The 261,223-nt window shown below is 40.5% G+C and overlaps 9 protein-coding genes and 2 long non-coding RNA genes across 15 annotated transcripts in view; 5 read left to right on the top strand and 6 right to left on the bottom strand.

The window, feature by feature from the left end:
- Nucleotides 1-4,031, bottom strand: part of nek2 (NIMA-related kinase 2) — a 7,232-nt gene extending 3,201 nt beyond the window's left edge. Inside the window, exons 1-3 of one of the 2 annotated variants that reach the window (XM_086264471.1) lie at nucleotides 3,649-4,031; nucleotides 319-536; nucleotides 1-226 (exon numbers count right to left, since the gene is read on the bottom strand). The exon at nucleotides 1-226 is cut by the window's left edge and continues 15 nt beyond it. In XM_086264471.1, the coding sequence (XP_086120597.1) occupies nucleotides 1-226; nucleotides 319-536; nucleotides 3,649-3,744 (540 nt within the window). In that variant the 5' untranslated portion in view covers nucleotides 3,745-4,031. Of the gene's footprint in view, nucleotides 227-318; nucleotides 537-1,944; nucleotides 2,312-3,648 lie in introns of those variants that run through there. The other variant, XM_086264472.1, reaches the window with a different exon arrangement.
- Nucleotides 4,032-9,397: 5,366 nt separating this feature from the next.
- On the bottom strand, nucleotides 9,398-17,065 carry LOC147312793 (uncharacterized). The gene is made up of 2 exons (XR_015125069.1): nucleotides 16,711-17,065; nucleotides 9,398-16,581 (listed from the first exon to the last, which is right to left on the bottom strand). It is a non-coding gene; the product is annotated as an uncharacterized LOC147312793 (long non-coding RNA).
- A 25,497-nt stretch (nucleotides 17,066-42,562) lies between these two features.
- lpgat1 (lysophosphatidylglycerol acyltransferase 1) lies at nucleotides 42,563-108,312 on the bottom strand. 2 transcript variants are annotated; one of them, XR_015125072.1, is made up of 9 exons: nucleotides 107,730-108,312; nucleotides 106,811-107,063; nucleotides 81,141-81,259; nucleotides 79,044-79,139; nucleotides 73,072-73,351; nucleotides 64,255-64,381; nucleotides 47,259-47,365; nucleotides 44,730-44,939; nucleotides 42,563-44,413 (listed from the first exon to the last, which is right to left on the bottom strand). XR_015125072.1 is itself a non-coding variant. In XM_086264489.1 (8 exons), exons 2-8 carry the CDS (start codon nucleotides 107,046-107,048, stop codon nucleotides 44,788-44,790), a joined length of 1,119 nt encoding a protein of 372 aa, XP_086120615.1. In that variant the 5' UTR covers nucleotides 107,049-107,063; nucleotides 107,730-108,312; the 3' UTR covers nucleotides 42,563-44,787. The 2 variants fall into 2 exon arrangements, 1 of the variants encoding a protein (XP_086120615.1); XM_086264489.1 differs by having other exon boundaries at nucleotides 42,563-44,939.
- Nucleotides 108,313-110,695: 2,383 nt separating this feature from the next.
- LOC147312795 (integrator complex subunit 7-like) lies at nucleotides 110,696-119,057 on the bottom strand. The gene is made up of 8 exons (XM_086264494.1): nucleotides 118,864-119,057; nucleotides 117,026-117,220; nucleotides 116,562-116,665; nucleotides 116,376-116,444; nucleotides 115,322-115,454; nucleotides 114,370-114,468; nucleotides 113,675-113,860; nucleotides 110,696-111,074 (listed from the first exon to the last, which is right to left on the bottom strand). The coding sequence occupies exons 1-8, from the start codon at nucleotides 118,912-118,914 to the stop codon at nucleotides 110,793-110,795; spliced, it is 1,119 nt and encodes a 372-aa protein (XP_086120620.1). The 5' UTR covers nucleotides 118,915-119,057; the 3' UTR covers nucleotides 110,696-110,792.
- A 382-nt stretch (nucleotides 119,058-119,439) lies between these two features.
- On the top strand, nucleotides 119,440-126,349 carry LOC147312796 (denticleless protein homolog). The gene is made up of 14 exons (XM_086264493.1): nucleotides 119,440-119,706; nucleotides 121,288-121,425; nucleotides 121,527-121,619; nucleotides 121,700-121,761; nucleotides 121,971-122,091; nucleotides 122,184-122,249; nucleotides 122,416-122,531; nucleotides 122,625-122,698; nucleotides 122,798-122,904; nucleotides 122,994-123,098; nucleotides 123,575-123,687; nucleotides 124,446-124,535; nucleotides 124,701-124,824; nucleotides 125,005-126,349. Exons 1-14 carry the CDS (start codon nucleotides 119,655-119,657, stop codon nucleotides 125,439-125,441), a joined length of 1,698 nt encoding a protein of 565 aa, XP_086120619.1. The 5' UTR covers nucleotides 119,440-119,654; the 3' UTR covers nucleotides 125,442-126,349.
- A 9,289-nt stretch (nucleotides 126,350-135,638) lies between these two features.
- ints7 (integrator complex subunit 7) lies at nucleotides 135,639-147,912 on the bottom strand. Its single transcript, XM_086264496.1, has 20 exons — nucleotides 147,706-147,912; nucleotides 147,428-147,557; nucleotides 145,968-146,114; nucleotides 145,296-145,433; nucleotides 145,144-145,190; nucleotides 144,669-144,868; nucleotides 144,457-144,579; nucleotides 144,252-144,369; nucleotides 144,031-144,165; nucleotides 143,838-143,935; nucleotides 143,050-143,289; nucleotides 142,706-142,843; nucleotides 142,407-142,613; nucleotides 141,973-142,167; nucleotides 141,509-141,612; nucleotides 141,319-141,387; nucleotides 140,265-140,397; nucleotides 139,313-139,411; nucleotides 138,618-138,803; nucleotides 135,639-136,017 (listed from the first exon to the last, which is right to left on the bottom strand). Exons 1-20 carry the CDS (start codon nucleotides 147,797-147,799, stop codon nucleotides 135,736-135,738), a joined length of 2,883 nt encoding a protein of 960 aa, XP_086120622.1. The 5' UTR covers nucleotides 147,800-147,912; the 3' UTR covers nucleotides 135,639-135,735.
- A 360-nt stretch (nucleotides 147,913-148,272) lies between these two features.
- LOC147312798 (denticleless protein homolog) lies at nucleotides 148,273-155,275 on the top strand. The gene is made up of 15 exons (XM_086264497.1): nucleotides 148,273-148,775; nucleotides 150,230-150,367; nucleotides 150,469-150,561; nucleotides 150,642-150,703; nucleotides 150,913-151,033; nucleotides 151,126-151,191; nucleotides 151,358-151,473; nucleotides 151,567-151,640; nucleotides 151,740-151,846; nucleotides 151,936-152,040; nucleotides 152,518-152,630; nucleotides 152,753-152,842; nucleotides 153,008-153,131; nucleotides 153,312-153,970; nucleotides 154,813-155,275. The coding sequence occupies exons 1-15, from the start codon at nucleotides 148,724-148,726 to the stop codon at nucleotides 154,876-154,878; spliced, it is 1,986 nt and encodes a 661-aa protein (XP_086120623.1). The 5' UTR covers nucleotides 148,273-148,723; the 3' UTR covers nucleotides 154,879-155,275.
- A 2,647-nt stretch (nucleotides 155,276-157,922) lies between these two features.
- On the top strand, nucleotides 157,923-220,034 carry ppp2r5a (protein phosphatase 2, regulatory subunit B', alpha isoform). The gene is made up of 13 exons (XM_086264504.1): nucleotides 157,923-158,945; nucleotides 185,580-185,776; nucleotides 201,942-202,043; nucleotides 202,160-202,252; nucleotides 209,222-209,352; nucleotides 212,683-212,742; nucleotides 213,648-213,756; nucleotides 214,077-214,130; nucleotides 214,294-214,344; nucleotides 214,435-214,554; nucleotides 215,872-215,999; nucleotides 216,835-216,936; nucleotides 217,959-220,034. Exons 1-13 carry the CDS (start codon nucleotides 158,798-158,800, stop codon nucleotides 218,197-218,199), a joined length of 1,536 nt encoding a protein of 511 aa, XP_086120630.1. The 5' UTR covers nucleotides 157,923-158,797; the 3' UTR covers nucleotides 218,200-220,034.
- A 572-nt stretch (nucleotides 220,035-220,606) lies between these two features.
- Nucleotides 220,607-227,565, top strand: opn8c (opsin 8, group member c). Its single transcript, XM_086264705.1, has 4 exons — nucleotides 220,607-222,137; nucleotides 223,346-223,639; nucleotides 223,762-224,093; nucleotides 226,308-227,565. The coding sequence occupies exons 1-4, from the start codon at nucleotides 222,035-222,037 to the stop codon at nucleotides 226,803-226,805; spliced, it is 1,227 nt and encodes a 408-aa protein (XP_086120831.1). The 5' UTR covers nucleotides 220,607-222,034; the 3' UTR covers nucleotides 226,806-227,565.
- Nucleotides 227,566-233,242: 5,677 nt separating this feature from the next.
- On the top strand, nucleotides 233,243-254,998 carry tagapb (T cell activation RhoGTPase activating protein b). 2 transcript variants are annotated; one of them, XM_086264506.1, is made up of 14 exons: nucleotides 233,243-233,612; nucleotides 238,007-238,092; nucleotides 244,860-245,030; nucleotides 247,636-247,800; nucleotides 249,885-249,926; nucleotides 250,262-250,346; nucleotides 250,447-250,500; nucleotides 250,881-250,950; nucleotides 251,206-251,345; nucleotides 251,654-251,815; nucleotides 252,164-252,273; nucleotides 252,591-252,777; nucleotides 253,018-253,099; nucleotides 253,218-254,998. In XM_086264506.1, the coding sequence occupies exons 1-14, from the start codon at nucleotides 233,538-233,540 to the stop codon at nucleotides 254,345-254,347; spliced, it is 2,559 nt and encodes an 852-aa protein (XP_086120632.1). In that variant the 5' UTR covers nucleotides 233,243-233,537; the 3' UTR covers nucleotides 254,348-254,998. The 2 variants fall into 2 exon arrangements, with proteins under 2 accessions (XP_086120632.1, XP_086120631.1); XM_086264505.1 differs by lacking the exons at nucleotides 233,243-233,612; nucleotides 238,007-238,092 and having other exon boundaries at nucleotides 238,108-245,030.
- Nucleotides 235,071-242,206, bottom strand: LOC147312802 (uncharacterized). 2 transcript variants are annotated; one of them, XR_015125075.1, is made up of 4 exons: nucleotides 242,090-242,206; nucleotides 240,897-241,145; nucleotides 237,102-237,229; nucleotides 235,071-235,385 (listed from the first exon to the last, which is right to left on the bottom strand). It is a non-coding gene; the product is annotated as an uncharacterized LOC147312802 (long non-coding RNA). The 2 variants fall into 2 exon arrangements; XR_015125074.1 differs by lacking the exon at nucleotides 237,102-237,229 and having other exon boundaries at nucleotides 241,031-241,145.
- Nucleotides 254,999-261,223: the final 6,225 nt, after the last annotated feature.

The following is a 261,223-nucleotide window of genomic DNA, read 5'->3' on the forward strand; positions in this document are numbered from 1 at the left end:
CGGCGTCCCGACAAACGTCTTTGCAAAGCTGGTGTCATGGTTCAGGATCCTCGCCAGGCCAAAGTCGCCCAGTTTGACATTCTGCTTGATGTCGAGGAAGATGTTGGCTGGTTTCAGGTCCCGATGAAGGACTGTGGCCCTGCCGTCACTCCGCCTGTGACACTCCTTCAGGGCCAACGTGAGCTGGGCCATGACTCGCAGGATGAACTGCTCCTCCAAATAGCGCCTGTCAAGGTAAAAAAAACACATGCATACACCGATGAAGGGAAAGGATTCACCAGCATGCAACAGTCAGTATCATTTAGCATTCAACCCCACCTCTCCTTGATGCAGCGGCTGATGAGACTGGACAGGTCGCCGCCTTCGCAGTACTCCATGACAATGTACAGAGTGGTGTTTGTCCGGTCTATGATGCGGTCGTAGTACCTCACTATATTTGGGTGTTTGAGCTCCCTCAGCAGGTTCACCTCTGACACCAGCATCTGCTTCTCACCCTCTGCCATGGTGCCATAATCCAGCTCCTTCCACACCAGGATCTACGATACAAACCAGCTTTGAATTAACCAGAATTACAGAGATAAAAGTCAAAGAACCGTGGTTATCTGAATCAGAGATCAGAGAATGTCCTTCCATAAAGGCCAGTGTCGTAAGAAGACAAGTGGAAGCTATGGAAAAGTAAAGCTAACTCGGGCAACTTGTCTTTATTCTAGAACACGGGTGGGGGAACGCTAGGCCTCAAGGGCTGGTGTCCTGCAGGTTTTAGATGTGTCCTTGATCCAACACAGCTGATTCAAATGGCTAAATGACCTCATCAACATGTCTCCAAGTTCTCCAGAGGCCTGGTAATGAACTAATCATTTGATTCAGGTGTGTTGATCCAGGGTGATATCTAAAACCTGCAGAACACCAGCCCTTGAGGCTTGAGTTCCCAACTCCTGCCCTAGAAGAATAGAATAGAATTCAACTTTATTGTCATTGCACATGCACAGGGCAACGAAATGCAGTTTGCATCCATCCAGAAGTGCTTTAGTGATATAGATATATTACAATATATATTAGCAATAATATAGATGTGAGTATATTACAGAAATGGGTCTATTATGGTATGTTATAATGTACACGGTATGAAGTATGTTGTGAATATTGTATAACTATAAGTATGTACAGGCTGTAGTGAGTACAAGCTATGTACAGGCTATGAACAGGATATAAATATGAAAAACTATACAGAATATGAAATAAATAACTTTACAGAAATCTGAGATATACAGCTATACAGAAATGGGAACTATGCAAGTTGTAAACAGTTGTAGGATTAAAGATTATCGAATGTACAGAATGATTATTTACACAGAGCTATACAGTAGTGCAGTTAAGATAAGTGAGGGTGTAGATAGTTTCTAGAGAGGCTATATAAAGTGCTAGTGGTTGTGAGTGGTGGTTCAGTCCATGTTATTATTGTGTGTTTGAGGGTACAGTTGTCCATTGTGGGTAGGGATGGGTATCGTTTAGGTTTTATCCGATACCGGTGCCAAATCGGTACTTTTGAAACGGTGCCGGTGCTTAAAGAATGGAGAACACAAACTTTGTCCAAAAACCTCTCATGTTCAGCTGTTTGTTTGTTTTTTGTAAAAAGATAGCAATGTTAGCCTTTTCTGCAGCTATGGGGCATATATGGTATCACTCTTGGCTGGAAGCAGTGCTTAAACAATGGAAAAAAAACACAAACTTTGTCCAAAAACCTCTCATGTTCAGCTGTTTCCCACTTTTTCTTTGGTCATTTTAGCCTTTTTGTCCAGGGTGAAGGGAGTATCTGCCATCAAACAAGAGGACAGCCGCATGTAGCTATGATGATGTTTGCTAGTTCACCTTACATGCATTAATGTAATAACGTGGTTAGCCTACTCAACGTAAATTACACTCGAACAACATTAAGCGACTCACGCAGAGAAGAACGGCTGCTGCTGCCATCATCATCCTCATCATTTCTGCTACACTGGCAGGGCTAGGGGCCAGGACTCTCCTCTTCGTGTTTTTGGGGGATGTTGCTCCGGGTCCGATAACTGGCAACCCACCCAACGTGCACAGTGTGAGGTCTTGCAGCAAGCTATCAAATACGGCGCATTTCTCGGCTTTTAAAAAAAACGCTATGCGTCGCCAGGTGTTTCATCGGATTCGAGGTGTTACCTCCTTTGACAGTATCACAGTATCAGCTTGAAGCACTTGTTGCTGCTGAGTTTGCATATTTTGCTGTGAAGTACAGCCAGACTTTTGACCGCTTCGCCTTGGGCATTTTTAATCTGTAGCTCTGCTCTAACTGAACGTACGTACCTGGCCCCGCCTACTATCCTGGGAAACGTAAAATGATTGGCTAGAAGTGTATCACAGCTCAGGAAAAAAAGCACCGAACTAAAGCACCGAAATGTGCGCTGCTTTTCGGTCTGGTTACTACCGTTTATGTCAGAACCGGTACCCATCCCTAATTGTGGGTGTGTGTATGTTCAGTCCATGAGTTTAATGTGGGTCAGATGTCAGGAGGCAGAGAAGGATAAACTGCATACAATGTCTTAATGTACAATCAAATGTATTATGTTATGAATTGAGTTATGAAATGCTCCTTAAAATAGGGACGGCATTTAAACACGTCACTGTTGCCAATGGCTATAAAACCAGAAAAACAGGCTTTACTGTCAGACACAAACGTAAATAATAACTGATTACAGCACAGCAGGAAGAGTATTAGGTAAATACAAGAATTTACACAACACAGACCTTAAAAAGGGCCTCTGGGGGGGGTGACTATATAGCAAGGCCAATCACAATCAAGGATTTCGGCACCAGTATACTCTTGTGGGATATTGATCTGGGCCCTGTGCTCACTGTCTGAGAAGCCTTGGAGAACTTGTGCTGTCTGTAACATCATTCAGCATGACCAGTGTGGTGCTGGGTGAGTAAGGGTCTGTGGAGGTATATCCATGAAGGGACTGCCATTAGGTATTGGGATGAAATCCTGGGTTCCTCCTGCCATTCAAACTACTGGGTACATTTTGGCAAAATCTACACATTATTTTTTACTTTGAGTTTCAGGGTCTTTAAATTAAGCCCTCCAAAGGTAAATCATTTAATAATTTTCACTTTTGTCAAGGGATCTGGCATCATTTTATTGCTAATGCATTACCCAGTCTATATGAGTGTAAATATCCAACATGTTTATCTCCCCATTGAGAGCTGATGTATTTTCAAAGTAACCCTTGACCCAAAGAAAGGAATTTCCTTCATTGGAATAATTAAGTTACCAACAACAACAAACGTTTAAAAAAAAAAAAAAAGATGAAGTCAGTAAAATAAAATAGTAAAACATAAATATCTAATATCAATATAAAAATTAACATAAAATATTAAGTCATTAATAACTGACCTTTTTAATCTAACGCTGCTCATTTTTAAGGTCCACATTATAAGCTAACAGCTTACATTTTCAAAATTTCTGTAACGCTACAGGCAGGTAGCTACTTGTTAGCGGTTTGAAATAAAGTTTATTGAGGTGGGGGGAGGAAAAAAAACATGACTGCGACAATATTGCCTCGCGGACTCACGGACAGCAGGTGAGTTTAACCCACAGGTATGCGGGAAGTGTGTTTTACTCACCTTTCTGTCAGCTTTTCTCTTTATTTTCTGGCACCTTCCATATGAACCGGAGCCTATAGTGTGCAGCACCTCGTAGTCCTCCACCCGGGACGGCATGCTGATTTGTAACCGATTCTAACGTTCAAAACTTACCGGACTGGCGTCACCGTCAGCTAACGGCAACGTAAATATAAACCGGAAGTAGTGTCCTTCAACACAGGCTCTCAGTTTAATCCTAAACCGCCTTTTATGTCTATGTATATGTTTAAATGGTCATTTCCTTATATTTCTTTCCTCTATCGTGTACTCGTGTGTTAACTACCAAAACAGGAAGTGATTACTCTCTGTTTAAATTGGTGCCGAAATCCTTGATTGTGATTGGCCTTGCTCGCGCAGCTGATTGGCAGCCGATTGGTCAGCGCAGAGACGCAACTTGTGAGGTTGCTAAGCGCCGGAGTACCGCGAGAGTTGAGCGGGTAGACGACGCACAGGAGTTGTGCTCCACGAGGTGGCGCCAGAATCGCATGGTCCGGGTGAGCGCAACCGCGGGTTTGGGAGCCGGCATCTGCGCAGCGTGAAGGTAAACGGGGTCAGGAAATTCATTTATTCAGGAAAATTGAATTTTACGATGGTTGTATTTTTTTTTTATACAAAAGACGGAACTGGGATTTGCCATTGATTTTGAAATGTATTTCTCTCTGAAGTGGAAGGAGATAGTATGCACAGTTTTTTTTTTGTGTATATTGAAAAGAAGAATGCGGTTTTAGTAACGTGTGGCCCGACATATGAATGACACCTCAGCAGCACTGCCGGTTTTGAGCTCCCAATAAGATTACATTTCTCTTTCACAACCCAGCTTTATTAGAATTCATATATATAATACAATTGTAATTATAGGGAGAAAGATAAAACCCTTTTATACTGTTTTGCAGAGATATAGGGGGATCTAAAAATTGTCTTTTTTTAAAAAAGACACATAATAACAAAATGTAGTATTTCTTTAACTTTTTCTGCAGAATATTTATTGAAAATCATTGGAGAATTAATATATTTACTGGCAGTTTTTAGTGTTTATGTAATTCTGTTAGGTTAGTATGACATTGATTCTTTTATTTTCTACATGTAAGGTATGCACAATTTAAAATATGTAAAGACAAAAAATTTTTACTTGCTTGACAAAAGCTTCTGTTTACCTCTTGGGCTTGTCTTTTGTACTGGGGGACTGGGATTTATGGTTTTACAAGGAACAGCAGGAGTAGCTCTCTAGAATATTAATCATGCAAAGAAGGGAACAGCTCGATAAGATATCCATAACAAAGGATCGAGTAACATTTTTTTTAAGGCTATGTGGAATCATTGGAAAACCTAAATGAGGTCTGAAGCAGTCTGAACGATCAAATTAAAAACATGCATCTGTGTAAATGTTTGCCATCTCTGAAGTTGGGGGAGAATCATCTTCGGGGACACAAAAAGGTCACCGACTGTTAGTGCCCGAGACTGCATATGTTAAAAGCTGGTAGTCGTCTTATTGTCACTGGTCATTTGATTTGACCAGCAGGACCTCCTGAAGAGTCGCCATCTGAGAGCGGCAACACGAGCGACCTCTCACTCTGCTCTCACTTGCATATGTCCTACAGACAGTCTGCTCTGACCGACTGGCGCTGACGGAGAAGAGGGAGGGAAAAGAAAAAAAAAAGGTGGTAGTGGCAACTCAAATTGCCATCCACATGTTTTTGTTTGTTTGTTTTTTACACAAACAAATAATAATAATAATAATAATAATAATAATTGTGGTACTGCACGAGGAAGGAATTATATCACATATATATATATATATATATACATATATATATATATAAGGAAGGTCCTCATATCACATGTGTGAGGACAGGGAGACAGTGGTCAGGGTAAGAGTGACAGATGGGTTCAAGGTGGGGGTGGGATTACATCAGGGATCGGCTCTGAGCCCCTTCTTCTTGTTTGCTGTGGTGACAGACAGGTTGGCAGATGAGGTCGGGTAGCAGTGTCCGTGGACAATGATGTTTGCAGATGACATTGTGATCTATAGTAAAAGTAGGGAGCAGGTGGAGAAGATCCTGGAGAGGTGGAGGTATGCTTTGGAGAGAAGAGGAATAACGTAGTAGGTAGAAGTAGAAGCAAGACAGAATACATGTCTGTGAATGAGCGGGAGACAGGTGGAAAGGTGAAGCTACAAGAAGTAGAAACAGAAGAAGGTGGATGGTTTAAATATCTGGGCTTAGGTATGCAAAACCCAGGAGAGTCCTATTCTCGGTGTAAAGAGCATTGTCTTTAATTAAAGCAGGAAAAAATAAGAGCGAATCATTAGCAGACAAAGACCAAATTTTGGACGTTTTTTCAAGCTGACGGAATCATAACTGGACAATGTTTTTTACTTCAGCATTAAAGCTGAGTGTCAAAAATCACTCCAAGGTTTCGAGAGAACTGCTTGACATCTTTGGTCACTGAGCTATCCTTTCTGTGGACAAGATTTGAATTTTAGAAACTTATGAGATACTCAGCATTTGATATCACTTATAGGCATTTTTTATTATTTGTTTTTTGGAAAATGTGTTTGTGGCGTGATGTGTTTTTTGTATTTATTTATTTATTTATTTATTTTTAGATATTTTAGTCTAATTCACTTTGTCAAACAGGTTGTATTTATGTGATTTCTTGATTCAACAGGTCTGCCAGTAATCAGGACTGGGTGTAGCGAGTGAAACTGAATTCAGGTTTCCAAAGAAAAAGTAGTTAATCACAGTTAATGATTTAACAAGAGGGGCAAAGACTTTTTCACATAGGGCCAAGTAGGTTTAGATAGCTTTATTTCCCCTTAATCGATGAGGGGAAAAAAGCATGTTTTATTTACTCAGGTTATCTTTATCTAATATTAAAATTTGTTTGATGATTTCAGTGTGACCAACATAAAAAAAGGAAGAAGAAAAAAAGGAAAACAAAGTGGGCTAAGGATGGAGCCTTGAGGAATGCAACAATTAAAATTGGCAACAGAGACGCCACAGAAAAGGTTTTGTTCAATGAGTAGGAGCCTACGAACTTTTTTTTTTTTAGAGCAGATCCCTTAATCCCAATTCATGATTTACTAAGAAATTGATTCAAAAACTGCATAATTTAATTCATTCCTCAGATTTCTTACCGATGTGATCTTGTTATCAGCCTATATTCTCATTTTCATAATTTTGACATCCACTTTAGTGATGGGTCGTTCGCGAACGAAATGGCTCTTAGAGCCGGGTCTTTGACGCAGAGGCGGAGCCAGACATTTGAAACACCTGGGGCTTAGCCCTAAAGGGTAGTATGCATGTGGGATTATTATTTTAGAAATGACTGAAAGACTGAAAGATTAATAGGCTCTGTTTTGAGTTTTGTTCAAAAAAGTATGACTTCATATAGGAAAAAAATATATCACATATGCAGGACACCATAAACTAGTTTTTTAATTAAGCAGCAAGGCAGAACAAAGTCGGGCCTGTATCAAGACACGAGGACTAAACCCCAATTCAACCAGACCAAGAACTGATCTGGAATTAAAACAGGACTACAACAGTTCAAAATCAGGACTACTGAGGACTTAACCAAGACAGAACCAGAATCAGAACTAGATGATAGTAGCACTAAAAATCATCATAGACCTGCACTACACTTATTTTTTAATTCTACCAAAGTCCACTATTTAGACTGAGAAAAGTTTATGTAATTATTTAGCCTTGTTGTGCAAACAAGCCTGCATAACTTAATATAGAATTTGAAAAATAACAAACCTAAAAAGAAACACTAGGTACAAGATACATGAGTACCTATGATACGGTGATACTTTTGGTAAACAACCATTTGACTAACATGTGTGTCTCACCTGCTCTTGTTCCATCTCTGTTCTGTCCTCATTCTCCTCCATCTCCCTCTCTGCTCCTCTCTCTCCCTCTTTGTGCTGACAATCATCAAATATACAGTTGAAACCAGATATTTACACACTCTTCAGATAAAAACACTTTTTTAATTGTAACATCAAATCAGACTAAATGTTTATTTTTTTAGATTGATAAATATAAAAAACATTTGTTAATTTTAAGAGTAAAGAGATAAACTGTCTGTATTTCTTAATTGCAAATGGCACCAAATTGTATTCAAAATTGAGCCACACTTATGGAGCTCCACAGTTCTTTTCCTGGTGTTTTGGTTGACATCTCTTGATTTTCCCATTTCAAAGAAACAGGCTGTGTTTTGCCTTATATGCATCCACAGGTGTGCCACCAATTTACTCACATGGACTCTGCTAACCTATCAGAAGCTTCTTCAGCTCAGAATGGAATCGTCTGGAGTTTTCTTATTAATTAACAATAAACTTAGTGTACATGTACTCCTAAATTTGATGAAAGTGATAAAAAATAGAAGCTCTGTCTCTCTTTATTCTGACATTTAACTAATTCAAAAGATATTTCAATATTTATCCAAAACAAAACAAGTTTACTCTAAATTGATGTTGTACAGTAAAAAAATGTTCTTGTGTTTTCCATAAAGTGTATGTAAATATCTGGTTTAAACTGTGAATATACTGCTGTGTATTGAAATTCCTCTTGTTTTGCATAGAAATATACTGAACAACATAGTAAGCATAATATATAAAATAACATTTACCTGAGTTTTTTCTTTGAAAGAAGCCTCTAATGTCCATTCTTATATTTCAGTAGGCTACATAACTGAAACCGATTTAGTCGGGGAGGGTAAGAACTGAAAATATGAAATAAACACACGTAAGCTAAGACTCTAAAAAAATAGCATTTGTTCTGCTTTTCATTTCGCCATTTGTTGATTCACTTGAAGAGCAAGTAACGTAATATTGGTCAAGTGATCAGTTTGATATCAATCTTTCGTGGTTCACCGTCATATTTACATTATTTGTACGGTACGAATGATTTGCTTTGGTACCTGGTCAAACTTAAGCTCTCCTTAGTATGGCTAGCTCTGTTTCTCCAACAGCGCACACAGGCAGCAGCTGCCCCGCCCTCTCGCTCAGTCGCTTAGTGCCTGAGCTCGGATCATACCAATATCAGGGGGGATTCACGCACAGTCGTAAATTCCCTCAGTGTGCACTATGTGCTTCGAATATTGTGTGTACTTTTTGTTTTATACAGTTGTCAGCCAGGCATCTAACTATGAAAAAATTGCACTCCAAAAGACCCCGGGCTTCTGACAAAACAACCCGGGCTTAAGCCCAGTAAGCCACCCTCACGCTCCGCCCCTGCTTTGACGTGAACGACGCGCTCTCTCTCTCTCGCACTTTTTTCCGCTTCACTCCGCATGCGAGCCTTGTGCTTTACGCTGGGCAGAGGGGGGAGGGGCGGTAGTTACACTGAGTAGCACAGGAACAGAGCCAGAGGGAGAGAGAGAGAAAGAGAGCCAGGGACAACAACGTCACATTAGAAAGGTATAGTAATCATCCACAACTATTTTCGGTTGCAGATGATAAAGGATTCAGAAAGTTTATTCATGCAGGCCCATATGACAGAGAATATGCATCTTCTTTTTGTTTTCATATTTTAATTGATATTTAATTGTGTTGTGGTTTGCAGTGTTTTGTGTTGTTTGAAGGATATAAAAAAACAACAACAGCAATAGAATAATATTAAACACAAAGTGAACCCGTCTTCCTTCATTAAATAGGTTCTTTTAGATGTTAAGGAGGAATTGACTTAACCAGGCTGGCGGAGAATGAAGACAACCGGACACCTGCTGCAGATGGGGAATCAGTGAACTTTTATTGAGACAGAGACAACCTCTCAAAAACAGCTCACATCAAGAGATTCCAAATATTTGCTGTGAGGATGGGTATATATTCTCTAAAACTTACAGGAGGGGGTTGTGAGGAAAGTGCTGCATTAGCAGAAAAACAACTCCATAAAAGGAAATCGGCCTTGGGTGTTCTAGTCTCTTCGCTTCTTATCGCTCTCAAGGCCAAAGTCGTGAGCACACATTTTTATTACACAGTTGCACAGTAACTTTAAAGCTGAACAATATTTAAAGCTGAATAATGTTTGATTCAGATTATATTTTCTTCAAATCCCCCTTTTGACCCATCTTAAATGGGTCAACACACAAAAATAAGTAACATTCAAAGGAACACAGAGACATGTCGAAGCCTGGCTCGAAAAACTCCTCGGGTCTTTTCATTTGTCTTTATCTGTCATTGCAGATGAGGAGAAAAGAGTCCAGGCACCACCCTGCCCAGGGGTCGGCTGCAAGCAGTCTCGGTTCCCGATGAAAGCAGTAACAGCTGTCCTGCACACAAGGGTACAACGAGTTAGTGCAACCAGGGTAGTGACACAAAATTAACAGTTCCTGTAACTCAGCAACCAAAAAGCATAAGTAATGATAAAAATGTGGAGAGTACAGAGTATACTATAATAACGAGAGATATAAACGTGAAAATGTGAAAGAATAAATCAACCGTAAAATAAATTCAGAACGGTAACTGCTAAGGACATTCAAAAGTGAATATGGTAAAACTGGAGAGGAAGTGGTGGGCAAGACCCTAGGGGCTACATTTGTCAGATTGGGACTGTCAGAAGTGGGCGAAGCTTTTGAACTTCAAGGTGTCACAAGTGTCGGGGGCCCTTCACAGATCAGGATTATGCCAATGGGAATGAGACCCAGGGCCAGGAAGCAAACAAAGACGCAACATCTTTGCCTGCCTGTCATTTCAGGGGGAAAGGGCCAAGACATGTTTACTTAGCTTGGATGTCGTCTAATAGAGGATGATGGGGCACAGAAAGGTGGTCCAGTTCCCCCCACCTCGCCAAGGGCGTGTTCTAGGAGTTAAAGAGCAACAACCTGCAAGCTGTACCAAAAAATCTTCATAGTCCCACCGGAAAATCATAAGAGTAATAAACGATTCAGCTCAACAGACAAGTATCATGTTCAGGTTTCTCCAATCATTAAATCACTATTATTGCCACAATTTGCTTTATTCACCCTTTGGGCAATGAGAGAGAGAGCCCCTAATGGCCAGTTAGTGGGCTCTAGGTCAAACTGTCCCCAAATTTGTTATCTGTTATTATTACTTGTTGTCATGTCACTTGTCTGTTTTCTACTGCACCCCTCTCACCAAAGCAAAGCAAACATTAGCAGCACATTGACCGTAGTCAGACATCCTCATTCCATAGGTGCTATAAAACATTTCCTGTAAAAGAATCACAGTTTTCAAGACAGGGTGTGTCTCCCCCAACACTCTCACCAGAATACAGTGTAATAGCATCCCCAACTCCTAACCCATAAACACCGTTTCTTCACACATCCGCCCAGAAATCCTGTAATAGAAAAACATTAAAACTGTAACCCTGTAGGGAAGAAAATGTAAATGGTAACGCTGCGCAGTTACCTCTGTAAGCAACACAAGACACAAAAATGGCATTTACAGGTTCACTCATCCTCGAATATTTTGTCATCCTTCTACTCCTGTAAAAGAAACCCACATAAATTCATCCACCCTTTTATCCTATCTAGGTGGAGGTGGTTAACCTTGAGTCATGGTCAAGTCTTGTCATCTCTTACCAGTCAGTCCGTTTGTTTTTATTCCCAGTCTTTCATCCATTCATCCGTTCTTTGCTGATAGTGAAACCTGTCGTCGCATCTAGTTTCCACACTCAGCAAAATGACGTCATCTCAAAAAGAAACAAGAACTTGAGTTTGGATTACCTCGCTGAATCCTTTTTTAAACAGGGACTCTCGTTTCTAATTGTCCCCACAAGTGTTTCCTCCAGAACCCATTTCAATGCGGAGAAACTCACTTACAACAATTTTCTCGCCGACGTGTAATGCTTGTAATTTCCGATGTGCAGATCTGCTTAAAGAAAAGATTCACAAACAAAAATCAGTAAACATAAAACAAAATAAAATGAAAAATAACAAAAACAAAATGCAGACGCCCGGGTCTTAGGACTTGTCACTGAATATTCTTCCCATCAATAAAAATACCAACCTAAACCTACACAGAGTCAAATCAACACCACCTCAACCTTTTCATATTCATAAACCTATATGTTTTGCGTTCGTGAAACAAAATTGAACCATTAAGTAAGTTGAGCTCTTGAAATGTTTTAATTCTCTTAATTCTGCCAGTTTATTTCAACACTTATTCAATGACTTTTATTCAACTGCTACTTGGTCACTCGACTTTTACCTGTTCAAATTGCCTAGGGTTCAACAAAGTCTAGATCCCCGTTTTCATGAAACTTGAACGGTGTACGATGATTTACTTACAGTAATTTAGAATCATCACTCAACCTAGCTCTACTACTGGCACTGCGTGACTTTTCTCACACTGGAAACCAGAATTTAGCACAGAACTTTAATGCCTCAGGCAATCGCGTTCAAGGGCTGCCCCCCCTTCTCTTCTTCTTTGTCCGTGTGTTCCTCCTTTATTAAATCTCCATCACAATGACGTGGCGCTCTGAAATAAAACTCACACTGTTAATTCCTCGTTTTCACTCTGCACCACTGCTCAGAGTGTTTTCTTTTCTTTTTAGTGTAGAGTAAACAATTAAGTCGAGGCCTTAAGCCCCAGATATCTCGCACGGGCATCATTTTCATAACCAAACCGCTCCGGACTCTGCTCCCCAGACCACACAAATGCCCTCTGGGCTTATTATTATAGCAAATTCTGTATTTGACTTTGTTGTGTGCAGCATTGAGCCTTTGTCAGTAAAGCATTCTTCATTGCAGCAGCTGGAGCATTGTGTGTCACTTCTTAGTAAATTAAATCAACATTTTGATTTTAGTGCATGGGTATGTATCAGTTTTTACTCCCTCAACAAGTGCATAAGTGTTCATGTGTGTGTTTCCCTTCATTCTAAGTAGGCGCATGCAGAGGTGTGTGTTCGTGTGTTGGTATATGTTTGTGTTCATCACCTTCCTGTTCTGTAGTTTAGGTAAACCAGCGGCCTGACGCATGGCCTAGGGTCCTCCCCTCCTCTTTGGGTCTGTTTTCATCCGTTGTTGCAGCTGCCTGCATCTTCTCCTTGTACCTTGACCCTTTTGCTTCTGCCTTCTGCAGCTCTGCTGTTCGGCTCTTCTCAGAGGTCAGCATCCTTCTGCTCACCGTCCCTTTTCCTCCGGGCTTAATGCGCGTCTCGTCACAGCTCTGTCAGCTGACGCAGCCTGGGAATTTCCCCCGTGTAGTGAAACGGGCTTTAGGTTTAGTGCTCTCCGTCTCTGCTGCATGAGATCACTCTTTTGCAGCACTGTTGACATCCTCAAGTTGTTGTTGTGAGTCCAGCTGCTGTGGCCTTCAGGGGTCAAAGGGTCAAAGATGGTCGCGGAGAGGGCAACGATGGTAGAGGGGAGGGTAGGAGTCCAGGTCAGCTTCGGCTCTCAAAAACAAAAACAAAACAAGACAGGCGAACAGGAAAATGATGTTGTGTTGGCTGTGCTGTGTTGGCTGTGTTATCCCGAGAGGGGAGAAACAACGAGATCTCGTCTCCCCCCTTTTTTGTTTTTGTTTTTTTTTTTTTTTTTTTTCACCATATAATCAACTCATAACCCCTCGAGTTGACAGGACAACACAGGTACGTGTTAAAATTCTTAAGATCCTGTTTAGAAACCTAAAAAGGAATTTCCTATCATTCAGTAGTCATTTGTCTTAAACAATCAACAAAAACATGTCCCAAGTCGACCCTTTTAACCACTAAATTTGTCGTGTCCTCACTTAATCCTCAGACCAGTGTCTTTGTCTTTTGACGTTACGTTGTTGTCCTGCAACCCAAAGCGTTTAATTGTCAGTAATGTATAAACTATATCATTTAAAAACAGGTGTATGTTAAGTGTCGCTACTTTAACCTTGCATGTACGTGCACATGTATGTAAGCTGTTTCTTCATTGCATGTATGGGTGCGTCTGTATATGGGTTACTTTAACTTTTTCTCAAACGAGGCATGTCTCTAACACGCACATGTGTCTGTTCCTCACCCTTCTCATATCTTTCTCTGGTTGTGTGTGGTTTTATTTGTTTCAGTGATTTACCAGGAACATCTTTTCCTTTTCTCCATGTCTTCCGCCAGAGGTTAACACTGGTGAGATTCAGGGACACAGCACCCAGAGCAGTTCAGCGAGAAAAACCCGCCTCAAACTACATTCTCTCTTTTTTGTTTTACCGGGAGGGGTGAGGACAACTCTGGTGTCCAGCCGTGAATTTTAGCCAAAGCTTGGCCTGTCTTCTGCTGCCGTACTCAGGCTTCCAGGTTAAGAAAAAAAAAAACACCTGTATGAAGACACTAAACATACATTTAGTATTTGTATAAACATAACTGCCTAAATCATTGAACTCTTGAGGAGGGTGTATTTCAGAATCAGAATCAAAATCAAAAACTTTATTGTCATTGTCGTGAGACCGACGACATTAAGAATGGTCCCCGATCATTGCATCATCCCTAGTAATATCAAATATAAAAAAAAACAATAAAATTCAATCAATAAAATAGATAGAATACTTAAAATACTAAGTATTCCCACCGTCATGCTTCAGACCGTGCATAGATTAACACAAGAGTGGCATGGTGGACATTTTTGTAGTATTCAGATGTGTTATTGCAGTTGGATAACAGCTGTGTTTGAGTCTATTAGTCCTTGCTCTGATTGCCCTGTACCGTCTGCCTTAGGGCAACAGTTCGAACAGGGAGTGGCCAGGATGTGAGGTGTCTTTTATGATGTTTTGGGCCTTTTTAAAACAGCGGGCGTTGTTTGACTCTTTACTAACTTTAAAACCCCACCATAACAATTTCTCACTGACAAACTTCTATGCATCCATTTAAACATGCGAAGCCAGCACAAAATCACACACATACCCCTACAGCAAAGCTTTAACATAACCACAATGCAACTCCTCCCTTAAACGGGAGAAATCACCCTGAATCAACCAACTCTATATAAAACGTCAAACAAAGATAAACCACAAACATTTCTACACTTCTGTGTCTTCCACGCAGCACAATAGGCAGAAAAACACCGATTACTCACAGTCTACAACAAAAGAAAAACCTGCTCTTTTCACAACTCTCACAGCTAAAGTCAAAACTCTTACCCAGTGCCTCTGAAATAATAAAAAAATCACCAAATACTCGATTACTCTTGTCACTCGCTCCCTCTCACTCCCTTCTTCCTCATACAGCATACACGCTCGCTCCCGCGGACCCGCTCGGCCCCGCGGGCTCACTCGGCCCCCACCTTTTTTCTCTCACAGAGACAGAGAGAGACCCTTTTCCTTTTTTTTTTTTACTTCGGTCTATCTGCACAGAGTTTACCTCATCTCTTTCCTTCTATGGGCATGCACACTTCCTGTCTCACACACACAGCCCCTCTCTCAGAGAGAGCAGAAAAGAGTTTTTCCTTTTTTCAACACTCAGGAGAAATTCAACAGACAGTTTATACCACTATTTTACACTTTATTTACACACACCGGTAATTTATGTTCTATTTACACACGGGCCCGCATAGACATATGCCAGAAGAGGTTACCCCTAACTTTTTGACTAATTTAAAAGCACCTATAGCCCAGGCCTAGCCTTGCTGATCAATACATACCTCGGGAACGCCCTCCCGATAGCGCTCGAATTCCTAAGAAAACACCATATGCCAGAACAACTTTATCTCACTTCTCTATTTCTCTGCTGGTGTTGCTAAATTTTTGACTAATTTAAAAGCATCTTTCAGCTGTTTTCCTCAATGACTCTTTCTGCTTTTTTGCTTCTTTAGGCTGGTGTGTGGAGTTGATGACTGTCTCAACACATGTTAATTGTTCTCCCAATGTGCTAAGAATAACACCGGGACCCCAACCATCATCATTAGTTTCTCGATCTAATTCTCCATCCATTTTACTGTCAATGGAGGAGTGTTCTTTTATTGCTTTTAAAGGAGAATTTGGGCCAGCTGGGTTTCTGCCTCTGTTAGGCACTAATCAGCTGGGGCGCTGCTTTAAAGGTGAGTCAGCACTGAAATATCCCTTCAGGTGTTACCAAGCTTCTACCAAACCGGAGTCTGGCGGGTAACCTTGCCTAGAGCTTCCTGATAGGGGTGCTAGTTGGTTGTCACCTTGTTCACACGTCTCATTCACACTTCATACATTACCTGCAGTCACTCATTACCCTCCTTATGTATGTAATAAATGTGTAAAAAAATTCTATGTGTGGTGTATTATTTTAACCAAAAGAGGAACCTAGTTCCTTTAATTGTGTAATCTGTGAACAACGGAGAACCAAACTGTCCTGCCCAGTGTTCCACAGCAAGCATTCAGCGTGTATTTATGTGTGTCCAATATCAAACAGAACATCAAAACATTTAAAACACTAAAATCATCGGGGTTTTAAGAAGAGATCCGTTTTCTCCTATTGATCAAAGGGACCCGTCCTTTGGACTCCAACCAGTACTTCTCTTTTTTAAGTTTTAGAGGATCTTTTCTAATAAAGTCCTCTGGGCCTTCCTAACCCTTCTGTAGTTTAGAGAATATTACTAAAAAATATTCTCAAGGCCTTTAACCTTTTAATTTGTTTAGAAAGGCGTTACTAATAAACCCTTTCAAGGTCCCAGACCTGCTGAGGTATGTATCCGACACCGGAGAGCAAACCCGTCGGCTGCAACCGTGGTCAGACCTCAGTTCACTCTTATCTTTATTCACTTATTCACTTATTTCTTATTCACTTATCTCTTATTCACTTGTCTGATTCTCAACAAGCCTTAAGTAAGCCAGACAATTTTGGTTATGAATTACTAGGAGTTTGGACACTAAGTATTTTTATAATGTTCAATATAGCAGAAATAAAAGGTCTGCTTACCTTGTTTTTTGTGTGTACACAGCTTTTGTCCAAACTCCGTTCACTCATCCCACGGCCGATGTCCTCCCTCCCGTTCCAGTTTGACCTGGAGCGGATCCTGTTCGTGACGCCAATTGAAGGATATAAAAAAAACAACAACAGCAATAGAATAATATTAAACACAAAGTGAACCCGTCTTCCTTCATTAAATAGGTTCTTTTAGATGTTAAGGAGGAATTGACTTAACCAGGCTGGCGGAGAATGAAGACAACCGGACACCTGCTGCAGATGGGGAATCAGTGAACTTTTATTGAGACAGAGACAACCTCTCAAAAACAGCTCACATCAAGAGATTCCAAATATTTGCTGTGAGGATGGGTATATATTCTCTAAAACTTACAGGAGGGGGTTGTGAGGAAAGTGCTGCATTAGCAGAAAAACAACTCCATAAAAGGAAATCGGCCTTGGGTGTTCTAGTCTCTTCGCTTCTTATCGCTCTCAAGGCCAAAGTCGTGAGCACACATTTTTATTACACAGTTGCACAGTAACTTTAAAGCTGAACAATATTTAAAGCTGAATAATGTTTGATTCAGATTATATTTTCTTCATGTTTCACTTTAAATTTGTAAAAGGAAAAAGCTGAAGATTTAAATAGTTAAAAGTTGAAATGTGAATAGTTGATTTTTGTATTATATGATTTATTTATTACATTTTATGTGGAGTGAATAAATAAAAGTATATTTACGGTGGCCCCTAGAGACAAAGCACATACAAACTTCAAATCACGTACAAACCCTGAAGCACGTACAAACCCTGAAGCACGTACAAACTCCAAAACACGTACAAACTCCAAAACACGTAAAAACACGTACAAACTCCGAAGCAAGTAAAAAGTCAGAAGCACATAAAAAGTCAGAAGCATATAGAAACTCAAAACACGTACAAAAGACAACAGAAGTGCTCCAGGATGCTGGGCGCAGTGTTGAGCTTTTCTTACCTAGTGGCTACACAAGCCAGCAAGTACCAACGACCGGATTTGGTGTGTGGTAGTAACAGGTAAATGAACTTTTTTTTTTTTTTAATTATTTGAATATATATGAATGCTTGTGTATAAATACACAAACAACACACATATGCTTTCAATTGTGTAATTTAAGTAATCTAGTAGCTCTGCTTTGGAAGTTCAGTTCATGCTAGAAATGTGTTTTGGAGTTTGTACGTGTTTTGTCTCTAGGGGCCACCGCATATATTTATATATAAACATATATAAATAAAACCACTTTTTTTTTACGTTAGTAATTCCTTTTGTGCATAATTTTATATTATTGTTAATAATAAATTAATTAAAGCAACAAAACAACCTGAAGAGCCGGTTCAGAGCCGAAAGAGCCGGCTCTTTTTAGCGAGCCGAAACGAAAGAGCCCGATCTCTAAAAAGAGCCGGAAATCCCATCACTAATCCACTTCACTCAGAACATGGCTTGAATAAGATCTTCCTGTATTTTTATTTCAACTTTATTCATCACAAATAAATAAAAGTAACTGTCATAAATGTATTAAACAGAATTATATAGACTAAGATATGTAAGTGTGTTATAGAAACCAAAATTGTTTCAACACTGTAATAAAATCAAATATATTTTTAAAAATAGAATAATGACAAAACAAGAATACCAAATATAGCTTAATAAGTAACAGTAAAAAAATAAAATGTGGAATATAATACAGTAAGTGGATATGTTTTTGAACATATTTTAATTTAAAAAGCTAAAGCAATAAAATATAATTATATTAAAGGCTCGGAGGTTCAGTATACAGAAACTGTACAATGTGGTGCTAAAACACATTATTAAAAGGGTTTAAACTACATAAAAGGGAGGAAAAACATGAAAGAGACTGTGCAAGAAGCTTTTCTAAATCTAACAAAAGTAAAAAGTCAATTCAAATGAAATAAATGATAAATAATTTCAGAAAGACAAGACGCATGAATTATAGAGGTTTGGTTTTCTCTTGGTCCCTTTAATTTCCCTGCGTTCGATAAAAGCTGATTTCGGAGTTTAGCAGTGATGCGTGATCTTATAGAAATTAGTTGTTATACCATCTGGTCCCGGTGAGCGATCAGATGCCATGCTCTTAATAGCAAAATCAAATTCTTCTATAGTTAGGTCTTTATCACAAATTTCTCTAAAATTATCATCAATTACTGGAATCCAATTACTGATTTTGTCAAAGAAGGAGGTGACATTTTGTTCTGAGTATGAAGACTTATAAAGGTTACTGTAAAAAGTAAATACTTCATTTGAAATGCGTTTAGGGTCTGTACATTCCTCTCCGTTGATTATTAGGTTACATATTGAATTATATTCTTGTCTACGTTTTTCTAGATTGCAAAAATAGGCAGTGTTCTTTTCACCCTCTTTTATCCACTTGGCTTTGGGTCGCAAATAAGCAGCCTTGGCTCTATAAAGGTATATTTCGTCCAATTTAGATTGTAAATTATTAATTTTTCCTTTTTCTTCCTCAGTCCAATTCAATTTGCCATAAAGATTCATAAGTTCTTTTACTACATTTGATTCCTCTTCTTTCCTTTGTCTGTTTAACTTTTTACCAAATGCAATTGAGGTTTTTCTGATTCTAAATTTAAGATATTCCCATTTGAGTATCGGTGTATTGATGGCTTCATCATTCTGGATATCTAAAATTAATTTTTTAATAGAATTACAATACTCCTCATTTCTCAGCATCTGACAATTAAATTTCCAATAATCCTTAAATGTGTTGTTTTGGTCTTTGCTTTGTAGACTTAGAATAATGGCGCAATGGTCACTTAAGGGACTGTTAGAGATGACTGTTTCCTTAACATATTGTAAAATTGAGTTGGATACCAACCAATAATCAATATGTGACCTGCTTTGACCATTAGGTTTGTGCCAGGTGAATTGTTTTACATCTTCGTTTAACAATCTCCATACATCTATTAATTTAGTATCATTAGCGAATTTTTCAAATATTGGGTTTTTATGTTCTCTTGAAAATTTTGAAGGCCATCTATCCAACCATTCATCAGGAGTCACATTGAAATCACCTCCAACTACTATATAATCAGTAGGGAATTTGGTATAAAGTTCCTTTATAAGTGTAGAAATTTGATGCAGAAGGTTCTTATTCTCTTGATCATTGTTGTATCCATAAACATTAACCAAAATAATCAGAATATTATCAGTATTTAACACACAGGCAACCCAATATCCATCTTTGTCTGCCATGTTGCACAAAAACCTACCAGGACATCTGTTGAAACAAATAGCAACCCCAGCCGACCTGTTTGTACCATGACTAAAAAAAAAATTTATCTCCCCATTGTTGTGACCAAAATTTCACATCAGATTTCTCAGAATGAGTTTCCTGGAGGAAAAAACAATTTGCCTGTTGCCCCTTGCAGAACAGAAAAACAGCTTTGCACTTAATTGAGTCTTTAAGTCCCCTTGTGTTAAAGGGAAAAAAAAAAGAAATATTAGTTTTTAATTGGAACACATGAACAGCTTTAAAGAGGAAGTTTAAGAGATGGAGTAGGAAAATCTTGAGGTAAAAGTCCCATCATCCGAAATGTTCCACTGTATATTCCTTTCGTAGTCAGATGTCAGCCCATACCTGGAGTCTCTACCCTGATGCGTTTGCCTTCTATGAAACCAAAAGGGCCCCTGAAGCCTGCAGCCTTGCCTTCCTTCCGAGCCTGGTCGATTTTTGGCCACAATGCTTGTCTGGATCTCCAGTCCTCTGGGGTCAGGTCTTCAGCAAAGCGGATGCCTTCTTCTTTGCACACGGGAGAAGCCTTTGTTCGCCTCCAGATGTCATCTCTCACAGCACGTCTCACAAACAGAATAATGATTTGTCGATGCTTATTCTCCACCGCTCTTCCCACTCTGTGGACAACATCAACTGCTTCTTCCATCTTCATCTTTGGGTCCGGAGTAATCCTTCCTAGAAGTTCCACCACTTCTTCTCTGATATTTTCATTTGTTTTCTCCTTTTTCCCTTTGATACGGAGACACCATCTTCTTTTGTATCTTTCCTGGCTCAATACACGATCTTTAATATCGTCATTATCTTTTTTTGATTGATTCAATCTCTTATTCCAGGTGTTTTATTTTCTTTTTGCATTCTTGCAGCTCCTCTATATTAAACTGCACCGATTTAGCAATGGAAGCCAGCATGGCGCTATGTTGTTGAATTTGTTTGCTAACTTCGTCCATGCGGTCATCAACACGTTTTCCAAGACTCTCAATAGCTTTCAGTATAGTGTCAGTGGATGTGTTGGAGTCATTATCATTAGCTGTACCTTTTGCTTTTTTCTCCATATGTGGTTTCTCAGGAGTATTATCAGGGGTTGTTAACAGTCTGTCCCTCTTGTTGCTGCTGGAATTAGCTGTTTCCATCGGAGCTGGATAGTCATGCTCGCTGTTTCTCTGGGTTGTAAAAGGGAGGTTTTTCACTGCCGGAGGTTTCGTGTTGTTGTTTTTCTTCATGTTCGGGCTGAAACGTCGTCAATATAGCTCAAAGGAGTGGATTTTATAACTTCAAGATTAAAACATCGGGACTTTAGTGAGGAGTTCAGACGGATGCGACTGCTCAGTCCGCCATGTTGCCCGGGCTCCCCAACAGGAAGTGATTGCTCTCTGAGCAAAATGCTCAACCTTTAAGTTGTGTCACAGTACGGCTGTGTGCAGGCAAAAGTAGGACCCAAACGCAAACTCACAGAGACAAAAGGTAAACTCAAAAAACACAGCTTTATTGCTGGCGTGGAGTGGGACATGAAAAACAATACAAAATAAACTAAACTGGGAAAACTAAAGCACAAGGAGCCACAGGGGGGGAAAAAAAAAAAAAAAAAAAAAAAAAAAAAAAAAAAAAAAAAAAAAAAAAAATCACACAGCTATGATGGAGACTATGACACTGACAAAGAGAAACACAGGGCTTAAATACACAGAGGGATAACGAGGGAATGAGACACAGAAGGAGGGCACAGCTGGGAGAAATCAGGACTGGACGAGACAGACGCAAAACTAGAAACACTCACATGAGGCATGGACCTTCAAAGTAAAACAGGAAGTATCACACAGAGACGCGAACTAGACACAGTGGAGACCGCAACTAAGAAACAGAGACAAACCATAAGGCAGAGGTCTAAGAACCAAAATACACAGAGGGAAATACTCAGCTTTGAACACAAGAGACTAGACTAGAGGGAGTAACAAAAGACCAACCATGAGAACATAATGCACAATGCAGGGTGACAGAAAACAAGAAACTCAAACATGCAAAGACACACCATAAACAGAACAGAGGGGGCACAGAGAGACATGAAGGGCAGGGGAGACTTAACATGGGTTGAAACACAAGGGGGAACTAATAAGCAAATCAACATAGGAGGCCTAATGAGCTAAACATACTATAAACATCAAAATGAACTAAAACTCAAAACACTGGGTCCTAAGACCCAGGATCGTGACAAGTTGAGCATTTTGCCGAGCAGAGTGTTCAGCTCCTCAGAGTACCGGTACGGGATCCTTCTGAATTTGCCCTCTCTGATCTTTTCTGCCAGCTCTTTTTGGTTGTAAGCAGTAAAAGGAGGCCTGGAGAGGAAAAAGAAAAATGCAGGAAAAACTGCAAGATCTGCTGCCTAACAGTTTGCAGTGGGGAAATCAGCTAAAGTGGAACAGCTGGAAAACTTACGATAAGGCACAGAGTTCGTAGAGCAGACATCCCAGAGACCAAATATCGGACTTCTCGTTGTATGACATCCGGTTTATTTGTTCCTGACAGAAAAAAAAAGAGATTATTATATTTGTCCCCATTCTTTTTTTTATCATGAAGTAAAACAAAGATTAACAAACAAGAATAAAATCAAAAGTTCAGGCAAGGAAAGTTGTAAGCTCAGATTAAACGCTTCAAACTCCAGCAGCATGAAGCCACTCACTGGAGACATGTAGTACGGCGTCCCGACAAACGTCTTTGCAAAGCTGGTGTCATGGTTCAGGATCCTCGCCAGTCACTCCGCCTGTGTGTCCAGTGTAGAACTGGATCAGCAGCTCCTGTGGAAGACAGTACTTCCCCAGTTGTCTCAGGAAGTACATCCTCTGCTGGGTCTTTTTGAGGATGGAGTTGATGTTGGTCTCCCACTTCAGGTCCTGGGAGATGGTTGTACCCAGGAACTTGAAGGTCTTCACAGTTGACACAGGGCTGTCTGATATGGTGAGGGGGAGCAGAGTTGAGGGATGTCTCCTGAAGTCCACTGTCATCTCTATAGTCTTAAGAGTGTTCAGCTCCAGATTGTGCTGACTGCACCAGAGTACCAGCCGCTCAACTTCCTGCCGGTATGCAGACTCATCACCATCTTGAATGAGGCCAATGACAGTGGTGTCATTTGCAAACTTTAGGAGTTTGACAGCCGAGTTCTTGGAGGTGCAGTCGTTAGTGTAGAGGGAGAACAGTAGTGGTGAGAGGACACATCCTTGAGGGGCACCAATACTGAGGGACCGGGTTTCAGAGGTGATCTCCCCCAGCCTCACTTGTTGCTTTCTGTCTGTCAGGAAGCTGGTGATCCACTGACAGGTAGCTGGTGACACGCTGAGCTGGGAGAGTTTGGAGGAAAGAAGTTCAGGCACAATGGTGTTAAAAGCCGAACTAAAGTCCACAAACAGGACCCTGGCATAAGTTCCCGGGCGGTCAAGGTGTTGCAGGATGTAATGCAGCCCCATGTTCACTGCATCATCAACTGACCTGTTTGCCCGGTAGGCAAACTGCAGAGGGTCCAGCTGGTGGCCTGTAATGTCTTTCAGATGGGCTAACACCAGTCGTTCGAAGGATTTCATGACCACAGACGTCAAGGCGACAGGTCTGTAGTCATTCAGTCCTGTGATGGTGGGTTTCTTGGGAACAGGGATGATGGTGGAGCGTTTGAAGCAGGAGGGAACTTCACACAGCTCCAGGGATCTGTTGAAGATGCGAGTAAAGATGGGAGCCAGCTGTTCAGCACAGGTTTTGAGGCAGGAGGGTGAGACGCCATCTGGTCCGGGGGCTTTCCTGGGCTTCTGTTTCTGGAATAGTCGGCTCACATCCTGAGTGTGTATTCTTAGTTTCAGAGAGGAGGAAAGGGGGGTGAGAGGTGTGGTGGAGGTCGTTGAGTCTGGATTGGAGAGGGTGGTGGTGGTCGTTGAGTCTGGATTGGGGAGGGGCAGGGTGAAGGGGGGAGAGGTGGAAGGTGTGTTGGGGGTCAATGTCTGAAGCAATGTCCCTGGGGAGGGGAGGGTGGGGCGTGGGAGTCTGTCCGTCTCAAACCTGCAATAGAAAGTGTTTAACTCGTTGGCCAGGTCTTTGTTTGCTTCAATAGTGGGTGGGGGGCGTCTGTAGCTGGTGATTTCCTGCAGGCCCCTCCACACTGACGCAGGGTAATAATCTGGTCAGCCAGCTCGCACAGTGCGTTGTTCACGTTGGCCTGTGGAGGGATGTAAACTCCGACCAGCATGAAGGAAGAAAACTCCCGCGGTGAATAAAAAGGTTTACAGTTGATGAAAAAAACTTTCCAAGTGTGGGCTGCAGTGTTTCTGTAACACTGTGACATCAGTACACCAACCTTCATTAATGTAGAAGCAGACTCCACCACCCTTTGTTTTCCCTGAGAGCTCTGTTTCGCGGTCCGCCCGGTGAAGTTGGAAGCCCGGCAGATTTAAGACAGCGTCTGGGACTCGCTCACTGAGCCAGGTTTCAGTGAAGCAGAGGGCAGCAGAGCGTGCAAAGTCCTTGTTAGTCCGGTTTAAGAGCAGTAATTCGTCGACTTTGTTTGGAAGAGAGCGGAGATTCGCGAGGTGAATGGAGGGGAGTGCCGTGCGGAATCCTCGCCAACGTAGTTTCACCAGCGCACCGGCGCGACTCCCCCGTCTACGTCTTCTCCAGGAGCCACAGAGAGCTGCTGCGCCTCCGACTAAAATCTCCAAAAAACTTTCCGGGTTTGTGAAAAATGGATAAGAACTATAGTGAGACGACTGCCTGATGTTAAGCAGTTGATCTCTGGAGAAAGTGATGTGGTCTGAGTGACCAAAAGCGCAGAAAATAAACAAAAACTGTCACAGTCTGGCGAGGGCAGACTGTATGAATTGAAAAAGGACCCAAAATGCAGACTCCAAGGAACAGGGAACAAAACTTGAATGTTAACAAAAAGCGAGCCGTTTAATATGGCTGGAAAAAAAGGTACAAACAAAGGGCAAGGCAAACTGAAGCAAAATTAACACAAACCTAAACTGGGAAATCTAAACAAACAATAAGAAAAACCTAGACAAGAAACTTGGAAGCATGGCATAGGAAACATGGCGTGGACAACAGACGACCTGACAATCACATACTGAAAACAGAGGACTTAAATACACAGGAGGTGATTAGGGGAAGTGGAGACACATGAGGAAACAGCTGGCACACATGAACATAATGACGTCACAGTGGGAGAGTAAAACTGAACATGATGAACACAGAACACCAGACCTCTTCACAATAAAACAGGAAACATAATGAGACATAGACATGACAACCCGAACTTGACAACGTAAGACACAGACATGAAACGCATGAAGAGCAGGGGAGATTTAACATGGTTGGAAACACGAGGGGAAAATAATAACTAGAAACACTTAGGCATAATAATACAAACTTGATAACATAAGACACGCAGCATGAAACACGAAGGGTGAGGGGAAGCTTAAATACAGGGGAAGAAAACACAAGGAGTCTAATAACCAAATGAACTTAGATAACCTAATGAACAAAATAAACTCAAACTTAAAACGCTGGGTCAAAAGACCCAGGACCATGACAAAAACAAGAAAAGTGATGCAGCGGCTGATGAGACTGGACAGGTCGCTGCCTTCGCAGTACTCCATGACAATGTACAGAGTGGTGTTTGTCCAGTCTATGATGCGGTCGTAGTACCTCACTATGTTTGGGTGCTTGAGCTCCCTCAGCAGGTTCACCTCTGACACCAGCATCTGCTTCTCACTCTCTGCCATGGTGCCATAATCCAGCTCCTTCCACACCAGGATCTACGATACAAACCGGCTTTCTGGTTTCTGGTTGGGTCGTGAGATGATGGTCTTGGAGACAGTGACGTCATCGGTGCACTTGTTGATGTAGCTGGACACTGATGACGTGTACTCCTCCAAGTCAGTGAAGTCGCCATAAGGTGCAGCCTCCCTAAACATGTTCCAGTCAGTGCTCTCGAAACAGTCCTGAAGAGCAGAGATTGCTCCTGCTGGCCAGGTTTTCACCTGCTTCAGAACCGGTTTTGATCGCCTGACGAGTTGTCTGTATGCTGGAATTAGCATAACAGAGATGTGGTCTGAGTAGCCGAGGTGGGGGCGGGGCTCTGCCCGATATGCGCCGGGGATGTTTGTGTAAACAAGATCCAGCGTGTTTTCCCCTCTCGTTGCAAAGTCCACATACTGATGGAATCTAGGAAGCACTGACTTGAGATTTGCATGGTTGAAATCTCCAGCAACAATAAACAGTCCATCCAGGTGTGTATTTTGCAGTTCACAGATCTTTGTATACAGTTCCCATAGCGCTTCCTTAGCATTAGCGCTAGGTGGAATGTACACTCCGATAATGAAAACAGTGGTGAATTCCCGTGGTAAATAAAAGGGTCTGCATCTAACAGTCACAAACTCCACCAGCGATGAGCAATAACTAGAAACTAGCGCAGAGTTCTTGCACCATTTCGCGTTGATGTAAACACACAAGCCGCCACCGCGAGTCTTACCGCACAGAGCTGCATTTCTGTCGGCGCAAAACGAGGCCAGCCCGTTTAGCTGAATAGCGGCGTCCGGTACTCTGTCGCTGAGCCATGTCTCCGTGAAAACAAAGACACAGCAGTCTCTAACCTCACGCTGTGTAGCCTGCTGGAGTCGGATGTAATCCAGTTTATTATCCAGGGAGCAGACGTTGGATAAGATGATGGACGGTAGAGCCGGCCGGCTAGGGTTTGTTTTTAGCCTAGTCAAACCGGCTTTGAATTAACCAGAATTACAGAGATAAAAGTCAAAGAATCGTGGTTATCTGAATCAGAGATCAGAGAATGTCCTTCCCTAAAGACCTAAAGGATCTGGCATCATTTTATTGCTAATGCATTACCCAGTCTATATGAGTGTAGATATCCAACATGTTTATCTCTTCATTGAGAGCTGATGTATTTTCAAAGTAACCCTTGACCCAAAGAAAGGAATTTCCTTCATTGGAATAGGTGAAGTCAGTAAAATAAAATAGTAAAACATAAATATCTAATATCAATATAAAAATTAACATAAAATATTAAGTCATTAATAACTGACCTTTTTAATCTAACGCTGCTCATTTTTAAGGTCCACATTATAAGCTAACAGCTTACATTTTCAAAATTTCTGTAACGCTACAGGCAGGTAGCTACTTGTTAGCGGTTTGAAATAAAGTTTATTGAGGTGGGGGGAGGAAAAAAAAACATGACTGCGACAATATTGCCTCGCGGACTCACGGACAGCAGGTGAGTTTAACCCACAGGTATGCGGGAAGTGTGTTTTACTCACCTTTCCGTCAGCTTTTTTCTTTATTTTGTGGCATCTTCCAAAAGAACCGGAGCCTATCCGGTTGTTCAGTGATGACGCGACGAATCCTACTTCCGGGTCTAAAGTAGTCTGCGTTTAATATGGCTTTTGTGTTGTTAACATGTTTAATGTTATGTATTTTCTTCTATTTGATCTCAAAAAGCTCCTAAAACAGTCAGTGATCCCTGTTGACCTTTTATTACCACAAATCATTTATTTAAGCTCAGTTTTTAAAACCTTACGATGTAACTACAGCCCAGCCCATGCAGCAGTATATGAATGACTAACCTCGTATTGTGGATGGATTATCTCAGTTGTTCTCCTGGCTGAAGTTTGGTCCTTTTACAGCATCCTGCCATGCGATTACATTTGTTCCTGACCACCGAGAACACTCACGTTAACTTTTATCGAGTGGGAAAAAAGTTAGCTTGTTTATATTATGCTAACATAGCTGTGTGTCGCTAGCGGTCACGTAGCACATCATTATATACCAGCTAGCCCAACTTCAGTAACCCTACAAACGTCACTGCTGTTTAGTTTTCTGTCTTCATTTATGCTGGAAGTGATAGCAGAGCTGTACGTTTTAATTTGTTTCCAAAACCCCGCAGTCAGGACATGCTATATTGTATTTAGATAGAAGCTAGCGAGCTAACTCCCTGCTAACTTCTAACTCCGTTAAATGTCATAAATTCCGTTTTCATGGATGCCTGGATGTTAAACTCAATTGTTACACCTGGTAGAGCAGAATGCTGATCATTTTATTAAAGATGAAAGACTTTAGACAGTTTTTCAACTCTCAGTAATGCCATAGGGATCGTTTGATATATGGACCTGCAGCGGAGTTTAGACCCAGACACGGCTAGTGACGTCAGACTGAACAACCGGATAGCTTGAAGAACCGCGTAGTCCTCCACCCGGGATGGCATGTTGATTTGTAACCGATTCTACTGGCGTCCGAAATCCTTGATTGTGATTAGGGCTGGGTGATATGACCCAAAATTCATATCTCGATATTTTTTAGCTGGCTGGCGATATAAGATATATATCTCGATATATTTTTTTAAAGCCATAAAGTAAGAACAAAAAGAGTTCTTAGTCAAAGCTGTGTCCCAGATGTCACACAGGCACTTTTATTAACATAGAGCAGATGTACATAAAATTTACTCAAAACTAAATTATGAGCATTTATTAAATAATAATGCTCCATAAATAAAAGAAAACAATGTTGTTTTTGTGCATAACAAAAAGCTCACAATTGTGCAGTCAAAATGTAAACTAAAAGACGCTGAGCACAATAACAAAGACAGATTTCACAGCTGCTCTGTTCCCAACTTGTACTGCGTGACTGACAGCCTGGAGTTTGAAATCCGCTTCGCAACCACGTCTCTTAACAGGTGCCATTTATGGTCCTTATACACAGTAGGGTAATATTACGTTGAAGCACAGTACGTATCACTCCGCGAGGCTCAGCCGTAATGCTCTGACAATCCATCAAGCGGTGCAGCTCCGTAGCTTACTAAAGTCGTACTAAAACATTTTCTGACAGATTGCTGAGCGCCGTGTTCCACATAAAATCGGTTCGCGGCCATCAAGCACAACCAGAATTCATACATAAGGCGCGCTGTCAACTTTTGAGAAAATGAAAGGATTTTAGTCCGTGCAGCACCTCTGGGCTGCATGGCGTTAGCGTGGTTAGCTCGTTAGCGTGGTTAGCTAGCTAACACGTTGACGCCGTCCAGCCCCACGCACGGGGCGATGCGCAGTAACTCGTTAACGGAGATTTGCCGTGTCCATCTTGTCGCTTCCTGCAGGTGAAGCGATGGGGGAGGAGGGGGAGTTGTGTTCAGTGAAGGAGGGGCGAGGCTGAGTAACGTTGCGTAAAGACAAAAGTGGACGAAAGAGAGGCAAACTTGCGGCTATATAGTTATAATGTAACATAGACTATATCGATATAAAAGATATTGTCACATCTTATATCTCGTATAAAAATATATCGATATTTTTTAAAAACTCGATATATCGCCCAGCTCTAATTGTGATTGGCCTTGCTCGCTAGTGATGGGTCGTTTGCGAACGAAATGGCTCTTAGAGCCGGGTCTTTGACGTGAACGACGCGCTCTCTCTCTCCCGCAATTTTTTCCGCTTCACTCCGCATGCGAGCCTTGTGCTTTACGCTGGGCAGAGGGGGGAGGGGCGGTAGTTACACTGAGTAGCACAGGAACAGAGCCGGAGGGAGAGAGAGAGAAAGAGAGCCAGGGACAACAACGTCACATTAGAAAGGTATAGTAATCATCCACAACTATTTTCGGTTGCAGATGATAAAGGATTCAGAAAGTTTATTCATGCAGGCCCATATGACAGAGAATATGCATCTTCTTTTTGTTTTCATATTTTAATTGATATTTAATTGTGTTGTGGTTTGCAGTGTTTTGTGTTGTTTCACTTTAAATTTGTAAAAGGAAAAAGCTGAAGATTTAAATAGTTAAAAGTTGAAATGTGAATAGTTGATTTTTGTATTATATGATTTATTTATTACATTTTATGTGGAGTGAATAAATAAAAGTATATTTACGGTGGCCCCTAGAGACAAAGCACATACAAACTTCAAATCACGTACAAACTCTGAAGCACGTACAAACCCTGAAGCACGTACAAACTCCAAAACACGTACAAACTCCAAAACACGTAAAAACACGTACAAACTCCGAAGCAAGTAAAAAGTCAGAAGCACATAAAAAGTCAGAAGCATATAGAAACTCAAAACACGTACAAAAGACAACAGAAGTGCTCCAGGATGCTGGGCGCAGTGTTGAGCTTTTGTTACCTAGTGGCTACACAAGCCAGCAAGTACCAACGACCGGATTTGGTGTGTGGTAGTAACAGGTAAATGAACTTTTTTTTTTAATTATTTGAATATATATGAATGCTTGTGTATAAATACACAAACAACACACATATGCTTTCAATTGTGTAATTTAAGTGATCTAGTAGCTCTGCTTTGGAAGTTCAGTTCATGCTAGAAATGTGTTTTGGAGTTTGTACGTGTTTTGTCTCTAGGGGCCACCGCATATATTTATATATAAACATATATAAATAAAACCACTTTTTTTTTACGTTAGTAATTCCTTTTGTGCATAATTTTATATTATTGTTAATAATAAATTAATTAAAGCAACAAAACAACCTGAAGAGCCGGTTCAGAGCCGAAAGAGCCGGCTCTTTTTAGCGAGCCGAACCGAAAGAGCCCGATCTCTAAAAAGAGCCGGAAATCCCATCACTAATCCACTTCACTCAGAACATGGCTTGAATAAGATCTTCCTGTATTTTTATTTCAACTTTATTCATCACAAATAAATAAAAGTAACTGTCATAAATGTATTAAACAGAATTATATAGACTAAGATATGTAAGTGTGTTATAGAAACCAAAATTGTTTCAACACTGTAATAAAATCAAATATATTTTTAAAAATAGAATAATGACAAAACAAGAATACCAAATATAGCTTAATAAGTAACAGTAAAAAAATAAAATGTGGAATATAATACAGTAAGTGGATATGTTTTTGAACATATTTTAATTTAAAAAGCTAAAGCAATAAAATATAATTATATTAAAGGCTCGGAGGTTCAGTATACAGAAACTGTACAATGTGGTGCTAAAACACATTATTAAAAGGGTTTAAACTACATAAAAGGGAGGAAAAACATGAAAGAGACTGTGCAAGAAGCTTTTCTAAATCTAACAAAAGTAAAAAGTCAATTCAAATGAAATAAATGATAAATAATTTCAGAAAGACAAGACGCATGAATTATAGAGGTTTGGTTTTCTCTTGGTCCCTTTAATTTCCCTGCGTTCGATAAAAGCTGATTTCGGAGTTTAGCAGTGATGCGTGATCTCAACCCGAGATAAACGCAGTCTCTGGGATCTCCGTCAGTAAACGGTCCTCTCAGCGGGGCAGCCACAGTCACAGCTCAGATTATCCTTTCAGCCCCTTCTCCGCTGCCAGCGCCACACACTGACACCACTCACACCACCGAGAGAGTGAGCGCCCGGGCCGGTCTGTCAGTCTGCCTCTGCAAAGGTCACTCCTACAAAGCGCTGGAGGAGTTTGGATATCAGCCAGAAACAGTTGCGGTGGGAGGAGGGTGCGAGCGGAAAACTGACAGCTAAAAACAACAGAGACAGTCGGGTGCCCGAGGCCGCTCTGACGTCAGCTGGCCCTGTTAAAGGCCAGGAGATGGGAGGGAGTGACAGGGAGGACAGAAGAGATCCATCCCATACTATCCTCCTCCCTTCTGCCGGGGTGTTGGTGGGCTGTAATGGGGGTTACTGAAAGCTTATGGGTCTTCTGTCACCTCTGATTCCCTTTTATTGGGTGCAGCTCCAGTCAAAGCCTTTTCCAAACACATAAACGTGGCACACATTTTATAGCACTATCGCTCATTCAGGTGGGTTATTTTTCTTTGGCGGACAGTGTAAAGGACAAAGGAGGCAAACACATGCTTGCAATGCATGCAGCTGCCAAGAATGAGTGCTGCCGCCACCGTGTCGGCGTTTTGAGACCGGATGTAATGGACCGAAGGGTGGATATTACTGTGAAATCTTGATCCTGGATAATCTTCCCGACTCTTAGAATGACCACAATCTACAAAATTAACTTCATTTTTTATTCAGTAAGGCTTAAAACTTGAGACTGAGCCTATAAAGTCGGGAGGAAGTGTTTGCGGAGATCACAGAGCGAGGGCGCCGAGAGCAGCTTTCCCCATAGGCTTCTATTTAAACAGAAGTATTTTTGCAACTACAGAAGTCGCCCCCTGCTGGCTGCTAAAACTATTGCCGCTTTAACCATCAAGGTTTTCATGAGTTTGAGTTCAGGACTGCAGGCTGGCCATTCCAGCCTCTCCACTCCCAAATTCTGAAGGTAGTCTCTGCAGACAAGATTTGGATTTGTTTTTGTGGGGCTATGCAGTAATTTTACTTGCCTAACTAATCTGAGATGAAATTAGTGTGTACTTGTTTACCTAAATATTAAGCTAAAATGGGTGCCATTTATGAATTCAATCAAGGATGTGAACTTACCTGAAGAGGACGGCGACAATTAAATGTACAAAAGAAGGAGAAAAAACAGTCTATAAACAGAGTCGTTTTTTAAATGAGAGCAGTTTTTGTGATTAGTGACTGTCACAGCACCAGTTCAGATAGTTTAGCTTGGATTGTTTTCAGCTTGCAAGTCTGTCTGGAAAATCATGAAGATGGACACAGCAGCATCTAATAAAGGTGCTTTAGAATAATTTGGCAGGATATTTCCAACATTACAGCACTACTACCGTCCAAGCTGCAGACACAAAACATTACAGCTGTTAAATTTAGGTTAAAACAGAAGCTGAACTTGAGCATGACTATGATCTGACTCATGAAGAAATCCTAAATAAGTAGAGATCATCTAGCTGTAATACCAGTGAGTGTTCGTCTGCACCCAGCTGTGTGGGTAACACACTTATTTGGTTAATCCGCTGAAACCAAGATATGTCGACATATTGCACTTTCTTGTCACCTATTGCATTCTAGTAATACATTACTATTAATGTATCAGCATATAAGCATTACATTGACTGGCCATTGTGATAGTTACATCTTGGTGGCTCATTCCTCAAAATTGTGTGTGCATACTGACATGAAAGCATCGTTTTGTGGGGTTCTTCATGATGGACACTTGTGTTTTTCCCCACATCCTGAAGGGGTTCTGTTGGACTAAGATCTGGTGACTATAGAGGCCATCCGAGCGCCGTGACATTCAGGAAACTTGCACGAGCTTTGCAGCATGGTGCATTAACCTACTGACAGTAGCAGCTAGAAGATGTGGACACTATATTTACACCTTTGAAGTGTGGAATAGAAATAATCTGCAATCAAAGCATATTTTGACTGATTGTTACAAAATGAAGAGTATATGTTTTGTGTTCCTTTTTTTTTAATAACAGAAAAATCAGCACTACCTCCTATCAAAGAAAAATACATAAAAATACTGCCTGATAGTATTTTGTCATTTAGCTTTTACTTTTCATTTGCAGTCGTTTATTATGTGACTTGGTTCCTGATTTTGTTTATTTATTAGGATCCCCATTATCAGAAACACAAAGCACAGGGTTCAAGTTAAAAACACCACGTAATAGTTCAAAACAACATTAAAGCACCAAAAATGCTAAAAGCAGAACAAAAACAAAAGGTACAAAAACAGTAGTGTGTCAGTCACATCTAAATGAAATCTCACAGGTACTACCTTCTTGAATTGACCTGTTTATAAATTAGTTTTTATCAGTTAATCCACTCAGTGTCAGCCAGTTCTTTCTTTTTGTCACAGTGAAATGTTTCAGATCATCAAACGATATCAAATATTAGGCAAAGATAACCCAGTAGTAATGATTTCATTTATTAAAGGGACCATTATGTGAAAAAGTAATTGCTCTGCCTTGTTAAACAAATTAAGCATACAGTGGCTTGCAAAAGTATTCGGCCCCCCTGAACTTTTCCACATTGTGTCACATTACAGCCACAAACATGAATCAATTTTATTGGAATTCCACGTGAATACAAAGTGGTGTACACGTGAGAAATGGAACGAAAATCATACATGATTCCAAACATTTTTTACAAATAAATAACTGAAAAGTGGGGTGTGCGTAATTATTCAGCGCCCTTTGGTCTGAGTGCAGTCAGTTGCCCATAGACATTGCCTGATGAGTGCTAATGACTAAATAGAGTGCACCTGTGTGTAATCTAATGTCAGTACAAATACAGCTGCTCTGTGACGGCCTCAGAGGTTGTCTAAGAGAATATTGGAAGCAACAACACCATGAAGTCCAAAGAACACACCAGACAGGTCAGGGATAAAGTTATTGAGAAATTTAAAGCAGGCTTAGGCTACAAAAAGATTTCCCAAGCATTGAACATCCCACGGAGCACTGTTCAAGCAATCATTCAGAAATGGAAGGAGTATGGCACAAGTATAAACCTACCAAGACAAGGCCGTCCACCTAAACTCACAGGCCGAACAAGGAGAGCGCTGATCAGAAATGCAGCCAAGAGGCCCATGGTGACTCTGGACGAGCTGCAGAGATCTACAGCTCAGATGGGGGAATTTGACCATAGGACAACTATTAGTCACGCACTGCACAAAGTTGGCCTTTATGGAAGAGTGGCAAGAAGAAAGCAGTTAACAGAAAACCATAAGAAGTCCCGTTTGCAGTTTGCCACAAGCCATGCGGGGGACCCAGCAAACATGTGGAAGAAGGTGCTCTGGTCAGATGAGACCAAAATGGAACTTTTTGGCCAAAATGCAAAACGCTATGTGTGGCGGGAAACTAACACTGCACATCACTCTGAACACACCATCCCCACTGTCAAATATGGTGGTGGCAGCATCATGCTCTGGGGGTGCTTCTCTTCAGCAGGGACAGGGAAGCTGGTCAGAGTTGATGGGAAGATGGATTGAGCCAAATACAGGGCAATCTTGGAAGAAAACCTCTTGGAGTCTGCAAAAGACTTGAGTACGGTGTACATTTTAGGACATCGTCAGGTCTCAAGAAAAAAGTTGTCAGGTATCAGACAAAAAATTGTCAGGTCTCAGTTCTCAAAAAAAAAGTTTTCAGGTATCAAACAAAAAATTGTCAGGTCTCAGTTCTCAAGAAAAAAGTTGTCAGGTATCAGACAAAAAATTGTCAGGTCTCAGTTCTCAAGAAAAAAGTTGTCAGGTATCAGACAAAAAATTGTCAGGTCTCAGTTCTCAAGAAAAAAGTTGTCAGGTATCAGACAAAAAATTGTCAGGTCTCAGTTCTCAAAAAAAAAAGCTGTCAGGTATCAGAAAAAAAATTGTCAGGTCTCAGTTCTCAAGAAAAAAGTTGTCAGGTATCAGACAAAAAATTGTCAGGTCTCAGTTCTCAAGAAAAAAGTTGTCAGGTATCAGACAAAAAAATGTCAGGTCTCAGTTCTCAAGAAAAAAGTTGTCAGGTATCAGACAAAAAAATGTCAGGTCTCAGTTCTCAAGAAAAAAGTTGTCAGGTATCAGAACACAAGGTACCATACAGAGAGAAAATCTTCCTGCAGGTGGCGGTGTTGTCATGTCCCACCCAATGACTGTATAAAAGATGGACGACACGACAGCTCCCCAAAAATGAAGGCAAAACGTCTCTATCGCCCCCTGGTGTCTGGCTGCAGTATATACGTCATAAACCCCGCCTCCTCCACGTTAGCGGATGGGACTGGGGTCAGACTAAAATAAAGTTATTCTCCTCAGATAATTTTTTTCCAAAGATTCTTTCTTTTGTTATCAATAGTTCTCATCACACTGATTGATGTTCAAGGGGTCTCCTCTCCCATAAGTTTGATTCTAATTCCTACCGTGGTGATGTTAAATTGGGGTGAAACGTCATCATAACAGCTTTGACTGGCAGCTGCAGTTACGGAGAAACTTGCATATCTCTGTTCGGGAATAGCAGATAGAACGTAGGCTCTGAGAGGAGGGCCAGCGTTTACGCTATGAAAACACGACTGAGTGTTTTAACCTGACAGCCTGAGGTGTTCTTCAGTAAACTGGACTACCCGACAGAAGGACCCGAGGCCCTGCTGCACTTTTTCGGTAAGTTAAACGTGTTTGTCAGCTAATCCGTAACTACCGTCCTTAGCTCGGTCCTGAGACCTAGCTAGCTAAGATGAGGACTCGGCTGTCAGGGTTCGTTTAGCTAATCTGTGCAGGTGAATGAATTTACACCGACTAAAGAAATCAAGAGAAACGCTCCGGGCTACTCAGTCACTAATTACTGTTACTGTACTTTTATTACAAGTATTATACTGTAAAATCAACAGGCTGCATCCTGCTTCAGCTCCTGTGCAGAGCTGATTATTAAATATGTGCAAACAACAGCATGTTTTCAGTCTCTTGCCACATCTGTAAAGACAATAACTTTAAAAAAAAAAAGAAAAAAGAAGCTTGTACCTTGTAGCTCTTCATTAATCAGGAACTATGGATTAAAGTACTGTAGTGTACTGTAATACTGAAAAAAATGTAAGAGAACAACTTCAGATCCTGAGTGTGTGAGGACAGAAGAATCAGCTTTATTTCAATTTTGAGGGATAAAATTTATATTTGAGTTGGATGGTTCTGTTCTCTTTGTGATTACAGGAGCTACCCTCAGATTCAGACCTCAGCACCACCCCATGACAGCAGACAGATCATCCAACATGTTCACATGTTAACTGCAAAATGAACTGATGAAAACAATACAAAGGTTAAAGTACCATATGTGCTGTAGTGAAAGCTGCAGCTGTTTTATTGATAAAGTTAAAGACAAAAAAACAAAAGGATTAATCACCCATGTAACTGTGTCACTATATATCAGCATTAACAGGACCTCAGTTTTTATCTCAGACCTGCACAGCTTCCGTTTTAAACACTTGATGTACTCAGCTGTATAAAGAGCACGTTTGAGTTTCTCTAGCACAATTAAATAAAACCTGATGAAGGTCAAAGGTCACAGTTTTCTGCAGATAGTGTGTTATTTACCATAAAGTGATTCAGAGTTATTCATACCAGAGTAACCAGAGAGGATCATATCTTTTTAAATATATAACTTTCTACAGGACTGAATATAATATCTTTATGTAAAAGTCCGGAGCCTCTGGGGAGTATCCGAGTATTTATAACATTACACAAACCAAAGGTCTCCATCACAGTGTTCATGAAATGCTGGGTTTATCCATCTTCTGGGGCGGGCCTACGGAGGAGTGCTGAAGATTTCCCTGTGAGGGAGCTGCTGGTGAAGATCATGAGTCCTGCTTGATCAATGCGATGAGCTTCAGTGTTCCTGGTGTTTCTTAAATGATGCCTCTTTCAGTGGGTCAACAGAACTTCTGGCACAGGACAGCTGTGATGAAAGAAAGGGAAGAAGTTTCTCCAAACCTCTGGACCCAGGAAACCCAGCTTGGTCGTGATGGTCTCCCTCACTAGTTTCTCTCCAGGGTGAAGAGATTTAAACAGTTTTAGATCCATTACACTCACAGTCTTAAATGTTAAAATCTCAAAGGACAGCATTATATTTTTGATATTAACAGTAACTCTGGGCTTCTGTGGAGTGTGTAGCCGATCTCATCGCTGTCTAAAAATGGATTTAAAAAAAAAAACATAAGAAGTGCTGAATCCTTCAACAACACAGACTATTAGAGTAGCAGCTGTCTGTGTGAAGCACTTGCTGCAGGGTTGCGCCATGAATGTATTCAGCTGCCAACAAAAAGCAGGACTCAGTGCGGGCAACTGCCATGAGTCTGACGATGTTGGGGTGAGACAGTCTCCTAATAAAACAGAAACATCTCCGAATAAAAAACAAAAAAAAATCACGTTTCAACACTGTCGCTAGCTAGAATGAATTAGCCATACAAAAATAGTACTGATTTGATTTCGTACAAAACTAGCTTTCCTTCTGATATGTAACTTTCACAACATAACCGCAACTTAATATAATACAACTGTGGCAAAAATATGAACAAAAGTTAAACTTACCTTGTGTCGTTAGGAGCCTGCACCGCGGTAAAACTCCAGTGAGGTCAATGACCTTACGCTCTCCCACAGTCACACGTTGATGACGTATTTGGAAATCAATTCGGGTGGGACATGACAACACCGCCACCTGCAGGAAGATTTTCTCTCTGTATGGTACCTTGTGTTCTGATACCTGACAACTTTTTTCTTGAGAACTGAGACCTGACAATTTTTTGTCTGATACCTGACAACTTTTTTCTTTGAGAACTGAGACCTGACAATTTTTTGTCTGATACCTGACAATTTTTTTTCTTGAGAACTGAGACCTGACAATTTTTTGTCTGATACCTGACAACTTTTTTCTTTGAGAACTGAGACCTGACAATTTTTTGTCTGATACCTGACAACTTTTTTCTTGAGACCTGACAATGTCCTAAAATGTACACCGTACTTGAGACTGGGGCGGAGGCTCACCTTCCAGCAGGACAACGACCCTAAACATAAAGTCAGGGCAACGATGGAATGGTTTAAAACAAAACATATCCATGTGTTAGAATGGCCCAGTCAAAGTCCAGATCTAAATACAATCGAGAATCTGTGGGGAGATCTGAAAACTGCTGTTCACAAACGCTGTCCATCTAATCTGACTGAGCTGGAGCTGTTTTGCAAAGAAGAATGGGCAAGGATTTCAGTCTGTATTTGTGCAAAGCTGGTAGAGACATACCCTAAAAGACTGGCAGCCATAATTGCAGCAAAAGGTGGTTCTACAAAGTATTGACTCAGGGGGCTGAATAATTACGCACACCACAGGAACAGTGGTGAAGCTTCCCAGGAGTATCAGCCCGACCAAAGTTACTCCAAGAGTAAAGACCTGCAGGTCTCACTAGACTCAGTTAAGGTCAGAGGTCACACAGCTCCAGGTAGGTTGGCATAACTTTTAGACCTTAATAAATGAAGCTATTTAAAAATTGCATTTTGTCCATCATTACAGACAAATGAAAATAATAATAAATGAAATGGGTAATTGCTTTTTCACAGTACTGTTTCAGTACAACGGTGTGCATGAATAGCAGAAGACTAAGTGACTTATGTATGTATGTATATATATGTATATATTGTACTATTCTTAGTTAGCGTATTGTCTGTCTTGTCTTAATGTTGGTTTAAAATGGAGCACTGTAACAAAAAATAATTTCCCCCAGGGATCAATAAAGTATTCTGATTCTGACTTCTCTACACTTAATCATCCACAGGTAGCCAGGATAATCACTTCTGCATCACACACACCTACACCTGGCTGCTTTATTCTGCAAGTTTATTACTTTTAATTATTATTATTTTAAGATGCTATGACCAAACAACAACAATCACACCAGCAGTGCGAGGTTTTATTTTTCTAATTAATTTCATTTTTCTGACTGCTGATGAGTTCCAGCAGGATCTGTTGACAAGTATTTGCACATGAGATATGAGCACAGAGGGTTCAACCAGCATGACAGGGAGGAAAAGAGAGGGTGAGGACTCTGATGCCCATGGCTGTTGCAATGACATTCAAGCCTTCTCTCCACAGCTGGATGTTTTAGTGCTTGCTGACTCAAGGGACACCGCCATCACCCGAGCATTCACGAAGGAGCAGCCATCAAGGCGTGACATTGAGGACCTTGGGGAGCAGTGCCCGTGAAATAGCTCATTGCAGGTGTCCGAGGAGGAATGCCGGTGCTTCTGCAGAGGACAGTAAAGTTCCTCTAGAGACTAATGTTTCTGTGTAATGCGGCCGACCTTGGGAAGAGTTCTGCTGAGGAGCAGGAGAGTGATGATGCTCCTCCCTCCATCTGATCACCACAGTGAGCAACAGCCACCGTCGCTCCTCACTCTTAGCCCTTTGGTATGTTGGTGAAGCTCGGTGCATGCGTAATCCCATTTTCCAGCTCACTTCCTGTCTTTTTCCCATTGGCGTGTGGCATCCCGGAGCTGTGACCCGTCAAATTTCACTCCAGCTGCTGCAGAAATGTCACGCTGGCCTTAGTTTCTGTTTAGTCTGCAAAGCCAATAATTTTAGGGCAAATTGGCAAAACAGGAAAGGTGGCATTTGGATTTCTGTCAGTGCATCTGATTTGGGAATATAACAGTGTTTGTTGACCAAGTGGTTTAAAGTACCAAGTGCACTGCCTGGCCACCACTGGGATTTAACTAAGCAAATAGGTAGCAGGTTTCCACTGGATAATCAGTGCAGCTGGCAACAAGTTATTTAACCCTAGCCGATGCGGTCAGAAGTTGCTGAGTCATTCCTGCTATTCAGTGCCATTTCAAGGTGGCATTATTGTGTCAAATAATTCAACTTTCTATTATTTTGTTTGTTAAACTGTTAGAAAAATATACAAGTCCACATTCTCCATACAGAACACAGGTCAAAGGTTCCCCCTTGTACAATTTTATTTTTAGCCACTTTTGCTCATGTGATGAACAACAGGCTCATGAGGACAAGACTTTTAGCAACCACATGTTCAAAATGACAAATGACAGGTTACACTGTAAATGACACATCAGCGAACCACTAAAACATGATGAAAAGAAGTTGATGAAAGCGTGACGATTACCCTGATCTTGCGTTATCTTCCTGGTTTAAATAAAAGATTTGCATTGCAGGCATTTTATTTTTCAGTATGAAATGGGGCTGCATTTATAGATCATTTTTCTTACCTCAGTTTGCATCGACACTTTGGTCAATTCAGAATCACCAGTTAACCTAACATGCAAACGGACTATGGTAGGAAGCTTGAGAAGACCCATACAGGCACAGGGAGCATATGCAAACACTCCATAGAAAGGTGACAGAGCCAAATAACCAATTATAAAAACCTCAAACAGGCAAGGCTTCTGGGGCATGAAGGTCAGACTGAGAGAGCAAACATAAACTTAGACACCCTGTTAGAGTTGGACCAGCCTTATAGATGATGATAAACACGCACTGATTGGGAAACGCAGTATGCTTCAGAACTGCGTGATGTTACGTCTTGACGTGTCGGGTCTCATGATATTTTTATACCAATGTTAATCTGTGATTGATGCATCTGTGGCCCTCTCACCAACGTAAGATCATCTCCATCTGCTGCCGAGAGGCCTCGTAGTGTCTGAAATCAGAGCTCTGTAACAGAACCCAGTTACTTTGAACAGCCAGACATCGATGCCACGGTTAAACAAAGGGTACAATACTGAGCAAATACAGGCCTTCGGTTACCCCAGGACCTCTGATAGTTTGTTACCTCACTGAAAACAAGACGGGAACATTTGCTGGCAGAAGAGAGGAACCCTTCCTAGACGACCAGAATTAAAAATCAGCAGGAACTGACGATTTTCACAGCACGATTTAGGAGATTAATTCTGCACATTCATCTCCACTCGGATCTTTTTTTAGACTCCTTTGGGTACATTAGTTTGTCATTTCCAGTGCATGTGTGAATGACAAACTTCCAACTGAAAAGAAAATGGCTCGATCTGCGTTTCTAACATTCAGTTAAAACATGCACCCCACCCCAAGTTTTGAATTTAGATAAATTTTTTGAATTTATCTAATTTTAGCCGTTGGTAGCTTTACTTTTTTTTTCTCCTTTAAATCGATCTATTGATCTACTAGGATTTTCCTACATAACCATCTTTAAGGTTTATAGAGAATGGTTTGAGCCCAATTGCTTTAAGCTGATAGGAAGAAAACAGAAAACAAATAACCCCTCCTTACAACCAAGGTATGCAGAAGAGCATCTCTGAAGGCACAGTGTTTGAAATAGGGCTATGCGATATGACCAAAGTCTCATATCCCGATATAAGAATTCTATCGTCTTGATAACGATATAAATCACAAAAATGTAAGATTTTCTGTAAATTATGTGAATCTCGGGCAGCTCGACTTGCGGGAAGTGTTTCCAGCTGCACGTCATGTAGCTTGAGTCGAGTGTTTTAACCGATGTATGAAACTATATATTTCTAGACATAAGTTGTAACGGCCGTTTTTATTTTTTAGCACCTGGCGGCTTTTTTACTTCTCATCCGTAAATAATCTGCTCTTTCACGTGATTCAGTTTATTTTGAAAAGTCTCAACAGGATCTTGAGCTTTATTGTGAAAAGTTTGTGGAAAATAACCAAGCGGACACGCGATGGTGTTACCGTTGTTGTTGCTAACCATAAAGCATAAAAGAGGCGCTTGTCCGACCGTAGTGTGGTTAGATTAAATATAAGAGAAAGAAAGAACTTTGAGAAATTAATATAGCCACTACAGTGACCATCAAAACGATGAAAAAAATATTGCCGTAAACAGTTTATTTTGCGACACCACGAAACAAACGATAGCGTAAAATGAAACTAGACGTTATATCGTCATCCGATATACATTGTTATATCGAACAGCCCTAGTTTGAAACCTTGAAGCAGAAGACCACACTGGGTGCCACATATGATAAATCTCCAAAAACCGTGTCATGCACCTTGTTGAAGCCATGAATAAAAGCAAAAAGGGCTCTAACCCAATACGACTTGTTTTTTTTTTTTTTTTTTTTTTTTTAAGAGTGCAAGAATACATTGACGAGAAGCACACCGTTAGGATCTTTATGTTTTATTCCAGCACAAGTTTGTTTGTGTTGTAAAATGGCTGTGTAGCTAGGAATTAAAGGAGAAGTACAAAATGGAAAATTACAGACAGTTCTAGTATAATTTGTTTAAATCCCTATTGTGTTTATGTCCTAAAACCACATCTAGGAAAACATGATTTCCCTGCCTTCTTTGGAAACATGGTCAACAAATTGAAAAAAGAGGGGGAAAAAAAAGATTTTAAAAAATGCTTCAGTTTAAGTCACGCTCACAATGGAGGGGAATCTGAAAGGGTCAAAGGATGAAACACCATTACAGCCTGATTTTACATGTTTTCACCTACCTAACTAGCCAGGTAGCCCTTTTTTTTTTTTGCATTTCACACATTTTTTTATTTTTATTTTTTATTTAAATCAACAGTGGCACAGAGGGAGGGCAGCAGCTACTAGAAATGCACCTTTTGGGCATTTTTTTTACAACAATAATAATCACTGCTCCTCAATCATTTTCATATTAAAGCAGGCTAAGCAAAACCACAACATGAGTACATTCGAGAGAGAACATCTGCATCTTCGCAGGGGCCCTGGTGGAGTTTCCCCCTCAGAGATTTCTCCCTCACTGGACCAGTTTTACCTGGACACCCCAAAATCTTTCCTCACAGCAACGTTTGTCGAGCGTTTAAAGCGAGGGAACAGCATTATTCAGAGGACTGTGGTCAACCAGAACATCTGGTAAGGCGTTAATAGTTTTTCCCGCAAAACTGGGACCGTGTGTCGCTTTTCACATGGACCTACAGCAGCTATAACCTCACAGAAACGGATCACACGTCAACTTCCTGGTCAAAACAATACGGGATAACACTGATAAGTGAAGAGGGGGAGGGGATAAAATCCTTGCTTTCTTCCTATTTTTTTAAAAAACATTCATATCTTGAAATAAATTGTTTTGAAATGTTCACGAACCAAAAAGAAACAAAGAAAAGAGACAGGCTTCAGTCATTTCACACATTTCCTCAGCTTTGTTATATACAAGATTTAAACATACTGGGACATAAGGACAGAGCAGTTCAAGTAATTTAAAAAGAAACTAAAAATTTGAAACCGCAGCCACACTCTGACAACACAGAGCAATACAACTTGAATCATATATCAACAATGGTTGGATGGGGGTGTGGGGGGGAAATAAAGACGACCACACACTCACTTAGGCAGGTTATGCTGTAAATTTACAGTAATGATGACACCTATAGTTCTGTAAGCCAAAATTTCTATTGTAGAATGCATTAGGGTATCTTTCTATAAAAATCATGTTTATTTTCCGTGTCTTTTTCCCCACCTCGACAACAATAAGCATATGGCTTAAATATTTGTAAAACTACATAGTCCGATGGGGGAACAGTGTCTCTGCCTTCTCAGTCTTGCTGAAGCGATCCTCTGCTGTATCGGTATTTATTTTGGAAAGCAGAGAAAGTAGGGTTACTTTTTTCAAATCCAAAATCTTGCCAGTACTTTTCTTTTTGTTTCATTTGAAATAAGTGTTACATCAAATCTCACCAAGGGAGGAAAAAAAGAAAAAGAAAATCCAATCCCTTAATCAAGCGCCACATTATAGCCATCGTCCCTTTTAGCGTTTTCAGTCAAGCCACCAGTGTAAACATGATCCCCCCGTTTCTCAGCAAACTCACGGACACGGAAAAAAAGAGTCCAGACAAGAGAGAAAAAACAAAGAACACTTTAGAAAAAGAAAAGAAAAAAGAAAAAAAAGACATCAACAACAAATACAGTGGCCGTTGTTGTGAAGATATGCGGGCTAAGGGAGGAGAAAAAAAAGAAGAAAACACCGACAGCTACCGTTCAGGAGGTTTTCCTGGAGCAGGGAGCAGTTAGGGCAGTATGGATCCTTAGTGCAATGACAGTCAGAGGAGCGGCCGGCTGCTCGGCCTCAGCGTTCGTACGGCCGCTCGCTCTGCAAAATGTAGCCAGCTGACTCATCAGCGGACCGAAAGATGTCCGGTGGGCTTCGTCGACTCTCGCCAGAAGGAAGAATAAGGGCAGACATGATGCTTCTGGTCACACATATTCCTGCACACGCATTCGCATCCATTCACACTTTACTCTGTAAAACTACTGCGGCGAAAGCCTGGGAGGGGGGAGAGGGGTGAAGAGTCCAGTCCAGAGCATCTTCTGGAGGAGTCCTGAGCCTCATATCGTTACCTTTGAAACAAAAGTCATGTACGTGTGAGTGTCTACATGTATGAGGACGTGTAAACATCAAAATGTGGGTCGTGACAAGTGAGATTATTCTGCTAGGCCGCCTCTCTCGTGTGTGTGTGTGTGGGGTGTTAGGGTTGTGTTAAAGTTAGTTAACTATGCCTGTAACCAGTTTCATATCGTATGGGGTTTGTGTGTAATCTGCGTGTTTTTGTACTTTGTCTTCATATGTTTTCCTGTCAAGTCTCGCCTCTGAAAATTGTACATTCATCCATCGTATGGGGGGAGGGGGGTTATGTATGACACTTGGGCCACACACCATCCAATCCTGAGGCTCTCCCAGTGGTCCAATAAAGACTCCCGTCTCATCAGCGCACTCAGAATAAACAGCAGTAGATGTACTGGAGGACGCTGTACCACATGTAGCCTGAGGCGAAAGCAAACGACTGGATCAGGCACAGCCACACTGGGTCGAGGGTCATCTGCCGGGAAACCGCCTCCTTCTGTCCTTCTGGAGGAGGGAATGATCCTGTTGGGGGACGAATAAATGCAGACTCATCACCAGGATGCTCTTATGTGCTTTCTCTTGGGTTTTGTGCTTATTTGGTTATGATAACTTGTAACTACCAACAGAGGTTCAGGCAAAGCACCCCCTATTTTGGTCATAAGTCTGGGTGCTCCTGGTAACTTATTTACTTACTTGTTGTTCCTAGGCTATTGAAAAGTAGAATGGGGGGCTGCAGAAGGCTGCAGGGAGTTTTTCCTTCCCACAGTTGCCAAGTGCTAGCTAATAGTTTTACTAGTCAACTAATTAGCATAAAAGTAGGGGAAAAAACTGAGTAATAAACTGTAGGCAAAAGTCAGTGAAGCAACTTTCATGTACGAAACACTAGGAAGGCAAACTTTGTGTTTATATTTAAGAGAATTTGAAAGAGTCAATAACATGCTTCACTAATGAAACTGTATTTTAAATGTTACCTAGTGCATTGTGAATAACATTGCTAGTTAGTTTTTGCCACCAAGTTGGAAAATACATGTTGTCCCTAGCGACAGATGGGTGCCAGGCGGTCGCTGACTGGTCTATAGACCTGTGTGCTTATTCACTTGCCCCAACATCTAGTGTCTAGCTGACTAGTGACAAACATCCCCAATATAGAGTAAAAACATTAAGATTTATTTTGAAATTTCTACCAGTAAGCAGCTCATCAGCCTCATTACTTTATAGATGAATCTGGTAACAGGTTTGCATTTTCCATCAGTGTGGCAATGTCAGGTAATATTTCCATTGACAGATGAAGGTACCTTATATTGATTCTTACTGCACCTGTTGTGTAAGGTTGCACAGTTAAGACATTTTCACATAAACATTGGACAATTTCGGAGGGGATTAGGATGGAATATTTTTTTAAGGGAATTGCTTGTACACTGCTGGAAAAGTCGGTGCTTTTGGTGAGGAAGTAGGATGGATAAATTGTGCAGAAGAAGATGCCCACCAAATGCACCAGGTACCTCGCCTACACTGCTGGAGTCCAACATTATAGAGATTTTGTATGCGAGAGCATGTCTCGGTTTTTCTACAAAATGTAGAAATGCTGCTGTAGTACATGACAAATGTGTCAGCACGATTGTTTGGGCTTAAATTTAAAGAAATAAAAGTGCAAAATTGCAGAAAAGGTTCTAGCAGCTTATTGGCCAGACTGCTCTGTAGTTATGAAACAAAAGGTTTTGTTAATTTAAATAAATAAATAATAAAAAAAAAAATCAGCATTTTCTGTGAATTAACGGATTCATTTATTACCGTGAACCCATAATAAAAATGAACATTTCTATAGAAGTTAGTAAAAAACACATTAAGTTTTATGTAATGTATATGTTTATAATGTCCAAACTTTATGCCCTCCTTCACATTTTCCAAAGTGAAGACATTGCTAGGTCGATTTTGGCCCGTGGTCCTCATGTTTGACACCATCGGTATAAAAGATGGACAGCTACAGTGACATCACAGACAGACCTCTGAAATCCCTTTCTGACATCTTGCAATAATCTTTTTTGGCTTTGTCACTTTGGTATCCTCAAACTGCATTTGATGCAAGCGGGCGGATCGGACTGTGAAAGTGCACCCTCATTGATTACCAACTCATCAATTTTAGATATATGCTGGATAATTATCTCTTCTAACTTTAAGAACGACCAAATTTTACAAAATGGACTCGATATTTTATCCAGCATGACCCAATAAGGGTGACTGACACTGAAATTCATTAGTAAAATGTATATAGTGGTTCACTATCCCATATATTTTAGTAGGACAAGAAGTCTTTTTGCAACCACACACATCGCCAACTGGTGGCTTTTAAAATGAATGCAGGTTCAATGCAAATGAACATTGGCTTCACTTTTCAGAGCCTGAAACTAGCTCCAACTTTTTGCCTGTTTTAACTGTGTTAAGCTAGGCTGCTGCACACTATTCACTGTTAGACTGAGTATAGTTAACTCAAACTGTGCTCTTGTTATTAGGAGCACTTTTGTCATCTATTTCTGGCTTGTGCACGCTCAGGGAACAAATGTGAAGTGCTCAGGCAGGTGTATTTAACATTCAACTGCACAGGTTCTCCATTCTTGATCAATACTATCAGCATCATCCACTTTACACCCTGACATTTAGAGCAGGGTAAAGGAGAAAGCAGCATAGCCTCAAACCACAGCAAAGCGCAGTAAAGACAGAATATTTAGCTGAAATGAGACCACTGCCAATAAATTGAAGTCATAGCAGTGGTATTGGATAAAGCTGAACCAGTTCATCCCTAGTACCATAGTTCTTCAGTTTGATTTTACCACAGTAACATACCTGTGTCGTAGAAATGGGCCAGTAGATCTTCTTTCTCCACAAACCTCTGATATAGCCAGTCAGTCAGGGCCTCAGCCTCCACAGGAACCTCTTTTATCGGGTACATCCTGAGGAGAGAAGAAAAAAAAAAAAAAAAAAAAAAAGAGCCGGGCAGTCAGGGAGAGACAAAGATGAAACACAGCAAAGGGTTTCTGGAGTCTCACTCAGCAAAAATTGTCTGGATTGATCTGTCGTGCAAGCTGCAGTCCAAAATCTCAGGGAGTCAGCTGTGGACCCTGTGCACAGCAGTCCATTTCAACCTGGCGTCTATTACAGCAGCCTGTGTTTGCTGTAGCTTCAGCTTGTTTGGGGGACTCATTAGCTGGCCAGCTCATCAGAGTGTCACAGAGAGACAGAAGTGCTGAGGGAGCCCCCGACAGCAGACAGACCACTCACTGAGCTCGCTCAAAGGTGAGTGGGAGGAGAAAGTCAGATTTTCTCTCTGTCCCTTTTTTCCCCTCAAACTGACAAAGTTAGATCAGTGCAGCTCTCAACAAACATAGAAGCTACATTTGTAAGTCACAGAGAAGCCACACTATTAAATCCTGGAAATTCAGCTTCCAACTCATCTATAGCCATACAGAGGAACTAGTAAAGCTGCAAACTGCAGTTACTTCTTAATCATCTGGTAGTTTCTTCATTTATAACTTTGCATATAGATGCTAGGGACTTATAGTTACGGTGCCAGCATTTGTTACCCGCCAGGCCTCGGCCTGAGGTCCTTAGGTATTGACAAAAAGGTGATCGAGCATTTATTTATTTATTTTAGACTACTGAGCGTTACACGGTTATATTCCTCATGTACTTGCACTTGAGTCTTGTACAGCTAATTTCAAAATTCACATTCTAATGCTTTATTATGTTTAAATGTGTCTGCATGACGCACTTTATGCTTCTTTTGATAAATGCTTTTAATTTTATGATCATGTAAAACAAAGAAAACAGCCATTTCTCACATTAGGAGAGCAGAGTCTGGTAGAGATTTGATACATTTTTGCCTTGAAATGACTCAAATCACTGTGAATCACTTGTGCTTTATGAGATGTTTTCAGTGGTCATGAATATTTATATTCAAGCATTCCCTTCGTAAAACTTCGCGTAGTGGTTCTCAGACTTTCACTGGCACCCTCCCCCTCACTCGCTCACTCACAATAAAGAAGGATCCAAGTTGAATGTTAGCAAAACAAAAAGTTCATCTTGTAAGATCAGCAAAGCCTTCGATATATTGCTTACACATCATTTTGAATTCAAACTGAAAGTAACTGTTTCTGTACCTCAAAAACTGACTTGATGAAGGTATGATAGGAAAAGTGTCTGAAGAATAAAGATGTACTAAAGAAGACCTGAATGGATCTGGACTAAAACTAATTAAAACCTCCCTGTAAGTGTTTAAGCAGCTCTTAAACACTCTAAAAACGTGACAACCTAGAAGACGAAGAAAACTAGAAAATATTCCCATTTAAGAAGACATCACAAAAAAAAATAAATAATAAAATAAAATAAAAAATTGTATTTTTCGTTAATAAATTCATCACTTCTAGATGGCTCAAACTCAATTTTGGATGAGAAATCTGTGTCTGAACAAACTGAATGACTGATTTGGTGGCTGACGTTGCACAAACTGTAGGTGGCTGATAAAAACGGTCACTGTTAAACAGCATAAAAAGTGCCGATGAAATCTCGTCTCTAGCCAGAAGGGGTCTCCAACAGGCTGCACTCCCACACAGCCTGCCTCTGGTCACCTTCAAATAGAGGTTACAGTCTCCTCCCTTAGACAAAGCATTTCCTCTGCGCTCAATATTCCTGACCGGATAATGTTTGCAGTAAAAGTACATCCGCACCATTGAGAAAAGCATCTTACGAAAGGAATAGCAAGTAACGAGTATGATGCTAAAACGATCATTTAAAATGTGACCTGTGGGTTCATCGTTTAAATGTAACTGAAGAGAAGAGGCACGTTTCTAAAAGGCCTGCTGCAGACATGATTGCCATGACGATTACCTGTGCAACTAAATGAATCAGTATTCACATGAGGCTCTGAATACAATTATAAATATTAAAGAAACAATGAAAAATGACGAGTAATAGCCTGGATAATGTTTAATCTATTAGTTATCAAGCCAAAAGGAATCAATTAGTTGCCCCCAGTTGGATGAATTTATTAAAATCAACCAAGCAAAACAAGAAATAAGGGATTGAATTGATAAAATAATCTTTACTTGCAGACTTACTCAACAAAATGAATAAGAAGATACTCTAAATGAAATTATGACTTTTTAATAACCAGAGCAAACAGTCACATGAAACCTTCCATTTCCAAGTTTAAAATGTTGAAATTTTTTTTAATTTGAAACCAATGCTTATCACAGAGCATTTTTTGTCTCTTTTTTAATGTAATGGGTTAAAAAGGCTCAGTGTAAAGGGACTGATGCAAAGATGGAGAGTCGCTGCAGTAAAGACTTGATCTTTGAACTGAAACCGTCAGTATGACCAAATGAGGGAAAGGCTCGGCCTGCTTGCCCCACAAACGAGGAGGACAGGAGCTGGTGATTGTGCACAAGCTCCCTCGTCTGGTTTATATACTTCAAGCGCATGTCTATAGACACTCCTGCTCATTATCCAGCAGTTCACGGTGTGGGTGTTGCTCTGAACAAGATCCTGTCTAAGCAGACCAACTTTTATGTCCCTGCCAGCAAGAAACGCCTGTTAAAATTCAAGTTAAAGCTGACTCAAGTCAACCACTTTCATCCGTTAAAGGCTCTAACAGAGCTGAACTTTTGAAGATAAAACAGCTTTTGACCAACAGCTACATTGGGCCCCCTGAACAGCTCAGCCTGCCCAGAACTGCTGTGGAAACCTGATCGGGTGATTAGAGGCCAAAGCAAGACGTTCCTCGAAGCTTCTTCTCCTGTGTTTGCAGGTATCAGGTCTCCTCCTTGTTACTGATGTGTCATAGGAGCCAACAGCACTGAGGCTTTGTCTGAGCACTAAGAAAAGAGAAACTAAGAGACTGAACGCAATAGGAACATTATTATCTTTTAATAACAGTACAGAAATCAAGCGAGTTACCACCATAACAACAAAAGCCACTAAGTGCTTCTAGTTTAGTTTATGGTTGGCCATTTTTGACTTTGGGTGCATAAATAGCGTCTATTAAAAGCACAAATCTTCAGATAATTGACTGCCTTTTTGCAGTAATGATCATCAATGTGGCATCATTAAATAAAAGCGAATGAATTAATTAATTTATGATTTGCAAAGCCATGCAAGGCTTGAGAGTCTTTCACACCTGCTCCACTATAGGATGCCTTTGAAGGGCTCTCATGCTCCAAAATGTAAACCAATAGTGCTGTAACTGTGGCAGAGGGAAACAAAAACCGACTCGGGCCACTTATCAAGAGGGTTGGAACGTTTAGGGCGTTGGGTAGCAGGTGGCTGCCACAGTGGTTTCCTGCAGCTGAAATATTCATGCACAAATCAGGATCTTGTTGGTGTTCAGAGCAGCTGCAGGAGCTGAGGTTGAAGGCGGTGATGCTGGTTCGGGCCCACAAACAAAAACCCCCACCAAAAAACAAAAAAAAACAAACCAAAAAACAAAACCCAACACGCATAGATAGAACACACTCGCCCGTATCAGCTGCTTTCTCTGCTTTATCAGCCTGGTTTGTTTGGCGAACAATGGCCATAACCACATCTGCAGAAGTGGCTCCAGATAAACCACTGACAAACCAAATCACTCAGTTTATGGGATGTTCACTGGTTTCATTTCCTGCTCAGAAACCAACTGACGCTTCATTTGCATCTCACACCAGCTGCAAGAATATTTTCTAATTACAGCTCTAAGTAACCATCATGATCATTTATCTTTCAGGTTAAGCGGCTTTTTCTTTCTCCAACAGTACAGTGGCACAGTGGGTAGCACCATCACCTCAGACCAAGAAGGTCTTTGGCTCCCACACAAACGCAAAGCAGGAGATGAAGCATCGCCAAATATGTTTCCAAACCACCTTCATTCTAAGCCAAAGACTAAAAAATATGGTGAAGCAAATATTCCCTTTGGCTTCACCTGCACAAGTGCATAATTGGTTTTCCCTGCGTCAGGAGCAGGCGCTGGGCTCTCCAAATCACGGACAAACAGAATTCCACATTCTTGATTTTTAGTTCACAAACACTTCTTATAACGACTCCTTGTAAAGCAAAGGGGGGTCTAGCAAAAAAAGTTTGGGAACCACTGGCCTAACCTGAGGCTTCAAAGCAGGACTTCAGAAAACGGGGGATTTGCTACTAGTAACCTGATCTGACAACATTATTCTCCCTGACAGATAGAAAACTAATAATAATAATACTAATACTAATAATAATAATAATAATAATAATAATAATAATAATAATAATAATAAATTATTTTTTAAAAAGGTGAAATGAGGTCAAAATAGACCTGGGTACCCCGCCCACTTAAAGTTGTGGGGAAATACTAGAAACAACTTTATACGTCTTTCAGAAAATGTCCTCTAAAAGTGAACATTTAAAAACCTCTAAACTATCCATGCACAGTATGCAGCATTTGTCTATACTCTAAATCCATCTTTACAGAGTATTTAAGAAAAATATGAAGGATTATATGTCCTATTGCATCTGCACAAGTTACTATGACATAATTATTGGCTGCCTTCACTTTAAATCTCTTAAAATTTCTTTCTGGTGTCACTACACACAAACAAAGCTCTGCTGGATGTATGTATAAGGATATCACTCCAAACACCTTTTTTTTTTTCTTTCATTTTTAATAGCTGGTAAATTAGCAAGAATCCAAGAGCATGTGACACTGAAAAATATAAATATCTAAAAGTTAAGGATTTAAATTTTAGGTAAGAAGAAATTTTTAGGTTAGCGATGAGGGCCACGACTCTGGTGGCTGCTGATGTTTTAAAGTTGTGAACATCATCATGGTCTCACTCACAGGAAACAAATAGACCGGTCAATCAGTGCATCGCTGCACCTACGGGTCGCATCATTACAGTGGCTGCCGGAGGACGAGCCGAGCGCTCTCTAACAATGCTCCGCTGCGTTTGCAGTGGTGTGAAAAATGAAACGCTGCTCTGCTGTGCCAATGTTGTGCTGAGAGAGAAACAGAGTATGGTGGTGTTTGTATCTGCTGTGTGCATAGTTTCAGCACCACGTGTTACAGCGTACAACAACGGTGGCGGCGGAAGCAAAGAACCGGCGGTGATGTGTTGGCGCGGGGCCACGGCTGCGCTCTCATTTCCACCCTAACCCACTTGGCACCGACTCGCTTGTTAACCTGAAACTCTGGCGAACGGACAGACAGCTGGGGGAGAGCAGCAGTTTCTCCTGTCAATAACCTTCAACGTCAGGCTTTTACAGTGTGCTGACCTGCGCTACGGGCAGCAGAGGACATAGATCCTCACTGACATGTGATGTACAAACTACTGCAGTCATTTTCAGGACTTCGGTGAATAAATGACCAATTTTAATAGCATAATTTTCTTGGATTGATGTGCACGTGTTTATTCACCAGGAAAACAAATCAGGGTAATAAACAGAGTAAATAATAAGCTTTAAGGCCTTCATATTTACAGTCTTGATTGAGTCATTTAGCTTCTGTACAGCTCTTATTCTTGAGATACTGTTTCCACTCTGAACCGGCGTAGGAAGCTAATTAAATTTGGACAGTGGCTGTAAAAGCCTGTCCACTCGACAAGACTCTTTGGAGCGAAGCCAGTCATTGTTTGGGGACTCTATAAGGTCCTAAATCTCCGGCTGTGAAATCTCGGGAAATAAAGACTATGTCTGGGAGATCTGCACTTGGACACAATGGTGCAGAAGGTGAATATTAAGATTACTGGCCAGCGTAGCTCAGGGACAAAAAGAGAAAAAAAGCCTCCTGTTCCTCTTCCTGTATCTTTCTCATATAGATAAATGTTTTCAACAGCATGCAAAAAACCTGCCGCCTCTGATTTCAAACTATCAGTCTTCCTGAAGAGTGAAGGTACACTGCACAAGATGAAACAACAAGTGTTTTATTTCTACTATGCTACAACAACACACCACAACAGCGGTCATGTGATTTCCTCGAGGTCAGTGCCAATCCCAAAGCAAACCACACGCATGCTCTCTGAGAATCCTAAGGGTCGCTGCTTGTGAAACACCAAGAAGCCCTTATCTGCAATCAGAGAGAAGTTGAGGGATGGTAGGAGTGTGCTCGTTAATTGCTCCATTTAGTCTTTAATCTGCTTCCTCTCCGTCTCAAGACTGTCTGTACTGGAGGAAATGGTTTGATGCTGGCATCAAGAGGCACGACCAAAACAGATATAAAAAGACCACAGGCAGAGGGAGGAATGGTACTTTTCCCTTCACATATAAAACTAGGGCTGCTCAATTAATCGAATTTTAATCACGATTATGATCTGGGCTTTCAACGATCATTAAAAATGACTGAGCCGATTATTAGCCCCTCCCTCATTTATCCGCGACACCTTAAAGGTCGGTCCGTGAAAATATTGTCGGGCATAAACCGGTCCGTGGTGCAAAAAAGGTTGGAGACCGCTGATTAAGAGGACCCGAGGGAAGCTCGGAAAGCTAAGCAGAAGTTATTTGGAGAGGAAAGTGACTGCCGTTGGTTGAAAAGAGAGGTAAAAAAAAACTTCAGTGGTGTTGCACACTATTTTATATTATTTTTTAAAGTCATTATTCAATACGTTGTTATTGTTAACCCTTTAAAGCTGGTCAGAGCTGCACGCTCCGTTTTGTGTAACTATTTTTAAATCCCTGTAGAACCTGAACCGGGTAAGCTAGCGCAATATTTTTTTTTTTTGCATATGAAACCAGAGGAGTTGTACTTACATCTGATGCCATCAGCTTGTCCTCGGTCACGGTTTCCTTCCACATATAGCTTTGCAAAAACTGCATAAAAAGCGCTTGCAGGAACAAAAATATAACATTCCAGAAACACGCTTTGCCGATCCGATCAGCTGTTCCTAACACTTCCCACAGTGAAACCGACATCAATGCGAACTATCGCATGTCCGCCATTTCCTGCCCGAAACCGGAAGTGATGTCATTTTCGTGGAAAATGTAGTTTTTTACTTGTAGGCCTTAAAAGCCTATACTGGTGTTTTTATAAGTCATGTTTGACTTTTCTGAATAGTTTCTGTGATGCTTAGAACTCGTATTGCACTGCTGGAAATAGTTTATTTTGATGCACCTGCTGTTTTCTTTGCAAATTTGCATCATAGGATTGTTTTTTCGTTTTTCCTGCAGTATATAAAAATTGTGTATCTCCAAAATAAAACTATGAAGACACTCAAAATAAATTTCCTGTTGTTGTAAACTATTTTTTGCAACTTTTTTGTATTTAAAGTTTTGAGGGATAAACCTCTTAAATTTCTCCAAGTAGAAATATATGTAAAAAACAAAACAAAATAACGATTTTCAATTTTTTTGTAGTTTATTGCACTTTTTTGCAATTAATGTAGTTACTATGGACTTAATGTATACATATTATTAAAATATGGGCTATAACAGTTGTATAGCAACTTGAAATGCTCCCACAAATGGCACTACAACATGTAAAAAAATAATATAAGCTCTGGCGGACTTGGTTCTATAGTAGGTCGTAAGGGTTAAATAAATATCGTCAAATAATCGAGATCTCAATTTCAGTGAAAATAATCGTGATTATCATTTTTGCCATAATCGAGCAGCCCTATATAAAACTAATTCACAATACTTTTAACTCAGTTCAATTCAGTTGAGCTTTATTCATATAGCACCAAATCATAACGACAGTCGCCTCGAGGCACTTTAAACTGTACGGTAAAGACCCTACAATAATACAACAATCAGACGACCTATGAACAAACCCTTGGTCACAGTAGGATGGAAAAACTCTCTTTTAACAGGAAGAGACCTCTGGCAGAGCCAGGCTCAGAGAGGGGCAGCAATGTGCCACGACTGACCACTTATTTTGTAAAGTTGTTTTCCGATTCAGTACACAAAGACGCACCACGTCTTCAGTATCAAGCCTCAGTAGCAGCATGATTTCCCCATAGCAGCTGAAACTGTATGAACAGAAACATCAACTTGAGGCCCAAATTTTTATTTCCTTAACCCAAGCATGTTAAACAGTTACCAACAAACACTCATGTTTTTGTCTCAACTTTGATCTTTTGCATCCACGTGGCAAGATCAAAGTTTCACCTTGTTAAAGTGACCACACACACCCCCCCTCGACAGACTACTGCTCTTGTCTTGCAGAGATTAAGGGCCATCAGGGGAGCATCGACCTGTTATCACTGCAGAGGTTAAGAGTAAGGGCATTAAAACCACTGTCAAACGTAGACGTGGCACCAGTCCTGAACTAACTTAACGGTCACAACACAGATGTCAGAGCATCCTGTTATTTACGCGGATTCATAAAGGTCATTTTAACTAGGTCACACACACACACACACACACACACACACACACACACACACACACACACACAAATACAGTAAAATAAAGCACTTAAGTTCCTTTAAGGTTTCCCAATATGAACTACTTCTGTAGTTCATATTATATACTGCATGACGTAGATATTCAGGTATCTGAGGTAAATGTAGGCCTTTTTAATCCACTACATTATTCACACATCAAAATATTCCCACCAACTGACAGAGCGACATGAAACACAAAAACTCTTATTTATAAAAAAAAACATATAAAAAATAAAATAAAAATCTAAATGTGGCAATGCTCCAAGCTGCATATTTGCATCAGACACCTCAACTCTGTCTGTCAATAATGAGTGCTGATAAAATCCCAGTGTTTCCCTTTTCTAATTTTAAATTTACAATACTTAAAACTCACTGGATTTAATTTCATTTAAAGCTTCAAAAACAAAAAGGCCGGGAAGTGAAGAAGGGTTAATAGAAACTGGCTGGAAAGAGGGGAAAAAAAATAAAAACAAAAAACCCCTCGCCACCTCTCTAATCTCAGAGGTACATTCTTCTTCATGAGATGAAAGCAGCTAGTCCAGTGCAGCCTGAAGCACAATTATCAATGTTCATACAGCAGTGGTGACATCTCAATTTTGCACAATGACCAACCAGTCAAGTAATATTGCGTGTCTAATCACTGGTAACAGAACAACTTTCAGCCAAAAACATGAGAAGCACTGGTGAGAAGCTGATACGCATGAAGAAGAAGAGAAGCTTTAGATGTTAAATGCAGGACTTTTCCATTGAGGCACTGCTAATTCTACCGAAATATCTGACTACTCTGCTAATGAGCCTCTGGACGAGGGTTCACTATCGAGTGGAGCAAACACGGGTGGGGGATGCTTCCTTTAATGGGTTTCTATAGCAACACCAGCCCTTTGAAGACCCTAAGCTTTAGGAAATAAAACTATGCCTTCTACTCCTGTTTTTTTTTTTTTTTTATTGCAACATGCAATCTATAATCACAAAAACACTCATACTGTTACAGGTAAGACACATGAGACGTACTGATCCTGAGAGTAATGTTGGGACATTGATTAGCACACAGCGTGTATGTAGGGCTGGACGATATGACCCAAAATCCATATCTCGATATTTTTTAGCTGGATGGCGATATAAGATATATATCTCGATATTTTTTTTTAAGCCATAAAGTAACAAAAAGAGAGTTCTTAGTCAAAGCTGTGTCCCAGATGTCACACAGGCACTTTTATTAACATACAGCACAGATGTACATGAAAAATTACTCAAAATTAAATTATGAGCATTCATTAAATAATAATGCTCCATAAATAAAAGAAAACAATGTTGTTTTTGTGCTAAACAAAGAGCTCACAATTGTGCAGTCAAAATGTAAACTAAAAGACGCTGAGCGTAATAACAAAGACAGACAGATTTCACAGCTGCTCTGTTCCCAAGTTTTACTGCGTGACTGACAGCCTGGAGTTTGAAATCCGCTTCATAACCACGTCTCTTACAGGTGCCATTTATGGTCCTTATACACACACACAATACGGTAATATTACGTTGAAGCACAGTACGTATCACTCCGCGAAGCTCTTCGGTAGCCGTAATGCGCTGACAATCCATCAAGTGGTGCAGCTCCGTAGCTTACCAAAGTCGTACTCAAACATTTTTGACAGATTGCTGAGCGCCGTGTTCCACATAAAATCGGTTTGCGGCCATCAAGCACAACCAGAATTCATACATAAGGCGCGCTGTCAACTTTTGAGAAAATGAAAGGATTTTAGGGTTAGCGCGGTTAGCTCGTTAGCATGTTTAGCTCGTTAACACGTTGACGCCGTCCAGCCCCACGCATGGGGCGATGCGCAGTAACTCGTTAACGGAGATTTGCCGTGTCCATCTTGTCGCTGCCTGCACGTGAAGCGATGGGGGAGGAGGGGGAGTTGTCTTCAGTGAAGGCGAGGCGGAGTAACGTTGCGTCAAGACAAAAGTGGACGAAAGAGAGGCAAACCTGCGGCTATATAGTTATAATGTAACATAGACTATATCGATATAAAGGATATTGTCACATCTTATATCTCGTATAAAAATATATCGATATGTTTTAAAAACTCGATATATCGCCCAGCTCTACATGTATGTACTATGTAAGGGCTCAGAGAGGGGAATGTGTTATATATTTTAACAAAGCTATATGTGCAGTTTGCAAGCTCAACACTTCTATGTGAGTCTGGAAAGACAGGTGTGTGGCTCAAAAGCACCCATGTGATGACCAGGCAGACTCCAGAATCCGTAAATCATGTCACCTTTCAGATATTTTCTAAACAGCAGCTTTCAGAAATGTACACAGCAGCAAAAAAAAAAAAAAAAAAAAAAAAAAAAAAAAAAAAGGAGGACAAGGTACATTTAGAAAGAAGGATTTCACCATATTTAACACCCACCACTGCCCTCGTTCGGCCTCTGTACACCCACCTAGCTCTTCCATCTGCCATTCACAGAGAGCTTATGATGCCGCAATCTGGGAGGCTGAGATTATACGGAGAGAGGGCAGGAGACACAGCGAGGGAGGGTGGAGTTGAGGGATGAGGACTGGAATAGTGAAGCAGAGGTGTTCAACATGGATCCATCTACATCATTACCCAAAATTCAGCTGCCCGTTGTGTAGCTGAAGCTCAGAGGGTAGCCAGCACCTTTGGAGCCCCCTTAAAGCGATAACACGGGAGGAAGACAGCAGCTTATAATGACGCTCAGTTAACACAGAAACAGTCAGGCTGAAGCAGTTAACTGCAGGATCCCCGACGCATCAACACGACCTGCCTTCTGTAACCGCTGGACCTGAATGCACCCAAACTACAGCAAACATCTAGCTGACATACATATCTCGCGCTTAGAAAGCTGGAAATAACTAGAGGAAAACTAAAAATACCCAGCATCTCAAAAAGAGAGACAAACAACAAACCATTTTTATGCTGCTGTGGTATTGAGTTAATGGGTTTTTTGCTTGTGGGATGGGGGTGTATGCAAAAAAAACATAACACGACCCGCTAAATGGGTGAAATCACTCTTTTACTAAGCTGAGTGGACAGTCAGAAATCTCCCTCTCAAACAGTCTCCCTGCTGAATCATGATAATCCTACAGATGACTTTCAACTTGGTGTCACAGCCGCTTACTCTGTATGTGATGTCTATGGATCATCTTTTGGGATAAAATGAGCAATTCACAAGGCAGCCTAATAGCACAGCAACGGTGGGCAACTAATTTTCCCAAAGGGGGCCACATTAGAAACTGTGGAAGGCCGCACCATACAACAAACTCAAGTCTGTTCAGTATTAATGTTATAAACTACTACTGGTAAGAGTAGATGGTACAATTATAAACATGATGCGGCTTTGCTAGCAGAGGTTCAGATGCCCCTTCCGGCTCTGCATCAGTCAAGCTCTTGTAATGATGATTCAAATTATAAGCCTTAAACTCAGCAATCAGCTATCCACAAACAAAACACACAGCTTCACCACTGACTTCTGCATTACTGTTTGTTTTCTTAATTTAAGTTGACATCTTTCAGGGCTAGCAAACATCTTATGAATGTTGTTTCCAAGGCATTTACAGTGAAGGTGCATTCACTTGCACGCATCTACATACGTACATTTAAAAAACACCAGTTGCCTTGGAAATAAACATTGCTAAAGTTGTATTGTTATTTCATACAAAACTTATCATCACCCCAGGTGTTAACTAGGTGTGCAACGATACACAAAATTCACGGTTCGGTTCGATACTTTGGTGTCACGGTTCGATGTTTTTTCGATACAAAAAAAGGAACCCCATTGTGTTAACTACTAGCTCCATTGAGTAAGCATTAAGTAAACTACATTTCTTCATTTATTTTAGTTCAACTGTACTACTAGCTTTGATTTTGACTATCCTTGTTAAAATATGACTCAAGGTGTTTAGTGTTATGGAGGGAAAATACTCATCAGTCCATGTAATCCCTCTAGAATCATGCATCCTGAGTATCAAGTGGAGATGGGCTTATTTCCAGCACCATATTTTGTTTTTGTACTCTGAATCATGCAAAGCTACCATCAAAGTTTAAAAATAATCCTTTTATATCTTATACTTTGACTTGGCGCAGCTCTTCTGAGTTTTGTGCCCAAGATGACCATTTTAGGGATATCTGCTCTCAGTGGAATATTCCAGAGCCAAGAATTACAAAAAATAAAAACTGCCTGAAAAACGGCAATCTTTCACGGCATTCCTTATTCTGAATTATTTGTAGCCATGACAGTGATTAAATGCTACTCTCACAATAAAAATTCCCCTTAACTGACCCAGCAGAAACACCGCTGTAGGGTGGCACTTGTCCACCCGCGTCTCCTATTCGCATCACCAAAGTGCATCGCATTGCTCACTCCCCTACAGCGCTCCCTTGATCAGCAAGGAGATTAATCCTCTTGTTGACTCTGCACCTGTACCAGCATGGGTCTAAGTTGTCTATGATCAGCACTGTCTGCACGGCATGGAACTGAGTGCGCACGCTTGTAACAACTGTAGTCGGGTGGCTTCTTGTCCATCCCCTGGCTGCAGAGATGCTGACAGAACAGGGGAAGCTGATTGTATCGATGGCTGATTAGAGAGTCTCGGAGGTGGGGAAGAGAATCCAGCATCCCCTCTAATTACAGAGCTGATGAATTCTTAGTCGCAGACAAAGTGAGCAGAGGGGCCTCTCTAGAGAGGGGGCGATGGGCCAGGGTTCATAAATCAACCTCTATCACACCAAGGTGTAGACACACACCTGAGCTGTTTGAGGAAGTTGTTCAAGGCAACATTTAGGCTCACTGTGACTTCTACCTGATGACTACTGCTTTGATGCCTGGATACATCTTTTCTGATCTACCCTAGGGGATTATATTCATCTTGAACACAGTCTACAGAAAATCTAATCCTGGCCCACCTTCACTTTATCCTCAAGTGGATAGAAAAGCAATAGAGAGGAGAATCTGAAGGGCAAAGAGAGCAGGACAACGTGGAGTGACACCTGCATTTGCTTTTCATACGAAGAGGAATATTCTTAAGATGGCAGCCATATACTGTAGCTTATTTCTACATTTTGTTTTTCCAGATGTATTTTTTTAAACACCCGGACATCGGATCCTGATTTTCTCAATATTTCACATATACTAAAGCCTATCATAGACAGGTACTGGCACATGTTTACTCCAAAGGGGGCAGTCGTTAAAGAGCAAACATATAAAGTCTGATCTGTTTTTTGTTTGTTTTTATGCTGCTAGATAAGGTTCAGCCAGAAGCCAAATCAGACAGGTATGAAGGGTGAAAACTGAAGGCATCTTTTAATTCTTTAATGTCAGAATTTTACAGCAGTGGTTGAACCTGCCTCGCAAGGGAAAACTACTTCCGCTAATCCCAAGAATATTTAAAATTCATGAGACACATCCACAGTAGTATTAAACCCAATGTCCACACTAGTGGGGGTTTTAGGAACCCTAAAACTGAGACTTTTTAAAAAAAAAAAAAAATGCTGCTGACCCAGTTTCAGCTATAATTTGAATTATAATTTAGTCTCAAAAGGGCAGAACTGGGGACTTTTGGAAACTATGAAGCACACACCCACATTCATTTCCTGATTAGATCTTATCAGTCACACAAATTAAGCCAAAACATTATTATATCAAGGCTCACATACCATCTGTGAATTCATCCCACTTGTGTGTGCTGCTTTTCCATAATGATCCCATAATGCTGCTCATACTGCACTAATGTGTCACCATATTTGCTTTGCAATGATTCCCAACGTTAACAGGTTTCCTGCCAACATGACTGCCTTTGCATATAGGCTCCACTTAAGGTCCAAGCAAAGTAATCACTAGTCTTGTACTCATTGCTCTTCTTCCTGTTTTGTCTAAGCAACCAACCTCCTGCTTCCTGTTTACATTGGCAGAGCATGTCCAGTGAATACTAATGCTCAGTGTCCTATGTCTACAGGTGTGTATTAGGATGGCCAGACTATTCCTGACACTTTGCTAAAATATTATCTCACTAATATTACAATATTAACATTTGCTAAAGGCATCACTATTAGCATACTGTGAGGTAAAAACGGAAAGGCAAAGTTGGGTTGGTGCAGCTGCAGCTGCTTTGTTGCTGCTGAAGAAAAGAGTAAATCGAAGTTTATAGTCACCACATTGGTGGTTGCGTGTGCCACCTTGTAATTTCGCCACAGCCCTGTAACCATTTATCCTGTCGCTTGAGGTGCAGCAGACTCCCTGCAGTCTTCTCCTGATTGATGAGTGCCACCTCTCAGAAAAAACGCTTACGCATCAGCAGCGGCACAGAAGCAGATAAAGTCTAAACAGAAACCAAAGAGACTGCTTTTGTCTCTCTCACATCTTTTTCCAGAACCTCTCACCTTTTCTGCAGTATTCCCCCCCTCCCTGTAATTTGACAATCTCTGAGCTTCTGTACTAAAATGACATTTAAGTGGCAATAAAGACCAACTCGATCGCACACTCGTGCCTCCAACTAAGACATGTTTTCCAATTTACAACCAGAACGACGTAGTACTTCATCCAGCTCACAATTCATCACATTTCACAGGTTATTGCACATTAAATTACAAATTTAACCTCGAGCACAATTTGGGCGAAGATCCATCAGGTGGTAATTGTGTGCAAGTTTCATTTGTGCATTGTGGACAGGTCGACTCCTTGATGTGGTTTAAGCTGAGCCATCTTTCATCAGGACGAGCTCAAAATTGAAATGTGAACAACCAGTCGAAAAGACGCACAAGTGGTATGTGTACCAGTAGCTGTGATGTCACTTTTGGTGCATACTGCACTTCTTTAAAGTGAGAACAGTGAGCATAATTCGGTGTAAAAAGACACCAAAGAGTTGATTTCCTATCTTTAGTAGGAAAAGAAATCAGCACAAGCCATCTGCCAATCCAAACAGAGTTGAACATACATATGCAACCAGCTTAAGTTCATTATTATCTGTACGATGGCTGGACCCTCCCTCAAAAAGGGAAAAAAGAGAAAGAAATAAACCTCTCAAAACACTTGCTTGACATAAATTTATGTGGGAGTCGGGACTAAAATAAGAGCACCAGCTACAACACAAAGAATGATGAGAAGTAAAGAACGAAGGGTCAAGAATGTGACAGTAAAGAGCAAAACATGCTCAGCTGCCAATGCTACATCAAAGCTATGCAAGCACCTGCAAAGACCATGCTAGCAGCGAGGCCTCAGGTTCAGAGTGATGATAAAGGGCAGCATCTGACCCAAACCAGACAGGCAGGCTGACTTCCATCAGGCAGCAAATGCAAACATGAACAGGTGTACATTAGCACCTGTACTTGTTTCTACAGTGGAAACACTGACAACAGTTTTCTTTACTAAATTGGGGATTTGCATGATGTGTGTGCATATAAAAAGTTAATGTACACGATTGCAACTGTTAATTCTGAAGGTGCTAATACAGAATAATACAAAAGTAATACAAAGGTGGTGCAACAAACTACTTTCTACAGGGAGTAAATACGTAATACTCTTTACCCAAAGTGAAGAGTAAAGAGTATTACAAAATACACAACTTACAATACACACAAAAAAAACAATGTGAAATTCAGTGCTCTCAAATTTACAATCACAAGTGGATGGATAACAGCTGAACAGGTACAACTGGATCTGAATGCTAACATTCTTCTGGCTGTTAGTTTTAAGGTTTTATTTTTTAAAGTTTCCTAACCCTTTCACACTTTAAAAACAAAACAACACAAAAAAAAAACTCAAACAGAAATGTGAACAGCAGCCTGATGAGATAAATCAGCAAATTTAATAGCTTTAGGGAAAAAAATAAAAATCCCTGAACATCTTAAGATAGACATTAAATGTCTGATACCAGTGCATTTATAGCTTAAGTGACTTGATTTCAAGCTTATTTTTATTTTGTTAAAAAAGAAAAAACAACAACTTTTGTTTGCTGGGAAGACATAAGGAGGCGGCCTATGTGAACTGAATGACAGAACTGACCTTAAATAATGACCTGAAAACACAACAAGCACAGTAACACTGTGGCTGATCAACTCTCTCTGCCGACACAGACGTAACTTTGTATTTATTTTAGTGTTAATATGCGTATTAGGATTTTTATAACTGCACTGGCAGAAGGGAGACTGACAAAATAGTGTAACAACTGTGCGGTGTGCATATGACAACAGCACTTCAATTAACAACTAACATGTTCAAGATTCAGCAACATGGGCCTCTCCCTACATTGCGCTGTCTGATTTTGTGATGTAATGTGATTTTCATGCGACAAAGTCTTTGCTGCACGCGTGCTGCAAAGTACATTTGCATTGTGGTTCTGTTTTCCCTCCTGTGAATGTGACAGATTAGTTTACTGTTCCCTGCATCTCATGTGAAAATGCTAAAGGGTAAATGGAGAGTTTAACGATCCAACATTTAATTCTTACCTGTAATGTACATGTGTGACTGTAGGAGGCCTGTAGCCAAAGATCCAGGTCTGGATGTCCATCGGTCTTGCTTTGGGGTACGCTATGGTCATGTCTATAACCCACTGCAAGCCTTTACGTTTATTAGCTGCCAGGGAAGAAACACAAACGCAGAAAGTGAGAAGAACTGGATAAAATCAGTCATCCAAAAACGTTCACTGACACTTCAATAGCTGAGATCATCCTGATTTTTCCGCTTTAAGACCGTATCTGTAATCAGAAGGTTTCCTAAATAAAATACCAAAGCATGCAAATTAGGGCTGGTTACCTGCCAAAAAGACTGGTGGAGTACCAGCTGAAGTCCCTGTTTGACAGAACTTGGCTGGCAGCTATGTTTGTGAGTCATAGCAAAGGAAACATTTTCACCTCTACAGCTAATCTTTCATAACATGTTTTTCTATCAGCGAACTCTTACTGTTGTTGTTACTTTTAGTTCTAATGGAAAAGGCAAGAGGAAAAAAAATAGACAGGAAAGCGGGGGACGACAGATGGGGGAGGGAATGCCAGACATGCGATTAAATCTGGGAGTCAGCTGCAGGGTGCATGTGGGTGAGTATTTAGTTGCATTAAGCAGGGTCAAGTCTGTGCTCACCTGCTCATAATCACAAAGACAATAAAATAAATTAAGTGATGTGTGTAAGGCCAATTTGTCAAACCTACACTCAACTTCCTGCTTCTTGTTATTACAGGTTTGGATATGACTCTAACATTACAGCGATGTGAAGCCTTCCAACCTGTGTTCCTTCTAGGAAAAAAAAAAAAAAAAAAAAAAAAAAGCAGAGAGAGCAAAACACAAGCCAGTCTCAACATGTCCTCAACCTGCTTCTTCCATCACTACACAACGAAGAAGTTGAAAACAACAACTGACACTGGGAATCAAATTAAGTTAACGGGACTGCAAAACATAAGATGATGGTGTGAAAAAGTGCTTTCCCTTAAGCTAATACTCGGAACAGGCTTGTCAAATGTAAAACAGAGGAGACCAGCAGTCTGAGCTGTAAAGCAAAGCTGACGTGGAGCAGTGCAGCATATTTGACTGCTAAGGTCGCAGTCCTGTCTGCTGTTACTGTGCAGCAAGCACTTCCCCCTCAGAACACACTGGCGTCTTTATGGGAAGTAAATATGCCGTGTCACAAACTGGAGCTAAATTTTACAGATGACTGACTACAGCAGTTAGAAAAAAGGGAAATAATGCAAACTAGTTATAAATGATGGGAACAAAATGCAGAGAAAAGCAGGGAAAGGGAGTTAAAAAGTGCAGCAGAGACGTTATCAAGTGGAGTACAGACAGTTACACTTCACGTGTTGCTCTTGTTTAGGTGACCTGTCAGGTCAGTACAAATCAATAAGGTTATGTTGACAGGAACAGGTTATGTTGACCCGTTACTCTAGATATGTTGGCAAATTCTACAAACTAAATTGCCAAAAGGTAGGCATTTAAAATTTAAACATCTATGTTTAATTTTCCTTGTGAACTGCAAAAAGTTTAATTATCACACAGCAAAAGTTTAGCTGCCCCCAGAGACAATCAAGCCAGTGTTTCTTCTAGGGTGTACTCCTGTTTGACTGCAGAATACTACCAGAAAGATTGTACCATTTTACAACGCTACGCCATCGGCACAAATCAGCGTCACAGAAGAGGCATTCCCACATCGAAACAAGACTGAAGTGGAAAAATATCTATTTTTTGCAGTGACTATGAGGAAACAAATATTCAGAAAAGAAGAATTTTATGAAGAGAATAGCCCTCCTCAACTGTTAAATATAGGGGTGCATTAGTTTGGGCTTGTGTTGCAGGCAAAGGCTCGGGAAGCATTTCACTGCTAAAAGGGGAAAAAAATGGATTTAATAAAATGCCAGCAAAAATCTGACATGATGAAAAAACAAAACAAAAACATCACAGTGTCCAAAAGTTTAACTGCTCCTGTTGTTCGGGTGTGAGAAGTATGAATGATCAGCACAAAGTGGTAAAACACTAACAGGATTGAATGGGTTACCCAGATAAAAGGCATCCAGATATGCTTCAGTTTCAGTAACAGTCATTCAAATGATGTGTACCATGTAAACTGTAAAAGGAAATAAAGGTCTTTTTAAAAAAAAAAATATATATATATATATATATATATATATATATATATATATATATATATATATATATATATATATATATATATATATATATATATATATATAATAATAATAATAATAATAATAATAATAATAATAATAATAATAAATGCAATTTTACAATGGTATTTCTACTGCCACTGAGGCTTGGCAGAGTAAAGACCATTATAAACACTGCAGAGCTGAAGAAATAACCTGTGTCAAAGTTGATGTTTGAGTTTTTGGCATTTTGAATGTTGAGCTTTTAATTGTCTGCATTCTGGTGAACTTTATTAATAATAATAATAATAATAATAATAATAATAATAATAATAATAATAATAATAATAATAATAAATTTTCTTTTAAAGCGCCTTTCAAAGCACTCAAGGAAACTGTACACAGCAGAATAATAAAAGCAACATAAAAGAAAGCCGTTTACACAATCATAAAAGCATAAGACATAAAACAAATGCTCCCCATGGTGGCAAGATGGGGAGAGGGGACAGAGAGAGAAAGAGAAGAAGATCTTAGACACCGAGATGGGATGGAGGTATGGAGGGGAGAGATGATGAATAGTCTTAAATGTGAACAACAGTATTTTGAAATTGATGTGATATTTGACCAGGAGCCAATGAAGCTGCTGCAGGACAGGCGTGATGTGATGGATAGAAGGGGTCCTGGTGATAATACGAGCAGCAGAGTTCTGGACGCGTTGGAGCTTGTGGATGGATTTTTGAGTAAGACCAAAAAGAAGAGAGTTGCAGTAGTCGATCCGGGAAGTAACAAGGCTGTGAACAGGCAGTGGCATGTGGGGTGAGAAAAGGACGAAGATGATGCACCGCATTATGGTGTAAAGTCATTATTAATGTAAAGTGAGATGTGATGAAGCAAGGCTTGGGTACTGCTTTCAAATATTTATTGAAACAACTGTCTAATTATATACATGTCATCCACACGGAGTCGAGAAACATTCTGTTGTGTTTGTTAAGTAACCTTTTTTTAAATGTGAAGGTGTCACCTATTCATGTTGGTAATTAATTTAATTTATCAACCCCTAATCTGCAGACATCAGTGACCTGCAGGGAACCTGTAAACTGTGGAGGATATATATGCGGGCCCATCAGTGGGGGTTACTGGATTTCTTCTGGGCAGCTGGGACAATATAACTGATTACAAAGGTTGTCTACACTTCTATGAATCTAGATAAGAGACGAGTGCGTAGAAAGCTTGACCTTTAAGAGTACGCACCTCTGTTTCTATAGTTTCAACACCAGACAGAAGACAGAAAGAAGCAGCTGAGGAGCAAGCCGACTGATTCATACCAATATTAGTGACTTGACAGGCATCCTTGGTATTAATGGAAATAGCTAACGTCAGTTATCCCTGTGTGGGTAACTGGATCCCTTCTCTATCAGTCTCCCGTGAATGGCTGGTCAAAGAATGGGGCCCTGAGCCAAAGTATTGTTGGCACCCTATATGCTGTGGCACACAATAGTGTAACAGCACCGGCCACGGTAATTTAAAATGACAACAGATAGGCCCCATCCTTTGGTAAACAATTTGAGGAAGGAAACACTGTCTCTCTTTGAGGCCACTCCTCAGGCCAAATTGCTGCACTTTAAGCCTACAACTGTCTGTCTATCCTACTGACTGAAAAGTGGATTTAACCACTTTTGGTGTTATCGAACATGTTGACTTTTGGGTGATTAGGAGCTCCCTAATGACCCACCCTAAATGACTCACAATGGCGAACTTTGTTTCCTGGCAACTGTAAATACAGTTTTATGACACACACCTTACTGGTCCAAGGGACAGCCCTTTCCACAGAGCTGTGCTAATCTTTGTGTTTGCACCGAGTGGCATTTTCAGCCCGGGTGACATTGCATGGCTGCATCAAATCCCATTTTCTCCAAGTGGCCCGGTTGTTTCTGAGTGAGTCAGCGAGCTCTGGGTACCTCTGCAGAGCATCAGTGAGGGTCAGAGGGAGACAGAACTGTGTCTTTCATCAGACAGCCACACACACATACACAAATGAAGAGCACAGGGTAGTGAGGGACACAACGCTCCTTTGGGCATGTGTATTTTCTTGCCCTATGTTTTAATGCCATTAGCTAGATTTAAGTGGAAGGACAAGCCCTGCTGCAACAACCAGCTTCCCCTCCTCCTGAGCTGCTGGAACGGAGGAAAGGACATAACATGAACGAGGATATGAACTGGATGTACAGCAAGGTCAAATTATAATGCACGATTACACATGAATAAGACTGACGTGCCTAAAATGCTTAAAAAACGCTCGTAATAGTTTGCCTTGATGGAGATTATAAACACAAAAACCTCTGCACACACCTACGTTTGTTAACGCAGTAAATATTTTGAACTTAATCAGACCGGTGCATAAAAAAAAAATGCACATTTAGCACCGTCAGTATGTAAATAAAGCTGCTGTACTCATTAAAATTTTACAGTGGCCAATCAAGAGACACCTCATCTTCAGTCTGAGTGTCTGTCCTGCAGAGGAGTAATCAGACAGCATCTTGCTGTTAGTGCTGAGGCTGTAGGACACAGAGCTGCGCTAGCAAACTTGAGGAAGGCTAAAGTCTGGGCCACATTCTCAATAATGCTGGCTCAAAGTCCCTCCAATTTGCTATTAACACCAAACCCCCGTAAATGGATTCTGAACGAAAGCCAAGAAGAGTCCGCTGGGTCGACACTGAGTGTGCAGCGTACACAGGCATTGGGGGGGACTCGTTGAAGCTTTACATTTATCGCTGTTTTAATGCCTTCTTTTTGCTGAGGACTGCTCCAAGCAGCAGATTTACTGAGTTATCTGGATAAATTTGCTGAGTAAAAAACAGAACATGTATTCCAATATTAGTCCACAGAGCAGATTTAAGTGGGTCCTCCTGAAATAGGGCCCAAATTGAGAAAGGATTGGTAAGACTAGATTTCATGAATTATAAATATAATAATAATAAATACATACATACATACATAAATAAATCAATTATTTAATTTATCCTCATATTTCTTGGTCATGTGTTAAGGAAACGTTGGGAGAATATGTATTTAATTATAAGAGTTTATTATGGGTACATGTTAGAGGATTGATCCCTGAGGGCAGTATGAGGTTGCGTCTTGGACTGATTGAGGTGGAATTGGTAGTAAAAACATTACAGGAGAGAGACAAGACCCTCAACAAATCAAAAAAGGAAATCTATGGGAGAAGTCAGCAGTAGTAAAGATGACACCTGTCACACCCCTCACCCCAAAGAGCCCATCAACAACTGAACAGGAAATGTGAGCAAATCGTGTAGTTGCATTGATGCAAGTCCACACTAGAGTTTTACAACAATTTCTGCATGTAGTTGCAGGCATGTTTCCCTCCCTGTTATTGTAATGATGATCCACTGTTTCTTGGTTATACTTGAGCAATAGCACAGCCTCCACTGGAAGCTGGTGGGAGGAGCCTAATTGATACATTCAGTATCGATTCATTTCTGGGTTGTTTTTTTTAAGCAAAATTGCTGTATAGAAAAACTGACAGGTCAGACATTGCAGTGCTTTGTCCCAGCAAACCAAATATGGCTTCTTTCTTTTAGAAGTACTTTGATGGCAGTAAGAAGTTACCTGCACATCTGGAAAAACTGGAACCTCCTAGATTTGTACAATGGGTGGACACTGTAGTGGTGGTATCTGTAATGATCAAACTAATATCTTAACTGTAATATGAAAGATATTTCTTCTAGAAAAGATAGACAAATTCATTTCCTGCACTCCAAAAATGTCACACAGTCACACTGTGATCTGCATATATCCATAGGTACAAAAAGGTAGGTGAGTGACACATTAAAGGAAAACTTAAAGGCCACTAAAAGTAACCGGATTAAACTTATCATGGAAGCCACAGCAAGAAGGAGCCACTAGGGGGGGAACAGGATTCAACAGCATGACGGTTTCACTCCCTTCTCAACTAAAAATTATTTCTCAACATAAAAGTTAATAACATTACAACAGTAAAGATGACCAGAGGCGTAGTTTATGGTGGAGCTGCAGTGTGTCCATACAGAAACAATGGACCCAGATCATGTTTTTCTACAATATACGATGCTTGTTAAATGTAGTTCAAAAATTTGCAAGTAAAAGACAACAAGAGTTAAATATTAAACCCATCTAACTTCCCTGCTTATCCAATTTCGAAGGTTCAAAAAGCTTAAATATGAAGAAAAGTGATTTTTTTCAGCTGCTCCCATCCACAAAGCAAAAACACAAACTGTATATGCACACAAACTACTTGTTTAGTTTGCTGTGACCCTTAAATCTGCAGCAGCCCACAGCAGCCATCCCATGTTCACGTCATGATACCCACAGCTAGCATAGGTTAAAAACTGCACAGCACTTACTCTGCTACATTTATTTTACAGATTTAGTTACCAATTAGAAATACACATTTATAGTATTCACATCAAAGTAATAATAAACTACTGTGGCTGTAATTGTGGTCCCAACAGCAGGTGGATCAGCATATTTGTCACATTTTTAAAACGTTTAAATAAATAAATAAATAAATGAATGAATGACAGACACAAAGCTCCCAGCAATTTGTCTCTCCTGCTGGTATCAATTTAGGAACTTTCACATGTCAGGTGAAAGTTCAACTCTTTATATAATTTAACCAAGCCTTCTGCTAAACCGTCTCTGATATGCATAAAAATTTTATGATGCAAAGTCTGAACAATGCTGTGAAATTGTAGCTTCATATACGAATCCTTTAACATTTTTTTTTTTTTACTGTTATTGTGTTTTGTTAAACTGTCTTTTGATCCACTTTCAAATATTGCATCCGATTTTTGGGATAGATGTTCCACAAATTGCTTGATTTGAGATGAAATGACCATACGTGCTATAATACTCCAGGTCAGCTTACCCAGCAGTATGTAAAACAATCAACATTAGCTTATTGTGACCCATAGGAGCCACTACGAAAACAGAATAAAGTTACGCTTGACAAATAAAATGTTACAAATTTTAACAAAGTTAAAAATAAATAAATAAATTTTCACCCTCAAAGCTTGTTAATTGCTGCATTATCATCCTCTTCATTGGCTGTATTTAGGGCTGGTCTCTAGACAGAAAAATTACTCCCCTGCAAATCACGGCTGGGGTTTTCAGGGATACTGATGCAATTTCTGGCACCTCTGTGCGTGTCAGTCCTTTCCTTCACTGGTGGTTAGAGCTGGGCGATATATCGAGTTTTTAAAAAATATCGATATATTTTTATACGAGATATAAGATGTGACAATATCTTTTATATCGATATAGTCTATGTTACATTATAACTATATAGCCGCAAGTTTGCCTCTCTTTCGTCCACTTTTGTCTTGACGCAACGTTACTCGGCCTCGCCTCTCCTTCACTGAACACAACTCCCCCTCCTCCCCCATCGCTTCACCTGCAGGAAGCGACAAGATGGACACGGCAAATCTCCGTTAACGAGTTACTGCGCATCAACCCGTGCGTGGGGCTGGACGGCTTCAACGTGTTAGCTAGCTAACCACGCTAACGAGCTAACCACGCTAACGCCATGCAGCCCAGAGGTGCTCCACGGACTAAAATCCTTTCATTTTCTCAAAAGTTGACAGCGCGCCTTATGTATGAATTCTGGTTGTGCTTGATGGCCGCGAACCGATTTTATGTGGAACACGGCGCTCAGCAATCTGTCAAAAAATGTTTTAGTACGACTTTGGTAAGCTACGGAGCTGCACCGCTTGATGGATTGTCAGAGCATTACGGCTACCGAGGAGCCTCACGGAGTGATACGTACTGTGCTTCAACGTAATATTACCCTACTGTGTATAAGGACCATAAATGGCACCTGTTAAGAGACGTGGTTACGAAGAGGATTTCAAACTCAATGCTGTCAGTCACACAGTAGAAGTTGGGAACAGAGCAGCTGTGAAATCTGTCTTTGTTATTATGCTCATTGTCTTTTAGTTTACATTTTGACTGCACAATTGTGAGCTTTTTGTTATGCACAAAAACAACATTGTTTTCTTTTATTTATGGAGCATTATTATTTAATAAATGCTCATAATTTATTTTTGAGTAAATTTTATGTACATCTGCTCTATGTTAATAAAAGTGCCTGTGTGACATCTGGGACACAGCTTTGACTAAGAACTCTCTTTTTGTTCTTACTTTATGGCTTTAAAAAAAATAAAAAATAAATAAAAAAAAAATCGATATCTTATATCGCCGTCTAGGTAAAAAATATCGAGATATGAATTTTGGGTCATATCGCCCAGCCCTACTGGTGGTCTTTACCACCAGTCGTCTACAGTTTAAAGGACAGAGACGTGCAGAGGTAATGATCTAAGGTTTCATATTTGAGGCATGATTTATCCCAGCTTTTCTACCAAAAAAAAAAAATCAAATAACTACAGTAAACGGGAGAGAGTTCACAGAAACCAAGAAAAAAGAAAAAAAAAAAAAAAAAGGGAGAAACAACTTTATCCAGACTCTGCTTTTTAAACCCCAGAAAACTTCCTGAGATAAAATCCTGCACTTTCAAAGAACACCTTCAGCCTTGGCACCAAGTCTAAACTAACAGTTTCTATATCAGTTTGTCTCACTTTAAATCAAAGGCTTTTCCCATGTGTGTGTTTTAGTTACCTGTCGTGTTCAGCATGCTGGTGTCGCCGCCCACACTGCCGTTCTCCTGCTGGGCTCCCAGAGTTTTCAGTATGACGTGGCTGGCCCCGAGACGAGGCAACGTGACGTGGGTCAGATGGGGGAGCGAGTGCTTCTTGCCGAACAACTGGCTCGTTTCCCGCCTCTTGCGAAGAAAGCCGCCCTCAGGAAACAGCACTATCCACTTCCTGTCACGGCTGTGGTAGTATTTATCTAGGTGCTCTTTCAGGTAAACCAGCTGCTTGTCTCGGTGAGCTTTACCCTGAAGAAACACAGAAAATAAGCATTTATTTTCAAAAGAGGTTTCAGGTCTATTTTTCAACCTAAAAATTCAACTTAAAATGGGCTGACCGCATTTAAAATAAGCAGTTCTCTTCACTAGTTGCCCCAAGGATACAAAAAATTTGGGGCTACACCCTAAGTTCATTAACTTGATAAGATAGAAAGCATTTTCGACAGAGCAGAACCGACTAAGCAAATGAATTCAAACACACACAAATCACAAGTTAGGTGCAGTAACTCCCCGAGCCGCATTAACGGCACCACCGAAATGGATGCAAACATGATGGCCTTGACAACATTAAGAGCATTAGCAGGAACAGGATGAGGAGGACCGGGATTGATTTTTATGTTAGGCCTGGTCAAAGTTCATTTTAAATGCATTAGGACAGCAAGCTGCTCTCTGTGAGCACATGTGTTTATTTAAGCAGCTGTGCCTACTACAACTGCTGCATCACAACAGCTACAGCCGAGTATTCGGCCAAGAAGGTCATTTCAAGATTTATTCTTAGCGGCAGCTACAAATGCTGATTTCCAGAGGTAGAAAGGCATTAGGAGACTCCACACATCACAAGCTCAAAAATGACCTTGATACCGTTGATGTAGTTTAACAGCAGCTACAAGAGCCACATGAAAATGAAGAGTATAGTCCACGATGTTGCTTTTAGAGTTACGGTGCAGTGGGCAAAGGGAATGATCTGCAAGCATACAGCAGCTTTCTCACAAAGCACTTACTCAGGTTTTTCCAATTTAAAGAGAAACACACGTGCAAGGTGCCGGTCTATTACTGGAACCAATCTTTGGTTAAATCTTGCCCAAGAACACTTTGGGATCAAACCTCTAACCCTGGGGTCCCCAACCCCTGGGCCTCGGACCAGTACCGGTCCGTGAGTCGTTTGGTACCAGGCCGCAAGAGTTGAGGCTCAGGTGTGAAATGTATGGTTTTCAGGGTTATTTTGTTATCGATTTTATCGTTAACTTGGTTCTCCTGGGTCTTTTCACGTGCCTTATGAATAAATCTTATTTTTTCGGTACCGGTACTAGTTTTATTTTGTTGTATATATCTGCGACACCTTAAAGGCCGGTCCGTGAAAATATTGTCGGGCATAAACCGGTCCGTGGCGCAAAAAAGGTTGGGGACCGCTGCTCTAACCCATTGACAAGTGGACAATGTGCTCAAAATAAAAGTTTTCAAAATATGGACCTGGACCTATATGGCCTAAATATGGACCTATTTTCGACCTGGATGGGTAAATATTGCAGCTAAAAGGTGAAGAACAAGAAATTGTTCATTGTACATTTTGTGACTTGACAGTGTAGGACCAGAAAGGTTCTGGTAGTATCAATGTGTCACATTATTGTTGTGCCATAACACTACAGTTGGCCAAGTTCCAATGTCAGGTAAACCATTCCTAGAGTTAAAAAGGGGCTGCTACTGACAGTCAGGGTTTCTGTGGAGAAGCGAGGATTTCCCCAGTAAGGCAGGGTTAGGAGAATTCATGTCTTGGTGCCATAATTTATGCCATTCTGGCAGCAGTAAATAAATATGTCTGTCAGTTGCTGTGCTATCTGGCATTTTTGCTTCAAGTTAAACTTGAAGATGTTCAGAGAAAGGCTGATGGGCTATTAAAAACACATTAACTTCAAGATACAGAAAATATTTTTTGCTTCTATGGATAATTACCCCTTCATAACTCTATAGGGGATTTATTTATTTTAATAATGCCAGAATTAGGGATACGACCATTTGGCACAAGTGTCCCAACTTCGATAGCATGAATTGTTGTTTGCTAGTTACTGAACTTGACCACCAAGTTTGTGCTGTTGGCTTCTACTGGAGCTTTTAATTTTAATCTTTTTGATTTCTTTAGCCTTTAGGACAGGACAGACTGTATGCACATGCACAGCAGATCAAATCACACCCAAGCTGCTGAAGCCTTTTGGCATTTTGATTTAATTTACTGACTAATAAAATGGCTCGCTGTGAGATACGGACTGCAGCCTGCCTAAATGTTTGTGCTTCAGTTCTGATGAATAAAGTTCTAGGATCTTGGTCATGTATGCACTGCACCTGTACAGTTTATGGAAGCTGCTTTTTAACAGAGATGATAGCATTTCCTGATAAACTAACACTACTTTCCTATTCAAGGTCACTTCTAGCTCCAAGAAACCAACATTGTGGTGGCAAAAATGCTAAAGTTGAGGCTTCAATTTATGGAGCTCAAATCCAATATGTGACCTCATGTTGGCTACATTCATATTTACAACACATTTCTCATCTCTCTATGCTTCTCTCCCCCTCCCTACTCTTCCTGTTAAAAGGGCGTTCTTTGGTTTCCCTGTCACCAAGAGCGTTGCTCACAGGGGTCATAGGCTCATTCTCCCTATCTCTCTAATACGGTGTGTACCTTACAAAGCAACCTGAGATGGCTGGTGTTGTGAACTACTGCTAAATAAATAAAACTAAATTATTACAGGATAATATTACATTTAGATTTGGGGTTTGATGTGACTCAATATTCAGCAGCTGAATTTATAAATGAAACTAATGTACTCCACCTGTCTCAGCTTTGTTTTAGCTACCCTCCCACAGGCTTTAGTCAAGTATTTACTCACTTGCCAGTTTATCGGGTCCACTGAGATAAACTAAAGCAAACAATAGTGCAGCTCTAAATGACACCATCTTCATAAGGGTTAAAACTGGGTTAATTGAGGAGCCATTGCGCTAGACTAGATAAGTTCTTATTACCACCATACAGTTTATAGTCCAATATGGCCTAAAATTCATATCGCGATATAATTTGAAGCATGTGTGGTAGCGATAGATATCACAATATATTCTTTTCTTCTATATAACGTATTTTCCACACTATAAGGCACACTTAAAATCCTTTAATTTTCTCAAAAATCAAGAGTGTGCCTTATGTATGAATTCTGGTTGTGCTTACTGACCTCGAACCGATTTGGGCGTGCAGAAATCTGTTAAAAAATGTTTTAGTACAACTTTGGTAAGCTGCACTGTTTGATGGATTGTCAGAGCATTATGGCTGCCGTAGTGAGTTGCTTCGCGGAGTAATCTGTGTCCAAAACTCAGTCCTCTTCAGGTCCCAAAGTCAAACAAACACTAAGAGTTAAAAACGATCTAAATTCTTTCATCTTTAATTAAATCATCAGCGTTGCTGCTTTATCGGGTGTAACAATTAAGTTTAACATCCAGGCATCCATGAAAACATAATTTATTAAATTTAACGGAGTTAGAAGTTAACAGGAAGTTAGCTCGCTAGTTTACACCTAAACATTTCATACCATGTTCTGACAGAGATTTTTGAAACTAATTAAAACGTACAGCTCTGCTACCACTTCCAATATAAATGAAGACAGAAGACTAAACAGCAGTGGCGTTTGCAGGGTTACTGAAGTTGGACTACCTGGTATATAATGTTGTGCTACATGATTGCTAGCGACACAGCTATGTTAGCATAACATTAGCACAGTGAAGCTGGAGGATGAACGCCAACTTTTTTCCCACTCGATAAAAGTTAACGTGGGGGGTTCTGGTGGTCAGGGACAAATGCAATCACATAGCAGGATGCTATACACGGGCCAAACTTCAGTCAGGAGAACAACTGAGATTATGCATCCACAATACAAGGTTAGTTATTAATATACTGCAACAACACGGGACAAGAACAGCTGCAAGAGAATTCAACACTAATGAATCGATGTTACGGAAGTGGAGGAAGCGCAGTTTTTGGCTTTCCCCATATTTCAAAAGTGCTTCATCTCTTTGCTGTGACTGTCGCCCACCATAATTTGCAGATGATAATGGTTTTAGCCGCTGTGATGCTTTCGACCAAGACAGGCGCAGCTTGATGACATCGTCAACATGCGCTATCGCGATAGAGCGATATAGTCAAAATCTCTATCGTTGGCCAAATTTATATCGTTTATATCGCCCACCCCTACTTTAAGGAATGGTGGATTGTGTTTTGCATAACAATGTCTGAGACACGTCTGGCAGCCTGGGTGGACAGCAGATGCTCAGGGTGGCCGGGGCAGCTGCTTGCTGCACTGTGTGGATGTGTGAAAGATTCTGAGGAAGGATGTCAAGAATGCACGCGCAGGAATGCCAGAGGGGACTTCAGAGAGAGACGAGGGCGGCAGAAATGACTGAGCCCGCTCAGACTTCCTACTACGGCCTGTCCAGCTGGCTGTTAGCAGGCTCGGGTTGCTTCACCCTCGGCACGGTGGCTCATGTGAAATTCCACGGCAATGCATTTCCATGACCTAAAAAATTTAATTCCCTCTTGTCAGGGCATTTCTGCTCAGCTCAGAAAGTGCAACAACAGCATGATAAGCGTGAGGAGCGTGGGAGCCTTCTCATTCAACAAAACAAATGTGGATCAACACAGACAGCCCCTCAGCAGCGCTTCTGTTTAATATTAAGTCATGACCTCCGAGATTTTGTCCAGTTGGAAGCTAGTGCCGTTTAGGTTCACCGGCTTTATTTACTCAGTGAAGTTAAACGTGCTGATTTCTAACATCCAAGGCAACAAATGTTTATGTAACCCGATAAATGTTTATTACATCCTGTGTACTCTGGGACACAGGGGTACGATAGTCTGGGTGATGAATATGAATATATGGCTTCAATTTCATGACTGAATGCCTATCATGAAAAATCTGCTTTGTCTTTAGAAAAACCTTTTTAAAAGCTTATTTTTAGTCAGAAATAATGCAACTAAATAATACTATTGCAGATCACTACATTATGTTTCATGACTAATCTACGTTCACTAGATGTACACCTCTTTTTATATTTGCGATTATTTTGCAGTCTTGCCCCTTCTTCTTTGCTGTCGCATGCCTCTCTGTGTGTACTTAAGCTTTTGCATTTGTGTAGCCCGTCCTCTCTCGTGGTTTTCATCATTGTGATATCAAGATGCTCACGTCCCATTTTTTGGTAAAACTTGGAAATTGCCACAATATAGATGTGCTGTGCTGTTGTAGTTGATATCTAATAGATGTCCCCTTGGTTTTGTGTAAGTGTATCACTGACACTAATGAGTTTAGCACAAATCTTGCCTAAAATTAACCTCTCAAACTTGCATGATATTCCAAGAATTCCCTGGCCAGTCAGAGCCCTGTAGGATGTGTGTGTAGTCCTGTCAGAGCTCTGCTTCAGCTGCCCCCACAACAAAAGAGCCCAGTCTGACCCAGAGGGGCTCAGCAGGCCTCCCACACCACTCTCTGCTGACATTTTCCCCTTCTCGGGACACCATGGCTGCAGGAAAGCCTGCTAACATATCTGCTGTCCAGCTGGAACAAGCAGATGGATAGCAGCTTCACTTGTGGACAGCGCAGAAATAACAGGCTTCTAGTAACTGGGGTTTAATGAGATGGGTTGCGACTTCAAAGCTCTGTGGTTTGAACTCTCAGAATTTCAGGGGAAGAAAACAAGGTGTTGACAAGTGTGGAAAAACAGACTTTTATCCTTTGGCAAAAAAGTGTTTCTGCAAGCTTTGAGGCTAATATGCCAATTAAAAAAAAAAAAAATAGGCTAAGAATGTGAAGCAGACTGTGTTAATGCTGACAACAACCAAAGAAAAGAAAAAAAACATATTAAAGTCAAAAGTAAAGATAAAAGTAAGACCTCCAGATTTTGGGCTACTTACCTGTCTAATGAAGAAGTCCCCATGGATCAAGGACACTAGGCCAAAGTTGGTGTATTTAAACACGTGGTCCATCAGCCACATCATTTTTCGTACCACCTGCAAGAAAGAAAAAATTCAATAATCATTTAAATAAAAAACAAAAAAAGAAATTAAATAAGCAGAGTTTACGTGAACAGCACAAACTGATGCTGCCCCTCTGAGTATTTCTGCCCTCGTGACCTGCACCCATGTGGCTTTGGCTTACTGTCCTTTCAGTGCTAAGCGGATAAAGTGGGCCGGGATGCGGTTGTTGAGGCGAATCATGTCATCATGTTTGTGCAGTGTAGCTCGGCTGCCCCGATCCAATGCCAGCTCTCGGCAAAAAAAAAATAAAAAAGGGAAAACAACAACACTGCCCTCTGCATTGATTTTTATAGTGCTAGCCAATTAACAGGAGTCCTATAAGAACGCAGGCATGACATACATTTAACTAAACACATGTTGACTGAGGTTAGTTATTACTCCTGGAGGAATAGGTGTGCATGTGCACTGACATTACACTTCCCTGTATGTTTACAGTGATCGGTGTGGAAAAATGCAAGAGAGCCAGCATCTGCACACTCCCATCACTATTGCTCTTTCTCAAGGAGATAATAAACACATTCCCCTTAGTGCTATGAAAACTCAAAGCATGAATCTATTAACACAGTACAACAGTAGTTTGAAAACACTTAACGCTGGAATTCACTAAACATCACTAAGAATTTATAGGGAAAATTTCCTGTAGCGGTCAAAAACAATTTTTATTGTGACGTTAGCAGCGGACTAGACAGGTAAAATTGGGGGTGTTCCTGATGACTAATTTACAAGTCAAGCAACATCCACTCATTTTCAGCATCCTCTGTTCTGATCGGTGACCAGCTGGTTAGCCTCAAGCATGTCCACTGGTCTGTTTGGCAACACACAAACAAGTAAATAGTTGCAGGGTTAGGAGAGTTCACATCTTGGTGCCATAATTTATGCCATTCTGGCAGCAGTTGTTGACTGCGCACCTCACAGCCACATACCAAATCATGTTATCATGGAAGCTCCTCACAGCGAGTTAAAACACAAAGTTCCAAAATTAAATCGCAGGGGGATTCACAACAAAAATGACTGAACTATCAGATTAGATCTATTGTTATAATCACTTTCACCCAACTTAACAAACACATTTTAAAGATGCTAACAGAGGAAAAGTGCCTAAAAATAAAACTAACCATCCACCTTGCCACAAGCCAGCAGCCTCAACATAAGCAAAGAAGTGAAAACATTGAGGGAGGGGACAAAAAAAGGGAAGATATCCTGTTACCTGGCGGAATCGAAATGTTGCAACTACCGGTAACTGGCATTTGTTTTTCCTCATATAAATCTATTAAACCAACTTTGGCTTGCTACGGTAAAACATGTCAGGTAAAGGTGAGCGTGGAGTAACTTACTTACTATTATTATTTCACGAAGTCACAAAGAAAGCCTTAAGCAGGCAGCACGAGTGTATAGTATGAGCTTCCTGCAGCATTCATTTTAACAATATTTTTTTAAAAATCCAACTTTAGCTGTTTTATGTGTTCATATAATGTCATTTTGATCACTTCACAGCTGGAGTTCTCTAATGCAGTAATCAAAAGGGCTGTTCAAAGTGGCCGACTCCTGTATTTGTGTTCGAATCAGACTCACAGCAATCATTTCAATGAATAAATAAATTAATAAATAGAACATGTTTTTTATTTATTTGTTTATTAAAGTGGTGTCCCACTGCACACCACTGTGTGTCCTCGCTTTCCTCAGTTACTACAACAGAGGTGAAACGTTCAAAACTGGCATGATGCACAAAGTCAACAGCCACATTAATGTGAAATGCTTAAGGATGAATTGAGACAAGAATTATGTTTCCAAATTAACATAATTTTAGCCAAAAGGCTTTTCAGGGTGATGTTTGTTCTCACAGGAAGAGCCCGCAGGTCCAAACGTCCGCACTGCTTTTTGTGTAAAGATGTTGACAGTGCATCCTTAACAGTGTTGCACACTTTCCCCCAAGGGGAGGTGACAAGAAAGCAACACATCCCTGTCCTTTCTTACCGTTCCCTTGTCTTGCAGGCACATCATGAGTGTGCACACATCTCCTGTTGATTGGTGGTTGACGATGACCATGGCTTCTTCCTCGGAGATCGGCCGCACATCATCACCCCATTCTGTTACTGTGAGACCAAACAAAAAGACACATGCACTTTAATGAAAAACACGCTGTGCAAGTACTACTCTTCAAACCTTTGGAGCTTTAATGGAAACAAAGTTTGTATTTACATTAGTTTTCACTAAACCTCCTGTCTTTCTGCAGTGTAACATCTTAAAGTGATGTTACACTGCAAGATGCATTATTATGCCATGGTAGAGTTGGGCGATATGATAACGATATGTATTGCGAAATAACTTTTCCTCGATAGAAAAGTTAAACTATTGCGATGGGCCTCATCTCTCTTGTCCTCTTAACAAAAACAGCCAATCCAAATTAAGTAGCGCAGAGCCGAACCAATCACAGCCGCAGCGTCACGTCACGTGACTTGTTACGTGCCGCACATGTGTATTTGTTTGGGAAGCAGCCAGCGGTAATGGAGGAAATGAGTGTGCCGACTAGAGAAAAATTTACCGAGCGTGACCGAAGGTTACCGAAGAGAAAACAGATGATGGTTCCAATGCCGGAGAGATTGTCGAACAGAAGAGCCATAGAAGTTCCGTAGTGTGAAGGTATTTCGACTATTTCAAGTCTGACAAAAAACAGAGTAGCGTGCACTTTAAATTGTGCCGAAAGCAAGTCTGGAAATACAATAAAGCGGTGCAGCTCAATCTCTGACTGGAAGCGCTAATTCGTCATTCGGCTTTTGTCAGACTAAAGTAACTGTTAAAACTGTTTGAAAAGCTCAGCTATACAACAAGGAGAGCTTGAGAATTTCCTTTTAGTTCTCAGTTTATTTGATATTGACAAAAGTTAGTCAATTTTGTCTGATCTTCTGTAAAACAAACTAACAAACTAAGATTTATTGTGCTTTAGCAGCTGCTTTTTGTGTAGTTTGCAATATTTGCCTTTATTTATCTGAAAAAGTCTCATGTTCCTTAAGTACATCTACCCTGTTGAACTTATTATGGGAAATAAATATTTAAATCAAAACAAGCTGCTGATTATTTCACATTTTACTTGTGAGCAACGGCACATTTAAATCTTACAAATATAGTTATTTGGCTTATATCGTGATATATATCGTTATCGCCTGAAATGAAAAAACATATCGTGATATGAAAAAAAAAAAAAATCTTATATCGCCCAGCTCTATGCCATGGCTTATCTGCCTCGCAAAAGGTTCTCTTTTATTTCAAGTTATTCGGACCTCCTCAGACTTTCTTACTTCTCTTCTCTCCATCAGTGGCTGTTACTTATTTGTTGTACCAAATGTTTTGTGCAAGTTATTTTTCAACACTGTGATGAACAGCTGAAAGAAGCAAAACCCGGGAAATTAAGATCAATTAAGATTAATTTGTCATTTCTGTAGGACAAACGGGGGAATAAATAAGAACAAAAAACAAACAAAATATTGAAATTGATGAAGGCCCAGTTTTTTTTTCTGCAATTCTGAAAGGAGTCTCCAACTTGTTGCAGGCAAGTAGCTGTCTTCCACTCAAACTGTGGCAACTCAGGTAATCTGCTAGCAACCAAAGCAATTGCAAGCAGAATTTCCATGGAGCACGGTATAGTTAAGCAACTATTAATACCAGTCATGAAATGCATATTTTTCTTTAACGACCAATTGTTGTCAACTGGACACCAACTAGTCTCCAGGCCTGTGTGACTAGAGCCTAACACACATCCTGCACACCCATTCATACTGTCATCACTCCCCTGAAGTATCACATAGAAACCTCAATAAGTAATTATATATGCCAAAGTTGTAAGCTCAGCCTTTTTTTTTTTTTTTTTTTTTTTTTTTATAAACCATTTTTTTAAAAAAATCAAAAAAGCCAAACAATCATAAACCGTATCTTCAGAAAGTTTTTCCATTCAGGCACTCCAATTTGGAACGACCAAGCGGAAAAATGAATGTTTTCAATCCATCTGAAATTCCTGGTCTGCTTCCAGACACATCAGCGCTCACTGTAAACTGTTAAGGATTTAAAGGTATTAAGCTGAGAAATAAATACACACAGGAATCAAAAACGGTTTGTTTAAGCCAGGTGTTTTATTTTACCAACACAGCAACAACAGAGGGAGTGCCAAGGTGTCTCTATTAGTGAAATCCACTTTGTCTCTGTCTGTAGTTCTACCTCTGGTTGAAAAACAGAGACTGTATCCCTTGTTTCTTGTTCCTCTTGCCATAACTATTCCTCCACTGTGATAAACTATCAGCTATCAGCCTGATTTGCATACTCTCCCTACCTGGATCAGCAGGTTTATTCACACGTATCTACCTCCTAAATGGGCTCTATAAACATTTACACTGTTCTGTTAATGTGCCCAATGGGTCTAAGACCATGGCAGAGGTGCCTTAGATGATTACATCATATACAGTGGATTTTTATGAGTTTCGCTGTGCCGGATTAGTCATCACCGAACATGCATATTCATCTGAGCTGAAGGTAAACAATAAACTGTTGGTCTGTGGTTTGGAAATGAGGAAAGAGAAGTGAGTTTCAGGAAATGGTAGCACAGTCACTTTCTCTATGGACCTGGCAGAGCAAAGAAGAGGAACAGCCCCATTACAAATAAAAGGATGACTTTCAAATGCCGCTTTAATGATGAAAATGTTATTTTATGCAGTGTATGAAATCAGACTATGCATTTATTTCCCCAAAAAGGTCTAAATTATGATACAGACACAAACATTTAGTATAAAAATGTTATTTTGGGGGGGTGGTGAACTTTATTTTTAGTAATAAAAACAAAAACAACAACAACAACAACAACAACACAGCAAAATCTAAAATAATCATCAGGATATGTGTCAGACAGACAACATTGTTGTTGGTATGGGAACGCCCCGACAGAAATAACATTTTCATTTGGATAAGCAGAACGTTAGGTCTACATCCTGTTACAGAGCTGAGCCTTATTTGCATGTCCATAAATAATTCTTCCCTCCTCAGTGAAACCACGTAAGGAATCCATGTACGTCTGAAGGGAACCGGGCCTTTGTTCACCGTCAAACTGATATAAATAAGACTAAGCAAAATATAGCTGCAAGCTGCAGTTCTGTGGAACAAGTACAGAAACATCAAGCAGGGCACACTGCTGCACACAGGTACACCCAGGTCTCATCTACCCACAGAACCAGTCTCATCATGATCCCACAAAATGTTATGCAGATATGACTCATTATCTCAGTTTACAACTTTAATGCCAGATGCCACAGCCAGTGACATTTAGACATTGTGACAAAGTACATTTACAAAGAAATCTGATTCAATTAAAATAAATAATGTGAAATAGTTATGGAAACACTGGATAAATGATCACCCACTTATTGTTCAATTATGCCAATCGAAACAATTTCGTGTTCATAGCAGTAGGGCTGGGCCCTATCATACAGTTCACGATTATACCGGTATAATGTTGGGCAACAATAAGAAAATGAAATATCGCAATAGAATATGGGTAAAACGCGCACCGCTTGATGGATTGTCGGAGCATTACAGCTATCGTAGGCAGCAGCCTCACGGAGTGATACGTACTGTGCTTCAACATAATATTACCGTATTTTGTGTGTGTGTGTGTGTGTGTGTGTGTATAACCTCTTTTTAAGTTTTGTGGATATTATACATGGTTATGCTGAGGGTATGTCGGCCAATTTCCACTGGAAATGCCTTTTGGTTAAACTGTCAGCAAGGAATTTGCATTTGCACTGTTAAATTTTTATATAGCGTTACTGCACATAATAAAACAGCTGCTTGTTTAAGTGAAAATACATTGATGGGTTGTTGTTGTTTTTTGCACTAATAAAGTTGTGGAGTTGTAAAGTATTTTGTCTAGTGTCAATTATATCGTCAGTTATATCGTTATCGCAAATTTTCAAATGTATACCGTGATAAATATTTTTTGGTCATATCGCTCTACATAGCAGTAAGCACCACAACCTTCACAGGCGATGTAGCCACCATGTGCAACAGCACACCACAAAGAAAAGGGAAATTAAAACTGCTGTGGTTTTACTTGCATTAAAGTTTTAAAAATAAAAATCCAATGCCATACCCGTTTTGTTTTTTTGTTTTTTAAAATCAAATATATATATAATTTCTTTGTTTTCAACCATCATATTGAAACATGTAATACTGTGTTGCTCACTGAAGGCTGCAATAATGCACCTAGAATGCATTTTCCAACCACAAAAATTAAAATCAAATGCAAAACTAACTACCATGTGTGAATGATGACGTGTCTGAGATGGTGAGACGAGATGCTGCTGTTCAAACAGAAGAAACATGCAAAAACTCAGGCTGCTCCTTTATTTCCCTAAGGCGTCAACACAACAGATGGACCTTTTTTTTTTTTTTTTTTTGTTTGATTGCACATGCGTTAGGCCAATGTTAGCCACTGTAGTGTGGGGCTCGTGCCAAAAATAAAGTTGAGTGTAAACTGTGGCAGGTAAAGCTAACACAAGTCAAACAACTTTGCACAGTCTACTGAGAACAGATCGAAGAGTGAAATGAAGGTGGAGCACGAGGTGGTGTGAGCAGTAATGCGAGCGCTGTACCAGTCTATCATCGTAAAGCAGAGCCGTGCCAAAATGTAAATTTACTAGTTAACCTCCATTCCAACTATGGTTCTAAGACTGACTAAAAGACCGATGACTAAGGGACCGAGGTCAAAAATACAAGCAGCAGAAATTGGGTTTCTCTGTAGCATGGCTAGGATTCACCATAGAGATAAGGTGAGAAGCTTGGAATTGAGCCGCTGCTGCTCTGTGTCGAAAGGAGCTAGTTGAGGTAGTAGGGTCACCTGGGAGGTTTTCCATGTACACCCAAATAGGAGAAAACCCCAGATTAGATCCACAACTAGCTGGAGAGCTTACAACCAACCAAACCTAGTCTAAAATGAGCAATTCCACTCTGGAAACTAACTGAAACCAAACTCAATTCAATAAAGAAAATATAACTAAATAAAACAAAAATCATGAAGCCTTACAGATTATAATTATAAACCACCATGATTGTTAAATAGGCCTTTACTATGAGCTTAATGAGACTCGCTACTGTTTCCATGTAATACAATGTTTCTACCTGTCAAGTGTGATCTGTCTAACAATGTCCAGTGCTCGTCAGCGGCTATAGCAGTGGATCTCTTTCTGATTTACGTTGTCAGGCCTCTATACAGAGCATCAGGGCTATTTCACTACATTCACCTCTGATTGTTGTCAGAATACACAGGGAGCTGCAACAATGAAGGAAACATGGTTCATGTAAGATAAGGGCTGGCAACAGTAGCACTGCAGGAGAACACATGAAGCTTCCTCTCCACATTAAACACACTCCAGCAAGCTTTGCACATAAACGGAGCATCAAGGAGGGGAAAAAAATCCAGCTGGACTGCAGTAGTCTACTTGTGAGCCTTGTAGTTTGAGGAGGGTCTGACAATTTACAGGTCTGTGTATTGCAAATGTTGCGTCAGTTAGGCTCTAGGGTACAGAGTGACTGAGCTCTTCCTGTCTGTGGAGAAGCAAATTTCAGGATATAAAGATAGAGGATTTTTCCACACCAGTGCCTCAGATAATATCAGGAGAATGGGGTCAGGAATAATGTCCTTCCTCATATGTAGCACACAGGCAAGTCAATGATTTTCACACATGCGTTAAAAGCTCTAGTTTACTGCGCGCTGCCAGATACAGATGGATGCAAGACGTCTGGTTGAAGTTCAGCAGGAATAATGAAGACGAAGACGACGAAGAAGCTCAAATGACAATTTCTATACACATGGTAGCTTAGAGAGAAGACAGAAAGTGCAAAAGTGTTTGTGTTCATTTGGTTAAAACGGGAAGCTCACATTTCTTGTTCCCACTACTGTGTGAGTTTACACACACAAGGGCTACAGGTTTAATAAAAAGAGGTGTACAAAGAGGGAATTACGAAATCAATCTAATTTTTTTTTGTCATGACTAGTGACAAAAATGGAAAATCTCCATCTTTAAGATGAACTAAACCATTTTTTTCCAAATGAAATTGTTTAACAGAATTGGTCAAGAAATTTGACGGAGCAGAAACAAACGGGAGGTTAAAGGAGTCAAACGGAAAAATGACTAAACTGATAAACTGCCTGAGGAGCAAAACTGCTTCTAGACTGGAGTGGGCAACGTAATATTGTGCTGCAATTTTTCCCACTGAAATTTATGTGGCAAGCTTCTCCTTCTGCTGCTTCTTCTTTGCCCGAGACAACTCACTCTGCTTTTTAATGTAAAACAGCCTGAAATATTAGGGCTTCAACGAAGAGAAAAGCAAAACCTTTAGTTTTACTTTGCCTCTGGGTCTTGGGAACGAGTTCAGTGTTTCCAAACACAAGGTGGCGAGCAGTTGCTAAAAGCCAGGAGCTGCATCTTCAAGGAAGTCTTCAAGACACACTAATTAAAATAAACTCAAATAGAACTGAAAGCCTTCTTAATTGCCAATTTATCCCAACTCTATGATTCAAGACTAATTTTACCCAAGCAAATAAAAGTCCCTGAAATAAAAGTTTTAAATCTGTTCATTGTGTCACTTAAATAACAGGTGGAACCCAAAACAAGACTTGTGTGAAAAAACTGAACACCAGTCTTTGTTTGTCCATCGGTGTTCATTGTATTCAAACTTTGCAGGTAAAGCACATTGTTTGAAGTTCATCAGATGAGTAGTTCTCCTTTTTTTCTTCTCAGTTACCAGTGTTTCCTCTACAGTGACTGCTGCCTGCTCTGCTCTGTGTGTAGGAGGATGTTTATTTTTGGCCATCTTTATAAGGACATTTGATGCATTCCAAAGCCTCTTAGCAAAAGTTTAAGATAACAAATGAGTGCTAAACTCTTAAAGGTTTGTTTCAATTTCAGCATTTGTGAGTACGCTGGTCTGAGTATTGTAAATGCCATATAGTGATCAGCACATGGATCTGTGTGGACTACACTACACACGCACCCTTCAAGGAGACTCTGGAGAGACGAATCTCGTTTCTCCGTCTGGCAATCTGAGGGACAAGTCTGGGTTTGGCGGTTACCAGGAGAACGGTACTTGTCTGACTGCATTCTGCCAAGTGAGAAGTTTGGGGGGTGGGGGGGATTATAGCATGGAGTTATGTTTTTTAGGAGTTGGGCTTGCTCCCTTAGTACCAGTGAAATAATGCTTAAGCACATCAAGACATGTTGGACAATTTCAAGCTCCCAAATTTGTTGAAAAAGTTTGGGGATGGTCCAGCATGACCAGTGCATAAAGCAATGTCTATAAAGACATGGATGAGCGAGCTTGGAGTGGAACCTCTGTATGAATGGTCAAAATGAGTTGAAGCAGTTTTAGCTGCAAAGGGTGGGCCCACATCACATTGAACCCTATGATTAAGAATGGGATTTCAACTCAAGCACATTTGTGTTTCAAGATATACCAGCAAATACTTTTGTCATTATGGTGACATGGTGGTAACCAGATGCACAGAGCCTGAAATCAGCCATCAGCAACAACAACAACAATCTGACATGCAAAACATTTTACATGCAGATGAGGCTAAACCAAGTCTTACCCCTTGAACATGCCTTTGTAATGCTATCAATAAATGAGAGCAGGCCAAAAAGTTCTAACAAAGATTTCATTTGATTTATTGTTTCTGGTTTCGTGTGACAGATTATATCATTCACACCTTATCTGCATGAACAGTTCTTGATTCTGCACTAAAACACATGCACGCAGCAAATACGTCCTTCCTCTTTTTCCAAACAATAACTTAATAATTGTCTGCATGCAATGTATTTAGGTTACATCTATAAATGACAGCTGTATAAACATGGGTTACAGGCAGGGCTCTAGGTCCTCTACAAGAGTAAGATCTGTGTTTCTGAAAAATTTTGCTTTTGAATTTTAACTTGTTCCACCTGCTGCTAATTGTTTAGCATGTTCACAAAGTTATTTAGTCATAGTGCCAATCCACAAGTAATTCCGCACTTCATTAGAGCTATTAAAGAACTCACTCTGTAGCTGGAAGCATGAAAGACAACTGATGACACTTAATGGAGGAAGCTCCTTCCATGGTAGACATTTGACATATTAAAGCTTCAGTAAATGAAGAAAACAAAGAACTAACAGCAGCAATACACCAGCTGCTGAATTACTTTTCTCTAACACACGTTACAGGCTGGTTTCCAAGGTTGTATTTGAAGTACCTGCATCTCAAATCCTCATAAAAAGATCTCACTGAGGGTTTGAAAAAGTAGAATAAAGAATAGAATAAAGAACTGAATTTATTATTTGCATGTTTAATTAGGCCTTTGTTTAACCTCCAAAGATAAGACACCTGATCCACACGCACACAGACATCAGCCACATACTTTGTGAAAAATGACATATCTGTGATACAGTGACATGGGTATATGGGGTGTAAGTACCCTAAAGGCAATGCCATTTCATAAGGAGCATGCCTTCATGCTAGCTGAAGTCCCTATTTTTGCGGGCGAATAAGTGATATCACAAAGATGGGTCATCTGTCAGATAGAATACATTAGGGAAATTGTCTTTGAGAGATGACACAGTTTGCGCAGCAGGATGACAGCCAGGCTGCAGGCACAATGTCTAATCCGGTATCTATGGTCAGCTAAACGGTGTACCGCTGACCTTGCCTGTCCATCCCTATACTTGCTTCTCTCTGTCGAGGACAGATAATTGGCAAAGTATCATGACATCTACTACACAAAAGTGGCTTTCCACCAGAGCGTATAGCTGCATGGATTCGGGGAGTGGGGGGGGAGATTTGGTTACAAGTATGTGGCACAGTTACAGATTATATCTAGACACTTATTGCTTAAAAACCCTGTCTTTCTAGAGTGGATTTTGTGAAATTAAAAACAGAATTCAACTAAAAGTCAAGAAAATCAGGTTGAGCTGATAGGAAGGGACTTTGACCGTGAAGCCTGTCTCCCAAGGGCATCTGTCACTCCCCACTGGCCTCCTCTGCCATCACTGGAGGGATGAGAGACAACAGGCCCAGGCAGGCAGGAGCATACTCCTGTGCCTGGGGAAACCTGCATGGAAACCACGTAGAGGGAAATTGAGGAATGAATAACACAAGTTTCGTCTGGTTCGTTTGTGAATAAAACACACTAGAAAAATGCCAAAGACTGGGCAACAGAGATCATTTAACTTCATTTTTTAACTACAAAAGCACTACTTTAGTGACTCTGATTGCCTACATGTGATGCATTTAGGGGAAATCTGTAAATAAACATGGGTTACGCTCTCTCTGAATGGACACGGCTCTAGTTCCTCTAAAAGAGGAATAAGATCTGCTTTCATGAGTTCAGGAAAAAAAGACATTTGAACAACCTGTCAGTATTGACAGTTTCTGCATGACTCAGTTATTACCTTGTCGTTTTAATTTAATTTTTTAAAAAATGTACATGAGTAACGGTACCTGCTGCTAACTGTTCAACATGCTCACAAAAGGATTTAGTCATTCAGTGTGCAATTTATTCAGCACTTCATTAGCAGATATTAAAGTACTCACTCTGTAGCTGCAAACACGAACAACTGACAACACTTAACAGAGAAAGCTCGCTCCATGTTACTGTTTATTAGTAACATCAAATAAGATAAGATAAGATAGAACTTTATTAATCCCTCGGGTGGGTTCCTCTGGGAAATTCGATTTCCAAAAAAGCACAGCACCGACAGAAGTTAGAGTTATACACACACACATATATATAAATACAGAGACAATATAAATAAAATATACGAAGGGGATAAATAGAATAAATAGGAATAAAAATAAAAATAAAAATGCAACCAAGGTAAACACACAACTTTCTGGTAAATACAGAAAATATACATAAAAAAGTCTCAGAGAGCAGCTCATGGCCACACAGTGGGCTGCGGAAGATAGTAAAGTTGGGCCAAAGAAGTGATTTACAACAGACAAATGTATGATAAAGATTTCTGATGTAAAGTTTAGTCAGAGTTGCCATCATACGTTTACAATTAAAAACAGAACCAGGGAAACAAAGCCACAGGATTTATCAACTGTCATTCTTACTCAACCGTTTGATCCTGAACAGTTTTCATTTTCGTGTCGATAGTGGGAAGGAACTGTCACGCAATTCAAGAACAGCTTTCCAATTTAAATCAACCCACAAAACGCAAATCAGCAGAATATCAAAATGAACAGCCGAAAACAAAAAGAAAACTCACGAGGCCAGCGTGATGGTCAGATTTGTGAATAAAGGTTTGTGTGGGCCGCTGAGAAGTTTCATATTTCAAACTGAGGTGCAGCAGTTTGGATTCTGGGAACAGGTGCTCCGTAACATGCCATGGGTATTGCTGCTGAAATAGTAAAGTTTGGAAACCTCACAATCCAAGCAACAGACTTTTTCTTATTTTTCAAATCTCAAATCACCGATCACCATGTACCCCAACCAGAAGCCTTGGATGAACCGTGATGTTCGTCTCCTCCTGAAGGTCCGCAACACTGCCTTTAGGTCAGGAGATGCACACGCCTACAGTACAGCCAGGGCTAATCTAAAGAAGGGCATCAAAAAAGCCAAACACCATTACAAAAAGAAGGTAGAAGAACACTTCTCCAACTCCAACCCCCGACGCATGTGGCAAGGACTCCAGACCATTACAGACTACAGGACCACCAAACCCTCCCCCGCATCCTCTGATGTCTCCTTCCTCAACGAGCTCAACAACTTTTATGCTCGTTTTGAGCGAGGGAACCCCACAACCACAACAGACTTGACGCCAGACCACCAACCTCTGACTCTCTCCCCCACCGATGTAGGAGCGGTGCTGAGCAGGATCAATGTCCACAAGGCTGCAGGTCCTGATGGCATCCCCGGGCGTGTTCTCAGAGCGTGTTCTGGGGAGCTTGCAGGAGTGCTCACAGACATATTCAATCTGTCCTTGGCCCACGCTGTGGTACCGGCCTGCTTCAAATCCACCTCCATCGTCCCGATACCCAAAAACTCCAACCCATCTAGCCTCAATGACTACCGCCCAGTAGCACTCACCCCCATCATCACTAAGTGCTTAGAGCAGCTGGTCCTAGCACATTTCAAATCCTGTCTCCCCCCCCTGGCCTCATCAGTGACAACGATGAGGCCGCCTACAGGGAGGAGGTGGATCGTCTGGCTGAGTGGTGCGACAGAAACAACCTGCTGCTTAACACCGAGAAGACCAAGGAGCTCATCGTGGACTACAGGAGGAATGCTGACCCACATCCACCCATCCACATTAAGGGGACGGCTGTGGAGCGTGTGAGCAGCTTCAAGTTCCTGGGAGTCCACATCTCCAAGGATCTCACCTGGACGACCAACTGCTCCAAGCTGGTCAAGAAGGCTCACCAGCGCCTCTTCTTCTTGAGGACTGAGGAAGAACCACCTGTCCTCAGACATCCTGGTGAACTTCTATCGCTGCACCATCGAGAGCATCCTGACCAACTGTATAACAGTCTGGTACGGGAACTACTCTGCCTCGGACCGGAAGGCGCTGCAGAGGGTCGTGAAAACTGCCCAGCGCATCGCCGGAGCACCACTTCCTGCCATAAAGGACATCTACAGGAAGCAGTGTCTGAAAAGGGCTGGGAAAATCATCAAAGACCCCAGTCACCCATCACATAGATTCTTCACCCTCCTGCCCTCTGGGAGGCGCTACAGGAGCCTCCGGACTAAGGCCACCAGGTACCGGAACAGCTTCTTCCCCACAGCTGTCAGACTCCTGAACTCTGCCTCCTGACATCTGACCCACGTTAAACTCGTGGACTGGACTGGATGCGAACACGCGCGAGCGCGCACGCACACGCACGCAACAACATGGACTGAACCATCACTCACAACCACTAGCACTTTATATAGCCTCTGTAGAAATTATCCACATATCTCACTTATCTTAACTGCACAACTGTATAGTTCTGTGTAAATAATCATTCTGTACATACGATCATTTTTAAATCCTACAACTGTTTATAACTTGCATAGTTCCCATTTCTGTATAGCTGTATATCTCAGATTTCTGTATAGTTTTTTATTCCATATTTATATCCTGTTCATAGCTTGTACTCACTACACTCACACTTCATAACATACTTCATACCGTGTACATTATACCATAATAGACCCATTTCTGTAATATACTTACATATCTATATTATTGCTAATATATATTCTAATATCTATATCACGGCTAAAGCACTTCTGGATGGATGCAAACTGCATTTCGTTGTCCTGTACCTGTGCATGTGCAATGACAATAAAGTTGAATTCTATTCTATTCTCAAATGATTATCTGCCTTCAAAACCCTCGAACAGGTCAGGATACATTCATGACTAAATATAGTTTGGGCTAGGGCTGTTCGATATAACGATGTATATCAGATGACGATCTAAAAACGTCTATCGTTTCATTTTACGCTATCGTTTGTTTCGTGGTGTCGCAAAATAAACTGTTTACGGCAATATTTTTTCATCCTTTTGATGGTCACTGCAGTGGCTATATTAATTTCTTAAAGTTCTTTCTCTTATATTTTATATAACCACACTACTGACAGACAAGCACCTGTTTTTATGCGTTGTGGTTAGCAACAGCGACGGTAACACCCTCGCGTGTCTGCTTGTTTATGTTCCACATAAACTTTTCACAATAAAGCTCAAGATCCTGTTGAGACTTTTCAAAATAAACTGAATCACGTGAAAGAGCAGATTATTTACGGATGAGAAGTAAAAAAGAGCCACCAGGTGCTAAAAAATAAACCTTAGACTCAAACGTTAGAACAGGCTTTTCCCCGCAGCACGCCGTGTAATAAATACTCAAAGAAAACGCGGCCGTTACAACTTATGTCTAAAAATGTATAGTTTCATGCATCGGTTAAAACACTCAACTCCAGCTACATGACGCGCAGCTGGAAACACTTCCTGCAAGTCGAGCTGCCCGAGATTCACAGAATTTACAGAAAATGTTACATTTTTGTGATTTATATCGTTATCGGGACGATAGATGTCTTATATCGGGATATGAGACTTTGGTCATATCGCACAGCCCTAGTTTGGGCTGGGGACTCTACCCCACATCGATTTTTTTTATCCTTTCTTTTTGCATCAAGTCCAGCAGCAATGATAGCAACCTGAAGGTTGAAGGACAAAATTTCATGAAAATATCAATTACTGGTTACCATAACTCTGTTCTCATAATACAGGAGCAGGTCATGTCCAGTGAGTGTGAAGAACAGACAGCCCTACACAGTAAAAGACCAGGTTAAATCCAGTTATCAAGGTCTCCATATCAATACAATGATTGTGGAGTATCATGAATTGCTTTTAAATTCTTACTCTCAATAAAAGCTAAAAGCCAGTTTGACCTCATTTTGCTCTAAAAGTTTGTTGTGTTACAACATATCGACATTAAAACATGGATTTACCGCATAATGCACAGTGTTCATCCAAATCAATACCCCACAGTCTCTCTCTGCACACCGGGGATTTAAACGTCAGCCTCCACTTATGCAAACATGTTTCAGGGCTTCAGAACAAAAGAGATGTTAATTTCCATTCATGCTATCGCCCTCTCCACTGATCCCGAGCCGCAGGGCCATTATTCCACTCTGGTTCACTCCTTCACTCATGATACAAGACATGACTCCAAGTCCATTTAAACCTACAGTATGTTTTCATGCACTACACACATTAAACATTTACCAAAGTGGTGCCAATACACCGACAGTACTGTTTCTCTAGGTAAAAGCTTTTAACAGTGCATGCTGTTGTTTTTATAGTGAATATTCTATCGGTGCTTTCATCTAGATGCATTTCTTTGATTACCGAGGACAAAGACCTTGTTAGCCAGTAGGATAAATGACTCAAAATACCAGCAATGCTGAGGTCAAACAGAACAGAATGCTGACAAAGACTGACGTAAACGGAGGTTGATGAAATCCTGAAAAGAGAGCAAAGCTGTCTCAGCCTAACAGGTGCGACACAAATAGCTCAAGACAGTCGAGGAAATGTCCGTCAAAGATGATCTGTGGACACCCACACAGTCCAAAGAACAAGTCTAATCAGCCAAGTAACTGCAAACACTTCCGTGGGTGTACGGAGGCTTTGACAAATGAAAATCAGCTTCAGAATGAATTTACTCCAGCCGGCCACTGTCTACTGCTCAGACAACCTGAAACACGCTCAGTCTTATGCCATAACATGGAACACTGAAAGTTATCCCCAGTTATCCCCCCAAGATGGGGATATTAGAGAGAATATATGAACAACACTACATCCAAAATTGTTCTTTTAATTATACTTCTAATCATTTAGAAGCATCTAATCACTTGAAACTCCTATCAGCACAAAAGCATCTATTCTTGAGTAGGTATTCAGAAAAACAACGTGACAATAAGTTATCATCAGCATGTTATTGTCTCTATAAAAGAATGATTGTATTGGGCGTAGACAGCAAGAAGGAATCACCATTCCTGAAAGGCGAACCTGACTTTTCACTTTCCAATACCCAAAAGCAATCAGATTACTAACTAGCATATAGTCACATCCGAGAAGCTAGAACCTGTATTTTGTTGGCAATTTGCTTTTATTCTTGATTAACATAAATTATGGTTTTAATTTCTACTGATCAAGTAGAAGGAACAAAACTAGTACTGATCAGAATAAAAAAAAATAAAGATAAAACTCCAGTATACCAATGATCAAATCTATTTATGCTCGCCATTAAGACACAGGTAGCTGCTGCAGACTTCTCCTGAATGATAGGTGATGTCACTCAGACAATACTGATACATCAGGGCTGATATAGGAAGAAAATAAGTGAACACCAGAAACAAAAACATTGTCTAGACATAGCTGGCTCTCCTGCTAGCAACTGGTACTCAAGACAGAGGAAAACTAATTAGATCAGTCCATTGTTCAGTATCAGTATCAGATATCCTATGACCTTTGCAAGGTTTGTAAACTTTGACCATGTGGTGCCAGAAAGTGTTCAGCATAAGCATATCTTTGCATACCCTGTAGGAAATAAAACAAACAAAAACAAAAAACAAAGCAGCCCTAATATGGAAGTAAAACTAAAACATCCCAAGTCTAACGGCATATCAAAATGTTTCCATTCTGCATTCAGGATTTGTAGCACCAAGTTCTGCTAACTGATTTTTGTATAACAGACCAATGTCTGACTATAGCTACAGACAAAGAGATACAACCCAAATAGAGCTGCGTTGTATCAGGAAGGCCATAAAGTCAGTGCAAAATCAAACACGTACATCCATCTGCTGTGGCGACCTCTGGACAAATGAGGTAGTAGCCGAAAGTACCTTGTTAGACGCGGGACATATACGAAAAAAAAAAAGGAGTCAAGTTATAGACTTACAGATTCTGATTTCAATGACTGAAACTGAGGGGGGGGGGGGGAGTCTGGGCTTTCTGAATTCATGGATGCAGATTATCTTCCATCATACTATAACCACAACTAAGTAGTTGTAAGACTGCATAAATGCTAGCAAGCAGTTTGGTGTGTGGGTGGCATAAAGTGACATAGACAGCGTGGAGTCTTGTTATGAGCCCATGAGTTGAAAGTTTTCAGTGTTGCCAACTTGGTCTTTTGAAACTGCATGTGACGAACAAGGGTTCAATGTGATTGTGAAGCTGCAGGCTCGCTGGCTAACAACTTGTGATTGACAAGCCAGTAAGACCCCCAAGTAATGAAATGACTGCCTGAGCCCATAAAATCCTTAGGAAAGTATCTTTTAAGGCCAGCTAAAGCTACGTCGACAGTTTATACTGTCTGTGGTTTGCATACTTCTCCTGCTAACATACTGATGCGGCACACATGGTGTTTAAATGGTGATAAATTCTAATGAAGCTTTTACAGATACCAATTCTGAACGATTTCTCTCAGTCCACACACTCAGCCGTGTATATAGTTGCGCTGCTTCTCTTGGAAACGTCACATTCCCGGTGAACAAAGAGTGACGAAAGCAAACAAGTGTGCAGAGTCTGAACATTCAGTCATCATCTTTGATCTCCTGGCAATCAAGATTTATCCTGTAAAAGGTGGCCTAATGAATTCTAACGGCCACTCTTTGTCGCAGCTATAACAGCACATCTGTGCTTTATTTCTGCTGACATAACGTAAACCTGCAGACAAATAAAAGGACAAAACATGCTGTAAAAAAAACCTTATTTATAGCATGCTTGTAGTTGTAGACGTTAATGTTAAAGTAACAGGCTCCCTGCTATTGAGATTACAGCTTCAATACACGATTCATAGGAAGGATTCAAACACTTTGGTGTGAATACTACTCGCGAGCTTAATTACAGGTCTTGCACCGTCTTTTTCCTTTTGTCATTCTCTTTCATGAACATAAATAAACAAACAAAAAGTGGTGCAATTTCTTGTCCACTTCTCTTTTTGTGATACTCTCATTGAGCTGCATCAGTGTCTTTGCTTTTCGTTTCCTGTCCTCTGCACTTCAGCACTGTGTAATTTACTAATTCAAACAAGTCATTTCATCATTAGAAGTTTGAGCTACTGATATATTCTGAGCCCATTAGCCTGACACGTGCCTCTGGAGTCAGAACTGCTGTGTCTAGGCTAGTTGATGTTGCTAAGCTCTGATAGGGTAGGAGATAGTGGCACACCCTGGTTGCTAGTCCCTTTACAGGACTAACACAAAGAGACAGAACCTTTCATGCTTATAGCCGATTTATCTAACATGTATGTTTTGGGACTGTAGGAAGCCAGAGAGAATCCACACAGGTACAGGGAGAGCATGCCAACCGCCCACACCTATGCAAACGGCAGGACCAAAACACAGCAACAATTCACCTTTTCTGTTAGACTGGGATCAGTTTTGAGTTTCTTCTTTTATCGAAATATGTTAGGTGATTCACCTTACTGCCTGAGGATCCTGAGGAATAACATTATTATCAACATCACTAGAACTATGTTGATCTTATGGTGCCCAGTCCTTCATTAGTTGAAGCAGATTTACGGTTTACTTTACTAAGCACATTTGCAGGACTACCACGAGAGCTCACACAGACTGTATGCCAAGCAGCATCAGTCCACTTTTGCAGTGCTACCAGCAAGTCCTTCTGCTCTGGTCCAAATGTGAGAATACCTTACAATTAGAGCTGGGCGATATGAGATTTTTTCATATCACGATATGTTTTTTTTCATTTTAGGCGATAACGATATCTATCACGATATAAGCCAAATAACTATATTTGTAAGATTTAAATGTGCCGTTGCTCACAAGTAAAATGTGAAATAATCAGCAGCTTGTTTTTATTTAAATATTTATTTCCCATAATAAGTTCAACAGGGTAGATGTACTTAAGGAACATGAGACTTTTTCAGATAAATAAAGGCAAATATTGCAAACTACACAAAAGGCAGCCGCTAAAGCGTTTAAGTTTCAAAATAGAACAAACGAAACAGACTACTAAATTGTCAATTCCACTTAGAAACAAAATATTAATTCTAAAAATAAATCTTAGTTTGTTTTACAGAAGAACAGACAAAACTGACTAACTTTTGTCAATATCAAATAAACTGAGAACTAAAAGGAAATTCTCAATCTCTCCTTGTTGTATAGCTGAGCTTTTCAAACAGTTTTAACAGTTACTTTAGTCTGACAAAAGCCGAATGACGAATTAGCGCTTCCAGTCAGAGACTGAGGCTACGTCCACACGTACACGGGTATTTTTGAAAACTGAGATTTTCCGTTTTCGTTTTAAAAAATAATCCCGTCCACACATAAAGGCAGAAATGAAGGAAAACGCTGCTATGAACATGCCAAAGCAGCAGGTGGCGCTAGATTCCTAACCGTGCAGAAATGTTGGCCAATCAGAAGTCTAGAAGCCTCGGTGGGAAATAGTAAACAAAGCTGGGGCATAGAAGCAGAACCGAGTCGTATGTGTGGACGGACAGTAACTGTGTGTATATGTAAGCATTTAAACACTGCAGAGAGTAGAATTAACAGTAACAGTATTGTAGAAATTCATTTCACCGAAACAATAACGTGGCGCACAGTGTGACGCATGCACCAGTTTATTGTATTTCCAGACTTGTTTTCGGCACAATTTACAGTGCACGCTACTCTGTTTTTTGTCAGACTTGAAATAGCCGAAATACCTTCAAACTACGGAACTTCTATGGCTCTTCCGTTCGACAATCTCTCCGGCATTGGAACCATCATCTGTTTTCTCTTCGGTCACGCTCGGTTGATTTTTCTAGTCGGCACACTCATTTCCTCCATTACCCGCTGGCTGCTTCCCAAACAAACACACGTGCGGCTTGGCACTTGTGCTGTACGTAACAAGTCACGCGGACGTGACGCTGCGGCTGTGACTGGTTCGGCTCTGCGCTACTTAGTTTGGATTGGCTGACCTTTTTTTTTTTTTTTTTTTTTTGAGGACAAGAGCGGCGAGGTCTATCACGATAGCTTAATTTCTCTATCTAGTAAAAGTTATATCGCGATACATATCGTTATCGTTCCATCGCCCAGCTCTACTTACAATATAATTAATATTTTGCAATACTCATTTTGAAACCCAAGCCCTGAATATATGCAATACATCCTGTGAGAGTGTAACACAGCAGGACACGCCTTTATGAGTCTGGTGATGGAATAAAGGGTGAGCAGTGCTCATTGATGTATCGCACACTCTTGATTATGTATAAGGTGTCACATTATGGCTGTACAGGTGTACTCGCAGTGACATGAGGTGTGCGTCACTTGTGCATCGTGGCGGTTTGATTATTGCTGCTGTTATCAAGCACTTTTTCCTTAATGTAACTGTACCTGTGCCCTTTTTACATGTGAAACAGGCAAATACCTGTTAGTGCATCATAATTGCGTTTTAATGTTAGCTATTGAGTTATGCCAACCAGCTAGCAGCACTGGTGGAGCAGTTATAGTTCTTTCAATTAACAGGCTGGAACCGTCCAAATGCTTCAGTTGCTTAAGTTACAGATGAAGTATTTTAACATTCATCACCGTGCAGTGACGTTACTGTACTGAAAGCTAAGCTCAACTCCAACAGCGGTCAACATTTAGTTTCCTCAACCATGTCTATGAGAGAACATAAGAGTTGTGAAACCTCTGGTCAAAAGAAATTGCAGATCAGTGCTTTGTCTGCTACACAAATCTAGTTAATCATTTGTCACAGGTTAACCTGTTTGCAGAGGGGAGCCTTCCAGCAGTCAAATACTGCAGCATGCCTTCCATTATAATCAGTAGGGCTGCAACTAAAGATCATTTTGGTTAGTGAGTAATCTGCCAATTTTTCTTTGTTTGTCAATTACTCAACAATTACTTGAATAACTCTTATCTTAGCGTCCTGTTGGCAGTCCTTCTGTTCTACACTCCAGTACCTCATCTGCTCAAGTCTGCCCACCTGTGAATATCACCCTGTTGTCCCGTCCCACAGCAAATTAAATTCATGACACAGAAAACATGAATTTGAAAATAATACAGTGTATTTTTAACATTACTCAATAGGACTGTCAGAATAAATATTTTTATTTATTTCACTTTAAGTAATACAAATTAAAGTGCCAGTAGTATTTCAACAAAAACAATAATGTGCAAATAGGAAACTAAAAATGGCTTCTGTCTGTAAGTTTAAATAAAGCTTCAAATTAAATCGAAAAGACTATATTTTCCCATCCAAAATAATAAGCTTTCAGAGTTTCCAGATGTTTCAGTTCATGGAGTAATGATTGCAGTGGACATGCTGTGGAGTGAGTTTTGCTCTTATCCGTGAGATGATGTTCCCAGCTGCTGATAACCACACTAAAGATGTTCTCTGTCCTGACTTCAGCCATTTGAGAGGTGCATGAACCTCTTTACAGGACAAACTCATCTATTCAATTTTGCTTAATACTAGTAAAACAGAACAAAACAAACATTTACATGGTATTAGTACATGAAGTGTCGTCACATTTTTAAAGCTGATGTCATCCTTTATTGCAACCCCAATAATCAGCAGCCAACAAACCAGAAAAGGTGCAAAATTCCCACAACTGTCCATTAATTAGGAAAGAATGCAGCTCTCGGTTGAGTATCTAGTTTAGAAAAAAAAAACATTAAAAAATAAAGAGAGATTAAGAGTGCATTCACCTCATAGTAACATAGCTACTTTAACCCTCAGCCTTCACTTGCACCCTCAAACTGTGAGAAAATCTGGAATTATAATTTAATTTCATATAAGCTGCCCCTGTGATCACCAAAACATCCTCATGCGAGTGTTTGTTACTGATAAAATGATCCACGATATCTACAAAGCACCACTGTTCTGTCTCTCCACAGGAGGTGATGCAACATCCGTCATGTGTGATAGTTAACCAAAAGCATAGCTTTAAGACTGCAGCGTATTAATCTGTCAGAGCCCTTCCTGACATATTTCTAGACTTTCTGGACTGCAAACACAGCCTGAACAGACTCCAACTTATAATATCCATCATACGCCAAGATATTTACTTATCAGTCTTTAGGAACATCATAGATAAAAACAAGCAGCTAGGAGGACTCCTTGTTTAACACTATGCTGTCAGTTAATTGGTATAAATAAAAATCACAACCTTGTGCTTAAATGCTTCGGTCAGAATGCAACGTTTCATTCCATCCAATAAAACATTTATGTGAAATTTCATCATAAATTATTGATGAATTCTTGAGTTATGGCCAAAAAAGACATTTTGTGAGGTCATGATGGTGCAGAGCATGGATACCATCTAAAATCTGGAAAAAGACCATTCATAAGATGGGATGCATGACTGGACAAAAAATAAATTACTTACTTAAAATCATTCCAAAAGTACATAAATAGTTTTTGCACAGTTTCTTAAAACATGGCTTATCTGACCAATTTATTGTTAGATTAAATGCCAATTAGGATTCTGCCGATTACACAAAACTGCAAAAAGAGTGTTTATTACGATGAATCTACAGCAAAGTTTACAACACATTTGTTTGCCAAAAGTCCCACATAACAGGGCAGCACAGCATCATGTTAAGTATGGTATGCAGACCAATCATGAATACAGTCACAGTCACCCACAGGCCCATTTGGAGTCCAACTGTTAGCCAAACAGCAATGATTAGACTCCACAGCAGGAGCATTTAAAGCAACCAATACCCGCTTGTTTTCAGCATCGTAAAGTCTGGCCACTGAACCTGCTGCAAATGAAGGTGCTGAACCGTTTTCACTTTTGCTTGCAAGGCTTTCTATTAATGTTGATTTAAATTATGGGAAGATTTATGGAAAAAAAAAAAAATCAGATTGCCCTTCCCTTAGAAATTGGAGTAGAAGCAATGTGCGATTTAAGATTGAGATCAAGTCTGATATCAGACTACAACATTTATTGAACACGGAAAGAAAAATATGGACTATAAATGTCGAAATCTGTGACCTTGGACAAAAACTAGAGCACTGAAATAGTGCTGTATCGTCCACACTAAAAGATTGCAAAGACAATGCGGGGAACCGGGGTTTGAGCAGGTCCGCTTTGTGTTGAGAGGTAACAGTGCTAACTGACTCAACCTTGTCCCAGTGCCCTTGAGCACAAAATTCAGACTGTCACATACAAAAGGACAACCAGGACTGCCCACTGAACAGTTCATCTCATGCTTTTTCTGTCTTTTCCCATTTATGTTTTTTTTTTTTTTCCCCACATGTCAGAACTGTCTGAGCATCAAAGCCACAAATGAAATTTGGTCGGAGCTGCATAATGATAACATCCTCAATTGTAATTATACCGCTCGGACCAAATTGGAGCTGCATAATGATAACTTGGATTCTTAAAAGCTATGCAAGTATATTTACATAGCTTTTAAGCAGAAGTAAAACTGTAGCAGGTAGCTCCACATCTTTGATTTAGCAGAATTTTTATAACAATAACATTACTCAGACTTTAAGAATAATAATAATAATAATAATAATAATAATAATGTTGCATCATAGCTGGCTCATCTCTTGCGCCTATGTCCATCTGCCCAGCAAACATTTCAAACTAACCAAACGCCGACTGCTGGTCTTTTCTTGATATCTAATCGATTCAAAGTTAGTCCTACTGGAGCTGTCCAGTCCAACCACATTTGAGTTTCACACATTTTGTAAAATTTGTATTAATATTAATTATTTATTGTGAAGAATCCGTTGGTAAAGTTTATGTATTTGCAACAAACTTGGTTAGGGTTACAAAAAGATCCTGGATTGGGTTAAAAATAAAAGGACTCTCTCGGTTGCCATGGTAATGCCACCCTGCTTTCACTGAACAAAATGACACAATGTCTTCTGTTATGAAATGTACTTCCTATTCAAATGCAATACCTACACGTTTGAAGAAAAAAATTAACCCCTGCTGGATAATGGTAAGGTTTCAACTGACTGGAAATCAAAATGGGGACTCAGTAAGCCATTTTTTATCTCTCTCCATCGTGATTTGTAATGCAGCAATTCTTAAATACAAAGTTTTCATTCATTTAAAGAAAATGTATTTTTTCTGTGGACCCACTGTAAAAACCATATCATTTATTTTATCTAATACTTATTTAATTTGGCATATTATGAATAATTAATAGAAAAAGATGTAAAACTTACGAAAATACAATTAAAAGCTCATAAATCTATACACTCCTTCACACTTCCAGAGCTGTTCAGTGGGCTCTTTGCCAGGCTGATTCTGGCCCCTGGGCCTTATGTTTGACACCCCTGCTTTAAAGTGATTTTTCAAATTTCGAAATTGCAAAGCATTAATGGCAAATGGCCTGTATTTGTATAGCGCTTTTCTAGTCCCTAAGGACCCCAAAGCGCTTTACACAACCAGTCATCCACCCATTCACACACCCATTCACACACTGGTGATGGAAAGCTACATTGTAGCCACAGCCACCCTGGGGCGCACTGACAGAGGCGAGGCTGCCGGACACTGGCGCCACCGGGCCCTCTGACCACCACCAGTAGGCAACGGGTGAAGTGTCTTGCCCAAGGACACAACGACCGAGACTGTCCAAGCCGGGGCTCGAACCGGCAACCTTCCGATTACAAGGCGAACTCCCAACTCTTGAGCCACGATCGCCCCAATGTAATTAATTAGTTAATTAATGTAACTAATGTCCCATTTTATCTGGTTTTCATCACTTTAAAAGATCCAGAACAAATACTAGTACGTACACATAGCTATACATAGTATGAGTAGTACCAGATTGCAAATTACAGTGTATGTCATACCTTTAAAATCTGAATTAAACTTTAATGGCCAAATATCTCACTCCAAATCCTGTCGATCAAAGCCTGCAATACATTTTGCTCAACGCAAGTCCAGGTGCTCTATAGAGTGAAAGCTTTGAATTATTAATTAGCATGCCTTGTTGCTTCCTATGTTCACCACTTAGCAGTTTGTAAGCATTTTGCTCCATATAAATGAACCCGACTGTAGCCTGAGTCACGTCAAGATATCCAACCAGCCATTCGAGTGGAAACAACGACGACCTGTGATATTCGTGTCTGTCAGGTGAGTGTGTCTGATATTCTGTCTCCATCTGTCATTTGTGGAGCACACCAACAATTAGCTTCATTACTGATTTATCTGGCAACTACGCTCTCAGTTAATTAACCTATAAAATGTCAAAAACGGTGAAAAATGTGCATTGTAATTTTTTGAATGCACCAGACGCTTTTTTAATGTCCTATTGTGTCCGACTACAAATCCAAAAGCTATATGGAATTCATTTACTGATAGAAATGACAAAGAAAAGCACAAAATCATTACAAAAAGGTTTTCTTAATCTATAATTTAATCGGCTACTTTAAATGAACCGTCTGCAAATGCACAATTCTTATTTAATTAAGAAGAAATATATTCAACCTTATAAACAGCAAGCAATGCATTTCAATACAACACCACTTAAACAGAATCAGTTATTAAAGCAAGTAACCACAATTATTTGAAAAAGCTCTACTGAAAGTAGGGCAAAGTTTAGCTTTTTAAAATCAATCTCTCTTTCTTTGCTCTGTTGCACAATCTCAGTCACACTTTTCACTCTTCTTAAACTTAACTTCATTTTTATTTTTTTAAGAACTGTTGTATATAGAAAAGTTTTTGCACCATCTTACAATTATTTCCCTTGTGGGATCAATAAAACATCAATTGAACGAGCTGTTTATTTTTATTGAATCATTTGGCCAAAACATTAGTAGCTTATTAATCAATTAACCATACACCTGAAGCTGCAAGAGGTAACATGTTTCCACAACTTGGAATGTCCAAGAATAGACAAATAGCTTCCTTATTGACTCGTTTTTTCAACAAATGGTATTTAAAAAAAAGAAAAGAGGAAAAATTACTAAATTTACCCCATTTACTGTCTTACATCAACCTGTGATGCTGCATGAGTTTTAAACTATATAAATATATATAAAACTAGTGTGGAAGGATTTTAAAATGCTTCTGCTATTTATCATAATAAAGATATTACAAACAAACAAATATATCAGTATCATAAATGGCCATACTGTTTTTGTAAACGCTGATATCAGCCCTTTATTTTGCAGTCCATGCCCAATATAAAAAATAAATAAATAAAAAAAAAAATATAAAAACATAGTTACACAGGCCAAGAGACCAGTTGGCAACCACCTGTTGCTACAGAAAAAATTGCATTCTTCTGCTAGTCGTAAGTGCCTGCTGAAGGTGCTTTGAAATCAAATGCTAAAGCCTCGTTCATGTCGGCCCAGAGCGTGGCGAGTGACGCAACGATAACAATCGGTCACTATGGAAAAATGTGTATGCCACAACCAGTTTGCTATTGCTAGGTGAAGTTGGTCACAAAGTGGTATACCACACAGAAAACCTGTGACTCCTTTGGCCAGTAGCAGATTGTGAAGTTCACCTGTAGTTTGCATGGAATTTGCTGATTTTTCTGCAAATTCTCGCCAACCACTGTCCGAGCAGTGAAAACTATCAAACATGAAATGCAAAGCGAAAATGACGGCCGTTCAGCTTCAACGCAAAATATGCCCTTTTTGATTTGGTTTGGTTCAGCAGTAATGCAAAACATCAACTTTTACAACGTTTTACAGTAGGACATTCAGCAAACCCCAAGTTTGTTAAATAACATGTTTACACAATATTTAGTTGTCATGATGCTGGGCGGTATTAGCCAATGCTTGTCTCGCTCTCTTTCATGTAAGTACATCTAAGTCACAGCAATAAGCATTTGTTTCTCTCAAACAGGTTTTGGGTTGATGTTATATGCATTAAGCATTAAAAATGTGTACTTTACCCTACAGCAAACAGAATACTTCTATTAGCTTTTGAAGACTTTGAAATTATCTTCCCAATAGCAATAACTTCTTAAGTAACCTCATAGGACCTGGAAGAAAACAGGCCTATGTGAAGAAAAGACTTGAAGCTCATACTGGTGTTAGAGCAGGCTCCTGCATTATTAGATGGTCACCACTGAACCCATCATCCACACACACACACACACACACACACTGGATGACAAAAGAGGAAAAAAAAAAAAAAAAAAAAAAACATCTTACCTGTATAACCTGCAACCCAACCCCATGAAGACACCATGGCCAGCAACCACTTGAACATGATGCCTTCAATGTGCCAGAAAACGGAGCGGTCCCATATTCTCAGGGGTTGAAGCAGCATCAGGTACAAGCAGTAGGATGGGATGGCTACACAGTTGTTGATGAACATAAAAGTGAAACGGAGCACGGATCTGAGGAGAACCCAGACCAGTTTCCCGGCCCCATCCAAGAGCTGTGCCATCCTGATACACACCGTCTGCAAAAGGACACACGCACGGCAGCAGTTAGCCTCTCCTACTGACTTGTTTCACAAGACAGGAAACAAGTCATGTGTGCAACTTGCATCACGTTATCCTCACTGTACACAAACTGTCTGAACCAATCCCCAAATTTACTCATAGCTATTACACACACATCCGTACACACACTCTAAACCAAGCAGAGTCTGCCGCTAACCGGCTGAGGCTATTTCACGGAATTTATATGTAACACACGCGTCCTGGACGCTGCAGTCACAGTATTGATAATGAAGATTTACTCTTAAATATGCCCGCTCCTTCTTCTTTAGCGACAGTCTGCTAGCGGCCAATCTTTTACAGTTTTCCTTGCAAAGACAGCACCATAAAAGGACCAGCCGCTCAGGACACGGTCGAGTACTTCATGACATGCTAGCTAGCGGTGGAGTGAGTTAGCATAACGAGATTAGTTAATAAATATTGGCACTATTGCAAAATAGACCGACACGCACAGCATAGGAAGCTAAGACTTAACACTCCAGTGTTTTACGAGACAATAACACACGTTAACTCGTACGCTGGGTGTCTGGAGGCTCCTGCAAAGCGCAATAGCCGTGTGCCTCATCCAGAATATAGCCCGACCCCTGTAATTGAGTAGTAAAAGTCCTGTAGCTCATGTTACTCACCCGGTTACCGTCACTGAAGCATCCAAGGACGGCCGAAGGTGCAGCTAATTGTTGGAGCGAGATAAACGCTGTCACGTGTACCCAACCCAGGAGGTTAAGTTAGCAGTATTTGCAGGTCGGCATGGTCGGGCTATCAAACGTGGGGGTCAAAGGTGGAAATACTGCGCGATAAAACTGCGGCTGCACCCATTTAGCTATAAAACGCGGACTGCTTGGGAACACGCTCAATCCCGGAGGGCACCGTTAGCTCGCTAGCTGGCTAGCAAGCGACTCCACTCGAGCGCCGCTGGCTCCATCTCAGTCAGACACCGGGATAAATCCTCTGATGCATCATCATCATCACCATCATCGTCATCGTCAAGTTAGCCGACCTCCCATTAGCGAATATTGACGAGAGGCGGCTCAGCCGACGAGGGGAGGCCTGTTGGGATCAGCCCTGATCGTTAGACAAACGCGCCTTAAAATATGCACCGCAGGTACACATCAAATACAAAGATCAGCGATTTCTCGTCTCTAGCTTCCAAGAGCCGTTGTCTTTCTCCGGATGCCGATCACACCGCGTCAATGTACACAAAAGATCAACAGGATCGGAAATGATATGATCCTGCCTTCAAAATAAAATCTTCTTAGTAGTAATCGTACAAAGTGAAGTCAGCTTTTTTTTTTCTTTTTTTTTTTTTGGTCTAGATATTATGCTATTAAATGAAAATAAAAGGCTTAACTAAAAATCCTTACATGTCCACGCCAGGAACCTTTTATCTTATCTTATCTTTAGTATTTAGTCACTTTTGTAGATTAACATTGTTAAATGTTCTTATAAGGTTGGATTCCTCACTGAGAAGATAAAGTAGTTTGAGGAGCTCCTGAGAGAGAGAGGTAATAACAGAAGGAGGAAAGTTAGTAAATAAGGAAGTGCAAACGATTACTAAAGAGGAAGTGAGATTAGCTATTAAGAGGATGAAAAGCAGAACGGTCCATATGACATACCTGTGGAAGTATGAAGATATCCAGGAGAGAGCTCAGTGGACCTTTTTACACAGTCCACTGAAAGGATGAGGTGCAGAGGTGTAGTGGCTTCAGAGGGATAAGGATTATGATCATCATCATCACAGAGATCATTCCTGTTATCCAAATATCTGACTATAGTCTATACATTTAAACAATGATCACCCAAACAGAATTAGCAAAAATTATTGCACTTTTTTAGAGTTTAACTCAACAAATTATAAATTAAGTAAACCCCGAGCAGCTGCTGGAACAACTATCAGCCTATATTGGATGATTAGCAAGACCCCACCCCCAACGATCAGCCTATATTGGATGATTAACAAGACCCCCCATCATACTTCCAGTATTCACTTTGTTTAATGTTTTAGGAAGATCATCCATATAAAAACGGAAACAAAACACCTGACAATATCCTGCCTAGTCAGATCACGCTGGTTACTAAAAAGGATGTAGGTTCCAACGAATAAGTCTTGATTAGTTCACTAAAGATTCAAATGTCTGATTATTTACAAAGTTACAAACAGATCATTGTCACATAATCATCACGTTTTTAATCTTTGAGGTTTTTTTTCTCCATATTTATTTGTGCAATTTTTATACCTGAATATATTAGATTTTTAAATGTATTCTTTTCGCAGAGTTATGAAAAGCTTTAATGTTGATGGTGTTGTCCTGTGAGGATGTTTTACATACATTTATGTATATGGTTTCTTTTACTGTTTAGTTTTTGCCATAATAAATCATTTCTAACTTTTTTGTGTAATGAAATGTTGGGCTCTTGTATTAAGAAAATTAAATGTTTCTAAACATTTATTGTTTGGCCAGATCTTGTATAAAATAAATTTTCACATTTATTTTATTTTTTACACTTTTTTTTTTTAAATTCTCCATAATTAAATATCTTGAACTTATAATATGAACTGTATTCTTAAATGTTTATTGCTCTGGTCATGTGATCATACTCTACTTATTCTTGTTTTTTGTTTTTAATACTTTTATTAGTTCAATAAAATATTACCTATATTATGGAATAATGTTATATATACTACCACTACTACTAATGATGATGATAATAATATTGTAATCATTGCCACACTAGTTCAATGTGAACTAGAAACTAATTTGAATTTCTATTGCACAATGAGGTCATCGAGACACTGATTTTGAAAACCAAAAGCGGATGTTGTTGTTTTTTTAAGAGCTTCTCGCTTGATCATCTGACGCCTGCCAGTAGTCTGAGTGCGCAGACTCCGAAGTGCTGATGGTTGGTTTCAGTCTACGACCACAAAAATAAATAATAAATTTAAAAAATCTTATGACTACATCTGAAGTCATCTCGGCACATTTCCAGTTAGTTTTTAAGCTCACATTTGGTTGTGGATATTTTATAATTATTATTTTTAACAGGCTTTGCCTTTTCTTCTCTAGGATTAGAAACAGCGTTATGGTATTTTAGGAACGCTGTGAGCGCAAAATTAATAATATTATAAAAGTTTAAAATAATTATAGCTCACTTTTAGGTGCTTAAATGCTGATGAACATAACAGGAAAGTCAACTGAGGGGTAAAAAATTAAAACGCTAAACTATCAAGAAAGTGTTAAATATGATGTTATAGACCAGTCATTTAGATAAATATGAGGCTGACAGCACAGATTGTAATGGTCTTCAAATGAAGATGCCCCGTTAATTACTATGGGCTGCCCCCTGTTGGCTGTCTGTGCAACTGCATGTATGTAGGACGCTAAATCCAAGGACGTTTAGCATTAAACTATCCCAGAGAGGCTACTGCACGCATGAAATCCTATTTGAGAATATGTGAAAAATTAAAAAGCTGCATTAAATCAGGCATTTTGATGTTATCCAGACAGTAAAAGATATAAAGATGAGCATAGATGAGCATAGATAAAATAGATGAGTTAAAAAAATAAAGTGTTCAAAAAAAAAAAACCACACTAAGTTATTATTTAAATCAATTTGGTATTTTAATCATTAAAAAATATGTACATATTTAATTTCTACAAGGTCAAGTGCAGAAGGTCAAACTGTAAGCGCTACTAGAAGCGAGTGTATGTGCTCCTCTGTGGCGCGGGCTGAGCTCCGCCCTGCTGCAGCTGGTGACGGAGTTGCTGGGAGTACGGGTCCTCCAGAGACTTTACTGACACCGTCGTCTTGGGCCCCGTCTTCCACTCTATGCCGCTCTCATCCACCACAGAGGCCTCCACGGTGACGGTGTGGGTGCCCAGGATGGAGAAATTCAGCAGGAACTGGGTGCTGAAGTAGTCGTTGTGGGGCTCCACACGCTGCTTGATCTCATTTGTTTTAGTATCTAGTGGAATCTGAAATGGGAAAAAAACTGTTTAAAACGTTTATACTGGTCAAACTGGTCTAATCTGTGTCATTTAATCCATCTAAACTATGTTGTAGTGAGTTGTCCAGTTTTAGAGATCAGCTGAGAAGATCTCTGACCTTTCTTAAACATAGTGAACTAGACAGCACCTCAGAGAAATCACAAGCTCATTACTCACAGCAACGCTAATGTCTATTAAGCTGCTTTGTTAGATACACGTTCTGCTGCTCAGTAATGAAAACATCCAATCAGCCAACCAGATAGCATCATCTCGATGCATTTAGGCATGCAGACGTCATCAAGACAACCTCTGAGTTCGAACTGAGCATCAGAGCATCAAAAGTTAAGGTGTATTTTTGGGCTTTTCGCCTTTATTTGAAAGTCGGGTAGTGCAGAGTAGACAGGAAAGAGGCGAGGAGAGAGCAGGGATATACGCAGCAAGGTGTCAGGGGTCGGACTTGCATGCAGAAGAGCATCTCTGACTGCACAACAGTGAAGCAAATGGGCTGCAGCTGCAGAACAAGAAACAGGAAGCTGTAGCTACAGTGGGGCAAAAAAGTATTTAGTCAGCCACCGATTGTGCAAGTTCCCCCACTTAAAATGATGACAGAGGTCAGTAATTTGCACCAGAGGTACACTTCAACTGTGAGAGACAGAATGTGAAAAAAAAATCCATGAATTCACATGGTAGGATTTGTAAAGAATTTATTCGTAAATCAGGGTGGAAAATAAGTATTTGGTCACCTCAAACAAGGAAAATCTCTGGCTCTCACAGACCTGTAACGTCTTCTGTAAGAAGCTTTTCTGTCCCCCACTCGTTACCTGTATGAATGGCACCTGTTTGAACTCATCATCTGTATAAAAGACACCTGTCCACAGCCTCAAACAGTCAGACTCCAAACTCCGCCATGGCCAAGACCAAAGAGCTTTCGAAGGACACCAGGAAAAGTATTGTAGACCTGCACCAGACTGGGAAGAGTGAATCTACAATAGGCAAGCAGCTTGGTGTGAAAAAATCAACTGTGGGAGCAATCATCAGAAAATGGAAGACATACAAGACCACTGATAATCTCCCTCGATCTGGGGCTCCACGCAAGATCTCATCCCGTGGGGTCAAAATGATCATGAGAACGGTGAGCAAAGATCCCAGAACCACACGGGGGGACCTGGTGAATGACCTGCAGAGAGCTGGGACCAAAGTAACAAAGGTCACCATCAGTAACACACTACAACGGCAGGGAATCAAATCCCGCAGTGCCAGACGTGTTCCGCTGCTGAAGCCAGTGCATGTCCAGGCCCGTCTGAAATTTGCCAGAGAGCACATGGATGATACAGCAGAGGATTGGGAGAATGTCATGTGGTCAGATGAAACCAAAGTAGAACTATTTGGTATAAACTCAACTCGTCGTGTTTGGAGGAAGAAGAATACTGAGTTGCATCCCAAGAACACCATACCTACTGTGAAGCATGGGGGTGGAAACATCATGCTATGGGGCTGTTTTTCTGCCAAGGGGACAGGACGACTGATCCGTGTTAAGGACAGAATGAATGGGGCCATGTATCGTGAGATTTTGAGCCAAAACCTCCTTCCATCAGTGAGAACTTTGAAGATGAAACGAGGCTGGGTCTTCCAACATGACAATGATCCAAAACACACCGCCCGGGCAACAAAGGAGTGGCTCCGTAAGAAGCATTTGAAAGTCCTGGAGTGGCCTAGCCAGTCTCCAGACCTCAACCCCATAGAAAATCTGTGGCGGGAGTTGAAAGTCCGTGTTGCTCGGCGACAGCCCCAAAACATCACTGCTCTCGAGAAGATCTGCATGGAGGAATGGGCCAAAATACCAACTACTGTGTGTGCAAACCTGGTAAAGACCTATAGTAAACGTTTGACCTCTGTTATTGCCAACAAAGGTTATGTTACAAAGTATTGAGTTGTATTTTTGTTATTGACCAAATACTTATTTTCCACCCTGATTTACGAATAAATTCTTTACAAATCCTACCATGTGGATTCATGGATTTTTTTTTCACATTCTGTCTCTCACAGTTGAAGTGTACCTCTGGTGCAAATTACTGACCTCTGTCATCATTTTAGGTGGGGGAACTTGCACAATCGGTGGCTGACTAAATACTTTTTTTGCCCCACTGTACAAATCACACGGGCTCATCAAAATCAATCTCTAGAAGCCTGGGAAAAGTTGCCTGCTCTGATGAATCTCAGTTTCTGGTGTAACTTAAAAATACAAAATCAAAAATCCACTTGACTGTGTTAAACTGGGACTCATTTGCAGTCATCTGTAATTATTACTATTGACAATAGTGGAAACTATATCCTGCAACATATATGTGGCTGGATAGTGTTTGGGAAATTCGTCTTTTAGAACCAATAACATGCTCTTTATGAGGACATGGAGACCTATTTTTATGATATTTAAACAACAAAGAGAGAGTTTACAAATCTGTGTTTAGCATTGTACTCTGTCGCAACAATTGTAAAAGTGGCAATGAAAAAAAGATTTGTGACGTCTAAGTTGTTTAAGTGTCAATACAAACTAAGTACATAAAAAAACTTTGACTGAGGCCACACACCTTGTAGTCAGGTCCCGTCTTGCTCTGAAGAACTGAGGTAACATTAAGACAGACTGACTGGATCTTTCTGAAGAGTCCCGGAGTTGAGCCGTGCTGCACCACACCCTCCACCTTCAAGGTCAGCTGCTGAGTGTTCTGCACTGGGATTGGCTCGCTCGGTGTTCGCGGGGATGGTGAAAGGGCGAGCTGGAAAAAACACAACACACATAAACCTTCAGAGTACCAAAGGAAGAATGTCTTCCTTCCTCTGATGAACACCCACCTTATCGGCCAAAACAGATGTACACGTTAAAATACTAAAGTGACACTGTGGAAACGTCTCATGCGTTCCTCTTACAGCGGGCTATTTCCTGGACTATTTCTTGGCTCGACGCACTGCTTTCCAAGAAGCCCAGCCAAGAAACAGTCCAGCACATAATCCCCATAAAAACACAGAGAGGTGATTTTACATAATATGTGAATTAGTGCGCTTTAGAAGTGCTGGCAGGCAGATTTTGCCTCGTCTCCAGTCTTTGTCCTGAGCTGAGCCTGCCGTCTCCCTGTATTAGCTACATATCTACTCCTAAGCGATATCAATCTTATTATCCAAGTCCAATAAGCAGCTAGCTTGGGGGAAGACAGCCTGTGGTGACTGTGCCATAGAATATGCATATCATTATTGTGCTTTTCTCTTTAAACCAACTAAAAACAGTTACCTTGATGCTGGTGGACTGCAGCTTTTGGAAGAAATATCTCTGGAAAGACAGCGGCACCTTCAGCAAAGCTATGACAGCATCACAGAGACAGCTGGTGTGCTGAAAAAACAAGCAACACATTTTCATCATTTGCTCCCACTTCATTTTTGTCATTTCCATTTTTTTCCCCCAACCTTAAAGCAACTGAATGGGGTCCTTTATGACCCTCGCTCTACTGTAATATGAAAGTTCTCCAATTTTTTATTTTATCTTTTTAACCGGACTTTATCTGTCGGTGCGACAGGTTCACAGAAAGTTATGTGAGGTAGTTTGCAGCCCCGCAAAAGTAGCTTTTTTTTTGCTTTTAACATTATAGATTTTGGTTGTTTGTCTGTGTTTGTTTATGAGATGTTCAAAAAGAACACTAAAATCCTAGGGTTAAATAAGGTAACACAGACTCTTTGTCAGAGCTACAGTATATGCAGACCATTTGTTGTCAGCCCCTGAGAACCCTTCTAATATTTGGGGTTATATTTCTAATTATTGTAATGTTTTCAGTGTTTCTACATATTCATCCATCCATCACCTCCCACTGATCCAACTCGGAGTTATGGAGACCGCCCTGTGACACTCTCCAGTCTTTCACAGGGCTAACACTGAGAGATGGACAACCATTCACACCTACGGCTAATTTAGAATCACCAGTTAACCTATCAAGCATGTGTTTGTCTGTGGGAGGAAGCCGGAGTACCTGGAATGAAGCCATGCACGAGTTTCTGCACAAACTGTGTGAAATATTACAAAACTGCAAACAAGACGTTTCTTTAGATTTTGTTAAAAAACATTAACAAATAACAGTCACGGACTGACTAAAGAAACATAATTTCATCCACACAATTTGGGATTTTTAACTCCTTTGTCTGTGGCATTAGTACCAGACCATCGATGATGAAGTACCGAGTGTTAATCTTACCAGATGTGAGACAGGAGGGTGTTTCTTGGTGAGGCTCTCCGCTTCCTCCAGCACGTGGTTAAAGACCGACATCATCCGTCGCTCATATTCGCTCTCCGTCTGGACAGACCCCACAGTGCCGTACTCCTGAAAACTACATTACAGAAACAGATGGAAGACATGTCGGGGGAATTCACAGAAGGGACCTGTTGCTGCAAAGCGCTTTCTCTACAGATCAGTCGAGTACACGGTCCAGTGGAGGAGCTTTTGTCAAATAAAATAAGGTGCATTTACTTTTATTACACTGTCATACATCTGTGGGCAGCTTATAAAGGGCTACCTCTACGTGTGATGCTGAAAGCTAATAAAATAAAACCAAAATATAGAGGAAAAATCCTTAGTTTCACATTTGTTAGTTTAGTAAAAAAAATTCGATGACAAATTGCCTGATGAGGCACTGATGGACATGTTATCTGATACTCTGAAGGTCTACCAGTCTGTGAGTCTACTGCTTTAATGTGGTGGTGTTTTCATTGTAATATATGTGCAGATTTTCATAAACCTAGTCTTTGACACACGTCCTCCATGCAACAATAGCTAAAAACACTAAAACTACCACTGAAAGTCAAAAACTGGACTGAAACTAAACATATTCAAACAACAGAAGATCTGGACTATTCTAGAAGATACACCTGTGGTATCGTTTTGAAAATCTGAGGCAACTTCCTTCTCGAATGACTGTATTTACAAGATTTTCAGAAAACCTGATCGCTGAGATTCAAACTTGTCCGAGATTTTTCTAGATATGCCTATGGTATCAATTTGAGACTCCTATGTTACCTCGTTCTGCAGTTATCGCATTCACAAACTTGGATATCCACATTGCCCGGCTGGCCAGCAGGGTGACAATAATGCATTTTACGGCTGAAACAAAACTAAACTGAAACAAGAAATCTGGAAACTAAAAGTAAAGAAAACACAAAACTATAGTAACTCCGGTACAGAAAAACTCAACACAATCTAAACTAGATCCATTCAAATCAAATTATTTGTTGACACTCAGAGCAGCCCTCACCTGGCAGCCTGTGGGTCCAGTATCAAAGCTTCAATCACGTGGGAGACGAGCAAGCAGCTCTGCTGTTGTCTGGGCAAACAGTTAAAGAAAACTTAAGGACATAAGTTATGAGATGATATTTAAAAAAGAAAAAAAAAAGAGAGAAGGAAGAAGTATAAAAGTATGATGATGTGCGTTTAAGGATACAACTCCACATTGCGAAGGGTTGCATAATCTGCATCAAACGACGACTGGTGTAAGTCAGCATAGCGAGCAGCAAGACTTCTGAACTCATCCATGCACACCTTCATCTGGAGAGAAGAGAAACGCATCGCAGCTTCACAACTATGCTTTTATTCCTCTAGATAAAGCTAGGCAAATAAAATAATTATACTGGCTTTTTGTCGTCCAGTGAAAAGATCCAAGTAAAACTGAGCTACTGACCCGGAGGCCCAAAAGGGAAAACTATATTGAACACTGACCTTAAATCAAATTTACCTCCTAATTAAAAGCAAATACCTCTTCAGCATGATGAACAATCTGCTCCAGTTTGCTGGTGCATTAACAGAAAGCCTAAATAGTGACCTTTGACATGCTGTAACCACAAATTCAAAATAAGTAAATAAATAAAAGGGAGTCCACTCCTCTCAGGCCAAAGTTCAGCATGTCACCTGCATTGAGATGCGGCCACAGCGTTGCAGCTCATTTCCTGAAGTGAGGGCGATGGTGGTTGCGATGGCGGGAGGAGGGCTGGTTTTCAGACTGTTGCAGGTACAAATGAGCTGCGACAAAGCTTGCAGGGTGTCGATCCGGAGCTTAATGAACTCGCACTGGAATGTGAGCGGGCTCAGAGGAGTGCTGGCAGCCTGCAGGGAGGGATTAATCAGATAAATAAGGACACAGCAGTTAAATAGTGGCGCGGCTTGAGTTGATCTAACGAGATTCTAGGCGAGTCACGTCATTAGCAGTTAGAGTTGCTTTGAAATCAGCTCTAATGGCACCCCTCTCCACACTGGCTATCAGCAGCTCTCAGCATCCTGTCACTGGTGATAGATAAACAGTATTAATGCTTTTTGACTGAAAATAAAGGAATTTCTCCAGTCACAACAAAGCAGGAAGTTTCCATATAGTCCCTAACACTTAACACTAGTGATGTGACGTTCTGTATCGAGGCTTCGAAGCTTGTGTCAAGTAATGGAGGGGGCGTTTCCGCGATGCGTGTATCGAGGCTTGCTTCATTTATGGGAGGAGCTGAAAATGATGACGTCCGAAGCCTCGGTGCCCAGCTGTACCACGTGACTGGTTCATGAAGTGGTTCGAACTTTGCCGCGAGCTATGACAGATATAAACCCCTCAGACTTCATTCAAAAATGTTGTTGTTTGATGGAGAGTTGCGGTTAGAGAGAGTTTGGAGACAGTTTGGAGGTTTATGAGAGTGAGGAGAGAAAGTCAGGAGAGAATGGAGCCAGCTAAGAAGAGGAGGATGTCCTCCCCTGTGTGGGAACATTTTGATCTTATTCCTCCCAACAAGGTATGTAAATTTCTACAGAAGATGTATTTTCATAATACTGATGGTGCAATACAATTTATGTTAAGCTGTTGTTACTTTTGTACAAGGTGAAGTGTTTGCTATGCGCCAGGGAGCTGGGATATAACAACAACACCTCATCCATGCTTAGGCACTACAGAGCTTTGCATGAGAATAAGGGGAACACCGATTGTGGAGCAAGACCAGGTGAGCCATCAAATGTCATGATAATATAGCATGCCGTAATGTTACTAAATGATATAACAATATTATACAACTGTAATAAGTTACATGTGTGATATTTATATTTGTGCTTTGTCTTTATTGTCTTTCCTCAGGAGAACAATCTCAAATAGATGAAGACCTGGTTAGCATGGTGATTGAGGACTCCCAGCCATTTAGCATTGTAGAGGACAAAGGATTTAAAAGATTTGTTAAATCATTAAATCCTAGCTATGTTCTCCCCACTAAAGGTCATAAAAGCAGTGAAAATTTAGTTTTTACAGAGTAAAATGTGAACAGGCAGGACTGAGCTGTCCATACCTCAACGTTATAAAAGCACAACCACTGTCCATACCCCAACCACACCTCACCTCACAGTAAATGATCATTTCCATTTTAAGCATTTCCAAATGATCATTTTCCATACTGCCAGTATAAATATACACAGTATACTGCCATCACTACAATATACATGTTTTACACACTCCTTTTGTTGTTGACATTTACAAGCTGTGTGCAAAAGGCCACACTCTTCAAATTCATGCCAACATATATTTTTACGTCCAGTAGGTGTCCTACTAGAGCAAATGAAGCTTCAAGAAGCTTTGCGCTGGGATGAACCAATTGGATGAAAAGCTTCAGTGCTTCATGAAGCTTCATCTGCCCATCACTACTTAACACATGACGAAAAACGACACACCGGATAAGAACACAATCAATGAACCATTTGCTAAGTCTTTAGCCAGCGAGCTAACACACCTTTGTCCAGCTCCATGAGAGCGGAGTTAGCGTCGAGCTCCTGTTCGCCATAACAAGCCACTGACAGGAATGAGCGTGCGGTGGAGAGCGACATTACTGTGCAGTTTTTACTCCTTAAAAGAAGATACACTCATGAGATGTTAGCATTTCACTGTTCAGGCGGCATTCAGGAAAACACTGAGGATACAGAGACAGAACATCCGGTCTGGAGATTGACTTTCATAATAAAACGCCAGTTGTTACTTTAGTGCTTCTGTTGAAAAGAACATTTTTACGTGTGATTTTCATAACTTTTGTTGCAGTCACAGATATTCAATTTCTAGTTCAACACTGCGCACAACCTGAAATTGTGTGTTGTCACACAACTTCCAATTATACTTGCACCACTAAATGCAGTTTGGCAGTGGTTGTATACACCAAAGTGTATTTACTAAACTAACAACTGTCTAACAGGATAAACGTGCTATGCAAAGAGGGACTAGTTATTAGTTTAATCGTTTTAAAAATATTTATTTATGCTGAAGGGGCGTCTCCTTCTCCAGTTATGGTGGGAAAGTTTACAAAGAAAGCGGAAGCAGAAGCGCTCCTGCCCAGGAAGTCGCCGTTTCCACCAATGGTTGCGCGTAACGCAAGTTTAGCGGGGAATTCAGTCCTTCTGCTCGGACGATCTCTTCGTGGGAAATAGTACCCCAGCTTCGGCACAGAAAGCGGACCGGCAGAAGCTTGACATCGAGGAAAACGTTACGTTTTTATACAAAAGCCTTTGGATCGAGTTGTGCTGCAGTGCAGGGATGCTTTTCCGCTCAGTGGTGGACAGAGGAGTGGGCAGACGGAGGCAGAATGGTGAGACAGGGATGGGTTATTTGCACGGCCATGGCTGGGCTTTAGCTAGTCTAACATGGAAGATAATGCAGTCTAACATATCTGCTTTATGTTTCGAGGAGTCATGCTGCCAAGAGGGCTCCTAGAGTATCATTTGCACTTGCTTTTCTTTTGCCTTCAGTGTGGACTTTAACGTTTAATTCTACTTTCTTCGTGAATGTCTTTGTCGGGCTGTTCAGACTCTTAACTGGTGGCACACCAACAATTAGTGGTGTGCGGATCGATACTGAAATATCGATTCTTCCGATACCAGCAATTTATGTTCTAGAATCGATTCTCATATTATAATATCGATATTTTAGAACTCTGGGGTAAATTTGTAGTTTTTCCATTAAAATGAACGCAGTGGAAAGAAACTATACAATTCGGATCGTCTAATTTGGAAGGAACTACTTCCTCTTACGCCTTTCATAGCCATATGCGGAATACGGCTGTATAAATGTGTCGCAGCCCCTGGCGTGCACACTCACAACAATGGCTGAGCGCAAACAGAGTCCTGTGTGGACACGTTGTTGTGGCAACACCACTGACCTCGTCAAACACCTCTGAGTAAATCACATCACAGAATATGATAAGCTTATGTTGAGGCGAACTGAAGAGGAGGACAGGGAAAGGTGCTGCTAGGGCGAGACAGACGTCTCTCGCAGAGTCCTTTAGTGCTGCAGGCAGGCAACATGCTCAAATAGCGCACAATGTCAGTTTTTTTTATTTTTTATTTCTATATGATTATTCTGCATTATTAAGCAAAACAAACAAGTTGTCTGATGTCCTCTAATCATTATGAAGCAATATGGTTATGTTACTATTACAATTACATAATACAATTATATATTGTATTATGTAATGCAATGAAACCTTAAGTTTTGTACAGAGTATCGGATCAGCATCGCCGATACCACCCTGAATTTTACTTGGTATCGGATCGGAAAGGAAATCAGTGGTACAGGTGATTATAGTAAATGGTCCCAAAAGAAGAAAAACTCAAAATCTTCTGGTAATTCAAAGAATACATACTATTTTTTTCCTGTTAAATAAAATAGGAATTGCCCATTGATTCATTTATAATGAAACCCAGCAAATCTTCTATTTGTTTATTCATTTATTTTATTTTTAATGGTGTCTATTACTTATTTTGGTATAGTATAGCAGGCCAGGGGTGATTTGTTTGTTACTAAGAAGGCTTTAAAAATGACAATGAGTCAAATCTCTGGACCGTTAGTTTGGACTTTCGTGACGTGATCGGTTCACAAGTACAAATGATCCCGTGTGAATAGCAGCCCCAGGATCCTGTTCTTGGCCTACAGGAGCGGCAGCTGGTGTGGTCTTCTGCTGCAATGACTCCAAGGTTCAATGTGTTGCATGCTCAGAGATGCTCTTCTGCATATCTTAATTGTAACAAGTGATTATTTGAGTTACAGTTGCCTTCATATCAGCTCAAAGTGGTCTGATGATTGTCCTCTTAAATCTGCAATGCTTTTTCTGTTAGTTTTACTGCTGTGTCTCATTGATGTCCTTCCTCTGACCATGCATCATTCTCTTCAGCTCTCCCTGCAGATCCCCGGTCCAGGTACCCTCTGAGTTCCCTGCTTGAAGGCTACCGATGCGTCCGACATGATGAACATATCTCCTATGGGAACCTTGGCGACTCTGTGCCACCGTTTGGATTAGCTTTCTCCTCTGGTAATTCATTTGTGCTTATCGTTGTAAGTGCAGAGAGAGCAAGGCCCTGTTGTCATTAATCTGTCTAACTGCAGTGTCTCTTTTCTCCTGTTTGTTTTCAGCCAGGGACCTGCAGAACATCCTCGCAGCAGCTAATGAAGAAGGCATTGTTAGGCTCTACAACACAGAGAGCCGTGAATATCCACTTCTTAAAGGTATTCTTGTGACTTGTGTTCATAATTGTCATGCCACGTATTTTGAAATGTTGGTGGCTAAAAGTGTGTTAACCTTGCAGCATGGCTGGCTCATGAGAATGCTGTCTTTGATATCGCCTGGATGCCAGGGGAGCCTCAGTTAGTAAGTGCAAATTCATTCTGTTTAGTCAGAGAATTGCAGAAAGTCAGATTTTTTTGCGTCACCCTCAAATGCATGACTCATGTAATTGCATCTGCCTTACCTGGGATTACTAATTTTTGGGTTTTTTTGTTGTTCTTTATTTTGTTGGAACCCATTAAAAACTCTGAAGCCTTTTCTTATTATTCTTTGGTCATCTGTGATCTCTTCAGGTAACTGCTGCGGGTGACCAGATGGCCAGGCTCTGGGATGTGAAGTCTGGAGAGTTGTTAGGCAGCTTCAAGGGCCACCTCTGCAGTCTTAAGTCTGTTGCATTCGCACCAGAGGAGAAAGGTATACCTTTTACTGAGCTAACACTGTGTTGGCTGTGCATTGATGATATATTGTTGTATCATGTGATTAATACATTTTCTTTTGTCACGCAGCTGTGTTTTCTACTGGAGCCAGAGATGGAAATATTATGATCTGGGACATGAGGTGCAGCAAAAAAGGTATTGATCGGAACAGTAATAGACAATTTAGCAATAAATTTTAAATCATATCTTTAGCCACTTTGTTACTAGCAGCCTGTTGCAAAAACACTTATTTTTTCCTGTTTCTTTAGTTGAATTTATGAAAAATGCCACAACAATAATCAAACTTATGTCTTTCCCTCAGATGGTTTCTACAGACAGGTGAACCAGATCAGCGGAGCTCACAACAAAGCAGAGACCAACCCTCCCTCTAAAACGAAGAAGAGACGGGGCGGCATGCGCGGCATGGCTCCGAGCGTGGTGAGTTTTCTCGACAATCAGCCGTTTAATGGAATGAAAAGAGCGATGCTGCAAATGGAAATCTAATCTTTAGCTACTCCATCTTATTTGCAGGACTCCCAGCAGAGCGTTACAGTGGTTTTGTTCAGGGATCAGCACACCCTCATCTCTTCGGGAGCTGTTGACGGGTAAGAAAAGAAAGGCTTCTTGTCACCTTTTTCACATTTATAAGAGCCGTTACCAGACATTCTCGATCATTTTCTGTCTCCTTCAATTCCCTTTATCAGAGTAATCAAGATGTGGGATTTGAGGAAGAACTACACTGCACACCGTCATGATCCTGTACCCCTGCAGACATTTCCGTATCCAGGTTCTTGCACGCGGACGCGGCTGGGTTAGTTCCCTAACATGCCAAGCATCACCTTTACCTGAAATGTGCAAATAACACACAAATAACCCAGCTGTCTTTTTGACGTGCTGCAGGATATTCCGGACTCGCTCTGGACTCCGCGAGAGCCAACGTGATGTGTAACTGCACAGACGACAGCATCTATATGTTCAGTGTCTGCGGAATAAAAACGACACCAGGTAAAGAAGCTCCTCGCTCTGGCTCAACAGTGCGTGTATGTGCACTAGAGTAGAATAGGTCTTTTTTTCCAGTCACCCATTCATCACTAGATGGCGCTAATGCGCTTTGTTATGGGAGCAAAGCATCCAGCAGCAGAAGCCTCTTGATGCAAATAAAAGCCATAGATGCTTTGTTTTCTACTGTTACGTGTTAAAGTCTGATCTGAAGTTCTGAATAGCAGTGGGTTAGGTGCTGTTTGACAGGTTGCAATACAGGAAACCATTTCAAAATGCATCATGACAGTTTTTTAATGGAAACGAAAGAGGAAAGTGTTACTAAATGTACAGAAACTAGAGGAAAGTTCAGCATTTCTCTTTTTATTGTTATATACACAGTACTGTACATTTTATCCTTTTATTTGATTGTCCTTAGACTTGTTTGTTCTCTGATCTTTGTGAATATTTTGTCATTTTTCAGAATTATGTTTTATCCACAGTGGCAGTTTTCAGCGGTCACCAGAACTCCTCGTTTTATGTAAAGTCCAGCGTTAGCCCAGATGACCAGTTTTTGGCCAGCGGCTCGAGTGACAACCACACGTACATTTGGAAGGTGCGTTCTCGGTTATATTTTACCTGACGTAATAAAAATTGCTTTATTTTCACTCTGGGGGTTTTCTGGTGTTGAGTGTTAGATTTGTATTGTTGATTGTCATTTATGCTTAGAAATATTTACTTATATATGCTTAGAGTTTTGTAATTAGTTGTAGATTGGTAGAGGTTTTGATCCTTGATAGTCTGCAAACTTTGTGTGTATTAGACAGCACTTTGGGAGCATGAGAGGTCATACCGTGTCTTATTGTTTTATGGTAGGATTAACGTAGTTGCGTCTGTTCTAGTCTAAGTGCTCTTTGTTTAGATGAACTGCAGGACTTCCTCACCGTGTTATCTAGGATGAACCATCTAGGGTGAGGGGGAGGCTACCCTCTTCCTGACCAAGGATGTTTGACCCTTTGATCAGCAGTCCACACACACACACACACACACACACACACACACACACACACACACACACACACAGAGGCAAGGTACTCTTTGTGTATGTAGACGTCATATGTTAATGAACTTATGCATATTCATGTAACCTCAATAAAAGGACAGTGATACGGGAGAACGGACGAGACTAACTGGAGTCAAGCGGTTGTCCAGTTCTCTCCCATGCACGAGAAACATGAAGAAGTTTGCCTACTTGTGTTTTGCTTGTGTGTAATTATATTGTCTTAACGTTCCAGCAGATAGGTACAAGCTACAAACCTATCATTGAGGAACTGCGAATTTAAGGTTTTTGAACATTTTTTTGTTACATTTCAGATCTCCAATCCTGAACTTCCTCCCATGACGCTTCAAGGTCATAGTGAGGAAGTGACGTCTGTTGCATGGTGTCCGACAGATTTCACTAAGGTAAGACTTGAGTGGTTATACAAGTATGAACACTGCTGTGAATTGGAGGAGTTTTAATGAGCCGAGAAGCACCTGAACCAGCTGCACTTTGCTGGAAGATGCGGGGCGCTCTGACTTTATTCGATTTAATGAGCTTCTGTATAAAGCCCTCTGCTCTGTTGGCAGATTGCTTCCTGTTCCGATGACCACACCGTGCGCATCTGGCGACTTCACCGAGAAAATGATGAAGTGCAGTCCTCATTAGGAGAGGCTAACCTAGTAGGCCATGCACGTCCTAAGATTCTCCCAAGTAAGTGCTTCACCTACAATGTATTCTTGTGAAGAACTAGCATATAGTCATAAAAGCGTAGAGGTTTCACTTACAGTATGTGCATGTGAATTTGTGCTTCATCATAAATCACTGCTGTCCTGCAGTTAAATACAAAACATGATCACATCTGGACTCACACTACTTTATTCTGCTGTTAAGGGCCTTCCATTCCAGCTGAGACAACCCCTGCCAAGCCCCAGAGGAGAGTGAGCCTTGGTGGCATAGCCTCACCTCAGCCTGCAGCCTGTGCTCCCAGTGGAGCCGCCCTGCCCCTTTCTTCCAGCACCACTACACCCAACCGCTCACAGGACTCTAAAACTGCAGCTGTTCGCCACAGAACTCCGCCCACTATCAAACAGTGGTTGTCCCCAAGCAGCAGAACTTCCGAACAGGCTGGCTCTCCGGCCCATCGGGTGCTGAGCCAGTCTCCCCAGAGCTCTGCAAGCAGCACGCCCCCCACAGAACAACGGGCCAAACGCAGGCTGGAAACCGGTGACGGCTCGTCTTCGAACTGTGAGGGCACTGAGCAGTGCGACCGCGTTACTGAACTCTCTCCTGCAGCCAAGAGGAGCCGGACCTTAGCTTGGTTTGTGTGACCAAAACCAAAGCAAACCAGCAAACAGCAAATATCCACATCCATCATACGCCATGATATTTACTTATCAGTCTTTAGGAACATCATAGATAAAAACAAGCAGCTAGGAGGACTCCTTGTTTAACACTATGCTGTCAGTTAATTGGTATAAATAAAATCATAATCTTGTGCTTAAATGCTTCGGTCAGAATGCAACGTTTCATTCCATCCAATAAAACATTTATGTGAAATTTCATCATAAATTACTGATGAATTCTTGAGTTATGGCCAAAAAAGACATTTTGTGAGGTCATGATGGTGCAGACCATGGATACCATCTAAAATCTGGAAAAAGACCATTCATAAGATGGGATGCATGACTGGACAAAAAATAAATTACTTAATTAAAATCATTCCAAAAGTACATAAATAGTTTTTGCACAGTTTCTTAAAACATGGCTTATCTGACCAATTTATTGTTAGATTAAATGCCAATTAGGATTCCGCCGATTACACATAACTGCAAAAAGAGTGTTTATTACGATGAATCTACAGCAAAGTTTACAACACATTTTTGTTTGCCACATAACAGGGCAGCACAGCATCATGTTAAGTATGGTATGCAGACCAATCATGAATATAGTCACCCACAGGCCCATTTGGAGTCCAACTGTTAGCCAAACAGCAATGATTAGACTCCACAGCAGGAGCATTTAAAGCAACCAATACCCGCTTGTTTTCAGCATCGTAAAGTCCGGCCACTGAACCTGCTGCAAATGAAGGTGCTTAACCGTTTTCACTTTTGCTTGCAAGGCTTTCTATTAATGCTGATTTAAATTATGGGAAGATTTATGGAAAAAAAAAATCAGATTGCCCTTCCCTTAGAAATTAGAGTAGAAGCAATGTGCGATTAAAGATTGAGATCAAGTCTGATATCAGACTACAACATTTATTGAACACGGAAAGAAAAATATGGCATTATCTGTGATTGGCTGACGTTGGTCAGTGGGATCAAGGTGGTGGGTGGCCCCAGAAGCAGCCTTGCCTCGTCCTCCAGCTGCTGACTGACCTGGATGGGTGCAATGATGTACACTGCCGTGTCCTTACTTGAAAACATTGATTGTGTGGTTCCAAATTTGCCAATTTTGAAATTCCTAATGGTATAGGTTTTACCCTCTTTAATTTGGGAGGCCAAGTTTTCGAATATCACAAATCTTAAAACATTTGTCCCATCACATACTGCCGCACTTATATTATTGTGGACAGCTTTGGGCCTTGCACTTCCATCGGAGAAATGCCAGCCAGTGACTTTTGGGGTTTCTTTAAGACAAATCACTTTGACTGTTAGGGGTGGCAGCCTGGTGTACGGCTCACCGGTACTGCGATGATGCTTTGATGAAGCCATTCTGAAATTACACACACACACAAACACACACACACACACACAGTTTTATGAGACACCATAATGTCCATTTAATCAAATATGACAAACACAGAAACGTGTTTTTGTGTTTGTCATATTGATGTTTTATATATTGATGTTTCATATATTTCCCTTGAGCCTGTGAATTAAAAATAATCTTGATGTTTGTGTAGGCCCTCGGTCATCTTACGCATGTTAGTGTTAAAAACTCATAACGTGAAACGAGGCAACTGAGGAAAACATTTAAACCCGAACATGCAGGTAAGACTTATACGTTTTTCAATGCTCTCTGTGTTAATAACTTGCAATGTAAACTTCACAGTTAATTAGCCAAGAGTGTACAAAGAGCATATGAATTTAAGAGTATAAACTGTGTGGCTAGCGGTCAGTGTACCTGCTACGGTGCTGCTAACTTGTGAAATTCAAGTCGCACAGGTGTTCATGGCTTAGTTAACGTAAGCAGAGTTACACGGAGCCTTTATAACTAAGAAGTATGTCGCATTGTTATTTATATGCTGAGAATATCTGTTAAAAGGCATATAGCCTTCTGTAGGCTACATCACTGTTTTTTGTTCTTGTCTTTGCATATGTCACGATAACTGAAAAAAAAGAAAAAAACGGCTAATTTTTAACAAACCAGTAAAATTGGTTTATTTCACAGATATTAAAAAAAATGTTTATGGTCATTTCTTTGTCACCTTTGCTTAACTGACAGCTTAGCTAAAGGAGTGCCTGCTAACTGCAGAATTCGGTTTTTATAACCGGAGGTTTTAGGTACTTATTATTTGTTCGTGCTGGGGTTTTTTTGTTTTTTTTTAATATAATAACATCAATTATGGAGTTGTTATTTATTTGGGTCTACATGTTTAACTGTGCGTTTAAATCAATAATACTCACCTACCTTTTGCAGTTACGTTTTAGACGTCAAATAACAGCCAACGGTCTGATGTTCTAGAAGGAATCTGCTCGCGACCATCAAAGTGCGTGATGGGCTCGAGACAAAAGCCTTTTATCTCGATATGCTTAGTGTGTAGAGGGGTGTCTACTCATAAGACAAACAGTCAGCTGGTTAAAAACTTTAATCATTGTTAACCATATTACAGAGGCACTGCCAGCTCATATTAATGTCATCAAGAGTCACCATGAACTGTATCTAGCAGATGTTTTGTGCCTAACATCTGCAGCTGTTACTTTTCTGCTCAACCCCCCCCCCCCAATATTAGAATTCACCTTGCATTTTCAGGAAATAACAAGCAAATACTTTGCAACTAACCTATAGATTGTATTATCTGTCAGGAACAGGAGGAAAGACCCAACTTTTGAAATTGCCTATGTGGCCACATTTTTGACAGCTGGAGCATAAAGTTACATTGTTGTGTAGAACAAGTCCTTTTAAGACCCTCACAGTTCAAATTGTATTTTCATTGCCTTGGGTTTAGAAGCAGTATTTCAAAAGGTGCACCGATGCAAATTTGACAGGGATTTGCCACAGAGAAACATAATGTCATTAGTTACTACAGGCATATTGGATAGAGCATTTTGATTGGCCCAATAAATTCAAACTTATTTTCCACTGGTAGAATTGTCTTCAGCAGACAAATGGTTTAAATCAGGGAAGGTGGAGTTGGTTGACGACTTTAAGAGTCATCTTTTGTGAATAGATGATCAGAACAAAAACTATATACCTCTCCCTCATTTCAACTCATCTGGACTAATTTAATGTCTCTGTTTTTCGGCTGTATCATTTATCAGTAAAATTACAATTTGTTCAAACACAACAGACACCTATCCTACACAAACTTTCCCCAGATTGCAAACAGAAGTGGTGGTGGAGTTGCTGTTTATGTGAAAAGTGACATTCAAGTGCATGAAAAACGGTGCATCCATAATGTACCTAACTTTGAATTTCTGGCTTTAAAGGTTGAAGCACCAGTCAGTGCTCTGATTGCAGTTGTGTACAGACCTCCAGACTACACTCTGAGGCCATTCCTGAAAAACCTGGTAAGCCTATTAGACTCATTAGAGATCATGGACTGTCATCCCATCATAGTTTGTGGTGATTTTAATGAGAATGTTTTATCCAGTGCAAACAAACCAATCCTGGAGCTGTTTGAGTCTAGGGCATATGCACAGGTCATCAGGTACTCAGATAGCCCGCCCTCTTTTATTGATATATATTTCATTAAATAATTTGCAGCACCAAAAGCATCTAAAACAAAGCTTATGTCGATATTACTGTTCCAGGCTTCAAGCAAATGTGGATTATAGCCATTTATCCAAGAGTCTTTTGGATCACGCTTTAGTATGATAGTACTCCTTGTGTTCATTTTATTCAAGTATCTCTCATATTCTGCATGTGTCATCTTGCCAAGAGCTGCTCTAAACTCATGGAAGCAGTTTCAGGCTCATTCAGCAGCTGGTTCAGTGGTCTGAGCTTGTTCTTTGCTGTTTCAAAATCAACTACAGACAGGTAAATGCTGTGAGCTTTAATTATCCAGTCATAAAAGATGATTTTAAAGTCATCAACTCACTCCAACTGCCCAGATCTGAAAACCCTGTGTGCAGAAGACAAGTCCACCATTAAACAATAAGCTTGAATTTAACAGGCAAATCACAATGGTCTACTTAGTTGGCATATACTAACTACTGACAAACTATTAATCTGTGGCAAAACCCTGTCAAATCTGTCTTATTGTACCTATTGAAAAAGTTAATCTTACTACAACTGCTTAGATGCAACAGACATTTTTAGGTTTAATCTTGGCAGAGTGAGAGAGAGCTCGTTAAGCAGGCAGGTGTGAGCCTCGTTGCTATAGTGACTGCAACCAATGGCTCCACACAAAGGCACACAGACATGCGCCTCACTTGTGCTGCTTAAAATGAATTTCAGACATATACACATGTGTATATCATGTTTAATAGTATTACATACATCAATTTGTTTTGTATGTCATAGAAAATAACAAAAAAATCTTAAGTCATATTTTACAGCTTCTTTCTGAAAAGGACTAGTAGAATAAATAAAAATAACTAAATTAAATAACTAAATAAAAAATAATAAGCAACATATGAAATACATGAAAATTCAACTTTTAAAACCACAATCCTGAACCTTTAAATTGTGTTGGTTTCTTAGAACATGGCTGAACAGCTGTTTCTATCGGTCTCCTTAATCTTCTGATCAGTCTACACATCTTTTTATTACTCATTCTTCTTTATGTTTTAATGTAAACAGAATCCACACAGTGGTAAAAGAGAACTGTATAGAGATTTGAGTAAACTCAAATGAAAGCCTAAGGTGGTGACACAGTTTAACACATGCAAATAATCAAATAAACACATTAGTCCTTTTTGTGAACATGGATAAATAAGTATCAATAGCATTGTTCAGCCATGCCACTAAAGGCTTTTTTACACATTGTTTTAACCTGGGCTCAGACACAAAGACCCAAATTTAGTTAGTCCCTGACTTTGAGTTGTGGTTATGACTAATTATTATACACAAGCCTTTATCTATCTGAACTCCAAGGACACAAATATGAAAAAAAAACTATACTTACCAGCTGATACTAGGGCTGAACGATTATGGAAAATAATCTAATTGCGATTTTTTTGCCCCAATATTGCGATTGCGATGCGATATGCGATTATTTTTTAAGGTCTTTGTCTTCTGTATTAATAAACAAAGACAAGCAATACATCATATAGTATGGCCAATACTATATTACATTAATTTTAAACTGTTCTTTCCTGGAAGACAGACCTCTGTTATGATGACATGAGGTGATGCATGAATTGATGACTGACATTTTTATTTAACTTCTTCAATCACAACAGTATATTTGAACATACACAATAGTTTATTTTTAGCTTACAAACATCTGAGCATAAAGTGCTGACAAGGAACCCTGGTGTAAACATTAAAATGAAAGTCAGTACAATGTGCAGATTGCAGAAATATACATAAACAAAATCAGTGGCTTTACCACACTCAGTTTTTCGACATCTGTGAACTACTAGACAGTCATTCAATTAAAAAATAATATTAAATAAATAAAACTAATAAATAAAAAATACACACATCTTACTGATCTCTGCAGTCAGTAACATTACACATAAAGTGCAAACATAATAGCAATTGTATAAACACACACACAAACACGCCTTTAAAATTTAAAGGCGTGAAATTGGACGGTCTAGCCTTCGCTAGTTCTGATTAGCGTCACCGCTGTCTCGGTGGAGTTTAATAAACTCGGCCGTCTGCTTCTTGCTATCTAAAATATAACCAGACACTGGTGTAAATTCTCGACTGTCTCATACTTCTGTTTAATAAGTTTTCTGTTTGACGTTTAGTCAGCTGTGTGAAAACCAAGGAGGAACCCACCCGGGGGATTAATAAAGTTTTATTTTATCTAATCTAATAACTTTAATCTCAGCCAAACCGATTTACTCACGAACAAACAAAACACTGAAAAAAGCCCAACAATAACATTTTTAGGTTGTCTAAGTGACTTATATATTACGTTTAACCCGAGCAGCGAAACTCCGCGGTGATCTGAAAATGATGTGCCGGGAGTTGTGCCGTTCTCGGCCGCATCAGTAACCCTCGAGCTCCCGGCTAGCTGTCGAGCTGGTGGGTAGCAGACGCCTCTGAAAACGTCGAAGCACTTTTGCAAATATGGGATATCTTGATAAACCGAGCAGATATTCGATGTTTACACAACTACTTCCTCGCCTGAAAATATGTTAAAAGTTTATTTTGTGACCCAGAAAGATTAGTATGAGTAATTTTAAAACTTAGTAGCGGCCGCCATTGCTGGAAACTGGAGTTTGGCTGGGCCGCGGTATGAATTCTGGGATATGGTAGTAATTTGGACAGCCTTCGGCGCGTCGCTGTGACGTAATCGGTCTACAAATGCGGCCTCAGGAGGATGCAGCCCATGAATTTGGACATGTCCAGAGTATAATCGCAGCCTTTGCGGTTAGAAAATTGCACTTGATCATGTCGCGATATTATCGCAAATGCGATATATCGTTCAGCCCTAGCTGATACCCCACACGACACACTAGGTGTGCCATGTGACCTGAAACTTTGGTACAAACTCATCATAATCATTCTGTTAACACTGTTTGTGTTGCTGTTCAGCAGTTTAAAATGTTTTAGATTGGATTACATGGAATGAATTTGAATTTTCTTGGGGGGTTTTGTGTGCGTTTTGTTCTTAGCAGATTTTGTCTTCCATACTGTTGAATTCCAGTTACCACATTTCTGGTCATATGACATCCCGAGTGCCCACTTAAAAAAATCCCCACAGTTAATTCAACATTAAAACAAAATAAAAATATCTTAAATAAAGGTTTGCTCTGTGATGAAATATTAAATAAGCATACATTGTACAGAGCACTAACAATGAAAACAATCCTTTAGCCTGTTGATCAGAGAGAGGCAGTCATTATGTCCATTTAAAACCTGTAATCAAAGAGTACGTTTCTGTGAAACTATAAAGTCCCATATGATCCTTATCATGTCCAGTGACTTCAGAGTGGACCCTCCCTGTCATCCGGCCAGTGTTTGATGTGTGGCAAGCAGCACAGAAGCAGGATAGCTGAGGACTTTAAAAGAAGAGCAGAAAACGGGAACTTATGTAGTTGTAAATGTAAATATCAGTGATACTTGTCTTGTCAAAGGGAATAAAATGATGAAAATATTAACTTACACACTCATTTAGGGAGGAACTTGACACTGCACAGAGGAGGCACAGTCAGTCTGACAATGATGGTGATCTCCAGGGATGTTTTCCTGCAGCAACATTCCTGCCAACTGGCCATATGATCCAGAGTAGTTGGTTTGTAATGAACAGAAAGGTGTATATGTTAGGTAGTGTGCACTCAGAGCTGGTCCTAAGAAACAAACACATCCTGTAATAAACTGAATACCTGTAGTAGTGCTCCTGCAAATATAAAGCCCTTCATTCATGAGTGGTTTCAAAGAAGGTGTTTTGGAGGCTCAGTCACAGAAACTGTGCAGTCTGTTCAGTCCTTAGTGTCTCAGCTCTGAAGGGGATGGATCACAGAGGGAAACACCTGAGTACAGACATTACAATACACTCCAACACTCCTAAGGTCAAGTGAAAACACAATTTAAACACTTTACAAAGAATGAATATATGTTTTCATGGAAATTTTGTCATTAACCCTTTTTGTTGTGAGTAAATCTCACCGACTGCTTGTGGGACAAGCTAGAAGGAGGACTTATCACAGAATGTCTCCTGTGCTCCAGATGTGAAGTCTCACGCTCTGATCGTACGGCGATGAAGATGGTGATGATGAAGCCTCCCTGATCTGTGGCATTACAGTTTCTGGCTGCTATGTGCTTCACACTGTTGGATTTTACATATATATATATAAACTTTGCATTACTCACAGCTCATAGCTCACAGCTAATCACATGCCTAATCACTATGTGTCACTGTGATCCACAAGTATGGTCACAAATTCGTTTCCAAACCAACAAAATAATCAAAGAAAAAACATCCATGAGTCAGGACACAAAAAGAAAAAAAATGCTGCCACTGAAACAAAGCAGAAGTGTGAGGGGAAAAACTGAGCTCACAGACAGCTGCATGTGTTGGTTTTTAATAGAAATCAGAATCAGAAAGGGTTTTATTGCCAAATGTTGAGCGGGTTTACAACATTAGGAAATTGCTGCGGTGCTTCGGTGCAAACATACTGTTATAAATACTGTTATAAATTAAGCTTAAATAGACATGAAAATAAAAATGAGAATTAAAAGTGCTAAGTAGATAGATAGATACATGATATATACATGAGTGCAGGTGGTGATCAGTGCCAAACATGGAATGATGCAGTGAACACAGCGTAGGGTCATGTGTTAGTGGTGGGAACAGTCATACGGTTATTGTTCATGTGTCCAACAGCAGAGGGGAAGAAACTGTTCTTATGGCGAGAGGTTCTGGTGCGAATGGACCGGAGCCTCCTGCCTGAGGGGAGCAGGTCAAACAGACTGTGTCCAGGGTGAGAAGGGTCAGCTGAGATCCGAGCTGCACGCCCCAGTGTCCTGGAGGTGTACAGGTCCTGCAGAGATGGAGTCTGCAGCCAATCACCTTCTCAGCAGAGCGCACAACACGCTGCAGTCTCTGTTTGTCCCTGATAGTGGCTCCAGCGTACCACACGGTGATGGAGGAGGTGAGGGTGGACTCTATGATTGCAGTGTAGAATTGCATCATCGTCCGTGTTGGCAGGTTGAATTTCTTCAGCTGCCTCAGGAAGTACATCCTCTGCTGGGCTTTCTTAATGACGGAGGTGATGGTGACGCGGGGATTAGGTGGATCATGACGTGGTCAGAAAGTCCGAGTGAAGCGCGGGGCACCGCACGATAGGCCCCGCTGATCGTGCTGTAACAGTGGTCTAATGTCCTCTCCTCTCTGGTCGGGCATTTAATATACTGCTTGTATTTGGGGAAGCTCATGACTCAGATTGGCTTTGTTAATGGTGTGGTCCTGTGAGGATGTTTTACATACATTTATGTATATGTTTTCTTTTACTGTTTAGTTTTTGCCATAATAAATCATTTCTAACTTTTTTGTGTAATGAAATGTATTAAGAAAATTAAATGTTTCTAAACATTTATTGTTTGGCCAGATCTTGTATAAAATAAATTTTCACATTTATTTTATTTTTTAAATTCTCCATAATTAAATATCTTGAACTTATAATATGAACTGTATTCTTAAATGTTTATTGCTCTGGTCATGTGATCATACTCTACTTATTCTTGTTTTTTGTTTTTAATACTCTTAATAGTTCAATAAAATATTACCTATATTATGGAATAATGTTATATATACTACAATACTACCACTACTACTAATGATGATAATAATATTGTAATCATTGCCACACTAGTTCAATGTGAACTAGAAACTAATTTGAATTTCTATTGCACAATGAGGTCATCGAGACACTTTGATTTTGAAAACCAAAAGCGGATGTTGTTGTTTTTTAAGCGCTTCTCGCTTGATCATCTGACGCCTGCCAGTAGTCTGAGTGCGCAGACTCCGAAGTGCTGATGGTTGGTTTCAGTCTGTGACCACAAAAATAAATAATAAATTTAAAAAATCTTATGACTACATCTGAAGTCATCTCGGCACATTTCCAGTTAGTTTTTAAGCTCACATTTGGTTGTGGATATTTTATAATTATTATTTTTTAACAGGCTTTGCCTTTTCTTCTCTAGGATAGAAACAGCGTTATGGTATTTTAGGAACGCTGTGAGCGCAAAATTAATAACATTATAAAAGTTTAAAATAATTATAGCTCACTTTTAGGTGCTTAAATGCTGATGAACATAACAGGAAAGTCAACTGAGGGGTAAAAATTTAAAACGCTAAACTATCAAGAAAGTGTTAAATATGATATTATAGACCAGTCATTTAGATAAATATGAGGCTGACAGCACAGATTGTAATGGTCTTCAAATGAAGATGCTCCGTTAATTACTATGGGCTGCCCCCTGTTGGCTGTCTGTGCAACTGCATGTATGTAGGACGCTAAATCCAAGGACGTTTAGCATTAAACTATCCCAGAGAGGCTACTGCACGCAAGAAATCCTATTTGAGAATATGTGAAAAATTAAAAAGCTGCATTAAATCAGGCATTTTGATGTTATCCAGACAGCAAAAGATATAAAGATGAGCATAGATGAGCATAGATAAAATAGATGAGTTAAAAAAAATAAAGTGTTCAAAAAAAACAAAAACAAAAAAACACACTAAGTTATTATTTAAATCAATTTGGTATTTTAATCATTAAAAAATATGTACATATTTAATTTCTACAAGGTCAAGTGCAGAAGGTCAAACTGTAAGCGCTACTAGAAGCGAGTGTATGTGCTCCTCTGTGGCGCGGGCTGAGCTCCGCCCTGCTGCAGCTGGTGACGGAGTTGCTGGGAGTACGGGTCCTCCAGAGACTTTACTGACACCGTCGTCTTGGGCCCCGTCTTCCACTCTATGCCGCTCTCATCCACCACAGAGGCCTCCACGGTGACGGTGTGGGTGCCCAGGATGGAGAAATTCAGCAGGAACTGGGTGCTGAAGTAGTCGTTGTGGGGCTCCACACGCTGCTTGATCTCATTTGTTTTAGTATCTAGTGGAATCTGAAATGGGAAAAAAACTGTTTAAAACGTTTATACTGGTCAAACTGGTCTAATCTGTGTCATTTAATCCATCTAAACTATGTTGTAGTGAGTTGTCCAGTTTTAGAGATCAGCTGAGAAGATCTCTGACCTTTCTTAAACATAGTGAACTAGACAGCACCTCAGAGAAATCACAAGCTCATTACTCACAGCAACGCTAATGTCTATTAAGCTGCTTTGTTAGATACACGTTCTGCTGCTCAGTAATGAAAACATCCAATCAGCCAACCAGATAGCATCATCTCGATGCATTTAGGCATGCAGACGTCATCAAGACAACCTCTGAGTTCGAACTGAGCATCAGAGCATCAAAAGTTAAGGTGTATTTTTGGGCTTTTCGCCTTTATTTGAAAGTCGGGTAGTGCAGAGTAGACAGGAAAGAGGCGAGGAAAGAGCAGGGATATACGCAGCAAGGTGTCAGGGGTCGGACTTGCATGCAGAAGAGCATCTCTGACTGCACAACAGTGAAGCAAATGGGCTGCAGCTGCAGAACAAGAAACAGGAAGCTGTAGCTACAGTGGGGCAAAAAAGTATTTAGTCAGCCACCGATTGTGCAAGTTCCCCCACTTAAAATGATGACAGAGGTCAGTAATTTGCACCAGAGGTACACTTCAACTGTGAGAGACAGAATGTGAAAAACAAATCCATGAATTCACATGGTAGGATTTGTAAAGAATTTATTCGTAAATCAGGGTGGAAAATAAGTATTTGGTCACCTCAAACATGGAAAATCTCTGGCTCTCACAGACCTGTAACGTCTTCTGTAAGAAGCTTTTCTGTCCCCCACTCGTTACCTGTATGAATGGCACCTGTTTGAACTCATCATCTGTATAAAAGACACCTGTCCACAGCCTCAAACAGTCAGACTCCAAACTCCGCCATGGCCAAGACCAAAGAGCTTTCGAAGGACACCAGGAAAAGTATTGTAGACCTGCACCAGACTGGGAAGAGTGAATCTACAATAGGCAAGCAGCTTGGTGTGAAAAAATCAACTGTGGGAGCAATCATCAGAAAATGGAAGACGTACAAGACCACTGATAATCTCCCTCGATCTGGGGCTCCACGCAAGATCTCATCCCGTGGGGTCAAAATGATCATGAGAACGGTGAGCAAAGATCCCAGAACCACACGGGGGGACCTGGTGAATGACCTGCAGAGAGCTGGGACCAAAGTAACAAAGGTCACCATCAGTAACACACTACAACGGCAGGGAATCAAATCCCGCAGTGCCAGACGTGTTCCGCTGCTGAAGCCAGTGCATGTCCAGGCCCGTCTGAAGTTTGCCAGAGAGCACGTGGATGATACAGCAGAGGATTGGGAGAATGTCATGTGGTCAGATGAAACCAAAGTAGAACTTTTTGGTATAAACTCAACTCGTCGTGTTTGGAGGACGAAGAATACCGAGTTGCATCCCAAGAACACCATACCTACTGTGAAGCATGGGGGTGGAAACATCATGCTATGGGGCTGTTTTTCTGCCAAGGGGACAGGACGACTGATCCGTGTTAAGGACAGAATGAATGGGGCCATGTATCGTGAGATTTTGAGCCAAAACCTCCTTCCATCAGTGAGAACTTTGAAGATGAAACGAGGCTGGGTCTTCCAACATGACAATGATCCAAAACACACCGCCCGGGCAACAAAGGAGTGGCTCCGTAAGAAGCATTTGAAAGTCCTGGAGTGGCCTAGCCAGTCTCCAGACCTCAACCCCATAGAAAATCTGTGGCGGGAGTTGAAAGTCCGTGTTGCTCGGCGACAGCCCCAAAACATCACTGCTCTCGAGAAGATCTGCATGGAGGAATGGGCCAAAATACCAGCTACTGTGTGTGCAAACCTGGTAAAGACCTATAGTAAACGTTTGACCTCTGTTATTGCCAACAAAGGTTATGTTACAAAGTATTGAGTTGTATTTTTGTTATTGACCAAATACTTATTTTCCACCCTGATTTACGAATAAATTCTTTACAAATCCTACCATGTGGATTCATGGATTTTTTTTTCACATTCTGTCTCTCACAGTTGAAGTGTACCTCTGGTGCAAATTACTGACCTCTGTCATCATTTTAGGTGGGGGAACTTGCACAATCGGTGGCTGACTAAATACTTTTTTTGCCCCACTGTACAAATCACACGGGCTCATCAAAATAAATCTCTAGAAGCCTGGGAAAAGTTGCCTGCTCTGATGAATCTCAGTTTCTGGTGTAACTTAAAAATACAAAATCAAAAATCCACTTGACTGTGTTAAACTGGGACTCATTTGCAGTCATCTGTAATTATTACTATTGACAATAGTGGAAACTATATCCTGCAACATATATGTGGCTGGATAGTGACTGGGAAATTCGTCTTTTAGAACCAATAACATGCTCTTTATGAGGACATGGAGACCTATTTTTATGATATTTAAACAACAAAGAGAGAGTTTACAAATCTGTGTTTAGCATTGTACTCTGTCGCAACAATTGTAAAAGTGGCAATGAAAAAAAGATTTGTGACGTCTAAGTTGTTTAAGTGTCAATACAAACTAAGTACATAAAAAAACTTTGACTGAGGCCACACACCTTGTAGTCAGGTCCCGTCTTGCTCTGAAGAACTGAGGTAACATTAAGACAGACTGACTGGATCTTTCTGAAGAGTCCCGGAGTTGAGCCGTGCTGCACCACACCCTCCACCTTCAAGGTCAGCTGCTGAGTGTTCTGCACTGGGATTGGCTCGCTCGGTGTTCGCGGGGATGGTGAAAGGGCGAGCTGGAAAAAACACAACACACATAAACCTTCAGAGTACCAAAGGAAGAATGTCTTCCTTCCTCTGATGAACACCCACCTTATCGGCCAAAACAGATGTACACGTTAAAATACTAAAGTGACACTGTGGAAACGTCTCATGCGTTCCTCTTACAGCGGGCTATTTCCTGGACTATTTCTTGGCTCGACGCACTGCTTTCCAAGAAGCCCAGCCAAGAAACAGTCCAGCACATAATCCCCATAAAAACACAGAGAGGTGATTTTACATAATATATGAATTAGTGCGCTTTAGAAGTGCTGGCAGGCAGATTTTACCTCGTCTCCAGTCTTTGTCCTGAGCTGAGCCTGCCGTCTCCCTGTATTAGCTACATATCTACTCCTAAGCGATATCAATCTTATTATCCAAGTCCAATAAGCAGCTAGCTTGGGGGAAGACAGCCTGTGGTGACTGTGCCTTAGAATATGCATATCATTATTGTGCTTTTCTCTTTAAACCAACTAAAAACAGTTACCTTGATGCTGGTGGACTGCAGCTTTTGGAAGAAATATCTCTGGAAAGACAGCGGCACCTTCAGCAAAGCTATGACAGCATCACAGAGACAGCTGGTGTGCTGAAAAAACAAGCAACACATTTTCATCATTTGCTCCCACTTCATTTTTGTCATTTCCATTTTTTTCCCCCAACCTTAAAGCAACTGAGTGGGGTCCTTTATGACCCTCGCTCTACTGTAATATGAAAGTTCTCCAATTTTTTATTTTATTTTTTTAACCGGACTTCATTTATCGGTGCGACAGGTTCACAGAAAGTTATGTGAGGTCGTTTGCAGCCCCGCAAAAGTAGCTTTTTTTTTGCTTTTAACATTATAGATTTTGGTTGTTTGTCTGTGTTTGTTTATGAGATGTTCAAAAAGAACACTAAAATCCTAGGGTTAAATAAGGTAACACAGACTCTTTGTCAGAGCTACAGTATATGCAGACCATTTGTTGTCAGCCCCTGAGAACCCTTCTAATATTTGGGGTTATATTTCTAATTATTGTAATGTTTTCAGTGTTTCTACATATTCATCCATCCATCACCTCCCACTGATCCAACTCGGAGTTATGGAGACCGCCCTGTGACACTCTCCAGTCTTTCACAGGGCTAACACTGAGAGATGGACAACCATTCACACCTACGGCTAATTTAGAATCACCAGTTAACCTATCAAGCATGTGTTTGTCTGTGGGAGGAAGCCGGAGTACCTGGAATGAAGCCATGCACGAGTTTCTGCACAAACTGTGTGAAATATTACAAAACTGCAAACAAGATGTTTCTTTAGATTTTGTTAAAAAACATTAACAAATAACAGTCACGGACTGACTAAAGAAACATAATTTCATCCACACAATTTGGGATTTTTAACTCCTTTGTCTGTGGCATTAGTACCAGACCATCGATGATGAAGTACCGAGTGTTAATCTTACCAGATGTGAGACAGGAGGGTGTTTCTTGGTGAGGCTCTCCGCTTCCTCCAGCACGTGGTTAAAGACCGACATCATCCGTCGCTCATATTCGCTCTCCGTCTGGACAGACCCCACAGTGCCGTACTCCTGAAAACTACATTACAGAAACAGATGGAAGACATGTCGGGGGAATTCACAGAAGGGACCTGTTGCTGCAAAGCGCTTTCTCTGCAGATCAGTCGAGTACACGGTCCAGTGGAGGAGCTTTTGTCAAATAAAATAAGGTGCATTTACTTTTATTACACTGTCATACATCTGTGTGCAGCTTATAAAGGGCTACCTCTACATGTGATGCTGAAAGCTAATAAAATAAAACCAAAATATAGAGGAAAAATCCTTAGTTTTACATTTGTTAGTTTGGTAAAAAAAATTCGATGACAAATTGCCTGATGAGGCACTGATGGACATGTTATCTGATATTCTGAAGGTCTACCAGTCTGTGAGTCTACTGCTTTAATGTGGTGGTGTTTTCATTGTAATATATGTGCAGATTTTCATAAACCTAGTCTTTGACACACGTCCTCCATGCAACAATAGCTAAAAACACTAAAACTACCACTGAAAGTCAAAAACTGGACTGAAACTAAACATATTCAAACAACAGAAGATCTGGACTATTCTAGAAGATACACCTGTGGTATCGTTTTGAAAATCTGAGGCAACTTCCTTCTCGAATGACTGTATTTACAAGATTTTCAGAAAACCTGATCGCTGAGATTCAAACTTGTCCGAGATTTTTCTAGATATGCCTATGGTATCAATTTGAGACTCCTATGTTGCCTCGTTCTGGAGTTATCGCATTCACAAACTTGGATATCCACATTGCCTGGCTGGCCAGCAGGGTGACAATAATGCCTTTTACAGCTGAAACAAAACTAAACTCAAACAAGAAATCTGGAAACTAAAAGTAAAGAAAACACAAAACTATAGTAACTCCGGTACAGAAAAACTCAACACAATCTAAACTAGATCCATTCAAATCAAATTATTTGTTGACACTCAGAGCAGCCCTCACCTGGCAGCCTGTGGGTCCAGTATCAAAGCTTCAATCACGTGGGAGACGAGCAAGCAGCTCTGCTGTTGTCTGGGCAAACAGTTAAAGAAAACTTAAGGACATAAGTTATGAGATGATATTTAAAAAGAAAAAAAAAAGAGAGAGAGAAGAAGGAAAGTATAAAAGTATGATGATGTGCGTTTAAGGATACAACTCCACATTGCGAAGGGTTGCATAATCTGCATCAAACGACGACTGGTGTAAGTCAGCATAGCGAGCAGCAAGACTTCTGAACTCATCCATGCACACCTTCATCTGGAGAGAAGAGAAACGCATCGCAGCTTCACAACTATGCTTTTATTCCTCTAGATAAAGCTAGGCAAATAAAATAATTATACTGGCTTTTTGTCGTCCAGTGAAAAGATCCAAGTAAAACTGAGCTACTGACCCGGAGGCCCAAAAGGGAAAACTATATTGAACACTGACCTTAAATCAAATTTACCTCCTAATTAAAAGCAAATACCTCTTCAGCATGATGAACAATCTGCTCCAGTTTGCTGGTGCATTAACAGAAAGCCTAAATAGTGACCTTTGACATGCTGTAACCACAAATTCAAAATAAGTACATAAATAAAAGGGAGTCCACTCCTCTCAGGCCAAAGTTCAGCATGTCACCTGCATTGAGATGCGGCCACAGCGTTGCAGCTCATTTCCTGAAGTGAGGGCGATGGTGGTTGCGATGGCGGGAGGAGGGCTGGTTTTCAGACTGTTGCAGGTACAAATGAGCTGCGACAAAGCTTGCAGGGTGTCGATCCGGAGCTTAATGAACTCGCACTGGAATGTGAGCGGGCTCAGAGGAGTGCTGGCAGCCTGCAGGGAGGGATTAATCAGATAAATAAGGACACAGCAGTTAAATAGTGGCGCGGCTTGAGTTGATCTAACGAGATTTCTAGGTGAGTCACGTCATTAGCAGTTAGAGTTGCTTTGAAATCAGCTCTAATGGCACCCCTCTCCACACTGGCTATCAGCAGCTCTCAGCATCCTGTCACTGGTGATAGATAAACAGTATTAATGCTTTTTGACAAGCAGATGCCTGGCAGTTAACTGACTGTGAGGGAGGCGATGCCCTTTTGGTAGGAGCGCAAGGCCTCTGCGATGGCGCTCATGGCTCCGCTGTAGTCCCCGTCTTCCACGTGACTCAGGCACTGCTCAGCCTGGGAGAACTCCTTCAGGCTGCTCAGCCAGAAGTAGAAGTGCTCCGAGGCCACACGAGTCCGCACACACTGGTACAGCTCGCTGGAGAACTCGTGGCATCCCTGCAGGTGAACGATAAGAAAATAATCATCTTGCCGGAGACCCGAGGCACTTCGTGGCTGTTTGCAACACCGTTTTGATCCAAAGATCTCACCATGCGCGAGGCTTGCCGTGCAATGCGATACACCGTCCAGCCGTTAGCAACGTTCTCCAGCTGCTGTTTGATGACAGTCTTCACTTCGGCTGACAGAGACGACTGGCTTGCAACAAAAATCACTGTTGCCAAGGAAACCTGCAGCAGTGACAGTAGGGGGCGATGAGTGTGAAACTCTAGAAATCGGCGATATGTAAAGGCAGTAAAACAAGGAGGTAAATATTAACAGGATGCTCCTGTGAGGTTCCTCTACCTTCTATTAAAACATGAAGGCTAAATAAAACTGCATCATGTATCATTTAGTCTCACATCAGCTGATGCGTGAACCCTTGCACATCTCTCACCAGAAGCTCCTGCTGCTTATCGGTGGACGAGTGACTGGCCACCCGGTAGAGATCAACCAGATCCCCCAGCATACCGTCCCCCAGCACAGGCAGGTGGGTGGCGATGGCCGCCAGAGCGTGACACATGAGAACACGAGAGGAGTCGCAGGACAAGTGGAGCTGGCCGAGCAGGAATTCCACTGCAGACTGGCTGAGATGGGGTCGACTTTTCAGCAGCTTAACCAATGAGGTGAGAGCTGTCTAAAGTTGAAAACAAGAAAATGCAGAGATGGATGTTACTACAGCAAAATGTAGGTAAGGGTTGGCTGATGAGTTGAATGTAAGGAGAGGCATGGGGAAACGCTCCCAAAATAATTCTCACCTCATTTGCAAAGTTTGTGCAGCTGGTATTAAAGAAAAACATTTCTCTATTCTAATAGTTAACGAGTATTTTTCAGGCAAACATGAAGAACTACAGGCAACGTGCGCTCAACCCAGGCAATCACTGGGAGATTTTTGTTGTGGCAGATCCTTCGCAACTAATTTCATCCAGTGAGAACCAGAAACCTCCAGGAACCACCATCAACCAGCTGCCGTTACACATTTCTGTCAGACAAATCCCTGAACCATGTACGCATGAGAAACTTCAATTGGTCCAGTGAGCAGGGCAGGAGTAACAATGAACCTGTAACTCTTAAAAGTCCAGCCAAACCAAACCAGTTTTCCAAATTTAAATTAAAATACATTGTGGTACTTTTTCAGATGTTTTATAATGTAAACTCTGCCTCCTCAGGGGTCTAATGTCTTACTTTCAGTGTGGCTTGTGCACTGGGGCTGTTGTCCTGACTGCACAGCATCAGAAGGGACTCCACTCCCAAAACTGTGTCCTGCTCCAGCTGTACTATATCTGAGGAGGGGGAGATGCACACAACAACAAATATTACCACACTGATTAAGAATTAAAAGCATCCACCAAATAGGTTATTGCCCAGTCTAACTAACCTTTCTCTGGACAGGAAATGGCAATGTTGGTGAGCACTATGACCCCGTGAGCTGCTACTGCCAGGTTGCTGTGGTAACAGCATTCCTGTGCCAACTTAACCAGGTCAGTGAGCCGGGGTGGAACCAAAGAGCCACCTGAGAAGAAAGTTTTAGAGAATGCAGATCAGTTCAGAGTGGCATTCTTTGTTTCCTAAATGCAGCGATTTAAGCGTAAACATTACCTCCCACATTACTAAAATACTGTTTGATCGCAATAGTTCCAGAGAGGGTGGCGAGAACGGCCAACATCCCCAGCTTCAAACTGTTGTAGGGGATAGTCAAAGCACATTCGCACAGCACCTGCAAAGGTAAAAGCTGTTAGATTGCAGACAGATTTTAAACATCACAACAACCCTACAGTGCAACTGTTGCCATCTGGGGCTCTACCTGAGTGTTTTCTCTTATCCACAGGTGAGGAGCCTTTTTAGCCAGGAGCTTTAAATCGTTAACTGCAAGTCTCTTCACAGCTTTTCTCGGATCATCTTTTAGGTACTGAAGGAGGAGCTGCAGCTGCAAACAGATTAGGAACCAAATCAGAGGTTCACCACAACAAACCGAAAGAAAGGAGGCATTGCTGTGTGCGAGCAAGTTGGGTCTACCTGCTTGGGGATATCTATGAGGGAAGAGGCGGCCAGCTGGGTGAAAGTATGCAGGGAGACGATGACCATGGGGGTGGAAGGATAAGAGTTCACCAGATGCTGTAAAAGCTCTCTGCTGCTGGATGCCAGGCTGGCGTCATGATGCATGTGCTGCAGCATGGGGATCAACTTCAGTTTCAGTTCCACAGGAGTGTCTAAACCTGAGGCGGAAGAAAAGATCAATGCAAACGTTATGTAAAAGATGCAGATGTTATCTGCTGGGTTATATTTGGGTTCAGCAAAATGTGTATTTGCAGTCTTTTGTGTTTCTTTTTCTCTGTGATTTCAGCATGAAAAAAAAAAAGAATAGCTGCACTCAGTTTAGTGAGAAAACTAAAAACAAAAGACATCAGTAATAATGAAGCTTTGAACCACGACAGCTCTCGTTTATCTTCACGTGATCTGAGACATTTTAAATACAGAATAAACATCTTACCTTGAATCATCTCACTAACTTTGTTGCAAATACCAGCTGCAAAGTCTCTGAAAATGAAAAAGAATTAATTAGTTAAAAAGCCACACCACAATTAGATCATCTAAAACATCATCCCATACATCAGAGCTCACTTTTAGTCATCGTTTCCTTACTTTGACTGTGCAGAGAAGCTTGCGGCAGCAAAGATGGCTGCCTCGACTTCCACATTGTCGTGAGAGTCCAGGCTTTGGCGAATACTGTGGTGGGCATTCTTCCTCTCTGGGATGATGGAGGCCAAACTACCAAGCATCCTGAACACATAAGACAGCAGGAATTTTCTTTTGAAAAATCTGAGATGACTGAAAAAGACTGTGCACAACAAAGGTGAAGAAGAAAGTGCAGGCAGGGTGGAGTGGATGGAGACTAGTAGTATTAGTATTTAGTATTTATTTATTTATTGTCATTGTCAAGAACAATGAAATTGCATTTGGGGCTTCCATACAACCCAAAAAAAAGAAGAAAATAATAAATACCCCTTAAAACCCAAGTGTATTGGGGTAATTTGATGAAGATGTTACAATTCTCACAGAGAATGCACAGGATAAGAAAGGAGGGACACCTCAGGTTGAGCATATTGGAGTAAAAGTTAGAGAGGCAAGGCTGAGATGTTTTGGACATGCGCAGAGGAAGGACACTGGATACACTGCAAAAGATGCCAAAGCCAGGCAAGAAGGCCACAAAGGAGGTTTGTAGATGTAGTGAAGGAGGACATGCAGAGGGTTGACAGAAGAGTGTGCTAGGGTCAGATGCGCCACTCGTGTCTATTCATGATTTCACATTATTACCTCAGAGTGATGGCTCTGGCCACAGGGTCATTACTGTGGATGACTGAAAACACCCGTTTCACAAACTCATCCACATTGAGAATCTTCTCCAAATGTTTCTCACTCTGTTGAGTCACTTTGAGTACACAGAGACGTAGAAAGTTGTTACTGGAAAAGAGAAATAAGCTTCTATTAATAAAGATGTTTGTGGCACAGTAAAGCTCATCTTTAACTTCTCGCATCTTCTAAATAGATCTCACCAACTTCAACAACATTCTATTAAAAAGTGCCTAAGATGCACACCTTTATTTATTTAGGCACTTTTGAATAAAATTAAAGTTTGAAAAATCCACTTAAGTAAGAATAGTTTGTTTCTTATTCTTTCTTAAAGTGAAATAAATTCACTTCCCCCCCCAAAAATCCTCTTATTTGGAACCTTCTCTCTCTCTTTTCATACAACTTTTTTTATTTCATTTTTTTCATGAAGAATAATTATAGTTTGTTTATTTTTAAAACCTTCCTCACACCAACATTTTTTCCTCTGTACTTACATCTATTCATACTTTTCATACAACACAATTACACATTAACACGCCTGCCCTCAATGATCAGTTTACTGGGTATGCTTAGTTTAAAGTATCTTGTACTTTTAAAGATTGATAAACATCAAGTTCATTAGAGACATCAAAGACACGCAATTAGACATTAAATATAAGAATAAAATCTATTATCTGTTATTTTTTGGTGTTTCAGAGTTTATTTTATTTTTGCATTAGCTTGAGAGTGATTATGTGAACTGCATGACGGCTTAGGCTTGTGGTTAAATTGTACGCTGAATTACTAGGAGATGTTATTAAAATTTTCTCTACACTCTGAAATGCATTCGGATGCCTATATTAGATTCAGCTATAAAGAAAGTGGGAAACAACTGTCAGTAAAGTAGCCTTTAACAAATAAATACATAAATAAATGATCATCTAAAGCAATAGTGATGTGCGATACCACTGATTTCCTTTCCGATCCGATACCAAGAGAGACGTCTGTCTCGCCCTAGCAGCACCTGTCCCTGTCCTCCTCTTCAGTTCGCCTCAACATAAGCTTATCATATTCTGTGATGTGATTTACTCAGAGGTGTTTGACGAGGTCAGTGGTGTTGCCACAACAACGTGTCCACACAGGACTCTGTTTGCGCTCAGCCATTGTTGTGAGTGTGCACGCCAGGGGCTGCGACACATTTATACAGCCGTATTCCGCATATGACTATGAAAGGCGTAAGAGGAAGTAGTTCCTTCCAAATTAGACGATCCGAATTGTATAGTTTCTTTCCACTGCGTTCATTTTAATGGAAATCTACAAATTTACCCCAGAGTTCTAAAATATCGATATTATAATATGAGAATCGATTCTAGAACATAAATTGCTGGTATCGGAAGAATCGATATTTCAGTATCGATCCGCACACCACTATAAAGCAATCATACCCGAGCCTGAAGATGTCTGCTAGTTTTAAAAATGCAGAGTTGATGAGGATGGGAAAGGGGTACTTCTGGAAGAGTTTGGGGAACAAAACCACAGCCTCACACTGCTCACCGAGCTTCCCCGACCGCAACCCTGAAAATAAAGGAATTTCTCCAGTCACAACAAAGCAGGAAGTTTCCATATAGTCCCTAACACTTAACACATGACGAAAAACGACACACCGGATCAGAACACAATCAATGAACCATTTGCTAAGTCTTTAGCCAGCGAGCTAACACACCTTTGTCCAGCTCCATGAGAGCGGAGTTAGCGTCGAGCTCCTGTTCGCCATAACAAGCCTCTGACAGGAATGAGCGTGCGGTGGAGAGCGACATTACTGTGCAGTTTTTACTCCTTAAAAGAAGATACACCCATGAGATGTTAGCATTTCACTGTTCAGGCGGCATTCAGGAAAACACTGAGGATACAGAGACAGAACATCCGGTCTGGAGATTGACTTTCATAATAAAACGCCAGTTGTCATGGTCGCAAGCTAACAAGCTGTTTTAGGGACTGTTGTATTTAAAAATATATATTTAAGTTAAATATCTAAGTGAAATATGTATTAGTATATTATTCTAGTATCTCCTTAGCGTCAAATGATAGATTATGGATGAATCGGTAACACCATAATACTCTAAATAACAACAATTACATTGGAGACATCAAAGTCATGGTGACTTTTAAACCTTTGTTACTTTAGTGCTTCTGTTGAAAAGAACATTTTTACGTGTGATTTTCATAACTTTTGTTGCAGTCACAGATATTCAATTTCTAGTTCAACACTGCGCACAACCTGAAATTGTGTGTTGTCACACAACTTCCAATTATACTTGCACCACTAAATGAACCATCTACATGCAGTTTGGCAGTGGTTGTATACACCAAAGTGTATTTACTAAACTAACAACTGTCTAACAGGATAAACGTGCTATGCAAAGAGGGACTAGTTATTAGTTTAATCGTTTAAAAAATATTTATTTATGCTGAAGGGGCGTCTCCTTCTCCGGTTATGGTGGGAAAGTTTACAAAGAAAGCGGAAGCAGAAGCGCTCCTGCCCAGGAAGTCGTCGTTTCCACCAATGGTTGCGCGTAACGCAAGTTTAGCGGGGAATTCAGTCCTTCTGCTCGGACGATCTCTTCGCGGGAAATAGTACCCCAGCTTCGGCACAGAAAGCGGACCGGCAGAAGCTTGACATCGAGGAAAACGTTACGTTTTTATACAAAAGCCTTTGGATCGAGTTGTGCTGCAGTGCAGGGATGCTTTTCCGCTCAGTGGTGGACAGAGGAGTGGGCAGACGGAGGCAGAATGGTGAGACAGGGATGGGTTATTTGCACGGCCATGGCTGGGCTTTAGCTAGTCTAACATGGAAGATAATGCAGTCTAACATCTCTGCTTTATGTTTCGAGGAGTCATGCTGCCAAGAGGGCTCCTAGAGTATCATTTGCACTTGCTTTTCTTTTGCCTTCAGTGTGGACTTTAACGTTTAATTCTACTTTCTTCGTGAATGTCTTTGTCGGGCTGTTCAGACTCCAACTGGTGGCACACCAACAATATGTCATGCCTTATAACCGTAGTACATATTAGGACAGTTTCTCATATTTTGATTGGCTTTGGTTTATACAACTCAAGAGCAAGTGAGAAGACAAGCGTGCGGATCTATGCTCGTAGGTCACTTTAATAGGTACACCTGGCGAGTTGGACCCTCTTTTGTCTTCCAGGCGTAGATTCAACAAGTTGGTTAAAGCGTCCCTCAGATATTTTGATTCATATTGACGCGATGGCATCACACAGTTTCTGTATATTTGTCGACTGTACATCAACGATGCAATGTCCTGTTTTACCACATCCCAATGGCTTGAGATCTGGCGTCTGTGGAGGCCATTTGAGTAAAGTGTGCTCATCGTCATGTTAAAGAAACCAATCTGAGAGGAAGTGAGCTCTGTGACACGGTGTTATCCTGCTGAAAGCAGCCATTACAGCCATTAGAGAAGGGTGTCACGTAGTAAAGGGTAACGTATAGAACAATCTGAAGTAGGCCAGGCTACTACAGACTACCAGACTAATGGAAAGTGGGAAGATGTTTGAGTATATTGTGAAAATATTAAAGAGTTATTTATAAAATAAGAGCCTCACTGTTACCAGTCTAAATTCATTACCCATACAGGTTATTATAGTAAATGGTCCCAAAAGAAAAAAAATAACTCAAAATCTTCTGGTAATTCAAAGAATACATACTATTTTTTTCCCTGTTAAATAAAATAGGAATTGCCCGTTGATTCATTTATAATGAAACCCAGCAAATCTTCTATTTGTTTATTCATTTATTTTATTTTTCATGGTGTCTATTACTTATTTTGGTATAGTATAGCAGGCCAGGGGTGATTTGTTTGTTACTAAGAAGGCTTTAAAAATGACAATGAGTCAAATCTCTGGACCGTTAGTTTGGACTTTCGTGACGTGATCGGTTCACAAGTACAAATGATCCCGTGTGAATAGCAGCCCCAGGATCCTGTTCTTGACCTACAGGAGCGGCAGCTGGTGTGGTCTTCTGCTGCAATGACTCCAAGGTTCAATGTGTTGCATCTCAGAGATGCTCTTCTGCATATCTTAATTGTAACAAGTGATTATTTGAGTTACAGTTGCCTTCATATCAGCTCAAAGTGGTCTGATGATTGTCCTCTTAAATCTGCAATGCTTTTTAGTTAGTTTTACTGCCGTGTCTCATTGATGTCCTTCCTCTGACCATGCATCATTCTCTTCAGCTCTCCCTGCAGATCCCTGGTCCAGGTACCCTCTGAGTTCCCTGCTTGAAGGCTACCGATGCGTCCGACATGATGAACATATCTCCTATGGGAACCTTGGCGACTCTGTGCCACCGTTTGGATTAGCTTTCTCCTCTGGTAATTCATTTGTGCTTATCGTTGTAAGTGCAGAGAGAGCAAGGCCCTGTTGTCATTAATCTGTCTAACTGCAGTGTCTCTTTTCTCCTGTTTGTTTTCAGCCAGGGACCTGCAGAACATCCTCGCAGCAGCTAATGAAGAAGGCATTGTTAGGCTCTACAACACAGAGAGCCGTGAATATCCACTTCTTAAAGGTATTCTTGTGACTTGTGTTCATAATTGTCATGCCACGTATTTTGAAATGTTGGTGGCTAAAAGTGTGTTAACCTTGCAGCATGGCTGGCTCATGAGAATGCTGTCTTTGATATCACCTGGATGCCAGGGGAGCCTCAGTTAGTAAGTGCAAATTCATTCTGTTTAGTCAGAGAATTGCAGAAAGTCAGATGTTTTTGCGTCACCCTCAAATGCATGACTCATGTAATTGCATCTGCCTTACCTGGGATTACTAATTTTTGGTTTTTTTTGTTGTTCTTTATTTTGTTGGAACCCATTAAAAACTCTGAAGCCTTTTCTTATTATTCTTTGGTCATCTGTGATCTCTTCAGGTAACTGCTGCGGGTGACCAGATGGCCAGGCTCTGGGATGTGAAGTCTGGAGAGTTGTTAGGCAGCTTCAAGGGCCACCTCTGCAGTCTTAAGTCTGTTGCATTCGCACCAGAGGAGAAAGGTATACCTTTTACTGAGCTAACATTGTGTTGGCTGTGCATTGATGATATATTGTTGTATCATGTGATTAATACATTTTCTTTTGTCACGCAGCTGTGTTTTCTACTGGAGCCAGAGATGGAAATATTATGATCTGGGACATGAGGTGCAGCAAAAAAGGTATTGATCGGAACAGTAATAGACAATTTAGCAATAAATTTTAAATCATATCTTTAGCCACTTTGTTACTAGCAGCCTGTTGCAAAAACACTTATTTTTTCCTGTTTCTTTAGTTGAATTTATGAAAAATGCCACAACAATAATCAAACTTATGTCTTTCCCTCAGATGGTTTCTACAGACAGGTGAACCAGATCAGCGGAGCTCACAACAAAGCAGAGACCAACCCTCCCTCTAAAACGAAGAAGAGACGGGGCGGCATGCGCGGCATGGCTCCGAGCGTGGTGAGTTTTCTCGACAATCAGCCGTTTAATGGAATGAAAAGAGCGATGCTGCAAATGGAAATCTAATCTTTAGCTACTCCATCTTATTTGCAGGACTCCCAGCAGAGCGTTACAGTGGTTTTGTTCAGGGATCAGCACACCCTCATCTCTTCGGGAGCTGTTGACGGGTAAGAAAAGAAAGGCTTCTTGTCACCTTTTTCACATTTATAAGAGCCGTTACCAGACATTCTCGATCATTTTCTGTCTCCTTCAATTCCCTTTATCAGAGTAATCAAGATGTGGGATTTGAGGAAGAACTACACTGCACACCGTCATGATCCTGTACCCCTGCAGACATTTCCGTATCCAGGTTCTTGCACGCGGACGCGGCTGGGTTAGTTCCCTAACATGCCAAGCATCACCTTTACCTGAAATGTGCAAATAACACACAAATAACCCAGCTGTCTTTTTGACGTGCTGCAGGATATTCCGGACTCGCTCTGGACTCCGCGAGAGCCAACGTGATGTGTAACTGCACAGACGACAGCATCTATATGTTCAGTGTCTGCGGAATAAAAACGACACCAGGTAAAGAAGCTCCTCGCTTTGGCTCAACAGTGCGTGTATGTGCACTAGAGTAGAATAGGTCTTTTTTTCCAGTCACCCATTCATCACTAGATGGCGCTAATGCGCTTTGTTATGGGAGCAAAGCATCCAGCAGCAGAAGCCTCTTGATGCAAATAAAAAGCCATAGATGCTTTGTTTTCTACTGTTACGTGTTAAAGTCTGATCTGAAGTTCTGAATAGCAGTGGGTTAGGTGCTGTTTGACAGGTTGCAATACAGGAAACCATTTCAAAATGCATCATGACAGTTTTTTAATGGAAACGAAAGAGGAAAGTGTTACTAAATGTACAGAAACTAGAGGAAAGTTCAGCATTTCTCTTTTTATTGTTATATACACAGTACTGTACATTTTATCCTTTTATTTGATTGTCCTTAGACTTGTTTGTTCTCTGATCTTTGTGAATATTTTGTCATTTTTAAGAATTATGTTTCATCCACAGTGGCAGTTTTCAGCGGTCACCAGAACTCCTCGTTTTATGTAAAGTCCAGCGTTAGCCCAGATGACCAGTTTTTGGCCAGCGGCTCGAGTGACAACCACACGTACATTTGGAAGGTGCGTTCTCGGTTATATTTTACCTGATGTAATAAAAATTGCTTTATTTTCACTCTGGGGGTTTTCTGGTGTTGAGGAACTGCGAATTTAAGGTTTTTGAACATTTTTTTGTTACATTTCAGATCTCCAATCCTGAACTTCCTCCCATGACGCTTCAAGGTCATAGTGAGGAAGTGACGTCTGTTGCATGGTGTCCGACAGATTTCACTAAGGTAAGACTTGAGTGGTTATACAAGTATGAACACTGCTGTGAATTGGAGGAGTTTTAATGAGCCGAGAAGCACCTGAACCAGCTGCACTTTGCTGGAAGATGCGGGGCGCTCTGACTTTATTCGATTTAATGAGCTTCTGTATAAAGCCCTCTGCTCTGTTGGCAGATTGCTTCCTGTTCCGATGACCACACCGTGCGCATCTGGCGACTTCACCGAGAAAATGATGAAGTACAGTCCTCATTAGGAGAGGCTAACCTAGTAGGCCATGCACGTCCTAAGATTCTCCCAAGTAAGTGCTTCACCTACAATGTATTCTTGTGAAGAACTAGCATATAGTCATAAAAGCGTAGAGGTTTCACTTACAGTATGTGCATGTGAATTTGTGCTTCATCATAAATCACTGCTGTCCTGCAGTTAAATACAAAACATGATCACATCTGGACTCACACTACTTTATTCTGCTGTTAAGGGCCTTCCATTCCAGCTGAGACAACCCCTGCCAAGCCCCAGAGGAGAGTGAGCCTTGGTGGCATAGCCTCACCTCAGCCTGCAGCCTGTGCTCCCAGTGGAGCCGCCCTGCCCCTTTCTTCCAGCACCACTACACCCAACCGCTCACAGGACTCTAAAACTGCAGCTGTTCGGCACAGAACTCCGCCCACTATCAAACAGTGGTTGTCCCCAAGCAGCAGAACTTCCGAACAGGCTGGCTCTCCGGCCCATCGGGTGCTGAGCCAGTCTCCCCAGAGCTCTGTAAGCAGCACGCCCCCCACAGAACGACGGGCCAAACGCAGGCTGGAAACCGGTGACGGCTTGTCTTCGAACTGTGAGGGCACTGAGCAGTGCGACTGCGTTACTGAACTCTCTCCTGCAGCCAAGAGGAGCCGGACCCTCTCTGGTGTTTGCTGCCCAGCTCAGGAGAGCCCAGCACAAACAGGCTGCCACACAGAGGACAACAATGCGGCTTCATCCAGACAGACCGACAAGGAGAACTGCTCTCCCAGAGGAGTGAACTGGCTGTCAGTGATGAGCCAGAAGCTGAGGAAAGGTCAAAGAAGCCCTAGAAGTCCCAAAGACCCCAGAAGTCCCAGTGCTGCTAAGAAACAAGAAAGCAAGACACCAGCATCACCAGTAAGTATAAAACTCACAGGTTTGGGAGTGGATTAACATTCTCATCTGAAATTATCCTCAAGTTTGGTGCTGTGATGCAAGGGTGGTGTTATATGTAGTTCAGTTATACTGAAACACAATTGGCAGCCGATGAGGTGGAGATTTTAAACCGCAGCTGCCCATCAGCCACCTACAGACGCTGCTTGTTTCCACCTCCTGCTACAGCTGCTGTAGATGGTGGAGTCAAAGCAGATATGATGCCATTCCTTAAATGATTCAAGGAGATTTTCAGCAAAATATTCTTTAAGGAAAAGGAACCCATATCAGCACATACAGCAGGGGTGTCAAAAATAAGGTCCGGGGACAGAAATCGTCCCAGCACAGAGTCCTGTCTGGCGACACCGAAAGGCTTTAAAAAGCGAATGAGTGCATGGATTTTAAACTCTTATCTGTATTTTTAGAGGTTTTAAAGCTTTTTCTATTGATAAAGAGCTCCCCCGTAGCAATTCATACTAAATCAACTATTACTATTACTCAACCTAAAAGTAGTTAAGTAATAGAAAAACAATTGAATACCTGTTTTTTTTGTTTTGTTTTGTTTTTCTTAATATATGTTTATTCCATAGAAAAACTGCAACGCAATGGTCATTTTTCTTAGTCTTAAAGACAGGGATGAAATATTTAGTTATCAAAGTGGGCTATATGTAGCACACGATGTAAAATGAGTTTGACAGTCCTTACATACTGTAGGCATTGGCACTGATATGTCTGGGTGATTATATTTTAATTAAATGTGGCATCCATGCATGTTGTTTTAGCTTTTAAGATGATCCTTTGTTTTTTTTTTCATTTCTGTTTTCCAGAATGTGTGCACCCCTCCAGCCATGAAGAAAATCTCCATGTATTTCACAAAAAGGCCTTTGGATTGACCTGGTTGTCAGCATTAAATCGAAGACTCCACATTTAAAAGGCTGATTAGATTTTAAAAAGTTGATCCTCAAGTGCAGAGAAAAGCATTTGTTCACAGAACAATTTAAAAAAATCTAGTTATTTGGTTCATTTTGTTAAACCTTTTTATGAACCGCACTGTAAGCTGCTCACAGATCAGCTCTATAACATTTGTAAGCCAGCCATCGAAGTCACGTGTTTTCCGTGTACGAGTTTGCTCCTTCATATCGGAGTTGCACACGTGGTTTGCAATAGATTTTTTCCTTACTGAGCAAATTTTTGACTTGTCTATATGTACAGAAGAACCAATGAATGATGCTTGATTTATTTGTATTTAATTGATAAATCTAGCTGTAGTCAAATTTTATTAAACAGTTTTCTGCCTGTGTGTGTATTTGTGTGTATGTGAGGGACAGAGAGGGTCTGATGGGGAAGTGGTGAGAGTTTTAGTCGAGGTAATTAAAAGAGAAAATCTAAAGACTGAAAAACATTCAAACCTAAAAAATTAAATCTCTATCATCTCACACTTTTCTTTAGCTCCCTGCAGATTCGTGTGATTAGTGTTTTACAGCTATTTTGTTCCATTTGGACAGTTTTAATTTTTTTACTTATTTTTTTTCATTTTGTATTCCAACTATAGAAATGGTTGGAAGACAATGCCAGAAAAATTGACAATCACTGCCTCTGCCCCAGAGAGGCAGAAGGGATGGTAACTTATTACAGCAGCTGTGGTAAAGACTTTCAATGAAGTGACTTCCTCTGATTATAAATGCAGCTGAACTGAAGAGCACACAAACCCAACATAAAAGCATGATAGGTGAGAAAATGGACAGTAAGTTATTAAAGAAAAAAGATGGTATACTGGTATTTGATGGTAGTTACTTAAATATTTGACTTCTGTATGACTTTCAGTCTCAGATCACTGTGGAGGAATTTTTGCACGGTCTTCTTAACTGTGTCACTTCAGTTCATTGAGGTTTGTGGGCAAAGTTTATGCACAGCATTTCAGTCGGATTGAGGTCTAGACTTTGACTGCCGCTGTGCTCCTGTTACATATCACAATTTTGGCAAAACGTTAGCAGTGAGACAGATGGCTTCACACTTGACTCTATAATACTTTGATTTACAAAGGAGTTTGTGGTTGACCCAATGACTTCAAGGTACCCAGGTCCTGTGGTTGCAAAACAAGCCCAAATCACCCCCCACTCCGCCATGGCCATTGATAGTTGGTAGGAGATGTTTGTCCTGATATGGCGTGTTTGCTTTTCTCAAAACATGATGCTGTGCATTATGGACAAACCTCTGCACTTTGGTCTTGTCCATCCAGAAGACATTTTCCAAAAGGCTTGAAGTTTGTTCAGATGTAATTTTGCAACCCTAAGCTCTGCTACAATGTTTTCTCCTGGTATGGTAGCACTAATTGTACTGCCATGAACTTTAACATTTAGCATGCTGACTGAGACCTGAGATGTAGCTCTAGGTGAATGTGTAGTTTTCTTGAGTATTGTAGAGTCTGACCTTGGGGTGACTTTGCTGGGACGTCCACTCTTGGGAAGATGTTGGTAATTCTAAATGCTTCGCTTTATGAAGTGCATTTGATTGGTAGCACTACTTACCCTCTAAATTCCCGTGGAAACAGTGAGGGACTGCATAGACTCCTAATGAAAAACTTGTTAACACTTACTGTTCCGTTTCCATTATAATAGCAAATAATTAATAGGGAAAGAAAATGGTAAAAATCTACTACAAGATTGATCTAAATAGATAAAGATAAATGACAATAATTAACATTAAAGATGTTAATTATTAACATCTTTATACAATCCATATTTAGAATTTGGCCAAAGGTTTCAGGACTTAGCTCTATGGCACTCTCTTTCATAATTTAGGATTTTACAATACATTATTCTAGATTTCTTTTGTGTTACTTTTGATGTAAGTGTAGTGATAAAAAGAAAGCTTTCTTCTTGTCTCTATTACAGACAAAGTAAATGTACTAAAATAGAAACCCAATTTCCTGTGGAAAGGCCCTTATTTTAGGCTTTATACCTGTATTTTATAAACACATACAGCATGTAATGCGGAAGGCATTGAGTTAGGGCATAGCTGTCAAACTCTGGCCCGTGGGCCAAATTTGGCCCTCAGCCTAATTACATTTGGCCCGTGAAGCCATACCAAATTACTATTAGAGCAGGCCTACTGGTATTATACAGCTAATATATATATTGTTTAGTATTAAGCTTTGCTTGTTCTATATTCAGTTTTCCAGCAAAACTTATTTGAGTCCATAAGAAAAGATTCATTCTTATATCTGGAGGAAGATTTTTTTTTCCAATAAATATTAATGTTAGCCCGCGACTTTGTTCCAGTTTTGAATTTTGGCCCACTGTGTATTTGAGTTTGACACCCCTGAGTTAGAGAGTGATACAGGCAGGGCCAAAGCGTGTGTGAATTCCTGAATAACATACAGTTATCAGTTTTCCAGGGTGGAATGACTGAACAGCATACATCTTTAATGACCAGGGTGCACATGGTTGAATTTATTTTGGATTTTCTCTCGGGGGTCAGGAGCGTACATACAGGCTCAAATATACACTTAAATATTTTAATAAGTTTTCGGTGGGAGAAACGTTTCGTCACTCATCCAAGTGACTTCTTCAGTCTCTTTGTTATCGGAGTTTTTCCAAATGCAATATCCCAGGATCTCTTTTTTAAATCCTAAAACAATCTGTGGCTAAAAACTGAAAGTATAAGTGGGGTACTTCTTTAAAAAGCGCAAAGAAACACACGGCGACAAATGGAACTCTTATTATATTATCTTATTATTATTTTAAATGTATTGCTACGAGACGTGTGTCAGTTTTTGTTTAACGCTACTGCCTGTACCGCATCACCTATTTGTTTTCACATGTCACATGTTCAAGTCCCGCTTTCTGCGCGGCTCGATTGGTTTAAAAAGTTCTAGTTTTTTTAAATTTTCGCCTCTGATTGGCTGTTAGCAACGTCAATCAGTGACGTGCCCCCGTCAGCGCTCCGCAGTCAAGCTCACAGACACACAGTGACGGAGCGGCTTCGCTGGGAGTGTTTACGGCTGCCTGCCTCAGCTCGACATCCAGTAATTTGCTGTTTTTGACAATACTCGGTCTTTATCGAGGTCGTGCTAGCGAAACAGTCTCACACTATTCATTCGGAAGTGTGGCGAAAGGTGAAGTTTCTCTTAGGTGGATGAGGCTAACTTTCAAGCGCTAAATGAGTCGACGAGCGAAATTTAACTTCATCGATCGCGGATAAATTTTTTTCTCTCAAAAACACACTCAGCAGAATTCTGTCTAGGATTAAACCAGTGCTCGAAGACGCGGACTGTGTGTTTTACCGAAGAGCTGCAAAAAATTAACGGGGCAACTTTCTTTGGTAACTTTTCCCCCCCTCAGCAGCGGTGCAAATTGTTGTAACCGTCAGCTAATTTTAGCAGGCTAGCTAACTGTCAGCTTAGGTCTACTGTAGACAGCTTCAATCCGGCAATGCCTCTCTTATGTTTTGCAACAGGTAGACGTTTTTCGATCACAATGCAGCAGTAAAAATAATGTCAGAAATTTAGGAGCTTATTCTTGTCGTGTTGGTCGCTCCGTGCTGTGTAGTGTGGGCGGTGTCGTGTGACTAAATTCGTATTTTTTCGTATTTTGAAGACTATCCCCCTCCTCCGTATTTCATAGAGCAAGATAATGATGCAGTCTTTGGGCACAGCTTAACCTCCGTACCGACCGACCATGTTGGATCATACAAAAATAACACAAACCTTCTGATGTGAAAAGGGGAAGGAAGCTTTTCGTATGACCTAGGAGATACAGTGCAAAAAGTGTCAAGGTAGTTTTTTTTATTTTTTTTATTTTATGCATCAAAATGTCGGCCATCTCCGCATCAGAGAAAGTGGATGGGTTTACGAGGAAGTCCATGAGGAAGGCACAGAAGCAGAGAAAATCCCAGGGCTCCTCTCAGTATCGCACTCACACCGCTCCGGTCGAGCTCTCCCCGCTGCCGCAGCTCAAAGGTAAGAGGATGAAGGGGTCCGCCGCTTAAAATAGTCTGCCTGTCATGACCGCTGTGTGTGTGTACACTGCCGGATCCACTGCAGGTACACTGTGCATGCAGCCAGAAATGCATTACACATTTTAAAGCTGGCCTGTATTCAGAAACCTGCCAAAAAATAATGCACACCTATTAACACTTGCAAGCAGCTTGTAAGAGTTGACCAAAGGGTGTTTGAAAAGGCTCTGTGCCAAAGTATGTTACATTGGTTTTGTATTCTTGGACAGTTTTGTCAGTAGTTGTATTAACATCTCTTGACCCATTGTTTTGTTTTTTGTTTTGTCCTTGCTGGATGTTGTGTAATGACAAATGCACATCCCCAGAGCCATGTTGTTCTAGTGGCTAAGAAGGATTTATGTATTTGCGTCAAGGTGTTTTGAAGGATCAGTGTCTCTACACCTGATGCACTGATTGGAAAATTCAATTTGGCTTTGATATAAGTTTTTGATTTGTCACGATTTTAGTGTTTATTCCTTGTCTTGTACACACACAAAAAATAGTTTCCTTTTTTTAAAGTCCAGCCAGTACAGCTCTTCATCACTCTACCGTTTTATTTTATTTTTTGGCAAGCACGGTCTGTGTAGGGTCTCAGTAAACCAGGCCACGGTAGTCTTGAGGGTTTGAAAAAGAAGGCATCTCGACTTCTTTAGGTTTCTGAAGAGGTTTCGGCTTCCATCCAAGAGGCTTCTTCAGTTCTAAAACAACGAGTCCTGGGTAATTAAACCCTAGTGGGGACTATCCCCTTTGGAGCTGATTCTGAGCATCACGTTGACTGACATGATCAATAGTGGGTCAATAACCCTTTTGTCCTCAAAAACCTAAAGAAGTCCAGTTACCTTCATGCATTGCATTTTCAAGCTTGTAGGCAGCTGGTTCACAATAATAATAATAATAATAATAATAATAATAATAATAATAATAATGATAATTGATTGCATTTATATAGCGCTTTGCAATTCCACTATTCATTCACTCTCACATTCACACACTGGTGGAGGCAAGCTACAGTCGTAGCCACAGCTGCCCTGGGGCAGACTGACAGAAGAGAGGCTGCCATATCGTGCCATCGGCCCCTCTGGCCAACACCAGTAGGCGGTGGGGTAAAGTGTCTTGCCCAGGGACACAATGACCAGGACAGAGAGCCCAGGGATCGAACTGGCGACCTTCCGGTTACAGATGCGCTTCCCAACCCATTCTGGCCCATTCTGAGCCACGGTCACCCTTGCCTCAGAATTGGCCTTTGATGGGTAAGAGTTTGTCTTGCCTGACTTAACAGAATTTTATGGGTTTTTTTTTCCTGTTATCTCTGCCCATTTGATAAACAAATATAATAATTTAAAATATCTGTTTATAAGTTTTCAAATTCTTAAAAATATGAAAAAGAATAATACCAGAAGCTTAAAAACAGACTAAATTAACTTTATTATTTTGTGTTGCAGGGGTTGATATTACAGTAGGACATTTTATATTGTAATTTATAAAAGCAATAAAGATTCAGTTTTTCAATCAAGCTGATGACTGGTAGCCAGATTTTCTGAAGGAGACCTGCTTTGTTTGACACGGGTGTAGCGCATTTTCTAATTCCTTCAGCCACCAAACTGGTAAGTTGGATGTATCTCAGACTTTTAAGATTGTAGCACAATTTTTCTTGCTAACATTGTCTATAAAGCCTGAGCTTCACAACGACACTTCACGCTATTCAAATCAACCACCCCAAACAGTGCTGTAAGAGGAGCAAAAGGAAGCACCCTGGTAAACGCCTTGATAAGTAGCTCAAATACATGAACCCCCCAAAATCTGTAATCTGTTACACTGCACAAACTGATGAGATGGATTTCATTGCTCAGTTGGACATTTCACACACAGCGGTGAAGTGCTTTTGAATAATCTGGTTGGAGAGAAGTGTAGGCTGTGGTAAGTTTTGAATTGTCTGTGCCATTTATAGAGAGAGCATGAATATTTCCCAAGGATTGTTAAGGTAAATACCATCTTATTTGATATACCAATTGGTAAGCAAGGATGTTCCTGGCCCATACAGATATTGACTTGATATCTCTGTGCAACCCAACAAAAAAGTGACAGCAGTTTGGCACTACAGACTGTGTGGTTGTCAGTAAATATTTTAGTTTTGATTATGAAATCAGTAATTTAAAATTTACTTGAGAAAATTAAGAATCAACTTCCTCCCACAACCAGTGACTGTCACCCAAAGGACACAGAAAGGGAATCTGGATAACCACCTGAAAAGTTGTAAGACCCAACTTATCTGTGAGCAATATTGTGTTGTCAAAGTCAGACCAGCTATGTGGCATAGGGCTAGGTGCAGCTCTGCTTCAGACACACAGCTATCAGTGCAAGGAGACGGGTGAATGATTTAGCGTAGCTTAATGAGTGGACGTAAGTGGGTGGATATTGGCTGAACAAGTAAAGGTAAATGTTAGTGAGCCATAACAGTTGTCTAATGGCACCAACTCTTCCAGGCTGTTTTGTGTGTAAATAACAGTTAACAGAAACTAATTATACTGTATATGTGAGCTTAATGGTTGCAGCTTGTATCTAAAAGCTCCCCTGTGATTAGACCTGATGAGGGGAAATGCATATTTGAGTGGTTTTATTATGCATGTTTTAAAATTAATATTGGAGCATAGTTTTTGGACACCTTTGACACCGCTAAGCCATAAAATGTTTGCTTCTGTTGTCTCCTGTATGTTGTTAATGGTACAGGCTCTTAATAGAGAAGACAACTTTGTCAAAGCTGTAATCTTTTTTCTTTTCACACTGAGAAGTTTACATAGTGAGCTATTGTAAAGGGATTCCTAGTCCAAACATACTGAAATATAACTCTTTTGCTAGAGGCAGAATTGCTGCAATACTTAACAAATAAGGATGAGGCAGGGAGTCCCATACACACTCCCATACTTTACTGAACCAAGCTCAATATTTAAAGCTCAGTGCTGCAGTTTGTCTCCTGTGATGCTTCACAAGGCTGAAAGGACCAGAGAAAGCAAGAACCACCTGTTACATGCCATGACGTTTGTTTTGTACTTGTCTCATTCTCATGTCAGTGACAGCCAGTAAGCACAGCCTCTGACTGCGCAGGAGATAATGCAAGACAGCAAAATGTGATCATCAAGCGAAATGTGACACTGCTTGGTTGAAACACGGGAGGCTGGTATAAAACCTCCTGGAGTCTGTTGTTTGTGTGTTTTAGGTGGAGACAGGCATGTGGGGTGGAGGCCTGGTTGTGTTTGTTATGTTACATGCCTACCAGTTGTACTTGTGTAGACTTTGCAATGTTGTTTTTTAGGAAGTGTTCTCACCTGACCCCTAAAGAATTAGGTGTGTATTTATATTGTATGGTAAATTTAAGGCTTTACTAAATATACCAAAGTTTTACCTTTTTATAATATGGAAACTACAGGTCCTCAAAATACATAGGTCTGATTTAAAAGTCTTTATATACAAGGAGTAGACATGTGAAATTCTTGCAACTAAAAATACATTTACATTTACAAATTGCAAGAAAATTAATTTTACATTAACTTCAAGTCTCACAATCTGAAGTCAATATATAGCAGTGCCAATGGACCGATGTAATATCTGTGACACAGGGTAACAGAAGCAAGCACTGGTAACATGGATGTTTGCTCTGTTTCCTGAGGTTTCACTGAAGCAAACTTGAAAAACTGCATTTTGGGTAAACGTTCTTGGGCTATAGTACCATGTAGTTTAGAGGCTGATCAAAACAAGTTATAGCATATAATAGGGCTGCACGATTAATCGTTAGAAAATCGCGATCTCGATTCATACTTATGTGCGATCTCATTTCCAAATGACAACGATTTAAAAAACAAAACAAAACAAAAAAAAAACCTACGACGACAATTGTACCACATTTTGATCCGGGACGTACTCTGCATGAAAAAAAGCGCTCACTCTTCCTGCTCAACAAATGACAAGGGCGGAGCCTTATACCACGTGACACAGAAGCTGTGCCGTGTGATGTTAAAATTAGCAGTAGAGCTGGGCGATAGAACGATAACGATATGTATCGCGATATAACTTTTACTCGATAGAGAAATTAAGCTATCGCGATAGACCTCGCCGCTCTTGTCCTCAAAAAAAAAAAAAAAAGGTCAGCCAATCCAAATTAAGTAGCGCAGAGCCGAACCAATCACAGCCGCAGCGTCACGTCGCGTGACTTGTTACGTGCAGCACAAGTGCCAAGCCGCACGTGTGTTTGTTTGGGAAGCAGCCAGCGCGTAATGGAGGAAATGAGTGCGCCGACTAGAAAAATCAACCGAGCGTGACCGAAGAGAAAACAGATGATGGTTCCAACGCCGGAGAGATTGTCGAACGGAAGAGCCAAAGAAGTTCCGTAGTGTGAAGGTATTTCGGCTATTTCAAGTCTGACAAAAAACAGAGTAGCGTGCACTGTAAATTGTGCCGAAAGCAAGTCTGGAAATACAATAAACTGGTGCATGCGTCACACTGTGCGCCACGTTATTGTTTCGGTGAAATGAATTTCTACAATACTGTTACTGTTAATTCTACTCTCTGCAGTGTTTAAATGCTTACATATACACACAGTTACTGTCCGTCCACACATACGACTCGGTTCTGCTTCTATGCCCCAGCTTTGTTTACTTTTTCCCACCGAGGCTTCTAGACTTCTGATTGGCCAACATTTCTGCACGGTTAGGAATCTAGCGCCACCTGCTGCTTTGGCATGTTCATAGCAGCGTTTTCCTTCATTTCTGCCTTTATGTGTGGACGGGATTATTTTTTAAAACGAAAACGGAAAATCTCCGTTTTCAAAAATACCCGTGTACGTGTGGACGTAGCCTCAGTCTCTGACTGGAAGCGCTAATTCGTCATTCGGCTTTTGTCAGACTAAAGTAACGGTTACAACTGTTTGAAAAGCTCAGCTATACAACAAGGAGAGATTGAGAATTTCCTTTTAGTTCTCAGTTTATTTGATATTGACAAAAGTTAGTCAGTTTTGTCTGTTCTTCTGTAAAACAAACTAAGATTTATTTTTAGAATTAATATTTTGTTTCTAAGTGGAATTGACAATTTAGTCTGTTTCGTTTGTTCTATTTTGAAACTTAAACGCTTTAGCGGCTGCCTTTTGTGTAGTTTGCAATATTTGCCTTTATTTATCTGAAAAGTCTCATGTTCCTTAAGTACATCTACCCTGTTGAACTTATTATGGGAAATAAATATTTAAATAAAAACAAGCTGCTGATTATTTCACATTTTACTTGTGAGCAACGGCACATTTAAATCTTACAAATATAGTTATTTGGCTGATATCGTGATAGATATCGTTATCGCCTGAAATGAAAAAAACATATCGTGATATGAAAAAATCTCATATCGCCCAGCTCTAATTAGCAGGGAAAAAACAACGGAGAGCACGTCAGGGATGACGAGAAAGTGACAGGAGAAAATCCGTTCCGGTCAACCACCCAAACACCAATAACGGGAACCTTATACAGCGCTTCCCTATACACGTCGAACTCAAAGAAATTACGGAGGCTATTACTTACCTGACCAAAGATATGGCTCCCATCAACACTGTGCAAAACGAGGGATTTAGGAAAATGATCAACACCCGGCCTAGACAAACGCTACACAGTGCCGTCCCCCAACTATTTTTCTATTGTTGCACTACCTGCTCTATACACGCAGTGTCGAGCAACGGTGGAGACGAAATTTCAAGCAGTACAACATTTTGCGGCAACAACAAAACGTGAGACATTTGTTGTTTTTATGTTTATTTATTGTTTTTATGTTCAGTCTCAACTGTTACGAAGTTGATGTGCAGTTAATAAGTGCAATAAATATTTATACTGGAAAAGAAAATCGTGAGAGAATCGTGATTTCAATTCTAAGCCAAAAAATCATGATTCTCATTTTATGCAAAATCGTGCAGCCCTAGCATATAACAAGGGCTAGTTGTTTTACCTACATTTTGATACCAAGCTGAGCTTTTATCCATGATTTCTTCTGTGTCAAAAGCTTGTGGTAAACCCATATTATCAACAACCCGGCGAGTTATCCTGTATAGTATCATATTGTTTTGTAGCATGTCAGGATATGCTCATTGGATTTACAGATTGGAATCATATATGTGATTAGTGTGCATCTAATTTGTATATATGATAGAAACAAATAAAAAAGTCAAATACGTGTATTTCGGACCATAAGGTGCACGGGATTATAAGGCACATTAAGCGAAACAAAGCAGTCAGATAAATCAAACTTTATTCAACTCATTCTTCTTGCTTCCTGCACTTCTGTACCATTGATTCATTAATGCTGTATTCTGTCACAGCTGCTCTATTACCATGTTGTTGCAGTATATTAATGACTAACTTCGTATTGTGGATGGATTATCTCAGTTGTTCTCCTGACTGAAGTTTGGTCTGTTTACAGCATCCTGCCATGCGATTGCATTTGTCTCTAACCATCAGGAACCCTCACGTTAACTTTTATCGAGTGGAAAAGTGTTAGCTTCACTGTTTATGTTATGCTAACAAAGCTATGTCACTAGCGATCACGTAGCACAGCGGTCCCCAACCTTTTTCGCGCCACGGACCGGTTCATGCCCGACAATATTTTCACGGACCGGCCTTTAAGGTGTTGCGGATAAATACAACAAAATAAAACTAGTACCGGTACCGTAAAAAAGAAGATTTATTCATAACACACGTGAAAAGACCCAGGAAAACCGAGTTAAAGATAAAAACGATAACAAAATAACGCTCAAAACCGATTTAAAAACCCTGAAAACCATACATTTCACACCTGAGCCTCAACTCTCGTGGCCCGGTACCAAACGACTTACGGACCGGTACCGGTCCGAAGCCCGGGGGTTGGGGACCGCTGACGTAGCACATCATTACGGTATATACCACCTAGCCCAACTTCAGTAACCCTACAAACATCACTGCTGTTTAATTTTCTATCTTCATTTATATTGGAAGTGATAGCAGAGCTGTAAGTTTAAATTTTTATCAGAAATCTCTCAGTCAGAACATGCTATATCATGCTTAGGTAACTAGCGAAACTAGCGAGCTAACTTCCTGCTAACTTCTAACTCCGTTAAATCATTTAACGGAGTTAGAAGTTAGCAGGAAACAGAATTTATTACATTTAACTTAAATGTAATAAATTCTGTTTTCATGGATCCCTAGATGTTAAACTTAATTATTACACTTGGTAAAGCAGCAATGCTGATTGTTTTATTAAAGATGAAAGAATTTAGACAGTTTTTAACTCTCAGTGTGCTGCAGTGTTCGTTTTGACTTTGGGACCTGAAGCGGACTGAGTTTTTGGACCCAGATTACTCCCAGATTTATGAACACCTTAGTGCAACAAATACGGCAATAACAACGCCCTGCTTGCATGTTTTACAAAAAACAGTGAACACTATATTATGGCCCAGCCCTACTTGTTGGTTGTTTACCTTTAACCGGCAGGTAAAACAAATCCTACTTGCATACACACACTTGGTTGCAGAGTGAGTTTCATCCATAACAATGTGTACATTTACTTTGTGCAGGAAATTGTCTGACTTATATAAATACAGACAGTTAATGACGAGTTAATGAGCTTTATAATGGTGATATGAGAAATTATCACTGTTGTGATCAAAGAACTGATGACAGGATTTTAATTGTCAAGTTTCTTTCACTTATAACTTCAGCAAGTCATATCAAATGATCATTTTTTGTCGATACTAAAGGAAGGAGCAGACTTGCCTGATCAAGTAGTTGCAACTTTTCAACATGATGCAACTTCTTAAATGCTGGCAATAAAATGTGTTGGTATTAATGCTGACTATAGTTATACAACAGCAAAAAAGGCTTTGTAGATTTTGAAAATATATTTTATTGTTATGGTGCATCTGGAAAGCAGATGATCAAAAAGATGGGGGCTTTGGGAAGGATTTGAGCACTGCACCACAGCAATGTGCACAAACTGACTTGAAACAACATGACAGATGCTGGTTTGACAAGGGTGGAAGTGACAGGCAAATTATCCAGCGTTCTTCCACTGAAAGCTGGAGGGTGATTTGTACCTCATGTTTGTGGCAACTGCTGGCAGATAGATGAGAAAATCTTTTTTTTAATTCTTTTTTTTTTTTTTTTTTTTTTTTCCGTAATGGGTTTGCAGATGTTTGACCTGCTCATTTGGGTTATTGTGCCCTGCTTTGCCTCCCCCCAAAATCTTATTTCTATTTGTATTTTGTAGGAAAATGAGTATAAAGAGTTTCTACAAGCACACTTTTCCTTTCTAATAAGCGTTAGTGTTTCAATTATTTATTGGGAAGGACTTAAGCACACGATCTACTCAAAGTATGAAGTTACCTTTTTTATTTAAGTGGGTCAGTATAAAAGAGTACAAAAAAGCTGATAAATGTAACAGCTAAGGGAAACAAAGCAATGATATTTAGATGGAAATACATTCATACGCAAATGCTGTGGGATCTTAAAAAAATCGTATTGCTACAGAAATCAGGAATTATTGAACTTGTGAAATATAATGCCAGTATATTTAATGCTTATGTTAACAGCTTGTCAATAATTGTATTTAAAACCATCAGCCGTTTTGCTAATATTGTGTATATACTTCGTCAGTGCAGCACCATGTGACTCTGAGACTAACCAATTACAGTATTTCTCTTTGGGGCATCTCTGCATGTGTGTGTATGTGTGGTTGAAAGTAGGTAGAAGCAGTCTAAATAATGCATGCAAACATTTTAATTTCCAAGTATGTTGTCACAGGCAAATTATGGAGCATTATATTTGCTTGTCTCTCCAGGGGCTTTTAGACAGACTTTGATTTCAGGTGGTGGTCTTGCCCTCTGTGAGCTCGGCATGGCAGCACATGAATCAGTTCTCTACTGGCTGCAGGTTCTAGCACTTCAAACAAGAGTACAGTTCAATTTTTTACTAGGAAATACATTTGACTACTTTTGTGACATCGTGCTATAACAAGCTGCACAAATACCACTCACATAGACATTCTAGAAGATGGGCATAGCCGTTAGATCTAAAATGTGAAACCAACACTGTGCCTCAAAGCTCCCTCTTTTGATGAGCATGACAGGGCAATAACCTGTGGTCTTAAAAAAGGATTTTAGGTCCTAAGTTCCAAAATTTGTAGGAAAATGGCCCACTCCCCACTGAGTTCATGGACTTGGTTTGGGTGAGACTGAATAAAACATCAAGTATCAGAAAGGAAGATTTTTCAGGGGATGCTTACTGCCTGTTTGCCACGGAGCATGCTTGTCCTTTAGTTTGTCAGTCGGAACCAGAAACAACAGGAAAATATATATATTTAGGACAAAATATTTGCATAAATTTTTACTTTGTTTTTTGTTTGTTTGTTTGTTTTTATACTTTTTATATATTTTAAAGTCATCCACATCCTTTGTGAGTGACCCTTCTCCTTGCAGCAAATTTCCAGATCAGATCAAAGAGTAGTAGTCTTCTGAGCACTTTAAGTACTACCCGTGCATATTAAGGCATCATTGCCAGATTAATAAATATCACCCAAACACTCCCATGTCTGCTCATACGTGCAACTTGGGGAAGTTTGCAAGAGTAACCACAATTTTTCTAGCATGTTTACACTTATTGATTAGCCATCTGTTGCCTGGTAGCACTCAGTTGTGTGAGTCATGATTCATTTACAGAACAGAGTCTGTGTTGTGGTTACATATAGGCTCAGTACACTAGAAGAGCTGTCAGTATACTGTACATTGAGGTGTTTATGAAATTATCATTTTTGCCAGTCAACCTCGAACTATCTTTAATTGGATAAGAGTGTTGGTTTATTCAGTTGCCTGAAAGCCAAAAATCACAAGTACAGTGTTAACTTGCAGAAAAAAAATGTTTTTAATTGGCACAACATAGAAATCCTTACATCATTTTGCACAAACTGCACCTACTTTTAATGAGTCACAATGGTTTTATCTGCACTATTTCTGGTTTCTGGAGTAACTCTAAGAATGGAAATTTTTGCAGCCAGCTTTATCAGGTGCTAAAAGATAGTAGCCTGCAAAGATGCTTCTTCCCTCCTGCAGTGGAGAGGCTGGAGTGCTTACAGCTCCTGTTGTGTGATAGACACTGAAAAGATGAGTCATTCACAGACCAACATTGTTGCCATGGCAGCCAGAAGCCTTGAGAGCAAGCCAGGGAAATGTTTTACTTTCCAAATACATGCTGCTACATTTAGGTTGATATTTCTGTCCTTGGAGTGAAATTTTCAGCTGAGCCTTGGTTCCTAACTAGATCTGACTTTACGTTTGGGTGGTGTGGGTCTTTCTGTCAGCAACCTAAATGTGGCACAGTCACAGTGGTCCATGGCTTGTTCCTACATGGAAAAATCTGTTGCGCTGTGCATCTGTTTCTCACTTTCTGTCTGCCGTATTATTTTAAAAGAAGATGAATGTATAGTTTTTTTTTTTTTATTGTTTCATTTATCAGCCCTGGAAATTAGCTTTTTCCACAGTACATGTTTGGTTAAAATGTGAAACCAGAAGTCATCCTACATGGCTCTAAAATCAAATATGTGCTGGCATCACAAAAAGCCAGCAGAAGGAGACAGACTTTTTATCTGTGAAAATATTCATCAGTCTAATCTTCTCTAAATTGTATTTTGCACAATAAACAAATTGCAAAAGACCTTTTTAAAGCTAAAAGTTATAGGAATTGTATAGCTGATCGGTTCATCATTGCAGTACTGAACAACTGTTATCCCATATTACAGATTTGCCTCACATTGCACAGGCCTAATTGTTTCCTTTTGTCTTGTTTTGTATCTTTAATGGAAGTGACTAAAGGTTTGTTCACACCAAATGGGAAGCAAAGTTTTGCCTAGCTTTATTTATGAGAGTACAGTTGCTTGGAGGATCTTTGAGAACTGTTTGTTCAGAAGAGCAAACAGAAGGAGGAAGAGTGCAGCTGATAGCTGGCAACAAGTTGTAGTAACATATTTTCAGATTTTCCCAGCGCTCCTGTTTTTTTTTTTGTTTTTTTAATGTCTTTAAAAACATTTTTAAAAATGGAGAAATGGAAGAAAACAGCATCAGTAAGCTTGTCCTTGTCTGATTGTCATTGTCTTGAAAATCAACATTTTATGGAAGACTCTCAGCTGATAGACTTTTGTGACACAGTGCTGCATCTTTGCATAAGCTTTGAATTTGTAATTGCAGTGTGTGAAAACTTCACTTTGGCGAACCCATCATAAGATGCTAAACTTTGTTTAAGTGAGGAAAATGTGTGTAATTGAGGCAAATGGGCTGTACCCAGACTATTTTCTTTCTTTTTTTTTTTTTTTTTTTTTAAAGCATGCGCTAAATTATAGTAGCTTTTAAGTATTAAATGTTCTGTGCTGTAATTGACCCTTAGTTTATTATAAGGTTGTGTCCATATGTTTTCCTCTCCTCTAGCTTAGGATACTAGCACAGAAAATGAGCTTCCTCTGAAGGATGTCTGGGCTCTTATAGATAAGGCGAGGAGCTTGGTCATTTGTTAGCAGGCCAGAGTAATAGTAGAGATCAGCTACTCCTCCACAATCAAAGGAGTCCATTGAGATGGTACAGGCATCTGACCAGGATGGATCATAGATGAGGTGTTTGACATCTTGGGACAGACCCAGGAAACAGCTAAGACTGTACATCTCTCAGCTGGCTTAGGAATAGTTTCGTGTCCCTAGAGGAGGTGGTTAGGGAGAGCGAGGTCTGGGTGTCCGCGCTTAGATTGCTGCACCCACAACTTGCACCCAAATAGTTGGTAGAAGTGGATGGGTGAGACCTTCGCAATGATCGAGATTTCTTTGTTCAGTATTGATAAAATGTGGTTTGATCTTTATCCACAGTTCACAGTGAATAAATGTGTAGGATAAAATCTTGTAAAACCTCCTGTAGCGTCAACAATCTCAGACATTTTCCCAAACCTTTTTTTTCTAAACATCAGCAAATATTAAGATGTTGGATTGGATGTTCATGTAAATGTTACATTAAACAGGGGGGGAGTGGACTCTGTTAACCCCCATCGATTGACAGTTGTCCCACACAGGCAGTTTCCATCATATCTGCCAGCGGATAACAAATCGATAAATAATTTCCTAGGAAACACAGGGACAAATCTTTGTGTTTGGCTGAGGTGTCAGTTGTTGCTATAATTGTTGCCTCTGGTAGGTTAGGATTTCATTGTTTTATTGTTTTTATTTCAACATGTGATGTGCAATATTGTGCTAAATACCATGCATAGATAACATTCGGAATGGGTGTTAAATATGCAATTTATATGAGTCTGTGTCAAAGCTATTAACTTTAACCACAACAACAAAAAATAGAATTTCAACTTACTTTAGTAAGTTAAGTTAGTTTATGTATGTTTTAGTTAATCTAACTTAAAAATGGTACAGGAAATGTAAGTTTTGGTCAAATTTGTCAACACAACCAGCATCAGACGGCTTTGGTTAAATTATTTCCCGAGAAGTGGGTTTCAACATATGATGAAGTTTAAAAAAAAAAAAAAAAAAGTATTTATTGTAATATTTGATCTGAACTTCCCAAATTTTACTACAGACAAATACCCTTCTCTATTATAAATAAAAATATAAAAAAAAAATTAGAAATCATATTATAACCATATATGGAAAAATATATATATATTGGGAAAAAAGAGAAGTAAAACTAAAGGAAAGCTGCAGACCCAGTACGGAAACTAAAAGGGAAAAAAAATGTTCTGACATATTTGTCAGTGCATCAAACAAAAAGGTATTGGCGCTTATATTTACTGTAAATGAGACTGAGTCTTAAGTGTTATGCTTGTTTTGTTATCTGTAATCAGTAAAGCCCCCCAAACAAGTCTGTATTATTAAAATAAAAATAAGCATCCAGTAGAAACTAAACTGAGCACATAAGAAAATCCACTGTAGAAACTAGAGCTGGGCGATATGAGATTTTTTTCATATCACTATATGTTTTTTTCATTTCAGGCGATAACGATATCTATCACGATATAAGCCAAATAACTTGTAAGAATTTGTAAGATTTAAATGTGCCGTTGCTCACAAGTAAAATGTGAAATAATCAGCAGCTTGTTTTTATTTAAATATTTATTTCCCATAATAAGTTCAACAGGGTAGATGTACTTAAGGAACATGAGACTTTTTCAGATAAATAAAGGCAAATATTGCAAACTACACAAAAGGCAGCCGCTAAAGCGTTTAAGTTTCAAAATAGAACAAACGAAACAGACTAAATTGTCAATTCCACTTAGAAACAAAATATTAATTCTAAAAATAAATCTTAGTTTGTTTTACAGAAGAACAGACAAAACTGACTAACTTTTGTCAATATCAAATAAACTGAGAACTAAAAGGAAATTCTCAATCTCTCCTTGTTGTATAGCTGAGCTTTTCAAACAGTTTTAACAGTTACTTTAGTCTGACAAAAGCCGAATGACGAATTAGCGCTTCCAGTCAGAGACTGAGGCTACGTCCACACGTACACGGGTATTTTTGAAAACAGAGATTTTCCGTTTTCGTTTTAAAAAATAATCCCGTCCACACATAAAGGCAGAAATGAAGGAAAACGCTGCTATGAACATGCCAAAGCAGCAGGTGGCGCTAGATTCCTAACCGTGCAGAAATGTTGGCCAATCAGAAGTCTAGAAGCCTCGGTGGGAAATAGTAAACAAAGCTGGGGCATAGAAGCAGAACCGAGTCGTATGTGTGGAGGGACAGTAACTGTGTGTATATGTAAGCATTTAAACACTGCAGAGTAGAATTAACAGAAACAGTATTGTAGAAATTCATTTCACCGAAACAATAACGTGGTGCACAGTGTGACGCATGCACCAGTTTATTGTATTTCCAGACTTGCTTTCGGCACAATTTACAGTGCACGCTACTCTGTTTTTTGTCAGACTTGAAATAGCCGAAATACCTTCACACTACGGAATTTCTATGGCTCTTCCGTTCGACAATCTCTCCGGCGTTGGAACCATCATCTGTTTTCTCTTCGGTCACGCTCGGTTGATTTTTCTAGTCGGCACACTCATTTCCTCCATTACCCGCTGGCTGCTTCCCAAACAAACACACGTGCGGCTTGGCACTTGTGCTGTACGTAACAAGTCACGCGACGTGACGCTGCGGCTGTGATTGGTTCGGCTCTGCGCTACTTAATTTGGATTGGCTGACCTTTTTTTTTTTTTTTTAAGAGAACAAGAGCGGCGAGGTCTATCGCGATAGCTTAATTTCTCTATCGAGTAAAAGTTATATCGCGATACATATCGTTATCGTTCTATCGCCCAGCTCTAGTAGAAACTCAATTAAACTTACTTCTTTTTACATGACTGTGTATAGTAATCAAAGGCAAGTTTTATTTTTTTAAAAAGGTACTTGAAGGCTTGTGAAAAGTTATACACTGCATTTGTGAGAATGCAGATGTCTGATGCAGGTCTATCAGACATTGGGTAGGTTTAAATCTACCAGTTCCCCACTGAAAAATCTGTGATTGTGGTTTGAGTTGATGTGCAAAGAGTGTGCAGATTCTGCATTCACTGGTTGTAAACGTGCTTCCTCCTGCACGCTCTATCCAGGGAGCTCCCTCTAAACCACACAGAACATTTCCACTAGTCAGAACCAGTAGTGCACACCTCCCCTCCTGAAAACATCACACACTCTAGCATATTGTGTTAGCTTCTCATTGTCTTAAAAGCAACTGTAACTGGGGCCCTTTAGAGTGACATGAAAGAACACCAAGTTGTGTTGTAGTTTAGCAGCTGAGGCAGAAAAGGGAATACGCTGCCTGTTTTGTTCACCCTTTCTCTGTGCACAGCCCTAACCTCCTTCAGCCAGATCATCTGACATTCAGCTTTCTCAGCAGCTGTAGTACATGCTCAAATTTCAGAATAACCCAGAGGTCGTGAAGAGGTAGTAAGAAGGCACTTTGTCCGTTACGGGCTGGAAATGGTGCGGCAGTGTAAAGATTAAAATAGAACCAAACTTCTCATTTGTGGACAGAGGAGTTCTGGCTTTCTGCCATAGCAGTTTTAGTTCTTGTCTCAATTTTAAATCAACATTGGGCACTGGTTTTAGTATTTAATGTACTTGTAATAAACTGATAAACAGAACTTGTTAAATAGTTTATTTTACTGGTTTGGACCTGAAGTCGACAACCAATAAAAGTTGCATTCATAAATACAAATACAAACAGAATTCAGCAGCCAACTTTCACAGTCTAGCTCAGCACGATCTCAAATAACTGAATGATGGCTGATTAACCTGCATACATTTTGTAAACAGACCCGTTAGCCTCAGCTGTTACTTACTAGCATTCTTCTGGTGACAGAGCATTCAGCTTCCTGTGCTGTTCTGATTGCTTGCCCTATTAATATAATGCTTGATTACACTTTAGTGTTTGATCACTTATGCCAGTATATTGTACTTTTTTATTAGAGACTTTGTTTGGACCGTAATTACTAAAAGGGGGAAACTTCACATCTACTTACTTATCATGTGACTTTCCCAAGGTCATTTTCCTTAATACAGCACACTGAGTGAAAATCATTAGTATATAATGAATAAAGCTTACCCTGGTGGCTAGATTTGCACCATTATCCATTCCTTTGACTCTGAGGCATGTTGCTTTTTCCCTCTTTCTCTTTGATCACAGTACACACAAATCCACCCTTCTAGCAAACCGCAAAGTGAAATCTAACAAAGTGCTTATTATTTGAAAAAGAACAAAATGGTTCATACTTTAACAAACCACAATTCTACTTTGCTTCTAAATGAAGAATGATAAATGTTGACTTGTACTGCAAATTAAATAAATGTATACAGTTGTGAAAAAGTTCTCACTGTACTCTATGCAGTCCTGTCAAAAACCAATTATCTCATGATTCAGTTGCTTGTAGAACGTCCTTTAGCAGCAATAACGTAGTTATACGGAAAATGATTTGGCCATTCTTTTGTAGATTTGCTGCCTGGGACCAGGCTTCTGTTATTTGAGCCAGTTTCAGCCAAGTTTTAGTTGTCAAACAGATCAACAGATCTCCTACTCCTTATAGTAGAATAGTTTGGTACACAGGGGAGTTCATGGTCAACTCTGTGACTGCAAGGTGACCAGGTCCTGTAGCTGGAAAAACAAGCCCAAAGCATCACCCTTCTACCTCCATGCTGATAGTTGGTATGAGGTATTTGTGCTGATATGCTGTGCTTGGTTTTCATCAAATGTGGTCCTGTGACACATGGGCAGGCATCTCCACTTTGATCTCATCTGTGGGAAGGCCATCGTTCCAGATGTTTTGTTGTTTGTTCAGATGCAATTCTGCAAACCCTAAACTGTAGTGCAGGGGTTTGTTTTGTTTTTGTTTTTAAGAGAAGAGGCTTTCTTGTTTGTTTGTTTGTTTACTTTGTTTATTATTGAGTTCTTTCAGGCACGGTCTGTAAAATCCAATTAATCACACATAGGAAAACATGCTTATTTAACAAGTAGCTACTATCCACCTGTTGTTCAAAAAAACAATACTACAGGTCTTTTTTCTGCAGGTGTCCTGTGAAAATTTCCTACCTCACCCTCACCTGCTGAATTTATGAAATTATGAGGAATCAAAAATGCTTTGAATTAAAATGCACCAAATTTCAGCCCTCCTTATGTACTTGCAGAAAAAACATTAATAGTGTGAGGATAAATTTTTCTGCATTACTCATGTTTGTGGTTTGTAGTTTAAGTTAAAACTATTCCTGAGATTCCTTCAGCTGCCTTGTGGCTGCCATGAGGTCATATTTATGCCCACATTATGTTAATGTGCAGTCTAAACAAATGTGGTGGCTTGTTCTTAAATCGCATTGTACTTTCAGTACAGTACTATCCTATCCAACCAGTTCAGCAACAGCAGTGTGACCTACCTGGCATCACTCCTGTCATGCATTAACAGACTTCAGTTAACTCTCACTTCTGTTCTTTGGTCTTTGTTTTTTGTTTTCCCCTCCCCACATATTTCACATTCTGCACATGTTCAAGCAAATGAAACTCAAAGTAATATATTTTAGTGTATTGAATAGAAGGCCTTCTTATGTCTTTCCCTTTATTTTATCTTCATTGTAAAGACTGTGTACTTGTATAATGGGCAGGAATGCAGTCCTAAGCAGTAAAAGTTAATGCTGGGCTCATTATAAATGAGCACCTGCAGATGTGCAGACTCAAAAGCTTTTACTGTCTCTTCCCACTGTGAATTATTAGCTGGTTCTCTGAACAATTCTTAGACTGAAATTCTTTCAAAACCTGTCATGAAAGGAGGATTTTTTTTTTTTTTTAAAGCAGTCTCAACCCCCAGAAAGCATCCCATGTAAAATGAAATATGCATGAGTAGAAATTATTATTACTACTCATATAAGTGAGATGTCTTTTTTGGTGGAGCGTCCCAGGTTACATGGAGTACAGAACATTCTCTAGCTGGATTGGCAGAGAGCTTTCAGGGGCCTAAAGGTTATGTCAGTTCAGTTTGTGTTATCAATTGGTAATTTTACCACACCAGTCTTAATCCTAAGAAGATTTTTTTTTTCCCCTTCTTTATTTAACTAAAAATAACTTTATCATCAAATGTTAAGCTGTAAGACATGGACTGCTGGGGAAAAATATTAATTTGTATGTTTTAAAAAAAAAAAACAACAGCAACAACAACAACAAAAAAACCTATGTCTAGGTTCAAATGGGCTTCTGAAGCATTGCCAAGATAATTTCACATCTAGGGTCTCAGGATAGAACTTGAGGACTAATCTGTCACTTCAGAGGTCACCTGACCTGCATGCCTTGCCTCAGTTTGTTTTGGTGTCTTTCTACTAAGCTTTATTTCTGTGAAGTGTTGATGGGCATCAAAAGCCCAAGTATTAGTGTAAAGGGTTCTTAAGGAGTTGATGTAAATATATTTGGGGACTCCCAGTGTTTGTACCATCATGATGATTGTTCCATGTTGACAATGGCGATGTGTCCTTATAGTGTGCCTGTCACACATGCTGCCTGGGGCACAGAACTGCCCCGCTCATATGTTCAGTCTGGACCACTGGGCAAGAGTAAGGTTTAAATTTTGGTCTTTTTCCTGTATGTTGGCCTTAAAAATGAATTACATCGTCTTACTGACAAATACTGTACCCCCAGCCTACCACAAATAATAGATAAATGATTAATAATCAAATGTTTTTTTTTTTTTGGTTTTTTTTTTAATGTTTAAGTCCATTAATTTTTTTTTGTTTTGTTTTAAATTGTGCACGTGTTTGTCACAGTTGTGTCTAGTGAGATATGCTGACTTGTGTTGGGTAGTTTCCATTCCTGAACTGGTACCTAAACATGGATTTAAGTACCCAACAGTACCATTACTAATTTTGAAGTAATTAGCTCTAAATTTTATGATACAAAATTAGTCCAAGTCTCAATTGAAATATTTTTGTTACATATTTACATCTTGCAAACTGCACCAGCTGTTTGGTTGCTTTCTACAATGTCTCTGACATTGACGTCACTGCCACATTATTTGAATGCTATAATATTAAGCAGCATGATCACATACTAAGGTTTCAGACATACATGTTGTGTAATGTGTTTGTTTAACATAAACAGTATTCTAGCAAGAAATTTCATTTCAGTCCGTGTAAAAAAATAAAAATAAAATAAAATAAATGCTCATCTCAAGTGGTTGAAAAAGAAATGTAATCGGCTTCTTTAGGTTTGTAAAGACATTTCACCTCTCATCAAAGAGGCTCCTTTTTTTTTTCTAAAAACGTAAGGTGGACAGTCCCAGGTATTTAAACTCTAGTGGATGTGTCCCCTTTGGAGATAGCCCTTGACCTACTATTAATGTTTCATCATTAACAGCCAAGGTGTGAAAAGAGGGGTGGGCCTTTACCATCAGGGGTTGGTGGCGAAACCACTATGAGACATTAAATTACTAATGCTAGTGAAAATGCAAAGTTAAAATGTTAACCAGCACCATGAAATAAGTGTGATATCTGTTTGATGTCTCACTAAAAGTCATCATCATGCATGGGTTCAACATCTTTTGGGGTGTTATGCTTCAGTGAGAAATCTGTCGTTGCTGCATTGTAACTGCAGACCCCTCTAAACTCTATGGTATAACCCTACCTAGAAATGCACCTACATGCCGTGTCAACATAGCACAACTAAAGTGAACCAGCCTGTTCAGCACCGTGGATACCTGCTGTGCCTTTCAGGCTACTCTTTTGCCAGTTTTTGAACCTATCAGTGACAGAATAACAATCATCATCTCAATATAAGGAATCAAAATCATAGCATTAATGAGGACTCACATATGTCAGGAAATTCCTGAAGGGAAGTGGCTGAAACTGTTTAAATGGATCTGAGGAAATGTACAAAGATTTGGAGAAACTAGGGACAGAGATGTTTTCCTACTCTTCAGCTTTTAGATGTTTTGTGTTTGACCTTGTTTCCTCAGATTAGATGTGTTGGCCTGTTTTGCATTTTTTGCACTACAAATATTGTATCAAATTTTGACAAGTGTAACCACAGCTGAGAGCGTTTTTCGCTCACTGCCATTGCCATGTGTGTTTCTTGTTCTTCAACGTGTTGCAGGAGTGATGATACGTTCTTTCTGTCTTTCTTCCTAACTCAGTTGGGCTTTGCTAATGAAAAAAATACATTGTTGAAGTTCCCCATCTCAGGCTGTTCATCATCAGCTTCATAACATTTCCACAGCATAATTAAACATCTTTATCCCAGAAGAAAGGGAAACCTAACCTTTATTTATTTAAGTTATTAGTTAATGGTTTGGCTGTTTAGAGCCAAACACTGAGCCTGAATAAACCACTACGCAAGCCTTAATATCAAAGCAGGGACGTGATGCATTCCCTCATAGTGTGCATGAGAGTACTGTGAGGCACTAAGTTCTTTTTTGGGGGGGATTTGAGAGAGGACACTAAGTGCTGTAGCTGCACAGTGGTATTCATCAAAATGTAAATAGAGGTTAAACACTTGAGTTCAGCTGTTACAGCTTTTTATAGCTATGTCAGCAGCGTGTTGTTAATAAAATCACCTTCAATAGTGTTAAATTCTATTTTAACTTTATATCCAATGCCAAAATCCTCCGTTTGTTCCCTCTGAATACTGCTTTTGTGCTTTCCCGTTGGACTGTTGCCCTTTGTTGCAGAGCACTGTTCATCAAGGGCACAACAAAACACTCATTGGGGCAATGAAACACGGGATGCTAAAATGGAAACTGATTGTGTAACTGCAGTAATCTCAGTACATTGTTTCTTTGTGTTCCAGCATCAATGATATTCAGATGATATTTTAAAATTCTGTGAAAACTGCCCACTGTGATAAAACCAGCCATCCTGCATGTTGCAGTTGGCATCAAGATTTGCGCAGTCTTTTGTGTCTGGCTAATATCAGAGGCTGACCTACGTAGGACTGAATTTGGCTGATGAGTTCCAACTTTGGTTCAAAAATGTTTTCGCATTGATTAATCCTAAGAAGTGATAGCAGAATTTTACTTTTAGGTGCTCTGCTCAGAGATCCTTGGATATCATGACCATATTTAAGCAGGATTTGCCTTTGTGATAAATCAGGTCTTCTCATATCTAATAGGTGGTCACTGGAGAGCTGTTGTGTGCAACCAAGGGCCTTGGACAAACTGATACCCATCATCATTTCTTATCTGTAAACATCTTAACAACTTCCTGCAGGGTGGGGCAATTAAACTAATTCAATCTGAATGATTAGGTTTTGACAATAGTCCTCGTGTTTAAATTGTTGTCCTCTTTCACCGAAACTCCAAATGAAGACCCAACTGACATGTTCTATTCAGCTCTAACCTACAGGATTATGAAAGTGGTTTGATAGTTGAACATAATTTAAACAGGTTGGCCCCCCACAAGGAAGGTGATGTTATTGACATTGTTTGTTTATTGTTTAGCAGGTTCCCTGAGAAGTTATAGATATATTTGGATCATATTACCAGAGGTGGGGTGTAGCGTACCTTGGATGTAGTTAACACAAATCCACACTAATTGAAGCAGGAAAAAAATTGCAAACTAATGTGGACCCAGATATCCTGCTGGATGCAGGGGCTTAGTTCGTGCGTGCTTTTGATTGGTGTGGGCTGGTTTAGTTTCTGTGGATATGAGGGAACACAAGATATTTGCCCTGTGTGCATATTAATGAGAGCCCTCATGCTCATAAATCACTGGGTGCATGTAATTATGTACTCTGCTGGAACGGATGCTTCTCTTATTGAATATTGAACTTGTACAATCTGTGCAATTAATTGTACAATGCTTCCACTTCAGCTCTTCATCTCCTTTTACCATAGCTTTCTGTAAAACCATGACTGTGTGTTGACTCTCTGTGCACGCACACCCTAACATTTTATGGTGTCTTTTTTGTTTTTTGGTAAAAGGACAGTTAAGTTTAATGTTATGAATGCAAAAGGTCTAAACATGTTTAGTCTATGTGCATAGTGGAGAAGGTTTTTGACATTAAAAGTAAAACGTGGGCACTATTTGGAATATTTTTTTTATGACTTTTCATTCTTGTCAAGCTATTCAGTGAACACCTCTACTCCATATGGTAGCATGTTCATTTCTAGTGTTTCTTCATTAAGTTTTTTTTTTCTTCTTTAATTTGTGGCTCATCTGTTTGTGGGTAATTGAATAATTCATGCCGTGTTTAGACTCTGCAGTTGTGTGGTTGTGGAGCTGAGATCATATTTCCTGTTTTGTCATCAAATCTGGTCTTTATTCTTCTTCCACAGTGCACAGTGTTTCTGTGAAACAGCCTGAGTTGTTCATGCAAAACATTTAAGTGTCTTTAAGATGATACTGAAAATACATTACACTGGTCACAACCCAAAACTGCTGCTTTTAAGAAAGTCACTGCTGCAAATACTTCTGCAAATAATACTACTACTGCAAAAACTGATGTAATTGTAGAGTTTGTTAATAACAATGACACATTCCTGACCAAACTTGCTTTGTTTCTCTAAGTCTGATGCTCAAAAACGCTTGAACAGTGACAAATCCTTCAGATTTGTTTTCTTTTCTTTTCTTTTTTTTTTGTGGTATTCATCTGTCTACAGAAGCTTTAAGAAATTTGACCAATGTAAAATGGAGCCCAGAAAATACTGTTACTAACAGTTTTGTGCAACATGTGGTTTCTTCATGACAGCGGTCGGCAACATTTAGTCTGGTGTTGCTAAATGTAGAGCATATGACATGCTGTCTTACTTCAGTATTAGAGTTTTCAGCAAACCAATCATCAGTATATTTTTGGAATTAATCTCTGGATTTAAATATTATTATTTATTTATTTTTAAACGTATTTTCTCAAATAATGACATCTATTCTTAACTGCTGTGTAATGCTGAGTAATCATGATTCCTTTCTCTGTAATTTAAAGGCCCTCTGTCTTTTTGAAGATGTTCAAAAAGGTCAGTAATGAATAGTTAAACCTATAATTCAGGGCTCTTTTTGTTCAGCCATCAAAATTCACTCAGTAGAGGCATTCATACTCAGAAGATTCAATAGTTCAGTGCCTGCAGAGATCAGCCGAGACACAGTTAAAGCCATTTATGAATTTTTTACTGAGCTACCAAAATTGACTCTAAGGAATAATTATATATCTGTTTTTCTTTTCAAGCCCAGATTCACTTTGTGACTCATGTATGCCGTTTAAATTACATCAAGACAGTGTAAGTGATTTTCTAAAGTTGTGTAGGATTAGTGTTTAAAAAAAAAAAAAAAAAAGTGACTACCATTGGCTATACTAAAGTCACTCGATATACAACAAGAGTCCTGTTTTATCTTTAAGAATAAAAGGAGTGTTTGCTGCTTTAAACTTTGCATCTTTGGCAGCTTGATTAATTTGGTATTTCTGTCTGATCTCGCAGATGCTTTCATGTTCTTTGTTCTCGTTCATGGCTCCTTGGTTCTAATGGAAATATTTCCTTCCTTGGTAAGCACCCTAAGGAATTTGTGCACTAATGCATCTGTATGCGAAAGGCAAAAATAGCTCCACATTGGGGATAGCATCCACAGTGTCAGACTGTATCTAGTAGGCCCAGCCATCCTTGGTCTTGGGAGAATAAAGACAATTCCCTCTAAAGAGATGAATTTTTTTTTTTTGCAATCTCTTACATGAAACATATTCTGAGTATGTGAAAACAGACAATGAAGGGTTTCTGTTTCCGTCAAGCAGTGGCAGAGAGCTTTGTCATTTTCTGCATGACCATGAAAAATCATAAATGAATTGTGCTTTAGAGAGAAAAATATTAATAATGCACTGAAGAACGTTTAACTTTAGACTCAAAGGAACAGAGGTGCGTTTAGCAAATACCTTTGTTTCATATTGATAGATAAATGGATGACTTGTATGGGTGACACTGAAGCTGCAGCAATGATGGGAAGAAGAGAAGCGTATAGAGAAGGAAGGCAAGGGCTCATTATCCCATGCATATCCCATCATCTGTGAAACATGGTGGAGGCAGTGTGATGCTGGAGGGATTATAGCTGCCAGTGGAACTTGGTGACTGGTGTTTATTGATGATAGCTGTACTTTCTGCTCAGATTCAGTGAAATGCTCTAAAAATGATTGTGTGCTGCTTCAGAATAATAAGCACTGACCCCCAAAAGCAGTTTAAAAACAATGAAGTCAGTCACCTAACCTCAACCCACTGGTTCTTAAACTTGTTTGGGATGTTCCAGTTTGGTTGGGGGAAATAAAACTTCACAGCCCACAAACCCTGTGATCATTAACAATAGAAACAAGTTGAATGATACCCCCCCCCCCCACACACACACACACACACGAACACACACACACACGAACACACACACACACTGTTTATCCAAGATAAACTGCCTCAACCCCAGTGAATATAATTTTTAAGTTGCTTTAAAGGTCTGCACTAGTCCAGAGGCTAGTGTTCTTCCTTCCTTCCTTCCTTCTGTTCTTTCTTTCTTTTTAATCCCTCCAAGACAATGATTTACTATCCTTTTAAGCTGAAATGACAGTTGCTGGGAACCAGTTAGCCCTGATTATTCCAATCTCATATTTTCACTGCAGGTTGTCTTGCTGGCTGGCCTCAAATGCAGTGGTCCTCAGTATCAGTCTGTTGCTTCCCTATGAGTGTTTCTTTTTCTGTTGGTGGATGTACACAAACAAAAAGGAACAAAAAAGCAAAAATGTTTGGTACTTTGAGGCTTAGTGACCACTGAACACCATATCTGTACAAGTTGCTATCACTTCTAGTCATCAGCTGTCTTTACTTCCAGGTTAACATCCAGACACCTCTGTATAAAGTGGTGCATACGTCATTTAAGTCAGGCCAGATTACTTTGACTCAGCTGACATGCAAACTCTTTATTTTGTTCTTGAAAGTACTGTATCATTTACTTCCTAAGTCTTAGGAGCATCAGGTAACTGCTGTTGTATATCAGTACAATAGCCCCACGCGTCATTACTTGACAAATAAAATATTTGCAGTGGGGAAACTGAGAAACGTACTTTACCGTATTTATTTTGTACATAAGCTGTATTGCTCGTTCTTGGAGGCTTAACTCTGTGCTCCTCACTCCCTAGATAATACTGTGTGTTTAAATCTAGCATGACTGCCCAGTGTGATGGCACCCAGGCTCACACATGTCTACCATTCACTGGGAGGAAATGGGAGCTATCCATGGGTCATTTTAACCACAGCACATTTAGGCTGCAGGGGGCATCATGGCCCTTTTACCTTTCTTGTTCCAGTTTGGTATTCTGTCTGCCCTTTCTGTATGGAATCCTTTGCGATCTGATACTTTGGAAAATTGGCATTAAGGCAAAGTCGTTATTAACAAGTAAGCATTGGTACAGTTACACTTCCATATTGAATTCACTCTGAACAGCAGCCAGTGGTCTGGCCAGCAGAGTTCAGTTGTATAAGTACCTCGTCAACGCTGCTGGAAAATTTTCACTACGTGTCAAAGTCATTGTGAATTTTTTGGCTCTGCCTCACTGTGAGATCTCCACATGTCTCACCATTTCATGGGGGTATTGCCTGTTCAGTTATGTAATATCACTCAATAACACAGTCTCTCACCCTGGCTGCTCATTCTGTTTAAAAGATTCTGTAGCAACAGACTGAGAGACCACAAATGTGTTTGCGTGTTTTAAGGCTGCAATTTTATAGTTTTAATGATTTGGTAATTTATTATTTCAACTGTTCTGTCTATCAAATATGATAAGATATTACAGTGGCCCTGAGGGCATATGCACTGCAACTTAGCAACATAACAGCAAATGGAAAAGCTCTATAAGAGCACACAAAACACAATAGAAATTGAATGAAACACATTAGAAGTGCAGCAAAAATAAACTTTACGCCAATATTTTTTCACCGTTTTAATGGTCACTGTAGTGGCTATATTAATTTCTTAAAGTTCTCTCTTTCTCTTATATTTAATATAACCACACTACAGACCGCTTGTTTATTTTCCACATAAACCTTTCAGAATAAAGCTCAAGATCCTGTTGAGACTTTTCCCCGCAGCACGCTGTGTAATAAATACTCACAAAGAAAACTGCGGCCATTACAACTTATGTCTAAAAATGTATTGTTTCATGCATCGGTTAAAACACTCTACTCCAGGTACACGACGCCCAGCTGGAAACACTTCACGCAAGTCGAGCTGCCCGAGATTCACAGAATTTACAGAAAATCTTACATTTTTGTGATTTATATCGTTATCGGGACAATAGATGTCTTATATTGGGAGATTTTTGTCATATCGCACAGCCCAAATTCTTATTTTCTTTCTTCCTTTCTTAGAGTTTTTTTTTTGGGGGGGGGGAGGGTCTTCTTTTCTTCTTTTTTTTCTTTCTATTTGTCTGTGTTTTGTTAAATTGCAGTCAATTTGACTTCTCATGGCCACTGTATGAATCACATAATAAGAACCCTCTTCATTTCAGGATTTCTGGTGTCAGCATAGGTTGCAGTAGTTGCATAAAAATATGGCTTAAAGTTAATCGATTTACAAAAGTTTTCTGGTGATCAATAAATCAGTGCAACATATATATTGAATATTTATACACATGGAGGATGTAGATCTGTTTTATTCTGGTACTGCTCACATGGACTCTACTAGAGCTTTGCATGACTTAAATAAAGATTATTTTGAAATTGATCTGATACATGGCCTTTGTCAGCTCATCCACTGCCTCATGTGGGTGGAGCTTTTGTTCACACAGTCAGAGCTGAGTTAGGGATATCTGATAATGATGACTAGGTTGCCTCTGCATGGCAAATACATTTGTTGTATTGTCCGTCTGATCAGCAGAGAAGCTGTGTACTACTCATACTGTATTGTTTTGAATTGCCGAGAACAAAAATCAGCCTAGGCAGATGTCCTGTCACACAAACAACTCACACCATTTACATCATTATCCCAAATTGACTCTTATCTATAACTTGTTTCAATGGGGAATAAAATAACGCTTTGTAGACTATATCAGCAGTGAATCAATGTATTTCCTCCTTTTGTGTGATTTCAGATGCCCCGTCCACAGAGCAGCAAGAACTGTTCACCCAGAAACTCCAACAGTGCTGCATGCTCTTTGACTTCCTGGACTCAGTCACTGACCTGAAAAGCAAGGAGATCAAGAGGGCCACACTTAACGAGCTTGTGGATTACGTTTCGACCAACAGGGGCGTTCTGGTGGAGCCAGCATACCCGGAGATCACGAACATGGTGAGGTTGCACATATGCATTTCAAACAACCTCATGCAATTCCCTAAACAACAGCCGCAATTAATCCCCACCTGCTAATTATTTAATAGAATAGATGGCTCATCTGTGTCCCGGTGTAACATCCTGTACACTTGAGCAGGATTAAAAATGAAGGCTGATCTTGTGTCTAGACAGGCGTGCCAGCAACGCACGAGGTGCATGCTCCTGTCCTCATGCAAAACCCTTTTCCATTTTAAGCACAAAGGCCATATTGTAAACACAGAAAGAGCACAATATTATTTGATTTATTTAAAGTTTTCTTTCTCTCTGCCCTTTCCTCTTCCCTGCTCTCAGGCTCTTTCACCTTCCTCTGAATACAAGTTGAGCAGTGTTTGTTAAAGTAGAACACATATGGGAAAAATACGGCTCGAGGACTAGAACTGGCCTGTGGGTTGTCTCAGCCCAGCCCCTGATTTCCTCAAAGCAAACATTCAACCCTTCCGGCACTTCTCACTGTGTATAAACAAACCTCTTCTGTGATGAACTACAGAAAAGGTAGCTGTATAACACTTAATGTTTGAATACAGCCCATACATTTCTTTGTTTTTTAAGAATTCAGATTTTATTTACTTTAAGGGTAGAAGTGTTTCTCATTTTAGGGTTTAATTTTGCACATTTGCATTTCCGCAGTCAGGAACTTTGTTGCATCATTTAAATTGCAGCATGAATTGCTAAATGTGTAAGTATGGTATAGTTTGTTTGTTTTTTGTTTTTTTGTTTTGTTCCCTCCCCGGGTTCTAGATGGTCCTCAGGGAGGAAACTATGCACATAGTCACGATTGGTGTGAATATACTAGATAGGACAAAGCTCCTTTATCACCTACCTAACATAAGTCTCAGCATGTTGCTGTTATTTTGGGGCACTTGATTTTAAAACAAAAGTTTGCGCAGTTTCACTAGACTAAATCCAACTTGCTGAAGGTATTTTTTGGTAGTCATGGAAGATGAAAACATTCTTTGGAATGTGCTAGTTTTCACTCTGGGTTTAAGATAAGATATGTGCTTCTGTTCCTTGTCTGGTGTGACTGCTCTCAGAGATTCAGTTTAATTCAGTTTTATTTATTGCCCCACTACATACCAACAGTCAGCTCAAGGTGCTTAATATTTTATTGTAAAGACCTTACTATATTAGAAGAAACTAGAACAATCACACGACCCCCTGTGAGCCAGCACTTGGAGCATGCAAAGATAAGAGAGTAATACTCAAAATATCATACAGTGGGGCAAAAAAGTATTTAGTCAGCCACCGATTGTGCAAGTTCCCCACCTAAAATGATGACAGAGGTCAGTAATTTGCACCAGAGGTACACTCCAACTGTGAGAGACAGAATGTGAAAAAAAAATCCATGAATCCACATGGTAGGATTTGTAAAGAATTTATTGGTAAATCAGGGTGGAAAATAAGTATTTGGTCAATAACAAAAATACAACTCAATACTTTGTAACATAACCTTTGTTGGCAATAACAGAGGTCAAACGTTTACTATAGGTCTTTACCAGGTTTGCACACACAGTAGCTGGTATTTTGGCCCATTCCTCCATGCAGATCTTCTCGAGAGCAGTGATGTTTTGGGGCTGTCGCCGAGCAACACGGACTTTCAACTCCCGCCACAGATTTTCTATGGGGTTGAGGTCTGGAGACTGGCTAGGCCACTCCAGGACTTTCAAATGCTTCTTACGGAGCCACTCCTTTGTTGCCCGGGCGGTGTGTTTTGGATCATTGTCATGTTGGAAGACCCAGCCTCGTTTCATCTTCAAAGTTCTCACTGATGGAAGGAGGTTTTGGCTCAAAATCTCACGCTACATGGCCCCATTCATTCTGTCCTTAACACGGATCAGTCGTCCTGTCCCCTTGGCAGAAAAACAGCCCCATAGCGTGATGTTTCCACCCCCATGCTTCACAGTAGGTATGGTGTTCTTGAGATGCAACTCAGTATTCTTCTTCCTCCAAACACGACGAGTTGAGTTTATACCAAAAAGTTCTACTTTGGTTTCATCTGACCACATGACATTCTCCCAATCCTCTGCTGTATCATCCATGTGCTCTCTGGCAAACTTCAGACGGGCCTGGACATGCACTGGCTTCAGCAGCGGAACACGTCTGGCACTGCGGGATTTGATTCCCTGCCGTTGTAGTGTGTTACTGATGGTGACCTTTGTTACTTTGGTCCCAGCTCTCTGCAGGTCATTCACCAGGTCCCCCCGTGTGGTTCTGGGATCTTTGCTCACCGTTCTCATGATCATTTTGACCCCACGGGATGAGATCTTGCGTGGAGCCCCAGATCGAGGGAGATTATCAGTGGTCTTGTATGTCTTCCATTTTCTGATGATTGTTCCCACAGTTGATTTTTTCACACCAAGCTGCTTGCCTATTGTAGATTCACTCTTCCCAGTCTGGTGCAGGTCTACAATACTTTTCCTGGTGTCCTTCGAAAGCTCTTTGGTCTTGGCCATGGCGGAGTTTGGAGTCTGACTGTTAGAGGCTGTGGACAGGTGTCTTTTATACAGATGATGAGTTCAAACAGGTGCCATTCATACAGGTAACGAGTGGGGGACAGAAAAGCTTCTTACAGAGGACGTTACAGGTCTGTGAGAGCCAGAGATTTTCCATGTTTGAGGTGACCAAATACTTATTTTCCACCCTGATTTACGAATAAATTCTTTACAAATCCTACCATGTGGATTCATGGATTTTTTTTTTTTTTCACATTCTGTCTCTCACAGTTGAAGTGTACCTCTGGTGCAAATTACTGACCTCTGTCATCATTTTAAGTGGGGGAACTTGCACAATCGGTGGCTGACTAAATACGTTTTTGCCCCACTGTATGATTCAAAGGTAAGAATAGTGAGCTGGACATACTAGGTTTTATCATGGTATAGACTTGTGGTTGCAGCCGGTGGCCTGAGCAGCCCGATTTCCTCCCACAGTACAGTAATGAGTCATGTGCAGCATTTAGAAACACAACAGTCACTGCTGCAGTGATTCACTCCACACTGCAGATCATCATGATGGATACCCGTGAGCACAGGCACAGCTGAGTCGAGGAGTCTACTTACTAATGTGGGCAGCAGTTCATGTCATGCTTTAAAGCTACTGATTTAGGGTTTGATTTATGTGAAATTTGTAACTCTTAAGGTGTTTTTAACAGTGCAATTACTCAGTTAATGGTTTAGCGGTAGTAGCACGTGGGAAGTCCATTGGCAGTCCATGGACTGCCTCTCTACCTGCAGAGAGTGTCTGTTGTCAGATGGAGGCAGTGTCAGAAGTACAGCCGGTCTGTGGGCCACTCCTCTTTATGCTGTTGTGGGTGATCTAGAACAAAAATATAGACATAGGTTTGCGGTGGCTGGGGTGCAGTGACCTGGTTCTGTCTGGGTGACCCTTTTCTTTTCTTTTTCATATTTTCTTTTTCCTTTGGTGTCTTTCTTTCTTGTCATCATAATTCAGTTGATAGAAATATGAAATGCATTGCCAAACCCCAATGTGTCTTTAAACACATAGAGTTTATGTTCTGTTCTATTTTTGAAACTAAAACAGAAAAAGAAGCCAAAAAAGCAAAACTTGTTTACAACTGCACAGCACACAAACTTCAAGCTTCCTCACCATTAAAAGAGAAATATTACGCTGACTTTCAGATTTTTGTGGTTAAACTTTTAATGCTCTCACAGTAATGGCAAGTTGTGATCTACTTGCTTAACACCATCTTTGCGCCACCTGTCTTGCCTCCATGTTGCTCCATGTCTCTAGGGAGGGCACAGTTGACTAGCTAAAAGCATATGCATGCACACATGGCAAATATCCACAGTTTCGTGGTAAATAAAAGCTTTTTAGATGGTTATTTTGCCATCTGCCTCGGCCTGGCATGAGAGATTGCTTCATATTAATTCAAAGTAATAAAAACAAAACAAAAGAATGTGTTATAATTTCACTCCTAGAGTCATCATAATAAATCATATTAAGCCATTAAAAAGCAATAGCTGTTGTGGTTAATTTATAATTTATATACAAGTTATTAGTTATTTGCCTGCTCATTAAAATATGCTTTGATCCGATGCGTGCAAAATATGCTTTTGCACTTTTTCAATCATGATGTGTGAAAAGTGTTTGAATGAAAAGTGCAAAAGTTTTGGCGCGAGATATGTGAAGACTTATCAAAATGTCTGAAATGTAACATTCCAACCTCCCCCTTAGTGTGTTTGTTGGGCAGCTTAGATAATGTCACTTCAGAAAAGAATATAGCCCATATGATCTTCACTGCCCTATGCATAGCCAAGAAAACAGTCCTCATGAACTGGAAAAATAAAAATAATCTTAATTCTAACCAATATAGAAATTATCTATTAGATTACATTAGTCTTGACACAGCCTCTGCCACCACATTAGATCAATTGCTCTGGGCCCCTTTTATCAGCTCCATCACCTAGTGGGGGTGGGGGGTCATAGTCCCGCCTTCACTGTTGTGATTGGTGAGGGGGTAGGGACAGGCTTAGGGCGTCGGGGGGTTCCCCGGAGGCATCTTCCTTGGGGGGCTCAACCCGGGGTAGCGGTCACGTCCGGTTGAGGGCTCTGTTGGCTCTCAGGTGACTGTTTCCTCGCGGCTGCGTGCAGCGGGGCTAGGGGAGGGTCTGTGCTGACGGACGTGGGTTACTGACCTGGCAACCTGGCTGCCCCTGGGTGGGTCCGGGATGGGCGTGAGGTTTTGGGGGCGCTCCGTCTCTGGGCTGGGGCCCGGGCCGGGCCTCGGGGGCTCGGGTCCTGGTTGGTGTGTTGCCGGGGTTGTGGGCGGGTGGGTGCATGGGGGCCCGGCCCTGGAGCAGGGTGCCGCCGGTGCATCGAGCCGCCTGGGGGGCTCTTCAACTGGTGGGGGGGATGGTCACATCTTGCAGGAGCTTTCTTCTCTCAGGAACTCTCTGCAGGAGGGGGAGATACAGGAGAGGTGGAGGAAGATCTCAGCCTGGGCATTTACCGTCTTATGTAGTCTGGAAGATGTGTGGTTGGTGGGGTGGGTGCAGTTTTCTCTGTGGTGGGGTTGGGTGGACTGTCCAGGGCTCTGTGGAGCCGGGGGGCGCTACTGCACTGGGCCCCGGTCTGATGGGCCTGGGCCCCCCTTCCCTGGCGGGTCGCGGAGGGTGGGAGTGCCTACTGGGGTCAGCGGGGGAGCTGGCCCCAGGGAGGGGTTACCTGCCCCTCCCTTCCTTCCCTCCCCATCTCCAGCTGCCTCCCTCTTCCCGCTCCTCCACAACCACCCACACATGCAGGGCCTTGGAGTGGGGGTATGTCACCAGGGTGCAGAGGAGGCTACCCCCCCCCCCCCCCCCCCCCCGTCCCCTTCTGGCTGCCTCTGCCTCAATTTTATCCCACAACTTAGACATTCACATTATTCACACTCTCATTACACATACATATAGGATCTTGGGGGTGGGCACAATCACGGAGTCCAAATCACCATCAGGGTGTATACCTCACCCCTGACGTCGTTGCCCACCTCTCAATTTTAAATACACTTAGTCATTGAGGGTTAGCAGGAGGGACTATGCGCTTACCTGCTGCTCCTTGGCAGGTAGCTCCATTCCCTCCTGGGTTTTAATTGCACCTTAGAACACATATGCATCAACACTACAATGAGCGGGTGGAGGGAGGTTTGGAGTCTTCTCCCACCCCCATTCTCTGCGGCCTGCTGGAGCGGGAGGGCTAGTAGGAGGAGTTGGCCGTCCGACTGCGGTCTGGGGTGTGGGGCCTCCCTGCTGCTGCGGAGTCGGGGTGGTCTGCCTCTCCCCACCGCAGGGAAAAGGGTAACACCACCTGGGTCTGGGTGCAATTCCCCCCTCCAGGGGCAAGGGTACCTAGACCCGGTTTGTAGAGTACGCTTGGGGAGTGTGATTGTGTGTACAGCGTCTCTTTATGTCTGTCTCCACGTTGGTTGAGTGTGGAGTGAGTGCATATGAGAGCATGAGGGTGGGAATGGATGTTTGTGTCTGTGTGTGCCTGTATGTCTGTGTCTATATGTCAGGCTGGGTATCAGACGCCACCTCTCTGGGGACACCTCAGGCCCTCCAAGGTTTGGAGGCCTATCTCCACCCACCACCACTTCCCCTGCCGGTGGCGGACTCCCTCAGGTGTCGGTGTGTTGGTGCTTCTTTGTGTCTGGGGGTGGGTGTCCGGGTGCACACCGGCTCACTCCTTGGCGGCCGCTTGTCGGGGCCTGGGGCCTGGGGCTCGCTCGGGCCCCTTTGGAGGTGGGGTGCCCCCGGCCTCTCGGCCTAGGGCTCGGTCACTCAGGCGCAGCTGGGGGCCGGCGGAGCTCACGGGCGCGTCACTGCAACTCCCCCTGACTTCTGCTCCGCGGCTGCTGGGCGAGCCCTCATCTGGGACTCTCCTCAGCTCTTACTGGAACAGTGGCGCGGCTGCCCCTCTGTTGGTCTTCCATGGTCTCTTGTGTTCTGGGGGCCTCTGGATGTCTGGAGTTTTGATCTCCTCCATACCCGCTTCACACCCTGGAGGACGGGGCTGTGGCCCCCCCACACTCCCTAGCAGATCATTACATGGAGAAACCTTTGGAATGCAAGAATGCTGATCCACACAGGTATGCACACATGGGTATTCACAGACGCGGACTAAAGCTTTCTTGGCTGCTGCCTCAAAGCACACTGTGCGCTGTCTATCTTGCGTGCTGCACAATATCGTTTATTATTTAGTAAATATTGATATCTATGACTAGCTAGTTTATTGTGATGGTGCTTTGTTTTCTCTATTATTATGTTGCTCTTTGTTGTTTGCTGTCTCCTCTGTTTGTTTTTGTTTGTTTGTTTGTTTGTTTTTTCTCCATACAGGTGACCCAGGAGTTTTTTTTTTTTTCTCTCTCTCTTCCCCCCCCCTTCTCACCGTCTCTTCTCCCCTTTGGGTTTTCTTTCTTTCTCTCCCCCTCTCTCTCTCTCATTCATTCCCCCTGTCCTATTTATTAAAAAAAAAAAAAAAAAAAAAAGACAAAGGATGAACTGAAGCTCTGCCATCACGTAATGTCGCATACTGCTGTTTCTGATGTCATTTAGAAAAAAAAAAAAAAAAAAAAAAGAAAAGCGGGGAGAGCAATTTAAAAAAACAAAAAAAACAACAACTCAAATCAAAATCTAGTGATGACCGTTTCATAGCAGTAAATGTCAACGCTGATGCAATTTGTTTAGCGTTTTAGTTTGTAGAAACATGGTTAGTAAGACACCAATCAATCAGTGACAGCTGCGCCCAGCCTCCCCTGTATGTCATGGGCCATGTAGACCAGTAGTTAATGGTAGACTCAAATGCACGAGTCAAGAAGAGCGTATCAACAGGTTTAAATATAAACTGAGAGATGACTTTAAGATGACTCTGGGGAACTGGGGCAGACCACGGAGGAGGAGAGAGCCAGTATTCTGGGAGACTCGAGGAGTTATTTCCCATGATTTTTCACAAGGTGTATTCAGTGTGAGTGCAGAGGGTTCAGGTTACCTGAACTCATTTTAACTTAACTCTGCTTCGGTAGTGTTTCATTTCAGTTGAGTACAACTAGATTGTCAGTGGGGTCGTTATAGCAAGGCTGTCCAAAGTTCCCGTGACCTCATTTGTATGCAGCACAAATACAACAAAACAATGTAGGACATTGAGGCATACAGCCCACTTTGATTTTAACTGGGCCAGACCAGTCTAACTCTGCTTTTTATCAGTGTAATGACACATTTAAAGTATGCATTTAATCCCTGACAAATCTTACTATGAGAAAAAGAAATTGAGTTTCAACAATATGCAAATTTTTCCCACATGACAAATGTGAAAAATTACAGTAGTTAGCTCATGGCCTAGACAATTGTTCAGTAGATACTTCTATAGTAGAAACTGAAAATAGGAATACGTAATTATTTATGCCGAGTTTCAAATGTGGCGGGTTTGATTCTTGTAGAGAAGTTGCTCCCATGACTCATCCAATGAGGTCAGTCCCTGGCCAAATCAGTGGTATGCAGTCTTTTGACTTAACATTTTCAGCTTGACTCAGCTCCCTTGGACCCCTGGCCGAATAGGCAACAAAAATGTACCAGGTACTACCATTTAATGAAAAACCCTAAAAAAAGAGAGTTGAGTTAATTTGAGACGAGTAGGTGCTAGTGGAAAAGAAGCATTAAAAAGCTAAGGGAGAAATCCTGAGGGAGAGGCCACTACTTTGTTCTTCCGCAAGAGCAGAGAACATCGGAGCAGGCAGGTGAGTTGAGAAGGTGAACCCGCTAAAGGTGCTTGCAGAAGTGAGAAGTGGACCAGCTCGACCAAAATGGGTAGCTGATTCTGGTAAATGGTCCACACTTCACCTAAGGAAGCAGGGAGACAAAGGAGTTAGCGCAGGGAATCGACAAGTTTGCATGAGTAACATAGGTAAGTGTGATTTCCAGACAGACAATCGGGCAGAGACTGGGTGCACAAACAGGTCCATAAATGTAGGTTATTAATGAGGGTGATAAGTAACAGGTGGTCAGGCTGCAGTGTGGAAGTCTGGGCTCCACCCAGAAGGTGAACAAACCTCTGCTCAGCTCCTTTAGGAACCGGACCGAGTTGAGGGACCAGAAAATGTAATAAATAAATAAAAAAACAAGCCATTGTAGGACTATGAGACTGTAACCTTGAATTGGATAAATTCTTACAAAAGGGGGATGCTTTCTTTCAAGGTTGGATCTCTGCCAACCTGATAACCTGCCCTCACCAGCAGGTTATCAGGTTTGTTACTTTAAACACTCCTGGCATTGTCATTTCTTTATAATCTCATTTGTCAGTGCTGCTTATAATAGAGAAACATGGGTTGAGCTTAAAGGGTAAGCCTAGTTCACAGCTGTCTGTACAGACAGGCTTCTGAAAGAGGTTAGACAAATAGCAGCGGCACTATCAGAAAACTGGTTTGATAATAGCTCTCCTGCATACTCCATGCTTGGCGTCACATGATAATGAAGAGGTGAGTGTTTAAAGTGATGGCAGTGATTCTGCTGCAGAGAGGACTGCTTTGATCACAGGAGTACAACAGGAAGATTTCTCATCTGAGTGAAAGGTGGTTTTTGCCTTTTCTGACAGCTCTATAATTAGTGTTACTTCACCTCTGTCAGACAGTTTTCATTAGTTTGTCATATGGAAAGACTGCAGGTTTAGCTGAAAATGAGATAACTCCCCTTTTATTCCCTTGATCTCCTACATTTTTCATTCACTGCATTCAGTGCTTGCACTTTTGCCACATCCTCCTCCCCCTCTCTCATCCTGTGTGTTGCTAGGTGTTGGTTGCTACTGCGCTCACCCTAAGACTGACCCAGCTTCCCATCATCAGCGAGCCTACGCTGGTTTCAGCTGCACCACCGTCACTTAAGAACAGCTTCTCTTTTTTTTTTTTCCTCCTACGTCACTTTCACATGCTTCATTTTCCCCTGCGTGAAAATTTCTCACTCGCCTCCCATATTTGCCATCCTCCTACAGTATTTTGTCTTGTTTTGTCCAACTGTAGTTATTTTTCAATATTGTGTGGTGACTTGGGGAATTAAATAAGCATGCCTGCTGCTTGCGTGGTGAAATATGTTACATAGACGGTGTGAATCAGGACAAAGAATAGCCAATGAAGTTACGGCTCTTCTGAGATGTTAAATACCTTACTACCAGTGGTTCAGATTATTCCTTGTTCATTACTCTTGAATGTTGTGGGCATTTGGCTGTCATCTGATTTCAGCTCAGTCAATGATCTGTCTCCAACCAAGAAAAGTTAATAGAGGTCATTTATCTATCTTATCAACTTCGGCATAGTCTACAGATCAGTGTTTCTGCTAGAGGACCGATGAGGAAGTCAGATGCACAAGTTTCATCCTTCATCTGTCATATTTAATCTAATTGAAGTAGACATAAGTGGACTGATTTCAGCTGAATAGACACAATGGTATTAAGTCATATCATATTTTCTGGGTCCCTTAAATGTTTTTTTTTTTTTTTAACTTTATTTTTTTCTACCATTTTTGAATGTTTAAATAAAAAAATACATTACATGTGTACAAGCAACAAGATAGATCTGCTGACTTGAAGGTTGTAACGTTTTTTCTAAATTATACAAATATATCAAAGTCATGTTTGAGAGTCCAGTGGGACCTTATAATTTACACTGGCAGAAACCCTACTATAGGATACTATATTTTACAGGCATCTGGAAAGTTACCTAAAAACAAGTGATGCATCCTCGGATCTGGTCAGACCTGAAGCTGTAAATCTTTATGTACTTAATAAGTGGAAATGAATTTCCCCAAGAGGCTACATGAGAAAAAGGGATGTTGTGGAGGGTCACATCTACAAGCGGAACTCAATTCTGGTCAATATTAAACTGCTACTGAGAAGAGTAGCTGTTATAGTTGAGCCCTAATTGTGCCCCCTTGGGAAAGTTTATTGCTCACCTGGATGTGCTGTGTTGCATGTAATTATCATGCAGAAGGTATAAGTATAAGGTTATGTGATGTGCCTGTACCTAATTATTCAGGATTGCTGGAAAAACCTGAGTAGGTGGCGATATGTTGTGTAATGTTCCTCTTACAGATTAATCCACCATTATTGTGTTCTTTTGTGAATTTGACTAAATAACACAGCGTCTGTGTCTTTTAATGGATGGAAATGCATGTAGTGTTGTATGTATTTAAAGCTACTTTTGGATGCTGCTGTATTTGCACTGAGGATCAACCGTGGGTACCTCCATGTTTAATCATTTGGAGTCACTATAGAATCACTAAGTTTTATGTATTTGCTATTGGCTGTAAACAGCTCAGCTTTGAATTTTTTATTTATTTATTTATTTTTTGGAGAAGTGTTTTAGTGGTCTTTATGTGTGCAGAAGTGGAGCAGCAAAGACAATGAAGCCAATTGGCTCGTTGCAAGAATGAGGTTGGAGACGTGACAATAAGCCACCACCTGAATGAGTTTCTTCTTTATCTAGTCTTTAAGTCTGACGTCCTTGGCCGTTTCCGGGTCCAAACTCCTCTTCAGGTCCCAAAGTCAAGCAAACACTGCAGCAACACTGAGAGTTAAAAACTGTCTAAATTCTTTCATCTTTAATAAAATGATCAGCATTGCAGCTCTACCAGGTGTAACAATTAAGTTTAACATCCAGGCATCCACAAAAACAGAATTTATTACATTTAACAGAGTTAGAAGTTAGCAGGAAGTTGGTTCACTAGTTTCTACCCAAACATGATATACTATGTTCTGATTGAGAGATTTCTGAAAAAAATTCTAACGTACAGCTCTGCTTTCTCTTCCGACATAATTGAAGACAAAAATAACAGCAGTGACTTTTTTAGTTTTGCTGCAGTTGGGCTAGTTGGTATATAATGATGTGCTATGTGGTGCCTAGCTACACAGCTATGGTTAGCATAACATAAACACAGTGAAGCTAGAGGATGAACGGTAACTTTTTTTCCCCCACTTGATAAAAGTTAACGTGATGGTTTCCTGAAGGTTAGAGACAAAAGCAATCGCATGGCAGGATGCTGTAACCGGACCAAACTTCAGTCAGGAGAACAGCTGAGATAGGCCATCCACAATATAAGGTTTACCATCAACATACTGCTGCATGGGCTGGGCTGTCGTTACCTCGTAAGGTTTTAAAACTGAGCATTAAAATGAATAGTGGTAATAAAAACCGAGAGAGGCCAACGGTGACCATTCCCTTTTTTTTCTTTTTTTCTTTTTTTAGGGGCTTGTTCAGATTAAATAGAACAATATACAGAGCATTAAAACATGTTAAAACACAACAGCCTTAATAAACCAGAGTAGTTAGGAGCTGGAAGCACGTCCTCACTTAATAGATATGCTATCCGTTCTTTAACTTCTAGTTGTTGAACAGAAAGTTATTCTTTTCCAGATGGCTTAAAAACAGATTACCTAGATTTTCTAGGTTTTGCTAAAACTTGCTAGGTCCAGTATATTAAATTTGAGTATTTCTGGTTCTTGTGCAAATGACCCCAAATATGGTTTTGCATGTTACCTCTTGGAACAAGTGATGGACATCTTTCTCTATTTTCTGAAATTTGACAGGCCATATTATGAGTCGGTGAACAGGGAAACATAATCTTTTTTTTTTTTTTTTTTTTCCTGTTTAGCTTAGAAACCAAAATACACTGGATACTTTGGGTCTGGCAGATAGTGAATGTTTTTGTTTCTTACTGTTCCTAAGAACAATCAACCTGAATCTCCAACTGAAGAAGTATAACATTTTCAGGCTACCAATATTTTGTCAGCATTTGGCTAAAGAATGCACAAGATGCTTAATGTAAAGGAGTTTCAATTGCCAGGTGGTGTTTTCATCTTCACAGAAGCAGCTGCACAACACTATCAGACTTCTTTTAATGAAACAGGAAGGACACACAGGCAAATACCAGCACAGTACAGGAACAGTGGCGAGCTGAAGGGCTCATTCATCCTTGAAGGGGATGGGCTGTGGCATCACCAGATTGAACGTCATACATTCCTTTCAGCTAATAGTGAAATTAGACTAAAATAGTAATGAAATCAAAGCTGGATCATCTGGATGTCACAGTAACCTAAGCATTGTTATTGAAGGTTACCATGCTCAGTGGACACTCCCACCAACTCTGTATAAGCTCAGAGAGACTTGGCCTGAGATTCAGCCGACAAATAAACAACAATATTTCATCTCTTAGAAGTGGGGTGGAGAGTTTACTGGCTGTCCAGAGTTTTGTTTGCTTGTCCAAGTTGAGTAATTTAGATTGCTTTCAGGCTGTTGCTCCATGGACAAAACAAAGTATACATTTTGGCTATAAATCGAATTGAAAGAGATTGTACTGTTGCAAGAGCAATCATCATTTGTTCATGTTCTTGGGCATATGTGCTTGAAGCTTTAGACTATAATCTGGTCATGTCCATTGTGTTTTTTTATTTAGAAATGTTTTAAGGGGCTTTAAAACCAAAGGCAACTCTGAGACAGCCGAGCAAGTCACGGAAGGGAGCTTCACATGCACGAAATAAAAAGTGAATGTTTTCCCACAAAGACGCTGACCTATAAAAAAATGCATCAAGTGAGGTTTTTGACAGTGACAGATGGAAATTTTGGCAGCAATCATTTCACTCTGAGAGAAACTGTTAATTTTGTCCATCTCAGCATTCCTGCCTTATAACTTTCCTCAAGGGATCACAAGGAAAATCTGCATTCACAAGAATCAAAACGGCATATAACCACAGAAAATGTACATCTCTGCTGCACATAATCAACACTTTTTTCCTATGTGCTTTTTAGTTTTTTATTTTGGACATTCACTCATTTTCAGTCCTTGTACCTGACCATTATCAGAGGAATGTTTTTTTTTTTTTTTAAAGCACTTAAATATAAATCATTCAAGCATAAAAAGGGCACTTAACTCAAGGAAAAGGTTTTGTGTCTGCACACAACAGACAACTTGGCAAAGAACCAATTTTAAATGATATATTTAGGCACTTTGTTACTAGCAGCTTATCACAAAAACAAATTTTGTTTTTATTACAGGCCATTTATTTGGTGGAATCAATGATAAATGCCAAAGATGATGCAGTTTATCAGGCAGAAAACTTGACAGATATAGGCATGGTGTGCAGGTTTTCCTTTTAAATTTTTTGGGGGAATGGACGAGTACAGGACAAAAGAAGTGGCAGGCCCAAAAATTATCTACCACAGATGCAAAGCAAAAGGCTGACGTATCTCAATTTGCACAAGAACTGGCCTGAAAATCATGAGAAACTGGTCTTATCTAGTGGTAAGTCGAAACTTGAGTCCAAATAAATCATAATCAATAATGTACTGAGGAGGTCACTGTGATACAACATGCAGTACCATCTGGGATGCATCTGGTTGGCAATGGCTTCATTTCTCAGCATTACAGTGATCCCAGTGCACTAAAAGCATACCTGGATAGAAAAACACAGTGGAGCCCTATGAGTCAATGTTTGGCCTCCCCAGAGCCCGGACCTCAACATTATTGAAGCAGGGTGGGATCATCTTGCACATCTTAGTTTAAGACACTTGTGCAGAACTGCTGCTTTGGATGGGTCTGATATCGGTCAGGGGTCGATGCCTATGTGTAAGGTGACATTAATTTTGTGGTGGCAAAATTATAAAAGCCAAAAAGACTTAAAAATAAATAAATAAATAAATAAAAGGTCAGATATAGTTGTTATTGAGGAAGAAGTGCACTGTAAAAAAATTAGCATTAGAATTTTAATTCTTTTTAAACATCAGTATCAGTTCATTTTTGCAATCTGTAGATCAATAATTACTACATAATTACAACTCTTCATTCCTCTTGAGGTATGAAATGGAAAACTTGTGTAAGCATAATTGCAGTTTTCACAACCAATCAAAGTGCTGTAACTTTACTATAGTTCTTCTGGGACTATGACAGAGTCCCAGAAACAGAGCAAGGCTTATAGATTGTAGTTTCAAATCCATGTAGAATCTGGTTATTTGATAGCATTGTGTAACAAACCTTAATTATATGTTCTAGTAAGATGTCAGTAATGTTCCGACTTGCTGTGTAAATGTAATAACTGCATTTGGATAGAAAGTTTTCAGTGGATTACTGAGCTTGTCAGAATTTGGGCTACTGTCTGGTTTTAAATTTCTTTGCTGCCTTCCTTTCCCATTAGTGTCAGTTGGATTTTCCAGCTGCCAATAGTTAATTTGATGTTGTCTTTATCACTTCAGCGTGACAGTGTGCATCCAATCACATAATGGTAGCTTTTCCAGCACCCTGCTGCCCTGTGTGTCACTCTCAAATTTACTCTTGCTAAAAATAACAAGGTGACGGTGACCTGTCTACCGGTGATTGTCTCTGCTATAGAATTTTAATAAGGGGTTGCAACTCATGCAGAATTGGCAGCGGCTTTTTGCAGGTGCTGTCCTGTATTGGCAGCAGAAGTACAAGTATGGAGAATAAAGAAATGAGGATAAAACGGTTGCCTTTTTATTCATTTTTACTACAAAGCTTCTTCTTGCTCTTGCGTTATAACCAAGCATACCCTTATCCTTTACAGCAAAGCTCCCCCCCCCTCCCCCAAAAAAAAGCTCCAATCAAACACTATTCAGTGCAGACAAGACGACTAAAGCTTAATTTATACTTCTGCATCATTCTGTGTAGAGCTCACAAGGTAGTCTGTGCAAGTGGCAAATTTTACAAAAGAGGCAAAATTAGGGTTTCAATTAAAACATACCTGCAGTGTAGATTTAACACACAGCATTGATGTAGAGGAAATAAAACTCACAAGGTTTCCAACTCTGATCCCGTGAAGGAATATTTAACTGTTATTCTGAGCCTGAGCTCTCATTTCATCTCTTGCCTGCACCTGCATAGGGGGCAGACCAGCGAGACAGGCTTCGTGTTCAAAAACATTGACGTTCCCTGTGTTGGCCAGCACCTTCACTTGGTTTTTAATTATATTGATAGATTAAGGATTTCATTGAATAATTCCATGATATTTCAGTTAAAAAATAATCATGTTAAACAATCAACAAAATACACAAACCTACCTGAATGCCTTTCTCTACTGCTGTTTTAGCTGGCCTGATCTTATCACTAAGATCTCATCTCTCCAATCAGGCCATACAGCAGTGGACTATAGAGTTTATTTTGGTTCACCAGGTAGCATCAGTTGTTTGATATTTATACAAAATATCTGTACCTAAACTCAATAAGAGCTTTGTCACACTATGAGGACATGATGATCATTTGCACTACTTTACAATGTTCGATTGAAAAAAATAAATAAATAAAAGAAAACAAGGCGGGGTGTGAGAATTAGCATTAGTGAAAGCCAATTATAGTAACAGATTTTGAATAAGGTAGCTAGTATCAGGGAACTAAATGCATCGTTGGTTAAACACAACAAAACTTTGTGGGAAAATGGAGACGAGAAAAAAACCTGTAGACATAAAAAGCTGAGAGAAGCCAGAAAATCCAGGTCGCACTGTGAGAAGCTTAGAAGTAAAGAACACGTGTGAATAATGTTGTGTTCTTCTGCTGCATTGTATTCCATGTACTCCTTAAAAGTTAAACCCTCGACTTTCATTTGGTTTGGTTTAAGTTAATGAATCTCTCCCTTTCCCATGCAGATCTGCACCAATATTTTCCGGGTTCTCCCACCAAGTGACAATCCGGATTTTGACCCAGAAGAGGATGAGCCCACTCTGGAAGCTGCATGGCCTCACATACAAGTAAGGATCTTGTGTTTCACTCTCTGATTTGAACCGCTCTGATTTAATACTTTTATGTCACAACCTCTGCAAAATGGATATTCCTATTTAAATTGGAATTTTTCTTGATATTCCAGCTGGTCTATGAGTTTCTTCTGCGCTTCTTGGAGAATCCAGATTTCCAACCCAGCATTGCAAAGAGATTTATTGATCAGAAGTTTGTTCTGCAGGTGGGTTTTTGTTTGTTGAAAAGAAGGTGCATTGAATTATTCTTTTTATTTATTTTACTGATTGCAAGTAGTTGTGGAGACCTGCTGCTTTGATGTGATTTCATAGGTTACCTGATGGGAGGAAACCTGTCTCCAAACCTTCATTGTCCAACTTAGACTGACTGCAGATGCTTTCAGGCTTCAATTGAATCCAATTGCTAACTTGGCTCCATTCAGTGGAAGACTGATAGCACACTGACTCTGTGTTACTGCCATTTTGACACAAAAAAGTCCCATTACAGATGGAAACTGGCCTGCAGACCTTTTTTTAAAGCAAGATGTCTTCAAAGAAATCATTTCCAAAGCAACAACGTCTAAAGTGGTTCAAGAGTTGGCAACACTAGAGGAAAAGGAGCAGTCTCCAACCACTGTTTTCATTAGTGTAGTTGTAATATTAAAGGCCTTTGATTATTTTTAGGTATGTGTCCCCTCCAAAGAACACTTCAGACAACTTTCATAATAATGATGATGATGATGTAAATAAGCAGTTTCTAAATTACCATACCACGACCAGGTTATAGGGATTTCAAAGAAATAAGAAATTGTGTGTTTAGGTCAATAAATTAAAACCAGACAAGATAACATAAACCTTTGTGAACATTATGTGTGGAGCATTGCTACAACACAACATTTGCAGCTTTAGCAGTTCACAAAAAAATGATGGTAACCTTTCTTGATGAACATTTTTCTGATATTGTTTATATAGAGTTCACTGATTTCTCTCCGCTTGTATATTATTGACCAGCACATATTAGAAAAAATGAAAGTGCCATTGTGTTTTAAGTCTTTTAGCAATAGTTTGGTCCTTGATAATTATTTATTTGCTTTGTTATTTAGCATATTCACGTTATAATTCGAAATGAACTTCCTTTGATGCGCTCAGTCTAGAGGTAGGGTAGGTTGGGTACCTGATCTCTGCTCAGGTGAGAGGTATGAGACTCCAGGGCAAATCCAGGACAGCATTTCTCTGGGAATGTTTGAGAGCACCTCGCTGCAAAAAGAGGTGGAGAGGGAGGAAGAATGGACACTTATAATTTTTGCTGTTTTTGCTTGAATGTGACAAAAACTATTGATCAGGTAATTCTTGCAACCATTTACAGATTCTGCTAATTGTTACAGGTGGTGTCTCATCTTACTGGAGTTTGTGTGCGTGATTAAATATAACACGAGTCATTAAAGCCCATTGTGATGTGTTTTGGGAGTTCACAGGTTTCAGTGCTCTCTGTAGATGAATCAGACTGTTAATATGTTGCAGCTCGTCTCCATGTGTCCTGGATCTGTACCCACCTACTGCAGGAATGTTTCACTTCTTGTGAAGCAGCAACTAAAAGGAACCACAAGGTCTGGAATGCTGGCTGGGGCACATCCGAGGTGCCTGCTCTGACTTTCCATGATGCGAGTGTGTCGTTTGTGAGCTTTAAATAGCTGCCAGTTGTTTACTCTTAAGGAAAGCGTACTGTGGTTGAAGCATAGAGTGTGGGATGGATGTATGGGTGGTAGTAAAGGCAAGGCTTTGTTAGCCCTTAGCATAATACACACACAGCATGAGACTGAGTATTCAAAGATACTTCTATGGTGCTCATAAAACACAGAAGAGGCTTGGATAGCTAGAGGAAGAGATAGAGGTTCACTAGTTTTGGTCAAGAATATTTTCTCTCTGGAAGGAAACGCATGATCAAAATCATGAGCTTCCAACACCACACAAGGAAAAATTCTTCTTATTGTGTCTTATACTGATAAAACTTTTTTCCTTTGTACTTTGCCGTAACTTAGTCGTTACACCTTAGTTACATACCTACCTAAAATAAACCCTGCAGTTAATTTGCACTCTATTAATATTTCATGTTTCTATTATTGCATCACTGAACGTCCACACCCATTTCCCCCGTTAAAATGGGTGTGGACTATACAGAAAACGAAACACAGCAGTTTAGAGTGAGGGGGAAAAACAAACTGATAAAAAGAAATGCATGTAAAGCTAACTGTTAGCTTGTGGTTGGAAAATTTGGGGAGTGCAGTTCCTTATGACTGAATTCTGCCGATCTTCTTGCCCCGGTGGTATGGTGTTTCAGTATGTTGGTTTGGGCTTTTCTGTTTCATGTTTACATGTTTTCCCTGTACTTGCGGGGTTTACAGTGTTCTGTCATAATTCAGTCATGGTGGGTAGGTTAATTGGTGATCGTAAATTGGTTTTATGTAAGACTATATGGCTGTTTCTCTGTGTGACTCCTGTAATCGATTTGCAGCATGTCCAGAATGTAACCAGACCATTGCTCGTGGCTTGCAGTTCAGTGACTTGATAGATGGTTACATTCATAGCTTATTTATGAGGAGTTTGATAGTATCTGTCGTATTTCCTCATTGGTTTTGTGCTTTGACCAGAATGACAAAAACCACTCAGGTCAAAAAAAATGGGTACAACTCGGCCCTGTTTAAATGCTTGCAAATTGTTGAAATTAGAAAGAAGGAAGGCGTAAATTTTGTAATATTCTCAGCATTTTGCATATTGGAAACAATATATAATAAGATGTTAAGAACTGTTCATTTAACATGGCTAGATTTATAGTAGTTAACTGACAAAGTAATTCCTCAGCCTGATGTAGCAGAGCAAAGTAAGGTGGTTAACCCAAGGAGCCATGCCACAGCATTTCTGCAGTCGACTGAAGGTGGAAAAACTGAGACATGTTTGAAGAAAGTGCATTTGCAGGGTCATCATCTTCATCTAACTTTTAAAGTTTTCATCGTCATCTGGCAAACACGAAGTCAGTCAGAATTAAATACAAGTGCTTTGTGGCAATCAACCAACACCTACAGCATGGTATGTAACCAGTTAGAGGTTGCTAAAAATGGAAAGCAGAACTCCCTCTTAGATGTCAAAATAGTGCAAGTGTACCAAAACTGAAAGTGAGAGTTCTGCAAAAGCACCAAATCCTGAAGAAGAGTAAACAATACTCAGAAAAAAGCCCTAAAATAAAACGATCTCATGTAATGTCCCAACTGTAAATGCAAACAATAACCAGGTAGTTAGTAAAAACAATAGGATTTGCAAACGTGACATACATGAAATAGTTTTAGTTTTAGTTTTTGGGGGGAATTGGGCTTGCAACTGCCTCCTGACTGGAGGAGTCATTTCAACAGATATTTTAACAGAATATCTGGAGCTTCATGCTACAGTGGTGTCAGTTCATTGTGACATTTGGCACAGCTACATCATAAATAATTTTTTATCGTTCAACTACAGCTGCATTTATGATCTCAGATCTAAAAGTGTTGATAATATTGTTTTTAATTTATATTTGGCGCTACCTTTGATTAAAATCTCATGTGACAATGTGACTTGATGTTTTGAATCGCACACTAAAGTGTGGTCATCTTAAATAACCAAAACAGCTTGTGAATACAGATGGACTAATTGTTTGAAGAGTCCTCTCACCACGGGTCACAGGCAGGAGGCAGATGGCCAGAGGAGAGGAGGCACTAATTAAAGAAGTGAGAGAAACCACAAGTATGAGCATGGTGCAATAATATGATATCCCTGTTAGCAGCTATGCATTGCTATTTATTTGACAATCAATAAGGACCTCCAAAACGCCCAAAAACTGAAGTCACATCTGCTAACACAGAGTGCCGTGTCATTCTCATGCAGTACAGCTGAGCCGTTAATGTGACATTGTCCGGTCAGTGTCAGTGAGTGCCTGAGGTTTTATACGCAAATAGAAAGCTGTTGTTTCACTTGAAAGTCATTGCAGTCAGTTTTTAACTCATCTTGCATGTACAGTACGTCTCTGTTCATGTTGTCTCAGCATACCTGGACAGGTCTATCAGAGGGGCCCAGTTTTTTAACATGTACTCTAAATTCAGTAATAACTGGTTTCCATGGTTGTCATCTGTGCAGACTCATAATATTGTCATATATTCCTTTACATATTCAGTGGTTAATGAAATTAAATCTGACATAGACCTCCCTTATTTGTGAAAAAATACTCCCGATGACTTTATCCAGTGTCACCCTGTCATTGTTAAATATTTATATTACCTAAGGCACAAACAATATGTCTGAATAGCATGCTTTCATTTCATTTAAAAAAAACCTCCAATGTTCACATCCACATAACATTTTGTCATCACTGATAGTCGATCTGGTGTAATAAAGTTCAGCTGAGAGATCAGAGCGATTCATTTTCTGTCAATCAAGTTATTGTTTCAGCCCTGCTGCTGCTCCGACCCCCTCGGGGTATTTTCATGGAAACGACTAATCACTGTTTTGGTTTTGGCTTATAAATAAAATATTTAGTTACAGTTACATAAGTTAACATTTTTTCATAACATACATTTATCACAAAGTAAACATTAGAAAGTGTTGGTGGATAACCTTTGAAAATGACTCCTGACAAATTGAGTTACTTCATCACTTTGATGGAGAAATGTTGTTACTCTAGCAGGTGCTATGAAGCAGTCCTGCTTTAAAGAAATCAGCACAACATCTTGCAGATAGTTTGGATAGCTACTTTGGAATTAGTGTGTCGGTTTTCTGCGATTTATGTATATTTTATAAATTTGTACTCCACTCAATCCTCAACGTAGTGAGTCATGTTTGCAGTTATGCATGGGTGCTGTGTCTGCATTGTTTTCCCAGGTAATGTGAAACTGTAAAGCTGTTGAAATTGGACTCGGAGCGAATAAATCCTGAACAACAGAAAAGAGAAATGACTTCAGAAACAACTGAGTCTGTACATACTGTATTAGGGGAAAGCTAGATGTGCCGTTGGTCCGATTGTCCCCCAAACACTGGGGTGTGGCTGCAGAGGAGGTTACCCCACTTTAGCAGCCACCCCACGTAAAGCACAATGCATGGCCCAAAAGCAAAAATCAATCAGTAATAGTTAGTCTCAAAAACAACAAATTTAATCTCCACTTTTTGACCTTTTTTCCTCGAAATTTTGACTTTGACTATTCTTAATGTCACACAAAATATAAACTATATAATGTGTAAATGTATCCATTAGTTGAATATCTTGCATTAAGTACATTAACCAGCTGGTGAAGGCACTGTGATAGTATATTGAAGATTTCTGAGTCTCAGAATTTTAGACCTCCTGTTTTCTCAGCATATTGCTGAAGTGGTCTGACCAGCTGCTTTCATTTCAAAATAACTCAAAGTAAATTAAACCAAACAAACATTTCATGATCCATAGTTTGTCTGTTGTATCTCATGTTTAATTGTGATCTATACAGTTTGAAACAAACTGGGAAATATGGGAATGACCAGGATGTGCTCTAATGAACCAGAGGAAAGCCTAATAGCTAGCTGCTCATTTGCAGCATAGAGAAAGTGGTTGTGCCGTTTAACAGCCAGATTTTTGGTTCTGAGCTGAATGAATGTGAATCAGCACCGTGCAGAAGAACAACATGTGAAACCCTTTTTCTGGATATAGTTAAAAATAGATGTCAGCTCTGTCACCGAGGTGCTGATGACATGCTAGTGGAAGATGAGTGCCATGTCCCGAAGCTGATCAGAGCCTGAAAACACTCCATTTGAACTCGGTGGCATCGGCTTGGCTCCCTTCAACAGTATTGTAATAATGAGTCATCGCATGTTAATGCAAGTGGCTGCTTTACACCAGGGCTCTCAAATCTGTTTAAATGATAGAGAATTCACTCACACATGCTCTGTGCTTGTTAGAGAAGATGTTGGTAGCTGGTTAAGCACCTCATGTGTTGTCTCTTATGTATATATGTTTGCATAATTTAAGGTGACAGCTGGCTCAGTGAATGTAAGTCACTTTAATCTGTTTTTAATAATAAGATGTGTCAAGAGACAATGTGGCAGTGTCAAACAGTCACTTGATGTGATGAAAGCCATGAAGAATTATAACCTGAATATACACCTCCCCCTTTCTTTACACAGAGTGGGTCTGCTGCTTTACTCTGTGAGCAGTTTGACTGTAAACTGACCCTTTTTTGATAGGGAGTAGCTGCTCTGCACCAGACAACATACAGAAATAGCAAGTTGATTACCGAATCATAAGCAGTATGCCAGTTGATAGCCACTACGACATCATATGATTTTTTTTTTTTTTTTTTAGAATTCTGACTATGACAGCGTTGGATTTCTTTCACCAGAAGTGAACATCTTTGGATGAGTGGGTAGACTTCAAGTTAGCCACCTTGAGTAGCGATGTGCTGCTGAATGCAGTTAAGCGTGCACTATTTTTGGCCATCAGGAGTACTGTGGAGTGTATCCAGAGGGATCTTTTATTAACTAAACGCCTTTCTTACTTCCAGCTTGTCATATGATGCAAAAATTAAGATGAGCAAGAACGAAACAATTACCCAGCTCACTTTCCTCAGTAGGGCAAAAATGATACACGGAAATAAACAGCTTCCTAGAATCTAAAAATACTGTCCAGCACTAATAATCTGTATGGGTGCAATGCACAAGCACACACATAGCTCTGCTAGTTAATGTTAAGTAACATACTAGAACTAGAACTTCACTCAACAAAACACGCGCACACACAGAATGAAGAAGTCCAGTTTAATGATTTATTTTTTAAATCTCCAAAAATAAGCTGTACACAGCCAAGAGGTACACAGAACTGCTATCACAGTGTGTGATCTTCACAACATTTCAGTATTAAGAAGAAAGCATTACATATTTACGAAATACAAAATTGAGCCACACTGCACACCAGAGGCAGTGTATTGAATGAGTCATATAGTAGTATCATAGTGAGATGAAATGCGTCATGAACTAAACTCAAAAGATGACTGATTATATCTTACCGTGACTATTATTAATCAGAGGAGCACGTCACAGCATTTAAAAATATACGCTTTTGTGTCCAACCAGTGACGACCACCAACCGACCTTCAGAAGGCCTAATAATACTGTGCTAAGTGTTCAAGTGTTTCTCTTTCTCTTTAAAGTTGCTGGAGCTGTTTGACAGTGAGGACCCAAGGGAGCGGGACTTTCTAAAGACCATCCTGCATCGAATTTATGGAAAGTTCCTGGGATTGCGGGCCTTCATCAGGAAGCAGATTAACAACATTTTCTTGCGGTGAGTTAACAGCAGGTAGAAAACGTGTCTTAGTTCATATTTTTTCTTATATGTGGTTTTAAAGAACACGTGGCAGAAAATCACCAAAAAACACGCCAATTAAGCAGTAACCACAAGCATACAAGAGGTTGGTTTTAATGATCAGAAATAAGTTATCTTAAATATATGCACATCGGTCATTCATGTGTGTAGTCACCTCCTAGAGGCCCATTTTGAGCTGGGAAAATCCCTGTAATCAGAATGTCTCTAGATCCAAACACCTGTTCCCTGTATTTGTTTTTACCTGTCATTAGCCAGTTGCTCTGAGTTAGACTAGAGCAGGGGTGCCCAATCCCGGTCCTCGAGAGCTACCGTCCTGCAGCTTTTAGATGCATCCCTACTCCAACACAGCTGAATCAAATGAATGGCTTGTTATCAGGCCTTTGCCAAACACGATGGCATGCTGAAGAGGTAATCAAACCATTTGATTCAGCTGTGTTGGAGTAGGGATGCATCTAAAAGCTGCAGGACGGTAGCTCTCGAGGACCGGGATTGGGCAGCCCTGGACTAGAGGCTTGGCCTTCTGGGACAGAAACCAACAGGCAGTAGCTTCCCGTGAAGTATGTAGTCTTACACAAGAACTTTCTCGGGGGACTAAGCTTTTGTTTCAACCTGATAAGCCAGTCACTAAATTTAGTTAAGGTATCAAAAAGTCTTTTGGGATATAATGCAAATTAAGGGCATATAAAATAGACCTAAGAACATCTATAACTTATTATGTACTGTCTTTTTACGATAATTTTTGTTATATTTACAATTTAAAAAGAGTGAGAAGAAAAAGAAGAAAGGATAAAGTTTAACAGCTGTTAATTGATACATTTGAACAGGTGTTTTATAGCACTTCACTGAGTACATGTAGCCCAATTTGATCTGTAGTGAGTTGGGCCAGGAAAGCAGCTGCACTGTAAACCCCTATGGAAAAACCCAAAAAGCACTTACATTTTTTGGTTGTCACTAAACAGACTAAAATCTTTCACATTTAATGAGATTTTTTTTTAATGAATAAATGTCAAGATTATTGTGGGGGGTTTTTTTGTTTGTTTGTTTTTACTTTTAGCAGGTTCTCTTAAAGACACAAAACCTTTAAAGTTTGTTTTCATTTTGTTTTGGGGTTTTGGGTTTTTTGTTTTGTTATCTGATTTAAACAACGTATTTAGATCTGATATTTTTCTCTACTGTTTCAAGAATAAGAATTATTATGTTTCTTTACTTGTGTAGTATTGGGTCATCAGATCATCTTCATTTATTTCTGACTAAACAAAACAAGAAGAGGCACAAAACCAATACAAACCTGTTTTGAGGTATCATTAGATATTGTTTTGGCCTCCTCTCCTTAACGGTTCTTCTATATAAGTTCGACCAAATATGAAAAAAGTTCCCACCCGATCCCCAAACAAATGATGCTAGATGGCCTCCCTTCCCTGAGCTTGGTTCTGCCTGAATTTCTTCCTATTAAAAGGGAGTTTTTCCTTCCCACTGTCGCCAAAGCGCTTGCTCATAGGGGATCATCTCATGGTTGGGGTTTCTCTGTATTATTGTAGGGTCTTAACCTTACAATATAAAGCACCTTGAGGCAACTGTTGTTGTGATTTGGCACTATACAAATAAAATTAAATGGAATTGAGTTGAAAATTGAACAAATGAAAAAAATGTACTTGCATACTATGAACATTTTTGCGCTACATTATGTGGTGATGTATTCCCCTCTAACACCATGATATGTTGAGGGGATTGTTAAACAGGTGAGAGTCTTGGTGTATTTGGTACTGCACTTCTGTCAGTGATGCAAATTCATCATCTGACTGTTAACGAGAGGATACGGACAACCGTACAGAAAACCCCCTGGGTTCGTCAGCATGACTTTACATTACAATTCACCGGCTGCACACCCCAGGCTTTAAGCAGACTTCAAAGGAGTGCAACAGGAATGACTTGACCGTCTTTACTCCAGCTCTCCACGTCTGCACCAGAGGTTTAAGGTTTATATCTCACAGAATAAGCTGTCCCCAATAAAATCAACTAAATATTCTTCTGAAAAAGTATTACAGCGGTATACAACAAATTTATTAGAACCAAACAACAGCTACCCTAAATTAAACATTTTCTAAATACCAAAATCATGTTGTGTAATGGTTAATTTACCTATATGCAGAAGCTCTTTAATCAAAATTATATTTTTAATGCTAAAATATAATTATTGTTGTTGTCCATGAATTTTTAAATTAGCTGTTTTATTTATTTATTTAGTTATTTAGTTTTAAAAGCAGAAAAATAGTAAAGCAAATTATTTTTTTTAAATTAAGATACCAAATTGCAGCAATTAATTCCTGAACATGCACATTCTTTTTATTGGCTGAATGTTATGTTTGACTAACTTCTTAGAGAAGTCTAGTGTGTCAGCTCAAATTTGGATATATTAAAAAAAAAAGTAAAAATTTTTAGTTTTGAGCAAGTTTTTTGATAGATTTTTGAAAAACTGATGAGCAATGTATTCAGTCAGTTCTTTTCAGTTTTAGTGTTTCTGGTCTGTTCAGTTGACCACCTCTTGCACAAAGTGAGCTAAAGTCTTCACTCAGATTCACTCCAGGCCTTAAACACCAGGAGAAGTAAAACGGTTCAGTTGGAGGTGTCACTTACTCCTGGCAGCAGTGTGTTGTGTCCTTACTGCTCCTGTTGCTGCGTGACAATGAGCTTCAGATGATTGAAACAGGGGACACTTGATGTCATTTCCAACAGGCAAGGTGGCAAAACGGGTGCACCCACTTTGACCATCTGCCGTAGAGGATAAAAATAGTGCCACAGTTGTCAGGCTCTGTCTGTACATACCAGGTCTGCACAGCTAGATGGAAATGTGTTACCAAACAGACGAGCTAAATGATGCATGGATCATTTACTTACATAAGAGCCTCCCAGTGTGAAGCCAAATATGTTTGATTTTTCCAGATAATTATTCATTGCCTACATAGATTAGACTTATTTAGCTTTTTCCTTTTGGCTGCAAGTATGCAGGCGATGCCCGTTTTCTGTGGGTTTATTTTTAGGCTCCAATCATAAATTAGCTAATTATAAAGGCTATGATGGTATAATTTTGTTTGTATTCTTGATTAGGAATCATGAAATATCAGTGTAATGGTACTTACCCAACTTGGATCCCAAATCAGAGTGATAGCATTTGAAAGGAGCGCAGCGTTGGGAGCGGTGCTAATCAATTGTTCTGATCAGGGTGCTCTGCTTTCACAGTTGTGACGTGTTTGATAATTTCAATCGTCAATGTGTTTGCTGCTGTTCCAGGTTCATATATGAAACCGAACACTTCAATGGAGTTGCTGAACTGTTAGAGATCCTGGGAAGGTGAGTGACAAAATGTTGTGTGATGTAAAGTTACACAGTAACTGTACACTAAAGCTGATCATCAGACACGTTTATTGATCTATGAATTGAATGAAATTGTAACTTCTAAGAAAGATTTCTTTGTTATATAAGATGTTAAACCCATAAAATGATCCCCAATTCATAATAACCACTACCATTGGTCATAGTTTAGTCACACTTACAGTGATCAGCTAAAGGGTTTTCATCAAAATTGTGCTCAAGATCAATGTCACATACAACATAACCTGCATGGACACCACTTAAAATTCCACCAAATCCTTGATCCTGATGTGTTGATTCAACAATTTTAGCAAAGTCGTTAACATCACTTTCTCCGTGTTGATTAATTGTGCATAACAAACCATAGAAATAATCATGAAATGCTAAATGATCTTGAAATATTGTATGTTGCATATTACCTGATAGAAGGTGGTGATCATGGAGGGAGTGATCCTATTGGTTGACTCCCACACTGCAAAGGTGTGGTTGTGGCCTCACATTAGTAAAACGATGATGTGATGGTGTGCTCACATATTTTCCTGCTCAATATGGCCGTGGTTAATACTGACCATGCAGTCATAGCACTCAGACACCCTCAGTTGGTAGTGAATGAGATTAATTTGACCTGGTCATAACTTTTGAGCCCACTTGGACGTCTCAATGGGTTTTAATCCTCATTGGTTTGTGCAATACAGCCAACCAGTGACAAGAAAACGTATCACTATCTTGTGTAGTTACAATAACCTGCGAGTTAGTTTTACTTGTTAATGTTGAGGTTAAAGGCTCTTCAGGCCTTTTTAAAGCCATGCTCTGCTCTATTCTCACAGTTCATGCTGCTGTTTTGTGTGTAATCTAACGTTGTCCTGCTGTTTCTATGTTTGCAGTATCATCAACGGGTTTGCGTTGCCTCTGAAAGCCGAGCACAAGCAGTTTCTGATGAAGGTGCTCATCCCGTTACACACAGCTAAAGGATTGGCTCTTTTTCATGCACAGGTAGAGGAAACTTCACCATGTCCTGGAAACATTATTGGGGGTTTTGATTTGTGCCATTGCACAGAAACTGTTAGACTGTTTATAGCTGAATTATGAAGCTGCTTGTCTCAGGAGGATTAAGCAAGGCGATGGTGTAATCTCTGTACTGCAGCACCTTCTAGTGGCTTGGAAATTAAAATACTTATTTAAGAATTCACTGCTTTGTTCAACACAGTGTGGATTCATTAAAATAATTATATTATTTTCAAATGGTGTGATGCCTGCTTTGTCTGATGCAATTTTTGGGTTTGTTTGTGTTTATTTTTATCTGTGCTCCTCAGCTTGCCTACTGCGTGGTGCAGTTCTTGGAGAAGGATCCTACGCTTACCGAGCCGGTACTTTTTTCTTTTCTTTAATCATTTCTCCCACTGAAAGCACAAAGACTAGGCACTATATTTGTCTACACTGCAGAGAAATGTGTTGTGGATGCTAAAAGCTGCCCACTCAAATTGACACGAGAGAGAAAAACTCAAGGAATATTCTGTTTCTTTTTCAAAGGTGATCCGTGGTCTGCTGAAGTTTTGGCCTAAAACCTGCAGCCAGAAAGAGGTAGTCTGCATGTCTACAAATAGACAACACGTTTAAAAATCTGTATGCTGCCAGCCACATTTCAATATCCTGCACCTCCTGTCCAATTAGGTGATGTTTCTTGGCGAAATTGAAGAGATTCTGGATGTCATCGAACCAACGCAGTTCAAAAAGATCCAGGAGCCACTATTCAAGCAGATCTCCAAATGTGTGACCAATCCACATTTTCAGGTATGCTTTTAAAAATATTGCAGTATAAAAGTTTATCTTTAAAGCTGTTTTTCACACACGAAAGGTGGTGTTGCTCATAAGAAGTACAGAAGGTGGTCATCTGTGCCCAACATGTTCTTACTACAGGAAGTGCTGTTTCAGGGTTGAGGACCAGCACATTAAAGAAAAAGTGCATCAAACATTTTTAATATTTGTAATATATTTTTTTGATGGTAGTGGTGGTTTGTGTTAGTAATTTTGTATTTTGCTGATTTATAGTTTATTAATCATTAGTTAGATGCTGTTAATATTTCAGTTAATTCAGTTTTATTTCTGTAGCACCAGTTTACTACAACGATTGTCTCATAGCTCTTTTTATTGAAAGCTAAAGACACTACAAGGGAAAACCCTAACAATCAGGTAGCCCCCTATGATCAGCCCAGTGACCGTGGGGAGGAAAAAAACCTTTAACACGAAAAGACTTCCTGTATCACCCGACTGGGTTATGGGCAGCAATATCTTTTAACTGGCTGGTGAATGAGGGGAAAGTGAAAAGAGGAACATAGAGCAAAAGAACACAAGCTAGTTATAATACCAGAAAGTAGTTGCATCCCCCGGAAACCGAAGCCAATAGCAGCGTAACTAAGGGATGTTTCAGGGTGATTTTAATTCTGCGGGTTAATTCTGTGAACCCAGCTGTGGTTGTTCAGTAATGGAAGGCTTAGATCATTATGTTGGCAAGAACAGGAGTTAAATATTGAAGGGAAATGCTCAGATGGTCTGTTCTGTGTTTCTGTAGTGTAACATGAACCGCTAGTACATTAGTTAATGCTTTACTTATCACAAGCCACACAAACGCTTCCTTTGAGAACCGTGGCTCTGTTTAGTTTAGTCAGGGCAGGAAGCAGGACACTCAATGGCCACTTGAAAGCTATGAAAATCACCAGACTGTTCTCTTTAATTGTCTCACAAAGACCGTGCGTAGACCTTGCTGCTGAATGAATGAATCGAATGTCTGATAAAATTGTGTTGAGCATTTACGTTCTTTGATTCAACCTATAGGCTGCAGTGCACATGTAAAAGTGGTGTAAAACCCTTAATGAAATAAGAAAACTGAATTATGTTTAGCCTGAAGTGTCTTATAAACCAACAGCTTTTCTCGTGTTATCATGACTGCTACATAGAAATTACCCATGTAAAGCTGGATTTATGCAAGAGGCACATGTCTGAAAGGGCTTTGGTCCCCTACTTTCTGAGCATCATTATCATAACACTCCCAAATTCCAGTCAGCTTTCATTGTTTAAACTGGAGTTTTTCTTCTTTCTCTGTGTTTGCAGGTAGCAGAGCGGGCGCTCTACTTCTGGAATAACGAGTACATCCTCAGCCTCATCGAAGAGAACATCGACAAGATCCTTCCCATCATGTTTGGCAGCCTGTACAGAATCTCCAAAGAACACTGGAATCCGTATGTACCGTGATCGCCGCGCGCTAGAAACAATTGTTATGTAATGAATAAAAGTCAAAGGACCGCTTTCAACCTCATCTATGAAAATGTGCACTGAAACCTGTTGCTGTGTCTGTGTTAAGGCTGCTCTCGTGAGCTTTTCTTAAGAATGTGTTGACATGTACACATGGCAGGCGAGACAAAAAGACACCATCATGTCTGGCACGTCTCACACATCATTTAGCATAGATCTTGGAGGTCAAAGTATTACAAACCTCTCTGAGAACAGTGCATGCTCTTATAACCCGCTTACAGGGATTTTGATCATGAGTGGTTAACTTGGAAAGCTTAAAACAATGAATATTGTTCAAGCTTTCCTGAAGCCAACAGTCACCTGTCACACACATTTACGAGTAGGATGTAGCTCACACGTGTTTCTGCATCGCTTTGTACTGTTTTCACTGTAAAAGCGGTGAAGCTAAAGCTAATATGGCTAATTCATTCAGCTGATTTGCCTTCCTGTTTATGATTAGCTGCGCTCGCACTTCTCGATTCAGGTTGTCAATTGCCATTTGGCACTTAGAGACTTGTTGACACGCACACACAAAACTTTAGGGTGTGTGTAATCCAGTTATTTATTAAAACAAGGTCTGAGCATCACAAAAACTACAGAAGTTTCTAACAAAAATGTAAAGTCACTAGGAGATGGAGAAATGTGTGTGAAAACTAGAGTGTTGGCTGGTTTGGGAATGATTCACCAGCAAATAGATTTTCTGCACAGTTACAGCGAAATATGACATCCACTCATGCACATTTCACAGCTGTGTTGCTGATGGCAGTCTCTGTTGTGTTGCAGGACAATCGTAGCTCTAGTCTACAATGTGCTGAAGACGCTGATGGAGATGAACTGCACACTTTTCGATGAGTTGACGTCCTCCTATAAAGCAGACCGGCAACGGTGAGTGACTCAAACACTCTTTTTCCTGTCGTGTTTCTGTTATCTAAAGGAAAAATGTCTCTGAAGTGTTAAAGTAATGCTGTGCAGCCTCTGACACATAACTTCAGAAATCATTTAGAATGTTTTTGCTGATCTCATCTCTTTTTTTAATGTTTAATAGTGAAGAAATGGTCATTTTGGTTTGTTTTATGCATTTATCGTTACACCCAAGTTCTGTGTTCTTCCCACCACAGGATTATTCATTAATTGCACAACATTCACCTGTCGTTTAGTCACTGCCAAACATTCATGCGTGAACAGATCACTTCATGCACAGCCGACACAGCAGAAGGCGTTTTAATGAATGGGAGCAGAAGACGAGTGTCGGCAGGTCAAAGTAAAACTCACGCCTCCTCATGCAAATTCATTTAATGTTTAGCAACCAGAAGCAGAGTGGAGGAAAAGGAAGAAAACGAGTATTATATCCAGCATGGCTGACAATATTTCTGCTTGTAATAATGAATGCGAATTTAGAGGATCAAGACATTTAGTTTTAATCATAATTATAATTTGGACATTTATGCTCTTTTAGTTTTTGTCAACTACATATAATAACTGACTAAAGTATAAAATGTAAAACCTTGTTTTTACCAGTGAACGTTGCTACACACAGTTTAGTCTGTTATTTTCCTTGACATCAGATGTGAAATGTGTCCTTATGTCTCTTCACTTCCTCTCAGGTGTTCACGTTTTGTCACGTTGTTAGCCAAAGCCCTCTCCTGATTCCCCAGGGTCAGATCAAATGTGTGCATCTGATCTTACTACACAGCTTAATTAGTTCAGATTGGATGTCATCTCTCCAGAACATCTTGTTTTTATGAATTTCATCATATTTTTTTGTCCTCATGCATTAGTTTTTATTTCGTTAGGGAAAAATAGGTTGTTTTGATTAAAACTGTGATGAAAATTATTGGTTTGGTGATATCAACACTGGTGTCTGGTGTTTTGCTTAGTTTTTGTTTTTAAATACTGTGGTTTCACAGGGAAAAGAAGAAGGAGCAGGAGAGAGAAGAGCTGTGGAAGAAGCTGGAGGAGCTGAAGCTCGGTGACATGCCGCTGGTCCAGAACAACAGCCACGGGCTTCCGAGTGTCCAAAACAACAACAACAATAATAGTAACAGTAACCACGAGGACCAGGAAAGGAGCGCCGCTGCCGTTACCGCAGACAACAAAGACCCCGACGCCACCGCAGCTGTCAGCAAGAGCACCCCATGTGCCAAATGACACCGGACGTCAGTGTTTTACTCTGTAACGGTTTGATGCTGCGTTCAGGACTGCCGGGGTAGGATCAACAGAGACGTAAAAACACAAATCACACCTCAGCAGTATATGAAATCTACTTAGAGTGAACGCCAGCATTTCTTTGGCAAGAAAAAAAAAATCTATATTTCAACTTCAGACTATTTTTGGATGTTACAGTGTGGCTGCAGTATACTGTTTATTTGTCTGATCAAAGATTTATCCTTTCACATTTAGTTTCTTAACTGAAAATGTTTCTTTTCGGTATATTCGTTGTATGATACGCGGAGACGGGGGAGGAGATAACGATGACTTGAATTCAATGTTTCCGATTTGTGCTGCACTTAGAAGAGCTGAACAGCTATTTAAAGATGTCTATTTTTAATGTGCTTTTTCCTCATCGCTGCCAACACTTAAGAGAACGGCAAAAATTATTATTTTTTGTTTTGTGGGGTGGGGTGGGGGGGTGTTTGGGACCAGACCCAAAAAGTAAACATTTGGTGTGCATTAAGATACAGGAAAGCTAAAGAACACAACCATTTCCTTTTTTAAAGATGGCCAAAATGGATAGAGATATTAATCCCAGATATAGAGTGAGCGCTCTGTAAATGACTCTGCCTGAGACGATGAATTTAATGAACAATAAGACTAAACACTTATTTTTGTGTTTCAGGTGTTGGTAAAATTGTATTCATCTGGGTGATGCCGATTTGAAAAATGCAGAACTGTGTTTATAAAATCCTTTACACTAAAGTATTGAGAAAGAGCTTTTCAACAAAGGAAATATTTTTCTTAATAACTGGAGTTTTAAAGGAGGAGTTCAGCATTGTTTCTTTTTTTAAGGCGAGGGGAAGAGGTTGAATATATGTGGTGAATGTGAAGCAGCTGGCCTGGCTCTACCCTGAGAAATAAAATCCACCCAAACAGCACCTCCAAAGCTTAAAAATTAAAAAGAGATGTGGTTTGTTTAATCCATGCAGACGCCTTCGGTGTTAGAGTTGGAGAAGCTGGTGGGTGAACTTTATTAGCTTCAGGCTGCTTATTCAAACCAATCTTCACCTCTTACTCTGATATTTCCCAAGCTGCTAAACTATTCCTTTAAAAATGAAAAGAGAGAGACCTACAGTGCTATATTTTTCCAGTGTATTGATAACCCGAATATTTTTGGATGTTTCCCTTTTTTTTTGCAGCTGGCTCATGATGGGGATGCAGGATGCGCTTGAGTGTATATTTGTCGCGTGGGTGTATATGTGTATGTTAGCTTGGAGGCTACTTAAAGGGAAAATGCCACTTGGTTTCTGATTTAATGTACAGCGTAACATTTCAGTGGTCTGAGAAAAGTGTAGTCAGTGCAAAGACTTCCAAGCGTCTTAGACATTTGATGCACAGAAGGCTTTCGTGCTACCATGTATTTTTATGTCCTAACCAAATGAGGCCCTTTATGACGTAGTGCAACAAAGGAAACCCTTTCTTTTACCATCTATGCCTCTTCACTGTCTCTTTTCTACAGACTTCATGAAGTCACGATTGCTTTTATTCTCCAGTTTCTGATGTTGACAACTGCTGAACGTCTTCATTAAACTATTGTAACTGCCATTGGATTGTAGGAACGACTCGTGAGAGGGTTTCTTTCTCTCGACTCTCTCTGAAGCTCGTAGTTTTCAAGCTTTATATTTTAGGTCAAGTCTTTCTGATGCCTTTTCTGTCAGTACAGCATTCCAGCCTCTGTGACATTGAAAGAAACTACATGGGGAGCCTGTTTTGTAATCACAGATCTTATTTAGGTTTCACCATTAAATAAAGTCTACTTTATCTTTCTACTCAAAGCCTCCAGTTGTCTTTTTTTTTTTTTTTCCTCCTTTGACTTTTTTGCTTTCTTGCAGTTCTTCATAGAGGTCAGCAGATGGTGCCTCGACCTGCCATAAGCAACAGTGATGATTATTATGCTTCCTATTGTGCAGCTCGGGGACCAGAACCAGCCCTGATGTGGTGCTATTATACCAGCATTGCTGCACAGGAGTGAAAATACATGGGAACTTAGCATAAAATTAAGGATTTTCAAATGTAGATCAATTATCTGAATCATTAAGTTTTAAATACTTGGTTTTTGGTTTGAAGGGCTCATGAAATCAGCTCACCAGAAGTTTGTTCTAACCTTTGTGAAGCAGGCATCAGAACATGATTGCACCGAGGTCATAAAGGGGTGGACAGGGTCAACAACAATAACCAGGTAGCCTCCGACATGCAAATGAACCCCCCCCCCCCCCCCCCCCCCCCCCCCCCCCACTATTACGCCATCAACAGTTGATACAAGGCTTGATGGATCCATGCTTTCATGCTTGCATTTATCCAATTCTGTGTTGCCCATGTGAACTGTAGTTCAATTTCCTTTTCTTGACACAGGAAACCCACACCGGGTGTCACTCCTGCTGCAATCTGCATCAAGACTTGACGTATTGTCCATTCAGAGATGCTCTTTTGCACATCTTGGATGAGTGAGTGGTTATTTGGGTTACTCAGTTTTCCTCACTTCAAAGCAGTCTGGCCATTTTCCTCTGACGTCAACAAGGTATCTTCACCCAGAGAAATGCTGCTCACTGGATGTTTTCATTTTTTTAGGCCATCTTCTGTGAAGCCTAAAGATGGTTGTCTGAGGCAGGCTGTCTGACAACCATACAAGTCACTTATATCACTTTTGTTCCCAATTCTGATGCTCAGTTTGAACTTCAGCATGCCATCTTCACCATGTCTACATATTAAAATGTGCAAAATGAGGTGACGGACACGTCTCCCAAGAAATGTGTGGCTCGAAAAGAACCACAAGTGAATCTCCGTTTAGCAGCTGAAACAGCAGGTCCTAGTTTTAACAGGTTTTGCAACACAGCTTTCAGGAGTGTACACTTGCATGTAATCCACTTAATCTTCCGAAAAGTTTAGCAAATACAATTTTGTGCATTGGGCTCACAGTGTGTGAGCCATGCGCAGGTTTTTGAGATCTCTAGACGTCACCTATCAGTTTCTGACCTCTGCATGGTGACATGTTGGTCTTTTGAGGCCAGAAGTGTCATATTTGGATGAGAGGGTGACTAATGCACCAAACTACTAAAACACTTAATATTCACTCACCAAAAAATAATCATAAATGTCCCAGATGGTCTATATTAGTCAAAAAAAAACTCCCATTAAAAATGCTTCAAAAGGAACCACAGCATAAACACAGCTTGCGATGATCCACCTACAGGTGGAAATGAAAGCAGCCATGCCACCTTCAGTTATAAAACACCACCTTCTCTATAGTTATTGTGAGGGCAGAAATAAGCCACAAAGAATGAAAACCAGTCTTTGTACCACGCTGTGAAAAGTTCATCTAATCTCTTAAGTTTTTTGTTTTTAATGTGGAAGTCTGACTCTCTTATAGACCCAGCTTCAACTGGCCGCTGGAGGAACTGCAGTTTCTGGCTCTCTGATGTGGTTTTAAGTTGAAGTCAACAAAATGTTAAGGAATCGTAATATTGCAGGATTAAAAATAAACTAAACTATAATACCTTAGAATAAATGGAAAAATAGCTAGTTAGGCTGTTAAAGCCCAGGCTCTTGGAGATATTGTGGTGGCATTTGCAAGTTAAGCCAAAGTCTTTATAACGTCCTTGTCTATAGAGCTCCTGGATCCCCATCCTCAGTGTATTTGACGGACATCACACACTTGAGTTACCATGGCGACAGAACCCCATGCATAAAAGAAAGTCAGCCTCATCTCCCTTTGACAGACAGGACTGGATTTCAGCCACTGCAGCATCAGCAACACCAGCAGCAGCGACCGATGCCTCTGAACTCCTCTGATGGAAACCGGACCACCTCCGCCTTCACCTCCAAACTGACCCCAGCTGCTGACATATGCGTGGGACTGGCCATCTTCTCCATCGGTATGCTGAGTTATCTGTTCTCTCTATTTCTGCTTTACCTGGAAAACAAAAATGCTGTTGACTATTTTTTTGATAAGCTTAATTCACGCCTTTAAGTTATAAAAAGTGCTTTAATTTCCACTAAATATAAAGTATTTAAACTTTAATCATTTCATTTTCTTTTTCTTTCCATTGGTTCGTTTTCAGTGAACTTCTCAGATCTTATATTTGACTTTTATTTGTCTGCAGGGCTCAGTCGCTCATTAAACTAGTTACACTTGACTAGGAGCGCTGAAGGTGTGCATTGCAATAGCAGTAACTATAAGTAAGGATTTAACCTGTATTGTGTTGTCACTCATATAAATGTGTGCTCGGTTTGCCTCTAAGACGTCAATAATCCAGTTATTCTGCATGGTGGCTCTCACTTTGATATGTACGACCTAAAAATGAACTCCTAGCATGTCAGACTGCTGGGCAAATAGTGCAAAGTGCCCATAAGAAGGTTATTCTGCTAAAGATGGTTTTCTTAGATTTTCCACACAAGTATACAACATCTGCCGACATCAGGTGATTCTCAAACTAATGAGCAACACTCATATTAACAGCTGGATATCGCAAAATAAGAGGGAAATATTTGTTGCTGCTCCAAAAAGTCAAGAACAAAAAAAATTGTTCCTATTTGTTGTCCTTGAAACACAGTGATCAAAACAGGAATCTTGGCTGAAAAAATCAAAATGTATTTGCTTATGTGAGTTTTGTGGAATTTATTTTGTTTTTTCAGGGGAAAACAAATCGCACTGATGTAGTCAGAAAGCCTCAGTTATCAAATATGATACCCTCGGCATTAAGAGTTTAAGTGTGTTGTATTTTATTTTTATGTATACTTTTATATTGCTTTTTTAAATTGCCTTGAGGCATCATTGTGAGCCTATGTTTTTATCTTTATATTAAACAACATTGACATTATCTGTAATTAAATGTGCTATTTAAGTAAAACTGACATTGGCATATCTGATGGGAACATTTTCCATGGGATACGCTCACTTTAAAGTAATAACGATGCCCTTTTGAAGGTATAAAATATGTAAACATTTTTTGCTTTGTCTCAAAAACTTTCTAAATGTTTGCTAACATTTTGGTCATTGCAATTATAAAAATAGTGTTGCTTCCAAAGAGGCCAAATGCTAAACGAATGCAGCAGTTTCCTTCTGACCTTCTTCCCGGTGCAGCTCTGCTCTCTGTAATGGGGAATGGGCTGGTGCTGGTGATCTGTTACCTCAGGAGGAAGAAGATGGTGGGCTCGGAGCTGCTGTGCGTCAACCTGGCTGTTGTCGACTTCCTCAGCTGCATCTGCTTCTACCCGCTCGCCATCCTGTCCTCCTTCCACCACGCCTGGCTGGGAGAAAACATCACGTGCGTTTACTACGGCTTCGGCTGCTACACCTTCGGCTTGTGCGGCATGTTCACCATCACTGCCATCAGCATCATCCGCTACCTAAAGACCTGCTACAGCTTGGCTTACGGTGAGGACTGTTGTTGTTAGTTAATAAGAATTTGATGCTAAGAGTAGTAGTTTCATGTAACTCATGTCCCAAATGCCCCCAATCTTGCAGTCTCTATCCTTTTTTTTGCCTTCTTGCTGTAGCTGTGTGGCTGAAAGGAACCAACATCCGCCTCTTGTGCTGTGCTATCTGGCTGGTTGCTACAGTGTGGTCCAGCTTCCCTCTGTTCGGCTGGGGCGAGTACGTCCCCGAGCCTTACGGACTGTCCTGCACAATCGCCTGGCAGGGTTATCACACCTCCGCCAAGGATGCCTTCTATGTCATCTGCTCCTTTGCCTGCTTCACGCTGGTTCCCGTCCTCCTCATTGTGGTGTCGCAGTGCAGGATCCTCTACAAGGTGTCCCGCTTCTCCTACTTGCTGTCTGCTAGGGGCATCCGCAACAACCTACGCCGCGCTGAGAAGCGGCTCTCCATGGTGAGCTTCAGTCTTTACATTATATCTGCAGACTTGACAAACACACATGAACTGAGAATGTTGAGAGAATCCAGTCCAGGCAGCGCTCGAATTTGCTGCTGGGTGCACACCAACAGGAAATTCTCCATCAGTGGTCGAATAGTGCCAAAAATGACCACCCGTGTCTCTTCCTGATAACTGATCCTTGACCTCATCATCAGATAACTACACCAAACTAGTCAGGTCATATGAAAGAGAACAACCCGAATATCCCGTGAAAAACATCACTCAAATACCACACCTGTAATTTTAAAGAAAAATTAATATATACTAGCCTATAAAGTGAAACCAGATGCTTTTCATATTGAGCTCAGCTCATGTTGTCTATTCACACTGGGGAAATGATTAAGTGACCATGCAGCAAAGGATATTGAATAAGGAGGTGGCACGCAGGAGGAAAAGAGAAACACCACAGAGAAGATTCAAGAATATAGTGATGCAGGATGTGCAGAGGTGTAACAGAGGAGGATGCTAGAGGCAGGATGGAGATGGAGGCAGATGATCCAGAGAAATTAGAGAGATTTTTTTTTCCATTTACATGTAAAACTATGTTCGGCACACAAGGCAAAAACTTTATAAGAATTAGAGTTAAATAAACTGTCTTTATAGAGTTATCTCAATATGCTTTATCTTGCAAAGTAAAAACCCTGCAATATATTAGCAGCTGGTGACAGTGGGAAGGAAGAAGTCCCTCCTGACAGGAAGAGGCCTGCAGCAAAACCAGGCTGGGTGTGAACCATGAATATTACAACAGCAGGGTATGGCATTAAATGAAAAACAGGCTAATAATTAGTATTTACATGCTAGTTGCCAGTTATATCTCCTTTCCTTTCATATGGGATGGTCCAGTGTATCTTAAAGGAGGTAATAAAGAAAGCAATGAAGCATCTTTCTTTAAGTTTTGGAGCTTTTATAATTTCAAACCTTTCTCTGTAAAATTCTCACTTTGACCTCGTGGCATTAGATCAGACTTTATCAGTTATAGAGGTATCACAGTACTAATGCATTGTGAAGGTCGTACAGGCATTCACATCTTTTACTCATCAGTCATTACTCATTGCTTTCATTTAGCCCTCTGTGCATTTTTATTGTGGTTGGAGATCGGATCTAAACTTAGATCTTCTTGGAGTTTTAAGGCAACAGCATATCTTGGTATGTAACAGGGTTTTGAACAAAGCTGATAATGACATGTATCTGTTAGAGACTTTGAAGCTGGAAGAAGAGCCTCCAGCGTTATCTCAGAACTAAACATTTGAGCCTCTTGTCTCTCCAAGTTGAGTCACACTTTATACTTGACTTGTCTTTTGTCTGTAGAACCTTTGATTTTGAATGTTTGACTGTCCTGCAGTTTATCACAGATACATTTCAGCCACATCAATCGATGTATTCTTCCTCTGAATGGAAGGGAGGATGTAATCAGTTCCGTTTGTCTATTTGTGTTTGTTAGCACTCTACTGTCCACAGGATTTCACATTTCTTTGTGATGGTAGATACCAATAACAGCTCAAGCTGATTTAAATTTGCTGAAAATCCCCTCGAGGTCACAACAAACCAACTTTATATTACTCACAATTTTTTATCGATTGTCTTCGTATTTTACAACAATCTAAACCTTGGGGGATACGAGTACCTAGGTTGGTTAAGCATTTGACCTTGACCTTCACTATTAGCACCCGAGGTCAAAGCTGACCTTGAAAAAAAATTCAAGAAATCCAGAGTACCAGGAGAGAGCCCACGAGGCCCAGAACACAGTGTGAGGCCCAGATGACCAAGAGGTTGTAGGGAGGAGTTGCCTCTGCTATGTTTTTTCTATTAATATTTAAGGGAACGGAAATGGGTTCATTCCAACCACACGAGATGGAAAAGATAAAGTGAAGGTAAAAAGAACAAAAATATCGTTATATTTAAAAGAAACTCGTGTCGCTTTAAAAATAGAATTAGTGCCATAATTTTTTCCTGAACACGTCAATATTCACATGACCGTACGAGATCCGTTACTAGGAAAGTGTAGACATGAAATATTCAGTCTGCTGCACCACATGATCTTTGCTTTGTTTGAAAATGGATCGTTTCATAGGAAACAAGTTATTTGTGTGTCAGAGATGATTCATCAGGTCTCTGATTAGTTTCCAGTGTACTAACTTACCCTCTTTACTCTGTCGCTTCCCCTTCCAGATGTTTTTCTGCATCAGTTTGGGTTTTGTAATTGCCTGGGCTCCCTACGCTGTCGTGTCCTTCCTTTTCATTTTCCACAAGGAGCACCGGTACATGGCTCCGGAGGGTTTCGTGTTTCCCGCCCTCTTCGCCAAAAGCTCCCACATCTACAACCCATTCATCTACTTCTACTTCAACAAGACTTTCCAGCGGGAGCTCCACCGGCTGCTTCTCTCAACCTACCACAAGCTGGGAGGAAACCGAGTTGGGGTCCACGTTACCACAGCCCATCAGGCCCCAAACCCCATCCATATTCAGCTCCAGGAACAAGGATCCAGCCAAAAGAATAAATTGGGCTCGTCTCAGGGTGGAACTCAAAGCAAACATAAACGCAAAGTACTGCAGAGCAGCAACAACCACGACAGGCTGGTGTACACCTGCTGGGGCTCCACATCGAAGAAAGCCTCCACCATCTCCAATAATAAACCTGCCAGGGCCTCCATGCCTATCTCTATATAAACAAATTAATTAGGAGTCATTTCACTAATGTTTGAGAAATTGCTGACTTCATCATGTATCCCAACAACCATTAGTCTAACCCACGTGGGCCAGGGTACCACGTAGTGTTGCATTTGAGTTCACTGAGATGAGCAGTTCACATATTTGGGCTAATTCTGTGTTGCCAGTGTTTCCCCTGCAGTGGCCGCAGCCTGCACCACTCTGTGTGTGTTGGGGAAGTTTTACAGTAAGAAACTTTTACCAAATGTCATCATCTATGTGGTCTTAACTGATCGTAAAGAAAGCTGAAGAGGTAAAAACCACATCAAAACTGTACAGATATTTTTTTTTTTTTGCTATTTTGTCTCGTTTCTTGACTCGTGTTGTTTGGATGAGCAGCTCTTGAGAAAAGCTGCGACCAGTCTGCCCGTTCTGCACGACTACGTTTTGAACACACACTCACACACAATCAGTGAATGTATCTTTGTCGCTGTCCTCTTTTTCAAACAATAACTTGCCTGCATGTGATACGTTTGCAGGCTCTGTACTGCATTTGCTGATTTTGTAACTTATGCGTGAGACTGTGAGAACGTATTTCGACCAGTGTGTGTCCAAATACTTCGACTCAGAGAGAAAGCATGTGAGGACTGTTCACAGGCGTCAGACGAACTGGAATTCAGCTTGACACTGGAATTTCATTTTTTTAAAACGAGACTTGCAGTCTTTGAACATTTATGTAATTTGGACATTTCAGTGTTTCATTTTTAATAAACTTATAAAACAACTCAAAACCTGTTTTTTTTTTTTGTTTTTTTTCTTTTTCATTATGAAATATTGTTTCTTGGCATAGTGGCCATTGTTGTGGGTTTTTTAGGCACGTCTTAATATAAATGATTCATCATCAGTGTTTTAATCCCTATGTTGCCACACTAACAGCTAACTTCTGGGGAAAGTGGTGATGATTTGTCAGCCCAGACTGTGCCACGAAATTTCATCACAACTGGGGAAACCCAGTTAAATTGTTTTTTATTTAGTTAAATATTTTCTTCTGAAATAAATAAATCACTTCATCAGTGTGGAAATGTAATAATACGTCTGAATGACGACAACAACAACAAAGCCTTGATTATAAAAACTAATCATTATTGGGTGCCATTAATAATTTAAAAGGGACTGACTCTGTGCGTCTGCAGTACAACAGAATAATTGATCGGAAGTACAAAAATCAAAATTGTTGTTCAAATCGGTTGACAAAGACTGGACCACAAAACTGTGAATAGAGCATGTGAGAAGGTTACTTTAAAGATGAACAACACAAATCCTTGACAACTATTTTAAAAAGAACTGGTGTGAAGGAGCGAAAAATCCATAACCTCAAAGAATAAGACGGCTGGGATGACTTTAGCAAAAGAACAGTTCAACAAAGAAATATTAGGAAGTTATGAGATGGAGAAACTCCAACCAGACATGATTATTTACTGGTTCAAAGGCCGAGTCTGATCCTCACAGAAGCCCTACCTAAAGCCCAAAGAGCGCAAACTAAATACTAAACATGGGAACTCTGATCTTCAGTGACGCCATTCGTGTCGCATATTTAAAATAAACGCACCCTTCCTTGACATTTTATTATCTCATTATCAAGCTTATTCATTCACATTTAAGTGTAGCTGAAGTGTCTGGAAATTAATGAGAAACATTAATACAAGACCAGATCCATCTTAACTGAGAAAAAGGCTCCAAACCGGTCTATTCTCATTGTAATTATTTTCAAAATCTCTCAGGATTCTCGCATTTTTATTCAGACCATGCAGCTGTCTGAGGGTTCAACAGCTGCATGAACCAAAGCAATAAAGTTTCCTCACAGAGCAGAAATGCGAGGCTTCGTCTCGTGTCTTAATGCTTGTCTAATAACTTAATAGCTTCTGAAATGGTGATCAGTGGCTAAACGATTTGTCTAGAGCTCCTGGGGTTTAGAAAGCTTATAGAGGCACTTCCTCAAATGACTTGTGGTGCCTTGATTTTTGTGTAAATGTGTCTCTAAACAACTGAAATTTCACAGCATAGTGAAGCACAGCAGATGTATTATTTCCTGTAGCGCAAAAGCTGAGCTATGAGAGGATACACATTGACCTTCCAGTGTAAATGAGCAACTGTTTGCTGTTTACAGTTTGTTCCCGTCTCACAGAATGGTCTAAAAACAGTTACTGCTTCTATAAAATAAAATAAAAAAAAGATAATTATCAAAGTCATGCACGATCAGCTTGCAGGTATGCTAATCAAGCTTTTTGCAGAGGCTTTGACGCTTGATGCTTGTGCAGACCGCCAAACAGTTTCCCACAGATTTTGTGTGTGTGTGAAGTTACATGCATGCACAAACAATTCAATTCAATTTTATTTATATAGCGCCAAATCACAACAAAAGTCACCTCAAGGCGCTTTACACACACATGCACAGAAAAAACAAACGGACTGAACGTGACCAAGAGGGCGACATTTCTGTCTTAGTGTACCAAAGCACCAAAATCCTGGACTCTGTGTTTCTATCAAAGCTCTTTGAAGATGAGCAGTGAGATGTGTAGCCGGTCTTTGTTTATGTGCTGGCGATGATGTAACCTCTCTTGACAATAGGCCGCATTGATGAGCCACAAAGCAGCTCAGTGTTTCCCTCATCATCCAAATCAGCAGGAGAGCTTAATTGCATCTCGCTGGTCTTCATCTGGAATATTACAATGACGCCAAACACTCACCAGAAAATGCTTTGAATGCTTAGCTATCATAGCTTTTTGCAATGCACTTGCTTATGTTTGTTGGCTTTCATGTTTCTCTCTCTGCCTTCGTTTAAATGTCGTCGCACCTCCGTGTTAATCATTTGCTCTTTGTTGCAGTGGTTAGCACTGTTGACTCACACCAACAAGGTCGTGGGTTCGAATCCACTGCGCGGCTCTCTCCAGGTACTTCAAATGCAGACTTGTTAGGTTAATTGGTGATTCTAAAGTGGCCTTAAGTATGAATGTTATCATCTCTGACGACTGACGACCTGTCCAGGGTGTGCGAATCCAGCCCACCTGTGACCCTCAATTGAAGCATTTAAGAAAATGGATGGATGGTTATTTTTCTGTGTGTTGTTTTGGTTTAATTTCACCTCAGTGTGCTCATATATAGTCCCGTCTTTGCTCCAATCTACTGTTTTTGTTTCTTTTTGGTACATTCTGTTTCTGTGTTTAATCATTTTTGCACACTAGTATATTTAAACACATCATCAATCATGTATTACTTTTAATTTGATTCGAATGTGATACTCTTACACATGTATTCACAATTTATACCATTTAAAAAAAAAACAATAAACTGTAAAACTTTTTAAATGGACTAAATTAGTACATTCTTAGAACAAGCCCATCACTGCCAGCAGACAGGAAAGATCAAACCAGTCATGAAAACAGAGGCCTCCTCTGAATTGGCCACATGCTGAGCTTTTGATAACTGCATGGAAACTTTTCCAAACAGGACTAAACAGAGTCCTCCAGGATCGTGGCCAGCTCAAAATCTTTACAGAAAGGCAAAGGTCCTGTTTGTTTGTTTGTGTGAATGTTTCCCTGCTGATAAATTAATTCTGGAGTTTCTGGAGCTTGTGTTTTCTTGCAGGACAGGTGTAATAAAGAGATTTCTGTCTGTGACCCATAGTAGGAAGGTTTGAGATTTCAGTGCTGAGTGAGGGCAAAATGAAAAAATAAACTGGGTGAACGGGGCTGTTAGCATACAGTACGTAGGAAAAAAGTGCAAAACCATATCTCAAGCTTTTAACACTAAGATATGGCAGGCCACCTACAGTAAACTGGCAGGCCAATCAAAGAGCTTTAATCAGAGAAGCAGCCAAGAGGCCCACGTTAACTCTAGAGGAGCTGCAGAGATTGACAGGTGGGAAAATCTGGACTCCCCAAATCTGGCTGTTATAGAAGAGCGTCAAGACAGAGGCCATTGTTGAAAGAAAGCCATAAGAAGTCTGCCACAAGCCATGAAGGGGACACAGCAAAGGTGCCCTGGTCAGATGAGACCAAAATTGAATCTTTGGGCCTTTATGCAAAACTGTACATTGATTTGAAAACACAATCCCAGCTGTAAAACATGGTGGTGGCAGCATCATGCTGTGGGCACACTTTTCTCCTGCAGGGAAAGGGAAGCTGCTCAGAGCTGATGGAAAGATGGATGGATGTAAACACGGGGCAAACCTGGAAGAAAACCTATTAAAGGCTGCAAAAGACTTGAGAATGGGGAGGAGGTTTGACCTTAAACATACAGCCCGACTTAAATCCTGTTGAGCACCTGTGGCAAGACTTGAAAACTGCTGTTCACAGACACCCTGCATCTAATTTGACTGCACTGGAGCTATTGTGCAAAAAAGTCAGAGTCTGCAGTCTGTAGATGTGCGAAGGTGGTAGAAACAGCCCAACAGAATTCAGTTAGTGTTACATCGCCAGTAATTAGGGCTAGGGGATGAGAGCCCTGTTATTCGTAAAACTTTTTGAACACCAAGCATCATTTTTCTTCCACTTCACTATTATGGACTAGTTTGTGTTTGTCTATCTTTTTTTTCAAATATAAAGCAGGAAGTAAGTGTGTGAGGTTACGTGGCCAGATTAGAAATGATATCTTCAAATTATCTCGAGACACTTTCAGGCATTCGTGATGTCCTGATGTTTAGTCTGTCTGCTGTGAGATACCATCAGCTCTATCAAAATAGCACCTGAGCTGGGGGACTTTTTACAGTGAGTGGTTCTCTCTGCCAGAGAAATGACATTTATTATGTGCTGAAAAAACATTTTCTCCTCCACAGTACACTGGCAAGCATGATTTCAAGTTAAAGGGATTGGCCCGACAATCAACCACAAAAACCACAGGTTAACAGCCACAGCTGTGAAAGGAGAGCAAGAAAAACATTTTTCTGAATCACAAAACCTTCATGTTCTTTGTCTAGCAAAACAAAAGTTTTCTGGGAAAAGTTGTTTTTTTTCATCGTTCGTCTATAGAAACCATTAAAGGCAAGAATATAGTCTTTATTTATTTAATGTTTTGTAGTAGAACAAAACTGTTCTAATTTCTTTGTCTGATTATGGCCTTGAAAAGTGGAACAGTGAGAAATGGTGATTAGCTTTGTGAGTATTTATTGTGTTGAAATAAAGAGTTGTAGTCAGAGGTTTACATACACTCATCATGGGCATGAATGTCATGGCGATGTTGGGCTTAATATGATGCACAAGTTTGAAATTATTTTGGATTTCCTCTTATCCACACAGACTCATTGAGCTTATAGGACTTGATAGTATAACCTCTTAAGTAATCCGCACTGCTTAATCCCTCATGTCTTTAGTGGGAGAAGGGTAACTGCTTCACTGGGACACCTCCAGACAGCAACCAGGATCCCATGTGTAAATAAAAGATTTTAAATGAACTTATTCTTGTATAGAGCCTTTCTACTCTGGAGGACTCTTCAGTACTTCATACAACATGCCTTATTCGCCCAAGCACTTTTTAAAAAAATGCTGATGTGCTTTCTATCTAGCAGTCATACTCTGATGGATGCATCAGAGATTAATCCAAGTAATACTCTTCACCGCTGATGTGTCCAACTATATCTCCATGCCGGAAAGAAAGCTTTGCCTGCTGCATGGGTTCCATGGTTGGCTCCAAAACCGAGGCAAAATCAGTTCTGTTTCAAAAAGATCAAGATAGGGACAGCCACAATACTATAAAGCACAAGTCCCCCTGAAAAGTGAGAGTCAGGAATACGGCTACTTCCATCTTTCACATACAGTTTATGATATAGAGTAATGGAGGAGGTCAGGATGGATATGTGAAGCTATAAAACAATAGCTCTTTCCACAGGAACTTGCTGTTTGTTTCCTGTTTCAAAGCTTTGCGACACACATACTGTAACCACACTGGCAAATGTTCTTTAACTCAAATAAAGCATCCGTTTTTGAACAGAAAACAAACTTTTACTCCTGCACTGTGACATCATCACACGATAATTTATCTATTTTTTAACTTGTGGTTTGCGTGAGAAGCAGAACAGGAGGTGTGTCTACCGCTTGACTCTGATTGGCTACTTTTTATTGCACCACTCTTTAGGTTTGCCCGCTCACTCTGGGAATGGAATTATTTTAGACTTAAATACATACTTGGCTAAAAATTGGCTTTGATTTTCATTATAAACATTCAGAAGTACATCTCTATATGTTTAACAGGGACGTGGGACCGATCTGTGAGGCCTTGTTTTTCTGAGGAACCTGTTGTCACGGTATCTCACCCTCGTTAGTCTGGAAATGAGGACGAGCAGGCCATGAGAGGATGCAGGCCGATCTCATTATGGGAGGAAGCTGCCTCGCTGAAGCGTAACGGGACAGTCTGGGATGATCAGACGGAGGAAGTGGTGGCTTGGAAAAAGGTTTTAAGGGGGCGAGGGGGGGTTAGAGTGGCACTGCAGGCCCAGGTCAGCCACAAACACCCCCCCTCCCCCTCGCTCTTCTTCTGTGTGCCAGCCTGGCCTCCATTGTTCAAACCCTCATTAGCACCAGTTAGAGAAGAAGCTGTTGTGGATGCACTCCCCCACCACATTCACAGCAGAGCCCTCAAACCGGGACGCAAACTGCTTCTCCTCTGCTTTGCCAAGTGGAAACTGTAAACTGACAACACAGACTACAGCACAGGACAACAGAGGGGTCGAGGGCTTCCTCTGGGATCTGAGACACCAGGATGGACGGTTCAGATTATGGAATTGGAGCAATGAGGAGAGGAAGCTATGATGATGGTGCAGCTTCACTGCATCCCGTAAGTATGCGCCCATTATTTACTCGCAAAGGTGATAATCGTGACAATTTTGTGATATCAAAAAGAAGAGTTATTTTGATCAGTTCCTATGCGTCTGTGAGGGGTTTATGATCAAAGACGCAGAGAGGAAATACAACATCACAACACTGACTGACTGCTGAAATGTGATTACATGACAGAAAGTGGGTGAGTGGGAGGGTTCAGGTAAAATTGGTCGTTCCAGATGAGGTTCAAAGGCGTGTGGCAAGTGAGAGGTGTAGCGATGTAGCCTCTCAGAGCTTCCACGGAGTGCAGATGCAACAGAAGCACGAAAAGCTGCAAGAAAACATCTACGAGCCTTTCAGGTTTACCGCAGTTTGTTAACTGATTATTCACTGATTTGGCCGGATCTTCATCTAAGTCAAAATTAGATAAACCAAATAGCTTTATAATACGGGAACAATTACATTTGATCTCTAATGAAAACCTTAAACTTCAAACTCTTCTGTTTAAAAAGCGATTAACAGCTCGCTCAGCTTAGCCAGGTCCGTCAACAGATGATGGACCTTCATGAAAGAAAGTTTGGTAACAAGCAGTCAGAAGGGGCCAATCTTAGTGTCTAAACCTGCAAATTTGCATCAGTGAGGTCTCTAATTTGGCCAAAAGGTGAATTTAGGCAGGTCTTTCCAAAGATGAGAGATCCTCACAGCAGAAATATGTTAACCCCCTTTTAAGGCTTGACGTTGAAACGACCAATCACAGGGTCTAAACCTGCAAACTGGCTTATATGAGGTCAGCATGTGTGCTATGTAGATCGGGGCAACACACAGAAGCACTTTAAAAGTGCCTTTTAATCAATTCCATAACATAGAGGACATCATTGGATTTGGAGGTTTTGATTTATACAATTCAAGTGAATTCAGTTTTGTTTATACAGCGCCAAATCACAACAGGCTGGCTCTCTGCTCACTGCAGTTGCCCCCATTGATGAGTATTTTTGCCCTCACTTTATCCTGAACCCGAGCAGATGAATCCGCTTTACTGTGAAATGGCTAACCATAACCCAACCTACACTTCAACTCTCGCCGTGGCAAGAGTATACACAAGGCATCACCACACAAAATGCTGTTTACAGAGGAAATCGCATTTTTTTGTGGCAACTGCTTTGTTTCCTGTCTCTACTAAGCAATGCACGCTTGTTTCTTTGAACTGTGATAATAATATTTCCGGAACCGACACCTATGATCTCTCCTGGATAGGCTTAGGCACTCAAAACTATTTGGTTTTATACCCAAACCTAGCCAAGTTACAGCCATAGTAATAAAAAGCATTAATTTATCGTTTCCCTGGTAACAAGAAGCTTTATTAATTCTTAATAGAATGAATATTGAGTGCATTGATATTCTTATTCTTATTGTTGTGATCAAGAGAAATTAGCCCCACATGGACCCTCCTCTGTAAATATCAAACGTTCGGTAACGGAAGATTTTCCCAACAAGTGTGTTTAAGAAAACAGCCGAGCGTGAGATACTTCAGAGGGTGGGTGCTGTTGGTCTATTTGTTGACTGTGAGAGAGAAATATTATCAGCTTTTCCAAAAAGAATAAAAAAAAGTGTTTATTAGACAACAGCAGAGACTCTAAAAACAAAGCAAATCTCCATTAGATGGGACCTACAGCTTGTTAATGGTGACACTTTTGGTCCCTTAGTGGCGTGCATTTGTGGTTCCAGGATTCAGGTAACAATGAGCCTCTGTGTCCTCCGTCGCGTCCGTCATCAGTCGGCGGACTCCGAGCTGCAGGGACAGAGGCCAGAGAGAGACACTTTGTTAAGAGTTCCAGCTCTTGTTTGTTTTGTGTTGTTGTTCTCCTTCATCTCCAACTCTGCTTCATCCAATTTCTCAGTTTGTCTGGCAATTAGAGCGCAACATCATCATCCGCAGGAGCCATAACAAGGATGGAGAGAGACTGTTTGTTTTCCTTCACGCAAATGAACAAATGTCCAAGTGCGTCGGAGTGTTACCCAACAATTATTAGGCAACTTCAGAAGTTCCTCTAAACTCTTCAAATGCATTCAAAACTCCCCAAAGAAAAGCTGTTTACAAGAAAAAGGTAGAAATAGTAGAAATAGACTATTCATCCATCAGTGCAACTAAGTAAAAGAAAAGTAAGTTAAGGAAGATATACATGTGTGAATAAACAAGCAAATAAAAGAGAAATCCTCAAACACAGATCCAGATGGACTGCTCTGAATATTTCAGAAACAGCTGATCAGCTTCGATTTTCCCACATAACCATCTCTAGGGTTTACTGAGAATGATCTGAAAAAGAGAAACTCTCGGGTGAGCGACAGTTCACTAGGTGAAAATCTCTGGTTGATGTCAGAGGTCAGAGGAGAATGGGCAGAGTGCTTTGATCTGATAGGAAGGCAACAGTGACTCAAACCAACTCACAAGGTATGCAGAAGAGCATCTCGGAACACACAGCACATCAAATTGTGAGGCAGATGCGCTACAACAGCAGAAGTTCACATGAGCTCACTAAACTGGACAAGAGCAGATCAGAAAAATGCCATCTGGTATGATGAGCCCTGATTTCTTCCCTGATTTCTTGCATTTTGTAATGTAACTTGCTGCGAACAACATGAAAGCACGGATCCCTCCTGGCTTGAGTCAACGTTTCAGTTTCTTGGTACACTTTAAACTCCTTAATGCTAACTGGGCATTATTTAACCACCGCAGCCTGTCTGAGCGTGCCGCTGACCTTGTTCATCCTTTTATGAGTACAGTGTAATTACCTTCTGATGGCTGCTTCCACCATCATTACACACCATGAATGTTTCTAGCACCTTGCACCTGTGCCACGAAGAATTAAAGGCAAACAGGGAGGTCCAACCCTGTAATACCAAGATGTACCTAATAAAATGGCAAGTGAGTGTCTAGCTGTTATGTTGTCTAACTTTTCTAGTCATATTAATAGATTTAAAATGATCAAAAGTGTTTTTGATAACCCAGGAAAATAAATATTTTTTTGTATCTGAACTTTGTAAATAAATGTGCCTTAAATCTAAAAAATAAAATCAAACCTTGAGACAGAGGCGTAATTTCCAGGGGGGTTAGGGGGGTTATATTTACCCAGATGTATTTATTTATTTAGACAGAGATCTTGACCCCCCCCAATGTTCAGCACAAAGTTACGCCGATGCCTTGAGAGCAATAACACAAACCTTTTTAATGCTCAAATCAGTGTTTCATATTTGTGTCCAATGACTTGTGTCGACAATTTTATCACCTGAAGCAACTCTTTCAGCGTTTTCAGCGTTCACGTGAGATTTGTTTTTATTTGCAGATCGTTACACGGCCCGATGCAAAAAACCTCGACACCAACTGCAGTGAGAAAATACAATCAGGCAATCAGCGTCCTAAACTACCGAGACTGAAGCTGATATGTGATGGAGGAAGTGTTTGACCCAGATTTCAGAGCTCGTATGTGTAGTTATGGCTTCAGTTTACCTTCGCTTTCCACACAGATTCTCATTGGCCCCTCCTTCATGCAAACACGTGAGACGTATTCAGTGCACACGGTGCTGACTAATTTCATGGAAGCGTAGTCTTGAATTTCAAATCCTCTCTCGGTTGTCCTTTGTCACGAGAAAAAAAAAATCTTATTATTGCACACAGATGTTTGGCCTTCAATATAGATGACAACTGAACCACACAGGAACTCATTCCTACATTTGGCTATCTCGTACAATTCCTTATATTTGAACATTGTATATTCTGTGCTAAGGCACTTGAATCCTTCAGTCTTCAGAAGAAGCCTTTATCTGTCCCCTACAAACATTTATTTGTCCACATGTATTCACTTGTTAGAGCAGAGAGGGACGACCTTCTGATTGGAATCCAGAGCATTATGCAGGATTAAGTTCAGTACTCAATACTTTAAGCAGTGAAATGTAAAATTCACCCTCTGAAGGGTGGAAATTGGTAAATGAAAGTACTTTGTGTTGTTTGCTTTCATTTCTTTTCTTGGTAAATGTATTTACTTTAATGGAACCTCTGACTGAGCAGCTATTTTAAGCGATTAAGCTGCCTTTCTTGAAGCTGTTCCTGTACTCGTTTGTCTGCAGGTGGAAGGTCACTAGGGAATAAGTTATTTCCTCAGTCTAAATATACGCTTGACTGCGGTCACAGCTCCGCCATCTCTGCCATTTCTGATTGCGGCCCAATATAAAGTGTATCCGTTATTAAATTTCGCAAATCAGCAAACCTTCTGTTGCGGTTTTCTTCCCTGACTGAAATGCTTCTGTGTCTCTTGTGTCTTGTCAGCAAAATGTTGACAGATATGAGTTAATGATTTTTATTTTCCCGGCAGACACAAAAGGTTTTGTTTATCTATCACTTCTGCTTTCTTACAGCACCTCAGACACTTGGCTCAGAGACGGCGCTCAGCTCCATCCCTGGTCTTTGGGAAGGCTTTGGGGATGCCATGGTCCCCTATCAGGTGTGCAAAAGACTCTCTTATTAGATGCATTTACACATGTGCAACCGTTATTTTCTTGTACGGCCTGGAGTCATTTTTAACACACTCTGATCATAGTGCTGTACGCACAACAGTGCCTTACAGTTTTCTGCTGCGACAGTCTCTGCACAGCTCAGCATAACTCGTAGGGAAGGAAGTGTGCGCCAAGTAAGGCTAATTATCTGATGCACAGTTATGTATTTGTTTTTATGATGGAAATGGAACACTTAGCTTAAAAATGTCAAAACATTGAAAAAAGTACTGTTTCCATAGCGATTAAGAGGATAAGTACCAGTAAAGGTGCAATCAAATGCATTTGATTAACTGATTAATGGCAAGTGTGCTGGAGCATTCACTACAACCTTCCCAGAAATCAACCTGGAGTGCAGAGCACCATGTTTGGAGAATTGTATTGTATTGTCTATGCAAACACCTCATACCAGCTATCAAGCACGGTGGTGGAAGTGTGAGGATTTGGGCTTGTCTTGCAGCCACAGGACCCGAGTAGCTATGAATCATTGAGTCAGCCATTAACTCCTCTGTCTACCAAAGTATTCTAGAGTCACATGTGAGATTTAGGTGACAGAAAGCTAAATCTTGGGTGCGATTGGGTCATTCAGCAGAAGAATGTTCCCAAACACAGTAGCAAATCTACAACAAAAGATAAAACAAATCCCCGCAAACCTCAATGACCTGAAGCAACAAGTAACTGGTAAAGTCATACAGAAACATACAGAGTCTCGTGAAGCTTTCTTTTTCACTTGGCTGTCTGATTCAGTTTGATCTAATTAGAGAGTCAGGCTCCAATGTTTAGTCAAGTCCAAAATTCAAAAATCAAAACAGCAATCACAGGAAGAAGTAGCCTCACTGTCGCCTCCACCCTATAGATGGCAGCACACTCTTCATTAGAGAATAGCCTCACACTATTATACAGACAAGCAAAAAACTAACTTCCCCCTCCATCCCGCCACGTGTCACGCTTTGTCACCCTGCAGGCCACGCTGCCTACTCTGTTCAGGCCACAAACACAGATGTTCCCACGGGGAATTACACAGCAGGGTTTTGAAACAACAACGTGCACATGTGCTGTGGCTCCTCACCTCGGCCATGACCGGGCTGTGAGGGGCGAGCAGCGTGGACGATATCGATCTGTCAAGGAAACCTAATGAACCGGTTATTCTCACCCATAACAAGTTGACCTTTTTGAATAAATCAACAGGAGGTCATTACCAGCACCTCCTTGTTTTGACAGCACAAGCAATCAGTTCAATATGAAACTAAACAGCGTGCTTCCAGATATTACTACAGCAACATCTTAACTCCTGTCCCTGAGTTTAATTTCATGAACCACAAAAGGTCCTTTCTATGTTTCCCGTAAAGCAGTTTCTTTCAGTAATAACACTGGATGACTGATTTTAGAAGCTGTGCGATAACTGCTCGCTGAGTGTACAAGAAGCCAAATAATCTCTCAGTTTTAAAATAATCTTTTAAAACAGAAATTAATTCACGGCTACAGCTGCTATTTTAAACACGCTGAGCTCATATCCTGAGGGGTTTTAGCAACCTGCGGACATTTCTTTGGAATAATAACGTAGCTTATCTTATCATTGTAAGCTTAGGCCGACAAATAACCTGAAATGTTTTCTGAAAACGTTGTTAAATAGATGGAAAAGTGGCCTTAGATGAGACTCAAACATAGAAAACTGAATAATTAAAATATGTTGTCAATGCAAAGCTTTTTTTTTTTTTTTACTCCTCTCAACAAACCCTCAGTTTGACAGTTTTTTTTTGTCTTTGGGCATTTCAGACACGTGGGCTTTGATTCGGCTATAAAATTTAACCTTATAACGATCACACTCGTCAGACGTTGTCATGTGAAGACCACCAAAGCACGCAGTGGGCGATCCCTTCAAAGCAGAAAGAGAAATGTCAGACACATCCCACTCTCACACATTCAACTAATCAGCGCGCAAACGCAAACACACACACACACATCAGGCATTTCCATGAGGGGGCTGGACTTCGTGGGTGTCAGTTTCACTATGGTGGGACTGCCACTGACGTAGAGTATACCTCAGCATGAAGAGGCAGAACCAGACATATGCAGCTATATTATTTCACAGAGTTAAGCACTATGTTATTATTGGATTCTACATATATATGTGTTAATGATGTAGTGGGGTGAAAATACAGTGTTAAATAAAGCTGTGAATCATAGTTCTAACGACACTGAATCAATAGTTTTATACTTATTAAATATAAAGATGTTTAAAGCTGAACATATTTAAACACCAGGCTCCTGAGTTAGCTAATAAGAAATGCTGTGCGATGAAAGCAAAAAAACCCTCCCCCTCCCCCACGTGACTATTTCAAAATAATACTCTAGTTTATTGCTTAACTAAGAAAAAGTACCTTCAATTCACTGTATCAGATTCCCATTTTCGACCAGTTTTCACGTCTTTCTGACACTATATACACTCACAGGCCACTTTATTAGGTACACTTTGCTCGTAGTGGGTTGCACGCCCTTCTTATGCTCAGTAACACAATGTGTAATCTAGTGAAGCAGCTATCAGAATATTGGTATACTGTGGTCATAAAGGCACAGACACAGTCAGTAACAATAATCAGGTAGGTTGTGGTGTTTAAACATCACTCAGTTGCTCAGTTGTCCAAAATGTGCCAAGAAAATATCCCCCGCAACATTACACCAGCAGCAGAAGCCTGAGGTGTTGATCCAAGGTAGGTGGATCCATGCTTTATTGTTGTTCATGCCAAATTCTCACCTTACGATATGAATGTTACAGGAGAGACCAAGACTCATCAGACTAGGCTGAGTATTTCTGTTCTGTTGTCCTGTTTTCGTGAGTCTGTGTGAATTGTAGCCTCAGTTTTCTAGCTTAGATAATATCAGTAACACCTGGTGTGGGTGTGATCTTCTACTGCTGTAGCCCATCTTCTTCAAGAACCTATGAGTTGTTACCGTTGCATTCTGTTGCATTCTTATCAGCTGGAAGCAGTCTGACCCCTGTGACCTGTGACATAAAAAAACAACAACATTTTGGTCTTTTCTCCCCATTCTGATGCTCAGTTTTGAACTTCAGCAGGTTGTCTTGATCATGACTGCATGCCTAGATGCACTGAGTTGCTACCATGTGACTGGCTTGATTAGATATTTCTAGTAAGGCACAGTTGAACAGGCATGATTACACCTCTTATACCTGATTTAGACCATCTACCTCACAGGGTCACTGTGAATGGTTTACTTCAGTGCTGCTAAATTTGGACTTCTTTGTAATGAATGGAAATATTAGTACATAAAGAATATGTTAAAAAAAAAAAAAGCAGTAGAACAGTAAAAAAACAGTGTTGCCCGCCTAGCTTGGTTAGCAGGCTAGGTCTGTGTTAGCTTTAGCGGAGCAGCTGGCTTAGCTTTGTTCAAAGTTTTGATGTTTAGAAACAACAAAATACATTTATGGACCTGTGTGCCAAGTAGACAAATATCTAATCTAGCCTCGTGCCTTCAATTTTAGTCCACAAAACACAAATTTAGGTTCATTTTAACCAAGCGCAGCTAGCTACAAAGCAAAGCTATCTTTTGCCTGTGTAGCCTGGCTAATTAGCAAAGCAAGAGTAGGTAAAGTGCATTTATCTTCTGATTTTACATCAATATTTACTAAGAAAAAAAAGTGGTCCCAGTCTGTAAAACGTATCTTTGAAATTTAACAAAAACAAAACAAACAAAGCAGTGGCATGCTCGTGTTAACACACTTTTACTATTGCACTTCTATGGTTTATCCTGTTGTAAGTACAAACACAAAGCTTCTCCCACAGTTTATATGCCCGTAGTTAATGTGTCATCTCCAGCAGTCAGGGGAAGTACCTCTACTATAACAATTTGAATTTCTTCCCCCGGACCAAGTGGGACGATCAACCACTAAATGTGGTTTCATATGCATTTAGAACAAACAACTCTTACTTGCTCTTACTCTCTTGTCATCTTCACAGGCTCACTCTAGACACAACAGGGAGGCAACAACATGAGCATGCTGGCTTTTTACATTCATTTTTTGTTATCTGACCGCAAATATTTGTGTTATTTGTACATTAATTCAGTGCGCCCCAGGGTGGCTGTGGCTACAATGTAGCTTACCATCACCAGTGTGTGAATGTGTGTGTGAATGGGTGGATGACTGGATGTGTAAAGCACTTTGAGGTCCTTAGGGACTAGTAAAGCGCTATACAAATACAGGCCATTTACCATTTACCATTAATTAACACCAGTAGTTAGTCCAGTGAAGTAAATGTGACAAACTCCTCCATCCAGGTAGATGGTATTTATGAAGAGTAAGAGAAAACCAGCGTCTATGCATAGATAAGAATATGTGAGTCAGGTTTTAAGTTGTGTTGGTAAATGTCATTTCTGAACAAATAACCAAACTTTAGTTAGTAAGTTGATATCAGACCACTTGTCTGTAAAGAATAAGATGACCTTATTGATCCAAGATCAATCAAGCAGGGTTGGCGATGCCGTTATGCACACATCTGACATTTATTCTCTGAATTAGAGCATCATTTCTGCTCTCTGTGATATTTGGAGGAGGAACAGCGCTTTGGAAGAAATTGATCAGAAAAATAGTGGTTTATTGTGTTACCCATATTGGAAAATAACCAGAAAACACAATAGCAGTGACAAATTTAAGTTTTTAGGATATTATTAGGATATTATTATGTTATATACCTATGTGGTATGTGACTTTTGTTGCCATGATGCCAGGTCTCTCTTAAAGCATCAGCTTCTAAGTATGCCACTTGAAAAACATGCCGTAGTCCACTAAGTATTAGTAATGTGACCCTGTGGTGTTATTTACAAGACAGTGTGCCTACAGAAAAGTTTCAAAAACGAGGGGTGGGTGGCTCAGCAGGCTCTAATCATCCATTTTTTCTGCACTTACGCTGTATTTCCTTAGAATTCAAATTACTTATTATCGCAAGTAGCCTAAGAGTAAAATTAAACATACATAGCGGTAGTTATGGATTCACTAACTCATTCTTCATTTTCTGGTATGTCCTCTTATGACAAGGCAGTTTCATGCATACCAATTCACATCTTAACCATCGGCTTTCATACGTTTCTGGTGAAAAACTTATGCAGCGTGTTACATATGAATTATACATTTCTACGGAAATTTGTTCTCCTGAAGTGATTAATATTCATTTTTATCAGAAACATCTGGAGACAGATGCATAAAATTTAAGTCTGATTCTGTTTTAGTAGAAACTCATCTTTTTTTTTAGCCACATTTACGATGTTGTGCATATTCCTTTGTGCATGGTTACTTTTTTTTTTTTTAAATAAATTCATCAAGAAGCCTGGAAGAGTTAAAAAGAATATATACATATACTTATACAGTCAATGGCCACTTTATTATGTACACCTTTATAGTACCATGTTGGGCTTAATTTTGCTTTGAGAACTGCTTTAACCCTTCGTAGTGCAGATTCAGCGAGGTGCTGGAAACACTCCTCTGTGATTTGGGTCCATATTGACTTGACAGCATGTTAGGGAAAATATTTAAGTATATCTAAGTATATCTGGTTGAATATTTCCTAATACAAATAACTACATGCAGTATTCTACCATATGCAAACTTATATCACTAAAAGATTATACTGACTACTAAATACAATTTTCCATTGACACAGCATCACATAGTTACTGCAGAGTTGTCAGCTGCACATCCAGATGTGAATTTCCTTTTCAACCACATCCCAAAAATGTTCTATTGTCCTAAGATCTGGTCACTGTGGTGGCTAAATGCACCATTATACTTCCGCCAGCAACCTGAACTGTTGATACATAATTTCATGTTGTTTATGCCAAATTCTGATCCGTCCATTTAAATGTCTCAACAGAGATCAGGTGTCATCAAACAAAGTTTTCTTATATTTAGCCTCAGTTTCCTGTTCTTAGTTGACTGGAGTGGCACCCAGTGTGGTCTTATGCAGCTGTAGCCCCTCTGCGTCAAGGCGCTCTTCTGCATATCTTGGTTGCACTGAGTATTTATTTGGGTTATGGTTGCCTTCCTATTAGCTCGAAGCACTCTGGCTATTCTTCTCTGACCTCTGTCTGGCAAAGGATTCAAAGATTTTTTGAAACAAAAAAGGATTTGAAACAAAGGATTTTTTCTTCCAGAAAACTGCTTTTAACTTGATGGGCCATTCTCTGTAAACCCTGATGAGATGGTTATGTGGGGGGGGGGGGAATCCCAGTAGATTAACCGTTTCTGAAATACTCAGACCAGCCCATCAGTTACCAAAACCACAAGAGCCACATTCAAAGTCACTTAAATCATCTTTCTTCCCCGTCGTTGGCTTCAACTTCAGCAGGGTCATCTTGACCATGTCAGGTGCTGGGATTGGCTGATTAGAAAGTTGAACGGTGTACCTAATGAAGTGGCCGGTAAGTGTATATATGAGTTTTTGATATTTATCCTGAACTACATCTAACTTTATTTTTCACCTGTGCTTCACCTTATCAGGATTGACTTACATGTATACGCCTATTCTTCTATGAAAAAGTCATATTATTGTTCATACATCAGGCTCCAGCTGTTAAATGAACCTGATCTTTCTCAGATGCAAAATCAGTCTCATTTCCATGTGGAAATCACCATATTTAGACTCGTTTGGCTGTGGGTTCTCCCCGTCACCCACTCCTTTTTTTTGGTGTGTATCCTCTGGCTCAGGGAGGAGGCTCCCTGCTGGGTGTCTGTGGAGCAGAGTCCATTTGTCCTCGGCCTCGCCAGCGAGAACGGAGAGCTGCTGCTGGACGAGTGCGTTCAGGTCACCGAGGGCTCAAAAACCAGGGAGAGACACCTGTTCCTCTTCAGCGACGTGATTGTCTTCGCCAAACTCAAGTAAGATATTATTAATCTAAAACCCCAGCATTTTAGCTTGTGATGATCAGATATTTTCAGGAGTGTGTGTATGAAACCCAGATAGTTTCTGCTTGTAAAACTGGAGATTTTAAAATAAATCACAACTAAGGAAACTGCCACTGTGTTGTTTTAGCAACTTTCTGTTGAAAATCATCATGTGTTTGTACAGTAGGAATGGGAGAGCGAAAGAGGAAGTGAAAACAAAATGTGTATTTTTGGACTCTACTCGGAGAGATGGGGAATCTCCCAGCAACAGACATTGTTTATGAGTCGTTTCTCTTATTTTAAATTAGTAGAAGAAGAGAGTTGGGTGGTTCCCTTAGAGTGGAGTCACATTAGGGGAAACTCAACAGTTATTTTAACCTTCGCTTCAGCTTTGAAGCGAACAACAGAGCTGCTGGTTCAATACTCTCACAAGTGCTTGTGTGGCTCAAATCACTCTTAAAATTCTTCAAATTTGAAAACCCTGAGATGTTCTGAACATTTACTCACACCTTTTCTTCACCATTAAACATCCTAGTTATTGTTTTTCCGTATAAGTAAACCTCTGTTTCCTTTCTTTTTAAAATGTAAACAGCATTTAAATACACCTTCAGGCAATCACTGTTTACATGGCTTAGTCAGATCAGATCTGTTTGTCAAACACGGTGGAAGTTTTATACCTAATGAGTGGGAGGACATCACACTCATCTCTGTACCACAACCTGCCTACTGTTCCTGTAGACACACAGCTGGCACACCACTGTCATACAGCATAGCAGCCTTTTTTGAGCCTATAAATCTATGAGATCATTACATCTAGAGATGATTGTGTGCTTATGTGTTTGCGTGTGTGTTTTTTAGTTTGCTGTGAAGAAACAGGCACACAGCAGGTGTCGGAGGCCACTTTTTCTCATTTCTCCTACAATGTGAAACAGCCCATCTCAGCGTTTCAGCAGCGTGTAGGTGGATGGTGAGGTGGAGGTGTCACGAGCACACCTGATTTTTGATCCGCGCTTCGAGTTCGGGCCAAAGTTTAGCTCCGCTTTGCTGTTTACTTTCACTTTCTCACTCGTGGTCTTGTTAGGTTCATATTCAGAACCACTATGGCTAAGGTGCAGCACAAAACCTGGTCACTTAATAGTCAGGAGGAGATCGTATTTTGATGTCAAATGCAACCTTTCAAACAGTTAAAAACACGTTACACAGCTGTGTTGTGTTAGATTCCAGTGGTGGTAACTCTACCCAGTTCACACAGCTTTTGTTTATCTTTTAAGATGTGAACCCAGATACCAGGCACGTTTGGGGAACTTCTGATTCAGCTGTAGCATGAGCAAGACTTGAGAGGCCCAGATGTTGCCCTAATGTGAAAAACCGCCCGATAACTGACCTGTATAAGGTGTGCCTGCGGCTGAGAGAGTGCATCCAGATTCACTCAGAATCAGTGGAGGCCACATATGGGTCGCAAGAGAACTGCATACCACATTTGGGCCAAATGTTCATTGCTATCAGGTCATCGTAACAGCTTACACAAAAACAACCTTTTCATGGGGAGGACAGTCTCAGAACAACAACTTATGTAACAACACCTTTAAACAATCTCTAAGTTCTTTTTGTTTGTTAGATCTATACCAATCTAATGCAGAGTGTGCACAGATGGGCTGTGTTTAAACAGAAATGTAAACTCAAGCGCCAGACTCCAAATTAAGAACACGTCACAGTCCCACATAGAAAACTTATTAACATCATGGATCTCTCATTTAAGTAGGTGTCTGTACTCTAGAGGATTTCATAACTTTACATGCCTATAGTTTGCCTATAAATGCTGGCAATTTTCAATATGTGTTATTGTGATGAAATTATGACGACACACTTTGTGTATTTATAGTAAGATACTGTTGACGGAAACTGACTTTGGGCAAACAGTACTGGCTGAAATCTGCCAAATTCTGCCAAATCAAAACAACAACAGCTGTGCACATAAACAGCACCCATGTTTACTTCTATCAGTGCATCGCGTCTCTCCTTCTGTTTTAGTACCGAAACACCTCCCAGCTCCTTCTTTTTTTTATTTTTTTCAAATAATAATTCCTCTCTAATCTCTTATGAGTCACCTTTTCTTTTTTAGATTCTTATTTGTCATAAACTTGTATCTATTTTAATAAACTGGGGGATAATCGAAATCTTGACCCTTTTTTTGACACTTAGCATGTGACCATTGTTGCTTGACCAAGTGCAGCAATCAGTCCGCAATTCAGGTGCAAGAGTAGATCATTGATTATTTCGCAGAAATAACCAATGATTATTCGCATGAAGGACCAACTTTCAAAACAAGCTGTCACGGGAGAAATTACGGCCTTTTTTTTTCTCTCCGTGTTTTTATTTCTGTGTTCAGTGCCAATGTTTTCACAGAGAGGAAATGCGCTATTTCATATAAAAGATATTTTTTCAATGGTTTCACAGGAGGGAAGAAAATCAATCACTCATCCAAAAATTATGGAACTGAAACCTGCTTTGTAATCTTGAGAAAACAACACGTTTAGAAACAAATTAATGAAAATTATTTAGAGGAGTGTTGGTTTTATTTTTATTCCCGTTTCGACAGGTCGCCTGCCAGCTACCGACTGAAGCATAGAGTCAGTCTTGAGGACGTCTGGCATTACAGTTTCGAGGATGAACCGGAGGAAGAGGATGGACTGATTGGTGACATTGACCTCAGGCTGACCCTCATCCTGGCCTGGGATCTCACGTTTTGTCTGGTGTGTTTCCGGTGAGAAGCTCCCCTACCCCTCCCCGCACACACAAACTCATACACACAGTGAATGACTCACATGGAAATGGCCAAGCATATTTAGTGTTGAGTCACTGATTCACTGTACACTCAAATACCTGGGTACACGTGTCTAAACATCACAGCTCACATGTGGATCTTCATTTGATTGTTGCTCTTCCTTCTTTATGGTAAACCTTTAATATTGAAATATGTAATCTAAATAAGGCAGCACAATGACACACCACGAGGAGGTCCTGGGTTCAAATCCTCCATCTGGTCTGTTTGTGTGGGCTTTGCATGTTTTCACCATGTCTGTCTCTGGGTACTCTGACATCTTCCTACAGCCCAAAGACATGCAGTTAGTGGGGTTAGATTAATGAGTTGGAGGTGTGAATGAGTATTGTTGTCTGTGTTTCTGTGTTAGCCCTGCAGGCTGTACCTGGCTCTCGCCATGTGGCAGCTGGGGAAGGCTACAGAGCCCCGTGATCCTGAATTGGATAAGCAGAAGTAAATAGATGGATAATCTCAATAAAGAGGTGTCAAAGTTGAGTTGACGAAAGGCCACAGTGGGAACTGAGAATCAGATTAGAGACCAGACTTAATTTAATTGACTGTATAGGCTTCTGGTTACTATTAGTCAGCACAACAGCCTTTTTCACAAGCTTAAAGAGGACAGCTGTTGGCAATATGGAGAATTTAATAAAACAAAATATATTTACGGTCTAAAGTCAGGGCTCAGTGGTAGTGTGGCAAGTTTATTTGAAAATAAATTGCCTCTTGGCAAACAGATACACACACCTCTCAGAGCTTAACCTTTGTGCTGCCATGCTGTGCAAGCTTTCAGGCGCAGTGGAGCTTATCCTGTTTTTTGCTTAATTCAGTATTTGCATATGTCGTAAACCACAGCTGTGAGTAGATGGAGTGAAATTTGATGAAAACCAAAAGTAATAAATGGGCCAGAATAAAATTTCCAAAAGGCCACATGAGCTCTTCAAGAAAAGATTACAGAGAGACATCAAGGCAAACAATCTGTTAAAGCACTGACGGAGGAGAAAATACGAGTGTATTGCAATATAAAAACACTGTTGCAACTATAAGCTTTCTGTTTCTTATTCGGCAGACTGCTTTTTTTGCCGGTCATTCAGTTTATGAAATGCACACTCGTGCATATGTAGTAAAAGGTCAGATGATCTGTGGCCTTCATGAAATAGGGAAGTGGCAAGTAGAAAGTCCGCAGAGTAGCATCACAAGACAAAAAGGTTATAAAATAGGAAGTGTGGAGCTGGGAGGGAATTAACATCAGATGATCTTTATCTGGAAATGCTGGCCTTTACAATAAAGATAAAACACATCAGATGCTTTATGTCTAGACATTTTCTTTGTTAAAGGAGTCAAAGGAGATTTTTCTCTCTTCAGTGAATTTATGATGAAGAGCACCAAACGGCACTAAAGTCTAGAAATGCTTCATTTGGGGCAGTCACTCCCACGTTTCTCGCAAACTTATTAGAATCAAACCAAGAGCCGTTTCACAGCTGGTGCTGTATTCCAAGAAAGTGATGAATGCACTAGTAGGTTTTGAGTTGTTTTGTTTGAAAATGAGACGATTTGTTTCTCTGATTGGATGCTCGGACTCTAGTGATGATTCAGTGTGTGAAACTTTCACTCCTGCTCACTCACACCGAGTCGACCGTGGATCCCGTGAGAGGCCGCGGCCTCGTTTGTTGACACTTTCCCGTCGCCTGTGCGCAGACAGTTTATAATTAAAGCGCCTGGCATTAAATCAGGTCATGAAAGGTGAAAGCGCACAGGTGTATATACGTAGGCTCGTCTGTTTCGTCGGCGTGTTTCCACTGATGGACACGAAGCCACAGCAAGCATATGAGGAAGTGGAAGATGTCTCTGGTCGGGGCCCGCCGTGACGTTGCTTCCTGTTCCCATGACTGAGTTACACTTTCCGACAGAGCTGTTAAAAGACCGCGAGGGCCGCACTTCGTGTCATTCCTCCCACTGTAATCTGCCGGCTTGTTTCAGTCGCTCTGTGTGGATTAGTAACTCATACCATGCCGTTATTTTGCCCACAGCTCGCCTGAGGTGAAAGAACGCTGGTTAGATACTCTTCACAGGTAAGAACAAGATCATTGTTTATATCAGCAAACTCTCGCAGGCGCTCTCCCATTTATCGTCATTCATAAAAAGCATTGTGAAATTTTTCGATCACTTCTGCCACTTATTGTAATTGTTCTGCACATATTCATATCGGCTTCTTAAGTTATGCAAACATCGAGGCAGCATTTGTAACAATGTAAAACTGTATTTCTTTAATAATCTCTTGAGGCTCCATTGAACCACAATAACTTCATCATTTTATTTTTTGTTTTACTGCTTTATAAACTCAAAATTCAGACTTGATAAACAGTCAGTGAGTGCCACTCCTCTAAGTGTTTCATCGTCATTGCAGAAAAATTAAAGAAGCAAAAACGAGGACCGGTTCTTCTTCTTTTCCTCCAGACGTCCTGATGAAGGTGTTGAGTGGCAACATCACAGTAAGTCTCGCTATCTGCTCCGCCACATTTCTTTTTAAAAAACATAAACATTTTTAAGAGCCGTTATTAAAGAAAAACTACTCATTTCTTTCTCCCACAGACCAAAACTCTAACAGGAGGTGGCATGGAAGAATTGATTGAGTTTCCACTCGATGTAAGTAATCCCAGTTTTTCTGGCTTCTTATGGTAGAAAATGTTCAAAATAGACACCTGCTGGTAAAAAACAGCTGTGCCTCTGCGCTAACGCTCAGTGGACAGTTGTTACATAATAAACATAGTATGTTAAATGCAGAAAGTGCAAACATACTGATAAGTTGCACAATTAATGCAATAATTATATTAGAATGCTGAAAATAATTAGAAATCTGTCTTTTGAACATCTAAAAGACTAATTTAACATTTGTTCATTAACGTGTTAGAAGGCGTGCAATTTGACACAAAAAAAGCCACAACCCCTCCCTTGGCTACTGTTGCATGCTCATGTTCCTCTTCCACGTTGCTCACCATGCCACTTTTTCTTTATTTTGTCACCAGGGCAACGCAAAGATCTGCGCTGTGTCGAAGCAGTTGAATAATCAAGAGGAGAGGCAGAGACAGCCCACTGGTGAGTTTGAAAATCTCTTTACGGTGTTTTTTTTTTTCTGGTGGGAGGGAGTGCCTCGCTAAATGTGCCATGTGCAGAGAAGAGACCAAAGAGAACAACCACAGACAAGAGGAAATCTAGCCGCTGATAAGAGAGAACGAGTACAGAAAGCTTGTTTTTGGCACTCGGGGCTTTGACTCTTTGCACGTCTGCCTTTGTTGCCGTGTCTTATGAGTATAAAATGTTAAATGGATAAAACATTTCTGCTCCTAACAGACACCAAGTGGAACGTGGTGAGGAGGAGGCTGTCAAAGGGCCGCAAAAAGCGACCAGAAATAGAAAACAAGATTCAGCTGTTTGGAGAGCCCCTCCACAAGATATGCCCAGACGATTGCTCACTTCCCAAACCAGTCACAGTAAGTTGCCCTTTGATAAATGTCAGAGTTGATGTCATATCAGTAGCTTAGCTCACTTTGAGAACTTTCTGTGCATTGGTTTCAAGATGTTAGCAGCCTGTGTTTTAAAATGATTTCTTAATGCTTTGAAGATTGAATACAATATGATAGCATGCGTGCACGCACAAACGGTGCACATTAATAAGCCAAGACAAAAACACACACACACACATGCAGAGCTGCTGTGTTTGTGGGTGTGTTTTTTTTTTTTTTTTTTTTATTCATATATGATAATCTCATCTTCCTTCTCTCCCGTCCTGCTTCATCAGGAGCTGCTGGTGCTGCTGAGGAAGAAAGGCCCCTCCACAGAGGGAGTGTTTCGAAAGCTGTGCAACATCAAGAGCATGAAAGACATCAGAGAGCAGCTGAACAGCGGCGGCAGTGTGGACATGGGCGAGCTGCCCGTCGTTCTGCTCGTCGGACTACTCAAAGTACGTTTGCATACTGAGAGGCGCTCGCACTTCACATGTTCTGCGCATACTATTAGCGTTACCACGTATGTGCAAATCCACGATTAATATTAGCGCTAAAGTACTTTCTACATCACTGATAAAGAAGCATTACGGCTGTAGGTTATTTTAACCACTGCTACCACAACGGCCACACTACTACTGCTTTACCCTCTGCTATAGTTTCTAAGAAAGCAGCAGTACTTCCTTAAATATGTTAGACCGCTTGACAAGGAAGCTGTCAAATAGGTGGTCTTGATTATATTTAATATGCTAGTGCACAGCCTCTAATATACATGTGCCTAATCAATGCCTTTCTCCTATTTATAGAGTTTTCTGAAGGAGCTTCCTGGCAGCCTGCTAAGATCTGACTATTATGACAAGTGGATGGCAGCTCTGGACATTGAAGACACCCAGCAGAGAACTCTGGAAATCACAAAGTAAGCAGTCGATGTCTGCTAATGAGCCTCGGCACTGCCTGTCTAAAAAACAAAAAACACAAAAAAAGAATTTATATCTTTAAAAAAAACAGTTATGTTCTTTTTTTTCATGACTGGTTTTGTGGTTTTGAGGGAAGTTTTTAATCATTCCATATGTTCGCTATACAATCTGACCGGAACATAGCCCACTTCTCTTTTTTAAGTCTGTCTACTGTTTTAAAAAAGGAAGAGACTCTAAAAAAAAGAGCGGCAAGCTAACCGTTTTTTGTTTTTTTTTCCTTCCTGCTTCTCCTTTTTTTTTGCTACCCGCGAGCTAGGGTGGTAGATGATCTCCCCGGGCTGAACAGACTCCTCCTGCAGCATCTGATCTGCGTCTTCCATCACATCCTGGAGAGCGCAGACATCAACAAGATGGATGCCTACAATCTGGCGGTGTGCATCGGCCCCACGCTGCTGCAGCTGGATGACACCTCGCTGGAGGAGCAGAAGGAGAAGATGCAGAAGGTAAAAAGATGTGATATGAATTTACTTTCTCACTTTGAGCGCTTTGAAGCCTCGCGGCTCACAGTGCAAAAAACCTCAAGCGGTTTCATAAGTGGGAGTGCACTAGCACATACTTAGGTGCTAATAACAAGCCGAGTATTTAGACCAAGTGAAGCACTGAATTTGTCTACAGAATCCCTTGACTTTGTTGTTGTTATTCATTTTACTAATGCTTGCTTGTCTTTGTGTGATTCTCTGCAGGTGACAGATCTTACTCAGTTCCTGATTGAGAACTGTGACATTCTTGGAGAGAATACCAGAGTCTTACTGGACACAGATGAAGGTAAATTAATTAGCAAATAAAGCCCCCAATAATGCTGAGAGACCTTTATGGGCCTTTTTTACAGAGGTAAATGAGATTAAATGGATTCTAATCATGTCTTCCTTTCCTTGCTCGACAGACTCTGTCTCCTCCCAGCATCAGGACTCTGCGTATGATAGCACAGACCCAGATGGAGATGCAGAGGTGGGAGAGAATATCATGTCCACGTCTACAGAATATGGCTCTACTTCTTCATCCTCATCGCCCAGCCCCAGCACGACAACCTCTTCTTGGTCCGATGCTGTCTTCAACACAAAGCCAGAATTCAACCGCCGGTGCTCCGAGCCCATCATCCTCCTCTCGGACGATCTCAAGGGCCTGTGCAGCCACGCCAGGAGCCACGAGGACTGCTCCACAGAAAAGGCAGATTTTGCCGAGCAGCCTCTGAAAAAGCAGATCTCCGATGACTCCTTCTTGCTCAGAGGCCGTAGCGTAGCCAGGCCAACTATGCCTTTCTTAAAATTGAACAACTCCAATGGAGATCTGCAGCCCTTCATGGGCAAAGACTGTTCTTGCTCTTCCCTCGAAAGCACTACCTCTAACCATTCAGAGAGCTCTGTTTTCACCAGTTCCCCAATGGTGTCACCAGGATGCTCGAGGAAGGCAAACGCCAGCAGCCAGCCTTCAGTGGCTGTTAAGGGACAGCAGGAGATTTCCAAACCCCAAGAAAGGAAGCGCTCTCAGTCCATGAGAGTTGCCACTAAAGTCTTAATGAGGACCAGGAGCTTAGGAGCCTTTAGCAGAAACAGCCAGAAAAGAGACTCACAGAAGGAAAACGCCTTCCCCTGCGAAACCCTCCAGGAGGACTTACAGAGCGAAGCTGATCCACCGGCCGAGCCTGTGGATAGACCACGCCCTCTGTCTGCGATTGAAGTTTTCAAGCATGTTGACAGCAGGCAGCCCTGCAGCCCTCCATCATACGAACAGGCGGTGCAGAATGTGGGTCCCCCCCCACAGTATCGCTCATTGACTGTAAAGGAGATGAGGAGCAGGTCTCGTCCATCCTCTGTAAATTATGACTCTAATCCTCAGTGCATCCAAATTCAGGAATGCATTCCCCAGGAATCAGACATTGTCAATCTACGGCAGCCTTTCCGCCAGAGAGCCATGTCGGAGTCCGTGTCGACGCGTCAACACGATGTCGTGTCACGGAGATGCAGCCAGCCTGTGTTTGAGGAACTTTCCTATGCAAAGGAGTCTTACGTTTGATTGACTTAATATCTGCTCTGCAGATTGGATTTTGTCACAATCTGCAAATATTGTAGACAGAAATAATTCACAGGCATGAGTTACTGGGAGCAAAGCTGAAAGCCAGCAGCAACCCAAGCTTGGTGCACAAAGTCCAGTGTTTTTATCGTTCACTTTTTCACTTTGGATAAATGTCAGCTATGTGACGCCTTTATGGCTGCACATTCTCAGTAGTACTGTTAAGAGTACAAGTATTAACTTCGGTGTAGTTACGATGATAGATATTTAGTCTATCACAATGAAGCTATGAACACAGTTTGCTGTGGAGAAAATATGCTACGAATTTCTGTGTTTCGTCTCAAGTGTTGTTTGTTATGGTGATATTTACCGTATAGTATAATATATGTTCACTATGATTTTTGTGTGTTTGTTTGTTTGCTTTTTGTGAATCTAATTCACTTTGCATATTTCTTCTTCTTCCACTACATTAAAGCACTTTTCTGATAATCTTTTTTTGTATTTGTATGCTGAATTGTACATAAAGTAAGCTAGCAATGTATGTAATCTTTATCAATGAGTGTTTTGGCGCCATAAAACGTCTGGTTGAACAGTTTTAAGTAACAAAGTAAAAAGAATATAAGAATGCAATAAAAACAATTACAAACTAAACAAGTTCCAGTCTGTGTATCTGTGACCTTCACAAATGCCTGTACATTTGTTTGCTGCTAAATCACCCTGCAGTGCAATCATTAGTGTCTAAATTAATGACAGAAAGGAGGAGAGTGACTACTTTGGCCAGAGTTCTCTTTTCTAGACATGTTGCATAACGCGCTAACAAGCTTCATTGAGAGAACAGCGTGTTCTGGCACACATGCTAAAGCTGAAGGAAACCAGATTCTGTCACATGGGCGGATTTGGTTTTTCTGCGAATTGCTGTTCCTCTTGTCTGTGACTGCAGATGAGCTGATGCCACCTCTCCTTCCTCCTTTCTACGCGGTGTTAACACTCTTTCCTTCCTTGACGAGCTGATTTTCTTGTCTAATTTTCCAAATTTAAACTGATTGAAAGTGAGCCTGATTTATCCAGCTGAATACTGAACACCAAGACAGACACACAAAAACACACAAAAAAATCATCATAATCTGCTATACTGACAAGCAAGTGCATGCATGCACAGAAGTGGTGTCAGTATTTTGACATTCAGTGTCAAATATACAAACTATAGAAATCAGATAAAGGCAACTTGTGCAAATAAAAAAGTTAGAAATATATATGTGACAACAGAACTATTCAGTAAAAATGTGAGGATGTGCAAAATGTAAACTGTGCATGAAAAATATGCATGCATGAAGAAAATAACCCAGAAAATAAAACACAGATATAGGAGGAAGCTGATGGACAGAAGCCTCCTTCCACAGGGGAAGAACTCAAGAAGTGCATGTTCACTTTGGAGGGTTCAGCTTGAACAGTTCCCCACCAACATTAGGTGTAAAAGTGTTTGGAGACTAAACTGCACTGGAAAAAGTTTAATAATTGTAATGAATGCTTTCAGGTTAACAAAAGCTAAGCATGTGCCGCAATTCAGGAGATTATTATTCATGCAAAGGATGCGAGTCTCTTGTTTTCTTCACAGGTATTCCAGGTACCACAAAGTTCAGGCCGATGTTAATACAGGTAACTCTTTGTGACTTTAACTGGCACAGACTCAGGTGAGGATTCTCAGATTCTCCACAGGTTTGAGCTCAGGTAAGTGCTCTCTGATATCTGCAGGTTTGTGGGGGCGAGAGCGGGCCAGGCGGGGTTCTTTGTCCAGGACAAAATCAGTGATAGAGAAAGAAAGGTAAGATAAGTAGCAAAACAAAGACAGAGAGAAAGGGAGAAGGCAGTTCAAAACAAAGGAGGACCGTGACATTAGTGTCCTGCAAGTACTTTTATTACCCATTTCCATAGGAAAGCACAGAAAAACAAAAATCAACAGCAATCATATGCTGTAGGCATTCACATTGAATCCTGTGTCATATGTAAGAGACAATTGTTTAATCTATAATCTTTTAGCAAATGGCGAACAAAAACAGGAAGAACTTGTGTAATACAACAAGCCACAAGCCTCAAAAACAACCAGGGCTCTATTAGTACCTCTCTGACAGTCCAACTCTGCACATTCTTTGCACGATTCAAAATTCTTCCAAAATGTAGACCTCAGTTTATAGCTTTCGTTTTTTCTTTATTGGGGTATCTGTCGAAGGATCTCCACATAAGAACACGGTGGCTCTGTTTCAGGTTATTTCCAAACCCCCAAACTAAGATGCTGCTAGTAACATCAAAAGGTTTGATAACAAACAATTATGCAATAGAAATCTTTTGAGTTGCAATGAAAGAAATATGTTGTCTTCATTTTAAAAGTCCGTTTTTAAACTCTACTGTGGAGGAAGCTGACAGTCACTAGCACGGCGTTCTGGATACATTTGTTCAGCAGTTGGTCACTTGGTTTTTTTTTTGTCTTTAAAAGGTCAGAAAATATAGCACGCGAGGCTGCACCGCTTTGAGGTAAATGCTAACATCAGCACGCAATCGCCACAGTTTACAGTGTTGCAAGCAGCGTTTCTAGTCAGCACTTAACATGAATACAGCTGAGGCTCATGGGAGTGTTTTTAGTTTTTGCAGGCTTTTGGACTTGTTTTGGGAAAAATCTGAAAAAATCTGAATCAGTTAGTAGCGTTGGTCTTATGAAAGCCTGTCATCCTGTAGTTGTTGAGACATTTCAGTCAGATTGACAAATTACTTTCAAGTCTTGTGGAAGAAGGAAGCAAGAGTTACAGTACATGAAAACATGAACCTGTTCTTAAATAATCCTTCAACTGGTTGATTTAACATTGGATAATCTTTCTGTTATCCATTTCAGCGTCGCACGGGGGGCTGGAGCCATAGGGCGAGAGGCAGGGTATACTGTGGAGGGGTCACCAAGCTAACGCAGGGCTAACACAGAGAGAGACAGACAAACATTTGCACTCATATTCACACCTATGGGCAATTTAGAATCACTATTTAACCTTACCCACTACGTGCATGTCTTTGGACTGTGGGCAGAAGCTGGAGTAGATAACAAGAATCCACACAAACATGGGAAGAACAACAACCTCCACACAAAAAGCCCCTGGCCAGTTGTTGGATTCAAACTCAGGACCCTCTTGCTGTGAGGCAACAGTGCTAACTACTGCCCCACCCCACCATGATTAGAGTTATTACACCTAATCTGATATATCTGTGATTGAAAAGACAGTTTCATTAATATTTTATCCACAGGTTAAATAAAAATAGTCCATGTGTTCTTGATCTTTTCTCTATGTGGGATCTTCTTACTCTGGAAAAATAGACTATACACTAATGAGCAGAGATGGGCAGTAACGCGTTACTTGTAATCCGATTACTTTTTTCAAGTAACGAGTAAAGTAAGGGATTACTATCGCAAAACCGGTAAGTAGATTACCGTTACTTTCCCGTAGGAACGCTGCGTTACTAAAACCATGATTTTTTTTTCGCGAGGTCTCATGAGAGTGACGTAAGCGAGTGCGACGTTTTTGACAACAGCTGTGTGCAGATCAACAATGGATAATATATGGAGTGCGGAGAGAGTATGAGCGTGCAGCATTCAGGGGTGTCAAACTCAAATACACAGTGGGCCAAAATTCAAAACTGGAACGTTAATATTTATTGAAATATATTTATTCCTCCAGATATAAGAATGAATCTTTTCTTATGGAGTCAAACACGTTTTGCTGAAAAACTGAATATGGAACAAGCAAAGCTTGATACTAAACAATATATATATTAGCTGTATAATACCAGTAGGCCAGCTCTAATAGTAATTTGGTATGGCTTCATGGGCCAAATGTAATTAGGCTGCGGGCCAAATTTGGCCCACGGGCCAGAGTTTGACACCTATGGTTTAAAGCGTGGAAGTACTGACCTTATTTTGAGTTTGATTCCATAAAAAGTGACAAAAACATTAGTGTCTGTTGTGCGTGGGAAGAAAACTTCTTTTTACAGCGAAAAAACCCCTAAACTTCCAAGCAAGCACTGAGTGCGCTACGATGTAATGGGAAACTCACAGAGAAACTCACGGATTCTTCCACTGACCCCTGCGGCACACCTGCACCAGGGTAAACCTCCGCCTACTCCACTTCTGCTTTACAGGTGAAAATAGAGCAACAGGACCGCTAGTCTTTGATTTTATTTATTTTCTGCTGTGTTTTACTGAAAGAGTGAGTGTAAACAAAAAAATATATATTTTATTTTATGTGCTGGAATGTGCAGAAAATGGGTTTAAATATTAAACAAATTTCTTCCAGTCAGAGAATGTTGCATATAATTAAATTTTTGCTTGATGCATAAAGTTAAAAGATTAAAACTAATAAAACAAGTTTTAAAAAGAGACTTTTCCATTTGATTACATTTTGTATGATGGATTATGCAGAAAAAGTAGAATTGGGCTGAAAGATCTATCGCTTTATCACCTCTTCAGGTTGTAAATCGTGTTTTTAAAATGTAACTAAGTAAGTAAGTAATTGATTACTTTTGAAAATAAGTAATCAGTAAAGTAATGGGATTAATTAGTTACTGATTACTTTTTTCAAGTAACTTGACCAACACTGCTAATGAGCAGGTTATATCTATCCTCTGCTTGTATCTTTGACTCTCAGCTCTGTTTTTGACATACGAATGATCACTTGTCATAAAAGGGTTAAAAGAAATATTTTCTATCTGAAGCAGACATTGTAAATGCCCTCCATGCCTTCATCTTATCACATTTAGGCTATTCCCAATACTCTGGTCTCTGCCAAAAGTAAATCTCCTACTTCACCTGGCTCTAAATGACATGGCCTCACTCCAGCCTACACTATCGATGTACTCAGACCTCATGAACCAATGTCAGAGCCCCCCCCAACTGTTCCCACAGCCCACCTCTTTACAGAAGCCACCTTAAAGACGTTTTCTGTTAGAGACTTGCAGCTGGAGCGCGCTTTACAAGAAGACTGAGGTTAGCAAACTCAGTATCTACTTTTAACCCTTTACAGGGGCCTCACTGGAGTACCCACCATTAACTGAAGCATTACATGTTTCAAGACTTTTTGTTATCTTTTCCCCAAAATTTGCTATTAAAGGCAATTTTTACTAAAAAGCTTTTCTATAAAAACGTTTCTTATGCCCTCTCTTTTTCTTTATAGCCCTATGTATTTAATTTTATTTCTAATTTTTTATTTATTATTCTATTCAGCAAGTCAGTGTACTCTCCCTGCTGGTCCCAAGCCTGGATAAATGGCACCGGCTGCGTCAGCAAGGCTAAAATCTTCACTAAATCAAACATGCTGATCATCAAGAATGAGATATTGGATCAGGGATGAGCTGGAAGCACATGATCACTTTTTCACTACTGGTTTCACTTCACGACCAGTAAATGCCTTCCATGCAAAGCACAGGTGACCGTGCCAATCTGCTAGTCACCAAAGAAGAAGTGACCTAAGAGGTGGTTGGGGCTCGAGAGGTAATCTACTCATTGCACGTCTGGTGTTTCAGTCCCTGGCTCCTCCAGTCTGCATCTCAAAATATCCTTGGGCAGGATGCTGGACCACAACTTTCATATATGCATCTATCAAGAAGGTTTAAATTATCGCCCTGCTGGAGACTCTTTGTTTCCCATGTATGTGCGGGTCCTCTGTGGAATCACCAGCTTCCTCTCACAGAGCAAAGACAAGCATGTCAGATTAACTGAAGTGTAAGTATGAGTGTGAATGCTTGTCTGTCTTAGCCCTGTGACCTGTCCAAAGTATATCCTGCCTCTCTCCCAGTGATAGCAGGGATAGGTTAGCAGCCCTGAATCAGATCAGCAACACAAACTGACATGGCTTGTGGTCTGTAAAGCACTTTACAGTCATGTTTTGAAAAATTCTGTACAAATAAAACTTTATTTGTATTATTCTGACACTGTTTGACTGCAGGTCTCAAACCAGTGTTAAATTGGATTGATTTTACTTGTAATGGTTTTCCATCCCACACTCATCAATAAGCATGCTGGAGATTTGTTTTTCATTTACAGTAATTACCTGCCGCAGGTTTTACTACTTTCCTTGACACTGGTTTACCACTTTCCGTGTAGGCTTGGGGGCATGTTGACAGACCTAGAAGCCCTCCCCCCAACCCTCACCCGCAACCGCCTTCTGTGTGTGTCGTCACCGAAGTTCGGCACAACACATTTAGACTTGTCCTTTCGCTCTGCTCATCCAAATCCAGGCTCCCAGTGGGGTTGAAGTCTTGAACCAAAAGTACAAAAGATTATGTTGTGAGTCCATTACTGTACTGAAAAAAAAAAAAAAAGAATGAATGTGTGGAAGCATGCCCTGCTGATTACATAATACCATGGCTGTCAGTCAAGACTAATGAGAAGAAACTAACAGAGTGGCAATCTGCAAAGTTTGCCCTTTAATAATGTGTAATGATTTTAATGATTTGTGGCAGCTGAGGCATAAACAATACACTGTGGTGTAATGTTAACAACAGATTACCCCCCCCCCCCCCCCCCCCCCCCCCACCCTCACGTCCTCACCTGAATAGACATCAAGGTTCATTATTCACCCTTTTTTAGAAAACACATGATGCAGTTCCAGCAGGGGGGTTGCACTTGCAGCAATTAGACGAATTAGACAAGAAACCTTTTTTTGGATATTTAAACATTTTGCCTGTTATGTAACGATATCGACAGACAAAGGCATAATTAAATCATCGATACGGAAACGAAGAAAAGTGCCACTTCTCACCACAGAACGCTCACCTTTGTCCTCCCTCCACACAGAGTCTGGTGTCAGTTCCTGTGCCCTATTTTTCTCTGACATGTTCAGACTT

Source organism: Aulonocara sp. 'chitande type north' Nkhata Bay, linkage group LG15, assembly GCF_057382095.1.
Source record: "Aulonocara sp. 'chitande type north' Nkhata Bay isolate Kocher_YH1m ecotype deep benthic linkage group LG15, A_spYH_male_GT1.1, whole genome shotgun sequence".
NCBI classification, from domain to species: Eukaryota; Metazoa; Chordata; class Actinopteri; order Cichliformes; family Cichlidae; genus Aulonocara; species Aulonocara sp. 'chitande type north' Nkhata Bay.

Coding starts and splice junctions, on each gene's coding strand:
- lpgat1 (XM_086264489.1), bottom strand. CDS start 107,048: ATGGCACAGCTCTTGGATGGGGCCGGGAAACTGGTCTGGGTTCTCCTC. Junction 79,140..81,140: donor GCCTGCAAGACAAGGGAACG/GTAAGAAAGGAC, acceptor TCTTTCTTGCAG/GTGGTACGAAAAATGATGTG. Junction 44,940..47,258: donor GGCCCATTTCTACGACACAG/GTATGTTACTGT, acceptor GTCCCCCAACAG/GATCATTCCCTCCTCCAGAA.
- LOC147312795 (XM_086264494.1), bottom strand. CDS start 118,914: ATGGCGAACAGGAGCTCGACGCTAACTCCGCTCTCATGGAGCTGGACA. Junction 117,221..118,863: donor TCTCATGGAGCTGGACAAAG/GTGTGTTAGCTC, acceptor CCCTCCCTGCAG/GCTGCCAGCACTCCTCTGAG. Junction 115,455..116,375: donor CTGGACCCACAGGCTGCCAG/GTGAGGGCTGCT, acceptor TCTGTAATGTAG/TTTTCAGGAGTACGGCACTG.
- LOC147312796 (XM_086264493.1), top strand. CDS start 119,655: ATGCTTTTCCGCTCAGTGGTGGACAGAGGAGTGGGCAGACGGAGGCAG. Junction 122,532..122,624: donor GCGGCATGGCTCCGAGCGTG/GTGAGTTTTCTC, acceptor TCTTATTTGCAG/GACTCCCAGCAGAGCGTTAC. Junction 124,536..124,700: donor GTCCGACAGATTTCACTAAG/GTAAGACTTGAG, acceptor CTCTGTTGGCAG/ATTGCTTCCTGTTCCGATGA.
- ints7 (XM_086264496.1), bottom strand. CDS start 147,799: ATGTCGCTCTCCACCGCACGCTCATTCCTGTCAGAGGCTTGTTATGGC. Junction 145,191..145,295: donor AGCTTCTCTGCACAGTCAAA/GTAAGGAAACGA, acceptor TTTCATTTTCAG/AGACTTTGCAGCTGGTATTT. Junction 144,869..145,143: donor AGTTAGTGAGATGATTCAAG/GTAAGATGTTTA, acceptor CTTCCGCCTCAG/GTTTAGACACTCCTGTGGAA.
- LOC147312798 (XM_086264497.1), top strand. CDS start 148,724: ATGCTTTTCCGCTCAGTGGTGGACAGAGGAGTGGGCAGACGGAGGCAG. Junction 151,847..151,935: donor TTGCACGCGGACGCGGCTGG/GTTAGTTCCCTA, acceptor GACGTGCTGCAG/GATATTCCGGACTCGCTCTG. Junction 152,041..152,517: donor CGGAATAAAAACGACACCAG/GTAAAGAAGCTC, acceptor TTTCATCCACAG/TGGCAGTTTTCAGCGGTCAC.
- ppp2r5a (XM_086264504.1), top strand. CDS start 158,798: ATGTCGGCCATCTCCGCATCAGAGAAAGTGGATGGGTTTACGAGGAAG. Junction 202,044..202,159: donor CTGCATGGCCTCACATACAA/GTAAGGATCTTG, acceptor TTGATATTCCAG/CTGGTCTATGAGTTTCTTCT. Junction 213,757..214,076: donor TGGCTCTTTTTCATGCACAG/GTAGAGGAAACT, acceptor TGTGCTCCTCAG/CTTGCCTACTGCGTGGTGCA.
- opn8c (XM_086264705.1), top strand. CDS start 222,035: ATGCCTCTGAACTCCTCTGATGGAAACCGGACCACCTCCGCCTTCACC. Junction 222,138..223,345: donor ACTGGCCATCTTCTCCATCG/GTATGCTGAGTT, acceptor TTCCCGGTGCAG/CTCTGCTCTCTGTAATGGGG. Junction 223,640..223,761: donor CTGCTACAGCTTGGCTTACG/GTGAGGACTGTT, acceptor TTCTTGCTGTAG/CTGTGTGGCTGAAAGGAACC.
- tagapb (XM_086264505.1), top strand. CDS start 244,684: ATGAAAAAGTCATATTATTGTTCATACATCAGGCTCCAGCTGTTAAAT. Junction 245,031..247,635: donor ATTGTCTTCGCCAAACTCAA/GTAAGATATTAT, acceptor CCGTTTCGACAG/GTCGCCTGCCAGCTACCGAC. Junction 252,778..253,017: donor AGAAGGAGAAGATGCAGAAG/GTAAAAAGATGT, acceptor GATTCTCTGCAG/GTGACAGATCTTACTCAGTT.